The sequence below is a fragment of the Musca vetustissima genome, unplaced genomic scaffold (genome assembly GCF_032173495.1).
Source record: "Musca vetustissima isolate MV318-11 ecotype Yass unplaced genomic scaffold, APGP_CSIRO_Mvet_v1 utg571, whole genome shotgun sequence".
NCBI classification, from domain to species: Eukaryota; Metazoa; Arthropoda; class Insecta; order Diptera; family Muscidae; genus Musca; species Musca vetustissima.
This window is the reverse complement of record NW_026880836.1, coordinates 50,718-330,869: the sequence shown is the minus strand read 5'-3', so window position 1 is coordinate 330,869 and position 280,152 is coordinate 50,718. Positions and strand designations below refer to the sequence as shown.

At 33.6% G+C, this 280,152-nt stretch overlaps 4 protein-coding genes across 6 annotated transcripts; 1 reads left to right on the top strand and 3 right to left on the bottom strand.

Moving 5' to 3' along the window:
- Positions 1-4,660: 4,660 nt before the first annotated feature.
- Positions 4,661-14,992, top strand: LOC133326702 (2-acylglycerol O-acyltransferase 2-like). The gene is made up of 5 exons (XM_061535321.1): positions 4,661-4,811; positions 6,736-6,833; positions 7,405-7,536; positions 14,229-14,570; positions 14,635-14,992. Exons 1-5 carry the CDS (start codon positions 4,683-4,685, stop codon positions 14,990-14,992), a joined length of 1,059 nt encoding a protein of 352 aa, XP_061391305.1. The 5' UTR covers positions 4,661-4,682.
- A 25,039-nt stretch (positions 14,993-40,031) lies between these two features.
- LOC133326700 (protein GDAP2 homolog) lies at positions 40,032-203,035 on the bottom strand. 3 transcript variants are annotated; one of them, XM_061535317.1, is made up of 13 exons: positions 202,965-203,035; positions 110,497-110,560; positions 110,129-110,280; positions 109,777-109,919; positions 105,970-106,102; positions 105,792-105,901; positions 105,476-105,721; positions 90,939-91,066; positions 87,399-87,499; positions 43,609-43,762; positions 43,400-43,539; positions 40,348-40,402; positions 40,032-40,284 (listed from the first exon to the last, which is right to left on the bottom strand). In XM_061535317.1, exons 2-13 carry the CDS (start codon positions 110,551-110,553, stop codon positions 40,090-40,092), a joined length of 1,614 nt encoding a protein of 537 aa, XP_061391301.1. In that variant the 5' UTR covers positions 110,554-110,560; positions 202,965-203,035; the 3' UTR covers positions 40,032-40,089. The 3 variants fall into 3 exon arrangements, with proteins under 3 accessions (XP_061391301.1, XP_061391302.1, XP_061391303.1); XM_061535318.1 differs by lacking the exons at positions 105,476-105,721; positions 105,792-105,901; positions 105,970-106,102; ... (2 more) ...; positions 110,497-110,560; positions 202,965-203,035 and adding an exon at positions 91,288-91,337 and having other exon boundaries at positions 40,035-40,284; XM_061535319.1 differs by lacking the exons at positions 87,399-87,499; positions 90,939-91,066; positions 105,476-105,721; ... (4 more) ...; positions 110,497-110,560; positions 202,965-203,035 and adding an exon at positions 61,536-61,769 and having other exon boundaries at positions 40,035-40,284.
- Positions 203,036-237,131: 34,096 nt separating this feature from the next.
- On the bottom strand, positions 237,132-238,277 carry LOC133326701 (uncharacterized protein DDB_G0287625-like). The gene has a single exon (XM_061535320.1). The coding sequence runs from the start codon at positions 238,275-238,277 to the stop codon at positions 237,132-237,134; it is 1,146 nt and encodes a 381-aa protein (XP_061391304.1).
- Positions 238,278-238,283: 6 nt separating this feature from the next.
- Positions 238,284-240,092, bottom strand: LOC133326704 (terminal nucleotidyltransferase 5C). Its single transcript, XM_061535322.1, has one exon. The coding sequence runs from the start codon at positions 240,036-240,038 to the stop codon at positions 238,299-238,301; it is 1,740 nt and encodes a 579-aa protein (XP_061391306.1). The 5' UTR covers positions 240,039-240,092; the 3' UTR covers positions 238,284-238,298.
- Between the last annotated feature and the right edge of the window lie 40,060 nt (positions 240,093-280,152).

Genomic DNA, 280,152 nt, shown 5'->3' with positions numbered 1-280,152 from the left:
ACGTAAAAAATTTACAGTATGGGGGATTTTCAATCAAATAGCCGATTACGATTGCTTCTTACACAATCTGTTTAATGGACCTTGGGTGAGAATTTTAACATTAAACAATTGAAAAAGCGTTAAGTTCGGGCGGGCCGAACTTTGAATACCCTCTACCATAGATATACTGGCCTGTACTAGAAATGAAAATAAAGGGAACATACCAAAAAGTGACCTTTCTACAAACTGATTATGTAAACCATAATTTCAGGGTGTATACACATTGATACAGTGAAAATGTGCCTCGTCGAAATATTGGACCCCACGTTTTTTGGACCAAATCCATTTCAGAAAATTTTGATTTCATCCAAACTTTGCCTATATTATTATTTATTCCAAACTTTGTTCAAGTTCGAAGATGGGAAATATCGATCCACTCCTTCTGGTACATCCCACACAGGGGCTAGGCCTAGGCCCGTTCTATCCTCCGCAGGTGAAATGATTACAACAGAGTCTTAGAACCAAACCCAAAACGCAGAACAAATCAGATAACTATTTAATATAAAAAGGTGGTTATATGGGGACTACGCCAAGAAGGGTGCGAATATTAATAATTTTAGTAGGGAGATTTGTTACCATATGCGACTACAAAATACTACATTGCAGCGAATTCGGTTGAAAAATGGACCTATATTCATAATTTGGAGAGATTTGGTACCTGTGAAGAACTCAAAATACTAAATTACAGCCAATTCGGTGGAAAAATACGACCAAAACCCTCAAAATACTGAAAATTAGGAGGTACCGTTATATGGGGGTTACCAGAAAAAGTGGACCTATACTTATAATTTTTTGTGGAGACATTTAGTACCCAATAACAACCCAATGTAGCAAATTTGTTTTATAGAGACATTTAGAACCCAATAATTCGGCTGAAAAGCGCGCTCAAGAACCCCAAATACCGAAATTTGGCGGGTACCCTTATATGGGAGCTATGCCTAAACGTGGACCGATATACCCCATCTTCAAACTTGACCTGCCTCCAGACAATAGATAACCCTACGCAAAATTTCAGCACCCTATCTCAATTCCCTCAGAAGATAGCGTGATTACAACAGATGGACGGACAGACATGGCTAGATCGTCTTAGAATTTTACCCTGATCAAGAATATATATACTTTATAGGGTTCGAAATGAATATTTCGATAAGTTACAAACGGAATGACAAAATTAATATACCCTCCATACTATGGTGGAGTGTATAAAAATGTTCAATTACTTATCTTAAGAGTGGTTCTTCCCATCGGAAAATATTGCTGGAAGTAAACAATCGACTTCCAGTAGATCCAACAAAGAAAAAATTGTCTTTTAATAGATTGACATTCAGTTTCAATTTTAGCAACCCAATTGTAGCGATCTACTGTGTCGTATTTGTTTCATGTTTCTATTACAAAATTTCCATATTGAATATAAACAAACGCCTGAAGCCGGAAAATAAAATTTACAATACAAATTAGTTTAGAATTTGAACTGCATGGACGGACGTCGACGATGATAATGATAGCGACATGAGCATGAGTCAATGTTGAAAGTGAAAATATAATACACTAGTCGAGTATGGTGGGGTATTTCAAAATGTGTTGTTTTGTTCGTTACGCCTAGAACTTGTGAGATGATTACGCGCTTCAATTTCATGGAGAAACGTAGAAAAAAGTTCAAACAATCAATTTATAATAACAACAAACAACACAGCAGTGTAATTACATTGCCGGTTGTCGAAGTGTATTGATATACAGTTAGTATATATACTCTATGTACTTTTGTATGTAATATATGCAAATATTAGAGTGGTTCTGAAGCCGGTAAGGTTAAAAAATCGCAATAAATTACATATTGATCAAAAATAAAAAAAATAGTGTTGATTTTAAGTAATTTCTATCGAGTAGAATATTCAGAAGCTATAGAATTTAATTGCATGACGATAATCAGAAATTATATTTTTTATTATGTATCTACTTTATTTCCTTAATGCAGGAACAAGATCAGAAAAAGGAACTATAGGATCTAAAGAACTGTATCTTGTTCCTGTCATTCCCTTATCGGAATAATGAACTAGTACGTTTCGGAATTACCCAATTTTAACCAATTCCTACACATAAGTATAATACTTCAATAGCTCAATTCTACATTCCAACAGCAACCATTAATCCAAATTTTAGGTTTCCAGCTCTCTCCCTTCATCCAAATTCAAATTGTATCAAATCTAGTGCCGTTTAGTACTTTTCGTACACAAAAATACGAATATCCAAAGATTTCTCTATATCTCAATCCTCAACAGTAATCTTAATTCCAAAATTCAGGTTTTCAGCTCTATCCCTTCACCCAAAATCTAAATTGTATTCAATTTAGTACCATTTAATACTTTTCGTACCCATAAGTACGAATTTCCTAAACATCCACAATCATAATCTCCAACCGACATTTTAACTCCCAATTTCTAGACTCTAGCTCTATATGTACACATAAATGTAACTTGTACCAAATTTAGTACAATTTAGTACATTTCATACACATAAGTACGAATTTCTAAAACCATTTCCATACATCAAACCTGTATTACATATAAAATTTCGTTGTTTTTAACTGCTTTTTTTTTTCTTGGTGAGTAAAAAAATTGAGCGTAATTAATTGAGGCTATAATGATGTGTTCTAAGTTTCGTTAAAATCGCTTCAGATTTAGATATAGCTCCCATATATATTTTAGTCCGATTTTATGTAAATTTCTACATTTCTTTCGATTTGCACAAAATTTTGCACAGCTTACTGAATTCAGTCTGGAATGATGTGCGCTAAGTTTCCTGAAAATCGCCCGATTTATGGTAAATGGTGCAGATATCTTTCGATCTGCACGAAATTTGGAACAGCGTAATTATAGCTGCTAAGTTTCCTGAAAATCGGTTCAGATTTAGATATAGCTCCCATATATATTTTCGTCCGATTTAATAGAAATAGTGCACCAATGTCTCTATATACCTTTCGATTAGCCCGAAATTTAACACAGCATACTTAATTGAGTTTATAATTATGTGTGGTAAGTTCCGTGATAATCGGTTCAGATTTAGTTATAGCTCCCATATATTTTTTCGTCCGATTTAATGTAAATGGTACACCAAAGTCCCTATATATCTTTCAATTTGCCCGAAATTTTGCATAGCGTACCGTACAGGTACAGCTTTCATATATTTCAAACGGATGTCTGATTGAGATTATATTTTGAAGAGTGCTGCCTACCGAATGGCGTGTATCAAGTTTGTTCTAAATCGATATACACAAATTTGTCCCATTAGTACGCAAACGACTCCAAACTTGTCCAAATAAAATTAAATTTAGGATAGGTTCTAGAAAGGCATACAGATCACATATTCGAGTTCGTTCAATTTCATGACAATGTTCTTTGGAAAAGGCGACATCTGTTAGAAGACTATGTAGAATATACCCAAAGTGGTGAAGTGTATCATATAGTCGGCCCAGTCCGACTTTACTACTTTACTTACTTATTTATATATGCGTTCTATAAATAGGACCCTTTCCGAGGTACTTTATGTAGATGATAGACAATCTGACAGATCGCCATCTATATTTCAATCACAATACTAATTTTGTTCACTAGTATTAGTGGGATGCATAATACATTCTTTTGGGCGCCATTGTTAACATATTTTCATATACAAATTTTAGGAGCGAAACAATAAGTTTTCTATATTTTGTAAAATCAACACATTTGTTGAAGTTTTCAATCAATAAGGAATGGACCTTTAAAAAAATATATATTGGAAATGTTCACAACAAAATTATTTTTAAATACCACCCTAATATTCACCAAAAGATTATTTTATTTAATCAAACAAACGCCTTTGAAAACAAAATACATTAACAAAAAATGAGTTGTAAAATTAATAACATTGACTGTCTGGCGATTGCAGTTCAATTCCGAGAGAGAGAGAGAATTTGAAAAAAAATAAAATGTAAACACGATAAATTACGAAGTCATTATTCAGAATTTAGAATTTGTTTCATACTCTGATAACTGGACAATAAATACTGGCTAGTCGTTGGAACTTAGATAAGATTCGGATGCGAAATGAATCGCGTATGGCCGGCAAATGGGGTGTCTGACTAACGCTCACTGGCGTGAGTGTGAGATTCCACAGAATGAATATACGACATTTCATGTGTTTTTTTTCAGTTGAATTTAGAATTTTAACGAGAATAGACGGCATTGCTGGTTGAAAGCGAAACACACAAATAAATAAATTAATTCAAAAACAAACTACACATCCGTCCACCCCCTAGCCTTACATTTACCTTTGAGTGCAGTGGCATTTTGTGAACTGAAAACTAAAATAAACAAAACACAAAAATATACATATATAATTTTTATGGAATATTAAAAATAGATTTGTCTTTACAACAAACTATTTGTTTGAATTTGAAATAATATTTGAAAAACAAGAAATAAGACCTCAAAATGACCGTGCTGGAAGAAAAAATCAAGGAATCCAATAAAAAACTAAAGGAATTCTCCATGGAGTCGAAGGAGAAAATTAAGGAATTCTCCAAAGAGTCCAGGGAGAAAATTGAGAAAATGTCCAAAGAAGCAATAGATGAGCTACAAAAAGAATTTAAAGAAATATCTAGTCATATGAAAATTGAATGGGCTCCGGTCCATGTACCACCCAAACGTCGTATACAAACGTTGGCAGCGGCATTTTATGTTTATGTCTTCATGTTTTTGCCATTTATTTCACTGTTTTTAACTGCGTTTTTCTTGGTGAGTACAAAAAAATTGAAAACAAATATAGTTTTATTTTTTATTTTTTTAAATCTAGGCCTTATGGACTGTAGATAGAACAGACAAATCACCTTTAGATATTTCCAAAACTTAACATACATCAATATGGATTTAATTCAGTACGTTTTGCCAAATTTCGTGTCAATCGAAAAATTTAGAGGGGCTTTGGTGCATCATTTACATAAAATCGGACCATGATATATATGGGAGCTATATCGAAATCTGAACCGATTTTCATGAAACTTAGCATCATTTTAGACTCAATTAAGTGTGTTGTGCTAAATTTCGTGAAAATCGAAATATATATAGGGTCTTTGAGGCACCATTTACTAAAAAATCGGACGAAAATATATATGGGAGCTATATCTAAATCTGAACCGATTTTTACAAAATTTAACACTAATCATTCTACTCTTAGTTCAGTACGCTGTGCCAAATTTCGTTCAAATCGAATGATATAAAGGGACTTTGGTGCACCATTTACTTAAATCGGACGAAAATATATATGGGAGCTATATCTAAATCTGAGCCGATTTTCACCAAACTTAGCACACATCATTCTAGACTCAATTAAGTGCGTTGTGCCAAATTTCGTGCAAATCGAAAGATATATAGGGACTTTGGTGCACCATTTGCATTAAATCCGACGAAAATATCTGTGGGAGCTATATCTAAATCTGAACCGATTTTCACCAAACTTAGCACACATCATTCTAGACCCAATTAAGTGCGTTGTGCCAAATTTCGTGCAAATCGAAAGATATATAAGGACTTTGGTGCACCATTTACCTTAAATCGGACGAAAATTTATATGGGAGCTATATCTAAATGTGAGCCGATTTTCACCAAACTTAGCACACATCATTTTAGACCCAATTAAGTCCAAATTTCGGGGAGCTATATCTAAATCTGAACCGATTTTCACTATACTTAGCACACATCATTCTAGACCCAATTAAGTGCGTTGTGCCAAATTTCATGCAACCATTTGCATTAAATCCTACGAAAATATATATGGGAGCTATATCTAAATCTGAACCGATTTTCACCAAACTTAACACACATCATTCTAGACTCAATTTATTGCGTTTTGCCAAATTTCGTGCAAATCGAAAGTTATATAGGGGATTTGGTGCACCATTTGCATTAAATCCGACGGAAATATATATGGGAGCTATATCTAAATCTGAATCGATTTTCAGGAAATTTAATACACATGGTTCAAGACTTTATTCAGTACGCTATGCCAAATTTCGAAGGATATATAAGGACTTTGGTGCACAATTTAAATAAAATCGGATGAAAATATATATGAGAGCTATATCTAAATCTGAACCGATTATCACCAAATTTAGCACACATCATTCTAGATCCAATTAAGTGCGATGTGCCAAATTTCGTGCAAATCGAAGGATATATAACGACTTTTGTGCACAATTTAAATAAAATCGGACGAAAATATATATGGGAGCTATATCTAAATCTGAACCGATTTTCACGAATCTCAGCACACATCATTCTACACTTATTTCAGTACGCTTTGCCAAATTTCGCGCAAATCGAGAGATATAAAGGGACTTTGGTACACCATATACATAAAATCGGACGAAACTATATATGGGAGCTATATCTAAATCTGAACGGATTTTCCCCAATTTCAATAGGGTTTGTCCTTGGGCCAAACAAATGAGCTGTACCAAATGTCATCCAAATTGGATTATAAATGCGACCTGTACGTTTTTCCAATTTAACACTAACAGATGGACAGACGGACATGCATAAATCGACTCAGAAAGTGATTCTAGCACACATCATCTCGTTTCCTTTTGCATGTTACAAACATATGCACAAATACATAATATCATATCATATCATTGTTTTTTTTTCGTATTAATTGTTGCAGCTCTATTTGAATTATATTGGACGAGCTCTGCTGTTGATCTATTTGACATATATTTATTTTGATCACACAAAACGGGCATCGGCTCTGGATGGTAATGGGTGAGTATTTAATGATGTTTAATTCAAACTGGTATATCTACAATTTGGTTTAATAAAATATAAGCAAACAAAAATTAATTGTTAAATTTAAGAATGAAATATTCTAAATGGGTATTAAAAATTAATTTCCATCCGTAATTTAAAATTTAAAACATTCGATCACAATTAGGAAATATATAATTTTATTGGCATTTTTTCTTTTAATTTTTTTTATACTGAACAAGTTTCACTGCGGAATTTGCGTTAGTACTTTTGGTCTAACCGATGTTGACATTTGGCACTTTTGCGAGGTTCACTATTAAAAACCTTAAGGAACAAAGCTATTTATTGCTTTATTATTGAGAATATAAACATTTTAAAGTAGGTCGATGATAAAACCTATACAGTCGAAATCGAAGGATATATAACGACTTTTGTGCACAATTTAAATAAAATCGGGCGAAAATATATATGGGAGCTATATCTAAATCTGAACCGATTTTCACGAATCTCAGCACTGGTTTAAATGTTCTTTCTATTCGTACAACAATAACTAATTTTTAAATTTTTCTTATTTTTTTTTCCCCAACAGCTGGAAATTTTTGCGTAACAACTTTATGACCAATCACTTGCGTGACTATTTTCCCATTGAATTGATTAAAACCGCTGAATTGACACCGGATCGCAATTATTTGGTGGTCAGTTTTCCACATGGCATTATTGGGTAAGTTTTTCCAAGTGTGTTTTTTTTTCTTCTTATTTTTTGTGGAAATCTTGAAAGGAAACCTTGAATGTGTTGTATAGTTGTTGACTTACATAAAACCAGTTTATCGATATGAACAAAGTTTTGCAAATTGTTTGCGGCTGATTATTTTGATATCCAGATAAAAATGTTGCGTATTTTTAATGGCATAAAAAATTAACAAATGTTTTTGTTTTTCTAATATGTACGCAGATAAGTATTTGTTTCCATTTGCAAATTGCTCATTTATCGGGTTTATGGTTTATTTTTGCAAGTGACCGATAAATTTGACCGATAATATGATACAATTTTGAAAACATTTTTCATCTATAATTTTCTGGATTCAATTGGGGTCCTCTAACCGTTACAAATTTAAGTTTTGAACCTATCGTAACAAAAATTTGCATCTAATATATACCTATAACTTCTCAAGAATGTCTCATTAAAATTTCAAGTGAAAATCTCGACAATTCTTTAAGATATAGCCGATTTTTTGCATTAGCATCAAGTATATTACGAATGGCAAGCACTATAACACAAAAACTATTAATCCAAATCGGTTTCAAATTTTAACACGTTATTCTGTACATATAAATCTCATTAACCGATACCTTCGTAGGGTGTTAGAATTTGCGTCTATATGAAATACTATCATCTGCTCGGTACTTCGTTAGCGAATGTGGCAATTATTTAAAAACCAATACCGATCATAATTAAAATTATAGCACATTCTCTTATAGTACATATTTCCAAAAGTACCACCATATCAAAGTTGTACACACCAATTCGGACCACAACAGAAATCTAGCTCTATACTAAATTTCGTCTCATTTATTACCCTTTGTACTCTTGTAATACTTATTTTGAAAAAAAATGCAAAATTTCATATATAGGTTCACCCAAATCAATATAAATACCACATAGGAAACACAATCATAATTCCAAATCTCAGGATTCCAGCACTATCGATTCACTTAAATCCAAATTATATCAAATTTAGTACACATACGTATTTCCATTACTAGCTACATCATGCAATCCAATGAAAATCTTATTGCCGAATGTCAGAATTCCAGCTCTATCGGTTCACTCTAAATCCAAATTGCAACAAATTTAGTGTCATTTAGTAGGCATTTCCAAAACTTCTTACATACCCCAATCCAACACCCTTAAAGTGATCCTAACTTAAATTTTCAATGGTACCAATAACCTGTGAGCGGAGCAGTATAGTCGACGGGGCCGATCATATGATACCCCACACAACTTCCACGAAAATATAACATTCTGTGCTTCTATATTCTGAGCTTGGGCAATATTTCGCTATATTTGCACCCTTTTGACCGTCTAGAGGTCAACAAATATTACTAATATTCAGTACAGCTCTTCTAATTACTTGTACAGATTCCCTTCACCGTGGAATTTTTTGAGACGTTCAGCTTTCAATTGTGGCTATAGATCGACTTGAAAACACACAAAAAATTAAGTTTTCGGTCCACTTCATCCCAAAATTATTATCTGATTATAATCGAAAATTATAGGCGTTGTCCTTGACCATACCTGGATCCTCATGGAAAATTTCAAAGCGATCAGCGCTATATTTACACCGTCTAGTGTGGTAATGGGTTACTAAATAATATCTGAATACGTAATCACCTGTAAATATTTAAGTGCAACTCCCACATCCGAGTACATACGACAATATAATTGGTATCAATTTAAAGGTCAACCACTCCTCTTGGATATAATATCAACATCTCGGGTCTATATCATGCTGGAGTAAATGTATACGCCATAGAATCCAAATTTGTAATTTTTCACGCAAAAGTCAGGGTCCATTTGAGCCGCTAAATATTGGCCGATCTTTATCAAAACAGGTTTGCTTATTCTTTAGCCCGATCCCTTTCTCCATGTAAAATTTCGCGACGTTCGGGCCATAATGCGGCCTCTGGAGCGACCAGAAAAACGGATAAACATTAAGTATTTGGCCTATTTCATCCCCTAAATATTGCCCAGAACCCATCCTACATGCAAAATTTCGTGGATATTGGTCAATTATGTGGCCTGTAAAGTGTTTACAAATTCTAATGGACAGACGGACGGACACACATGTCTAGATCGACTCAGCTAGTCGAGATATCACGATCGGTATACTTAAAGGTGGGTCTAGGACCAATATTTCGCGGCGTTACAAACTTTTGGGGCTGCACAAAGTTATAATACCCTGACAACATAGTTGTGTAGGGTATAAAAATTCCAAAATTCAAATTGTACCAAATTTAGTATCCATAAGTATGCATTTTGAAAACTACATCCATACAACAATCCTACACTCCAACATTAAATATATTTCCAAATTTCAGCGTTCCAGCTATATCGGTTCACCTTAATCCACATTTTGTACACATTAATACTAATTTCCAAAACATTCTAATTTCAAATTTCAGGATTCCAAATTTGTACCATATTTAGTTCACATTAGTAGAAATTTCCAAAACTTCCTGAATAACTCAATTCTACCCTCCCAACAATGATCCGAACTCCAAATGTCAAGATTCCAGCACTAACGTTAATTAATCCAAATTTGGTACCATATCGTACACATTAGTACGAATTTCCAAAATTTCTTACATACACCAATTCTTCGTACCAACAATGATCGTAACTCCTAATTTCAGGATCCCAGCTCTACCTCTTCACACAAATCCAAATTTTACTAATTATAGTACTATTTAGTACTTTACGTACACATAAGTAAACAATTTCCAAAATCACGTACATGTCCCAATCCTATACTCCGACGGTAATGTTAATTTCAGTATTCCAGTTCCATTTGTACCTCGAAATTAAATTTGTATCAAATATAGTACCATGAGTACACGTTTTCAAAAAAATATGCTTATATCGACCGTACTTCTCGACCTTAATTCGCATTCCAAATTTAAAATTTTTGGCTTTATCCATTCACACGATTGTGTACCAAATTTAGTACTTTTTGGATACTTATAGTTCGAATGTCCAAAAACCCTTTGCTATATCTATTCTATTCATTTCGCAATTCTCCGATTTGCCAAATAGAAATTTTACTACATGTAGTACTTTTCGTACCGTTCTAGTTCGAATTTTCAAAAAAATCCAGCCCAACCAAGAGTGACCCAAATCCAAAATTACAAGATTTTAGTTTCAGCCGTTTCGTCCGGGCGTTGATGAATCGTTAAGTCAGTCAATCACTTTACCCTATTTACTAGCATAGATTTTGTGGACAGAGGGCACGTCTGTGAGCCTAAAGACTTAGAAATACTAAATTTGGCTAAAAAAACTTGAGAATATCAAATATGGAGTGAGACGTTTATATGATTTGGATTCCTATTGAAAAGATTTCTCACTCTTCAAACGGACCAAATTACAGTCCTTTCAGTTAGAAATCACAACTAAAACCTTCAAAATACCGAACATGAGTCGGAACTTTTATATGGAAGGCTATGCCGAATACATTTTTGCATAGATCTATGTTACCTTCCAAGATCTCAAAATTTTTTCTGCTTTTGACCCTCCCTGAAATCGGAATGCCCAATTGCAGCTGCATTGTTGGGGAAATTCGGTTAAAGCCTTCAAAATAACAAAAATCGTACGGTACCAATATTTCAATTCACTGTCTTAAATATTGTGGTCTATGTCGTGATTTGCACAGACTAAACTAATCGACATAGAATTTTATTCGGATCATTAATACATTTTGAGGGAGTCTCTGACAAATATTTCGAAGTGTTGCAAATATTTCGAAGTGTTGTCCACATGCTGGAGGGTAAACAATTAACATCGCGTTAACCGCTTAACCAAAAATGTGATCCGTTTCAAGATTTAAAGAATATATCTTTATGTTGCGCATATTGGTGGGAGAACTAGATTTAGATAGAAGTAGGATTTGGAAAAAAATAGGAGGACTGTTATATATATTTCCTGCGTTGTCTGTCTGATACTGGTCAGCGATTTTCGTCACCAGAAAATGCTGTCGATCGATTAAACCCTATGTTTTGGGTGTGTCTCAATCGGAAATTGACAATTTGTATAAAAATAATCATAAATCGCATTTTTTCGAACCGAAGTTTTTTAAGTCTATTGTGTACCCTCCGACTTTGATTTTATAGAGAGTATTTTTTCTCGTTTTTTATAGCTTCTACTGATTAGACACTTAATATAAAGCCATGTTAACTTTTCTCCTCTCACAATTTCTACATTGGTTATTTATTTTTACATTCAATGGCAAGCAGGTCAGGTTCAAAATTGTAATTAAAAATAAATGAACTTAACAATTTTACTATACTGACTTTTTTATTACTTAAGCTTTACTGTTTATGAATGCGTTATTGTTCTTTGTTGTTATTTTTAGTTTGAATTTTTACAATTTAGCTGGAAAAATATTATCATAGTTATGTATAGCAGATAGAAACCCTAGTTTAACAACTTGAATGTTATTACTTGTGGTGCAGTATTATAAAAAAAACACTCAACATTTTTTTTCTTTTTTTAAATTATTATAATAATCTTATCTAAGTTCTGAGCAATAAATACCAAAAATAAAATTCATTGACATTGCAATTTAATCAATCAACAAAAAAAAAAATTATCAAATGGAAAATCAAATCAGTCCCCCCATGGAGAACTATGATGACGATGGCTTCTTTATGTTTCTATTAGTTTCTATTTTGAAAAATAAGAAAATAAGCAAAAATGTGTACTTTAAAAAGAGGGAAGGTCTCCCAAGACTTGAACGACAAAATTAACAATTTTTTACATCCTCCACCATAATGTGAGATTCTTTTCTAATGACGCCGTTTTAACCATATATCGGTTGTAGCGACGGTATCCAAAAATCCCGGAAAATGTTTTACCATTCTTTAGGTTTCGATTGTAATTTTTCTTGGTTCAGACAACATCCTTATCATTGTATCCGTCAATAGACCCATCGGATTTATAACTTTAGAACGCTGTACTTTCTTGAGCCATGGGAACTCTGATTTGTAAAATTTCATAGAGTTTCTCAATTATCGCTTCAGATAGCTTCCCATTCCATAAGATCTGTGGGTTGGTAAAGAGAACTTCCGTATAATCCCTTCTACTATACACATATAGTCTGTCTTTTTAAATATCTATGGATATCAAAATATTTGAGCTACATCAATGATATTTTGCTCCTAGATTGCCAATATTACATAGGTCTTTGTCACTTTCCAAGAACTCGAAATGCGAATTTACAGTCCTTTTGGTTGGAAAATGCGTCTAAAACCTTATGGAGGTCACAAAATGGATCTATATAGTCAGTTTTCTGCAAATATGTTTTTCACCCTCCCAGAAATCGGAAGGTCCAAATGCAGCCGCATTGTTGGGAAAATTCGGTTAAAGCCTTCAAAATACCGAAAATCGGACGGTACCATTATATGGGGCTATATCAAAACCAATTCAAAACTCTGTCTTAAATAGTCCGGAAATCACAATAGATTCCACAGACGGATATGGCTAATCGACATAGAATTTTATTCTGATCAGGAATATATTTAATTGGGCCACCCCGCTTCATTGCCCTATTGACGGACAGTAATTTGGCAGTTTTGGAGGTAATTTACATTTAGCCGCTTTTTCCAAACCGAAAAGGCTGTAGTTTGGTATTTCGCCTTCTCGAAAGGGTGATATTGGACTTTGTTTCGACATACATCCCATAAAAAGTTACCACTACGTTTGAGGGACTTTGCTTTGACATAGCCCCCATATAAAGCTCCCACTCCATTTTATGCGTTTTAAGGGTCCTAGGTTTTTTTTCAATAAAAGTGTTTGTAATTTGGCGGTTAAATAATTTCTTTGAAAAAAAATTGTCAGTGTAGATTCATATTTTTACATAGCTTCCAGTAAGGGTCCTGGGTCAAGTCCTAACGGAAGTGGCTGAAATTTGTTCTTCCAGGTTCTCAAGGGTAAACAGCAAAAATTTGTCAATATAGGTCAATTTTTTTATAGTGTTCTCATATGGAGGTTCCGCTGCATTTTAGGTATTCTCATGGTCCTAGGCACATTTTCCAAACGAAGTGGCTGTTATTTGAAATTCCGGGTTCTTTAAGGCCTGAAACATAATTTTAGAGAAATTGCAATATGTTTTGACGAAGGCCCATATAAAGGTTCCACCACGTTGTATATATTTCGATGGTCCATATTTTGACATTACTCTCATTAAAAGGTCCTCGTTTCCAAACAAAAATGTTATAATTTAACTTTTCGGGATCTCGTGGATAAAAAGCCGATTTCGGGTTTGTATTCGCCGTTTCCAACTGAAGTGGGTGCAATTTGAAATTCTGAGTTCTTAGTGGGTAAAAAAAAACTTATTCCCAGCCAAATTTCAATATAGGCTCATGTTCGAATAAAGGTCCCACTATTTTCGATATGCTGAAAGTCTTACCCACATTTTCCTGTAATTTGGAATCGCTTTACACAAAGAAAAAAACTCATTCCGATATGCTGAAAGTCTTACCCACATTTTCCTGTAATTTGGAATTTCGCTTTACACAAAGAAAAAAACTCATTCCTGAAAATTCTCAATGTCCCCAAATAAATATACCGACGATTTTAGGCATTTTAAATGCGCACGACGTTTTTACTTGTTTTTTAATCTCCCCTTTATCTCCCTGCAGAACTGGTGTCACCAACAATATGGGCAACAACATTGGCAAATGGTTGAAATTATATCCTGGTATTCGGCCAAAAATTGCCACCTTGGATATACATTTCCGTATACCATTTATGCGTGAAGTGTTACGGCTTTGGGGTTTGGTATCGTGCTCGAAACAATCTCTGCTGTATTATCTCAACAAATCCAATGATCCCAAACATCCAGATAATCGTGATGGCTATACATCAAATGCTGTGGCCTTGTTGGTAGGTGGTGCTGAAGAGTCATTGGAGTCACATCCGGGACGTTATGTTTTGGTATTGAAAAATCGTAAAGGTTTTGTTAAAATTGCCATACGGTCGGGGTAAGTTGAAAAACAAAATAAATAATTTACAAATAACCTTATTAAAAATATGATTTTGTTGCAGAACTCCCATTGTACCCTCCTTCTCGTTTGGTGAGGTTGATATTTTCGATCAGGTCGCCAATCCTCCCGATTCTATGCTGCGGAAATTCCAATCATTTGTCAAACACTTGACTGGTGTGTCGCCACTAATTGTTTTGGGTCGCGGTCTCTTCCAGTATACATTTGGCCTCTTGCCCCATCGTCGTCATATTGTTCAAGTTGTGGGCGCACCCATTGTCGTCAAACAAATGGATGAACCCGATACACAGTACGTCAATGAGATTCATGAAAAAGTAATCGAAAGTTTGAATGAAATATTTGAAAAATACAAATATAAATACATTAAAGATGCCGAAAATACTAAACTAGTTATTAGATAAGTTTTGAAATCCTTTTTTCGCTTAATTTATTTATTTTGTTAATAATATTTAAGATTGTTTTGTTATTGTTGGAAGTTTAAAATTTTATTGTAAAGTTTAAGTGAAAAACTGTAAATAAAATTGTTGTATTTTTATAAAATGTTCCTAATATAACAATGGATTTTTTATAATATTTTTATACAATAAATATATATAATAATAGAGCATAAGGGTAATATACGTAAAGTTTAACAAGTGAAAAAGCGTTAAGTTCGGCCGGGCCGAACTTTGGATACCCTCCACCATAGTTATACTGACAGATACATGCAATGAAAATATAGGGAACATACCAAAAAGTTGGCATATACCGATAATTCTACAAACCGATTTATGTAAACCATTATGTACACCAAATACAAACTTCAGCAATTTTTAATGGAGATTTTTCTAAAATCTATATGATCAAAAATCTATAAGATCAAAAAATCTATAAGATCGAAAAGTGGAATTATACTGATAACGCATGGTGGAGTATAAAATCCTCAAACTACTGTAATTTAGATTACAAAGTTATATGAGGGTATGCATAAAAGGGGGACCAATCTTGACTACATAGTGTAGGAAATAGTGAATATTTGGGGATATCATTATATGAGGGCTATGTCAAATTAATGACCGATATATGCCAATTTTGAACCCAATATTTTAATTGTTTATATCAATGATTTCCTTCAGGAGGTATCTCTATATTGAGGAGATGCCTAAATGTCTGCCGTTATATTTCATTATTGCCATGTTTGAGATTTTTATCACAATATCTTTAGAAGGCGGAATGCTTACAACAGATGGCTAAAACGTCTTTGTAGGGTAAACATTGACTATTCCACGTAACGACTACCCAATCGTTACGACTACTAAATACCAAATTTCAGCGAATTCGGTTGAAAACGGGCTCAAGAACCTCAAAATACCGAAAATTGGGGGTTACCCTTGTATGGGAGCTATGCCTAATAATTTCGAAAATTGGGGGTACCCTAAAATATTGATAATTGGGGGGTACCCTTATATGGGGGCTACCCGAAAAATTGACCAAAATTTATAATTTTTAGTAGGAAGATTTGCTACCCAATAAGAACTCAAAGTACCGAATTTCAGCGAATTCGGTCGAAAAATGCGATCAAACCCCCCAAAATACCGCAAAATTGGTGGTTACCCTTGTATGGGAGCTATGCCTAAACGTGGACCGATAAAGCCCATCTTCAAACTTGACCTGCCTGCAGACAAATGACGTATCTATGCAACATTTTGGTGATCTATCTCAATTCGTTTAGACGCTAGAGTGATTACAACAGACAGACGGACAGACAGACAGACGGACATAGCTATATCGTCATAGAATTTTACGGTGATCAAGAATATATATACTTTATAGGGTCGGAAATGATTATTTCGATGAGTTACAAACGGAAAAACAAAATTAATATACCCTCCATACTATGGTGGAGGCTATAAAAAAATGCTGTTTAAATGGCTAAAAATGCTGTTATTTAGAAAAGAAAATCGACTTTCGACTAATCGATTTTTTTATTGAAAATATAATTTTAAAAGCCAAAGTTGACTTTTGATCTTTGAGGAAATCACAATGTCAACTTTCAAGATCAATTTTATTCTTAAATACTCGGTTTATAACACGTTCCAGAACTCTATTTTATCTGTTTATTGTTGTTTAGTCGGTAAAAGTCAAAAATCGATTTTGAACATATCTGACAAAATCGAAAGATCGAAAAGTAGAATTTTTAGTCCAAGGCAAAAATCTAAAAGTCGACTTTTGCGCTCTACTACGTTTCCCTAATCTACATATAGCCAATGCAGATCTATGTTGCTTGAGCTAGACTTTAGTGCCCGTACAGTAGGTGCCTATACATACCTAAGATTAATGGGTATTAGTCCGCTCTTAAAAATTTAATAACCTGGCACTACATAAATGATGAATGAGAATGCCTAACCAGAATAGGGGAAGACTACCAAAACTCGCCAGAAATCACAATAGTAACACCGGGTCGTAACTGACACCTTGTATTTTCTTTTGGTTCAGACCACCAACCCATAATCGTCTTCGTCAACAGATTAACTGATTTCATCCAAACGTTGCACATCGTAATATTTCTTCCAAACTTAAATCCTACCCTACAAAGCGCACATCGTAATATGGCTTTCAAACTTAAATCAAGTTCGAATATAGGATCTATCGGTTCACTCTTTCTACTAACTCCCACACAATGTAATAGTTGTGACGAAATGAGGTAAGTTTTTTTATGATAACGTTATCAGCGCCATACATTAATGGCCATATTTCAAATCAGACACAACCGTTTTTCGAGTCCAACTTTCGAAGCGTATATCTTGTGAACGGAAAATTGTATCTTCGCGAAGCTGGCATTTTACTATGACCATCAAATAATTTCTATAACAAAAATATTATCCAGGGAAATTAAGGAAAATTTCAATACTACTTTTCATATTCAACCAGTAAGGAAAGTAGAAAAGTCGGACTGGTCCGACTATATGATACCCTTCACCACTTTGGGTATATTGTACTCTATACCAAAATTCGTGCAAATCGAAAGATATATAGGGACTTTGGTACACAATTTATCTTAAATCGGACGAAGATATATATGGGAGCTATATCTAAATCTGGACCGATTTTCACGAAAATTTGCACACATCATTATAGACGCTATGCTAGTACGCTATGCCAAATTTCGTGCAAATCGAATGATATATATGGACTTTGGTACAAAATTTACCTTAAATCGGAAGAAGATATATATGGGAGATATATCTAAATCTGATTTTCACAAAACTTTGCACACATAATTCTAGACTTAATTCAGTACGATATGCCAAATTTCGTGCAAATCTAAAGATACGTAGGGCCTTTGATGCACCAATTGGCATAAATCGGAGGAAGATATATATGGGAGCTATATCTAAATCTGAACCGATTTTTTTGCACACATCATTATAGACTAAAATGAACCGATTCTCAGGAAACTTTGCACACATCATTCTAGACTTAATTCAGTACGCTATGCCAAATTTCGTGCAAATCGAAAGATATATAGGGACTTTGGTACACCATTTACCTTAAATGTCAATAGGGTTCGTCCTTGGACCAAAAAAATGAGCTGTACCAAATTTCATCCAATTCGGATCATAAATGCACCTGTACTTTGTTTACAATTTAACATGGACGGACGGACATGCATAAATCGACTCAGCAAGTGATTCTATGCATATTCTCAAAAGGAACCACGGTCTATCTCGATTATTTTTGCCTGTTACAAACATATGCACAAAGACATAATACCCTGTATCACAGTGTGGTCAAAGGTATAAAAATGTCACCATAAACTATATAATTTTATCTACCATATGGCACAAATTTTATTTAAATATCTACAGTGAGTGTAATAAGTATTTTGCCTCAATACAAATTTGACAAAATTCCAATATATACGTCTATTGCCAGCATACTAAAGTCATAAAATGAATTATGTGTGATGGAATATGTTTGTGGACATATCATTGCGAAAGACCTATTGGTCTCGAAGTTATCGGCCGAAATCTATAACAATCCAAAAATGTTTATCACAAAAAAGTATTTTGCTTTTTATAATTATTTTAGAAAAAAATGTTACATAGAACACGTTTGGTCTTTTTATAGTTACCATTGCGGGTAACGACATACTATAAGTGACTTGGCAACGATTCCAATAAACCACGGCATTTTTTCGCGAGTATTTTCTAACATTTACCTTCAATACGTTCTCCAGCAATATTTTATTTAATATTTTGTAATTTCTCGTCCTAATCTCAAAATCAGAGTATTAAATATAGTCTTCGCGGCTTCAAAACATCCCAAATATGTTAAGAATAATAAAAAGGAGGTTTTACAAAATATATCGCGAGGACAGGACCTTAAAAACTATTAAAACCAAGATCCGACAAACAAATTATTTAAAAAAATATCGCGAAACCCCATTTTTCTAACTTCGAAAAATTTATGGTTCATTATTACTGATCTAGGAACCAAAATATACGATGATAGTAGCAATAAGGAGGTCAGATTCAAAGATATGGACGGTTTTCTGGCAATAGAAATACATCATATTTCGAAAATAAATAGATCGACCCCTTTATTCCCTACTGCATTTTATTCGCAACTGATGGTGTTAATCGGAGATAAAATATAGAATGCGTATTCGCCACCAGCAACCACAGTTTTTCAAAAGACAATAGGATTTGACGAATAATGATGTTTTCTTCCAACTTCATGTATTGTTTTTTATTACTATTGTGTTAGAATTGTTCATATCTTTGAATCTGATCACCTTATTGGTATTTCCATTGCATATATTGGTTCCTAGATCAATATTAGTGGACCGTACAAATTTCGAAGTCAGAAAAATTGGGTTTCGCGAATTTTTTAAAATAATTTGTTTGTCAGATTTTGGTTTTAATAGTTTTTAAGGTTCTGTCCTCGAGTTATATTTTGCAAAACCTATTTTTTATTATTCTAAACATATTTGGGATGTTTTGAAGCCGCAATGATTATGTTTAATACTCTCATCTTAAGATTAGGACGAGAAAATACCAAATATTAAATGAAATACTGATGGAGAATGTATTGAATGTAAATGTGAGAAAATATCCACGAAAAAATGCCGTGATGTATTGGAATCGTCGACAAATCGCTTATAGTATCTGGTAAACGCAATTGTAACTATAAAAAGACCAAACGTGTTTTATGTGATATTTTTTTTCTAAAATTATTATAAAAAGCAAAGTACTTTTTTGTGATAAACATTTTTGGGTTGTTATAGATTTCGGCCGATATCTTCGAGACCAATAGGTCTTTCGCGATGATTCTTGCAGAAATACGATCTAAATATGTCCACAAACATATTCCATCACACATAATTCATTTTATGTCTTTAGTATGCTGCCTATAGACGTATATATTGGAATTTTGTCAAATTTGTATTGAGGCAAAATACTTATTACACTCACTGTATATTGGCCAAAAGTTACTTTTGAATCCGCAACGATATTTTAGTGAAAATATTATATTTTTTGCAACCATGTTCAAAAGCGTTTATCGGAGTTTCCATTGTAACCGAAAAGAAACCTAAAATCTATTTTATTTTACAAGAGAATATACGGTTATAAACTTTTATATGACACCACTTTCATGTTAATATGTGCCATACGAAAAATGTTATGGCGAAAAGAAATGAGGTATGTAATTTTTATAACCCTCTGCCGCCAGCGCCATCTATTGATGAACACGATTCAAACCAAGCACATCAGTTTTCGAGTCCACCCTTCGAAGCATATAACTCTTGAACAGATAATCGCATTTCAACAAAAATGGTGTCATATGAAAGAGAAAATAATCTACTTTACTATGGCCAACAAATTTTTAAAAAATAATATTATCGAGAGAAAGAAAAGGAAACTGTGGTGCCACATTTCATATTCAAAAATTAACATTATTGTTGTTTTACAAGAAAATATGAAATTATACCTTTCATATGACACCAATTTCATTTGAATAGCTGCAGTAGGTTAAAAGTTATCGGAAAAAACAATGGTGCAAAATTGATTTTTGGTTCTACCTATGCAATAGATGGCGCTGATGACAAGAGTTTGCCAGTGCTGCCAAATTTTATAGAATATCGAAGCACTTCAAATTCTTTAAAACTTTTGAATGCGAAATGATACAGAACTAATGCGTAGTCCTTAGGGCCACATGTAGTCCTTGGGCCCTGATTGCAGCAGTATACCTTTTTTTCTTGTGGAAATCGGTATTTCCGGAGATATGGGCCTCCAAAGTTCCGTTTGAACCCTTGTATTTTCTCATAAATTTTTAAAATTCACTAAGGCAATAGGTGTATCATTATAAAGCATTTGAAGTCCTGATTACAAAAATATAATATTCATATCAAATAAGTTCATACTTTCTGAGATATGGGTCTCCAAAATTCCGCGCGATTCTTCTGAAAAACAATATGTATATGTGTATTAAAAGCGGCTGGAACACAAGTTGCAAAAATGTAACTACGGTTACGCGAAAGAATCTCCCTTTAATTAGAATAGTGTTTGTGGGTAGCCGGACTTCGGCCGGGGTTTTAAGACTTTCTCCTATGGACAGATGGCAACACCGGCTACGCGACTGAATCTCCTTTTAATTAGAATAGTGTTTGTGGGTAGCCGGACTTCGGCCGGGGATTTGAGTCTTTCTCCAATGGACAGATGGCAATACCGGCTACGCGACAGAATCTCCTTATAATTAGAATAGTGTTGGCGGGTAGCCGGCCTTCGGCCGGGGATTTAAAACTTTCTCCTATGGACAAATGGCTACGCGATAGAATTATATCTCCGGAAATACCGATTTCCGCAAGAAAAAAGTATAATGCTGTAATCAGGGCCTCAATGACTACATGTGGTAAAAATTTCAAAACGTTCCGGATGGGGGCCCTAAACTAGACTTAAGCCCTAATTCGAATGGATATTAGCTCTGTCTGTTTACTCGATATTTGGTAACAATTGTTACCAAATGTTACTAAATGTTGTCTGTTTACCCAAAAATCCAGTAAAAGAGAGTCAAGTGAGTGAGCAAGTTTGACAGTTGAACAACAACAAACTTACTGGAGTTTACTGAAAATATGTATGCAGTAAGATTTTGCAAACTCAGCCATTTTTAACTTAGAACAAGCACTATCTTATAATATACAATACTGTTTGACAGAGTTGCCATGTTAACAAAAAATTACAGTTTTCTGGGATTCTTCATAACTTTTGAAGCCATAATGATACCGAGACAAATCAAAGGGATATTTTTAGCTCATAATAAAAGGCCCTTTGTAAAGGTACGTCACTAAAGAAAAAGAAATATATCCCCATAATTAGGGTAAAAATACCTACTTCTGGAAAAAATTTTTTCAGAAAAATCTGATCGTTTTTACTCAACTAGCGTTATTCCAAAAAATGTCGTACTTACCCTGCATTATCCTTCGTAGTATAAAAAATATTTTTTTATTTGAAATGTTTTTCTTTATTTTGTTTTCATATTTAACGCAAGCATTTTATGATTTGGGATTTTTTTATTTTCATTTCCAAAAAAAAAAATCTTTCCTTATATAGTGGATTTTCTTTTTGAAATTTGCGATTTCAACTTATATAATAGTTAATAACTTTTTTTCATTTTTAAATTTAATTTCTTGGTTTGTTTGTTTATGTACAAAAATGGAGCAACAATTATTATAATTTTCATTGAAAATTAAACTCTATTAATGTGGCTTTTATTGAAATATAGAATTCATTGTTTTTTTTTGTATTTCTCTTTTGGTTTTATAATTTCAACATTTTGGTATACAACAACAAAAATTAAATACAAATTAATTTTGCTACACTATATATAAATATACAGACTACAAAAAAATATTGTTTTCAAAATAATTATTTATTTTATTTCTGTTTGTTTGGTTGGTTAAATTTCATTTGAAATTTTACGGTGAGCTAATTTTGTTTGTCCAAAAATATGGTTTGTTCTCTTTTAGTTTTTATAATTTTTATCAAAGGACATTTTTTGGAAACAAAGGAATGATACAATTTTTAATAAATTGTAATATCATTTTCATATAAAAATGGAGTACCATCCTCTACTATTTTTGTTTCAAAAAAATACCCTCTGACTTCTATCAAAAATTTATTGATTTTGTATTAATTATTTTTTTCAGTTTTTTTATCTCAACTCATTTTGGTTAGCAAACTAAAATCTAATCATTTTTACAACAATTATTTGGTATGTCAGCATTTATATTTTTCTTTATTTCTATAAATGAGTAAAATACATCGATTGATTGTTGCAACCAAGAATTTGAAATTCTTGGCGTGAGGACCCTGTGATTCTAAGAAAAACTCGTCATTTTTTAATACTTTGTTTTTACTAAGTCTCAGGCATAATTAACATCATCATCATCATCATTGAGGATCTTTGTTTTACAAGGTTATACACATAGATGTGTGTTTATGTATAGAACTTACGTACAGGAATCATATTGTTGTTGTTGTGTTTTTTTGCTATTGAAATGAATCCCTGAGTGCTAAATGAATTAATACTTTTGTTTTGTTTTAAGGTATATTTTTTATGGCGAAATTATAAGAACCTAACAAAGAAACATTGTGCATGGTTTCATTCGGAATAGATAGACTTTTCTGTACAATAATTTCTTGTACATAATATAGGGTACAAGAAATTATATATATATTAAGTTTTTTTTTTCGTTTGTAACTTATCGAAATAATTATTTCCCATTTTTAAAATGCTTAAAATTCTAATACCATTTACACATGCCCGCCCGTCTGTATCTGCGTCTGTAATCTGTTGTAATCACCCTAGTATTTTTTCTGTGTTGCCAGTTTAGGGGATTTATCCCCAAATTGGAGATTTTTGTTTGGAAATGAGAATATTATTTTATCGTTAAATATATAAAAGACATACTTTAAACTTTTTACAATACGAGCTTTTTCAAAATTTATAAACAGCAAATATTCCGCAATTCAGTTGAAAATCCAAAAATCCATTTTCAAAATCGCAAAGAAAATGTCCTGGAGATATGGAGAAAATGTCGATTATGAAATGGATGAAGTTCTTGGAATATGATGTTTCAAGCAGTTTATTTTTTTCTTTTCGAAGAAGATGTATTTATCTCAGGGTGCTGTTGTATATTTTTGCAGGTTCTGGGACATTTGCCGTTTTGAGTAAGAAAAAACTGGCAACTGCAACTGAATTTTTTGGGTAGCCCCTATATAAAGTATCAGTTAGGTTGGGGATGTACGGTTGTTGTAACAACCGTCCACTCGGAAACTATGTCCATTGTGATCATCCTTTATGTATAGGTATACGTATAAAGAAAAGAAAAAAAGATAGTGGAAGAGTAGAGAGAAGAATAGTGAGAAAAAAAGGGGGGCGGAAGAGAGATTATTTTAGCCAAGTCAATTTTTTGACAAAGCCTAGAATTTGGTTAGGGTCTATTTTAGAGAAGAAGACTAGATTATCAATTTCATGACATTCAAACTGTTTATGTCTTCTGCTGATCAGCGATGGACATTTGCAGAGGATGTGCTCAATTGTTTCCAGTTCTTCTTCGTACTCACATAGACGACAGTAATCCTCTCCACTGGAGTCCCACTTAGAAGTTAAAGATCTAACTTTGCAGTGACCAGTAATAATCCCCACAACGATTTTGATATCCCTCTTGCTGTGATCCAGCAGCGAAGACGTTCTTTTGCGAGAGAATTCTGGCCAGATAGATTTAGAGATTCTGCAAGCAAGTTCCCTTAACCATCTGTTACCGACTACCTCGCAATGGAACGCACGGATTCTGCCAATGAAATAGCTGATGGGGGGTTTCACAGATCTCTCAATCAGAAGACTGGACGACTGTGACCCCCCTCGAGCAATCTCGTCGGCTATCTTATTCCCTTCAATATCGTTATGTCCTGGAACCCAGCATAGCCCAACTATTTGTCGTATATCATTCAGAGCGGTCTTACAATCATGAACTGCTTTCGAGTTTATAGTATGCGCCTTCACCGCTTTCAGGGCCGCCTGACTATCTACATAAATAGTCACCGGTCCCGTAATGTCGGCATTAAATGCTTTTACTATCTCGGCCGCTTTCGTAATTGCGAGAATCTCTGCTTGAAAAACGCTACAGTCATTGTTGAGTTTATATGAGTTCTGTATACCTAATTCCCTACAGTAGACGCCTGCACCAATGCCTTCCTCCATCTTGGACCAGCCTGTGAAGATTGACAGACCTGGCAGAGGTAGGGAGCCAATAGTCCAGGATTCCCTACTAGGAAATTCAACTTTGATGTCATTAAAGTATCAGTTTATATCCTATAAAGTATGGAATGATAAGACAATTTATCCATCATTCTATCTTCTGAGGATATCGATGTACAACATTTCGAAACAGCGCTCTTAATATGAGTCTACGTTTTGGGATTGGGAGATTTGAGGTAAAATCCCCCTTAAACATTGCTTAAATTTGTAGTTTGTGTAAATTATGGTTTACAATAATCGATTGGTAGAATTGTCGATATATGCCCACTTGTTGGTTGTTCCGTTTTTTTGTTTTGTTTCAAGTAACTTTCAGTTCATGCCCGGCCGAACTTAAGGCTTGTTTGACTTGTTTTTTAATTCAAACGCAAATGGAAATATTCTACGCCATGATAACCCAAAATATCAAATTACAGCCAATTCGGTTGGGGGATATACCAAAACGTAAACCGATATATCTCATTTACAATACCAAACGACGTAGGAGTAGTTGCTATATATGTGCAAAATTGCAAAACTCTATCCTAAGAGCCCATTGTGACAAATTATAGGTTTCGACTGAAAAATTCGTTTTCGAACTTTAAAATACCTTAATTGGGGTGGAGCTGCTGTGCTGTTAAGAGGGGCTGTCGGACGTAGTCTATAATGAAGTATTTATTCCCTGAGGTCGCGAAATGGCAAATTTCAGCCACTTCGATTGAAGAGAATACCTCCAGAATAGGTATTCTCTTGGCTTAATCGACAATGATTCAATTCTGATCAAGAATATATGCATCTACTTTATGGGTTCTCCGACGATCATTTCGGGGTGTTGTATGCGGAATGGCAAATTAAAAATACACTCCACTTTAAAGTGGAGGATATACATATAATTTTCCATTGTTTAGAGTAATTTTAAATCGGCCAACACTCAGATATAGATATGACATCAAATCAATTAGATTTGATTTCAGCTAAATAGTATTACAAAATTTGGTATATTTGTCATATCAGAATTACGTGTCATATTTGATTTTTATAACCTACAGGGTATTATAGCTTTGAGCAGCCCCAAGAGTTTGTAACGCCGCGAAATTTTGGTCCTAGACCCACTTTTAAGTATACCGATCGTTCATATAACATTAAAGACGATACAGGCCACAGTTATGGATCAATCTTCACGAAATTTTGCATGTGAATGGGTTCTGGCCAATGAAGACCACCATTTTAGTAAAGATCGGTTAATATTTAGTGAATGAAATGGACCAAATACTTAATTTGTGCGAACATAGCGAAATTTTACACGGAGAAGAGGATCGGGCCAAACATCGGCTAATATTAAGCGGTTCAAATAGACCCTGACTTTTGTGTGAACTTGACCTTTAAATTGATACTAATATATTGTCGCCTATAATTCTTGGCGTTGATCAGATAATAATTTTGGGATGAAGTGGACCGAAAACTTAATTTTTTGTGGTTTTTCTTCGATTAATAGGCCACAATTATAAGCCGAACATCACAGCACAACCCACGGTGAAGGGAATCAGGACAAGTAATTAGAAGGGCTGTATTGGATATTAGTTTTTGGATATTGGATATTAGTAATGGAATATATGTCAGTGGAAGAATGAGGACAAATATTTCGAAATATTGTCCAGGCTCGGAATAAACATCCGCAGCAAGTTAGAGTTCCGTGGTAGTTGTGTAGGGTTTCGTTTGGTCGGCCCCGTCCGAATATACTGCTCCGCACACCTTTCTTCCTTTCCATATATAATATTATACATTTTGGATGTATACCAACGGAAACATTTTAATCCATATTTAGTCATTTTCGGCCGAAGATTATAGTTGTTTCTATTTCCGAATGAATCCATTAACTCAATGTGTTTCAAAAACTTATTATTGAAAAAAAAAAAAAAAATAAATAAAAAAATTAAAGAAGTTAGTTTTAGCTCATTTGTTATTTTTTTTAAATGTGTATTATTAATGTGAGATTTATTTATTTTTGTAATAATTATGTCCAAACTGTATATTAATTTTTGTTATTAATTTCTATCAGGCTTAAGAGGGTGCATTTATAGCAGTCAATATTGGATTTTTTTTTAATTTAGGCATTTATTTTTCAATTATTATTATTATTAATTTTTAGCATTTTATTTTTGTAAAACTTGGTGCATTGCGTCTTTTATTGTGGGTGAGATTCAATATTTTTAATTTTTCGGTAACAAAATGGTGCAAGTTTTTGTTTGGATTTTTTAGAAGTTTTTAATCAGCTAAGAACACCAAAGGTAAACATTTAATAAGCAAAACCTTTAATAATGTTCACCGAACATTGTGAGTAAATGTAAATAAAATACGCCCTTCGAACATAAATTAAATATAGATGCGTATACGTATTATATTATTATATGTATTGTATACGCCACCTAGATTGCATTGAATTTTTTTTTCGAAATAAAGACATTGTAAACTCGCCACTCAGCCTCCATTATTGTCAGCGGATTACGCGAAACCCTCGGGCAAGTGTTTGTTAGTAATTTAAATCTTTGATAATGTAGAATTTAAACAGAATTTCGTACTTTTTTATTATTTTTATTCCCCAAACTTTAGAACTTTTTAGTGAGAAGAATGACGATGAGCATTGAATCGAAAGACGTTGAGGACTTGATAACATACGTCTGTTAAAGCTCATCGTTTCAGGCAATGTGAAATCCTTCACATTTTTTGGCAAAGGGTGCCAAAAACAACTTCATAATATTAAATCGTGAGAGTATGCTGGTATGCAGTTAAAATTTGTATAAGAGTACCTACTACTTGGAAGTATTTAGAGGATTTTAACCACTGTTTCCTAAAAAAAAATATTGACAGGTAAAAAGCTTATGGTTTGCGGATGTGTAAGGAATTATATAGAGGTATATGTTTTTTTTTATCGCAGAGTTGACCATCTTTGGCGAGGTACCAGAAGAGGTTTCCCTATCTTCAAATTTAAAGTAAGTTTAATAAAATATTACGATTTGCAAAGTTCGGATCAAATCAAACATATCTTGATATTGGATTAAGAAATAAAGTTCGTTTCCTCTACTATATACAAAGTTTCAAAATGTTGATCCTTTGTGGGTATATGTTTTTATCGAAGTGTTTCCCTATATATCCCATCTTCGGATTTAAAGTAAGTTTGGTAAAATATTACGATTTGCAATGTTCGGATCAAATCAAATTTTTCATTATCTTGATGTTGGATTAAGAAATAAAGTTCGTTTCACATAATATTTACAAAGTTTCAAAATGTTGACCCTTTGTGGGGGAAATACCAGAAGGAGTCGACTTATCGATGGAGATGATACTTATCGATCTCCCAACATGATATAGGTATGGTTCAAATAAAATTTGGGGGAAAAGAAATCCATTATGAAAATGTTGATAACATCGGAGAAATGATCGAAGTTGACCGGCATGTTAGCAGTCGTAACATCGTCCAAGAGCTAAAAATCGCCCATAAAACTGTTTTAAACCATTTACACAAATCTGGATTAAAAAAGAAGTTCGATGTTTGGGTGCCACACCATTTACCAGAATACGATAACCTTGTGCGAAAACGATAGTGGTTTAAGAGCGGTGAATCACCTCAAACGATGGCCAAACCAGGACTAACGGCCAAGAAGGTTTGGCATTTGCTGGGACTGGAAGGGGATTATTTATTATGAGTTGCTTTCAAATGGCCAAACGCTAAATTCTGATCTCTATTGTCAATAACTGGACCGTTTGAAGATAACAATTGACCAGAAACGACCAGAATTGGCCAACAGGATAGGTGTTGTGTTCCACCGGGATAACGCTAGGCCACCCACATCTACAGTGACTCGCCTGAAACTTCGAGAGCTTGTTTGGGATGTTTTAATGCATCCGCCCTACAGTCTTGCATTGCAAAATTTCTTTAATGATAAAAAAGTGGTATCTACGTAGGATTTGAAAATCGACTAGTAGAGTTTTTTTTCTTTTTTTTTTTGCAAAAAGAGAGCAGGACTTCTACGAGAGAGGCATTATGAAGTTACCTTTAAAATGGCAACAAATCATACAACAAAACGTTGCATATTTGGACATTACGAAGCATGTTAAATAAAGCTCATACCGCGTTTGAAGCGTCAGTCCAAGCAGATTTTTACCATGAACCCATACACGCCATGCGAGCGCTCTGAAATAGTTGAAATTTACATTCAACAGAAGAAGTCAATTGTGAAAACTCAACGTGCTTTTAAAACATTAAAAAATGTGAGAAGTGCGCCTTCTAAGAACACCATTAAGCGTTTATACGAAAAATGTTCGACTGGTAAGGCTCTTTCTAATCCGAAGAGGCCATATAAAAGTCGACCGAGGCGATCGGCCGAGAATATCGCTGCCGTGCGAGCCGGTGTTGAGAGGTCCCCATGAACATCCCAAAAACGCCGTTCTCAGCAGTTGGGCATGGCTAGGTCCACTTTACAACGGATTATTCGCATTTATTTGCATTTGTTCCCGTAAAAAAATCAATTGACGCAAAGAATGTTGCCTGTGAACAAGCCTCGTCGATTGGAATTGGCCCAAAGAGTCATCGAAATGGCCGAAGATGACGAGCAATTTTGGAACAAAACTTATCATGTCCGATGAAGCTCATTTCACATTGAATGGGACCGTAAATAAGCAAAGCCATTATCTCTCAAATGGCCGCAATTCAAAAATTGATGTAAACAAATCTACTTGGAACAAATTAAATGATTAACATTGCCAACCGCCAAATTTTTATTTTTTTCTTTGATTAAAAAAAAAACAGCCCACGATATATATATATATATATATATAAAAATGCCGTACGATTACGGATCCACCTCATGGGTAGAAACGTAATTACGTTTTTATTTGTTCTTTATTTTAGATTATCCGAAGGTCACCTCGCCTATTTTTTTTTTTGATAGATATGAATTTTTTAATGTCACAACTTTCAGAGGAACTACAAATCGGAATATCAAATTCTGTAGTTCCTGTGTAGATACTTTTATATACTAAAAACTCCATGAGCTCCGGTTCGTCTAAAAAGACTACCTATGCTTTAGTTTTTCAGTAATGTATGGCCTGCACAGGCTCCCTCAAGCTTCAGTATATCTATGAAGACTCACAGAGCCTTAGTTCGTCTATAAAATTTCCATGATTTTAAAACTGGCATATAGTCAGACCCCCACCGACTTTATTTAATCTATAACAATTGCTTACACTATAAAGAATCTCGCGTTTCAGCTCTGCTATCTTCTTAGCTCAGTTCTTCCATAAATAAACTCGCACCTTCACTTCGTCGTTAAAGACTCCATTTCTTGCAGTTCGTCTATAAGGACTGTGCTTTAGCTCATCAATAAAGTATAATCTATACGGACTCCCATACCCTACACAACTATGTTGTCAGGGTATTATAGCTTTGTGCAGACCCAAGAGTTTGTAACGACTAGCTGTGTCGATCTACACATGTGTGTCCGTCCGTCTGTCCATTATAATTTGTAAACACTATACAGGCCACAGTTGTGGACCAATCTTCACGAAATTTTGCATGTAGGATGGGTTCTGACCCCTATTGTTTTTGGAAAAGATCTGTAAATATTTAGGGGATGAAATGGACCAAATATAAAATTATGGTCCAAACATCTCGAATTTTTACATGGAGAAGGGGATTGGGCCAAAGAATAAGCATGCCTGTTTTGATAAAGATCGGTAAATATTTTGCGGGTCAAATGAACCCTGACTTTTGTGTGAAAAATTTCAAATATTATATGGCGTATATATTTATCCCCGAAATACATAGACCCGAGAAGCTGATAATATATCCAAGAGGAGTGTTTGACCTTTCAATTGATACCAATTATATTGTCGTATGTACTCGGATCTGGAAGTTACACATAAATATTTACAGGTACTTACATATTCATATATAATTTAGTAACCCATTACCACACTAGAGGGCGGAAATATATTTTAAAAATTTTCAAATATCGGTCAAGAGGGTGCAAATATCGCGAAATATTGCCCAAGCTCAGAATATAGAACTACAGAGAGTTATATTTTCGTGGAAGTTGTGTAGGGTATCATATGGTCGGCTCAGTCCGACTATACTGCTCCGCTCACTGGTTATAAATATGGATGATTTGCCATCAAATATGGCCCAAATTCAACTTCATCATCCAAATATGACCTCAAGATATTTAACCTACAAAAGTCGCTAACTCTGAACAAACAAATATTTAAACAGCTGTCAATTTAATATAAAAATATGTGATGGCTCAAGTAGAAAAATATTTAGGTCAAGTTCATTTGTTGAGAGACATTTTATTAAAGTATTGAATACATTTTTCAAATGAATGCCAACAAATTATTCGTTAATTAGAACTTGATAATGGTTCTAAAACAGTTCAGGATATATAGTAAGAGGTTAAAAATTGAAAAAGCTAGCTCGTAATCATTACAGGAATTATAATTAATTTCGAAAAATTATTTTTCCTGAAAACCATGGCACAATTAACACAACTGGGTTAATTACATTTTAATTCACCCTAACATTTACCTTTGGTGTTCCAAGCTCAATTTATTTCAAAATCATAATTATAGTTCGTATGTCAAAATAATACAAAATAAAATATTCCAAGTTCTTTGTTTTTACTTTTTTATTAATTAACCAATTTTGGTTTTTTGGATTTTTTTATTTAGATTCAATAACAAAATGTGGCATTAATTTAGAATATTTAGGCCTGTTAAACGAATTGATTTTTTTTTATTTTAAATAATAATTTTTAATTAGTAACAAGTTTTAGTTTTATGTCATAGCTTGATTTTCAGTATAAAGGAGTTATATTTTTTTTATATAATTAAAAATAATGATAGAATATATTTTTTGAAGAGAGCGAAAAAAATGTACAATTATAAATAAATAATTTTTTTTATGAATTATGGAGTTAATGTTTTTAGATTTGGATTTTGTTTTTGTTAAAAATTTAAAGGGAAATGCTTGTTTCGATTTTTTCATTTTATTTTATTTTATTTGTTTTTTTTTTTTTTTTAAATATTTTGAATTAAATAATTAGTAACAATTTGTGGATTTTCTTTTATAATTTAATTATAATTCTTCTCTTTTTTATTTACGTAATAACAACAATTTTTTATTTTTAGTTTTTCTTCTTTTTAAATTATCTTCTAATTTTTTAACGTTTACTAAATTAATTTTAAAAATATTGTTGTTGTTTTTTTCAATATAATTATTTTTCTTCTTACATTTTGGGGGGGATTTTTTTTTCTAAAATAAGGTCGTACTACAGTTTTTATATCAATGTAATTTAATTTGTTGTTGTTGTTTTTTCATAAGAATATACCTTTAAAAGAAAATAAAAAATACGATTTTTAATGAAAATAAAATATATATATATATATTAATGAACTGATGACCTATTAGCCTATTATCCAGACAAATTATCCTTGACTATTTTCAATGATGATTGTGAAAATTGATTTGGTATTTAAGACAGTCAACATTTTTATATCGAATATATTTTTATTTTTATATTGATTGATTGACCCTTATTTGGGGAAGGTACTAAAAGGATTTGACCGATATTCCCCATATTCGAACTTTAAATTCGGCTACTCCCTTCGAGAGTTGTTGTGCGCTCCAGCCAGCCAGATAGACGAACATTTTTTAATCGACTCCAAATTGTCTGATGTGGGATCTAAGACAAATATTTCGATGAGGCACATGTTTACTGCAGCAAAATGACTGAAGGTATAACAATTCATGCCGATGATGAAAAAATCACGAACCAGTAGTACATGAAAATATATTCTTTAAATAATAATCCTCTCTTCAAAAAACACCTTTAAAACCATTAAATGCAGTTATCCTGGTGTTTTTGTTAAATAAAAAATCAAACTTCGAATATTTTTTTTTTTTGTATTTTAACAATACACGAATAATAGAAAGTACCGTTAAATAGGGGCTATCCTAAAAAGTGGTCCAATATAGATAATTTTTGGCAGGAAGAAGTGTAACCCGATGAAAAAAGCATGTAAAAAATCCCTTAAATACTGAATATTAGGGGGGAACCGTTGTATGTATGCTATATATATGTATATATATGTTATTCCATAATGTGGACCGATATATCCCATCCTCTCTTAAAAAAACACCTTTAAAACTTTACTATAAAATGCAGTTATCCTGGTATTTTTGTTAAATTAAAAAAAATCAAACTTCGAATATATTTTTTTTTGTATTTTAACAATACACATACAAACTACAATATTTCGCCAATGCAATAGTAAAAGTTTCATTCAAATATATCCATTCATCGCCGAGTTATGGCCATTTGAAATTTACCATGTGTCAAAATATAGTTGCTATACGATTCTGTTTGCCTAGTACGGCAAATGGGAAAACTGAAGAAATTGCAATTCCACAAAAACCCGACAAAATCAGGATGTATTGGCATATTGTTTTCTGTAACGCCTAAAAGTATGCTCATAATTTCATAAATTAACATGGAATCGCAAAGCAAACCATCTGGCAACATATCATGCATTTTTCTGTTTTTGTGGAATTGCAATTTCTTCAGTTTTCCCATTTGAGGTAATAGGCAAACAGAATCGTGTAGCAGCTATATTTTGACACATGATCAATTTCAAATGACCATAACTCGGTGACGAATTGAGATATTTGAATGAAACTTTCTCTGTTGGATAGGGTCAGTGATGTAGTTTTAATACGTATAGATATATAACGAGAAAGAACTATGTTAAGTTGGCATTTTTTAATTTTTTACTAAAATAGCACGGTTTGATTTATTTTTATGAACCGATAGGGTGGAGATTTTTCAGGAATATTTATGCAAGTTTCAATAGGGCAAGTATTAATGTGTCGTACATTTTTAAAGAACATTTTTTTATTCACGTACCAATAGAGCGTGAAAGAATATGTTTTTGAGTACCGATAGTGGAACAAACTTTTAAAGAATAATATTTTTTCAAGTACTAATCGAATGGAGATTTTTAAAACTATTTTCTCAAATACCAAAAGAGTGGGTTTTACTCACATAATATTTTTTAAATACCATAGATAGTGGATTTTACCGTAATATAAAGCGTATATTTTCTAAATGCCTATTATGAGGCGTGGAGTTTTTAAATCATATTTTTTCAAGGCCTCAATGAGGCGTGTTTTTTTTAAATAATATTTGTTTAAGTGTGGATTTTTAAAGGCCTACAGGCAAAAGCGTGTCTGTTAGAAAGATACCCTCTGTCTATGGTTTGCGGATGCCAACAGAATTAAACATATTTTTATGAAAGATAAGTATCAGAAGAGTTTGACCCCATTTTAGGAATTAATGTAGGTTTAGAAAAATATTGTACCGATTAAATCTTGCAATGTAGGCCAAGATTTTGTTCTTTATATAAGTAAGTTGCAAGTATAACCATGTGCTATGTTTCGTTCAAATCGAATATTCAATTAGATTTTTAAGATAAATATTTTCAAAATTGTGACCCGGTATCAGGGGGTATCAAAAGCAATGGAACGGCGAGACCCATCATCATATCTGTTATTTGTTTGTCTTTAATATTATTATGTACAGGAATTTTAAATTTTCATAATTTTAGACCGTGATGATTCCGACTTGATGTCTGGTTGATAATGTATATACTCCTTCTAGAATTATCATGCTATGTATTGATTCAAAGCTGAATGAATCATATTCAACCCAGATGTCGCTCAAATGATAGTAGCAATGACTACATACATTTAATTAAGATTTTAAATTTATTGGATCAATGGATTTTCTTAAGTATCGTACCCTTACAGCCTGTTTTTGTAAAATTCCAAACGAACGAATTCGAGTGACTTACGACCAAACTCCTTGGTTTTGAAAAATAAGTCATTTATTTTTGTTTTGAATAAAGGTTTGGTCGTCACTCGAATGCAATTTTACAAAAACAGGCTGTTAATGTTTTAAGGAACTCACATGTACCCTATGTAAGTAATTTGAGAATTTTCTATACGAAAGCTCCTGATTTGTATATGACGATGTTGTTTGCTGCCTATGCTAACCACTCATAGTTCCGATTATTGTCCTTACTAACATATTGCAAATCTGCATATTTTATGGGATTTAAATATTGTCGGTCCGAAACCGTTTTGATGTGACCTTTACGAGTATATAAGATAAAAAAAAACCTATTGTTCTCTAGCCAAATTTTTACGCGTTCATCTGATATTTATACCCTACACTACTATGTTGCCAGGGTATTAAAGGGGTTGTAATGCCGCGAAATATTGGCCCTATAACCATCTTTTTCCAATTGTCATATCTCGACTAACTGAGTCGATATAGAAACACGACACAGTTATGGACTACTCGTCACGAAATTTGGCATGTTGGACGGGTTCTGGCCAAAAAAGACCTCTATTGTTTTTTGTAATTATTGGCTAATATTTAGTGGGTGAAATGGACCAAAAACGTAATTTTTGTCTGGAGGCGACAATTATTACTCCAACATCTCGAAATTTTACTCAGATAGAGGAGTAGAAGCATGACTGATTTTATGAAGATCGGTCAATGGGTCAAATGGACCTAGTCTTTTACGTGGATGAATTGGGCCAAAAACGTCTTTTTTCTAGACGCCACATTGTAAGCCGAACATCGAATCCATGGGGAAGACGATTTGACCAACTAATTCGAATTGTTGTCTTCATAATGAACGGTCATTATTTAACGGATCAATAAACCATAACAAGTTTGTGTAAAATAACAAAATTTGAATATTATGAAATAAATATTTACTCCGAGAAAAAATGATTCGTAAATTTTCCGCGGAGGAGTTGTTCGCCAACAATCTGCCAAGAGAGTGCAAATATCTGCCAAGAGCGTGCGGATATCGTGGATTTTGCTCATTTGCATATTTTTAATAATTAAGATATTGAAATTCTGATTGGACACAAATTTGTTTCAAACGATTTAGAATTAATTGAAGGTGTCATGTTTTTTTACTTTGCATATGCACGAGATATGCCAAAAAATATGAAAAATTTGAAAAGTGTTTTGCATATGTGAAATATGTCAAATTTTTGACATGCCCTATTATATCGAATAGTTGAGCCATGAAATGTATAAATACAAAATGTAAGTCCAATCGGATGAAACATACAAAATATGCAAAAATCCAAGGCCTAGTTATCAGTTAATTACATAGCTTTGTCATTTGTATGAATACGAGTTTTGTTAGCAATATAATGCAAGCAGCGCCATCTAGCTTCTAATTCACGAAACAAGATGCCACATTTTTTGTATCGTTTTTGTTTTTCATATAAAAAAATAAATTTTGTACATTTTTGGGTTTTTATTTGTTAATGGGTGTACGAATACGAATTTTGCATACTGTATTTTAGAAGAACAATAATTGCCGGTATATAAGCACTTTCGAATATTCATAAAAAAATCCGCCTTAAGATTACCATCTATTACATCCTTTTAGGAAGAAATTTAATTTTTTAAATGGATTCTATTAGAAAATGTATGGGTTTTCTTTTGACTCTTCTTTAGAAGCCCTTTAGCTATTCGATGTTAAGGACCTTCAGTTCTTCTGTAAAAGGATACAAAGTTATCTTTGTATGGGGACTATCCCAAATAGTGGAACAAAACGGAACAAACGTACTTAAAGTACCAATATTTTCCAATTTTATCATCAGCTTTCCATGCTAGTAGAAGTCAATTTTAATTTTTTTATTAAGTTTTTAATGCCATTTTCAATGACTATATTAATATAATCGACAAAATCTCTTAAGTTTATGAACGGTCGCAGACTGTTGCAAAAGTCTGAACAGAGAACATATCAAGGTGTATATCGATGCAATAACCTTTAAAATATCCAAATGACACTAGGTTCTGGAACTCAATTTTTTTTGGAAAAAAAACTTATTTATTTGTTTTAAATACGAAATTTGTTGATGATTATCTTAATATTATTAATTATTTTTAGCTTCATTATAATCACCAATTTCATCTATTTATTTGACAGTTATTTTATGTTAATATTTTTATACCCTACACACCTATGTTGTCAGGGTATTACAGCTTTGTGCAGCCCCAACAGTTTGTAACGCCGCGAAATATTGGTCCTAGACCCACCTTCAAGTATACCGATCGTCATATCTCCACTAGCTGAGTCGATCTAGGCATGTCTGTCCGTCCGTCTGTCCATTATAATTTGTAAACACGATAGGGACCGCAGTTATGGACCAATCTTCACGAAATTTTGCATGTAGGATGGGTTCTGGCCAATGATGACCCCTATTGTTTTTGGTAAAGATAGTTTAATATTTAGGGGATGAAATGGACCAAATACTTAATTTTTGTCCGTTTTTCTGGTTGCTCCAGAGGCCGCAATTATGGCCCGAACATTTCGCATAGAGAACAGGATCGGCCTTAAGAATAAGCATGCCTATTTTGAAAAAGATTGGTCAATGTTTAGGTGGTCAAATGGACCCCGACTTTTGTGTGAAAAATTACAAAATTTGTATTCTATGGCGTATATATTTGCCCCTGAAGAGGAGTGGTTGACCGTTAAAATTGATATCAATTATATGGTCTTATGTACCCAGATGTAGGATTTACACTTAAATATTTACAGGTGCTTACGTATATAGGTATTATTTTGTAACCCATTACCACACTAGAGGGTGAAAATATAGCGCTGATCGCTTTGAAAATGTCTACGAGGATCCAGGTATGGTCAAGGATAACGCAAGATACAAATTTTGGGATGAAGTGGACCGAAAACTTATTTTTTCGATTCGATATATACAATTATAAGCCGAATATCACAACACAACTCACGGCTAAAGGAATCTGAACGAGTAATTAGAAGGGCTGTACTGAATATTGGGAATATTCGGAAAATATGTCAGTGTAAGAAAAAAGTCGCATAGTGGTGGGAATGTATCTCTCGGGCTTTCCTTTTCATAGCAACTCCGATCATGTAGCTCATCTCGAAAGAGAAATTAATAAAAACATGTACATGAATGATCTTCGCCCTAAAAAGGCATAAAAACAAAACTCAGAAAAAAGTATTGTCGACCTCTAATCGGCCAAGAGGGTGCAAATATCACGAAATATTGCCCAGGCTCAGAATAAACATCGGCAGAATGTGCCGTGGTAGTTGTGTAGGGTATCGTATGGTCGTCCCCGTCCGACTTTACTGCTCCGCTCACTGGTTCAAATATAAATTATATTCAAAAAAATATGAAATTTTGACTTTGACTTCATGCCATTTGTAAGTCGTGACCCATAATAATATAAAATTTTACCGGCGTAAAACTCAAACTTTTTTCTCTCTATATGACATGGACTTTTTGCAAAAAAAAAAAAAAAAAAAAATGGGGTTCATGGCCCATAGTGCAAACTTCTTTACTATTACTATTTTATGTTTTTTCGCTGTATGTAATAACATTTCGCACATATCGTGGCTATCAAGATGGCAGAATTGAAAGTTACCGGGGGAATATTTAATATTTTTTTAGGGCCCAGATGGAATTCAGCTTACTATAATTTTTCTGGAAGTTGTGTCTCTTGGTCTCAGTTAAAAAAAATATATATATTTTAAATAAAAATATCAAACTTACGTAAAATAAATAAAAAACATAAATAAAACATCAACAAATGTTTGTATTTTTTGGTTTAGTTTGGTTTTTAATGTTGTTTTTGTTGTTGTTGTTTGGTTTCTTGTTTTTATTATTAAGGGCTACAACAATTTTTTGTTTTTAAATTTATTTGATGATTTTCATTTAATTTTTGCTTTTCGTTACATTATCATCAAAAAAAATTGTATTTGTTATTTTTATTATTATTAGTTTTCTTTTTTTATATATTTAATAACTAACGTTTTCTAAATTAAATATTAGCGTTGGTTTTGTATTTTTTGAAAATGTTTAATGGGGTTTTGTTTTCTTATAAGATTTTTGTTTTGTATGATTTATAACAATATATAATAATAATATAATAATAATGTGGAGTTTTCATTTGTATTTGTTTCTAAATGGTTTTTGTTGTTGTTTTTTTTGTTTTGTTTTTTATTTTTCATATAAAGGTACATCATTTTTAGTTCAACATTTGGTTTTGTTTTTAGTTTTGTTCAACTTTCTATTTTAGTTTTAGGGTTTTTTGTTGCTTTTTTTGCTATAACACGTCCGTCCCAAACTCTACTTTACAATATATATTTGTTTGGTATGTTTGTATGTGTATGTGTTTATGTAGATTTTTTTTGTTATTTATAGTTTGGATAATGCTAAAAAGTTTTATTTTTAGTTTAGTTAGTTGATGAGGAGGAGGAGGATTGTTGTCGGCATTATTTTGTTTTGTCTGCTTCCCTTTTGGTTTCCTTTGGCAGAAAAAAAGGAGCTTCCGCTACCAGCAACACTTCTTCTTTTTTTTGAATATTTGAAATGTGCTGGCCGTTCGGCTTTCTTTAGCTTTTTGAATATATAATTTCTTTCTTTTTGTATATATATATGTATGTAACTGCATGTAAGTATGTATGTGTGTGTATTGTATATAATATATGTTACTAGTGTTGTTATTATTATTGTTTTTATTGTTGTTGTTGTGTATAATAGGTAGGTATATCTTACTTCATTCTTCTTCTTCATCATCAGTATTACGATAATTTTTAGCATTAGTTTTAAGTTTTAGTAAGGTAGGGAGGGAGGGAGGTGTGGATGGAGCGGCGAATGGGGGTACTGTTGGCGGTTTATTTCAGTTTATTTTTTCTTCTTCTTCTTCATATTGCATAACACTTTCCATAGACAGAGACTGCTGTTGTTGTGGTTGATTTATTCTTCTTGTTCTTCTCCATAACTGACTGACATAATGATGATGTCTACACCAGTAGGGCGAAAGACAAGAGTTGTTCGGACGACTTTGTTGTGTTGGTGTGATGAGAGGTTTATTTTCTATTCAGCTTGGGCACAAGGACTTTCTTTCTTACTTTTTTTGTTCAAAAGGACCACAAGGTTGATGGAAAAAAGGCTTCTTTGTTGTTTTTTTGTTTTTCATATATACTTATTTTGTGGAAGGATTACTTGTTAAGATTTTGTTTTGTTGTTGTTGTGGGTTTTTTTTCGTTTGGGTTGCTATTATTTTTATACAGCCTCTGGTCTGATAATTGTAGTCTATGACGTGGTCGTTTGTGCTTGCGGTGTAAAATAGTGTATGCCATTTGTGGCCATATCGTATTCTGTAATATATGCGGGAATTTCTAATTGATCTTTAGTTATTGCGGAATACAGATGTTCAACGCCTGGCAAGGAGTGTACTTTGGCTTTAATGGCTGGTGCCATGAATGTTGTAAACCACCAGGTCATCATCTGCGGGTAGAAGAACAAGATTAGTCATTTTAAAATCTTGTGAAGGGTATTTTGTAAGCTTACCTTTGTCCAGAATGTTGGATGTACAATATAGAAGGCTTTCAGATTCTTTTTGTATCTGGAAAAAATATAACAAAATAAAAATAAAATTAATAAATCGAAGAATAAAATGCAACTGAAGAAGTTAATTCAGCAAACTTTTCTATGGAAAACCTTAAGTCAGCAAACTTGTTCATTGAAAAAGTCAATGCTGAGAATTTTTCTACGCAAAAAAATGAATGTCAGATACATTTTTTTCTAGAGAAATGGTTAATTCAAGTAAATTTTTGTTTAGAATATATTATACCAGCAAGATTTTTTAAGAAAAAAAATCAAAACAGACTCTTTATCTATAAAACAATTTATTCAGCCAACTTTTACTATAGACAAATCCAATTCAGCCAACCATTTCTACAGAAGACATGAACTCAGCTAGGGAAAAATTAATTCAGCCAACAATTTTTATACCCTACACAACTATGTTGTCGGGGTATTATAGCTTCGTGCAGCCCCAAAAGTTTGTAACGCCGCGAAATATTGGTCCTAGACCCACCTTTAAGTATACGGATCATCATATCTCGACTAGCTGAGTCGATCTAGACATGTGTGTCCGTCCGTCCGTCTGTCCATTATAATTTGTAAACACGATACAGGCCATAGTTATGGACTAATCTTCACGAAATTTTGCATGTAGGATGGGTTCTGGCCAATGAAGACCCCTATTGTTTTTGGGAAATATCGGTTAATAGTTAGGGGTCACTGGTCACTCCAGAGGTCGCAATTATGGCCCAAACACCGCGAATTTTTGCATGAAGAAGGGGATCGGGCCAAAGAATAAGTATGTCTGCTTTGATAAAGATCGGTCAATATTTAGCGGGTCAAATGGACCCTAACTTTTGTGTGAAAAATTACAAAATTTGTATTCTATAGCGTATATATTTATCACTGAAGGACATAGACCCCAGAAATTGATAGTATATCCTAGAAGAGTGGTTGACCTTTAAATTGATACCATTTATATTGTCGTAGGTACTCGGATACGGGAGTTACACTTAAATATTTACAGGTGCTTACGTATTCATATATTATTTAGTAACCTATTACCACACTGGAGGGCGGAATATAGCGCTGTTCGCTTTGAAATGTTCCATGAGGTTCTAGTTATGGTCCAGGACAACGCCGAAAATGTTAGGTGATGATCAGATAATAATTGTTCGGATGAAGTGGACCGAAAACTTATTTATTTGTACTTTTCGAGTCGAAAGCCGAACATCACAACACAACCCACGGTGAAGGGATATAGAACCACAGAAAGTTAGATTTTCATGGAAGTTGTGTAGGGTATCGTATGGTCGGCCCCGTCCGACTATACTGCTCCGTTTACTGGTTATTTATAAAATTACGTCTGCAGTTTTTATACTCTTCACCACACTGTGACACAGCGAAATAGACCCATGGTCCCTTTTGGAGAATGTGCATAGAATCACTTTCTAAGTCGATTTTTGCATGTCCGTCCGCCTGTCTGTCCATTGTAATTGTAAACAAAGTACAGGTCGCATTTATGATCCGAATTGGATGAAATTTTGCACAGCTCATTTATTAGGCCCTAGGACGAACCTTATTGAAATTAGGATAAATAGGTTCAGATTTAGATATAGCTCCCATATATATTTTCGTCCGATTTTTAGTAAATATTGCACCAAAGTGCCTATATATCTTCCGATTAGCACGAAATTTAGCATAGCTTACTAAATTAAGCCTAGAGTTATGTGTGTTAAGTTGCGTGAAAATCGGTTCAGATTTAGATATAGCTCTCATATATATTTTCGTCCGATTTTTACTAAATATTGCACCAAAGTCCCTATATATCATTCGATTTGCACGAAACTTGGCATGGCGTACTGTATTGAGTTTCGAATGACGTGTGTTAAGTTTCGTAACAATCGGTTCAGATTTGGATATAGCTCCCATACGTATTTTCGTCCGATTCAATGCAAATGGTGCACCAAAGTCCCTATATATGATTCGATTTGCACGAAATTTGTCATAGGGTACTGAATTGAGTGTAGAATGATGTGTGCTGAGTTTCGTAAAAATCGGTTCAGATTTAGATATAGCTCCCATATATAGTTTCGTCCGATTTAAGGTAAATTGTGCACCAAAGTCCCTATATATCTTTAGATTTGCACGAAATTTGGCATAGCGTACTGAATTGAGCCCAAAATAATGTGTGTTTAGTTTCGTGAAAATCGGTTCGGATTTAGATATAACTGGCATATATAGTTTTGTCCGATTTTATATAAATGATGCATTAAAGCCCCTCTATATCTTTAGATTTGCACGAAATTTGGAATAGCGTACTAAATTGAGTCTAGAATGATTTTCTAAGCTATGTAAAAATCGGTTCAGATTTAGATATATTTCTCATTATTATTTTTTCCATCGATTTTATGTAAAGTGTGCACTAAAGACCCAAAGTTTGTACGATTAACACACAATTTTTTTTGAAATCGATTCAAATTTAGATATAGCTCCCATTTGTATTTTCGTTGGATTTTAGGTAGATGTTGCACCGGTTGACACGAACCGTTTCAAGTTGAGACTAGAATGACGTTATAGATTTTTTAATTGGTGCAGATGTAGACACAGCTTCCATATATATTTCAAACGGGTATCTGATTGAGATTATTTTTATGTACATAAAATTGATTTACATAAATGAAAATAAATGAAATTAAATTTATCATATGTTCCAGAAGGTTCACATACTCAAGTTCGTTTAATTTCATGACAATGTTCTTTCGAAAAGGCGGAGTCTGTTAGTAGAATATATCCAAAGTGGTGAAGGGTATCATATAGTCGGCCCCGTCCAAACTTTACTCCAAAATACAACATTTTGCAGATTTCTATAGAAAGAATCATAACATGCTGTTTACTTTTTTCTTAGCAGTTCTTAATTTTTCTTATAGGAAAAAAAAATTCAAAATTCCTACAATTTTTTCCTTAAGAAAATTATTTTCCATATATTAATATTTAATACCCACATGTCGTGGAATTGGTTATTTCATATACTTACTTGTAAGGCAATACACTGTAGACATCACGCAACCAATGTAATGATGGATAATTATTTGTTGTGGTCAATGTGTGGAAGTAAGCGATGACATAGTCTCCTTTAACGATGGGATCCAAGAGTTTTATCAAATATAATAAGGCCTATTGAAAGGAATTTCAATACAAAATTAATAACACTGAAATAAAAAAATGTCCACTTGCCCTCCTTACCTTTTCCAAATCGATATTGTGTGCTGGGAACCATTTGCCACAAAACACTATCACTGGTCTGCCCAAACGATCAACACCGCTCTGATATAAACAACCAATGCCGGATACTTCGCTTAGATCTTCATTTTGAGCACGATGTAAGAGACGTTCATATCTAAAAGAAGGAGAAGATAAAGAAAAACAAATTAATAATTTGTTATACAAATATTTTAATGGAATATTTATAAATATATTAACACGATTTATAATACATTGCTATTAGAATAGAATTTTTAACATTTCACACATTACACCCTCAATAAAATTGAAATGAGAAATTCTTCGCAAACATGAAATTCAAAGAATCGATGTTGTTGTTTATGTGTACGGTTGTTAATTGAATGCAAACATAATTATTCATTGTTTTGTTTTATAAAAATGCTTTGCTGGAAAATTTATTTTATTGGGGGAATATAAATTTCAAAATTTTTGGAATATTTTAATGTGCAATGAAAAAAAGAGTTGTTTTGCAGGAAATTAAAAAATAAACACACCGTCGAATGTTATTAAGAAATTCTCTACATATAAGAAGTGCATGGATACTCGTAGATTGGCATATATCTATAGGTCATCCCTAAGGAATAAAAAATCATTTTTGTACATTTAATTAACTATACAAAAATGTATTTTGACCTTTCTGGGCTACCTATAAATATGCCTTGTGGACTATTCCTTTTCGTACAATGTTCAATTACACTAAATTTGTACTTTTTCGAGATAGACACATGGTTCCTTTTGAGAATATGCATAGAAACACTTTCTAAGTCGATTTATGCATGTTCGTCCGTCTGTTGGTGGTAAATTGTAAACGAAGTACAGCTCCCATTTATAATCCGAATTGAATGAAATTAGGCACAGCTCATTTATTTGTCCAAGGACGAACCCTATTGAAATTGGGAAAAATCGGTTCAGATTCAAATATAGCTCCCATATATGGTGCACCAAAGTCCGCTTTGCACGAAATTCGGCATAACGTACTGAATTAAGCCTAGAATGATATCAGCCAAATTTCGTGAAAATCGTTCCAGATTTAGATATAGCTCCCATATATAGTTTCGTCCGATTTTATATAAATGCTGCACCAAAGTCCCTATATATTTTTCGATTTGCACGAAATTTCGTATAACGTACTTAATTGAGAGTAGAGTGATGTCTGCCAAGTTTCGTGAAACTCGGTCCAGATTTAGATATAGCTCCCATATATAGTTTCGTCCGATTTTAAGTAAATGGTGCACCAAAGTCCCTATATATCTTTCGATTTGGACGAAATTTGCCATATCGTACTGAATTGAGCCTAGAGTGAAGTCTACCAAGTTTCATGAAAATCGATACAGGTTTAGATATAGCTCCCATATATAGTTTCGTACGATTTTATGTAAACGGTGCACCAAAGTCCCTATATATTTCGATTTGCACGAAATTTCGCATAACGTACTGAATTGAGCCTAGAGTGAAGTCTACCAAGTTTCATGAAAATCGATACAGGTTTAGATATAGCTCCCATATATAGTTTCGTCCGATTTTATGTAAACGGTGCACCAAAGTCCCTATATATCTTTCGATTTGCATGAAATTTGTCATAGCGTACTGAATTGAATCTGGAATGATGTGTGCTGAGTTTCGTGAAAATCGTGATCAGATCAATTCGATATCTGTTGATATTACGACAGAGGACAAGCAATATTTTGGGCAGAGTTTTAAAAATTGGGTATATAACCACGCGGTCTATTTTCTATATTTTAAAAATTTTCATCGTATTTCTCAATCAATAATTTAGGTTTCCGATCATAACTGTATTTTCCTACCTATGTTTCTGTAATTTGGTATATCGATTTCTTAGAGGATAAAAATATAATAAATAAATATTTTCAATATAGATACATGTTCAGACAAAGGTCCCCTATAAGGATTCCGATTGATTTTATTCGGACTTTTTATGTTTGGTAAAAGTTTTCCGATCGGACAATCCATTTACAAATGATCATCAATGGATTTGATCTAGGCTTGTTAAAAATATTACAATGTGTAAACTTTAGTCGAAATTAGAAAATTTCTTCAATTTATATGAGATTTAAATTTCTATGAGATTAAAAATTTTGTCTCTTAGACGGAGTGGCTCAATATTACCCATCTTCGAAGTTGATTTAAGTTTAGAAGAAATATTACGATGTGCAAATTTTGGATTAAATCGGTTACTCCCTTCGAGAGTTATCGTGCACACCATTCAGCCAGACAGATAGATAGGACATACGATTGTAAATCGAATAGCCTGAAACGGATTTGGTCCCAAGAAACATGAGGTCAAAAACCAACATTTCGATGAGGCACATTTTTTCCGTAGCAAAGTGTATATACCCTCATTCACCATAAGGCTAAGGATATAAAAAAATAATACGTGACAATTCGTGGTGCTGTAAAAGTCCTTAATGAGATCGTCACATGTGACGAATCATGGATATATGCGTATGATCCCAAAATCGATTGTGTGGGTTTTCGTAGGCGAGACAAATCCAAAGGAGGTACTTGTGGAAAAAGCATTTCGAATCAGATGATCGACTTATTTTTCGGTAAAACTGTGACGTGTGTTCCAAAGACATTTTCTTGTTTCTTCGGGAAAATTAGAAACACGAACAGGGGAAGTTGAATCATTGTGCACCGTATTAATGCAATATCGAATAGCGCTTTTTTGAGCGGTCAAAAATGTGGAATTGATGGGACATCTCCCGCACTAACCTATTTCGGAGATTTGAGAATCGATAAATTGAGTGTTCAATTTAAAGATTCCAACTTTTTTTATGATCTATTAAAAGTGGGAAAAATGTTACGATTCTTGAAAATTTCCTCCTCCCAGGTTACAATGTTCAAAACAAGTGTAAACTATTACGTATAATACAAACAGGCTCCAAATAAATTGCCGTCTACTAGTAATGCTGTCATCATATAATGCGACAAACGTAAATTCTGTAGATTAGAATAAATTATTAAAAAAAAAACAAACAACAACAATAATAATGCCATAAAACAATTGCAAATACGGAACATTTACATATTTAAGTAGTCGCTCGCCTGTAAAAACAGACATCAAGTCGAGCTACTCTATTATTGCTATTTGGATGGAATTCATATGTAAATATGTATGCATGTAAATAGAAAAATAAAAATTGCTGTATGGCGTTTATATTTACATATGAAATAAGCTATAGTATATTGATATGAGAACGTGTGGTTTTTTCCTATCAAACTGGATCAATTACATCCATGATAATCAATAACAAAACAATGTTCCCTTTTTGAGCTATGACCAAGCGGGCTTAGTCATGCATATTCAAGTGTGACAGTTGGAAAGTCAATTTTTTTGAAATAAATTATATATAAAAATATAAAACAAATATTTGAGATGATAAATGAATTTTGTAGTGGAACAGTATTTTTTTTTTGTTTTTTTAATTAATAAGTTTTTTTTTTGTGTGTAATATATGAATCGACTTTATGGTTTGGAGTGTAGTTTAATTTGTTAACATCATCAATGGATAAACAGAATTAATTATTCGGCTCACATTTATTCCAGTTTAATGTGGATATATTTGGATATTTATACTTTGCATTAATGAGATGTTGTTATCAAACATCAATTTAATTGAGATATAACTAGTTGTATCTGCTTAAAATGATATGCGTTTACTGAATAGTGAATTATGGGAATAAAACAGCAATACTTTTTTTATAGAATACTAATATTTGTTTTAATTTTGTGTATAAAGAATATGGGGAAGATTTGCTTTCTGCAGCTGATGTATAATCGGTCCACCATTTATTGACACTGTAAAGTTCTGTAATGGAATAAGTAGAAGGACTAAGTGAATTTAAATATTAAGGGGACCTCCCCCATTCTCGGGGTCAATTTTTTTGGTATAATTCGAATATACACTATAGAATGTTCCTACAAAATTTTAAGTGAAAATCTCAAGAACTTTTGAAGATATAGCCGATTTATTATGTCAGCATTTAAACGCGTTTTTCTCTATACATTTTTTTGCGAATGGCGGGCACGATAACTCAAAAACTAATAACCCAATCGATTCAAAATTGTAACACGTTTCTTTGTGAGTGTATCGTATGAACTAGGATAAAGCCAATCTGTGAAGATCTTCCTTATTTTTAAATTTGTTTTTTGGTAAAAAATCGGCGATTTTCCAAAGATTTTCCACAGCGAAGTCAATAATCCTAGTTCATACCAGAGCCAGACATGTACTCTTTCTAACACCGTTGGAATTTTCGGATTCCGATGTTCCAGTGAGGACTTATCATGCCCGCCATCAAAAATAAGGACTTTTCTTTAATTACAAAAAACAACAACAAAACAATAACAAAAATTTTTTGTAAATTATTTTTCTTCTCTTTTAAAACTTCAATTATATATGTGCAAAGTTACAAATCTTAACAAGCATTGATATACCAGCCCATTGAAAATCTTTAAAAATTAAAGTCGTGAGGAGGGGGGGGGGGGGTTCCCTTAATAGAAATACCAAAAAAGAGCAGTACCCCTAAAACACTTGAGTGCATTAGTGGAACAGTTATTTGGGATATATGTCCAATATGGAACAGAGATTATAGTTTTGAATAGAAGCTATTTCAATTTATTACTATTTTTGAAGTTTACACAAATTTTTCTCCCTGTGGCCTGTACTATACTCAGTACATTCATTAGGCTGGCGAAGTCAATGATGACCTACATCGGTCAACGTTGTGGTACCGGGTATTATGTTTTGGTACATATCGAGATACACACATGGAATCGAGATAGACACATGGTTTCTTCTTTATAAAAAGTACAGTTCGCATTTAGGATCCGAATCTGAGGAAATTTGGCACAGCTCATTTATTTGGCCCAAGGACGAACCCTATTGAAATTGGGAAAAATGATTTCAGATTATAAGGATACAAATTGAACGTTAGCAATACGTTTTTATTTGATACCTGAACTATAAATTTAAAAAAATTAATATGATGCCTCCGAGAATATTCTGAAAATATCTACCCTTAAACTGCACAACATAATTTTGAGTGAGGAAAATTCATTATGAGGATGAAAAACCTTGGCCGACAAATTTGCCATAGGTCATTACCACACTGTGGTACAGGGTATTATGTATTTGTGCCTATGTTTGTAACAGGCAAAAGGAAACGAGATAGACACATGGTTCCTTTTGAGAATATGCATAGAATCACTTTTTAAGTCGATGTATGCATGTCCATCCGTCCATCTGTCTGTCCACGTTAAATTGTAAACAAAGTACAGGTCATATTTATAATCCGAATTGGATGAAATTTGGCACAGGTCACTTATTCGGCCCAAGGACAAACCCTTTTGAAATTGGGAAAAATCGGTTTAGATATAGATAAGGTAAATGGTGCACCAAAGTACCTATATATTTGACATAGCGTACTGAATTGAGCCAAGAATAATGTGTGTAAAATTTCTTGAAAATCGGTTAAAATTTAGGTATAGCTCCCATATATAGATATAGCTCCCATTAACCGATTTAATGTAAATGTTTCACCAAAGTCCCTGTATATCCTTCGATTTGCACGAAATTTGGCATAGCGTTCTGAATTGAGTCTAGAATGGTGTGTATTAAATTTCGTGGAAATCGGTTCAGATTTAGATATAGCTGCCATATATATTTTCGTTCGATTTTAGATAAATAGTGTACCAAAGTCCCTTTATATACTTCGATTTGCATGGAATTTAGCATAGCGTATTGAATTGAGACTAAAATGGTGTGTATTCATTTTCGTGAAAATCGGTTCAGATTTAGATATAGCTGCCATATATATTTTCGTCCGATTTAAGGTAAATAGTGCACCAAAGTCCCTGTATATCCTTCGATTTGCACGAAATTTGGCATAGCGTACTGAATTTAGTGATGTGTGTTAAGTTTTGAGAAAATCGGTTCATATATATTTTCGTCCGCTTTTATGTAAATGGTACACCAAAGTCCCTATATATATTTCGATTTCCATATATATATTTCGAATGGTGTGTATTAAGTTTCGAAATTTGGCATATAAAATAATACGCGTTTAATGTAAATTGTGCACCAAAGAGTTGAGTTTAGAAAGATTTGTGCTAAATTTCATGAAACCCGTTAAGATTTAGATATACCTCCCACATAAATATTCGTCTGATTTTTTGTAAATTTTGCACTAAATAGCCAACCTTTATCCGATACAAATATTTTTGACCAAGTTCGACTTTACTACTTTCCTTAGTGGCTAATATTTTAACCAAGCAATTTAAGTATGGCCAGAAAACGTCCCCAGAAAAATTGTCGGTATATGTCCAGTTTTAGGTATAGACCTCTGAGGTCTGAGGAATTACACCCTGCTTTCATTATTTGTTTTATACAAGGTATATGCTTGTATCGAAGATTTTGACCATCTTTGAGGAGGTACCAGAAGTGATTGCCATATAGACGCAATCTAAGGATTTAATATATTGGATTAACAAATGTTCCAAATGTTGACACAGGTCTCTTTTTTGGATTCAGTATTACAATGTGCAAAGTTTAAATGAAATTGAATATTATTTGTAGGTGAATTTTTTACCCAATGAAAATCCAGAAAATACAATTACTTCCAATTTTATATGAGTAATATTGCCAAAGACGGAATATGCCTAAAATGAAAGGATTTCAAAAAATCCTAATCTGAGTATTGTCAACTATCTTGAAAAGGAGGAATATAGTTCATTTCCCTTTGTTTTATAATTTTATGGAATTTCCCGGTAATTATTAAAAATTGTATTTGTTACACAGTGTAATCAAAGCCTACCATCCATCTTCCCCAGCTTGTTTTCATTTTCTTTACAAATTATTATTATTTATATATTTTATTATTTTTATTTTTTTTTTTGAAAATAACTTTAGCACTTTTCAAGAAATTTAACACCTATTTACAAAACAACTATAAGAACAACAAAAACAAACACTATAATTGTGTTTATATAATTAACAATAACAAATATAAGCTACTGATTTTTACTGCATACAAAGTCAAACAAAAAAAATTTTATTAAAAAAAAAGTCAGACCAAAAAAGAAAAGCGAGCTGTTTCTTCGGCATAATGATGATAATGAATTGTCACAACAACAATAAACACCATGTTTATATCGAGCAAATATTTAAATAAATGACACGTATCTCCGAAAAAACAAAAACAGCAAAGATAAGCAGACTGCAGCATCTGCTGCAGAGATTGAATCAACAACAAAAAAGTTATGAATAAAACAAAAAATCTGAAGCCCTTCAACAGAACAAAAAAGTACAGCATCCTCAAAATATAACTTTGTACGGGAGATAAGACAACGTTGGAATATGTGAATGATTAGAGATGGTGATGATAAGAGGAATGATTATCTACATACGAGGGTATATTGAAATCGGTATGTGTATGTATGAGAGGCACGTGGATGGATCATGCTGCAGATGAATTATATCTGCAGTGTTTGCCCTTTATGATAAAACATCAGCAGTACGAACGAAAACGAAAATAAATGAGGCTATGAGTAACGTAAAGCATTTCCATTCAAGACCCATATTAGGTCCAAGGGATTCTAATTTTCTTTAAGATATTTTTAGAAAAAAACAACATCCATATCAATTTTCAAAATTTGTATCTCTAGGTAGTGTTGAACATGTGAGTATTTTATTTTCACATATAATTATTTTCAAGCGAACTTTGGATCCTCGAAAAATGTTCGCATCTAAGCTATCATATCTGAAAGATCTGTATATCAAACCTCACGCTCATAAAGCTATCATGAAATTTAAAATATAAAATTATATTAGCTTAAAAGATTTATTTTTTTAATTAGGTGTACTAAAACCTAAGTAGTTGTTGTTGTTGTTACAAAAGTACGTTTATAGTAAACATGGCTAAGAGATACTGGTACCAGTCGCATAACAATTGTTAACACCTACCACTGTTATTGCTGCTACTTTTGCCAACCTGTTCAAAATTGTAACAACGATTCATTCATCATCATCATCTCGCCATCAACGTCGTATTTCAATTTGTCATCATTACTTGGTTGCAGAAAAAAATAATGTGTTTTTTTTTCAATAATTATTGTTTTAAAAACCTGTTTGAGATTCATCATCGCCATCTAACGGTTCAACATTCAACTCACAATTCATGGCAAATAATAAATTGCCTGTGAAATTGTTTTGAATGAAAATCATTTTTTTCTTAATTTGCAAATTTTTCCACATTTTAATTGTAACGATTGAATCAGGTTTATATATGCAGTGGTCGGCAAATAGTGTCGTGTTGAAAGTGAGCTGAAATTAGGAAGCCAAAATAATATTGGACCTTAAAAATACTTTTTAAAAATCCACGCCTTGCTTTGGACCTTAAAAAATACTTTTTAAAAAATTCACGCCTTGCTTTGGACCTTAGAAAATTCTTTTTAAAAATCCACGCCTTGCTTTGGAGCTTAAAAAATACTTTTTAAAAATCCACGCCTTGCTTTGGAGCTTAAAAAATACTTTTTAAAAAATTCACGCCTTGCTTTGGACCTTAGAAAATTCTTTTTAAAAATCCACGCCTTGCTTTGGACCTTAAAAAATACTTTTTAAAAAATTCACGCCTTGCTTGGACCTTTAAAAATATCCAAAATAATATTCAAAATCCCAATAGTATACATTAAAACCAGTAAGGAAAGTAGTAAAGTCGGACTGGGCCGACTATATGATACCCTTCACCACTTTGGGTATATTTTACATATGTATCCTAACAGACGACGCGTTTTGTTATAAATCTATATCTGAACCAATTTCAGGGAATCTTGCCAGAGATTAATTTATATAATGGATGTGGATCTTTTCACGAAGCTTATCAACATCATTCTAGACTTAATTCAGTACCCTATACCAAAAATCGTGTAAATCGAAAGATATATAGGGTCTTTGGTGCACCAATTACCTTAAATCGGATGAAAATACATATGGGAGCTATATCTAAATCTGAACCGATTTTCACGAAACTGGGCAGACATCATTCTCGATTTTATTCATAACTCTGTGCCAAATTTTGTGCACATCAAAAGAATTCCAGGGAATTTAGTGGACTATTTACCTATAATCGGGCGAAGCTATATATGGGAGCTATATCTAAATCTGAACCGATTTTTCCCAATTTCAATAGGTTTCGTCCTTGGGCCAAACAAATGAGCTGTGCCAAATTTCATCCAATTCGGATCATAAATGAGACCTGTACTTTGTTTACAATTTAACACCAACAGACGGACGGACATGCATAAATCGACTTAGAAAGTGATTCTATGCATATTATCAAAAGGAAACATGGGTCTATCTCGATTATTTTTGCCTGTTACAAACATATGCACAAAGACATAATATCATGTACCACAGTGTTCGAATCAAGGATAATATATTCACATGAGGGATTTTTTATTTCTGTTTGCTAAAGCAAGTGTATTCTGCTCTTTATATGTGTATGTATGTAAATATTCAATACGATGAAAAAAGATAATTTCAAGGACATTATTAAGGCAAATGAAAAAAAAGAGCAAATTTCAATGTAATTTCAGTTTTCCCCAAGTGCTACTTTAAATCATCGCTTTCAAGGTATACCTTCGTTTGGGTGAATTAAATGTTTGCCGTTTAGTCTATTTTTAAGTGGAAGGACAATGACGTCATCGTGTCTAAGGGTAAAAATTGTAAACTATTCACCGTGACATGATTGCTGCTGGGCTGACTGGCTAATAGCTGGCGGTATTGGTTGGTATGACCTTCAGTCAGTTTTTTTTTAATCAGTAGTTACGTTTTACTACTTTTCGCCTTGCTTTCTTTTAAATCAAACTAAAAAAAAAACAGACCCTAACTAAGTGATGACGTTCAGAATAGTATCAACTTTTGCTTTTGTAATAGTTTTTCGTCAACGTTTTGTTGTTGTTGTTGTTGATTTGTATTTTTTTTTATTAATTAAATTTTACAGTGATATGTCACGAATCGACGGAAACTGTAATTTATTTCATGTGATAAGCAATTTAATGTCATCATCAGTAGTTACCCTGCAGCGGGCAGAATGAATAAAAGAAATATAAAGAAAAACGAATTAAGGAAAATCTTAATGTTTTCCCATTCCCTGGTGATTTTCTTTGTCCATTCATTTGATATATTTTAATATACAATTTTTCTTTTTTTTTATTATTGTCATGACCAAAGTCAATAGAAATTCTTTGAGTCATTTAAGGAGCTTCAACTAAAAAAAAATCCTCCCAAAGTTATCGTTGAGGTAATTTGTAAATTATATGAAAAATTAAATAAAAGATCTGCAATATAATGTAATTGTTTAAATGAAAGGGAAACAGAAAAAGGTTTTTATGTTGCCAATAAAGACTGTTATTCGTGTGTCTTCTTTGTTTGAATTATTGGATTAACTGTAACGTTTTTGTAATAAAAATCCAGTATTATTTTGTGTGTAATCACAATCCAGACATTCCCTCAACAATTTATTGGTAATGATTAAAATGTCATTAACTTCGTCACTCAGACATTTAAATAAATACAGATTAATTGACTGCTGCAGGCTGGCTGTCCGAATAATGAGGCTAATGAACTGGAGATGCCATTTATAAATACTAGACAAATTGCAGCAGTTAACCTATAAATGTTTCATTAAATATTGAAAATTTTGTTTGTTTTGAAATTATTGGCCATAATAATCACATCTTTGACGTCAAAAAAATCATCGATGGATATAAAATAAAATTGAAAGATGTTTCGCAATTCGCACTCCTATTAACATTGAAATAAAACAACTCGAGTTGGGTCGCTGCGGAACGTACTATCTGAAATGAACTATTCCGTAAAAGGAACGATCGGAACTAAGTCCGGTCCTTTCATTCGTTAAGTTCATTTTACTTCAATTGTTCTTTTTTGCTTTCGTTCACCTAGTTCTTCCGAAAATATATATGGAAGCTATATCCAAATATGAACCGATTTCACACAGGTTAGGTTATACTAATTTCAGTACGTTTTGTTCCTATCGGCCATATATTGGTTCCTTGGTGCGTCAATTACATAAAATCAATCTATAATATAAGGGAACTATATCTAAATCCCAACCGATTTTCACAAAACTTGACACACATTATTCTGTACTAAAATCAGTACGCTATGCTAAATTTCGTGCAAATCGAAAGATATATAGGGACTTTGGTGCACCATTTTCATGAAACCGGACGGAACTATTTATGGGAGCTATATCTAAATCTGAACCGATTTTCAGAAAACTTAACACACATCATTCTAGACCTTATTCATTACGATGTGCCAAATTTCGTGCAAATCGAAAGATATATGTGGCCTTGGTGCACTTTTTACATTAAATCGGTCGAAAATATATATGAGAGCTATATCTAAATCTGAAACGATTTTCACAAAAGATGGCAGACCTCTCTGTAGGCTCAATGCAGTACGCCATGCTAAATTTCTTGCAAATCGAAAGATACATAGGGACTTTTATGCACCATTTACATGAAATCGGACGAAACTATATATGGGAGCTATATCTAAATCTGGGCCGATTTTCTCGAAACTTGGCAGACATCACTCTAGGCCCAATATAGTACGTTATGCCGAATTCGGTGGAAATCGAATAGGGTCTTTGTCCGATCCGATTTTTCCCAATTTCAATAGGGTTCGTCCTTGGGTTAAAGAAATGAGCTGTGCCGAAGACCTTCAGCGAACGTAAGAGGTACCTTAATATGGGGGCTATGTCAAAATATTGTTTAATATTTAAAAAATTCTGCTAAGTCCTATTTTATCCTTCGAAATGTCAAAATCCCTTCATATAGTCATATCTCTAGGAAAATGAAGCTAGAGCCATGTACATATTTAAAGTTGGAGGAAAACGTTCCTCCTCAGTTGGACTAATTAAAAGCATAGATTAAATATATCCATCATAGATATTTTTTGGCTCCAAGAACCCGGAATGTCAAATTACAGGCCATTCTGCTACAGAAAATTAATGCCGATTAATTAATCGGGAAATTCCATTAGATGAAATTATGATAGATGGTCAAAAATAGAAGAATCGTGTATCAGCATTTTGAAAGTTAACCCTTTCAGTGTTTTTGTCGAATATATTCGATATTTAAAATTACTCTCTTTCTTTGCTATTTTTCGATTAACCTATGTACCATTACAATTGATGTTTGTGTTTTTGTTGAAAAACTGACAAAACTGTCAGAGGGTTAAAATAAAAATTGATTTTTTTTCTAAAATCTGTGCCTTTATATGATTTTAATTACCAAAATTTTAGATTTTTATTCCCATAAAATTTTTTTTTGACACTGAAAGGGTTAACGTGGGGAGGTAACCTTAAAAGGCGTGGCAATATATCCTATTTTCAAGACATTTGAAAATATTCGATTACAATTTCTCAAAATCCTTGCATTTTAGGTTTATGGAGTTTTTGGAAATATCTCTGAATGGGAGAAATCGGTATATATATAATATACAGTGGCACACACATGAAGGGTCATCAAAGACAAAATTATTCTACAATGAATTTTAACCCCCCTATAATAGTTTATAGGACTACCCGATAATTATGAAAAAAATAAATAAATTTTTTGATCCCTGTTAATGATCTACGTTCAATTGAGCTTAGCTTTGTAAATATTAATCCAGTCACCTCACATCATAAATACTTACAAATGCTAATCTTCAGGATATAATTTATTTACCTTTAATACATTTTTCCAAAATACTTCGAAAGATGTTACCCAGAAAAAAAATCCTGTATGTGGGCAAGACGTGTTTTAGCTAAAATACCTAAACGAAAATCAATAATAATTGAATTCTTTATGACCGCCACAAGAAGGAGGAGGAGGTGGAGCCACAGTAGAAGGAGACATTAATTTAATACAATTTTGCTATCATTCCAGTTGATGTGTGCTAAGGAATTTCATGCTCATACCCAAGGCACACATACATCCCTATATACACACAATCAATTGATTTATACCACCTTTGCCACCAATACACCTACACCACCACCCCCTCTTAATGTAGTTGAATGTTCACCTTTAGTGAATACAAAAAAGCGGAGGCGGAAATGGTGTCTTGGTGTCTATGTGCCATTCACAGCAGTCGGGCCCAGAGGGTGTTTTGAGAAAAAGAAATAAAAACTAGGAAAAACAACAAAAAACAATAATAAAACCACAACATGCCATGCTTCGGGTTATTACCGAGACTTGTGTCTCTATGAATTGTTTTGATGTTGTTGTTTTTGTTTTTTTAGTGTAAACACGAACCGAATTTTTTGAGTCTCTACATGATTTCGTTGATGACTCTGACTGACTATGAGTCAGGGGTAGTTTTACTATTACTATTCAAAACAAGTGCATAGAGAGTGGCAAAAAATGTTGAGGGGCAGTCAGCTGAAGTGAGACACGTAGGAGCAGGTTAATCATAACAATGTTGTCAATTTGGTGATTTTTTGTAAGTAGGGTTTAATTTTGAAATTGTTAATTTATTTATTTGGATTATTATTTTTTTTATTTATCTTTTTTTCTTTTCTCAGAGCAACATCTGCGCAATTTTTAATGGCTCTCGTGGTTTTTTTAAATATCTTAGTTCTATCCTCAAATTTTTGTGGAGATGCGTTATCAGAAGAATATTTGCGTTAAGCCTAGCTTAAGTCCGGTTACGGATGGTTTTGAAATTTATAACATAAGTAGTCCCAAGGGCCTTTCAGCAAAAATGGACTACTTCGATGAGGGTATTATGTCTTTGTGCATATGTTTGTAACAGGCAAAAATAATCGAGATGGTTCCTTTTGAGAATATGCATAGAATCACTTTCTGATATACATGTCCCTCCGTCCGTCTGTCCATGTTAAATTGTAAACAAAGTACAGGTTTCATTTATGATCCGAATTGGATGAAATTTGGCACAGCTCATTTGTTTGACCCAAGGTTCAGATTTAGATATAGCTTCCATATATATTTTCTCCGATTTAAGGTAAAGTCCCTATATATCATTCGATTTGCACGAAATTTGGCATAGAGTACTGAATTGCGTCTATAATGGAGTGTGCTAAGTTTCATAAAAATCGGTTCAGATTTAGATAAAGCTCCCATATATATTTTCCGATTTTAGGTAATTGGTGCACCAAAGTCCCTGGAAATCCTTTCATTTGCACGAATTTTGGCATATCGTACTGAATTAAGTCTAGATTTAGCTCCCATATAGATAGATTTAGATATAGCTCCCATATATATATATATATATATCCGATTATAAGTAATTGGTGCAAATCTCTGAAAATCATTCAATTTGCACGAAATTTGTCATAGCGTACTGAATTAAGTGTCTAGAATGACGTGTGTTAAGTTTCGTGATTTGTCCCATTTTATGTAATTGGTGCACCAAAGTCCCTATATATGTCTTTCGATTTGCACGAATTTTGGTATAGGGTACTGAATTAAGTCTAGAATGATGTTGCTAAGCTTCGTGAAAAGATCCATAGCTAGGCCAGTTGACACAACGTTTTGAAGTAATATAAATTAGTCTCTGGCATGTTTCCCTGAAATCGGTTCAGATATAGATATATAACAAACACGCGATGTCTGTTAGGATACATATGTAGAATATACCCAAATTGGTGAAGGGTATCATATAGTCGGCCCAGTCCGACTTTACTACTTTCCTTACTGGTTGTATTCGGTATTCAACCGCGTTAAGATGGAGGGATTCTTCGAACTATGTCCCGGGGTTTTTTTTACCCTCCACCTGAGTGATGAGTGAATATATATATATATGGTATAGATTCCTATAGTTCCCATACATAGACTGTTGCTAGAATAAAATATGCCTTGGTAAAAATGTTCATTATGAGTCTATATTTCGATATGGTTCCTATGTAGAGATACTGCATCATTTAAAGTCGCTTTTGAAGGTTATAGTCCATTTTTTTCCAACCAAAGTGGATGAAAGTTAGCATATCAGATTATCAGAGGGCAATATACCTTATCAGAGAAAATTTACAACACAGGTCCTCGCATAAATATTTGACAGTGAAATTTTTAAGATAGCTACCATGTTGATGATGCTGGAATTTATAAAAAATTAGTTCTAATATCATGTATGAATATCCAGTTGTTTAATATAATTTTCATCAACTGCTGTTGAAAATATCATAAGACATTAAAGTACACGCCCATTTTTTCGAAATGCCCATGAAATGTTTTCTGTTTTATTGAGGCGCCTTATAAATTAGAAATGTTCGTATCATGTTTATGATATTTACGTGATTTAGCAAAAAGCCGATTATTTTAGCGTATATTTTGTTTATCAAAATTTAAGATGCGGTAATAAAGTCATATCTTATGTTATAGTTGGTATTATGTTCATCATAAATACCATCTGCAGTGATCAGATTTTTTTTTGAGAATGGAAAATACAATAGGTGTTATAACAAAAGCGTGTGGGTAATAATGGGGAATAATAAACTGTATGTAGTCAATTTAGTGTTTCAAATGATAAGGAGGATTTTTGCGAAACTTTACATTATACAATGATGGCGCTGATCAAATTGAATCAATATAATTGTTGTTAGCTCTGAATGTAATCTGCAGATGTCTGATTAATTTCTGATTATTTTTTTTTAATAATTAGTACGTAGTAGTAGTAGGCGTGGTTAAACGAGCATCAAAGAATCAAGATGAAATCAATTGTTATCGACGAAAACATTCATTTCATTCGCCACTTTGGTTGTAAAAATCAGCTACGACCTTAAAAATATCTAAAAGACGGCGGGGTCATTATATGGAGGCTGCGAAACAGTTCGAAATAAATAATTCATTTAGTTCCATAGTTAATTTCTGTTCAATCATTCATCGGTACACGTCAGGAATTTCGATCTATGAACGGTAAAATTTAGATGTATAATTGTATCAAAGGAAACTAGGTGAACCACTAAAGCAAAAGGAACTAGATGAACAAAAGAACCGGATCAATTAACGATCTACTTATGGTGGAATTGTTCCTTGCTGGAACTAACCAGCTCTAGCCAAATTACAACCACTTAGGTTACAAAATATCCCTAGGATCCTCAAAATAATTAAAATATGGCCGGAACTTTATATAGACAATCATTTAACCCGCTTGCAATCCGATGTGTCAAACTACAACCACGTATTTGGTAATCTACAAAGAGGACTTAAAAATCACCTGGCTGGGGTTTTTCTGTTGTCAAATTAACATACAAAACGTGGCAGGGCCTTCAAATAGATGGGATTTTCAAAGGCTATTTCGTGGCATGATACAATTATGATGTCAACTATACCTGAAGGTAATTTTTTCGGGAAGATAATTATACCCTACACAACTATGTTGTCAGGGTATTATAGCTTTGTGCAGCCCAAAGAGTTTGTAACGCCGCGAAATATTGGTCCTAGACCCACCATTAAGTATACCGTTCGTCTTATCTCGACTAGCTGAGTCGATTTAGACATGTGTGTTCGTCCGTCAGGTTGTCCATTATAATTTGTAAACACGATACAGACCACAGTTATGGGCCAATCTTCACGATATTTTGCATGTAGCAAGAGTTTTGGCCAATGAAGACCCCTATTGTTTTTGGTAAAGATCGGTTAATATTTAGAGGATGATATGGACCAAATATTTAATTTTTGTCGGTTTTTCAGGTCGCTCTAGAGGCCGCAAATATGACCCGAACATCGCGAAATTTTACATGGAGAAGAGGATTGAGCCGGAGAATACGCATGCCTGCTTTGATAAAGATCGGTCATTATTTAGCGGGTCAAATGGACTCTGACTTTTGTGTGAAAAATGACAAAATTTGTATTCTATGGCGTATATATTTACTCGTGAAGTATATAGACCCGCGAAGTTGATAGTGTATTCAAGAGGAATGGTTGACCTTCAAAATGACTCCAATTACATTGTATGTATGTACGTACTCGGATGTGGGAGTTACACACAAAATTTACAGGTGCTTGTGTATTCAGATATTATTTAATAACCCATTACCTCATTAGAGGCCGGGAATATAGCGATGATCCCTTTACAATATTCCATGAAGTTCCAATTATGGTCAAAGATAACGCCTATAATTTTCGATGATGATCTGATTAAAATTTTGGGATGAAGTGGACCAAAAACTTAACTTTTTGTGTGTTTTATAGCGATAGCCCTCGATTTTCGGTATATTAAAGATATTGGAAAATGTTTCAACTGAACTGATAGTATTTTTTTTATCTATTGAAAACAATTCATATAATAAATAAAATTTTTAGTCGATTTTACATTAGTTGGTAAAAGTGGAAAATCGGTTTTGAACAGGTTTTGACAAAATCGAATAGTCGATTTTTTAGTGAAAGGCAACAATCTAAAAGTCGAATCTTTTTGGTCAGACGCAAAAATCGGAAGGTCTAAAAGCCGACTTTTGCGATCAGACTATGTATCCCTACACCTAGTTCGTTGATCGATCATAGGAAATGAAGTCTCCGTTTTAAATTCTTGACATACTGTTTATAAAAGCTTTATAAAAACGGTCCCAATCTCTGTTAGCATTGAAAACAAATTATTTATGAAAAAAACGCATCATTAGCCATACTTCTTTAGCTCTCTAGCTGCTTCCTTAAAAAGCAAAAGTAGTTCATACGGCACGAGTTATGTATTAATAAATGTAATTATGTGGCAACATATGTAAGTACATACTATATAATTTCAATGTAGGTATGTCGGTCGTTTGGTCGATTCATAAAAACACATATACATAATTTTAAATACGCACACACACACACTCACAACACTTCAAACACTGACCTTTCTTCTGGCGTCTCTATGGGCTCCTCGGGCATAATATCACCGCCTATCGTTGTTGGATCCTGTGAGGGTATTGTACCCAATTCTATCGATGTCATACCTTCAACCATTGTCATAATCTTCGGTTCACTTTTGTTGGGGGGTTCGGACAATTTTACCACCAGAGTGACGGTAATGATTACAGTTGTTGTTGTAGCCTTTGCGGTGGATTTAAAGGATATTAGCTATTTGTTGTTGTTGTTGTTACACTGTCGCTTTTCGTTTGTGCAAAGCAAAGGACTTTGTTGGGGGTTTTTGGAGGTTGTATAGCAAGTTGTGTGTGTATTAGGTGGTTGGATGGATGTGTGTGTGGAGGGTCTTGGTTTGGTGGGTCTGGGTCGGTGCTTTGTTTTTGCTGCAAGTTCCCGTATTGATTTTTTTCTAGGCTCCTTTGTTCGTTCAGGAGGATATGCTTAGATAAGTATTGATTTTAGCTTTTTTTATATCTTTTTCAAAATTAACTTGGCTGCCTTGGTTTCTAAGTACAACTTGTTTATTAAATTGTTATTAATTTATTTTGCACTTTTTTGTGTTTTATTTGATTTTCTTTCTTTTCAAATAATTACGTCAAAATGTGAACTATTTGTATAATATTATGTACATATATATGGATGTATATATATAAATATGTATAAGTAGTTTTATGGGGAGCCGTTTAATTTTGGTATCGCTTGGATTTCGAAATGGATATTCGCCGTTTGTGTTTTTTGGTTGCGGCGTCGTTCGTGCGATTTTTTGTTGCTCTTTTTTTATTTTTTGTTAAAAATTCAACTCAACTACACTTGTTTTTACAATCTTTAATTTTCAATTATTGATTTCAATCTGCGTATAGAGGAGGTATATACAAAATAATTTAGCGGCTTGTCGATTTATTACAAATTTTTGTATTTTATTCTATTTTTTCATTTGTTTTATTACAACCGCTGTTCTTCTCTCTCTCGTTTGTGTGGTATACGCGAACACACAAAAATTTTGTAATACTCTTTGTTTTCTTTTATTATTTTTTGTTTTATTTTTTTCAATTTGTTTTTGTTTTCTTTCTTTTATTCTTCTTGTTGCTCTGTTTTCTTATGAAATTCAATTTGGTAGCGGCGGTATTTCTTTCAAACTTTCTGTCGGTCGGTCGTCGAGTATCTTTTATTTTTTGGTTCAGAAAAAAGCAACCGTTGTCAGACGTAGCGTTTCATCAACTGAATCCAGAGTAGCATCTGTTCACTCTAAGAAACTTATGAAAATGCGTTGTTGTGTTTGGGTTTGTATTCGTTCGTTTAGCACTGGCTGGGCTGGACGGACAGTCCATCAGCGCGCACTCACTTCTGCTTGTGCTCGCTCTCCCAGTGGTCTTCATCATCTCATCAAAGATACTTTTTGTTGTGTGTTTGGGCGCCATGCTCAGTGAATCAAATAAATGTCGGGTATTACTCAGGGAGTATGCATAGAAGTGTTGCCATACGATTTGGGGAATGTATTTTACGACCAAAATAATTATGAATAATTGGAAAAAAGTCTAATATTTCGTGATAGTATTTTTTAAAGAACTATAAAAAAATCACACAATTTTCCAAATATTTTTGAAGATTTATTCTCTTTTACTCGAAATTTTTATATACAGTATGTCAACAATGAGTTTACACATGAATAATTATTAAAAATTTTCAACTGCAGAAGTTCCAACTCTAATTATATTACATATGATATTTATCATAATTGTATGCTGGCATTAATACAGTTGGAGTCGACCAAATTAAAATTTAGTACAAAAAAAAAAAAAAAACAGTACAAGAGTGCAGAGGAGTGGATACTTAGCTTTTATAGAAACTACGATGGACGGACAACAATATTTAGACATTAAAAAAAACATTTGTTATTTTATATTTTATAAGGATAATGATCCTCAGTATAATTCACATATAGCGCGGATGTGGCTTATTTAAAGGGTTGCCCATATTCGACGGACCAATGTTTTTTTTTTAATCAAAGAAAAAAATAAAAATTTGGCGGTTGGTAATGTTAATCATTTAATTTGTTCCAAGTAGATTTGTTTACATCATTTTTTTAATATGATATCTCTCAAATGGCCGCCTCTGGCGTTGATGACGTATTGTGCCCTTTTTGCTGCATTTTCCATAGTTTTTGTCAACATTTCGGCCGGAATAGCGGCTATTTCTTCACGAATGTTGTCCTTGAGCTCTTCTTCGGTCCTTGGCTTGTTAACGTAAACCTTTGACTTCAAATATCCCCACAAGAAGAAGTCAGGCGGCGTCAAATCGGGCGAACGCGGTGGCCAGTCCAAATCAACACTTTTCGACATCAAACGGCCCGGAAACAAATTCTTCAGAAAATCGATTGTTATGCGACTTGTGTGCGGTGGAGTGCCGTCTTGTTGAAACCAGTACTGCCTCATACGCTTTCGACGAATAATTGGCATCACAAAATTGGTCATCATGTCGCGATAACGCTCCTGATTGATGGTAACAGAATGGCCATTTTCATTTTGGAAGAAAAATGGCCCAATGACCGTTTTCGCACCAACGCCGCACCAAACTGTAACTTTTTCGTCATGAAGAGGCACTTCTTGAAGAGGCGCACTTCTCACATATTTTTATGTTTTAAAAGCACGTTGAGTTTTCACAATTGACTTCTTCTGTTGAATGTAAATTTCATGGTAAAAATCTGCTTGGACTGACGCTTCAAACGCGGTATGTCATTAAGCGATTTGACATCTCTGTCAAAAATTATGGCATTGCCAGATGGGTCCGTCGAATATGGGCAACCCGTATAACTTTGGCAAAGTTTTGGATACGACAGCCCAAAGTTCCGACATTAATCATACAGAAAATTTGTGGGTCTATTTTGAAAAGTATTTATGAAGAAAATCGAAAGTCGACCTCGAAAAGTCGACTTTGTGACTTTTTCAAAGATCAAGAGTAGATTTCGACTTATAGATTTTCAGTACAAAAAGTCGATTAGTCGAAAGTCGATTTACTTATACCTAATTGCAACTCCAGTCGTTGCTGAACGATATAGTTGAAAGGAAAAATTACGCCAAATTATCAATCGGGAATAGGTCCTCCACTTTATCTGGTTAATTTTTCATCCACTCGTACATGTTTCCTTTCGTTCTTTTTCAGTTGGACCCACTAGCTCATATAGTTACATTAGTTAGTTATTAGTTATTTTCAGAGAGATCCACATTAGACCCGAAAATTTTGAGCTTTAATTATAGCCTCAGCCTTATGGGAAATGAGAATACGGTGAAAATGTGCTTCATCGAAATATTGGTTTTAGACCCCATATTTTTTGGACCAAATCCGTTTTAGATAGTTTGGAGTCAATTTACAAATGTACATTGAGAGAAAGTAACCAATTTCATCCAAACTTTGTACATCTTAATACTTCTTCCAAACTTAGTTTAAGTTCGATGATGGGGAATATCGGTCCACCCCTTCTGGTACCTCCCCCACAAAATGGTCAAAGTTAATGTTATAATATCATGCCAATGCACTATCTTATTTGAATCAATCTTTGTACAACCTATTATCATTACTACCCCTAGATTAAGTAGGAAGATGGGCCGCATTGATCCACTCCTTCTGGTACTTCCCCCTCAAAGGGTTATTAATTTCTTCTGATAGGTGTTTGAATATATTGTTATTTTTTTAATTTTTAAGGAACATTTTAATTTTAATAAATCAAATCCCATTCTAATTACATTCTGGCTTCGCAGATTTTGGGTATTTTTTCAGAAAAAAACGATATAAAATATAATGGCATCACTGTCAGTGACTAAGTAACCAACTCATGTATAAGTAAATTCTCTCTTTCTCATTCATTGCTGTTACCATTTTTGTTGTTGCTGCTGCTAGTATTGTTGTCACCGCTAAATATTTAATGACTGTCAGACAGGCATATTAAACAGTACTAAGCGGTTGTTGTTATTGTCATAGCCGCATAACAGAGAGTACACAACAAACGCGGCTTGATTTCATTACAGAGTTTTATAGAAAGAGTGAGAGAGAGTTGGAGAGGGAAAGGTCATCACACATGACATATTTCGGCATTTCTATTGTTTTCTCTGAGTTTATCACACGCTCAGGGTGGGGCGAATTTCAACTCTTCTTCTGCTTTTCTCCGGTAGTAGTTTATTGAATTTGCATGTGGAGAGAGAGAGAGAACCGAGTGAGAGAGCGAATATGAATGATAACGTGAGTAATTCCATTAAGAAGATATCAGTGTTGGGCAAAATTAAATTGAGAGCAAGTGTGTGCGAGCGTAACTGAGAATTCACCATTAAAAACGACTGACGTAAAGAGAAAAAAAGAGAAAATGTGTTTACCATTCAGTTACGGTAGCGTATATGGGTAAGCATGCCTGGAAGATATTGAATTTGTGTATTCAAGATTTCCTTCTTCTTTCTTTATTAAATAAATACAACGCAGTTTTAAACTTCCTTTGTTCATGTTTAGGGAACATTTCATTGAATGGATATATGGGACATTCCATCTTAAAATTAAAGAAACTGAAAAATTATGGTCGCTATTATTATTATTAATAATTCATAAAATGCTGATCCACATGTTATATTATGGGAAATATGTGTTAAGTTAGACGACCGTATTGTCTGATCATGGCAACGGCTTTATTTTTTTCTCCTTCCCAGTGGTCTGATGATGTTCTTATACCTTTTTTAGTGACACCGATTAAGCGACATTTCGCTTATAATGATTATGGCGTATAGCGACCAATTTTCTCGGTCTATTGACCCTTCTTTTTAAACGATTTCAACGGCAGTTAAAAATCCAAAAAATATTTTCGAATCCCATATTTTATCCAAATTCTGCATAAAAAACTGAATGGCTGTAATCTGGCATTTCAGATTATCATATCAATGATATACCTGGGCCCCATATTTATCCATAATAATATTTTCTTATGGAATTCCTTACATACAAGTTATTTATAATAACAGTGTACTAGGATCATAGGTTGGGCGCCATATATAATGAATGGCTATAATTTGGTACTTCTGATTATCATATCGATGATATATTAGACTCCAGTTATTTTCATAATAATTTTTCTTTATGGAATTCTTTACATACAAATTATTAATAAAAATAAAAGCCGTTGCCATGATCAGACAATAAGGTCGTCTAACTTAACACATATTTCCCATAATATAACATGTGGATCAGCATTTTATGAATTTGTAGGTGGAGTTGTTGGAAAAAGTAGATCAATATGGGCTATTTATCAAACCGTTAATAGAGGACTGAATAGTATCCAAGGGTCCGATCCGACTTTAGTTAAAGTGTTTTTGACAGCTCCTACACAGAAAGCTGCCTTTGGTATTGACAGAAGAATTTTTTAACTGAAATGTTATTATAATCGGATGATTTTTAACCTGCAAAACTATTGTCTGGAAAATATAAACACTATATTTAAATATATGTATATGGAAATACCCATATATGATAACAACAATGCATACACTTTGATGCAGTGTTATACATTTTAATATATTTTTTTCAGATAAAAACAATAAGAGCACGACATCTCATTTTTCCAAATCATTTCATTTTACTCTAAACGCATTTTAACAAATTTAAATATTATTTTTCTCTTAATATTAAAAATAAAAAAACTGCATCTCTTATTCCAATTATATATCGTGATTCAATTTAATTTTATTTAATTTTTTGTTTGATATCCGCTAAAAATTTAAGGCCTCACATGAAAATGCGTCAATTCAATACAATACGTTTTCTTAATTTTGTTTACACAATGTTTTTCTCCTGATTTCTGTGGCATCAACACAAAAAGTGATTGGCCTGATTTTATTCCTCCTTCAGATGTAGTTGTTTCGCGAATGGATGTGGAGGACGGAAGGTGATTGATTTTGCTACTATGTCATTCAACCATTTGCCATTGGAAATGTATTTGTATTGAGATGACGCACCACCAATTTGATTTCAATGAATTAAGCATATGGTTGCAAAAAAAGTGGAAATTGCGTCTTGAAAACTGTAGCAATTGGTCTTTATAATTTTGTAAGGGAAATATAATATTTTCAAGTACAAGGAATTATAAAAACCTCTCTATTTAGCGTCCATAAAATTGTTATGTAGAGGTTAAGTCAAATCATGGATCGCATTGACATCCCCTTACGAGAAGTTGTGGTACTCATTGACCACCCCAAATTCTCTATTTTATCGAAAAAAATATTCTTTTAGATTCTGGAAGTAGTGGACCAATACATGATATATCAGGATATAAAGTAGGTTCGGTAACTGGGGAAATAGGATGTAAAATTTTTAGAAAAACTGCGTGGAGGAACCCGGAATTGGTTTTTAAGAAACATATACAAATTTTAAAATTTTTACCATTTATGGGCAGAGGAGTTATATTTTCTATCTTCGAAAGTGATTTATGCCTTAAAGAAAAATTACAATGTGCGAAGTTTTTATCAAATCGGTTACTCCTTTTGGGAGATATTTTGAGACCCAACCAGATGGACTTTCATAACTATACAAAAAATGTCCTGAAACGAATTTGGTACAAATATACTAGGGATCTTAAACTCGTAGTTCGATGAGGCATATGTTTGTCGGTATAAGTTGAGGGTATACCAATAAAAAATAATGTTAAAAACCAAATGAACGTCAGGGGCTAATTTTTGAAACAAATTTTATCCAAAGAAACATGGGGACCTATATTTCGATAAGGCACATTCTTGCACATTGCATGGCGCCCGATTTAGACCCTAATGCAATCAAATTGAAATGGAAGAGGGAAATTGCAAAGCAAAATATATTTATTTAATATGGCGCCTAACGTACAACACAGTAATACAATTGTGATTATTCTGAATAACATTTATGTAAAGAATTCCATAAAGAAAATATATATGGAGCCGATTTATATAATCGACTCTGAAAAGTTAAATTACAGCCGTTCATTAAATATGGCGGCCGATTAGCAACCAAATGAAATTATTATTCAAAGCAAAGTGGAAATTTTCAATGCATTGCGTTTATATAATATGGCGCCCAACGTGGGGTCACTGTAGATTACTCTGTATAACTCGTATGTAAGGAATTCCGTAAAAAAATATTATGAAAAAAAAACACTGGAGTCCAATATATCATCGATATGATAGCCAGAAGTTTCAAATTATGGTCATTCATTAAACATGGCGCCCGATTTGAATACCAAATGAAATTAAAATTCGGAGCCGATTTATATAATCGATTCTGAAAAGTAAAATTACAACCGTTCATTAAATATGGCGGCCGATTAGCAACCAAATGAAATTATTATTCGAAGCAAAGTGGAAATTTTCAATGCATTGCGTTTAAATAATATGGCGCCCAACGTGGGGTCACTGTATACATTATTCTCTCTGTATAACTCGTATGTAAGGAATTCCGTAAAAAAGCACTGGAGTCCAATATATCATCGATATGATAGCCGGAAGTGTCAAATTATGGTCATTCATAAAACATGGCGCCCGATTTAAATTCCAAATGAAATTAAAATTCGATTGGAAGTGGAAAATCTACATGAGAATTGCGTATATTTAATGTGGCACCCAATGAAGGGTCAGGATATCCGCTTTTATCGATAATCATAATCTGAAATATAAAATTACAACCATTCATTCAATTTGGCGCCCGATTTGGACTCCAAATGAAATTCAAATGGAAGTGGGAAACCTAAATGGTAGTGGCGTTTATTTAATATGGCGGCCAACGTAGGGCTATTATAAATATATTCTATTATTCTGAATAATTTGTATCTAAGCAATTCCGTAAAGAGAACATGATTGTGGAGAATTAAGGGTATATTAACGAAATGAAATTCATTAAATATGGCGCCCGATTTGGACCCCAAATGAAATAAAAATTCGAATGGAATTTGGCAATTTTAATGTAAATTATGTTTATAAAATATGGCGCCCAAAATAGGGTCACAGTATAACTTGTATGTAAGGAATTCCAAAAAGAGGACATAATTATGGAAAAATATGGGCTCCGGTCATGTCATCGATATCATAATACCAAATTACAGCCATTCATTAAATATGGCGCCCAATTTAGATTTCCTTGAAATTAAAATTCGAATGGAAGTGGACAACTTCAATGGAAATCGCATTTATTTCAAATGGCGCCCAATGTAGAGCCACATTATAATCTATTATTCTTAATAACTTGCATGTAAGGAATTCTTTAAAGAGAATATATTTATGGAAAAATATGGAACCCAGATATATCGAAGATATGATAATCTGAAATGGCAAATTACAAACATGGCGCCCAACGTAGGGTCACAGTATACTCTATTATTCTTAATATCTTGCATGTAAGGAATTCTTTAAAGAGAATATATTAATGGAAAAATATGGAACCCAGATATATCAAAGATATGATAATCTGAAATGCCAAATTACAAACATTTTGGTTTGTAATTTGGCATAAAGTTTCCTCAGAAGGAAACTGTTTACAATTGAAAAATGTAAAAGGTAAATTCTAAGCACCTTTTTTGAAAATGCGACAAAGATCTTCAGTACCAAGTACCTTTTCTCAGTTCCCTTCGCAAAATTAGTTAATTAATAAATTTGGTTCCATAGTTCATTTTAGTTCAATCTCTCAGTTAATTCGGCCAATAAATGGGACGAACTAGGTGAATGGTTGGAACTACAAAGTGGAATAAGGAACTACGTGGGCAAAAAGGAACGACTGAAGCCAAAGGGACTTGAGGAATTTAATAACCGAACCTACAACCGTTCGTTCCTTTTCCGGAATAGTTCCTTTGAACGAGTTCGTTTCGGAAAGATTAGACTCTAGTCTTTAAAAATCTCTTTTATTTACCTTTGATAACACAAAATGATTTTTAGCTTTAAAATACTTCAAATTGGTCGGGATCATTAAACAAGGGCTATGTCAACACATGGACTTACATTGGGAACACCAAATCACAAACAATGGCCTTTTTTGATTGGAAAATTAAGATTTTATATAAAAATATATTAAAAAATCTAGATAAGTTTCTCTCCAAACGTGATCAACCCAAAAACCCCATTAATTTAATTTAAAAAAAAAAACTAGGCAATCCAAAAAAATGTTTGCATTTCACGAAGTAATCAGAACCAAGGTTATTATGGAATTGTGTAAATTATCCCAAATTTATGACATATTCAGGTTAGGTGCATCATCATCGTGTTTGTTTAGATAACTCAACAAAATAACGTTTGTTTGTTGTTTTCTTTGTTGTAACAACAAATATATCCGGGCAGTATCTGAGATTTGTTTTTATTCCCTTAGTTGGTTGGGCACTGAAAGATAATAAATTACCATGGACCACAACTGTTTTCGAGATAAGCACGGTAGATAAAATAACCTGAATTTCCTGCAACAAAAAGAAGAATAACAAAACAAAACCTGACGAAATGTAATTTTTGAGACATAAGAGACAAAGACAGATCAAGGAAATGTCTATCATTTGCTAGAAGCCTCATGGCGAAACCAAGGAATATTATCTCCCACTCTATTGTTTCACATTTTTTTTTTGGAAATTGCACCCACACTACCTTGGTTCTTTCTTTCTTCCTTTCGAAATTCAATTTGTTTTGAAATTTATTTATTTTCGTGGGTCTGACAACGCCATCTCACAATACCAAACCATTTGTTTGTTTATTTTACTAAAATACCGCATTATTTATCTTGAAATACTCGAACGGTACTCAGAACGCCTCGCAATACCTGGGTTTTGACCCAGAGATACAATAGGTGGATAATGGCGTTTTTTCTTTTGTTTATATTTGGCCGACATTGAAATGAATTTGCGATGTTGTGGTGGAGGAGGCGGATGATGCTTCTTCTTCTCCTGGCTGCCGCCAATTATTTCCTGCCACGCTGTGTGAGTGAGTGATCGTTCCTCCAAAATATTTGCAGTTGCGATTTTTATATTTCAAAGGAAATTCTTGAAAATGATTTGCAGTCGTTAGCATCAATCGAAATGCCAAATGTTTCCTATGGAATGTGCCACACATACAATTGGTTTTGAAGTGAATTCTTAAGGGGGGATATTATTTATATTTTGGGGAAAGTAATAAAAAAATACTTATTTGGCATTTATAGAAAACGAATTGTTTTAAAAATATTTTGTTTCTTTTTCTAATTTGAAAAATTTTAAATAAAAGAGGACTAAAATTTTCGGGAAAGTTATGATTTTGTAGAAAATTTTGTGGATCATAATATTTTGTCTAGAAAAGCTTAAATATGCGACTGTTAACTAACAGATACTTAAAGTCTGGCTAAATCTTTATATAGAGGATAAGTCAAAACATGGACTTATATTGACATCCCTTGGCGAGACGTTGTGCGAATCATTGGCAACCTTAATGGTTACTTTAATTGGAAAATGAGGTAAGAACTTCTGAAATAAAACATGGGGCGGGTGAGTGTTACCGTGTTATATATGGGTCTATGTCATAACATGGTTCTGTAATGAAATATTTCTGATGCTAGGATCTTCGATGCACCTAAAATATAGCAGGCTGTTATATAGGGTCAATGTCTATGTCGGTTACCACCGTTAGCATTAATCAAAATGTCAAACGGTTCCTATGGAATGTAAATGACTGTTTTTATTATGGCGCCCAACGTAGGTCAGGTTTCCACCGTTAGCATTAATCAAAATGCCAAATGTTTCCTATGGAATGTAAGTGACTGTTTTAATTATGTCGCCCAACGTAGGTCACAGTATACACTATTATTCTAAAGAACTTGCATATAAACGATTCCATAATGGGAACATAATTATTTAAAAATACGGGGAACATGTATATCGATATCATAATCTGAAATACCAAATTACAGTCATTCATTGAATATGCCACCCGATTTGGACTTTAAATGAAATTAAAATTCGGATGGAAGTTGGAAATTTTCAATGTAAAAATCTTTTATTTAATATGGCGCCCAACGTATTGTCCATGAACACTATTATTATGAATAAAGAATTGCATAAGTAAAACATAATTATGGGCAAATATGGGGCCCAGGTATATCATCGATATGATAATCTAAAATGCCAAATTACAAAGATTTTGGTTGGGAGTGGGCCTCGAAAAATCCAAGAAAATCGAACATTTAGTTTCATATTTTTCTAAAAAAAATCGAATGGAGCGTAATATTTTATCTACAAAATTTTGTGAAAACGTAATTTTGTCTATAGAAAATCTAAAGGAATGTAATATTTTCGAAAGAAAATGGTGTGTAAAGTAATTTTTTTAAAAGAAAAAAATTGGTGGAACATAAGATTTTCTGGAAAAAGGTCTATTAGAAAATCTTGTGGGACATAATTATACCCTACACAACTATGTTGTCAGGGTATTATAGCTTTGTGCAGCCCCAAAAGTTTGTAACGACCCACCTTTAAGTATATCATATCTCGACTAGCTGAGTCGATCTAGACATGTGTGTCCGTCCGTCCGTCTGTCCATCATAATTTGTAAACACGATACAGGCCACAGTTATGGACCAATCTTTAAGAAATTTTGTATGTAGGATGGGTTCTGGCTAATGAAGACCCCTATTGTTTTTGGAAAAAATCGGTTAATATTTAGGGGATGAAATGGAAATTATTTTTGTCGGTTTTTCTGGTCGCTCCCGAGGCCGCAATTATGGCCAAGACTCCGCGAATTTTTGCATGGAGAAGGGGATCGGGCCAAAGAAAAGGCATGCCTGTTTTGATAAAAATTGGTCAATATTTAGCGGGTCAAATGGACCCAGACTTTTGTGTGGAAAATGACAAAATTTGTATTCTATGGCGTATATATTTACTCCTGACATAGACCCGAGAAGTTGATAGTATGTGGGAGTTACATTTAAATATTTACAGGTCCTTACGTATTCATATATTATTTAGTAACGCATTACCACACTAGAGGGCGGAAATATATTGCGGATCGCTTTGAAATGTTCCATGAGTATGCAGGTATGGTCATGGACAACGCCTATAATTTTCGGTAATGATCAGATAATAATATTAGGATGAAGTGACCCGGAAACTTAATCTTTTGTGTTTTTTTATGAGTCGATTTATCACACCCACTGTGAAGGGGATCTGGACAAGTAATTAGAAGAGCTGTATTGAATATTAGTAGTATTTGTAGACGTCCAAACGGTCAAGGGGGTACAAATATCGCAAAATATTGCCCAAGCTCAGGATATCGAACCATAGAAAATTAGATTTTCGTGGAAGTTGTGTAGGGTATCATATGGTCGGCCCCGTCCGATACTATACTGCTCCGCTCACTGGTTTTATATACCCTATACAACTATGTTATCAGGGTATTATTGCTTTGTGCAACCCCAAGAGTTTGTAACGCCGCGAAATATTGTTCCTAGATCCACCTTTAAGTATACCGATCGTCATATCTCGACTAGCTGAGTCGATCTAGACATGTGTGTCCGTCCGTCCGTCTGTCCATTATAATTTGTAAACACGATACAGGCCACAGTTATGGACCAATCTTCACGATCTTCAATGAAGACCCCTATTGTTTTTGGTAAAGATCGGTTAATATTTAGGGGATGAAATGGACCAAATACTTAATTTTTGTCGTTCTTTCTGGTCGCTCCAGAGGCCGCAATTATGGCCCAAACATCTTAAATTTTTACATGGAGAAGGGGATTGGGCAAAAGAATAAGCATGTCTGTTTTGATAAAGGTCGGTCAATATTTAGCGGGTCAAATGGACCCTGACTTTTGTGTGAAAAATTACAAAATTTGTATTATATAGCGTATATATTTACTCCTGAAGGACATAGAGCCGATAAGTTGATAATATATCCAAGAGGAGTGTTTGGCCTTTAAATTGATACCAATTATATTGTCTTATGTACTCGGATGTGGGAATTACACGTAAATATTTACAGGTGCTTACGTATTCAGATATTATTTAACAAACCATTACCACACTGGAGGGTGGAAATATAGCGCTGATCGCTTGGAATTTTTCCATGAGGATCCAGGTATGGTCAAGCACAACGCCTATAATTTTCGTTGATGATCCGATAATAATTTTTGGATGAAGTTGACAGAAAACTTATTTTTTTTTTTGAATTTTTTGAGTCGATTGTAATCCGAACTTCACCATACAACCCACAGTGAAGGGAATCTGGACAAGTAATTAGAAGGACTGTAATATTCGGAAAATATGTCAGTGTAAGGAAGAGGTGTTGTTGACCTCTAATCAGGCAAGATTATATATTGCCCAGGCTCGGAGTAAATATCCACAGAAAATTAGAATTCCGTTGTAGTTGTGTAGGGTATCGTATGGTCGGCCCCGTCCGACTATACTGCTCCGCTCACTGGTTCTATAGAAATATATTTTCTGGAAAAAAATCCTGTGGAACGATATTTTCTCTAGAATATTTTGTGGAACGTAATTTTTTCCATTGGAAATCTAATAGAACTTTATATTTTCAAAAAAAAATCTTTTTCCAAAGAAAAATTTGGTGGAACTTAAATTTTTTTGGAAAAGGCCTATAGAAAATCTTGTGGAACATTATAGAAAAATATTTTCTGGAAAAAAATCCCTGTGGAACGACATTTTCTCTAGAATATTTTGTGAACGTAATTTTTCCCATTGGAAATCTAATAGATCATAACATTTTCCAAAAATCTCGTGTAGACTGGAATATAAATTTTGTGGAACATAAAGAAATATTTTTGTATAGAAAACCTTGTGGAATGTAAATTTAAAGTTTTATTATCAGCAAAGAAAAAATTGATACATTTTTGCCTGGCTTTAATTTTGTTAATGATGCAAGATTTCCTGTCGATCTCATTTATTTCCCTCTGCTCCATTTGCGGATAATACTGATTCTGTCTCTAAAAATACTTTTATGGGATTTACCCGCATGGATTGTGGCGTAATTATATAACACAAAAACCCTTTTGTTTTATAAACAAAGGAAATGTATTTTTAAAATTAAATTAGGTTACAATAATTTATGACCATTTAAATTTTATGACAGGACTCTCTCAAGCAGAAGAAAGGTTCTCTGATTGCCTTAAAACACAGTTTTGCAATAAACAACAAACATATGTGCACACGTGTGCAAACTCTTATGTAAATAAGTATACAAATTCTTCCTTGACAGAATTCTGTAATATCAATGTAAATAACCATATTTGCTGGGTACATTTTTATAAAAATAAAAACCGAATAAGAGAACAGAAAAAACCAAACAAATAATATGCAAATTATAAACGACCGCACGAATAGTTAAACAAAACAAAAAAAGTCGACAATGGGCGTCGGATGAGCGTTTTGGGTTTGTTTTTATATTTTTGTTTGCGTATTTTTTTCTGAAATATTCGTTCAGGGCTTACACGCTCTAAATTGTTATGGCTATTTTAGGTCGAAGTCCGAAAAAAGCTATGAATTTCTCACACGGACACACACAGACACTCGGACTTGGTGGGAGCCCCCAAAGGCCATTCATAGCCAATTGATATGCAGCGGCTGGCATTGCGAATTTTATTTGTATTTTTGTTTTTTTTTTCTTTATTTTTTGCGAGATTTACGATTTGGTGAACTTTTTTTTATTATTAGTTTGTATTGTTTATTTGGTGTATATAGAAGAGAGCATGAAGGTGACAACAATACGTCATGCTGACATGACGTCTGCCATCTCTATAAAATTATTAGATATAAAGTGGCGTCATGTGTCGGGACAACCGCCGACTGTGAGTGCGAAATGTCAATCGGTTTATTATTAGTGCATATTCATAAATGAGAAAATGTGTGTGTGCGGCCAATAATGAGATATAGAGAGGGAGCACGGACATGAAATCAATACAAAGTTAAGAGAATTGGCGACAGTGGGGTGTGATAGATGATGGGTGGTGTGTCCCTCCTTTTTTTTTTGTTTTGCAAAATTTCGTAAAAATAATTACAAACAATGTTGTCAGCATTTGATTTCGTTAAGAAATTCAAAATTAAGTTATAGACGATTGTGTGTGACTCATCTTCCAAGTTTGTGACATTATTAGAAGACACCAGAATGAGGTCATGTGTGGCTAAGGATTTTGTTGACGAAAAAGGGGATAGATTTTTATCATGAAGGAAAATCGTATTAAGAAATTTAAGGCAAATATCTAAAAATATAGATAATAAAAATATAAATTATTATGGGAATATTATGTTCAACAAAATGTCGATGGAAAATATTATGTTCCACATGATTTTCTAAGGAAAAATATTATGTTCCACAAGATTTTCTATGGAAAATAATATGTTCCACAAGATTTTCTAAAGAAAATATTATGTTCCACAAAATTTTCTAAAGAAAATATTATGTTCCACAAGATTTTCCATAGAAAATATTATGTTCCACAAGATTTTCCATAGAAAATATTATGTTCCACAAGATTTTCTAGGGAAAATATTTTGTTCCACAAGATTTTCTATAGAAAATATTATGTTCCACAAGATTTCCTAAAGAAAATATTGTGTTCCACAAGATTTTCTATGGAAAATATTATGTTCCACATGGTTTTCTATAGAAAATATTATATTCCACAAGATTTTCAATAGAAAATATTATGTTCCACAAGATTTTCTAAAGAAAATATTATGTTCCACAAGATTTTCTAAAGAAAATATTATGTTCCACAAGATTTTCTAAGGAAAATATTATGTTCCACAAGATTTTCTATAGAAAATGTTATGTTCCACAAGATTTTCTATAGAAAATATTATGTTCCACAAGATTTTCTATAGAAAATATTATGTTCCACAAGATTTTCCATGGAAAATATTATGTTCCACAAGATTTTCCATGGAAAATATTATGTTCCACAAGATTTTCCATGGAAAATATTATGTTCTACCAGATTTTCTAAGAAAAGCTTTATGTTCCACACGATTTCCCATAGAAAATATTATGTTCCATAAGATTTTCTAAAGAAAATATTATGTTCCACAAGATTTTCTATCGAAAATATTACGTTCCACAAGATTTCCGAAAGAAAATATTATGCTCCACAAGATTTTCTATAGAAAATATTACGTTCCACAAAATTTTCTAACGAAAACATTATGTTCCAAAAGATTTTTTAAAGAAAGTATTATGTTCCACAAGATTTTCTAAAGAAAATATTATATTCCACAAGATTTTTTATAGAAAATATTATGTTCCACAAGATTTTGTATAGAACATATTATGTTCCACAAGTTTTTCTATAGAAAATATTATGTTCCACAAGATTTTCTATAGAAAATGTCATGTTCCACAAGATTTTCTATAGAAAATATTATGTTCCACACGATTTTCTTAAGAAAATATTATGTTCCACAAGATTTTCCATGGAAAATATTATGTTCCACAAGATTTTCTATCGAAAATATTATGTTCCACAAGGTTTTCTATAGAAAATATTATATTCCACGAGATTTTCAATAGAAAATATTATGTTCCATAAGATTTTCTAAAGAAAATATTATGTTCCACAAGATTTTCTAAGGAAAATATTATGTTCCACAAGATTTTCTACGGAAAATATTATGTTCCATAAGATTTTCTATAGAAAATATTATGTTCCACAAGATTTTCTATAGAAAATATTATGTTCCACAAGATTTTCTTAAGAAAATATTATGTTCCACAAGATTTTCCATGGAAAATATTATGTTCCACAAGATTTTCTATCGAAAATATTATGTTCCACAAGATTTTCTATAGAAAATATTATGTTCCATAAGATTTTCTATAGAAAATATTATGTTCCACAAGATTTTCTATAAAAAATATTATGTTCCTCAAGATTTTCTATAGAAAATATTATGATCCACAAGATTTTCTATAGAAAATATTATGTTCCACAAGATTTTCTAAAGAAAATATTATGTTCCACAAGATTTTCTATAGAAAATATTATGTTCCATAGGATTTTCTATAGAAAATATTATGTTCCACAAGATTTTCTATAGAAAATATTATGTTCCATAAGATTTTCTATAGAAAATATTATGTTCCACAAGATTTTCTATAAAAAATATTATGTTCCTCAAGATTTTCTATAGAAAATATTATCGATAACAAGATTTTCTGAATATAACATTATCGATAACAAGATTTTCTAAAGAAAATATTAAGTTCCACAAGATTTTCTATAGAAAATATTATGTTCCACAAGATTTTCTATAAAAAATATTATGTTCCACAAGATTTTCTAAAGAAAATATTACGTTTCATAAGATTTTCTAAAGGAAATATTATGTTCCACAAGATTTTCTAAAGGAAATATTATGTTCCACAAGATTTTCCATAAAAAATATTTTGTTCCACAAGATTTTCTAGGGAAAATATTATGTTCCACAAGATTTTCTAAAAAAAAATATTATGTTCCACAAGATTTTCTGTGGAAAATATTATGTCCTACAATATTTTCAATAGAAAATATTATGTTCCACAAGATTTTCTAGGGAAAATATTATGTTCCACAAGATTTTCTATGGAAAATATTATGTTCCACAAAGATTTTCTGTGGAAAATATTATGTTCTACAAGATTCCCGAAGGAAAATATTACGTAGCAGAAGATTGTCTATGGAAAATAATATGTTCCACAAGATTTTCTGTAGAAAATATTATGTTCCACAAGAATTTCTATAGAAAATATTATGTTCCACAAGATTTTCTAAAGAAACTATTTTGTTCCACAAGATTTTCTAAAGAAAATATTATGTTCCATAAAATTCCACAAGATTTTCTAGCAAAAATGTTGCGTTCCATAAGCTTTCCTTTAGGAACTAGTTCGTTCCACAAAGTATTTTATAAAAAAATATTATGTTCCATAATATATCCCTCAGCAAATATTATGTTCCACAAAATTTCATATAAAATTTACAATCTTCTTTCTAAAAAATACTTTTATAACATTGTATTCCGAATTATTCCCAAACGACATGTACAAAATGTGATTGATGCTGATATCATATCGCCAGTCAAACCCTAAAATGATAAGTAAAAAAAATATTATCCAAAATCTCATGAGTTATTGTAATTAGACTCATAAATTCCATTTTCCCAGCATAAGATTAAAAACAATAATAATAGCAACTACAACATCAATCTCTCAGCAATACCGCACACGACAGAATTCGTTTAAAAATCCCTCATGTGGAAAAAAATAGAATCGCTTGAAATATAATATTGTGTTTTTGTTGTTGTCGTATTTTTTTTTTTTTAATTTCTGTACGCTTTTAATAAAACAATTGAAACATTTTAACCGCACCAAACACGGCTCTCATCCCAAAACAATATGACTCGAATAATTTTGTTGGCGATGAATTATTTACTGTTGTTGTGTTGCTGTGCATGAAAAATGTTTAAAACCTGAACAGTTTTTTGTTTTGTTTTTAACATTTTCGACAATTGTCATTTTGAAGTGCAACGAACCGTAACTTCATACAGCAGCAGAAATATTCAGTGAATTCGATTATTATTTGTTAAAAAAAAATCAAAAATTCATCAAGCGATTTGATCTTTCCGGATTGGGATATTGAGGTGGATCATAAGAAATCTAGGGGAACTTAATATTTTCTATAGAGAAGCGTGTGAAGTATAATATTTTCCATAGAAAAATATCATATTTTCTCATTGAAGACATTGTTGAACCTGTTTTTTGTTTTTTTTTTTTTTTTTTTTTTTGAGAAAAAATTCGTGGTTTATAATATTTTTTATAAAGAAACATTTGTGGAACATAACATTTCCTAGAGAAATAAAATTTGGAAAATGTCATTTGCAACAGAAAATCTTGTGGAACATAATTATTCATAAAGGAATATTGTGGAACTTAATATTTCCTTAAAAAAGCCTTAATATCTTCTGAGGAAAATCCTGTGGAACTTAATATTTTGTAAAGGAAATCTTGTGGAACTTAATATTTGCCAATACAAAATCTTGTGGAACATAATATTTTCCAGTACACAATCTTTTGGAACATAATATTTTCTAAAGAAAGTCTTGTGGAACATAATATTTTCTAAAGAAAATCTTGTGGAACTTAATATTTTCCAATTCAAAATCTTATGGAACCTAATATTTTCTAAAGGAAATCTTGTGGAACTTAATATCTTCTTTGGAAAATCTTGTGGAACATAATATTTTCTATATAAAAAAATTTGAGGAACATAACATCTACAGAATTTTTTTAGCACTTAGTATTTTTTTAGAAAATCTTGTGGAATTTAATAAAATTTTCATACAAAATGTTGTGGAAGATAATATTTTCTATGTAAAATGTTGTGGAACTTAATATTTTGTAAATAAAATCTTGTGGAACCTATTTGTTCTATGGCAAATCTTGTGGAACGTAATGTTTTCAATATAAAATATTGTGGATCTTATTAGTTTCTTGTGGAAGTTAACATTTACTATAGAAAATCTTGTGGAACATATAATTTCCTTACAAAAACTTGTGGACCATAATTCTTCCTTAGGAAATCTTATAGAACTTAATATTTCCCAAAGTAAAATCTTGTGGAATTTAATATTTTTAAAAGTTGTGTGGAACATAACATTTTCTAAATATAGTCCGGTGGAACTTTATATCTTTCGCGGAAAATCTTGTGGAACTTAATATTTGCTAAAGAAAATCTTGTGGAACTTTATAGGAAAATCTTGTGTATCTCAAAATTTTCTAAAGAAAATCTTGTGGAACATAATATTTTGAATAGAAAGTCTAATGGAACATAATATATTCTATAAAAAATCCTGTGGAACTTTATATTTCCATAGGAAGCCTTGTGGATCGTAATATTTTCCAAAAAACTCGTGTAGAACAAAATATTTCTAAAGAAAATCTTGTGTAACCTAATATTTTCTATAGGAAAGCTGGTGTAACATAACATATTCTATAGAAAATCTTGTGGAACTTAATAGTTTCCATAGGAAATTTTGTGGATCGTAATATTTTCTATAGAAAATCTTGTGGAACTTAATATTTTCTATAGAAACACTTGTAGAACATAATATTTTCCTTAAAAAAACTTGTGGAATCTAATATTTTCTATAGGAAAACTGGCGGAACATAATAATAATATTTATAGGAATATTTCTCATAGGAAGCCTCGTTGATCGTAATATTTATAGAGAAAATACTGTGTGGAACAAATTTTCCTGTTGAAAATTTTGGGGAACCTGATTTTTCTATGGAAAATTTTGTGGAACATTCTATAAAAATCGTGCTGAACATAATATTTTAATTAAAAATTCTTGTTGAACCTAATATTTTCTATAGAAAAACTTGTGGAACGTATTATTTTCCATAGAAATTCTTGTGGAACTTAATGTCTTTTCTATAGAAAAACTTGTGGAATGTATTATTTTAAACAGAAATTCTTGTGGAATTTAATGTCTTCCGAAGAAAATCCTGTGGGAAAATAAAATTTTGGACAAAAAATCTTGTGAAACATAATATTGGATCTTAATGCTTTTTCTATAGAAAAATCTTTTTGGCACCCAAAATTTGCTATGGAAAATCATAGGAGTCCCACATTATTTGTGACTATGCAGCTGGAATGAATAACCGCGGTGTTCCCTAAATATTTATTTTATTTCTTTATATTTATAACTTCATCTGTTTTCTTTTCTCCCCCATGAGTAATACAATATATTTATCTATCTATCGATTATTCACCATTCGCATTTTGGTTTCACAATCCAGTCGCTGGTGTTTGCCATCGTCACAGAGATATTTTATTTTCTGACTGACTAAGAAATTGTGTTTGTGCATGCCCATGTCTATTTTTAGCTTTTAACTTCTAATTTCTTTCTATTTTTAGTTTATGTTCAAAGAGGGGGAGGAGAGGAGTGACGTGTTGGAGAAGGATAACACTCCATTACCTTGATAAATGGAAAGAAAAAAAAATTGTCTAATGGCCCTTAAGACGACAACAACGACAATGTATTTATTTCGATCCATTGAAAGGTTGAATAATACAAAAAATTTGTTTATTTGTAAATTTGATTGTTCGTTGCTGCCACACAGCACTTCATTGAGGTCATAACCTTATTATGACGAAAGCAATGCGAACATGAGTGGCATAATAGAGTGTCCTGCTGACGTCATTGTCAATGTTGAGGGGGTTGGGGAGGAAGATAGGTGGGAGAGGGAACCCTGAGGATATTTATTCATATACATATATTCGGTAAATGCAACATGAACTTTGGCCCATAGATTGTCGGCAAACATGCAAGAGCATGTATGCGGGTTATGTACGGAGGTCAACGATTGTTATGTTATGTGCGTAACACATTTTCTCCACATACGAACACAGTAGTTATTTCTCTCACATCCTTGTTGTAGATTTTATGATAGGAGATTGGTTTGTGTGTGTATGTGTGTTTTTTTTCAAAAGAGTCATGAAAGTGTTCTCTTTGTTCCGGAGCAGTAGTTGTAGTGATGCAAAATTTATTGCTGGTTTTTCAGTTTGAATCTCATTTCCGTTTCCGTTGATATAATTGTAACTTTGGCTATAAATTATTAGCGTGATAATACGATTTTAAATGTCAGAATTATTTAATCATTTTTTGTACGCAAATGTTAAGGTCATTTGATTTGAATAATATAAGGTTAATTTTATAAATATGTATTTGTAAATAATATTAAAAAAGCTTAATTTAGTGCAATGTATTTTTTTTAGTGAATAGTGTGGGACACTATATTTACTATAGTTAACTTTGTGGATCTTAATATTATTTAGAGAAAAAATTGTGGAGCTTAATATTTTCTATAGAAAACATTGCAGATCTTTATATTTTCTATAGAAAAGCCTGTGGATCTTAATATTGGCTATAGCAATTATTGGGGAATACGTAGATGATCTTGTGAAACATAATATTTTCTATTGAAAATCTTGTGGAACATAATATTTTCAATAGAAAATTTGTGGAACATAATATTTTCCGTAGACACGTTTGTGAACACAATATTTTCCAACGATAATCATTGGAACATAATATTGAAAAAAAAAACGTGAACAAATCTAAGATGTACTGTAATCGGAATGAAGTTCGAAAATTTTATCAACGAGCAAAGCGCCAATCCAAAGACGTTAGTGCGTTCGGTATCGAGAAAGAGCATTTTGCTTCAAAGCTTCATCTTCAAATTGTTGGCGGCGAAGGTACCACAGAACCGTATAGAGAAAATCTTGTGGAATTTAATATTTTCTAACGGAAATCATGTGGAACGTAATATTTTCTAAAGGAACTCTTGTGGAGCTTAATATCTTCTTTGGAAAATCTTGTGGAACATAATATTTTCTATATAAAACCTTGAGGAACATAACATCTATAGAATTTTTTTAGCACTTAATATTTTTCTTAGAAAATCTTGTGGAATTTAATAAAATTTTCATACAAAATGTTGTGGAAGATAATATTTCCTATATAAAATCTTGTGGAACCTATTTGTTCAATGGCAAATCTTCAACCGTATAGAGTACACACCTCTTAGCCAAAGTGTGCTCCTAATAGTAAACAATCGGCTAAAGAATACAAAATCGAACTGTTATGACCGGTGGTCAAATGCAGATTGGCAGTGTGCATCTCCTGGTTTTATGTATTTACGATAAATCCTGAAAAAACCCTTATAAAAGAACATAGTCACATTCCACCTACTCGTCGACTAAAAACATAATTCGACTGCCATATTCGCTCAAAGGCTTTAAAGCCATGTTCGGAATTCCTGTCACAAGATCAGCCGTAAAGATCGAAAAGGACCTCTCCATACCCAACGAGGATTCAAACAAGGATACAGCCTATTGTATGATTTATTCAATATCTCGCTGGAATGTTCGAAATATGAGAAAAATTTTCTGTGATAGAACAAAGGCACCTTCCATTGGGTAACATAGCCTAAATTATTGAATGTAGCGAAGACTGCAAGTGCTTACGCACACGCAACTGAACCGCATCCTCCAACAAGATGATTAAATAGTGATTTTCTGTACAAATTGTAACTTAGCCAAGAATGCGAGACCACACCTAGTCATGAAAACATCAATCCTATCAATTTGTTCCGTTTCAAAGATTAATCTATAAGAGTGAGATCTATAGGAACCATCCTCCAAACAAATAGGGCACAACTTCAAATAAGAGCATAGTATTTTCCTTTTCCAGTGCTATAATTTTTCCATCTGATGCTATACCATACCAGACTGCAAAAACGTAAGTCTGATCACCTGCCGATAGATCAAGAGCCGAATAACCTGAGAAAATCCACCATTTCTCATTCGCATACCCTACTGTATCCCAAAAAACAACTTGTATCCCTTTTAAGGATGTTCTCTAGGTGACGGATAAAATCGACTTCTACCCTCAACTATTTAAACCCAAACCTGTTCCAAACCTTTTTTCAGAACCGGTTGAAACTTCCAAAAATTGGAATAAAATACACCAGGCCTATCAAGAATGGCCACAGCACTATAATTCCCTACATTAAACATAAGACGCCATCTAGCGAAGTATAGCTAGGCCATCTCTTAACCTACAACAAAATGTCCTGACTGAAAAAACGTAAGTCTGATCACCTGCCGATAGATCAAGAGCCGAATAACCTGGGAAAATCCACCATTTCTCATTCTCATTCGCAGACCCTACTGTATCCCAAAAAACACCTGTAGTCCTTTTAAGGATGGCATATAGGCGACGGATTAAATCGACTTCTATCCTCAAATATTTAAATCGAAACCTGTTCCATACCTATTTTGAGATCCGGTTTAAACTTCCAAAAATTGGAATAAAATACGCCAAGCCCATCAAGAATGGCCACAGCACTATAATTGCCTACATTAAGCATAAGACGTCATCTAGCATCTTGAGGCCATCTCTTAATCTACAATATAAAACCAGTGAGCGGAGCAGTATAGTCGGACGGGGCCGACCATATGATACCCTACACAACTTCCACGAAAAACTAACTTTCTGAGCATGGAAAATATTTCGCTATATTTGCACCCTCTTGACCGACTAGAGGTCAACAAATATTACTAACATTCAGTAAAACCCTTCCAATTACTTGTCCAGATTCCCTTCACCATGGGTTGTGTTATGATGTTCGACTTTCAATTGTAGCCTATATATTGACTAGAGAAAACACAAAACATTATGTTTTCGGTCCTCCTTATCCCCATATTATTAGTTGATCATCACCGAAAATTATAGGCGTTATCCTTGACCATACCTGGATCCTCATGGAAAATTTCAAAGCGATCCGCGCTGTATTTCCGCCTCTAGTGTGGTAAAGCGTTACTAAATAACATGTGAGTACGTAAGCACCTGTAAATATTTAAATGTAACTCCCACATCCGAGTACATACGACAATATAATTGGTATCAATTTAAAGGCCAACCACTCCTCTTGAACATACTATCAACTTTTTGGGTCTAGGTCCTTCAGGGACAAATTTATACGCTATAGAATACAAATTTAGTCATTTTTCACACAAAAGTCAGGGTCCATTTGACCCGCTAAATATTAATCGATCTTTATCAAAACTGGCATGCTTATTCTTAGGCCCAATCCCCTTCTCCATGTAGAAATTCGCGGTGTTGAGGCCATAATTGCGGCCTCTAGAGCGACCAGAAAATCAGACAAAAATTTAGTTTTTGTTCCATTTCATACCCTAAATATTAACCGATCTTTACCAAAAACAATAGGGGTCTTCATTGGGCAGAACCCATCCTAAATGCAAAATTTCGTGAAGATTGGTCCATAACTGCGGCCTGTATCGTGTTTACAAATTATAATGGACAGACGGACGGTCTAGATCGACTTAGCTAGCCGAGATATAACGATCGGTATACTTAAAGGTGGGTCTAGGACCAATATTTCGCGACGTTACAAACTCTTGGGGCTGCAACATAGTTGTGTAGGGAATAATTAGCTCGTAGCTCAAATGGCATATAAAAGCGATCCTATTGAAGAGAAAGGTCACGCAGAAGGGATGGAAAGATCAAGAAAAAGATAATATCTCGAAACATGGTCTTTCAAATTGGAAAAACATATTTTCCCGATCGATTTAAGGAATGCACAACACGTGCAGTTCGGCCCCGTCAAATTTAACGATGTCTTTACTTATTTGATATTGAAGATCTAATATGGATGATTTTTCTATAGCCTTCTATTGATTGAAGACCTTTCAGAGGACTTCATAGATAGAGGACCCTGCAATAGACCTTAATCTACAGATAAAATAACTTCTTTAGATCTTCTGTAAAGTGACTACTCTTTATGGGTCTTTTGTAGAGATAATACCATTTTTAAGATTTCCTTTTTAATTAGAAGACCTCCAAAGCTATTCAAGAGTAATAATATATTTTATAAGACTTTGAATTTTAAAATTTTTTGAATTGTCTTGCGATTTCTGTATAATACTACTAAGTTATCACCATGTAACACATTTTTAATTTTTCTAAGAAAAAACAAAATATAATCCCATATTATGCATGTATGGAGTATATTACTTTCCACCAATTTGTTTTGCAGTGTGAAATGAATATGTCACCCACTAATTTGATATCCCTTATTAAAATTAAAAAAATATCTCTCAGGCATGAAGCAAGCTATGATTTCATTTAACAAAACATTTTCATCAGTGCACATCCAAATAAATGACGTCGTTGTGAAAATATAATATTTTTTGTATCTCAAATAATCTATTAAATTATTACACCTGTATGAAGGCGTGTTAAGACGCTTTGCAAATGCTTATTGCTTTAATAGTAACTGTTCGCACTTACCTTTCTTGATGTTCCAAGCCCTCAATGCCATCGGAAACCACACTTTCGTAGACGCCATTACGTGGTCGATCGCCCAACAAATGTTGGCGATCCAAATCGGCCTAAAAAAGAGAGAAATTAATAAAAATTTGTAATGTGAAAAATAGGAAATCAAGGAAGGTAATTTCTTATAAGTCGAAAATTTTATATTTCATCTCCTTTCCTATTTAATATTTCGAATTAATCAACAAAATTTCTTCAGATTGAGATTTCCTATTTAATATTCCGAATTAATCAACAAAATTTCTTGAGATTGGAAAGTATAAAATTATAAAAAAATATGTAAATCTATTAACTTTATTAATAAAAATTGCATGTATTAATAAATTTTTGTTATTAAAGAAAACATGTAAGATGTTGTTATTTAAAAAATCGCGTTAATCTTCAGGTTAAGTTAGCATTACTTATCAAAAAATGTAAAGCACAGCTGATTTATTTGAAAAACCAATGAGCAATAGCATACTTCGGTACTGTTATGAGTAGTAAAACTTTGCAAAGCTTTCTGTCATAGTAATGTAAGCTTTCGAAATAAGTATAACAGTGAAAAGCACATATTATTTGCGGATAAGTTTGTGTATAAAAGTTGTAGACTTATTTTTGGGGAGAGAAACAATTATCTATGACATTATATTTCGAACAAAATATAAATGGAGTCTATGGGACAGTGTAATCATACTACTGTGCTAGGTAACTATATAAAAATGACAAGTGATTATCAAAATATTTTTCGAGATATTCTGGAAGTCGATTTAGACATGCATGTTCGTCCCTCAGTCCCTTATAATGTGTAAATAAAATTATGGAACAATCGTGACGAATGTAAATGTTTAGGGGATCAGATGGACAAAAACTTGTTTCGTTTGTTTTTCTGGTCGCCCTAGAGACCACAATTATGACCCTTACTTCAAAATTTTACATGTGGAAGGAGATCTGATCATAGAATAAGCATGATCCATTTCATGATATTCGATCATTACTTAGCTTCTCAAATGGACTCAGACTTTTGTGTGGAAAAGGAAAAATTTGCATTCTATGCCCACACTAGACGGCGTAAAAGTCGCGCTGATTGCTATGCAATTTACATGGGGTCGCGGTTGTGGCCAAAGATGACCACAATCGTTTTCGGTAGTGAGCAGATGCTATTTCGGGGATGAAATGGACCGAAAACTTAACTTTTGTCTAGTTTTCTTGTCACTCTAGAGTCTACTTTCAAAAGCGGAGCATTACATATTTTATACGGTGAAACCAAGTACTTAGAATGGCTATTTTGATAATTAGCAGGAAATATTCAGCCGATCAAATGAACTAAGACTATTGTGTGTAAAATAACCGCGAAATATTGCCCATATCCCCAGAATATTAGAGTTTAGTGGTAGTTATGTAGGGTATCAAATTACCAACCCGGTTTGATTATACTTCTCTGCTAATTTGTACGCAATCTGCTTTAAATGTATACAATCCGATTAATGGAAGGCATTGTTGTAGTGTGTGTTTTTAGTTTACGAAAAAGTTCATTAACGACATTTATCGATACCTGTAAATAGTTGAAAGTGCTGCTCCGTGTTACGAGTCAGTAAAAACGCGAACAAAACTCCATTAATTGGCCTTCAAGTTACTTTTCCGTCGTTCGAATTTTTAGGCCTTGTCCCACCCTTATGACGGGGAATTAGAAGGACATTTTTAATATATAAAAACCAGTGGAGAAAGTAGTAAAGTCGGACTGGGCCGACTATATGATACCCTTCACCACTTTGGGTATATTCTACATATGTATCCTAACAGACGACACGTTTTTGTTATATATCTATATCTCAAGCGATTTCGGGGAAACTTGCCAGAGACTAATTTATATTACATCAGTACCTTGTGTCAATCGGCCTAGCTATGGATCTTTTCACGAAGCTTAGCAACAACATTTTAGACTTAATTCAGTACCCTATACCAAAATTCATGCAAATCGAAAGGGACTTTGGTGCACCAATTACCTAAAAACTATATATAGGAGCTACATCTAAATCGGAACCGATATTCACGAAACTTTGCACACATCATTCTAGACTTAAATTAGTATGCTGTGCCAATTTTCGTGCAAATCGAAAGATATATAGGGACTTTGGTACACAATTTACCTTAAATCGGACGAAGATATATATGGGAGCTATATCTAAATCTGAAACGATTTTCACGAAACTTGGAAGACATCATTCCATACCTTATTTATTACGCTGTGCCAAATTTCGTGCAAATCAAAAGATTTCCAGGGACTTTCGTGGACTATTTAATTAAAATCGGGCGAAGCTATAAATGGGAGCTATATCTAAATCTTAACCGATTTTCACAAAACTTTGCACACATCATTCTAGACCTTATTCAATACGCTGTGCCAAATTTCGTTCAAATCGAAAGATATATAGGGACTTTGGTGTACCATTTACCTTAAATCGGACGAAAATCGAAATCTGAACCGATTTTTCCTAATTTCAATAGGGTTCGTCCTTGGGCTAACAAATTATTTACAATTTAACACCAACAGACGGACAGACGGATGGACGGACATGCATAAATCGACTCAGAAAGTGATTCTATGCATATTCTCAAAAGTCTATCTCGATTATTTTTGCATGTTACAAAAATATGCAAAACGACATAATAACCTGTACCACAGTGTGGTGAAGGGTATAATTAGACGTTATACCAAACCTGGACGCAAGTTGAACGTTTTCTGTGCCAAGGGGTTTAAACCGAAAATTACGAAGGCGTTTCTATTTGAAAATTTGTAAATCTAATGTCAAGGGAATGAAAAAACTTAGATCAAGTCCGAAGTTGGGACCCATTGGTCCATCGCTTCTCGTCAATCCCACTCAAAGTGTCAAAAGTTGTATAACCAATAGCAAAGGAATGAAATTTGATCTAAACATTGAACGTCTTTATATTTTTACCAACCCTAGATCATGTCAGAAGATGTGAGTCGTCGGTATGCCACATCTGGCACCCGTCAGATAAAATTTCAACATTGTATGTGAAACCCATCGTAGGTGAACTATATGTTATTTCTCTCCATATATAATTTTTTTATTCTAAATTACAAGATAATTTTTGGCAGCTAATTGTGCCAAAAGCTGTTCTGATGCTTCAATATTGACCTATAATTGACACATTTATTTTAATAGTGATTTAAGTCCATATTTCTTATATTATATTCCTATTTAAAAATATGCCCTTAAACATGATAGAATATATAACGAAATATGTTTTGTAAACTTTACTTTACTAGTAGGACATGCTATGTATGTGATATGAACCTGAAATGGACTTAAACTACTCATTTTATCTATGCCCGCTGAAGGGTATACCAAGTTCGTGTAATCCTAACATAGTAAGTTTGACATTTTATTTATTTTAATCTAATGAAGCTATTACATCCATACATACAACAATAAATGTGTATTAGAATGTATTTATATGTTCACTACTATTATTTATAATTGTTTATATACATACCTGTATTTCTGCTTGCATACCACCACTGTACGAGTTCAGATGCAAACCATTAAAATCGGATAAACCGTATTCTAGATCCGAACCACCACCTTCGAAATCGTGTGGGCAATTATCCGAATCGTCGTCAGCTGTTTGGTTGGTCGTCGACGGCACGAAAAATAACGGTAGAGATGTAATAGGAGAGTGAAAAAAAACAAAACAAACAAAAAAAGAAAGAAAATTTTCGAACAGTTAGTAAACGTAGCGAACAGCTGAGAGTGTTATGCGGATGGAAAATTTTCCACTTTTTGGCAAAGTGTTTTTTTTTTATAAAAAAAATTATTAATAAAGAAGATATTTTGATATTTACAAGAAAATTGAAAGGAACTGTTAATCATTGTGGCGTAATTTTGTTAACGTTGCGAATTTGAACACTGAATGAATAAAAATTGGTGAATTTCTTTGTGTGTTGTGAAGCAGCAATTTTCACGTTGGGCGCCTCGATAGTTGATGTATACAAGTTTTCTTTTCTGTTTTTTTGGATGACGTCTTTTGTGATTTTTTTATCGTTTTTCTTGATTTTCTTCCTTGTCTCCTTATGTTAACAAGGGGATAATGTTGTTGTTATGTTATCTCCTTTTTTTAATTGGAGGATTTTCACTTTAAAGGCAAGTTTTTTTTTCTTTTGTATTTAAGCAAGCATTTAGTGTTGGAAGAAATTTTTATGAAACCACAAGTACAACAAAAGGAAAACAAAAAATCAGCAGCAATTTTTGGAAAATTAAAAAAAATGTCACTTCAATAGTTAACAACAACAACAATAACAGAAAAACCGAAACAAACGAAGAATGGCAGCAGGCCTCAAGGCGCGTCGGTGGTATCACTTTAGTCGATTACGATATGCGGTGCGGAGTATTGCGATGGCGGCAGAAACACTAAAATTTTTCACTTTGGCCCATTGAGAGAAAGAAATTTGAAGCAAAGCGCTGCTGCTGCTGCTGTTGTCGTCGTCCATGGAATTTCGAGCACACACAGACCAAAAGCAAAAACATACGTTTTGACTGACCGACGCTTGTCATCATCTTTACGATTGTTGGTTGGGTTCGTCGGAGCTGCTATTGTCTGCCGTCATCATCTTGACGTTTGCAGTTAACAACGACGAAGCTAACGTTATTATTTTTTTGGTTAGCTGCTTCAGCCTGCCTGGTTGCCGGTGATTTGTTTGCTTTTGGTGCCTTGCCTTGAAATGGATTGGAGACAATGGTGGCGGCGGCGGCGACAACGACTACCATCGACTATAACGACAATAGTCGTTGTCGTCGTGTGCCTGCCTCCCTCCTTCATCTGTGCGGAAAAGCCTGCCTGCCTGTCATGGGTTTTATTCTTGTTATTCTTTACTGTGGCATTTCATAAATTTGTATACAAATGTTTTTTATCTACGGCTCCTCTTAATTTCTACAACCATCAACATTCCATGGAATCTAGAGAGGGGGTGACTACTAACTTAGTAGTCATGATTATTAGTAGCGTAGGGCATATTAGGTTCATTGCAATGTTTGTCACAGCCACAAAACATGGTGGCTCAACCAGAACAAGTGTCTTCGACCACTGGACAAGGTGGACTGACAGTTGTTATCACCCCTTCAAAACCATATTTTTGCTTTGAATATGGTGGACACCCACCTTTGTCCTTGTCAGAGCGAAACTACCATATAGCAGCAACAACAACAACAAAAATCATTTCCAAGGTTAAAAGCATAACAAAAGAAATTATCATTAGTGGAAGTCGGTCGCTTGGTCGTTTAGTCGCCTTCCTTCTCCTCCAGCCATGCCATGTCAGTTGTATAGAAAACAAATAATTAAATATGCCGGTTATTTGTTTTTGTGTAGAAATTATTGTGGAAACCCTTTATCAAAGTCATTGTTGACATATAGTGGCAATGGAATGTGGAATAATGATCAAGGATATGCGCGTATGTATAACACAGTTGTTTTTTTTTTTTTTTATTAAAACAATACCATTTGTCAACATAATTACCAGGAAGTTTAACAAAATCAAGTGAAACACATCTCGCAGAAATGGGGAAAATGCTATTCGGGAGACCTATTAGGCACTTCTCAATAGAATATAGTCAGTAATTAGTTTGCCTTTCCGTTCGTAACATCTTGAAGACTCATAACACTGAAAATCAAAATATGGAACTAAGAAGTTTCTTCAGAGTGTAAATAACACATAAGCCCGGAATATATAAGAAGTAATATTAATGGAAGTGCCTTCTTTTGAAGGACGAAATTAACATCGGCTGATTGAAGGGGTTCGAATGGGGTACGAGGGGTTTACAATAGTATTCGAGGTAAAACATCAGCAGTATTCTCGGAGAATTAAAAAAAACAGTAATGAAAGAAGTAAAGTCGGACTGGGCCGACTATATGATACCCTTCACCACTTTGGGTATATTCTACATATGTATCCGACAAGACGTCGCCTTTTTGAAGGAATTTTAACATGAAATTGAACGAATTTATATATGTGATTTGTATGTCTTTCTAGAACCTATGCTAAATTTCATTTCATTTGGGCAATGTTAGTGTATTTTGCGCACAGCGGGACAGATTTGTGTAAATCGATTTAAAGCAAACTTGTCACACGCTATTCGGTATGCTGCATTGTTTATAATTTAATCTCAACCAGACACCTATTGATTACTTGGTGTACAATTAACATAAATAAGTCGAAATTATACATGGGAGCTACGATATATCGACACTTAGCACACATCATTCTAACCTTATTCAGTAGGCTATAACAAAATTCGTGCAAATCGAAAGGTATATAGGGATTTTGGTGCACTATTTACATAAAATCGGGAGAAACTAGCAATATCTAAATCTGAACCGATTTTCACGAAACTTAGCACACGTCATTCTAGACATAATTCAATACGATATGCCAACAGTCGTGCAAATCAAATGATTTTCAGGGACTTTGGTGCACCATTTACCTAAAATCGGGCGAAACTATATATGGGACCTATATCTAAATCTGAACCAATTTTCACGAAACTCAGCACACATCATTCTAGACATAATTCAGTAGGCTATACCAAATTTCGTGCAAATCGAATGATATTTAGGGACATTGGTACACCATTTACCTTAAATCGGACGAAATTATATATGGGAGATATATCTAAATCTGAACCGATTTCCACGAAACTTAGCACACGTCATTCTAGAGATAATTCAATACGCTATGACAAAATTCGTGCAAATCAAATGATTTTCAGGGTCTTTGGTGCACCATTTACCCAAAATCGGGCGAAAATATATATGGTAGCTTTATCTAAATCTGAACCGATTTCCACGAAACTTAGCACACGTCATTCTAGGCTATACCAAAATTCGTGCAAATCGAAAGATATATAGGGACTTTGGTACACCATTTACCTAAAATCCGGCGAAAATATATACGGGAGCTATATCTAAATCTGAACCGATTTTCACGAAACTTAGCACACGTCATTCTAGACTTAATTCAAAACGCTATGTCAAAATTTGTGCAAATCAAATGATTTTCAGGGACTTTGGTGCACCATTTACCTAAAATCCGGCGAAAATATATATGTGAGCTATATCTAAATCTGAACCGATTTTCACGAAATTTAGCACACGTCATCCTAGACATTATTCAGTAGGCTATACCAAATTCCGTGCAAATCGAATGATATTTAGGGACTTTGGTACACCATTTACCTTAAATCGGACGAAATTATATATGGGAGCTATATCTAAATCTGAACCGATTTTCTCCAATTTCAATAGGGTTCGTCCTTGGGCCAAATAAGTGAACTGTGCCAAATTTCATACAAATCGGATCATAAATGCGACCTGTACTTTGTTCACAAAAATACATGGACGGACATGCGTAAATCGACTCAGAAAGTGATTCTATGCATATTCTCAAAAGGAACCATGGGTCTATCTCGATTATTTTTGCCTGTTACAAACATATGCACAAAGACATAAAACCCTGTACGACAGTGTGGTGAAGGGTATAAAAATAAACAGAAAAGTTTATAAGGTAACAAGTGAAAAGGGCATAAAGTTTGGTCGTGTCGATAATCTCAGATAAAAATCCGCAGAAGTTAGAGTTCCGTGGTAGTTGTGTAGGGTATCGCACTGCTCCGCTCATTGGTTTTATTTGTGTCATAGAGCCAAAAAAACATTATATCTATAAAAATAAAGGAGTAAAGTGGTTGACTGACTTAACGATTCATCAACGCTCAGACGAAATTTGGGGTGAGAGTCACTCTTAGTGCAGATAATGCTAGATTTTCGTACTAAAACGGCACGAAAAGTACTAAATTTTGTACAATTTCGTAGGGTGTGAATTTTGGATTGCGAAGAATTTAGTAAATTTAGTACAATTTGGATTTAGTTGAAACGGTAGAGCTGGAACACTGAAATTTGAAAATAAGAATTGGGGTATGGATGTAGTTTTGGAACATTGTAGGATTCCTGTTTGTGTGTAGGATCTGGAAATTTGTACAAGGAACGGGTAGCGCATAACATCAAAAATGTTATAGAAAACCGTCATGAATATTATTAAAAAAATGTGGTGATGTATCAGGAGAGAAGCGGATTAGGATTCTATATTCAAGAATCGGAAACAAAATATCCAAATGAAAAGTGCTATTTCCTGTGAGGATTTTTTCCAGTAAAGCAAGGATTCGAAAATAGAACTACCGCCAGTTGGGTAGATAATCTCCATACTAAAAAAATGTTAAACATTTGTCCATTTTTAGGGCAGCCCCCATATAACAGTATCATGGGGATTATGGGCACATTCTTCAATCGAATTGGTCATCATTTGGTATTTATGGCTTTCATTGAGGTGCAAAACTTCGCCAAAAAATTATCACCATGGATCTCACTTTTAGCATCCCTATAGCATCCTTGCAAGTCGACCACAATTAAAAAAAATAAATATTTATAAAATCGCATTTATAGCATGTTATGACATAAAATAAATATATAAATGTTTAGACAACCGAGAGAGATGTGTGTGCCTGAAAACATTTTCGATGATAAGAACACACAAAAATCATTAAGAACGCAAAAACCCAAAACGTTGAACGAAGAAATATCAAGGGAGTTGATAACAAAAAAAATATAACTAGAATGGAAATCCTCAACTGACGCCCGTTATTGCAATAGCAGCTGTAAATTTTGATGCTGTGCTGGCTGTTTGCTGGCAGAGAGTTCTGGCAGTTTGTTTTCATTTTTTCGTTTTTTTTTCTTATCAAAGATAAGCTAGGCATTATCTTGTTGATGGATTTATCTTAAATGGCGTTGGCATTTTTCTGTTGTTTTCATTCAGAATACACGTAGAAATGCACATCGAAGCCAAAGGCCTGCCACTGCGATTAGGTGCAAATGTAGTAAAATATGAAAATTTGTTGCATATATTTCTAATATGAGATTAGATAATTTGTCGAAAACAATTACGCTGTAGTTATTTTTGAAATTAGAAGATTTATTTTTGATTTATAAAATGGTAATGCCATCGGTAAACATTTGATGGCAAAAAGAAAGTTATATACATACATCTTTTTATTTATAATGTGTATTTCATAAGACCAGTAAATACAATTTGAAATGATATAGGATCGTAAGTGTGCATGATATAATGCACTTTGGGACGTTAATCACAATCAGTAATTTCTATGAGTATGTACTTTGCCGCGATGTGTACCGTTATGTGAAGGCTGTCCTTTAAAATTGGCTAAATACCAAATTATAGCTTACCAAAAATACCGACATTTTGGGAGTACCTTTATATAGGGGCTACCCTAAAATGTAGACCTTCTTTGATAATTTTTGTTTTGGAAATTTAGTTCCCAATGATAATCCAAAATACCTAATAAAAACCAATTCGGTTAAAATCGTATCCAAAATATCCAGAGTATCCAAATTTCGGGGTAGCTTGAAATGGAGCCTATAATAAAAAGTACACGAATGTTGATCATTTTTGGTTAGGTGATTTTGTACCCAATAAAAATCTATAATAACAAATTACAGCCAATTTGGTTAAAAAACGCACCAAAACTCTACAATATACCGAAATGTTTGGGGTTTAGTTATACGAGGGCTGCCCTAAAAATTGGACCAATATTTGTCATTTTTTGTTAGGTACGAAGATTCGATTCAAAAAACGTTCCATATCTCCCAAATATATCAAAATTTCGGGTGTATCGGGGTACCTTGAAAATCAAGCAATGTTGATAATTTTTGGTGTGGAGATTTGTAACCTAATGAGAATTCCAATTATCAATTAACATCCAATTCAGTTGAAAAAAAAATTGCTTATAGTCACCAAAATACCGAAAATTGAGAGATACCGTTATATGCAATTTTCAGCATTAAAAATTAAAAATAAGTTACCAGGAACCTAAATATTAGCAATTTTCGGGGGAAAATGTTTACCTTCTAGGAATTTCAAAATGGTCATTGCTTTTAAGGGAACCCGTCCCATTCTAATTTTTCAAGATTTTCAATGGGCTGGTAAATCAATACCAATGCTTGTTAAGGTTTGTAACTTTTCACATATATAATTGAAGATTTAAAAGAGAAGAAAAATGGTTTTGTTGATGTTTTTTGTAATTAAAGAAAAGTCTTCATTTTTGATGGCGGGCATGATAACTCCTCACCGGAACATCGGAAACCGAAAATTCCAACGGTGTTAGAAAGAGTTCATGTCTGGCTCTCGTATGAACTAGGATTAACAAAATGGCGGGCCTTTGAAAAAAATATTTTTGAAAAATCGCCGATTTTTGACCAAAAACCAAGTTAAAAAATAAGGAAGATCTTCACCGATTGGCTTTATCCTAGTTCATACAATAGCTATACACTCACAGAGTTTGGAATCGATTGGGTTATTTGTTGTTGAGTTATCGTGCCCGCCATTCACAAATGAGAAAAACGCGTTTAAAGTTTGAGAAGCCTTTTAGCCATCACTTGATTCTGTCACAATAAATCGGCTATATCTTCAAGAGTTCTTGAGATTTTCACTTGAAATTTTGTAGGGACATTCATGAATTAGTGTGGATTCGAATTAAATCAAAACAATTTTTGACCCCGAGAATGGGGGTCACCTTAAGTGGACTTTTACAAATTTCATCATAATTTTATTCCTCCGGATGATAGAGAGTTTACACTCTGGCGGACGAACATGGCTAGATTGTCTTAAAATTTTAACTTATACTATTGTGAAATGAAATTATGTTTAGGCGGGTCGGAAAATGGTGTAGAGTACGAGTGACATACTTTTATTCGAGGAATAGCCATTGCATCTGCCAACTAAAACATGAACCCGATAATAAATTTTCTAACCTTTATTAAAGCTAGGGGAGAAGAACTATTAAACTATTGAAGAATCGGAAAGCAAAAATTTAGGTTTCCCGAACAGTAAAACAGTCTTTTGGTGAAATTTCCACTAATTTGAAGAGTGTCCAGTTAACAGAGACTTGAAAATTAAATTACCGTCAATTATATCTCTTACATCAACCACCACTATTTTTCCGGATTATGTCATCACGAAATGACCCACTGATTATTGAGCGATCACCGCACCAAACTGGCATTTATAATGGATTAGAACATCCAAAACAGTAAAATATAGACCCCGTTGTTGCATTAGGGCTATGTACGATTTTTCCATTCTTGTATATCTTCTGTGCTGGTTTATTTTATTCTCAGAAAATCGGAAATGCCAAATTGAAATTAGAAATCTCATTTAGAATCTATTAATACTCTAAAATGAAGTGTATTATAAAAAAACCCTCTCTAAATCGATGTGGAATTATTAATAGTAGAATATATAATACAAGGAAGCTTTATTTATATATTTTTGGTATAATTCTATTCGAACATCTTGATTTTTTCTCGTCTACAAGTGTTTGTATTATTTGTTGTTATTAAACATATGTATATTAGTTATTTTGTTTGCTGGGTTTATACAATTATCTACCACAATGATTTAACTCACCAACTAACCGAAAAGTGTTGCCTACTTTTAGGCACATGCCAATTATAGAGATGCCAAATGTTGGGAAAAGAAATTCTGAAGATATTTATTTACCAAATCACTTGTTGCTGTAGTCACACAAATTTAATCTTTATTGACTGTTTTGAGAATAGCAAATATGATAAGAACCAGATTTTTTATAGCAAAGACGCCTTTTATTGTCAAAGGTGTAAACAGTGGTTTGTATTGCCTCAAATATTTTGTGGCCCATTACTATTATTGTACCGATTAATTGGTATCATCAGAAACCCAATTTAAAAACAATTATTTCATGTGGAAATATTTCCGTAAATGCAAAAGAATGTAATCCGTCATTTAAAATTATGGAATAAAATGATCGATTTCGATTTTTTTTCAGGGATTTTCGGTTGAAATAGGAATCAATGCAATTTATAAATATTTTCGAGGGGGTGGGTTTATTATAAAATTATTTTTTTAATAACATGCAAACGGATCCAATATCAGGCGAATGGAATATGATATTTCAACCAAACCCTGTACAACTTATTATCTTTACCAACTAAATTCCGAAGTTGTGACCCAGTAGTCCACTCCTTCTGGTACCTCCCACCCAAATGGTCAATATTTTATAAAATGTTATCAACAAACCTCTTTGATAAAAACATCTATATATATAAACCAGTAAGGAAACATCTATATATATAAACCAGTATGATACCCTTCATCACTATGCGTATATTAAACAGGACTATTAACATGAAATTGGATGAAATAATATATGTGATATTTATCTAAATGTTAATCTACCTAGATCTATCCATAAAGTATGTAAATCGACTTCAAACGTTGGACTATGTCTGTACTTCTAGAAAACGCAACTATGTAATTCTATGCTCAATTTTGTACGTTGTGCAAAATTTGATGCCAATCTGACTAACAAGAGGAGTTTGATGCCCAATTTACTTGAAATCGGGCGAAAATATATATGGAAGCTCTATCCAAATATTAAGCGATTTCAACCAAACTTGTCACAGGTTAGGTTATACTAATTTCAGAACGTTTTGTTCCTATTGGTTCCTTGGTGCGTTAATTACTTAAAACCAATCTATAATAAAAGGGAGCTATATCTAAATCTGGACCGATTTTCTCGAAACAAGGCAGACATCACCCCCGTGCCGCCCCCCCTGCGTCCGTCCCTGATGGGAGCTATATCTAAATCTGAACCGATTTTTCCCAATTTCAATAGGGTTCGTCCTTGGGCCGAATAAGTGACCTATGCCAAATTTCATCCAATTCGGATCATAAATGCGACCTGTACTTTGTTTACAATTTAACATGGACAGACAGACAGACGGACGGACATGCATAAATCGACTTAGAAAGTGATTCTATGCAATTCTCAAAAGGAACCATGTGTCTATCTCGTTTCCTTTTGCCTGTTACAAACATATGCACAAAGACATAATACCCTGTACCACAGTGTGGTGAAGGGTGTAAAGAGTGTTAAGTGAGTGACTGACAGATCATCGCCCAGACGAAACGGCGTGTAGGCGTGAGATAAGGCTGGGTTTTTGGAAATTCGAACCAGAAGTGTACGAAAAGTATTAAAATGTACCAAATATGGTACCCTTTGTATTGGACGAACTGATGGAAAGTTAGAAAGATGTACAAAATTGTTTTTGAAAATTCGACCTATAAGTGTACTAAAAATACTAAACACTACTAAGTTTATTTCTAATTGTATAGATATTGAAAGTAGAATCTTGAAATTTTATATAGAATACAGGTTGGGAAGTAATGTTGATATATGGAAATGGTTTATGAAATTCGTACTTATGTGTATAAAAAGTACAAAATGGTACTAAATTTGGTACTATTTGCATTTAGTTGAGTGTATAGGGATGGAATGCTGAAAATAGGAATTGGGATTCCAATTGGAGTACATGATTGAGGTAGCATTTAAAAGTCGTACTTATGTGTACGAAAAGTACTAAATGGTACTAAATTTTGGGCAAGTTGGATTTAGGTGGACGAATAGAGCTGGAGTCTTCAAATTGAGAATTAAAATGAAATGAAATTTGGAATTAAGATTACTGTTGAAGATTGAGCTATAGACACACCTTTGGAAATTTGTATTTATGTGTACGAAAAGTACTAAACGGCACTAAATTTGGTACAATTTGGATTTTGGGTAAACATACAGATCTGAAAAGTTTAAATTTGGACTTACAATTACTATTTAAAAGCAGGTTTGGAATATGGGTACGAAAAGTACAGAATGATATCAAATCTGGTACAATTTAGTTTTTAATGAACATACAGAACTGCAATTTTTAAATTTGGGCTTACGATTACTATTTAAAATCAGGACTGAGTTACTTTGGAAATTTGTACTTATTAGTACAAAAAGTACTAAAGTTGGTACAATTTGAACTTTGGTGGAATAAGGATTATTGTTAGAGTGTAGGATTGATGTAGTTTTAGCAATTCTTATATATGAGTATAAAAATTACTAAATGGTGCTAAATTTGGATTTGGTAAATATATAATTGGAATTCTGATCTATTTTTAATAAGTGTAATGGAAATAAGAACGATATTTCGGAAAATAGTGTTTATGTGTATGAAGAGTACTAAATGATAATAAACATGATATTAGATGTAGGTATAGAAGTGGAATTCAAAACTATAGTACACTTGCATATGAAATATTTCTTTTTTTTGTATTCCCTTTCCGCATACGAAGTAGCGGGCATTTTGCTAGTTTCTTATATAAAGCTAATAATAAAATCTGTGTGTAATTCCTTAGACCTTCGCAAACCATAGGATAGGAGTCGTCGAAAATGTCTATAAAATCGGAGAAATGATCGAAGTTGACCGGCATGTTAGTAGTCGTAACATCGCCCAGGAGCTAAATGTCGACCATAAAACTATTTTAAACCATTTACACAAAGCTGGATTCAAAAAGAAGCTCGATATGTGGGTGCCACACCAATTAACCGGCCGGCCGACGAAAATATCAATAAAATCGGAGAAATAATCGAAGTTCTCCAAACAAGTATAACAAATTCGTTTCCAGTTCGCACGAATTTTGTCAGACATTTGTCTAGTTCAATTACCACTTGGCACTAAGTAGTCATTTATCCAATTTTGTTGTCAAATTGATTTCTTATCGTTGGCATTATCATCTCATAGTCTGTTTGTCTCCAAAAAAGAGCATTTACGTACTTTGGATTATTTTTTTTATCAAAAACATTTCTTATCACTAATCATAAAATCTATGATTCATAATCTGTTATTTCACATACATTTATTTTTGTTTACGTACATAATTCTGAACTTATAACACCTTTTACAGTTCTCTTCACGCTTTAATTTTTTTGCAGATAAATAAACACCGATATTCAAAAACGATAAATCGCCGATTAATTTATTTATATATTAAAAAAATAGAAATTCGTAAAACCCGCTAAAAAGACACGTTGCCGTAGAGAATATAAACAATGAACTAAATAAAAAAACTGTTTTACCAAACAAATTCTCGTATCGGCCGGGAATGATTGGTTGTAGATTTTTTTTGTTCAGTTGTAATCTTATCAAAAGCCAAATGACGACGACATATGGACAAAAGAGGTGATTGCGTTTTGGAGACATTGAAAATAGTGGTAGCGAATAACTGAGGTGTTGATTATTTCATTTCAATTGTAGATTTGTATTGTTATCGAAATGCAAGTAATTTATTGTGGTTTCAGAATTAAATTTCGGCGATAAGAAGAAAAAAAAAAAAAAAAAAAAAAAAAATGACGAAGGTAATGTGGAGAGGTCCTCTATTAAGAACAAATAATAATTTCACTTATGGACTGTCCTCTATTAAGAAAAAATTATAATTTCTCTTATGGACTGTGAACAAGATTTCCTAATTGCCGCGAGAATTTGTATGTGAATATTTTTGGAGCCTATCCAAGCAGAAACCGTGAATTTTTTATTGCATATTTATACCCTTCACCACACTGTGGTACAGGGTATTATGTCTTTGTGCATATGTTTGTAACAGGCAAAAGGAAACGAGATAGACACATGGTTCCTTTTGAGAATATACATAGAATCACTTTTTAAGTCGATTTATGCATGTCCGTCCGTCCGTCCGTCTGTCTGTCTGTGCATGTTAAATTGTAAACAAAGTACAGGTCGCATTTATGATCCGAATTGGATGAAATTTGGCACAGGTCACTTATTCGGCCCAAGGATGAACCCTATTGAAATTGGGAAAAATCGGTTCAGATTTAGATATAGCTCCCATATATATATTTAACCGATTTAATGTTTGGTACAGCGTAATCATTTAGGTCTATATATCTTTGCCATTTGCACGAAATTTGGTATAGCGTATATCATTTAGGTTTCAGTAATGGTGCATGTCGCTATATATCTTTCGATTTGCAAAATTTGGCATAACGTACTGAATTGAGCCTAAAAAGATGTCTGCCAAGTTTCGAGAAAATCGGTCCAGATTTCTATATAGCTCCCATATATAGTTTCGTCCGATTTCATGTAAATGATGCCCCGAAGTCCATATATATCTTTCGATTAGCACGAAATTTGGCACAACGTATTGAATTAAGCCTAGAGTGATGTCTGCCAAGTTTCGAGAAAATCGGTCCAGATTTAGATATAGCTCCCATATATAGTTTCGTCCGATTTCATGTAAATGATGCCCCGAAGTCCCTATATATCTTTCGATTAGCACGAAATTTGGCACAACGTATTGATAAGCCTAGAGTGATGTCCCAAGTATATAGATATAGCTCCCATATATAGTCCGATTTCATGTAAATGGTGCCCCAAAGACCCTATATATCTTTCGATTTGCCCGAAATTTGGCATAACGTACTAAATTGAGCCTAGAATGATGTCTGCCAAGTTTCGTGAAAATCGGTCCAGATTTAGATATAGCTCCCATATATAGTTTCGTCCGATTTCATGTAAATGGTGCACCAAAGTCCCTATATATATTTCCATTTGCACGAAATTTTGCATAACGTACTGAATTGAGCCTAGAATGATGTCTGCCAAGTTTCGTGAAAATTGGTCCAGATTTAGATATAGCTCCCATATATAGTTTCGTCCGATTTCATGTAAATGGTGCACCAAAGTCGTTATATATCTTTCGATTTGCACAAAATTTGGCACAGCGCACTGAATTATGTTTAGAATGATGTGTGCTAAGTTTCGAGGAAATCGGTTCAGATTTAGATATAGCTCCCGTAGATATTTTCCTCCGATTTAAGGTAATTGGTGCACCAAAGTCCCTATATATCTTTCGATTTGCACAAAATTTGGCACAGTGTACTGAATTAAGTCTAGAAAGATGTGTGTTAAATTTCGTACAAATCGGATCAGATTTAGATGTAGCTCTCATATACATATATTTTCGTCCGATTTTTTGTAAATGGTGCACCAAAGTCCTTATATATCCTTCTAGAAATATGTGTGTTAAAATTCGTGAAAATCGGTTCAGATATAGATAGAGCTCCCATATATATTTTTTCGTCCGATTTTATGAAAATGGTGTACCAATGTCCCTATATATCCTTCGATTTGCACGGAATTTGTCATAGCGCACTGAATTAAGTCTAGAACGATGTGTGTTAAATTTCGTGAAAAATCGGTTCAGATTTAGCTCCCATATATATTTTCGTCCGATTTTAAGTAAATGGTTCACTAAAGATCCATAGATTCCCCGATTGACACAACGTACTGAAGATAATATAAATTTATATATGTTAATTCCTTGAAATCGGTTCAGATATAGATATAACATAGCTTCCATATATAATTTGGACTTATTCATGTTAACTGTACACCCAAAAAATCAATGGGTGTCTGATTGAGATTTTTAAGTTGTTAATGTTCCTTCGAAAAGGCGACGTCTGTTAGGATACATATGTGAATATACTCAAATTGGTGAAGGGTATCATATAGTCGGCCCAGTCCGAGTTTACTACTTTCCATTCTGGTTAGAATTATATTCATGGGGTTTTGAATGAATATTTTTAGGGGCCTATCAGAATTATAAGCATGGATTTTTAAAAGATTTTTGAATTTTAAAATAATATTTTTTGAGCCTTTCCGATTTGAAAGCGTGAATTTTTTAAAGAATATTTTTGGGAGCCTTTTCAAACAAAAAGCGTGGATTTTTGTAAAGAATGTTTTGGAGGCATTCCAAACAGAAAACGTGGATTTTTGTAAAGAATGTTTTTGGGTTTCTTCCTTATCAGAAATCGTGATTTTTTCAACAATATTTTTGGGGTCCTTTTCAAACAGAAAGCGTGGCTTTTATAAATAATATTTTGGAGGCATATCCATTCTGAAAGGTTGACTTTTTAGACAATTTTTTTGTGGTGGGTTTTTTAAGAAATGTTTTTAGTTACAGTTTCTCCTTTCAATTTTCTTGTAATCTCAATTATCCACCTCTCACAATAATTTTTTTCCATTCTCTTTTCCTTACATACCATGATGACGCATTAGAACACTATGCTGTGGATTACGTATTATACGTATCTGACGATCCGGATGCTGTGGTTCACCATATTCACCGCCAATATCTTTCGGCAGTTGCCACAATGCGCTGCGCTCCTCCAGATTGTCACGAGGAAAATACAAAGGTGCCAGCACCTCATAGATACCCCGTTCATGGGGACTAACACAGAATATCACCACTTGTGTTGTAAATTTATCCAAAAAACGACGAATTGTTCCTGAAAGAGGAAAGCGGTTGAAATTAGTTTTCTATTCAGATAGAATGGAACTCAAGTGACAAATATATACTTAGAGCAATGTGAGCGGCTAAATCAGCTGGAAAAGATTTCTGATTGGTGCTAATATTGCAAACGGCAATTGTTCGTAAATTCAGTTCTTTGGCTTTACATAAAACATTTCTGTGGAGAAGAAGAGGAGAGCATTATAGTTAATAATTGGAAGAGAGGAGTATAGTGTTTGGACTCACCTATAACAACAATGTAAAGTATTTTCAGCAGCAGTTTTGAATTTCTCCTTAAATGACGGCCCCACTGTGTGTAGAATATATTTGGCGGGTAAATTGTAACCCTTTGTAACGCGTACTTCACCGGTACGGCATTCTGAAATAATATAAAAATTAAAATATTTAATATATAAATAAAATTATTTAAAAATATATAAATATAAAAAATATTTAAAAAAATTTTGAGTGATTATAAGAGAGTTTCTTATTTACTATTTTTGAGGGACTATTGCAGCAGAATTACAAGTTTGGGTTTTTAAATGAATATTTTTAGAGGCCTTATTAGAATTAAAAGCATGGATTTAGAAATGAATATTACAAGCGTGGGTTTTTAAATGAACATTTTTAGGGGCCTTCAGAATTACAGCCCAAGATGTTTTAAATGAATAATTTAGGGGCCTATCAAAATTACAAGCGTAGATTTTAAATAGATATTTTAGGGGTTTATAAGATTTACAAACGTGAATTTTTTAAATGAATAATTTTGGGGTCTATCAGAGCAATAAGTGTACATTTTTAAAGAATATTTTTGGAGGCCAATCACAGCAACACTCGTGAATTTTAAAAGAATATATTTGGGGACCTGTCTAAGCCACAAGCGAGTTTTTTGAAGAATATTTGTGGAGGCCCTGTCACGGCCTTTCATTTAAATAATATTTGTGGGGGTCCTATCAGAGGCCTTTCCGTACGGAAACCGTAGATTTAAAAAAAAAATATTATTGGGCCTTTCCGAACAGAGGCTTTCTAAACAGAAAGCGTGGATTTTTTGAAGTATATTTTTTGGGGCTTTTTTGAGACAAATCAGAAACTCAAACGACATTTATAAATAAAATTTTCTTCGAACCATAACCACGGATATTAAAATTAAAATTTGTGAGAAACTATCAGAGCCATAAGCTTTAGTAACTGTACATAGCAATTGAGGTCATACCCATCAGGATAAGAGGAAAGAGCAACAGCTCACCGGTCATATTCTTCACGTCTCCGGGCCTGATATATGACAAAATATTATTAAAAAATATTATTGGGCCTTTCCGAACAGAAGGTGTGAACATTTTAAAGAATATTTTTAGAGGCTTTCTAAACAGAAAGCGTGGATTTTTGGAAGTATATTTTTGGGGCTTTTTTGAGACAAATCAGAAACTCAAACGCACATTTATAAATAAAATTTTCTTCGAACCATAACCACGGATATTAAAATTAAAATTTGTGAGAGACTATCAGAGCCATAAGCTGTAGTAACTGTACATAGCAATTGAGGTCATACCCATCAGTATAAGAGGAAAGAGCAACAGCTCACCGGTCATATTCTTCATGTCTCCGGGCCTGACATATGACATAATTTTGTCACACATCATTCAATTAGGGTCATACCACCTTCCTATTATCATATCTATAAACAGGCCACTCGACATAGTAATCTCTGAGGGAATTATAATTCATAATAATTATAATTCAACATTAGTCGGTGAGCATGAGCGGTAAAAGGTCCTAGAACTTCTCTAGTGTTACAACATCAGTACCTGATCGGGTAAATTGTGTGCATCGGTTAAGTAGCCCACCTTTGGGCCTATCATCTCTTGTTCATTCTCAATAGGATGAAGAAAAGAGTATTGTGTAGTATGCGATCTCTTCAGGCTGCGGAGAAACCACCATAATTTAAGTTCTGATGTTTCGTCCAGACGAAATATCTATGATAATGTTGAAAAAACTGGATGAATCAGAAGAAAAAACAACTGACCTGAATGTGTCGTTAGCCGACCTAACAGTTCCCGATACCTCGAATATGGGCGGGATGTTCCCGTTACTGAGGTCAGGCGAAGATGCCAGCACTGTTAAATCAAACAAGTCGATTTCACTTTTGTCGACAGTAGACAAGACCCCTGAGGCTTTGCTTCTCCTAATGTTTGGAAAATATTACCCAGATGCTGATTATCAAAGTGAATTTCAGAAGTAGCATAGTCCGATAATAACCTTTTACGATATTTTCACGCATATTACGAAATGACTCAACCAGAAGTGGTCGGATCAAGCTTAGTTGGAAACATTGGCTCGTGAGCTATGCGCCAGTTGTCAGTAGAGTACAGGAAAAAGTCTAAAATCCGTAAATTGAAACAAGTAGTTCTTCAAGGTGAGTTGATATCTTCGGAACCGTTTTACCTTTCTAGTATTCTATGCCCAACTCATGGCAATGAGATTTTAACGTATAGAGTTTTCTATACGAAGCATATGAAAATATTCGGTCACACATCTTACCACATGTACAGCGGAAATGCGGTTACGTTTGAATGTGCAGGACGATGGGTTCATAATTACAACAACTAATTACCCCGATATTGTGGATTCTGTCACATTCGATTCGACTCTATAAGCCATCCACGGACATCACAGCTATATGCGATATGGTCAGGACCATAAAGAAGGTTATCACGACACTAGCCTGCAGAATTGCAGTTCTGATAAAGAAACCTTGTTGCAAATCTAGATTCGTCGGTCTGTGTTAATCTAAGCGACTCCAAGGATATCTCCTCGTGACTCAGTTAAAGATTTGGAATATCGAACCAGAATGCGTGAATTTTTAAATAAAATTTCTAGGGGTTTGTTGAACCAGAATGCGTGGTTTATTTAAAGAATATTTCTAGCGTTATGTCGAACCAGAATGCGTGGATTATTTAAAGAATATTTCTAGGGTTTTGTCGAACCAGAATGCGTGGATCATTTAAAGAATATTTCTAGGGTTCTGTCGAACCAGAATGCGTGGATTATTTAAAGAATATTTCTAGGGTTCTGTCGAACCAGAATGCGTGGATTATTTAAAGAATATTTCTAGGGTTCTGTCGAACCAGAATGCGTGGATTATTTAAAGAATATTTCTAGGGTTCTGTTGAACCAGAATGCGTGGATTATTTAAAGAATATTGCTAGGGATCTGTCAACCAGAATGCGAGGATCGTTTAAAGAATATTTCTAGGGTTCTGTCGAACCAGACTGCGTGAATTATTTAAAGAATATTTCTAGGGTTCTGTCGAACCAGAATGCGTGGATTATTTAAAGAATATTTCTAGGGTTGTGTCGAACCAGAATGCGTGGATTATTTAAAGAATAGTTCAAGGGTTCTGTCGAACCAGAATGCGTGGATTATTTAAAGAATATTTCTAGGGTTCTGTCGAACCAGAATGCGTGGATTATTTAAAGAATATTTCTAGGGTTCTGTCGAACCAGAATGCGTGGATTATTTAAAGAATATTTCTAAGGTTCTGTCGAATCAGAATACGTGGATTATTTAAAGAATATTTCTAGGGTTCTGTCAACCAGAATGTGTGGATTATTTAAAGAATAGTTCAAGGGTTCTGTCGAATCAGAATGTGTGGATCATTTAAAGAATATTTCTGGGATTCTGTCGAACCGGAATGCGTGGATTATTTAAAGAATATTTCTGGGGTTGTGTCGAACCAGAATGCGTGGATTATTTAAAGAATATTTCTAGGGTTCTGTCGAGTCCGAATGTAAGCATTTAAAACAAAATTTGAAGTCAATCCAAAATATTTTAAAGCATATCCTTGGTGTTCTTCCATGATTTCTTAAATAGTTTTTTTTGGGTATATCCAGGCAGGAATTGCAGAGCAATATTTTTGGTGGTCTACCCAGGATTTTTTAAAGGCTATTTTTAAATGGTCTATTCAGGAATATTTTTGGGTAGATTTTCCACAGAATATTTTTGGGGGCTCTGTCTCAGTTATAAGCATATATGTATATCCTCAAATATACTTACCTCTAACATTGTGAGCTAAATCTTCTTTCAATTGATTACCGGCTACACTTAGAATACGATCCGATACTATATTGCTTTCGGTTAAAGTCTCATCGGTTGTATTGGTTATGACGTCCACATCTAGAGAGGCGATATCACCGTCCCTGTAAACAAAAAATATGGAGATTCGAAATGAAAAAGTAAAACTACTTCAATCTAGTCGATTCAATGTCAATTTTAATTAAAACAAACTTTGTTACTTGTATTTTAGAGTCCTCCTCTATATTTGTGTGTGTGTTTGGATGTATCTATTTCCATTATTGGCTAACAAATTCAATTAATTAAAAATCGAAAAAAAGATCACAAAACTTACCAGAGGATAAAACGATTATTGACATCACGGGATATGGGAAAGGGACTGCAGTTGTGACGTGGGCCTCCTATTGTGGAATAATCAGTTATTGGCAGTCTTGTATCTGTTTTGGCTGAACCACCCCAGGTGGGTAAAGTTTCTGGTTTAATTAACTGCATAGATATCACGAAAAAAAGAATAACAAGAAAACAGAACATTCAATTAAAAAAAAAATACAAAAAAATAAAAAAACAATATCGAAACAATTTTTCCAAAGCCTCCGGTGATGGAGAGTCAATTTGGTAAATGTCCTTGCTTGGTTTGAGGCCAAAAGTGTTTTTGTTGTTGTTGTTGTCATTGGATGCTCGGTTTGGTTGGTTGACACTTACACAAAATGTTGAACCCAACGGCTTGAAATCTTCATTTGAATTTGTATCCAGTCGCATGGTGATGCTGCAAAAAAAAATTGGCAAAGGGAGAGAAAGAGAGAAAAAAATATGGTTGTCAGTGAAAAATTAATTGAAATTCAAATGTCAGTTTTCAAAAGTAAATGGTTTTCAGAGTGTGTTTGTGTGTGAACGTTGTCGGTGTTGTTGTTAAAATGTTTTGCAAGTTGTTGCTGGCTTTGAGTTATTTCCAAGAATTTTTGCACGCACGTAAATAACATTGCATCCTCGAATGAAATGCATTTCCCATTCCGTTTCACTGAACCGCACAAACCTCATCTCAATTTCGTTGGTTCGGTAACAGTTTCAGTTTTTTTGCGAGCTAAGTGGTATTTGTGGGTGTCACACTTTTTTTGAAAACTTTTACAAGTTATATTTCCATGAAATTTTGATATTTAATCATGGAAATAAATTTGACAAATATTTCAAATGAAGGAAAATTCAGAATTTAACCCGCTGAGGAGCAGGGGAGGAAACAAAATAAGAAGACATTCAAAGACAAAGTTTAGTTATCCTGAAATTAAAACGGGACCCTAAAACAGTAAATATGTCCATAAAGAAATCTAAACGAAATCCTTGTCTTTTTACCGCTATTACTGTTGTGTTATTTCATCCTTTCAATATGGTCTACGTGGGAGATATTTTGAACTATTTGGACTCCGTAAATTGAAGACCAATATGAGTTGAGACGGCTACACCATCGTGATATTGTGATCTAAAAAATATTTCTAGAGACCTGTCGAATCAGAATTCTTTGAATTTTTAAACAGTATTTCTAGGGGTCTGTCGAATTATAATTTGTGGATTTTTTAAATAACATTTCTAGGAGTACGACGATTCGGAATGTGTGGATTTGTATACCCTATTTTATCTTTATACAGCCCCAAGAGGGTGTAACGTAAATTGAAGCCCAATGTGAATTGAGACGGCTACACCATAGTGATCTTGTGATTAAAAAAATATTTCTAGAGGCCTGTCGAATCAGAATGCTTTGATTTTTTAACAGTATTTCTAGGGGTCTGTCGAATCATAATTTGTGGATTTTTAAATAATATTTCTATTAGTACGACAAATCGGAATGTGTGGATTTTTATACCCTATTTTAACTTTATACAGCCCCAAGAGGGTGTAACAGCCCCAAGAGGGTGTAGATCTGGATATGTGTGTCCGTCTGTCCATTATAATTTGTAAATACGATACAGGCCACAGATATAGGCCAATCTTCAGGAAGGGTCAATGAAGACCCCTATTGCTTTTGGAAAAGATCTGTTAATATTTAAGGGATGAAATGGACCAAAAACATAATTTTTGTCTGATTATCTGGTCGCTCCAGAGACCGCATTTATGGTCCAAACATCGCGAATTTTTACATGGAGAAGGGAATCTGGCAAAAGAATGAGCATACCTGTTTTGATAAAGATCGGTCAATATTTAGCAAGTGAAATGGCCCCTGACTTTTGTGTGAAAAATTACAAAATTTGTATTCTATAGCGAATATATTTACCCCTGAAGGACATAGACCCGAAAATTAATAGAATATTGGTTGATCTTTACATTGATACCAATACTCGGGTGTGGGAGTTACACTTAAATATTTACGGGTGCTTACGTATTCATATATTATTACCACACTAGAGGGCGAAAATATAGCGCTGATGACTTTGACATTCTCCATGAGAATCCAGGTATGGTCAAGGACAACATAACCAACGGTTAAGGGAACCTGCACAAGTAATTAGAAGGGCTGTACAGAATATTAGTAATATTTGTTGATCTCTAGACGGTCTAGAGGGTACAAATATCGCGAAATATTGTCCAAGCTCAGAATATAGAACCAAAAAATTACTATAATTTTTCTCGGTAGCAGCTGCTCTTCTGATGATATCGGTGACGGCAATTCTCCGAGCTGCATCAGTGTGAATACAATTCAAATTCTAAAGGTTTTCTTCTGTAAATTTTCTCTAGATTTTGGACTTCCCTCCTGACATGCCTAGACGAAGGATGCCAATACACCAGGTGTCGATTTGAAGAGCTTCTCCTGTAACACTCAATCAGATATTGCATGGACTACATTTTGTTTGTGTTGTGACGCACAGGAAGGATCTTTGTCTCAGAGTCATGAGACGACAGTTCCTGTTGCTGTTTCATTACGTAGCATTTACGTTGCCGGATCACACTGGACCGGCGTAGGTAGGTTTGTAACATAGTTTCTTTATCGACTTCCTAATTTTGCAGGCTAGTGACTTGAGGAACTACTTCTTGATCCTAACCATATCGCATAATTTACATAAAATCGGAAGAAAATATATATGGGAGCTATATCTAAATCTGGACCGATTTTCCGGAAACTAGACAAACATCAGTCTGGACCTAATTCATTACGCTATGCCAAATTTCGTGCAAATCGAATGATATATAGGGATTTTGGTACACCATTTACATTAAATCGGACGAAAATATATCTGGGAGCTATATCTAAATCTGGACGATTTTCAAGAAACTTACAACACATCAGTCTAGACCTAATTCATTACGCTATGCTAAATTTCGTGCAAATGGAGAGATATATAGGACCCTTGGTACACCACTTACATTAAATCGGACGAAAATATATATGGGAGCTATATCAACATCTGGACCGATTTTCTGGAAACTTGACACACATTAGTCTAGACCTAATTCATTACGCTTTACCAAATTTCGTGCAAATCGATAGATATATGGGGACTTTGGTACACCATTTATATTAAATCGGACGAAAATATATATGGGAGCTATATCGAAATCTGAACCGATTTTCTGGAAACTTGGCACACATCAGAGTAGATCTAAATCACTACGCTGTGCCAAATTTCGTGCGAATCGAAAGATATATATAGGGACTTTGGTACACCATTTTTATTAAATCGGACGAAAATATACATGGGAGCTATATCCAAATCTGAACTGATTTTTCTCAATTTCAATAGGCTTCGTCCTTGGGCCAAATAAGTGTTGCATTGGGAATGGTAAATTAAATATACCACCCACCTTATGCTGAAAGCTATTAAAAATATACATACCTTGTGGAGGATAAACTATGCACATATGTGTGTATATATGTACGTAGATAAACACGTTTTTTACTATAATTAAATTTCAGACAATTTTCCCATCAATTCTCATTTAAATGACATTTAAAAGCCATCATTGCGAAAACAGTCATATTTTCCAATTTGTTTGCATCCCAAAATCACTATAGCTTTATTGGTGGGTGTGATGATTATTGTCGCTATGTATGCATATGTGTGTCCACAAAAAACTGCCCCGAACATTCAGTCTTCATTGTAATTAAGAGAAATGCCATGAACTGCAGCTATTTAAAGCCTGGTTAACATACATGAAATGTTGCATTGCATTGTTGTTGGTGCTGTATGTGTGTGTTTTTGTTGGGTAACCATCCTCCCGGGTCCAATTATGTGTTGCTGTGGTGCTGATGCATCGAAGCACAAGCACATATATCAAGTGAATGAAATATGGGAAAACCAGCCAGTGTAAGAGCGTATAAAGAGCGAACATGGTTGCTGGATTATGTAATTTTTAAAGGGAAGTAACATGGTTTTGTTTTCGCAAATATTTTCTGGTAATTGTCATGAAGGTGAAAAACGCCTAAAAGCATGCAATAATATTTGAATGTTGAACATTTACAAATGTAATAGAACAATTGTAATTTGATCATTAACTTTGAATTGTAATTTGAGGTTCACCTTACAAATTGGGAACCAATTCCTGTTTTTAAGGAGGATTCGATGCAAACCTAGAAATAGAAACACCTCCAACCATCTTCAATGGTTCATGTATTCATAACGACGGACGGATATTAAAAAGTTCGTTTTACGGAGTAGTACTTAACTCAAAATATCCCTGTGGCCAAATGGAATAGGATTGGTCAATACTTACTTACTTAGCTGGCTTGTTACAGAACGGTTGTTCCATAAGCCGAGCTTAAAAAAGATTTCCAAGCGCGTCGGTCTTGTGCGCAAGTCCACCAATTTGGAAGACCACGTTCCAAGACGTTGTTTTCTACTTGGTCTTTTCATCTAATTTGTGGCCTTCCCCTTCTACGGGAACCATCAGTAGGCTCGTTTTTATATGCCTTTTGAGCTGGGTCAGTCTCATTCATCCGCATAACATGGCTTAGCCACCGTAGTCGCTGCAGCTCAATACGACTGATTATGTCGATGTCCGCGTATAAATTGTAAAGCTCGTGGTTCATTCGACGCCGATATTCACCGTCGACGCAGATCGGCCCGTAGATCTTTCGGAGAATTTTTCTCTCAAACACCCCAAGAGCTGCCTCATCTGCTTGCGCAAGTACCCATGCTTCTGATCCATATAATAGCACGGGTAGTATCAGCGTCTTGTAAAGTGTGAGTTTGGTCTGGCGGGACAATAGTAGCATCTGTTGGCCATCACAATCCGTCTCCGAATTTCAAAACTGATGTCATTCGTTTTATTTATGGCGGTGCCAAGGTATATAAAGTCTTTAACTACCTCGAAGCTGTAGTTCTCAAGTTCCACAGTTGGTCTGAGTCTACTGGACGTCTTGAGCGTTGATACCATCAGCTTGGTCTTCTCGCCCACTTTGACAGACTCCTTTTCAATTTTTTCAAAGGTGGCTGTTACCGATCGCAATGTTCGACCCATTATATCGATGCCATCGGCGTAGGCGAGTAACATGTGTTGTTTGGTGTACAGAGTGCCATTTCTGTTCACCTTTGCGTCTTGTATGACCTTTTCCAGTAGGATGTTAAAAAGATCACACGACAAATTGTCACCTTGTCTGAATCCTCGTTCGGTATTGAAGGGCTCCGATAGGTCCTTTCCTACTTTAACTGCTGACCTTGTGCCACTTAAAGTTATCCTGCATAACCGTATTAATTTTGCAGGAATGCCGAACGCAGACATGGCTTTAAACACCTCTAAACGGATAGGGCTGTCGAATGCGGCTTTATAGTCGACAAATAGGTGGTATGTGTCGATGTGTTTTTCGTGGGTCTTTTCCGTAGGGGATGATAGATACCAAGCAACGGCTCTGATTGGCTTTAACATGGCGAAGTCCAGGTTTATCTTGGTCCCTCTTTCATCTCAATTGTGGACACTGACCTGACCCCGCAGTGCCACCGGGGAGCTATTCTCATCACTCGATGAAATAGTGAGCTAATATGTGCCGCGAGTTCACCCATAAGAACTATAAAAAATGGGTTCAGGCGTCGGGTTAGTTGCCCGCACACTCTCGGAAAACCCAACCTACTATGAAAAAAGCTAAGGATTGGTCAATAGCCCTTTAAAAAACACTTGTCTAGAATTTGGTAATGGTTTGATTATATCTATTTTTTAAGTGAAGAGGGCATTTCCAGTGAGGGCACAAATCAATGCTATACAATAGTACCATACCAAGCTATAAAATAGTATATTCTTACATATATATTTTTCAGCACATCACAACTATGCGCATTTTAATACCAAACATAAACTACACTCTAATTAAACTCATCTAAAATCCATGAAAAGTTTTTGCACACTGAAACCATAACCCGGTTCGGAAATTTATTATGCACTCACACTACATAACTTTCTCTCTCTTTCTAAGTAAGCCACTTATAATTTAGTAGTTTTACAATATTCCAATTATATTAAGCCAAATTGTAGTTCAAACATGTTCATGTAAATTTAAATACTAATTGTCTCATGCTTCTACTTCTCCTCCTCCTCCAAAATGCACACACACATATATACGCACGTACATGTTTAAATAATATGCTAATAGAAATTAAATAGCACTTCATGTTACGCATTTTACCCAAAAATAGAGCGGATTATAAAAATTAGTTTGTGTTCGCTGCATGGCATGGTTGTAACAAGCAAAATGAATTATTACAGCATGGAAACGTCAAACATCGTTGTTATCATTGCCACTTGATGTTGTTGGTTGTTCCTGCCGATATTGTTATCGTTCGATGCCAATTTTAGTACTTTTTATTCATGATTTTCATTTTTAGGTATTCCCACTTGATTCTAATCAAAGTTTCCGTAACTGCAACAGCTCGTTAAGCCACAACTCGTTGATGTGCATTCGAAATGAAACAAAAAACTATGGTTGGTTATAAGGATGTTCGATGTGGAGGTGGAGGTTTGGTACAATATGTAACTAATGTGGAGGATATAATTTAATATGGGAATTAAATTTATGTAAAATTTATCGAAGATCCTTTTCTTATAGAAGAGCTGTAGGCATATGGCATGATCCATATTTATGGAAATCTTGAAATATAGAAGGTATTATTTCAAAAGAAGACTTATTAGTGGGTATATCCATGGTAAACCTACATAAGGTTTAATATCTATAGAAGCCATAAATGAATGCTTTTATTTAAAGGAGTCCTGACCTGTAGAAAAGTAGGCCTATAAAAGGTATTTTATTCACCGAAGGCCTATAGAAGGTTTTGTATCTATGAGAGAGCTATCTATAGCAGACCTATAGAAGGTCTTGTATGTATTCCCTCAAAAGGAATACAAAACCAGTAAGGAAAGTTCAAAAGTCGGACGGGGGCGACTATACCCTTCACCACTTTGTGTATATTCAACAGATGAATCCTAACAGACGTCGCATTTTTAAAGGACCAGCAAAATGAAATAGGATCTATAAACATGTCATTCTGCAACCGATACTAAATTTGTCATTTGGTCTGATATAGAAGCTATATCTAAATCTGAACCGATTTCAGGAAACTTAACACACATAATTCTAGACCTAATTCGTTACGCTGTGCCAAATTTCGTGGAAATCGAAAGATATTAAGGAACTTTGGTGCACCATTTACATTAAATCGGATGAAAATATATATGGGAGCTATATCTAAATCTGAATCGATTTTTCCCAATTTTTATAGGGTTCGTCCATGGGCCAAATAAGTGAACTGTGCCAAATTTCATCCAAATCGGATTATAAATGCGACCTGTACTTTGTTCACAAAAATACATGGACTGACGTACGGACATGCGTAAATCGACTTAGAAAGTGATTCTATGCATATTCTCTAAAGGAACCGTGTGTCTATCTCGTTTCCTTTTGCCTGTTACAAACATATGCACAAGGACATAATACCCTGTACCACAGTGTGCTGAAGGGTATAAAAATCCACGCTTTGTTGGTCGTTGAAAACATATTTTTAAAATGCCCACCCCTTTATGGTCTTTAAAAAATTTTTTTAAAACAATCCGCGCCTTACAAGTCTTTTAAAAATTATTTGGGTAATCGTAGAAAAATATTTAGTAAAAAAACTATTTAGTAAAAAATTCACGCCTTGTGGGTCTTTGAAAAAATTAAAAAAAAAATCCTAACTGGAATGGTAACAAATCCGCGACGTTTCGGTCTTTGAAAAAAATCCATGCCCTAGAATACATGAAAAACATATTTAAACCAGTGAGCGGAGCTGTATACACAACTACCGGAGCGGAGCTGTATACACAACTACCACGGAACTTTAACATTCTGCGGATGTATATTCCAAGCCTGGGCAATATTTCTTGACATCTACACCCTGTTGCCCGATTAGAGGTCAACAGCACCTCTTCCGTACACTGACATATTTTCTGTACTCTGTACAATCCTTCTTATTATTTATCCAGATTCCCTTCACCGTGGGTTGTGATGTTCGACTTATAAATGTGGCCTATAGATCGTCTTGAAAAGCCACAAAAAATTAAGTTCTTGGTCCACTTCATCCTAAAATTATTATCTGATCATCACCGAAAATTATAGGCGTTGTCCTTGACCACACCTGGATCCTCATGGAAACTTTCAAAGCGATCATCGCCATATTTCCGCCCTCTAGTGTGGTAATGGGTTACTAAATGATATATGATATATCTAGATCGACTCAGCTAGTCGAGATATGACGATCGGTATACTTAAAGGTGGGTCTAGGACCAATATTTTGCAAACTTTTGGGGCTGCACAAAGCTATAAAACCTTTACAACATAGTTGTGTAGGGTATAAAAATTTGGTAATGGGACAGTGTGGCGTATTATATATGTTTGACATAGTTAATGCGTATACGCTATATAGGACATTAACTATAGTCTACTGTTTAATATTGGCTATAAATTTAGTGTTCCCTGCACTTACAATAAATTTTGCTGCACAATTTATGCAACCATTTAAATTTTATTAAAAAAAAATTCTTTGAAAAAAATCTCCCCCTAAAACATAAATGCAATAAACCTAAATTCCGCTTATTGCCATTAATGTGTATTTCAATATAATGCCCCGAATACAACTTCTTCACATTTATATAACATTCATTGTAAGGGTTTTTTTTTTGATTTTTTTCTGCTCGGAATAAAGAATAAGAAGTCAACCAAATAACCATTTCAATTTTCATATTTGACGGCACAGCCCTGTGGCACAACCATTACACGATATCTATTGAATATTGTTAATATTCAATTCAATATTCTCTTCGCTATTTTCCCATTTATGGTTCGCTACAATACCACAAAAGTTTGCTTTAAGCCTTTTCTTTCGTTTGCATAGAAATAAATGTGCCATAGAAAATATTTCGTATAGCGAAAAAATGCCAAAGAAAGGGAACCATTATTTAAGGGAAAGGTTACTAAAAATAGATATGGGGGAAAATAACTTTTATGTTTCATTAAATCGAACAAGCAAGGACGTTATAAAAAAAACTGACTAAAACTCTTAAGCATTAAACGAAGTGTTTTTTTCTTTTTTTTTTTTGAAGAGTGCTCTAGGCTGACGCATTATCCACCAAAGCTACAAATTTGAAAAGAAAAAAACGAAAGGACGTAAGAAATGTAAGAATAATGTTGGGAATTCAACAGCACTATTGTATATACTTTACGCGCACACCTTACCTCATCGCAGTTCGCCATCATTTCCCCACCAAACCCGAAAGTGTTTCATAGTCTGTTACAGATAAACATGCATTAAGCGCACATTTCATTTACCCCAGGAGATGTTCGCTACAAAGTATTCCCCATTGTGTTGTTCAAAAGAAAGAACGGAAAAAACAACAACAACGACAACAAAGCAGAGAGGAAGGAGCCAAAGGGAATGAGAGCAGAAAGAAAAAACGCATAACAAAACCGGTTGATGTTTTATTACATTGTAAGTACCAGCCTTCGAACAACACACCTCATAGCCAAATGGAATAGCATAGGGACCCAGACATTCACACACACTAACACAGATACCGAGATCAGCACCAATGCCACCTTTCCACGAAGGATAAATGAATGAATTTCGACTATTTATGTTTCGGTGTGTGTGTGTGTGTGTGTGTGTGCGAGTGTGTACGTACATCTGTGAAAATGTGCAAATGAAATGCTATGGTTTTAAGCACCAAGATTCGCATACATATTTTAACACCTTCTGCTTAAGTTCGGGTTTTTCTGTTTAAGTGATATTTTAAAATAGAGTGTTGTGTTACGAAAGCGATAAGAAAGAAAAAATAAAAAAATTCGAAAAGAATTTTTAATTGTAGTTCGTTTAAAATGAAAATTAAAAGGAGGATATTCTTTAAATTCTTTTGTACGAAAATGTTCTTGCCATGATTTACAGAATTCGAATAATAGGAAATTGTTGGATCTCTGTTTTTATACCCTTCACCACACTGTGGTACAGGGTATTATGTCTTTGTGCATATGTTTGTAAAAAAGGACACGAGATAAACACATGGTTCCTTTTGAGAATATGCATAGAATCACTTTTTGAGTCGATTTATGCATGTACTTCGGTCCGTCCGTCCGTCCATGTATTTTTGTGAACAAAGCTCAGGTCGCATTTATGATCAGATTTGGATGAAATTTGGCACAGCTCATTTCTTTGGCCCTATTGAAATTGGGAAAAATCGGTTCAGATTTAGATATAGCTCCCATATATATTTGCGTCCGATTTCATCTAAATGGTGGACCAAAGTCCCTATATATACTTCGATTTGCACGAAATTTGGTATAACGTACTGAATTGAGCATACAGTGATGTCTGCCAAGTTTCATGGAAATCGGCCTAGATTTAGATATAGCTCCCATATATAGCTTCGTCCGATTTCATGTAATTGGTACACTAAAGTTCCTATATATACTTCGATTTGCACGAAATTTGGTACAACGTACTGAATTGAGCCTAGAGTGATGTCTGTCAAGTTTCGTGAAAATCGGTTCAGATTTAGTTACAGCTCCCATATATAGTTTCGTCCGATTTCATGTAAATGGTGCACCAAAGTCCCTATATATCTTTCGATTTTCACGAAATTTGGCATAACGTACTGAATTGAGCCTAGAGTGATGTCTGCCAAGTTTCGTGAAAATCGGTCCAGATTTTGATATAGCTCCCATATATAGTTTCGTCCGATTTCATGTAAATGGTGCACCAAAGTCCCTATATATCTTTTGATTTTCACGAAATTTGGCATAACGTACTGAATTGAGCCTAGAGTGATGTCTACCAAGTTTCCTGAAAATCGGTCCAGATTTTGATAAAGCTCCCATATATAGTTTCGTCCGATTTCATGTAAATGGTGCACCAAAGTCCCTATATATCTTTCGATCTGCACGAAATTTTACATAGCGTACTGAATTTAAGTCGGAGTGATGTGTGTCAAATTTCGTGAAAATCGGTTGAGATGTAGATATAGCTACCTTATATTATAGATTGATTTTAAGTAATTGACGCACCAAGGAACCATTATATGGCTGTAAGGAACCATAATTGAGCATAGAATTACATAGTTGCGTTTTCTAGAAGTACAGCCCAACGGATGCCCTAGTGATATTTGTTTGAAGTCGATTTACATACTTTTGTCCCATTGTAACAAACGAATGACAAGTTTATGGATAGATCTAGGTCGTTTCACATTTAGAAAAATATCTCATATTTCATACAATTTCATAATAATAGCCCTATTTAATATACCCATAGTCGTGAAGGGTATCATATAGTCGGCCCTGAATCCTGTCTGAATCCTCGTTCGTTATTGAAGTGCTCCGACAGATCCTTTCCGACTTTAACTGCTGACCTTGTGCCACTTATAGTTATCCCGGATATCTGTATTAATTTTGCAGGAATGTCGAATGCAGACATGGCTTTAAACACCTCTGAACGGATAGGACTGTCAAATGCGATTATATAGTCGACGAATAAGTGGAAAATGTCGGCGTTTTTCGTGGGTTTTTTTTTCCAGGATTTGGCAAGAGTGAAAATCTGATCAATGGTGGATTTGCCAGGTCTGAAGCCGCATTGGTGTGGTCCAATAATGTCATTGACCATTGGCTTCAGTCGTTCACTCAGCACATGGGATAGCACTTTATATGCGATGGAAAGAATAAAAATTCCTCTATAGTTGGCACATATCGCCTTGTCTCCTTTTTTGTGAACAGGACATAGGATGCTGAGGTTCCAAGCATTGGACATGCATCCCTCTAGCCAAATTGTACTAATCAGCTGGTACATGCTCCTGACCACCAGTCTTGAATAGTTCGGCTGGTAACCTGCTGCTTTAATTGTTCTTCAGCCGATTAATTGCTATTCTCACCTCATCTTGGTTAGGCGGTATACAGTATATTGCGTCATCTCTTATTGGTTCTGTGTTATCTTCTTCACCGCCACTATTTGATACCAGAAACTTTTCAAAATGCTCCTTCCAAATCCTCAACACGCCATCTGTATTTGTCACCAGGTTTCCTTCTTCATCTCTACAGGAAGATGTGCTGCACCAAAGCCAATCTCATTCCCTACATATTAACCGATCATTACCAAACAATAGGGTATTCTTCTTTGGCCAGAATCCGTGCTACATTTCGTGGCGATTGGTCCATAACTGTAGCTCGTATCGTGTATACAAATTATAAAGGACACATGTCTAGATCGGCTCAGCTAGTCAAGATATGATGATCGGTGTACTAAACATTGGGTCTAGGACCAATATTTCCCGTCGTTACTAACTATTGGGGCCACCCAAAGCTATATTACCCTGACAATATAGTTGTGAAGGGTATAAGAGTGGAGTCTCTTTCAAAATCAAAATAGGTCTTTCAAGTATGCCATCTGAGTCAAAGAGTCCAATTGCAGATCTTACACTTCAAATCAGTATCAAATTGGAAGATACTGGTCAAAGTCTACATATGCCTCGCCTTTCAAGGCGGAGTCTTAAAATTCCGTTAGTGTTTGATTGATCCTTTCATACTGATTTATAAAAAAGAAGGCGCGGGAATGTGAATAGTTTTATTCTAGTATTGAAAAGTGGTTTCTAAAATGGATGCGGTATTTGGGGAGAACTTTAATTTTGGTTTTCATTTTTTGTTTAGTTCGAATTAAAAACTATTATATAGTACCACTTAAAAGTTCCAAATATATGATTTATGAAATCTTCAAAAATATCTAAAAATCGAGTTGGATCGTTGTATAGGGCGTATGTCAGAATATAAACTTCTGCTGCGACAAGTTTTGTTACGCGGAGAATCATTTTTTACAAAATGCATTCTAGCAGAGTAAAAACACCGGGAGGTTAAAAATACTTAAAATGTATCAGAACTCATATGTAGCCATGTTAAAAAATGACCCTATTTGACCTATGACTTATGTTGCGAAGAATTTTGTTAACAAAAATCGGTGTCTATGCCAAGAAAAGTTATTACAACCATGATACCAGATTTATTATACCTTCCTGGCGGTTATACAAATTTTCTAAACCAAAATGCCTTTAAAAATTCCGCCTCTTGAAACATGTTCATTTGGCTGGCGTTTTGTTTCCGCGAGAATACAAGTAAACTGCTACATAATCATGTAAATGTGTTCAGACATTCATAAAGCAAGCACATGCATGCATACAGCTACCCTTGTATTTATGACTGGCATTATGTAAAATAACCTTGATGCTCATGAATGGCCAAAAGGGACAAAAAAAAAAAAAACGAGAAACAAAATGGAAAGCAACAGAAAGGATTTTTTAATTCAAACTCATTCACATTGGAAAACGGGAGCGGCGAAGGGTAAGCACAACGACAACAACAGGAACTAACAACGAGACATATTAAAAAAGAGCCTGCTTGCAACGAAAAAAAATTGTGGGTGTTGCAACTAACTGTTTTGATGATGAATGAAGAAAACACAAAGCAAAACAACAAAGGACAAAGTTGACATTAGCCTTTTGAAATGAACAATTTTTAAATTCCGTTTCTTTGTTCTTTTTTTGATGAATTTTTATGATATATATTTTTTGACGCCTAGATAAAGCTAGAATAATTTTTTCAGGGACTGGCCACATTGTGGATTTTTTTCGTGTCATGGAATTTTTGAAAGAATTTTTTTTCAGTGTCAAAATAAGGTCTGGATTTTTTAAGAAAAATATTTTTCAGTGTCTAAAGTGTGTATTTTGAATGAATTTTTTTTTGCATCTAACTGAGGCGTAGATTTTTTAAAGAATTTTTTCAGTGTCTAAATAAGGCGTGGATTCTTTAAAGAATTTTTTCAGTGTCTAAATAAGGCGTGGATTCTTTAAAGAATTTTTTCAGTGTCTAAAAAAGGCGTGGATTCTTTAAAGAAATTTTTTCAGTGTCTAAAAAAGGCGTGGATTCTTTAAAGAATTTTTTTCAGTGGCTCAAAAGGCGTGGATTCTTTAAAAAATTTTTTCAGTGTCTAAATAAGGCGTGGATTTTTTAAAGAAAATTTTTCAGTGTCTAAAAAGGCATGGATTTTTTAAAGATTTTTTTCAGTGTCTAAATAAGGCTTGGATCCTTTAAAGATTTTTTTTTTCAGTGTCTAAAAAAGGCGTGGATTCTTTAAAGAATTTTTTTCAGTGTCTAAAAAAGGCGTGGATTCTTTAAAGAATTTTTTTCAGTGTCTAAAAAAGGCGTGGATTCTTTAAAGAATTTTTTTCAGTGTCTAAAAAAGGCGTGGATTCTTTAAAGAATTTTTTTCAGTGTCTAAATAAGGCGTGGATTCTTTAAAGAAATTTTTTACAGTGTCTAAAAAAGCGTGGATTCTTTAAAGAATTTTTTCAGTGTCTAAATAAGGCGTGGATTCTTTAAAGATTTTTTTTCAGTGTCTAAAAAAGGCGTGGATTTTTTAAAGAATTTTTTCAGTGTCTGAAAAAGGCGTGGATTCTTAAAAGAAATTTTTTCAGGGTCTAAAAAAGGCGTGGATTCTTTAAAGAATTTTTTGCAGTGTCCAAAAAAGGCGTGGATTCTTTAAAGAATTTTTTTCAGTGTCTAAAAAGAGGCGTGGATTCCTTAAAGAAATTTTTTCAGTGTCTAAAAAGAGGCGTGGATTCTTTAAAGAAATTTTTTCAGTGTCTAAAAAGAGGCGTGGATTCTTTAAAGAAATTTTTTTCTTTAAAGAAATTTTTTCAGTGTCTAAAAAGAGGCGTGGATTCTTTAAAGAAATTTTTTCAGTGTCTAAAAAGAGGCGTGGATTCTTTAAAGAAATTTTTTCAGTGTCTAAAAAGAGGCGTGGATTCTTTAAAGAAATTTTTTCAGTGTCTAAAAAGAGGCGTGGATTCTTTAAAGAAATTTTATATATTGTGTTCTAAAAAGAGGCGTGGATTCTTTAAAGAAATTTTTTCAACCTAAAAAAAGGCGTGGATTCTTTAAAGAAATTTTTTCAGTGTGCTAACAAAGAGGCGTGGATTCCTCGTTTATTTTGCAAATGTTGTTGATGGCGAGAGCTCCACTGGGCCATGAATATGTGAGTAAAGAACGATGCAATGCAAAAAAAAAAAACAGATGAAGGCGTTGTAATATTAAAAAGTCTTTGTCATAGCTGAATCACTGCTTTGTTGTTGTCATATTTTATTTACATGGTGTAAATAATTAAATAATGCTTAAATCAAAAACAAAAAATATTGGACATGTTTTTGTTTTCACCTGCTGCTGACAAAGAAATGTCAAAGTATCAAGGGAATATACGTTCAAAAAATAATATGGTTACCTTTTAGAGAAGAGGTAGTCAGAGAGATTGAAGGTGTATTGGAGCGTTGGTGAATATTTTTTTTCAATAAATAATTAACTTATAGTCTAAGATATTTCCATGCCCTATTTCACCCAACTGTAATTTAAAGTGCTTTTGGTGCTCATGGGTCGTGGATCGAAGTCGTGTAGTCCAGATACTCCAGGGCGTAGAATCTTACCTGTATAATTTATTGGAGTGACATTTTAAGCAATCGTTCACACAGCCCCAAAATTATACTTCCTTTTATATAGTACATATTTGTCCATCAACTTACCTGCAAGAAAAAAGATTAAAAATTAATTTAGAAATTATGAAAATAGAAATGGAAAAATTATATTAAATATTTCTATTCAAAGGGTCATTGACTGAAACAAATTTGATCTGTATGATAGATTTAAACTTCAAATAATAAAAACATGTACTCCTTCTAGACAATACAAGACCCAAATTTTTTAATCCCCATTGATATTGACCCTAAAAATATTTTAAAAAAAGCCACGTTTGGTTAGACTCTAAAAAATATTTAAAAAAAATTTACGTCTTTGTTATTCCCAAAAAATTGTATATGAAAAATCCAATTCTTGTTAATAATCCACGACCCTAAAAAATAATTTCTCGAAAAAATATTTTTTTACAAAATTCATGCCTTAGACGGTCTCGAAAAAATATTTTTTTTTACAAAATCCAAAAATAAAAAAAACATGTTTTAAATAAAAAATCCACCCCATAGTTAGGCCCTAAAACATGTTTTAAAAAATCCACACCTTACTTAGACCATAAAAATATGTTTTGAAAAATCCACGTCTTACTTAGACTTAGGGCCTAATATATATTTATATATAAAAACGAGTGAGCGGAGCAGTATAGTCGGACGGAGCCGACCATACGATACCCTACACAACTACCACGGAACTCTAACCTGCTGGGGATGTGTATTCCATTTCATCCCATAATTATAATCTGATCATCACCGAAAGTTATCGGCGTTGTCTTTGACCATAACTGGAACCTCATGAAAAATTTCAATGCGATCAGCACTATATCCGCACTCCAGTGTGCTAATGGGTTACTAAATAATATATGAGTACGTAAGCACCTGTAAATATTTAACTGTAATTCCCACATCCGAGTACATACGACAATATAATAGGTATCAATTTAAAGGTCAACCAATTCTCTTGGATATACTATCAACTTCTCGGGCTTATGTCCTTCAGGAGTATATATATATATATAGGCCATAATATACAAATGTTGTAATTTTTCACACAAAAGTCGGGGCCCATCTGATCCACTAAAAATAGACCGATCTTTATGAAATCAGACATGCTTATTATTTAGCCCGATCCCGTTTTCCATGTAACATTTTGCGATGTTCGAGCCATAATTGCGGCCTCTAGAGCGACCAAAAAATCAGACAAAAATTAAGTTTTTGGTCCATTTCATTCCCTAATTATTGACCGATCTTTACCAAAAACAATAGGGGTCTTCATTGGGCTGAACCCATCCTACATGCAAAATTTCGTGAAGATTGGTCAATAACTGTGGCCTGTATCGTGTTTATAAATTATAATGGACCGATGTACAGACACACATGTCTAGATCTATTCAGCTAGTCGCGATATGACAATCGATATACTTAAAGGTTGGTCTAGGACCGTTACAAACTATTGGGACTGCACAAAGCTGTAATACTCCGACAACATTGTTGTGTAGGGTATACAAATCCAGACCTTAGATGGTCTCTAAAAATATATTTTTTAAAAAATCAACGCATTTTATTGTATCTAAAAATATACTTTTTTAAAAAATCCTCGCCTTAGATGGTCTGTAAATCCACGCATTAAATGGTCCAAAAATAAAAAAATCACGTCATTGATGTCTAGATCTATTCAGCTAGTCGCGATATGACAATCGATATACTTAAAGGTTGGTCTAGGACCGTTACAAACTATTGGGACTGCACAAAGCTGTAATACTCCGACAACATTGTTGTGTAGGGTATACAAATCCAGACCTTAGATGGTCTCTAAAAATATATTTTTTAAAAAATCAACGCATTTTATTGTATCTAAAAATATACTTTTTTAAAAAATCCTCGCCTTAGATGGTCTGTAAATCCACGCATTAAATGGTCCAAAAATAAAAAAATCACGTCATTGATGATTTCTAAAAACTATTTTTTAAAAAAGTCCAGGCATTAGATGGTCCGAAAATTATTTTTCACGCCTTAGATGATCTCTCTAAAATGGTCTCTAAATGTTAGAGACCAAATGTGTTTTTTTTAAACCAACGCCTTAGATGGTCTTTAAAAATATTTCTTTTAAAAAATCTACGCCTATGATGATCCGAAAAACACAGATAGTAGCCCCCCTTTCTCCTAACCTTCAAATAAGGAAGAAAAAAAAACAATTAAAAAAAAAAAAAAAAAAAAACAAGAAAACCAGTAAGGAAATTAGTAAAGTCGGACGGAGCCGACTATATGATATCTTTACCACTTTGGATATATTCAAGAGATGTATCCTAACCGACTTTGCATTTTTTGAATAACCATGAAATTGGACTAAATTAAATGTGCTTAGTTGTAGTAATCCTACGATCAAAAACCGAGTATATTTGCACCTTTTTATATCCTCCACCATGCATAGTATGGAGGGTACCTTAAGTTCGTGTTTCCTTTTATAACTCATCGAAATTATCATTTCCGACCCTTCTTCTTCTCGATCAGCGAACGAAAATATAAATGGGACATATATATTTTCGCAATTCACTAAAAATCGGACGAAAATGTATATGGGAGCTATATCTAAATCTGAACCGATTTTAATAAAATTTGGCACACCTTAGGCTATCCCAATTTCAGTCCGTTGTGCAAAATTTTGTGCCAATCGGCCTAAATTTGACTCTTTAGTGCACCATTTTCTAAAAATCGGACGAAATTATATATGGGAGCTATATCTAAATCTCAACCGATTTTAATAAAACTTGGCACAATTTAGACTGTACTAACTTCAGTACGTTTTGCAAAATTTCGTTTCATTCGGCCTTAATTTGACTCTTTGGTGCGCAATTCACTAAAAATCGGACGAATATATATATATATATATATATATATGGGAGCTATATGTAATTCTGAACCGATTTCAATAAAACTTGGCACACGATAGACTGTCCTAACTTCAATATGTTGTGCAAAATTTCGTGTCATTCGGCCTAAATTTGACACTTTGGATAAGTATCGGACGAAAATATATATAGGAGCTATATCTAAATCTGAACCGATTTCAATGAAACTAGGCACACCTTAGGCCATCCCAATTTTAGTCCGTTGTGCAAAATTTTGTGCCAATCGGCCTAAATTTGACTCTTTGGTGCACCATTTTCTAAAAATCGGACGAAATTATATGGGAGCTATATCTAAAACTCAACCGATTTCAATAAAACTTGGCACACGTTAGACTGTCCTAACATCAGTATGTTGTGCAAAATTTCGTGTCATTCGGCCTAAATTTGACTCTTTGGTGCATTACTGGCTAAGTATCGAACGAAAATATATATGGGAGCTATATCTAAATCTGAACCGATTTCAATAAAACTTGGCACACTTTAGACTGTCCTAATTTCAGTCCGTTGTGCAAAATGTTGTGCCATTCGGCCTAAATTTGACTCTTTGGTGCACCATTTTCTAAAAATCGGACGAAAGTATATATGGGAGCTATAGGGTTCGTCCTTGAGCCAAACAAATCAAAAGGAACCATAGGTCTATATCGTTTCCTTTTGCCTGTTACAAACATATGCACAAAGACATAATACCCTGCACCACTGTGTGATAGAGGGTATAAAAAAATAACTCCTTGTTGATTTTCCGGTGAATTATTTGTTTGAACTTTTTTGTCGCCTCAACGAGTCACGTCCACAACATGACAAGTGACACTGACATTTGTTTTCATTGTTTTACGAAAATATGTCAATGCAAATATTCTGATTTATCACTTTGTATACTGAAATTGTTGTTGTTGATGTTTTTGTGTGTGTGTGTGTGTAAATGTTATTGCTGTTGTTGTTGTCAAATTGCAGGAAGTGATAATATGTTGGTTAAATAGTGAAATATCACACAAAAAGTTCAGAGCCATATTTTTTTGTTAGCTTTGTTTCTCACGAAATTCAAACACGGTGACACATGATAATGAAAACTTCATCCACAGAAGTGAAAATATTTAATTTGTGATATCATCGGAGATAACGAGTTTGTTGTTAAAAAAGTAAATAAACAAAATACAATAGCTTCATAATAGGCGAATGAATGAAATGAATCTGTGGATGAATGAAAATAATTAATAAATTGTTGAAATGGAAAAATACGTCGCTCTAAATTGAATTGATATTTTTTCAAATCAATATATGAAACACCAGTAAGGAAAGTGGTAAAGTCGGACGGGGCCGACTATACCGTCCTTGGGCCAAATAAGTGACCTATGCCAAATTTCATCCAATTCGGATAATAAATGCGACCTGTACTTTGTTTACACTTTAACATGGATAGACAGACGGACGGACATGCATAAATCGACTTAAAAAGTGATTATATGCATATTCTCAAAAGGAACCAAGGGATATCTTGATTCCTTTTGCCTGTTACAAACATATGCACAAAGACATAATACCCTGTACCACAGTGTGGTGAAGGGTATAAAAAACAAAATTACAAAGAATTTGGTTGAAAAACGCGCTCAAGAACCCCAAAATACCGAAAATTGGGGGGTAGCCTTATATGGGGGTTAACCGAACAAATTGACCTATATTTATAATTTATAGTGGAGAGACTTGCTACCTAATAAGAACTCGACGTACTAAATTGCAGTAAATTCGGTCGAAAAATACGATCAGAACCCCCAAAATACCAAAAATTTGGGGGTACCGTTATATGGGGACTACCAGAAAAACTTGACTTATATTTATAATTTTTAGTGGAGTAATTTGGTACCCAATAAGAACCCAATGTACAAAATTTCAGAGAATTCAGTTATACTGCGAGCTTAAGAACCCCAAATTCCCGAAAATTGTGGGTACCCTTATATGGGGACTATCCGAAAAAATTGACCTATATTTATAATTTTTAGTAGGGAAATTTACTACCCAATAAGAACTCAAAGTACCAAATTTCAGCGAATTCAGTCCAAAAATGCGATCAAAACCCCCAAAATACCGAAAATTGGGCTACCCTTATATGGGGACTATCCGAAAAAATGGACCTATATTTATAATTTTTAGTAGGGAGATTTGCTACCCAATAAGAACTCAAAGTACCAAATTTCAGCGAATTCAGTTAAAAAACGTGCTAAATAACCTCAAAATACCGAAAATTGGGGGGTACCCTTATATGGGACCTATGCCTAAACGTGGACCGATTTTCTCCAATTTCAATAGGGTTCGTCCTTGGGTCAATTAAGTAACCTGTGCCAAATTTCATCCAAATCGGATCATAAATGCGACCTGTACTTTGTTAACAAAAATACATGGACGGACGGACAGACGGACGGATAGACGGACATGCATAAATTATACCCTTCACCATAGTGTGGTGAAGGGTATAATTAATTCAGACATTTGAACATAAGAAAAATAATTAACGAAAAAAATATAGAAATTCAGCTAAATATTATGGTTGCTAATAATGTTGATATTCTCTCATTTTAGACCTCTAAACCAACATGAATATCCCTTAAATTTCAATAACCCACAATTACTGTCTCATATATTTGTTAAAAGAAAAAAAATATTTTCAATAAATCGATTTTGCCCACATGTTGTCGACATATTATCCAGTTTTTTTTTTGGATACGATCCAAAATACAGCATTCAATTTAATTTCTACTCTAGCGATTCCATTTTGTCAAGGTGGTGTAGGAAGAAGAAGATAAAGATAACAACGACAATTGCCAATATTTATACCCACATTTACTTTCTGCGACACATTGACTTTGTACACCCACCCATCTGACCTGCACACACCTCCATCTCTTAAAAGATTTCCAAACAAATCGCAAAACATATTTGCCAAACAGGCATGTTTTCGAGATTCCTTTCTTATCTATGGATTTTGTTGTTGTTGGTGGTGTTGCAATTATAATGGAATTGCATATTGTTGTTGTATTTTTGTTGTTGTTGTTTAATTTTCATTAATTTTAATGGTTGAATGAATTGTCGACGACATATACAATTGAAAATTTGCAAATAAGGGCACAGAATAGATAAGCCGTTCATTCTATGCAGTCGGAATGTTAAGTAGTAATGCAGAATGAAAATTGGAAATAAATAAATAAACCAAATTTGGATTTCAATTCTCAAAAAAAAAAAAAAAAAAAAAAAATATTTATACCCCACACAACTATGTTGTCAGGGTATTATAGCTTTGTGCAGTTCCAAAAGTTTGTAACGCCGCGAAATATTGGTCCTAGACCCACCTTTAAGTATACCGATCGTCATATCTCGACTAGCTGAGTCGATCTAGACATGTGTGTTTGTAAACACGATACAGGGCACAGTTACCAATCTTCGCGAAATTTTGCATGTAGAATGGGTTCTGGCCAATGAAGACCCCTATTGTTTTTGGAAAAATCGGTTAATATTTAGGATATGAAATGGACTAAAATTTTTTGTTTTGTTTTTCTGGTCGCTCCTAAGGCCGCAATTATGACCCAAACACCGCGAATTTTTGCATTGAGAAGGGGATCGGGCCAAAGAATAAGCATGTCTGTTTTGATAAAGATCCCTCAATATTTAGCGGGTCAAATGAACGCTGCCTAAAAATAAAGTTGAAAAAATCTACGCTCTCTAAAAAATATTTTTTTAACAAATCCTCAATGTAGATGTTCACTAAAAAATATTTTTTAGCTATCCTCGATGTAGATGGTCTCGAAAAAATATTTTTCAACAACTCTCCGCCTTCGATGGCCTTTAAACATATATATATATATATATATATATATTAATCAAAGTCTTGGATGGCCTCTAAAAATATGTTTTAAAAATCCACGCCTTAGATGGTCTAAAAAAAATAAACTAAAAACTAAAAAATATTTTTTAGCACATCCTCGATGTAGATGGTCTCGAAAAAATATTTTTCAACAACTCCCCGCCTTCGATGGCCTTTAAACATATATATATATTTTAATCAAAGCCTTGGATGGCCTCTAAAAATATGTTTTAAAAATCCACGCCTTAGATGGTCTAACAAATGTTTTTTTTAATTCACGACTTAAATGGTATCCAATGGATATTTTTTTTAAATCTCTTTAATATGTGGGGATGGTCTCTAAATTTTTTTAAATCGATGCCTTGAATGCTCTCTAATCAAATTTGTTTCAAAAATCAATGACTTGAAGATCTCTAATATATTTTTATACCCTTCACCACACTGTGGTACAGGGTATTATGTCTTTGTGTATATGTTTGTAACAGGCAAAAGGAATCGAGATAGACCCATGTTTCCTTTTGAGAATATGCATAGAATCACTTTTTGAGTCGATTTACGCATGTCCGACCGTTCGTCAGTCCGTCTGTCCATCTATTTTTGTGAACAAAGTGCAGGTCGCATTTATGATCTGATTTGGATGAAATTTGGCACAGTTCACTTATTTGCCCCAAGGACGAACCCCATTGAAATTGGGAAAAATCGGTTCAGATATAGATATAGCTCCCATATATATTTCCGTCCGATTTTATGTAACTGGTGCACCAATGTCTAGGTCCAGCATGATGTGTGCTCGTTAAAATCGGTTCAGATTTAGATATAGCTCCCATATATAGTTTCGTCCGATTTTATGTAAATGTAGCACCATACTGCCAATATTGGTCCGATTAAGACAACATTTTGCATAGAGTACTGATTTAGGTCCAGATTGATGTGTGCGAAGTTGAAATCGGTTCAGATTTAGATATAGCTCCCATATAAAGTTTCGCCCGATTTTATGTAAATGGCGTATCAAACTCCCAATATTGGTTCGATTGGGACAAAATTTTGTACAGCGCACTGAATCAGGTCCATACTTATGTATGCGAAATTTTTTTGGAATCGGTTCAGATTTGGATATAGCTCCCATATATAGTTTCGTCCGATTTTATGTAAATGGAACACCATATTGCCAATATTGGTCCGATTGAGACAAAATTTTGCACAGAGTACTGAATTAGGTCCAGATCGATGTATGTCAGGTTTAGTGGAAATCGGTTCAGATTTAAATATAGCTCCAATATATAGTTTCGTCTGATTTTATGTAAATGGCGGCGTATCAAATTCCCAATATTTGTTCGATTGGGACAAAATTTTGTACAGCGCACAGAATAAGGTCCATATTTATGTTTGCGAAATTTTGTTGGAATCGGTTGAGATTTAGATATAACTCCCATATATAGTTTCGTCCGCTTTTATGTAAATGGTTATGTAATTGGTCCGATTTAGACAAAATTTTGCACAGAGTACTGAATTAGGTCCAGATCGATGTAAGCGAAGTTTGGTTGGAACACCATACTGCCAATATTGGTCCGATTGAGACAACATTTTACATAGAGTACTGAATTAGGTCCAGATTGATGTCAGCGAAGTTTTGTTGGAATCGGTTCTGATTTTGATATAGCTCCTATATATAGTTTCGTCCGATTTTTGGTGAATGATGCACCAAACTCCCAATATTTGTCCGATTGAGACCAAATTTTGCACAGAGTACTGAATTAGGTCCAGACTGATGTCTGCGAAGTTTTGTTAAAATCGGTTCAGATTTAGATATAACTCCCACATAAAGTTTCGCCCGATTTTATGAAAATGGAGCATCATACTACCAATATTGGTCCGATTGAGACAAACTTTTGCACAGACAAAATTCTGCACAGAGTACTGAATTCGGTCCACACTGATATCTGCCAAGTTTTGTTAAAATCGGTTCAGTTTTAGATATAGCTCCCATATATAGTTTCTTCCGATTGTTTGTGAATGATACACCAAACTCAAAATATTTGTCTGATTGAGCAAAATTTTGTATAGCGAATGCAATTGAGGAAAAAATGATGTGTGATAAGGCGTGTTGAATTCGGTTCAGATTTTGATATAAGTCTTATATATATTTTCGTTCGATTTTATATAAATGTTGAACCGAATGGCCAATGTTTGTTCAATTTACACGAAATTTGGCAGAGAATATTAAATTAAATTTCGAGTGATAACAGAAAACAAAAGGGGTATGCAACGGTTGCTCAATTAGGTCCATGTGTTTATATATAGCTCCCAAACATAATTTTACTCGATGTCATAGAAATGGTACACCAAAGAATCCAAGTCTGTCCGTTTGACATGAATTTTTTCATTGATTTGAGAATGGTATGTCTATGAAGTTTTTTTTTTAGATTGGTTCAAACATCTATCAAGATAGCACATTTAATTTCGTGAAGGGTATCATATAGTGGACCCGTCCGCCTTTTTAACATTCCTTACTGATTTTTAAATAATTTTTTTAATAGTAGGAGGATATATTTTACAAAAATATTCCTCATTCTATTTGACTGCAGATATGTCAACTCAATTATTATTACCTTTAGGCAATCGTCGTTTAATATTCCACTCACACACACACACATCCTTGTAATTGAATAATTAACGAAAATATTTAAATTTAGCTACTTCAGTTATGTATTTTTTCATTTTTTGGCAGACTTGTTGGACGAAATTAATTTAATTACTTTGCAAATGCATGGCCAAATGGCCGACTACAAGTGCGAAAATATTTATGGCCCAGTTAACTTTATGAATAGTAATTACCTTAAATTAGATTTTCAAAAAAGCGAAACAAATGAAAATGACATAGGATATAGACTAAGCGAGAGACAACAACAATATTTATGACAGTTACAAATCGTTGCACAAAATTGTCTAATGTCACGGCAATAAATTGAGTAAGACGGGAGGTACGGGAGCATAAATAAAACTGTCTCACTTTCAATGCGAAAATTCTTTAATAAATGATTGCAATCTAGAGATTTGAATTAAATTACATATTAAATTTTCAACAATATGTTTTTTGCATGACATTTCTGCTCAGAAAATGGAAATGGTGGATAGTAGTTTTTTTTGCAGACATGTGTTACTCAGTTTTGTTTGTGTCTTTATTTCTTTTATTTTTTTGGGTAATTACTCCATAAAAATTTCGTGACTTTCCAACTAAATGTGGTCTTTATTTTAGCTGTCTTATTATTACCCTTTGAATGACACATTTCCCTTTCGTGAAAAATCACATCAACATGCTGTCAAAAAAACTCACATAAATTTTCGTTGCATCTCTTCCTCTTCTGTAGACAGACTTAAAGTCAAACAGAAAAGTCAAAACTTTTGTGGTTGTCGGCCACGTAAATTAAGTCGTTTAATTATAATTTACCAAAATAACAAATAAAAAACGACAGACAATGGAACATGATTCACGTGAGTGTGTGTGAGTTTGCATTCGAGTTAGCCATTATAAGTGTAATTAGATTCAGCGATGTGTCATCACGAATTGTGTACCCTATAAGAGGTGTATACTTATATGATAAATATTTAATAAATAAAAGTAGAAAAAAAATAATAAAATTAAACAAGTGAAAAAGCGTTAAGTTCGGCCGGGCCGAACTTTGGATACCCTCCACCATAGAAATACTGAAATTTTTTGAAATGGAAATATAGGCAACATACATATAAATACAATTCTACCAATCGATTATTATAAACCAAATAGAAATTTCAGCAATTTCAATGTAAACCATAATACAAATTTCAGAAATTTTTAATGGATAATTATACCCTCTGCCTTGTGGCTAATAAGGTTGTATACAATTTAACATGTTGAAAATTTGCCTCGTCGAAATATTGGTTATACACCCCAAGTTTCTTTGGACCAAATCCGTTTCAGAAAATTTAGATTTCATCCAAATTTGCCCATCTTATTATTTCTTCCAAACTTAGTTCAAATTCAAAGATGAGGAATATCGGTCCACTCCTTCTGGAACCTCCACACAGGGGCTAGGTCTAAATGCGGCTATAGTTCATTATCGAACCTTATGTTATAATTTCGTATATCGCTGTCCACCGTAGAAGAAATGATTACAACATAGCCTAAGAAACAACTCAGATAACTATTTTAATATAAAAAAGGGGGTTATATGGAGACTACCCCAAAAAGAGGGCTAATATTAATAATTGTTGGTAGAGAGATTTGTTACCATATACGACTACAAAATACCAAATTGCAGCAAATTCGGTTGAAAAACGCGCTCAATATGGGGGCTATCCGAAAAAATGGACCTATATTCATAATTTTTTGTGGGGAGATTTGGTAGCTATTAGGGACTCAAAATACTAAATTACAGCCAATTCGGTGAAAAAATCCGGTCAAACACCCCAAAAACTGAAAATTGGGAGGTACCCTTATATGGGGGCTACCAGAAAAAGTGGACCTATATTTATAATTTTTAGTGGGGAAGTTTGGTACCCAATAAGAACCCCATGTACAAAATTTCAGCGAATTCGGTTGAAATCCGCCCTCAAGAACCCTAAAATACCGAATATTGGAGGGTACCGTTATATGGGGGGTACCAGAAAAAATTGACCTATATTTATAATTTTTAGTAGCGAGATTTGCTTCCCAATAAGAGCTCAAAGTACCAAATTTCAGCGAATTAGGTAGAAAAACACGCCCAGGAACCTCAAAATACCGAAAATGGGGGTACCCTTATATGGGAGCTATGCCTAAACGTGGACCGATATATCCCATCTTCGAAGTTGACATGCCTGCAGACAAAAGACTCTGTGCAAAATTTTGGCGATCTATCTCAATTCGTTTAGACGCTGGAGTGATTACAACAGACGGACATGCTTAGATCGTCATAGAATTTTACGCTGATCAAGAATATAAATAATTTATAGGGTCGGAAATGATTATTTCGATGGGTTACAAACGAAAAAACAAAACTAATATACCCTCCACCATAGTATGGAGGGTATATTAGTTTTGTTTTTCCACTATGTTTGAGCAATCCAAAGTTTTAACACCCTCCACCATGAGATGTGAATTGAAAATACTTAAAGTGGATCGGATTCTTTATGTTGGGGCATCTCCTATAATGAAACTATATAGAAATTGTACAGGGAAATAAAAAATCGTTGCCTTTTCGGTGGGCGAGTACTGAAAAATGTTGCGGGAACATTACATGGGGGAAATGTCGAAGCGTGTTCCGATATATTAAATTTTATTACCAAATATTCCACTAGCAATATCAATTTGTCCAGCTCTGTCGCGAATTAGACAGACCGAAGACGTACATGGCATATTCACACATAAATATTGTATTTCCGATGAATATTTCAAGGTGTTTCCAACGGACAGACATATTTAATATATATTCAATCCTATGGTAAAAAGTATAACTGTAGACGTATTGATCAAAATACCTATACCTAAACCGAAACCACAGACATTCAGATTGGACTTGTACATAAATTGAAACGCGGCATTTGAAAAATGGAATATGGGGGTTATACCAATACGAGCACCAATATTGATAACTTTTGTTTGAGATGATGCAGCCAATTCCAATGAAAATCGTACCTAACAATCCTAAGATACCGAATATTGGGGAGGTACCGTTATATGAGGGCTACCCTGAAACTTGGGCCAAAAGTAATAATTTAATCCAAAATACCAAATAACAAGCAATTGGGCTAAAAAAGTCCAAAAACCGCAAAATACTGAATATGGAGGGTACCGCTATATGGGGGATACTTCGAAACCTTAGTCAGTATAAATAAACTTTAGTAGGGAGAACACAAAGTACATTGAGAACACATAGCCAATTCGGTTGAAAATGAGCCGAACATTCCAAAACTACCGAATATTTGACGACATAGAATTTTATTCCGATCAATAGTATAATATATATATATATATATATATATATAATTTTTAATTTTTTTAATTTCCGAAAGAACATCGGAAATATTTTTCGAATTTCGATAATATTAGCCCGACATACTGGGGAAATTGTCCTGAGATGCAATGGAAAATTTCCCCAAATCATCAGGAAATTGTCCTCCGATACTGATACTCATCTTAGGTACAGGTAATGTGATTACTTCATATATTCGGATTGTGAGTAGTATATATACGAGGCCTTCCCCCCGGCTCGTCTATAAAGATTACATCTAGCACGTCCTTGGTGACTCCCCATTTCGTCTACGAAGACTCCCTGTAGCTTTATATAAAGACTCCCTTCTTCAAATCGTTTATGAACAACTCCCTTCAGCTCGTCTATGAAAGACTCCCTACTTCAGCTCGTCTATGAAATATTCCCTACATCATCTCGTCTATGAAAGACTCCCTATTTCAGCTCGTCTATGAAAGACTCCCTATTTCAGCTCGTCTATGAAAGACTCCCTACTTCAGCTCGTCTATGAAAGACTCCCTTCAGACTACCTACTTCAGCTCCCTACATCAGCCCGTCTATGAAAGACTCCATACTTCAGCTCGTCTATGAAAGACTCCCTACTTCAGCTCGTATATGAAAGACTCCCTTCAGCTCGTCTATTAATGACTCCCTCCAACTCTATATATCTATTAATGACTCCCTCCAACTCTATATATCTATTAATGACTCCCTTCAGCTCATATATTAAAGACTCCCTACTTACGCTCGTCTATGAAAGACTCCCTTCAGCTCGTTTATGAAAGACTCCCTTCAGCTCGTCTATGAAAGACTCCCTTCAGCTCGTCTATGAAAAACTCCCTTCAGCTCGTCTATGAAAGACTCCCTTCTGCTCGTCTATGAAAGACACCCTTCAGCTCGTCTATGAAAGACTCCCTTCAGCTCGTCTATGAATTACCACCTTCAGCTCGTCTATGAAAGACTTCCTTCAGCTCGTCTATGAAAGACTCCCTTCAGCTCGTCTATGAAAGACTCCCTTCAGCTCGTCTATGAAAGACTCCCTTCAGCTCGTCTATGAAAGACTCCCTTCAGCTCGTCTATGAATTACCACCTTCAGCTCGTCTATGAAAGACTTCCTTCAGCTCGTCTATGAAAGACTCCCTTCAGCTCGTCTATGAAAGACTCCCTTCAGCTCGTCTATGAAAGACTCCCTTCAGATCGTCTATGAAAGACTCCCTTTAGCTCGTCTATAAAGACTCCCTTTAGTTCGTCTATAAATACTCCCTTGTACTATTTAGTCGCCAACTCATCTTTAAATTCTATTTTCGATTGCATTGTAATTGTTAATAATTTTCCAATTTTCTTAATTACAGACCTCAAAAATAATTAATACAAAATATATGAATTATTAACTACACTTAATTTAATGAATGCATTGAACCTGCATTCATTATCTAGTGTGTTAATAATTCAACCTAAATGAACCTCACTTGGCGTTCGCTTAAAAATTAAATCAATCACAAAACTTCATTACTCATAAATCGTCATATTTTTTATTTTTGTTATTCGTTTTTTTTTTTTAATTCTAACATTCATATGCTTCTCTGCACATGGCTTGGCTTAAATCCAATTAATTTATTCATATTTGTTGGGTTGAGTGCTTGTGTGCCCCAGACTTCCATAACCGGTTGACTGGGTACAAAAGTGGTATTAAAAGTGGTATTAAAGCCGTTGTATGTCAGTGACTACTTTATCAACTTAATTAGTCTGCAAAGACCAACTAGTTAAAAAAAATAATAAAAAATGGCTGAGAATAAAATCATGTCATTTGCCAAGTTACTTAAAAAAATACCAACTAAAAATTATTTTTGCATGTAGATATTTGACCGGCTGACCAAAGGTTCAATTTTGAACAAAGAAAACCATTAAGTAATTAATCTTTATGATTTATATAAATATCATTCTTATTCAAGTGCCAATAGAACTGGTATTTTTTCAGGTGAATCACTTTTGAAAATAATGGTTCTTAATTCATCATTAGTATTAACAACTGTTAAGTATTCGTTATTATTTTTGGTAGTTTTTTTTTTTCAATTGCCTCAATTGGCGAATAATTCAGTGGCTGGTTGAAAAAAATCCCATTCATTCGGTACTTTTTTCACACTTTCAAGATGTTGAGAAAAGTGTTGGGAGGGTGGAGGAGATTATGGCGCAAAAAAACTCTGCTATTCATTAGCATCCAAATGCAATTATCTCAAGTTTAACATAGTTTTTGTTAGCTCTGTCATTATTTATAGATAAAACAGAGTGCCGTCGTTCATACAGCTGCCAGCAAAACATAAAAAATAATAAATAAATAAAAAAATAGAAATTGTAAAAAGTTTGGTTAGTTCGAACTTTTCATACCTTTCACTATAAGAACAACTGAAGTCATTGATAATTATTATGACATCGGAATATCGACATCAACGGTTTTTGTATAAAATAATTTACTTGTATCAAAAAAACGACCTGGATTCAGCTTGCCGATAAAATGCTTCCTTGCTTCAACACTTGTTTCAAATCCCCAACAGAAAATTTTCATCTCCAATTCCCGTCGCTTATCTGAATTTCCCTTAGGCTCGTCTACGAAAGACTCCCTTACTCTATTCTACGAAAGACATCATTCTATGGAAAACTGCCTTCGGAAAATACTTCCTCGGCTCGACTATGAAAAACTCCCTTCAGCTCAATTGTCAAGACTCCCTTCATAACCTTTATAAAAGACTCCCTTCAGCAGGAGTTTTCTAAAAGAGATTTCCTCAAGCTCATCTATGAAAGAAACTCTTTAACTCGCCTAAAAATTCCTCAGCTCTTCATCCCCTCCTTAAAAGACTATGAACGACTCTTTTCAGCTCGTCGTAAAGTCCTTCAATCGAGCAGGAGCTTCTAAAAGAGACTTCCTCCAGCTCATCTATAAAAGACCCTCTTTTGCTCGTCCAAAAATGCTTCAGTTCTTCATCCTCTCCTTGAAGGACTTATTTCAGCCCGTTTATAAGGACTCCTTTCTACTTGTCGTAATGTCCTCCTATCGATTAAGATTTTCACTCCCTTCAGCTCAATTGTCAAGACTCCCTTCATAACCTTTATAAAAGACTCCCTTCAGCAGGAGTTTTCTAAAAGAGATTTCCTCAAGCTCATCTATGAAAGAAACTCTTTAACTCGCCTAAAAATTCCTCAGCTCTTCATCCCCTCCTTAAAAGACTATGAACGACCCCTATCAGCTCGTCATAAAGTCCTTCTATCGAGCAGGAGCTTTCTAAAATATACTTCCTCCAGCTCATCTATAAAAGACCCTCTTTTGCTCGTCCAAAAATGCTTCAGCTCTTCATCCTCTCCTTGAAAGACTTATTTCAGCCCGTCTATAAGGACTCCTTTCTGCTCGTTGTAATGTCCCCCTATCGATTAAGATTTTCACTCCCTTCAGCTCAATTGTCAATACTCCCTTCATAACCTTTATAAAAGACTCCAGGAGACAGCAGGAGCAGGAGCTTTCTAAAAGAGACTTCCTCCAGCTTATCTATGAAAGAAACTCTTTAACTCACCCAAAAATTGTTCAGCTCTTCATCCCTTCCTTAAAAGACTATGAACGACTCCTTTCAGCTCGTCGTAAAGTCCTTCTATCGAGCAGGAGCTTTCTAAAAGAGACTTCATCCAGCTCATCTATAAAACACCCTCTTTAGCTTGCCTGTAAATGCTTCAGCTCTTCATCCTCTCCTTGAATGACTTATTTCAGCCCGTCTATAAGGACTCCTTTCTGGTCATCGTAATGTGCTCCTCTCAATTAAGATTTTCAACACCCCTGAAACCGTAGTTTCAGCTCGTCTATTCACTGAAATACTTCCTTATGTTCGTCTATGAAAGACTCCCTTAAACTCGACTATAAAGGACTGCCTTCAACTTCTCCATGAAAGGCTCCTCCCTGAAAGACTCTTCTTTTCAGATCGTCTACGAAAGAGTCCCTTTAGCTCCTCTATGGAAGACACTCTTTAACATGTTTATGAAGGTCTGCGTGGCTTCAGCATCCCTTCACCTAATCTATGAATGTCTCCATTCAGCATTCATTCAAAATACTCCTTTCAGCTATTCTATAAAAGACTGCCTTCAACTCCTCCATGAAAGACTCCTCCCTTCAGCTCGTCTATAAAAGATACCCTTTAGCTCGTCTCTGAAAGACTCCCTTCAGTCTCCCTTCAGCTCGTTTCTGAAAGAATTCCTTTAGCTCGTCTACAAAAACTCCTTTCAGCTCGTCTAGAAAAGACTGCTTCCAGCTGGTATATAAGGGAGTATGGTATATAAGGACTTAAGGGAGTCTTAAGCTTTTCTATAAAAGACTGCCCTCAACTTCTCCATGAAAGATTCCTTCCTTCAGCTGGTCTATAAAAGATACCCTTCAGCTCGTCTGCAAAGACTCCCTTCAGCTCGTTTATAAAGACTCCCTTCAGTCTCCCTTCAGCTCGTCTATAAAAGATACCCTTCAGCTCGTCTGTAAAAGATACCCTTCAGCTCGTTTACATAGACTCCCTTCAGCTCGTCTAGAAAAGACTGCTTCCAGCTGGTCTATAAAAGACTCCCTTAAGCTCTTCTATAAAAAAACTGCCTTCAAATCCTCCAAGAAAGTCTCCTCCCTTTAACTCCTCTCTGTAAGACCACCTTTAGCTCCTCTCTGAAAAACTCCCTTCAGCTCGTCTCTGAAAAACTCCCTCCAGCTAGTCCTATATAAATACCCTTTTCAGATAGTCTATAAAAACCTTTTCCCTCTAGCTTTTAATTCCCTGTTTATAAAAATTCTCTATTGACAAAAATGTAGGTCAGGGTAGGGTACACCATATATATTCCTCCAAAGACCTTGTTTTAGTTTTACTTCGTTACTTTTTTCGATTACTGCGAATTTCATTATGCAAAGCCTGAATGGAGTGGGCGTGTGTGCATTGTAGGGGGGCGGGAAACTGAAACTGATAATTGCAGGTGTTAATTTTCTCAAAAAAACAAAACATATGGGCCGGCGGCACACAGATGTATGAAAATTCATATTTATTTATTAATTGATTTGCAGCAGCAGCAGCAGCAAAAAAAGTAGATCGAATATGGTAAAAAAAGAAAGGGAAAGTGTTTAACAAGTATTGTGCTATAATTATAAAAATATAGGTTATGAACAACAACAGTTACAAATACAACAGAAAAATTAATTTAAATATTATTTTAAAGAATTTCAGTTCATAGTTTTTTGGGGAGACATTGTTAATCTCGACATATGTAAATCTCGACAATTTGAATACGGATTATTTACACGTGTAATGAATGTTTCATTGCATTTGGTCACACCTTTGATAGAAACAGCAACTAAATTACATTCGTTAATCAAACACCTTGAAGAATTAAGGCAAAAACAAAGAATTGAATAAAACAACAAACATTTTATGGCTAATTGCCATTTAGAGTTCAACAGAATTTGCATTTGACGTTTCAAATTATAGGTATCACTTCCGCTTACTTGCATTGCAAATAGGCGGTAATTGTGGGTTATAAGAAATCAAACTAGTCAGAGAGGAATGGGGGAATTTTAAGAGAATTTCGTGGAAGTAATAATCGATGAATTTACTGCAACAACAGAATAAATAATGTTTATATTATAATGCAATTATTCGCCAAAAACAATTAATGCGGGTCTAGAGCACGATAAAGAAATTATAAAAAATATTATTAATTTTGACAAAACATAGTGTAAAACCAGTAAGGAAAGTAGTAAAGTCGGGCGGGGCCGACTATATGATACCCTCCACCACTATGGGTATATTAAACAGGGATATTATCATGAAATTGTATGAGATAAAATACGTGATATTTATCTAAATGTGAAACGACTTAGATCTATCCATAAACATGTCATTCGTTTGCTACAATGGGACAAAAGTATGTAAATCGACTTCGGACAAATATCAATAGGTCATCCGTTGGGCTATGTCTGTACTTCTAGAAAACTACGTAATTCTATGCTCAATTTTGTATGTTGTGCAAAACTTGATGTCAATCTGACAAACATGAGGAGTTTGATGCAGAATTTACTTAAAATCGGATGAATATGTATATATATATAAATATATATGGAAGCTATATCCAAATATGAACCGATTTCAAGGAAACTAAATCTTGACCGATTTTCGCGAAACTTGACAGACATCACTCTAGGCTCAGTTCAGTACGTTATGCCAAATTTCGTGCAAATCGAAATATATAAAAGGACTTTGGTGCACCAATTACATGAAATTGGACGAAACTATATATGGGATCTATATCTAAATCTTGACCGATTCCCATGAAACGTGGCAGACATCACTCTAGGCTCAGTTCAGTACGTTATGCCAAATTTCGTGCAAATCGAGAGATATATATATTGACTTTGGTGCACCAATTACATGAAATCGGACGAAACTATATATGGGAGCTACATCTAAATCCTGACCGATTTCCATGAAACTTGGCAGGCTCAATTCAGTACGTTATACCAAATTTCGTGCAAATCGAAGTATATATAGGGACTTTGATGCAAATCTGAACCGATTTTTCACAATTTCAATAGGGTTCGTCCTTGGCCCAAACAAATGAGATGTGCCAAATTTCATCCAAATCAGATTATAAATGCGACCTGTACTTTGTTTACAATTTAACACCAACAGACGGACAGACGAACGGACGGACGAACATACATAAATCGACTCAGAAAGTGATTCTGTGCATATTCCCAAAAGGGTCTGTCTCGTTTCCTTTTGCCTGTAACAAACATATGCACAAAGACATAATACCCTGTACCACAGTGTGGTGAAGGGTATAAATACATTGGGGATTTATGGGGATTTGTTACGCAAATCCCCTTTATCAAAAGTGTAACATTTCATGATCGCTCTGAGGCCACAATTACGTTTAGGTCAAACAGAAAAACAATAAAAAAATTTTTTTTGGCCCATTTGCGGATCATTACAAAAAAAAGTACACCACACTGTGGTGCAGGGTATTATGTCTTTGTGTATATGTTCGTAACAGGCAAAAGGAAACGAGATAGACACATGGTTCCTCTTGAGAATATGCATATAATCACATTCTAAGCCGATTTATGCATGCCCGTCCGTCTGTTTATGTTAAATTGTAAACAAAGTATAGATCGCATTTATGATCCGAATTGGATTGAATTTAGCACACCTCAAATATTTCGCCCAAGGTCGAACCCTATTAAAATTGGGAAAAATCGGGTCAGATTTTGATATAGCTCCAATATACATTTTCGTCCGACTTAATGTAAAAGGTGCACCAAAGTCCCTATATATCATTCGATATGCACGAAATTTGGCATATCGTACTGAATTAAGTCTATAATAATGTGTGCTAAGTTTCCCAAAATTGATGACATCGATGAAAGGCAAATGTGTTGGTATGACCGAGGCACGTTTCAGAATTTTTAATACCCTCCACCAGATGTACAGATATGCACATTAAAATTACATATAATCGTTCAGGTTATGTCGAGGTAATTTTTGGTAGGAACATTTGACATACAGCGAAGCCTTGGCCAAACGGAATGAGATAGACCCATTTCTTAAACGTATGGTTACTGGAGATTAGAATTGCATAACATACGATAACCCTGTGTGAAAACGACCATGGTCAATGAGCGGCGAATCACTTCAAACGGTGTCTTAAACCAAGACTAACGGCCAGGAAGGTTCTGCTATGCATTTGGTGGGACTGGAAGAAGATTATCTATTATGAGTTGCTTCCATATGACCAAACGCTAAATTCTGATCTCTAATGTCAACAACTGGGCCGTTTGAAGATAGCAATTGACCAGAAACGGCTAGAATTGGCCAATAGGAGATGTGTCTTGTTCCACCAGAACGACGCTAGGCCACACACATATACAGTGACATGCCAGAAACTTCGGGAGCTTGGTTGGAAAGTTGTAATGTATCCGCAATACAGTCCGGACTTGACACCAAGTGATTATCATATTTTTCTTGCATTGCAAAATTTCTTTAATGATACAAAATTTGGTATCTAGGGAGGATTGTGAAAATCATCTACTACTAGACTACTAGTTTTTTGCAAATAAACTGAAGGACTTCTATGAGAGAGGCATTGTGAAGTTACCTTTATAATGGCAACAAATCATACTACAAAACGGTTCATATTTGGCCCAAAAATAATAGATTTATTGAGTTTTGTTTTTATGCCTTTTTATGGCGAAGGATCATTCATGTAAATGGTTTTTATTAATTTCTCTTTCGAGATGAGCTACATGATCGGAGTTGCAATGAAAGGGAAAGCCAGAGAGATACTACATTCCCACCACTATGCGACGTGTTTCGCCGTTGATTAAGCGACTCATCAGGCATATTGGACTATGTGGCTTACAAATGTCTTTACTTCATAAGTTGTATTTAGGTCGACTATTGTTGCGAAATTGCATCAACGAATTAAATTCAACCGTGTCAAGGTTCGGACATTTGGCATCACACCAGAACATTTACATAAAGGATCCTTCGCCCTAAAACGGCATAAAAACAAAACTCAAAATTTTCAGCTTGAGTCCGGCTGGGATTTGAACCCTAGTTCCCATGGCATCTGTTTATGTCCGGCGCCTTAGCGTTTAAAGCCACCTCCTTATTTTCCTAAGGTTGCACAATATGCAGTTTCATACCATTGAAGAAAAATATTGTAGTCTGTATGGAAAAAAAGTCCGTCACTACAAGAAAAATCTGCAATGTTCTGGTGTGATGCCAAATGTCCGAACCTTGACACGGTTGAATTTAATTCGTAGATGCAATTTCGCAGTAATAGTCGACATAAATACAACTTATCAAGTAAAGACATTTGTAAGCCACATTGCCCAATATGCCTGATGAGCTGCTTAACCAACGGCGAAACGCGTCGCATAGTGGTGGGAATGTAGTATCTCTCTGGCTTTCCTTTTCATTGCAACTCCGATCATGTAGCTCATCTCGAAAGAGAAATTAATAAAAAAATAATGGATTTATTTTTTCCCAACCTAATATATTTTTATGGGGTCTCCGGTCAATATTTCCAGATGTTGCAAATTATATAAAAAATTTAATATATACTTTACCATATAAGCTTATTTATTGATCAGAGCTGGTATGTTTCGTTCGATTTCATGGATATGTTACACCAAGGATTTCACGTGAATTCATTTTGCACGAAATTGTTCACAGGATATGATATAGTCGACCTTGTCCGATATTCGTCCATTTCTTACAGGTTTAATACAGGACCATCTAATACTGTTTTCCGTTGCATAAAAAATTAATAATCTTTAAAAGTTGTTGTTTTTGCCCTTATCCGTAGATCCATTGTCATTACGAAAAAGTTTAGGTACAACTTACACAATTGATAACTTTCGTCATTTACCCCCCCTCCCATCACATTACCTTAACGTGTTTCTATCTCTTATTTTACATTTAAGTTGTTAAATTATTTAAACCTTTGTTTATCCTTGTTTTTTTTCGGTTCTTGTCCTTTTCTAACGTCTTGTTGTAAATTGTGCAATTTTCCAGTCAATTTTTATGGTTGGCACACAACTTGGGGATGCAAAATGTAGAAAAACAAACCCGAGTCACGAAAAGCTTATCCACGATGGTCACATTCAGTGAACATCAATAGCAGCAACAACGCCTGCAAAACGATAACAAAAAGAGACATAACAACAACTCACACTAACAAATTCAACAATTTGTATCGAAAACGAACGAAGGAACGAAAAATGAAGAAGAAGAAGAACAACAAGAATATGGTTTAAGTGACCTCTAATCCAATGGCTTATCCTCCATTTGTAACTCCCCCTCTTTCCCCGTACAGGTTGTAAACCCTTTTTTGTGTGTTCTTCGTCATTTGTAGATACCACAGCAGAAAAAAAAGTTGTTGGGTTGTCAATATGTTGTCGTCGTCGTCGTCAATGTTGTTATTGTCGTTCGTGTTGTTGTTGCTCCTACTGCTACTCTTATTGTCCCTATATTGTAAGAGGCCAAAGTTCTATTCTATTAAAAATAAATTATTTACCGCTACAACAACCACCTTCTTCTATTCAATAACGAATAGAATGCAAGCGATGGACGAACGGACGGACGAACGACGTTATGGTTTGAAGTTCGTATGTGACCTGGAAATGAATTCATACGAATTATACGGCATACAATGATTATGACTGTGTATATGTGCACGGTTGTAGGTGTGTGTGTGAGTGGATATTTGTGTTTTGTTCTTTCAAAGAGCTTATACTAGCTGAGCCATCTACCAGAATATCAGGATTATATTATGTACATCGATTAGAACTAACTTATGGGGGATTTTATTGCCGGTTCTGCAGTTCTTTTTTGTTTTTTCTAAAAAAAAATTTGAATGGGAAAAAATGTTTTGTATTCATAAGCTCGAAACAAAATGATTTTTAATATAATTTGAAATTAATTGCATATGAAAGAAAAAAAAATTGTATTTATGCAAATCTCTTCTAATTAGAATAAAATATGTTAGCGCACCTTTACAAAATTGCTATTATGGTGGGATTTTTTTGTGAGGTTGCCTTTGGGCACCACCAAAAATTGCTTCATGTGGAAAATTATGAAATCTTGTCTACCAAAAAAATCCTATTGTTCTAAACAACATATAAATGAATAAAATTGAGATGGTTTTATAATTATAACATACACAACCATGTTGTAAGGGTAGTATAGCTTTGTTTTGCCCCAAGAAATTGTAACGCCAAGAATTATTGGTCCTAGAGCCACCTTTTAGTAGACCGATCTCGACTAGCTGTGTCGATCTAGATGTATGTGTCTCTCCATCCACCTGTCTCTAGATTAAAATTTGTAAATAAAGCTGAGGCCACTGCTATGGACAAATCGTCAAGGAATTTTGAATGTATGTAGGGTTCGGGCCACAGAGGACGCCTATTTTTTCTGGTAATAATCGGTTAATATTTCGGGAATGAAATAGTCCAAAACTTAATGTTTCCCTGTTTTTCTGTTCGCTCTAGAACATCATGAAATATTACACGGATAATCGGCCAATACTTAATGGACCCAGAATTTTTCTGTAAAAAATTGCAAAACATGATTCTATGACGTACATATTATGTTGGAGAAAAATAAACCCAGTATTTTTATATGAACTATAGGACTTTATTTAACATGCTTCGGAATGAATTTTACAGGTAACTTCATAATGCCTCTCTCATAGAAGTTCTGCTCTCTGTTTGCAACAAACTCTAATAGTCGATTTTCCCAATCCTCCCCATATACATTTTTTTATCATTAAGGAAATTTTGCAATACAAGAGAAATATGGTAATTGCTTAGTGCCAAGTCCGGACTGTATGCCGGATACATTAAAATTTACCAGCCAAGCTGCGGAAATTTCTGGCGAGTCACTGTAGATGTGTGTGGCCTAGCGTTGTCCTGGTGGAACACGACACCTCTCCTATTGGCCAATTCTGGTCGTTCTGGTCAATTGCTATCTTCAAACGGTCCAATTGTTGACAGTAGAGATCAGAATTTAGCATTTGGTCATATGGAAGCAACTCATAATAAATAATCCCCTTCCAGTCCCACCAAATGCATAGCAGAACCTTCCTGGCCGTTAGTCCTGGTTTGGCCACCGTTTGAGATGCTTCACCGCTCTTTGACCACGATCGTTTTCGCAAAGGAATATCGAATGTGATCCATTGCTTATCTCCAGTTTAAGAAATGGGTCTATATCATTCCGTTTGGCCACGGCTTCACAGATGGAAATTCGATCCATCCTATTTTTATACCCTCAGTCTTTATGCTAATGAGGTATATACATTTTGATACGGTGAAAATGTGCCTCATCGAAATATTGGTGTCTAACCATGTTTCTTTGGACCAAATTCGTTTGAGAAAATTTGCAGTCGATTTAGTTGTCTGTCTGGCTGACTGGTGCGCACGATAACTCTTGAAGGCAGCAACCAATTTCATTCAAACTTTGCACATCTTAATATGTCATCCAATCATAGTTTGAGGTCGAAGATGGGGAATATCGGTCCACTCCTTCTGGTACCTCCCACACAAATGGTCAAAATTTTCAATATTAGTAAATCAGTCGAATGGAATATCTGAATTGAACCAAACTTTGCACAGCATATTATCTTTACCAAGAATAGATCCAGTTTTAAGATGGGACCCATTGGTCCACTCCTTCTGGTACCTCGCCCACAAAGGGTTAAAATTGTCAATATTTGTAAATACAATATCAGGCGAATGGAATGTCCGATATTAACCAAACTTTGCCGAACTGATTATCTGTACGAAGTCTAGTTTAATTGCGAAGGTGGGACGCGTCTGTCCTTTCCTCTGGTACATCCTACACAAATAGTCAACATCCTCTGCAAACCATAGGTTGAGGGGTATATATCTGTCGGGGCAACACCGACTGACACTTTTTTACTTGTTTTCTTAAAACATCGAGCTTCTTTTTGAATCCAACTTTGTTTTTATGGTTTAAAGCAGTTTTATGGTCGATTTTAGCTCCTGCGCAATGTTACGACTTCTAAATGCTGGTCAACTATGATAATTTCTCCGATTTTATAGACATTTTATTTTTCCCCAACCTAATATTTAGGAAATAAAATGGTTAAAAACAGATCCAAATTATCTGTTTTTCTGACCGCTCTAGGGCCCACAATTATGACTCGTATATCACAAAATTTTACACGGAAAAGGGGTTATGAAAAAGGAACATGCATGGCTATTTTCATGATAATCGGTCATCGTTTAATGGACTCGCACTTTGTGTTTGAAAAGTTGCATATTTTGTATTCTATGTTATAATTATTTACCGCTGAAGGGCTTAGTTCTGAGAGGTCGACATACGTAAATATTTACAGGGATCTACATAGGTTGATATTGTTTAATGTTGTCATTAACACAATAAAGAACGTAAATTTTGCGTTGATCGGTTTGAAATCGGCAACGTCTATAGTTTTCGGTAGTGATCAAATCAGAGATGAAAATAACTCTTTTTCTAATAGCTCTAGGAGCCACAATTATATACCGAACATTATAAATATTACCCGGTGAAGAATATCTGGACAAATAATATGAATGACTGATCTGATAAGGTTAGGTCAATATATATCGGATGAAATGACCTAAGACCTTTTGTGTGTGTGTGAAATGTTCGCTGAGAATCACATCGAACCGTTCCGATTCGTAGTTGAACCATTTAGGAGTAGTGTGTTATTAAATATGGCCGTAAATTCGGATTAGGCCTTAATCGGGGGTCATTGACCCTTAATCCGGGGTCAATGACCATCAATCCGGATTAAGCCTTAATCCGGGGTCAATGGCCCTTAATCCGAATTAAACCTTAATTCGGGATAAATGACTCTTAATCCGGGATAATTGACTCTCAACCTGGGGTCAATGGCCATTAATCCATATTAAGCCTTAATCAGGGTTCAATGAACCTTAAGCCTTAATTCGGGGTCAGTTACCATTAATCCGGGGTCAATAACCATTAATGCGGATTAAGGCTTAATCCGGGGTCAATGAACCTTAATCCATATTAAGTCTTAATCAGGGTTCAATGACCATTAATCCGGATTAAGGCTTAATCCCGGGTCAATGACCCTTAATCCGGGGCCAATGAACCTTAATCCATATTAAGCCTTAATCAGGGTTCAATGACCATTAATCCGGATTAAGGCTTAATCCGGGGTCAATGACCCTCAATCCGGATTAAGCCTTAATCGGTGGTCAATGACTCTTAATCCGGGGTCAATGACCCTTAATCCGGATTAAGCCTTAACCAGGGGTCAATGACTCTTAATCCGGATTAAGCCTTAAGCAAGGTTCAAGGACCTTAATCCGGATTAAGCCTTAATCCGGGGTCAATGGCCCATAATCCGGATTAAACCTTAATCCGGGGTGAATGACTTTAATCCATATTAAGCCTTAATAAGGGTTTTATGACCCTTAATCAGGATTAAGCCTTAATCCGGGGTCAATGGCTCTTAATCCGGATTAAGCCTTAATCCGGGATAAATGACTCTTAATCCGAGATAAAAGACTCTAAATCCGGGGTCAATGAACTTAATCCATATTAAGCCTTAATCAGGGTTCAATGACCCTTAATCCGGATTAAACCTTAATCCGGGGTCAGTTACCCTTAATCCGGGGATAATAACCATTAATCCGGATTAAGGCTTAATCCGGGGTCAATGGCACTTAATCCGGATTAATCCTTATTCCGGGATAAATGACTCTTAATCCGTGATAAATGAAACCGGATTAAGCCTTAATCCGGGATCAATGAGTCTTAATCCTAGATAAATAAATGTCAATCCGGATTAAGCCTTAATCCGGGGTAAATGACCCTTAATGCATATTAAGCCTTAATCAGGGTTCAATGACCCTTAATCCGGGGACATTGACAATTAATCCGGATTAAGCCTTAATCTGGGGTCAATGACCCTTAATCCAGATTAAGCCTTAATCCGATGTCTATGACCCTTAATCCGGGGTCTATGACCTTTAATGCGGGGTCCTTAATGCGGGGTCCTTAATGCGGGGTCTATCCGTATCCGTAAAGGTCATGGACCCCGTATTAAGGCATTGACCTCGGATTAAGGCTTAATCCGGATTAAGGGCCATTGACCCCGGCTTAGTCCCTATATAAAACCAATGGGCTTAAATTTGGGTCTTTTGTGTGCTATTTACCTAAAATTGGATGACACTATACTTTTCGTACCCTTAAAGTTCATATTTCCAAATACCGCGCCTACACACCAACAACAACCTACACTCATATTTTCAGCCTTCTAGCTTCACTCACTTAACACTAAGCTCATTTATATATTAAGATTTTATACGGCATTCTCGATTTAATTTATTACAATGTGGGAAAAATGCATTTTACTCCAACAATGTTCGCTGAGAATCACATCGAACCGTTCCGATTCGCAGTTGAACCATTTAGGAGTAGTGTGTAATTAAATATGGCCGTAAATTCGGATTAGGCCTTAAGCAGGGATTACTGTCCCTTAATCCGGGGTCAATGACCCTTAATCCGTATTAATCCTTAATCCGGGATCAATGACTCTTAATCCGAGATACAGGAATCTTAATCCGGATTAAACCTTAATCCGGCGTCAATGACCTTTAATCCATATTAAGCAGTGACCCTTAATCCAGGGTCATAGACCCCGGATTAAGGCTTAATCCGGGGTCTATGACCCGGGGCACTTTTTTGGATAAAAAAGTATTGAAAAAGCCTTAATCCAGGGTAAATGACTCTTAATGCATATTAAGCCTTAATCAGGGTTCAATGACCCTTAATCCGGGGAAATTGACCATTAATCCGGATTAAGACTTAATTGGGGTCAATGACCCTTAATCCAGATTACGCCTTAATCCGATGTCTATGACCCTTAATCCGGGGTCAATGACACTTAATCCGGATTAATCCTTATTTCGGAATAAATGACTCTTAATCCGTGATAAATGAATCCGGATTAAGCCTTAATCCGGTATCAATGAGTCTTAATCCTAGATAAATAAATGTCAATCCGGATTAAGCCTTAATCCGGGGTAAATGACCCTTAATGCATATTAAGCCTTAATCAGGGTTCAATGACCCTTAATCCATGATGACCATTAATCCGGATTAAGGCTTAATCCGGGGTCTATGACCCGGGGCACTTTTTTTGGATAAAAAAGTACTGAAAAAAGTATTGTATTGAATAGTACTGAATTTTCCATCCCTGGTTTAGCCGCATTTTCCCCTTGCAGTGACTTAATTTGATATTCCGGAATATTTGAGGGTAAAACAAATTATTCCGAAAAATTTTCTTTTTTATATGGGCTCGCCACGTTTTCGTTATTATTAAGTCTTTAACCGACTTTTCTCATCAATACCTCTTCAATAAAAAAATTCTATCCAGACATTTTCTCTTTTGTTTTAAATTAGTCCCTATCTAAATGTCCCGTTTAATTTCCTACCCAAGACTTTCACCTGAGTGTCTGTAATTTGGAATATTTTTTTCAGAGCACAAATAAACTACAGGCACGCAATGCAAATATAATCCCCGTATAAAAGTCCCCATCAATTTATTTTTTTAAAACTTCCATTCATTGCTAACATATATTTCCACATCACATCTTGTTCTACTGTCGGTGTTTTTATAAATGGTTCGCATTCTGTCTTTCGCATCGGAAATTCGTTCGTTATTGCACAAATATTATTTTATTTACCGTTCACACGTCTCCAGAATTTTTACGTTGTTGACAGAACTTACCTAAAAAAGAGAAGAAAGTAAAAACAAATTAAATTAAAAAAAATATATTTAGTAAAACGAAAAAGATTTAATATTAACAAAATGTCTTTGAAAATCAACGCTTATAGTCCTGTTGATCCTTTGGAATATAGTCTTTGAAAAACAATACATAAAGTCTGCTGATCCTTTGAAAAAAATAGTCTTTGAAAAGTCAAACTTTTCATCCTTTTGTAAAAAAATCTTATAGTTCTGCTGATATTTTAAAAAATGGTCTTAGAAAATCCAGCAGATCTTTTGAAAAAATAATAGTCATTGATGGCCCATGCTTATAGTACTGCAGATCCTGAAAATCTACTCTAATAGTCCCGATGATCCGTTGAAAATCCTATAATCGTGGTCAACTGTTCCTTGGAAAAATAGTCCTTTGAAATCCACGCTTATGGCTCATCTGACCACTAAAAATATTCCTTGAAAATCCACGGGTGTAATCCTGCTGATCCTCTGAAAAAATCGTCTTTGAAAATCGACACTTATAATTCTGCAAATTTTTTTTCAAAAAATATTCTTTGAAAACCCACACTTATAGTTCTGCTGATCCTGATATTAAACTATTAAAATAATAGTCTTTGAAAATTCACGATTGTAGTCGTGCTGTTCCTTAGAAAAATATTTTTTGAAAATCCACGCTAATAGTTCTGTTGATCCCTTGAACAATATTCTTTGAAAATCCACGTTTATAGTCTTAGAATATTCACGCTAATATTCCGGCTGTTCCTTTCCTGATCCTTGAAAAATAGTCTTTGGAATCAAAGGTTAAAGACCTGCTGATCCTTTTGAAAATTGTCTTTGAAAATCTGCGCTTATAGTCCTATTTATTCTTTAAAAAATACTTCTTGAAAACTGATACTGATGCTTTTTTTTTTGAAAATCAAAGCTTATTGCCCCGCCGATTTTTTAAAACCCACGCGTATTGCCTTGATTTTCCTTGGAGATCCTTCCAAGAAGAGACAGTTTTCTGTTCTTGGAAGGTATGCATAAGGTAAAATTACCTCAGGTAATATATTCTACCTATTTGAATTTTTTTTCAGTTATGTTGTTATGTAAAAAAAACTTTTCCATGCTATTATGCAATATTATTTCATCCTTGTATTCGTAAGATAATGAAATCATAAGTCCAGAAGGCCAGTCTAATTGAATATTTCTTTGAATTGGATATTCTATTTTGTTTTATGTTTTTTTTTTGTTTGTTTAAAAGAAACCATAAAAGATTTTCGAAATAAATGGAAACAACAATTTTAAATAGAACAAATTTTCTGAGTCATTACGAATGTTACGACTTGGTGCGATGTGCTGTGGTTGTTGACCACAAATCGAAATTGGATCAATACAAATGTAGTTATATGACAGCAATTTGTGGTTGTGACTGTTGGGAAAATACCCCATTTAATAGAGGTCATATTCAATAGTTAATTATTTATTTAAATTCAATATAATTATTACAAAAATAGGTTAATATCTTCAAGGCACGAGCAAGAGAAGGAAAGGAGGACAGAGATTTCAGAATTAATTTTATGAAATATTCTTTGAATATTATAGATTCCGATTGGATAGAATATTTCCTTACCAAAAATTATCAATATTGGTAAATTTTTGAGGGTAGCCACCATATAAGGCTACATTCCATATTTCGGTATTTTGGGATCTTCAGCCAAATTGGCCGTAATTTTGAATTATAGATTCTTTTCAAGCACATTTTTTTAGAATTTAGTATTTTGGATTTTTCTTGGCCTCATATAAGGGTTCCGCCATTATTCGGTAATTTAACACATTTTTAAATTGCTATAATTTGATATGTTAGGTTTTCATTGGCTCTCAAATCTTTCTATAAAAAAAATTTCCTATTGTGTAACCCCTATATGGTCCAATTTAAGCATTTTTAATTGGCAACTCAAGGTGTAGGGTATAAAAGTTCAAAATTTTGCATATGCATTAATACAACTCCTATGATATTTGGTATTGAAAATGGGATATATCAGTCTACATTTTAGAGCCGAATTTTGAGGAAGCTGGGCAAGTTTTTCAACAGAATTTGTTTTAATTTAATATTAGGGATTCACATTGAACAGGAAATCTCACTACCAAAAATGATCAATGTTGGCCCATGTTCCAGTGTAGCCCCCATATAACGGTATCTTCTTTATATTCAGTATTTTGAAGCATTTGGGCATTTATATTCAGTATTTTGAAGCATTTGGGCACGTTGTTCAAACTAATGAGTCGTAATTTGGTATTAGAAAAGAATAAATATTGATCCACATTTTCTGATAGCCCCATATGACTTTACATCCTAAATTTCGGTATTTTGGGGAGCGTTTGTACCAAACTTGAATGGAAATTTTCCCTAGAACAGATTTTAAATATTGGCCCATGTTTTAGGAGGTTTAGGCCATGTTTTTCAACCGCATTGACTCTCATTGGATGTCAAATCTACCCACCCAAAAATTATAAATATCGGTTTACGTTTTTGTATAGCTCCCTATAACGGCAGAACTCAATTTTTGATATTTTGAAGGCTTTAGCCTCATTTCCCACCGATATGGCTGTAATTTGGTATAATGAAAATTATCAATATAGGTCCATATTTGGACCTATCCCCTATTTTATGTTAGGGCACAATTTTGAAGGATTTAGTCGTATTTTTCCATTCCGTAATATTGTAAGTTATAAATAGGGGAGAGGGGGGCACCTTTGAACGTGGGGCACCTTTGAACAGCGCTCATAAAATCTTGGTTTAATATTTTTCCGACCCGCAACCACATTTTTGTATATGACAATCTTGTTCTCTATATGCGTAAACCACTTTGGCTTGCTTTTTCAGTTGTCGAAAAATTGTTCATGGGTGACCATGTTTTCTCAGTGTCATTGTAAACTTTTATTCATTTGGTTGTAAGGGCGCAGGAAGAATTCTGTGATAGTTTTCTTTCGTCAAACAAATTTTTTGCATTCCAACAACCATTTCAAACATAACTAATGTAATTTCTTTCATATATATTTATTACAAAAAAAGTTATTTTAAATTTCCGTAAAATGCCATGGGTGGGGCACCTTTGAACATGTCCATTAAACTCGAGTAAAAAAATGAGTTTTTAACTTTTGGCTTCGATTTCTCAAAATTTCAAATGGGCTAATAAGATTACGAAATTAACTGTATTTTTCACCATATTAATTTGTATTTTTAAGTCATTTTATGTTTTAATAATTTTTGATCTAAATTTTTTAAATTTTGAACATTTTTTATATATTTTTTAATGAATTAATGCATTTCTGATTTGTATGAATAAAATACATACATATTTGAACATAAACACTGTAAAAAACCATGTCGTTCGAAAATGCCAACCCCTGTTCAAAGGTGCCCCCCTGGGGGGGCAGTTTTGAACACTTTGAGTTCGTCCATTAAAACAGTAATAAAATATATTTATCAAGCTTATAGTATGTCATATGTATATTCATTTTAAAGGTTACATATGTACCTATTAGTTAAAATTTATAAGAAACCAAAAATGATAAAATAAAAAAAATTATAAGGCTTGAAAGCAAAAAGTGTTCAAAGGTGCCCCCCTCTCCCCTACATTTTTGCGAAAATTTTTTTTATATAGGACTAAATTGTGATTAACCCCCATATAAAGAACCCACCCAGTATTTAATACATTTTTAACCGAATTTTCTCATTTGACATATTGGATTCCTGATGAATAGAAAACATTTTTCAGAAAAATTATTCAATATATGTCAATGTATAATTATACCCTACACAACTATGTTGTCAGGGTATTATAGCTTTGTGCAGCCCCAAGAGTTTGTAACGCCGCGAAATATTGGTCCTACAGCCACCTTTAAGTATACCAATCACATATCGACTAGCTGAATCGATCTAGACATGTGTGTCCGTCCGTCTGTCCATTATAATTTGTAAACACGATACAGGCCACAGTTGTGGACCAATCTTCACGAAATTTTGAATGAAGGATGGGTTCTGGCCAATGAAGACCCCTATTGTTTTGGAAAAGATCGGTTATTATTTAGGGGATGAAATGGACCAAAAACTTTATTTTTGTCGGTTTTTCTGGTCGCTCCAGAGGCCGGAATTATGGCCCGAACATCGTGAAATTTTACATGGAGTAGGGGATCGGGCCAAAGAATGAGCATGCCTGTTTTGATAAAGATCGGCCAATATTTAGCGGGTCAAATGACTTTTGTGTGAAAAATTACAAAATTTGTATTATATGGCGTATATATCAACTCCCGAAGGACATAGACCCGAGAAGTTGATAGTATATGCAAGAGGAGTGGTTGACCTTTAAATTGATACCAATTATATGGTCCTATGTACTTGGATTTAAGAGTTACACTTAACTATTTACAGATTCTTATGTATTCAGATATTATTTAGTAACCCATTGTCACACTAGAGGGCGGAAATATAGCTCTGATCGCTTTGAAATTTTTCATGAGGACCCATGTATGGTCAAGGACAACGCCTATAATTTTCGCTGATGATCAGATAATGATTTTGGGATGAAGTGGACCGAGAACTTAATTTTTTGTATTATTTCGAGTCGATCTATAGGCCACAATTGAAAGCCTAACATCGCAAGACAACCCACCGTGAAGGGAATATGGCCAAGAAATTAGAAAGGTTGTTCTGAATATTAGTAATATTGGTTGAGTGTGGAAATATATCGAAATATTCCCCATGCTCAGAATATAGAACCACAGAAAGTTAGATTTTCGTGGAAGTTGTGTAGGATATCATATGGTCGGCCCCGCTCCGCTCACTGGTTTTCGGTATGTTGAAGTCCATACCCCAGTTTTACAATCGGATTGTCTATAATTTGGAACATTACTTTAAAATCATCGAAAAACTTCCATCCAATTATACAATAACATTGTCCCCATGTAAAGGTCCCGATCGATTTCAGAGATTTTAAATGCACAACACGTGCTGGAGTGTATAAAAAGTGCCGCCTGGCCGATATTTTAACTTTTTTTATTCACTAATTAATTTTGTTTCAATAGTGGTAATTGCTTATAAAATATCTTATCTATCGATCATTTGTCATTCTAAAAATTTAACATTTGAACCGGTTCGTAATTAACTACTTCAAATAATTAAGTTAATACAAATTGTTAACATCAATATTGATGAGCGTTACGAGAATGTGGTTTGTTAAGAATGTGTATTGTACAATTGGAAGAAATATAGAAAAAAAGCGGCGCAATTTTATGAGGATTACAAATTGCTAAGGCAGTAGACCCACTGCAAAAACATTCTAAACATAATGAATAATAACAAGGAAATGCCCGAATAATAGAGCATGAGTTGCTTTAAAATTAAAGTAAAATTCCAAACACACACACACCATGATAGTGAATGACAATAATCCAACACCACCGCAAAAATATGCATTCCCATACAATTTTGTAATGAAACCGAAGAGAAGTTGGTAGAGGGGCGCAGAAACTTTGATTGAATGTCAGTCATTGACAGCGTAACGAAACCAAACATTCATTTGTTTTTAGTTTCTCTCTGACGTGCTTGTTGTTGTCACAAAAATTTTGAAATAAAAAAAATATAGTTGGAAAAAAATTACAATTTGTGTTGTTGTAATGGCATGCATGACTGCTAACGATCAATGCAGTTGTATCGTTAGTTTAGATATTGTTGCGTATTTTAAATTTAGTTTTTGTTTTACTATTTTTTTTTTTTTTTTTTGGAATAGAAAAAATGTCGTTTCTTTGGACAAAAAAATTCTATAAAATTAAAAAAAAAAACTGTCGACCACTTAATTTTGTTGTAACAATAGCTGTTGTCGTAAAGCGATTTATTTTATTGTAGGTGTCATGTATCGATGACAGCGTATTTTTTTTAATTTTTGTGAAATCTGAATACGTAAATATTGTGACGCAAACAAATTAAACGGATCTTTGCGCATGAATAAAAATTAGCGTTAATTCAAACGGAAAGTTGTGTTAGCAAATTCAATGATGTCAATGGTATTAGGGGCTATATAAAAAAAATATTTGTAATAAATCTTTGACATTTTCTTGTTGAATCCGTCGTAAAGCTCCACCGTTCGAAGTTTTTATTACAATTACCATGGGGGTGCATGGTGGTTATTGCATTATGTGGCTGTAGGTTGTTCATGCTTTAAAAAAATAATTTTCCAAATTACAGATAATCAGGTTGGAAAATTGGGATACGAATTTCAACATATCGAAAATTAAACGGGATATTGTTATGACAGCTTTTTGAAAATATTAACCCATATTGGATACTTTCTAGAAAGATTTTTATACACCACGAATCCGATATGCCAAATTATAGCCACTTCGATGAGAAAATTCAATTAAAAACGTAATAGTACGGAAAATGGGGTGGGACCTTTATGTGTGGGCTACATCAAAACTTTGACCTATGTCTACATATTTTCCAGTAAACATGTTTTACCTTCCATTATCTCGGTATGCCAAATTGCCGCCGCTACAATTGGAAAATGCGCTTAAACCATCGATATAATGACAATGAACTGCGGCCCTTATATGGGGCATATGTCAAAATATGGACATATATGTTTTGTATATCTCATGTATCTCCGCATTAAAAGACCAGTCGTACTAAATTACAAATTATATTACAATGCTTCCAAAGCTCTCAAAATACCGAATATTTTTCGAGGCCGGTATATGGAATCTGTACCAAAACATAAATCGATATTGGTAATTATACCCTACACAACTATGTTGTCACGGTATTATAGCTTTGTGCAGCCCCAAAAGTTGGTAACGCCGCGAAATATTGGTCCCAGACCCACCTTTAAGTATACCGATCGTCATATCTCGACTAGCTGAGTCGATCTAGACATGTGTGTCCGTCCGTCCGTCTGTCCATTATAATTTTGTAAACACGATGCAGGCCACAGTTATGGACCAATCTGTCCAATGAAGACCCCTATTGTTTTTGGAAAAAATCGATTAATATTTAGGGGATGAAATGGACCAAAAACTTTATTTTTGTCGGTTTTTCTGGTCGCTCCAGAGACCGCAATTATTGCCCAAACACCCCGAATTTTTTCATGGAGAAGGGGATCGGACCAATATTCGGACCCTGACTTTTGTGTGAAAAATTACAAAATCTTTACTCTGGGGCATATATACTTGCTCCTGAAGGACATAGTTGATAGTATATCCAAAAGGAGTTGTTGACCTGCAAATTAATACCAATTATATGGCTGTATGTACTCTGATGTGGGAGTTATCCGTAATTAGGTAAAGGTGACTATGTGCCTAGTATTACTATTACTCCATAAGGCGACGGAAATGTCGCGCTGATCGCTTTGAATTTTTACATGAAGTTTCGATTATGGTCAAGGACGACGCCTATAGTTTTCGGTGAAGTTGAGATGTCATTCAGGGGGTGCAATGAACAGAAAACTTTAATTTTTTCAGATTTTCTAGTTGTTCTAGAGGCAATTATTATAGCAGAACATCACATATTTTACAAGGTAAAGGGGTTCTGACCAAATACTTAGATCGGCTGTTTAGATGATGATCGGTCAATATTGCGAGGGTCAAATTAACAAAAACCTAAAGTGACCAAATATAAATAAGTGCAAATATCACGAAATATTGTCCAGGCTCAGAATATAGAACCGCGCAAAGTTAGCTTTTCGTGGTAGTTGTGTAGGGTATCATATGGTCGGCCCCGTCCCACTATACTGCTCCGCTCACTGTTTTTTAATAGGAATATTTGACATTGACAGAGTCTAAACAATTAAAAATACAGAATAATAGGAATTCCACTATCCACCCAGAAACATGGGTCAACAAGGATAACTGTTGGTAGGCACATTTTCTATTCAATGATAATCCCAAATATTACATTACAGGCACTTTCGTTAAAGCATGTGTCCAAACTCCCAAAAATACCGAAATTTAGGATGTAGCGTTATATGGGGGCTACCCCGAAATATGGACCCACATTGATAATTTTTTGTAAGGAGATTTGGTACCGAGTGAGAACCCAAAATACAAAATTACAGCTAATTAGGTAAACAAATGTGCCTACCGTTATATGGTGGCTACTTTGAAACATGGGAAATTCGACACAAATGGTTCCCTACACAGCCACCACGGACTTCTCACTTTCTGCTGATCTATATACCGAGCTTGGGCAAAATTTCGAGGTCATTTCAGATTCCATTCAACAACATATTTGGTATCAATTTCCTCCGGTCTAGGTCCCTCAGGAGTAAATATATATGCCATAGAATTAAAATTTTGTCCCTTTTTCACACAAAAGTCCGGGTACATTTGACGATTCTCAGACTGTTCCTTGACCATTTTTATACCCTTCACCACACTGTGGTACAGGGCATTATGTCTTTGTGCATATGTTTGTAACAGACAAAAGAAAACGAGATAGACACATGGTTCCTTTTGAGAATATGCATAGAATCACTTTCTGAGTCGATTTATGCATGTCCGTCTGTCTGTCTGTCCATGTTAAATTGTAAACAAAGTACATGTCGCATTTATGATCCGAATTGGCTGAAATTTGGCACAAGTCACTTATTTGGCCCAGGGACAAACCCTATTGAAATTGGGAAAAATCGGTTCAAATTTAGATATATTTATTAGATATATTTTCGTCCGATTTAATGTAAATGGTGTACCAAAGTCCCTATATATCTTTCGATTTGCACGAAATTTGGCACAGGATAATGAATTAGATCTAGAATGATGTGTGTTAAGTTTCCTGAAAATCGATTCAGATTTAGATATAGCTCCCATATGTAATATCGTCCCAACCTGCATCAATGTTATGGTAAATGGTGCACAAAAGTCCCTATAACTCTTTCGATTTGCACGAAATTTGGCACAGCGTAATGAATTAGGTCATGAATGATGTGTGTTAAGTTTCCTGAAAATCGGTTAAGATTTAGATATAGCTCCCATATATATTTTCGTCCGATTTTATGATAAATGGTGCACAAAAGTCCCAATATATCCTTCGATTTTCACTAAATTTGGCATGGTGTATTGAATTGGGTCTAGAATGATGTGTGCTAAGTTTCAGAAAAATCGGTTCAGATTTAGATATATCTTCCATATATATTTTTTGTCCCAACCTGCAGCGATTTTATGATAAATAGTGCACCAATGTCCCTATATATCTTTCGATTTGCACAATATTGGACATGGCGTGCTGAATTACGTCTAGAATGATGTTTTCTAAGTTGGAAATCGGTTCAGATTTTGATATAGCTCCTATATATTCTTTCTTCCGATTTTATGTAAATTGTGCACTAAAGACCCAAGCTTTGTCCGATTGTCACACAATTTTGTACAATGAACTTAGTTAATATAAATTAATCTCTGGCAAGTCTCGTTGAAATCGGTTCAGTTTTAGATATAGTAGCACCAAACTCCTCATTTTTATCGGATATTTATCCATATAATCAACGGGTGTCCGATTGCTTTAAATTAATTTACATAATTTTGTTCTATTGTAGGAGCAACTCTATATCTGACCAAATGAAAAATTTACTGGTCCTTCAATAATGCGACATCCGTTAGGATTCATCTGTTGAATATACCCAAAGTGGTGAAGGGTATCATATAGTCGGCCCCGTCCGACTTTACTACTTTCCTTACTGGTTTGTGTAAAATTTCGTGATGTTCGGGCCATAATTTTGACTTTTAGAGCTACCATAAAAACTGATCAAATTTTGTCCTATTTCACCCAAAAGTCTGGGTATATTTGACCCACAATAAATTACTTTTTTTTCTGTGTAGAATTTTACAATGATTTGGGTAATAATTGTGGCCTCAGAGCGATCTTAAAAAATAAAGGGTTTAGTCCATTTATGCCCTAAATATTATGTGATCGTCATGACGATTGGTCCATAACTGTGGCCTGTATCGTGTTTACAAATTATAATAGACATGTGGACGGACACACATGTCTTAATCGATTTAGCAGGTCGAGATTTGATGATCCGTATACTAAAAGTTGGGTATAGGACCAATATTTCTACAATAATTAATATAAAAAAATATATACGTGTTTGTTGTCACTTTTTTCCTACTATGTTAAATAAGCTAGGGAGTGGTCCTAATGGTTTTAATCACGACGTTGCCTCAGGCGTAGGTAGACAGACAATCATTTGGCTATGGATGCTGCCAAAAAACAAAAACTTGTTTATATTTTTTTCTACTTTGTTGGTGGATATTCAGTTTTTAATCTATCTATCATTTTGTTTTGTTTTATAACGACAATAAAGCACCTTTCTGTGTCATTAGATTCGGATGTAATTTAAGTGAAATTAATACTGTTGCGGTCGCAGTTTGCCGTTGATGAGCGCCTCAATGCCTGATGGCATCATTTTTGTTCTTTGTATGGCGAGATGAAAAAAAACGCTTACCGCAACTATCCGATGACGATGCGATCATCAGCATCATCACTAAATTTTATATGGCTATTAAACAAAAACGAAATGTGTTTACAAACGTTTTTCGTTTTTTTTTTGTTTTTGTTTCTAAATTTGTTTTAGTTTAATGACCGTTTATATACATATATTAGAAGCCTGTTTAAACTTTTTCTATAAGGCATTATTCGACGACTATTATAAAAAGCAAAGTAGGACAGAACGTCCATATATTTGTGTATATTACATTTTATGGTTTGGATGATGTTAGCCATCATCATATTTAGCCACACAGCCATTTTCATTAGTTTGAAAATGTAATTTATAATTTAACGACTTTTTAAATATTTTGATATAAAAAGGACTATGGAATCAAACATTTTTGATTACACACGAACTTCGATTTTAATTCCTTAACCAAATCCGACACAATTACAATCTAAAATGTCATATTAAAGCAAATTTGGTTGAAAAGCGTGCCCAGACTCCCCAAAGTAACCAATTATGGAGAATACCATTATTTAGGGCCTAACCTGAAACATTGGCCAACATAAATAAAAGCCTTCACAATATCGAAAATTGGTCGGTAACCATTTTATGGGAGCTATACCAAAACGTAAAAAGATATCGATAATTGTTTGTAGCTCTCATGCCGTTCATGAGAGCTTGCAATATCAAATTAGATTTATATCAAAACCATGATATGAAAGCTACCCGGAAGCATGGGACAATATTAATATTTTTTGGTATTATGAAAATCCATAATATAAAGTTACAGCCAACTTTGTTAAAACACGTACCAAAATACTGAAAATTGGGATGTAGCATTCTTGAAATGAAAATATAGGGAAGATACCAAAAAGTAAGCCATAATCACACCAACTACAAATTTCAGCAATTTTTAACCGACAGTTTTCCTAAAAACCCCAAAAAGTGGACCGATATTGACGACGCATGTTAGGGTAGGGCATCCACAAAATACTGCAATTTAGAGGGCTTTATTTTAGGGGTTGGGTGGAAGCTGCTGGTTCAATATGAAAATTGACATTGCAGTAAAAATTGTATGCGTTCGTCCCTGGAGGCTATACCAAAAGCGGGACCAATATTGATTACATTGTGTAGGAATTACCGAACATTTGTAGTTATCAATTTATGAGGTGTTATGCCTAATTGAGGACTGACATAGATCAATTTGGAAAATCACATTTTTGCATCATAATATACATTCCTTTTCGCTAAATATTAAAAATATCGAAAATCTGTAGGTATCATTATATGGGGACTAGGCTTTCATGGGCCGATATAGTTCATTCTCGAGGCTTACGTTAAAACAGTAAAGTCGGACGGGGCGGACTATATGATGCCTTTCACTACTTAGGGTATATTCTACATTTGTCTCCGAACTTGAATATATGATCTTTATGCCTTTCGCGCGTTCTTCAAAATTTAATTTCAATCAGACACACATACAATCGGACGAAATTATATATGGGAGCCAGGGACGTAGGCAGAGGGGCGGCCCGGCCCCCCCGAAATGAATTTTTTTCCCAGTAAATTTGTGTTTGCAACAGCGAATTTTTTCATTTTGTACTTAACTCAGAACGATATGACAACTTTCGTGCAAATCGAAAGATATGTAGGAAATGTTGTGCACCTTTTACATTATATCGAACGAAAATATATGTGGGAGCTACAACTAAATCTGAACCGATTTTCAAGAAACTTAACACACATCATTCTGGACTTAATTCGGTACGAAATACCAAATTTCGTGCAAATCGAAAGATATATAGGGGTTTTAGTGCACTATTTATACTAAATCGAACGAAAATATATTTGGGAGCTATATCTAAATGTGAACCGATAGTCAGGAAAATAAACACATAATTCTAGACTTAATACCAATCTAAAATATCGAAACATACATAGCGGCATTGGTGCACCATTTACATTACGAAATATATATAGTTGCTATATCTAAATCTGAACCGATTTTCAGGAAACTGAAAACACATAATTCAGTACGCTATACCAAATTTCGTGCAAATCGAAGGATATATAGGGACTTTGGGTCAACGTTTATAGTAAATCGGACGAAAATATATATGCAAGCTATATCTAAATCTGAACCGATTTTCACGAAACTCAGCCGACATTATTCTAGACATAATTCAAAATTCGTGTAAATCGATATATATATATATATATATATAGGGGCATTGGTGCACCATTTACATTAAATCGGACGAAAATATATATGGGGCCTATATCTAAATATAAACCGATTTTCAGGAAACTCAACACACATAATTCTGGACTAAATTCAGTACGCTGTGCCAAATTTCGTCCAAATCGACCGATTTTTCCGAATTTCAATAGGGTTCGTCCTTGGGCCAAATAAATAAGCTGTGCCAAATTTCATCCAATTCGTATCATAAATGAGACCTGTACCTTTGTTTACAATTTAAATTTAATGGACAGACAGACGGACGGACATGCATAAATCGACTTAGAAAGTGATTCTATGCATATTCTCAAATGTAACCAAGTGTCTATCTCGTTTCCTTTTGCCTATTACAAACATATGCACAAAGACATAATACCCTGTATGACTAATAATTATAATATATATAATAATTTTTGGGTGGAATATTTGTTACCATATGCGGCTAGAAAAACCGCATTACATCATCGGTTGAAAAAACGCGCTCAATATGCCTACACGTGGAGCGTGATATAGCTCATCCTCGAAATTGACCTGCCTGCAGACAAAGGACGACTGATTACAAAAGGCAGGCGGACATGCTTAAACTTGCATACAGTAGACCACGGATATAAGAACATCTTATATAAAAAAACACGGACATAAGAAAAGGTTACGCCCATATAAAAATACGGTTCATATAAGAAAAAACCGCTTATAAGAACAAATTTATCGATGTTTTTTGAATGCTCTTATATCCGTGGTCTACTGTACTTAAAGGGGTCAGAAATGATTATTTCGATGAGTTACAAACGGAAAACTAACCAAATATACCCTCCATGCTTAGGTGGAGGGTAAAATTCTATTCTATTGAAAATGTGCCCAAATGCTAAAAAATATGGAATATTGACAGGTACAGTTATACCGAGGATACCCTGTTGTGGTCCCCTATTGAAAGTTGGTTGATAGGTACATTCCCAGTAAATACCAAAAACATCAGATTAAAGCTAATTAGGTTAAAAAATGCGCTCAATAACATCAAAATACCGAATATATAGGGTGTACCATTTTATGGAGATACCCTAACAAATGGACGATTATGTTCCACAGTGGAGATACCCTAAGTACCAAAAACATAAAATTAAAGCTAATTTGGTTAAAAAAGGTTCTCAAAAACGTCAAAATACTGAATATATAGGGTGTACCCTTTTATGGAGATACCCTAACAAATGGACGATTATGTTCCACAGTGAAAATAATTTGAAGGTTTCCTCCTCGTTTATAGTGTATTTTCAAAATTTTCATGAGGGAAATTTAACCTATCCCCTGGACAGAGGTAATAAATAACATCACCTGATCCCTACACCCTACTTTTCTCAAAAAAAAATCTATATATATATACATATATATATATATATATATATATCTGAAAAACAATTATCTAAAATTATTTACGCCACATAATGCCTCTATTGCCGTGAATGACGTCAATAAGTCCGGCCACGAATGATTGGTGAGCGGGTGCCTTCAAAACGTTTACGATAAATTGACATTTAACAATAATTGTAAATGTTTATTTTCTCGCTTTCTTCTTTATTTCCAGGTAAATTATAAATAAATAACAGATTATTACTATATTTGTTGTTGTTGTTATTGCTGTTATTGATATTTACAATTAATCATAAATATGTGTGTGTGTGTGTGTCGAACGAAGTTCTGTGGAAATAAATGCATCCCATCCATATATTGCATTTCATTTAATTGCATCTATGTGGTGTTTTTTGTAGTTATTGTTATTGACATTTTTGTTGTAATTAACAATTAAATATTTAAAAGTGTTTGTCATTTTACATTTAATTGTTTTAACATGACGGCTGGGAATTTGAAAATATTTTGTTTTTTTTTCATTAAGTGATTGATTGCCTCTCCCATCGATGGGATTCAACATCCGGGATAAATAAATACGCAGTTGAATGCAATTTTTATATAATAAGTGTTGGTTATTCATTTTCAATATTTTATACATTCCAGAAATAAAGCTATAGGCAGAGAATGACGATAAACACCTTTTGTAGATAACGAATAGTGACTATTGCCGCCATGTTACTAATTGTGTCACTAAGAAGAGGTCATAGATTCTCATAATAGAGGTCATAGATTTTCATCAAAATCAGTGTGAAATTGAAGGAAAATACAAATGTAAAAGTGAATGCTTATATCTATATCGGCCCTAAAATAGAGCTAAGGGAGAAACCAATATTTGAATAACTTGAGTGTTATTTTTTCACCAGACAATAACGTCATAAACATTTTATTTATTCGCTGTAGTTCAAATGCATCTTTTCCCTACCCCGAATACATTTTGAAAATTTTGTCCTATAGTTTCTAACTAGTTCCACTTGCAGCAGGGCACTCTTTCATTAATGTCACTCGTGTGTATGTACATGAGCATGCTGTTAAGCTGGCATAATTTGCAATATCCGTTTAAACGTAAACTTCCCTTGCGTTTTTAATAGACATTTTTTTTTAAAAAAAAAGATGTTCACATGAAAGGGCGACCTGTATTGGAAACTAAAAATAAATTCGAAAAAGGAAATTACCAAGTTATTGATCTGAAACACGTGTCTATTTTTATTTTGACAATTTAATGCTACTGTGAATTGATTGATGGATGGTTGTTTCGTTGATAAGATAAGATATCAGAAAATATTACTGCAGATTTTTAGTGCTGAAGAAACACCGTGACCTAATTAGGAAAGGAAAATTTAGTTGATTAACATCAAAATTTTGAAATTAAAAAAAAAAAAAATACATTTTAAGAATTTTTTTTTTTTTTAAAGACATGTGGGCTAACAAGTCTGATTTTAATGGACAATCTAAACCATAATTGTGGACTTTAAAAGAATATTCTTTTGATGGCTTGGATTTTTAAAGAATATTTCATAAAGATAAATTTAGGCGAATAAACGCGGGTTCTAGAGAAATGCTTTTAAAGGTCTTATAGTGCAATTAGCGTACATTTTATACAAGAATTTCTTAAATAATCTAAAGACCCATAACATATTTTCAAAGAACTACCAGAATCATAAATTTAATTAATTAATCTATTAGACAGCTTACTATTTTTGAAAGACTATCGAAATGAATAGAATATTTTTAAGGATCTTGTATGCCAATAATCGTGGATTTTTAAAGAAATGTTATTGTTCTAAGCGTTCTTGGAAAATGCATCCTAATTTCTGTGGAGGTCCATCGAAATATATCTATCTATACTAATAAAAGAGTAAAGTGATTGACTGATTGACTGATTTAACGATTCATCAACGCCCAGACGAAACGGCTGAAGCTAGAATCTTGAAATTTTGGGTGAGGGTCACTCTTGGCCCAAATGTGACAGATAAGGCTGGGTTTTTGGAAATTCGTACTAGAAGGGTACGAAAAGTACTAAAAAGTACTAAATATGATATCATTTGTATTTGGCGAACCAGTAGAGCTAGAACTCTGAAATTTGGATTGAGGGTCACTGATGGAGTGTAGGATAGATGTACCAAAGGGTTTTTGGAAATTCGAACTACAACTATCCGAAATGTACGAAAATGTACTAAATTTGGTACAATTCTGTAGCATGAGAACGGATAGAGCTAAGAACTTGAAATTTGGAATGCGAATTAGGGTTGGGAAGTAGGGTCGATATAAGGAGAGGGTTTTGAAACCGTGTACTCGTGTGTACGAAAAGTACTATATGGTACTATATTTGGTACAAATTTGATTTGGAGGTACAAATGGAGCTAGAATCCTGAAAATTGAAAGTAACTTTACCGTCGGAGTATAGGATTGTGATATGTACGTAGTTTTGGAAATTTGTTACTTATGTGTACGAAAAGTACTTAATCGTACTATAATTGGTATAATTTGGATTTGGGTGAACCGATAGAGCTGAAACAATGAAATTTGGAGTTAGGATCATTTTAGGGGTGTAGGATTGGGGTCAGGACTCAGTTTAAGACATTATTACTTATGGGTACTAAATGGTACTAAATTTGGTGCAATTTGAATTTTAGGTGAACCAATTGAGCTAGAATCATAAAATTTGGAGTCAGGATCACTGTCGAGGTGTATGATTGAGATATGCAGGAAGTTTTAAAATTTTGTACTTATGTGTACTAAATTTGGTACAATTTGAATTGTGGCTGAACCGATACAGTTGGAATCCTGAAATTTAGATTTTGGAGCACTGTGGGGGTGTTGGTTTGGGTTCAGTTGGAAGTTTTTGAAATTCGTACTAAATGGTACTAAATTTGGTACAATTTGAATTGTGGGTGAACCGATAGAGTTGGAATCATGAAATTTAGATTTTGGAGCACTGTGGTGTTGGTTTGGGTTAAGTTGGAAGTTTTTGAAATTCGTACTAAATGGTACTAAATTTGGTACAATTTGAATTTTAGGTGAACCAATTGAGCTAGAATCATGAAATTTGGTGTCAGGTTCATTGTTGAGGTGTAAGATTGAGATATCTAGGGAGTTTTAAAAATTTGTACTAATGTGTACTAAATTTGGTACAATTTAAATTGTGGGTGAACCGATGGAATTGGAATCCTGAAACTTGGATTTAGGATCACTGTTGTTGGTTTGAGTTAAGTAGGAAGTTTTGGAAATTAGTACCACTGTGTACTAAATTTGGTACAATTTGAATTGTGGGTGAACCGATAGAGTTGGAATCATGAAATTTAGATTTTGGAGCACTGTGGGGGTGTTGGTTTGGGTTAAGTTGGAAGTTTTTGAAATTCGTACTAAATGGTACTAAATTTGGTACAATTTGAATTTTAGGTGAACCAATTGAGCTAGAATCATGAAATTTGGTGTCAGGTTCATTGTTGAGGTGTAAGATTGAGATATCTAGGGAGTTTTAAAAATTTGTACTAATGTGTACTAAATTTGGTACAATTTAAATTGTGGGTGAACCGATGGAATTGGAATCCTGAAACTTGGATTAAGGATCACTGTGGGGGTGTTGGTTTGAGTTAAGTAGGAAGTTTTGGAAATTAGTACCACTGTGTACTAAATTTGGTACAATTTGAATTGTGGGTGAACCGATAGAGTTGGAATCATGAAATTTAGATTTTGGAGCACTGTGGTGTTGGTTTGGGTTAAGTTGGAAGTTTTTGAATTTCGTACTAAATGGTACTAAATTTGGTACAATTTGAATTTTAGGTGAACCAATTGAGCTAGAATCATGAAATTTGGAGTCAGGATCATTGTTGAGGTGTAAGATTGAGATATGTAGGGAGTTTTAAAATTTTGTACTAATGTGTACTAAATTTGGTACAATTTAAATTGTGGGTTAACCGATAGAGTTGAAATCCTGAAACTTGGATTTAGAATCAGTGTGGGGGTAGGATTGGGGTATGCAAGAAGTTTGGGAATTAGTACTACTGTGTACTAAATTTGGTACAATTTGAATTGTGAGTGAACTGATAGAGTTTGAATCCTAAAACATGGATTTATCATCACTGTGGGGGTGTAGGATCGGCGTATGTAGGAAGTGTTGAAATTTTGTATTACTGTGTACTAAATTTTGTACAGTTTGAATTGTGGGCGAACCGATAGAATTGGTATCATGATACTTGGATTTAGGATCATTGTGGGGGTGTAGGATTGTGTACTAAATTTTGTACAATTTAATTTTTTGGTGAACCAATACAGCTGGAATCCTGAAATTTGGAGTTAGGGTTACAGTTTCAGAATAGTACCAATATAAGAGAACATTGGTACTAAACGGTTCTAAAAGTGTTAATATTGGTTGGTATTGGGTTTTAAATACTTCCCACATTCGCTGACGAAGTAGCGGGTATATGCTAGTCTATACTAATAAAAGAGTAAAGTGATTGACTGACTGATTTAACAATTCATCAACGCCCAGACGAAACGGCTGTAGCTAGAATCTTGAAATTTTGGGTGAGGGTCACCCTTGGTCCAAAGGTGACAGATAAGGCTGGGTTTTTGGAAATTCGTACTAGAACGGTACGAAAAGTACTAAATGTCATACCATTTGTATTTGGCGAACCGGTGGAGCTAGAACTCTGAAATGGTGGTCGTTGATGGAGTGTAACATAGATGTACCACAGGGTTTTTGGAAATTCGAACTATAACTATTCGAAAAGTACGAAAATGTACTAAATTTGGTACAATTCTGTAGCATGTGAACGGATAGTGTTAAAAACTTGAAATTTGGAGTGTTAATTAAGGTTGAGATGTAGGGTCTAAAAAGTACTAAATATGGTATCATTTGTATTTGGCGAACCAGTAGAGCTAGAAATCTGAAATTTGGATTGAGGGTCACTGATGGAGTGTAGATGTAGCAAAGGAAATTCGAACTATGGTACAATTTCGAACTATAAGTATCGGAAAAGTACAGAAATGTATGGATGGATTGAGCTAAAAACTTGAAATTTGGAATGAAAATTAAGGTTGAGAATTAGAGTTTGGAAAGCGTGTACTCATGTGTACGAAAAGTACTATATGGTACTATATTTGGTACAAATTTAATTTTGAGATACAAATCGAGCTGGAATCCTGGAATTTGAAATTGAAATTATCGTCGGAGTTTAAGATTGGGATATGAACGCAGTTTTGGAAATTTGTTACTTATGTGTACGAAAAGTACTACATCGTACTATAATCGGTACAGTTTGGATTTGGGCTATCCTATTGAGCGGAAACAATGAAATTTGGAGTCAGGATCACTGTAGGGGTATGGGATTGGGGTCAGAATTCAATTTAAGAAATTAATATTTATAGGTACTAAATGGTACCGAATTTGGTATAATTTGAATTTTAGGTGAACCATGAAATTTGGAGGTAGGATCACTGTTGAGTTGTAAGATTGAGATATGTAAAAGTTTTAGAAATGTGTACTAATGTGTATTAAATTTGGTACAATTTCAATTGTGAGTGAACCGATAGAGTTGGAATCCTATTGGGGTATGTAGGAAGTTTTGGAAATTGGTACTACTGGCTACTAAATTTGGTACAATTTGAATTGTGGTTGGACAAATTTGTGTTGGATTCCTTAAACTTGGATTTAGGATCACTGTGGGGGTGTAGGATTGGGGTAAGTAAGAAGTTTTGGAAATTGGTACAACTATGTACTAAATTTGGTACAATATGAATTGCGGGTGCACCAATAGAGGTGGTATACAGAAACGTGAATTTAGGATCACTGTGGAGGTGTAGAATTGGATTATGTAAGAAGTTTTGGAAGTAGGTACTACTGTGTACTAAATTTGGTACAATTTGAACTGTGATCACCCCCTCAGTTGGGGTGAAGTTTTAGGGTACGTAGGAAGTATTGTTGGATACTTGAGGTGGGTACTCTTGATAATGTATGCTAAATTTGGTACAATATGAATTTGGGTGAATCAAGAAATTTGGTACTAAATGTTACTCAATTTTAATTTATAGTCGATATTAATGTGTTTTAGTTTTTCTGACATATGCAGTTTTCTGTGAAAATAAAATAATATGTTAATACATGTTTAAATATATCCCACATTCGCTATCGAAATAGCGGGTATATGCTACTTCTATATAAATCCTTCAAAAAAGGATTTTTCTGGAAAAAACCATGCTTATTTCTTTGCATGACATTTAAAAAATATTCTTTAAAAATCCACGCCTATTAGCCTGTTGGTCCTTTATAAAATTGTTTGAAAATCCGCACCTATTGGCCCATTGGTCCCTTATAAAATTACTTAAAAATCCCCATCAGCCTGTTGGTCCCTTATAAAATTACTTAAAAATCCCCATCAGCCTGTTGGTCATTTAAAAAATAATCTTTAAAAATCCACGCCTATCAGCCTGTTGGTCATTTAAAAAATAATCTTTAAAAATCCACGCCTATCAGCCTGTTGGTCATTTAAAAAATAATCTTTAAAAATCTACGCCTGTTGGAATGGTGGTCCTTTAAAAATATTCTTTAAAAACTACGCCTGTTGGAATGGTGGTCCTTTAAAAAATAATCTTTAAAAATCTACGCCTGTTGGAATGGTGGTCCTTTAAAAAATATTCTTTAAAAACTACGCCTGTTGGAATGGTGGTCCTTTAAAAAATAATCTTTAAAAATCTACGCCTGTTGGAATGGTGATCCTTTAAAAAATATTCTTTAAAAACTACGGCTGTTGGAATGGTGGTCCTTTAAAAAATATTCTTTAAAAATCCACGCCTATCAGCCTGTTGGTCCTTTAAAAAATATTCTTTAAAAATCCACGCCTATCAGCCTGTTGGTCCTTTAAAAAATATTCTTAAAAAATCCACGCCTTTTGGGCTGATGGTCCTCTAAAAAATATTCTTAAAAAATCCACGCCTTTTGGACTGATGGTCCACTAGAAAATATTCTTTAAAAATACACGCTTATATTCTTGAAAAATCCCAACCTATTGCCTGACAAGTCGTCCACCTGTTCCTTTGTTATATTCCTTCTTAAGCTACTCGTTTCCGTTGTATTTTCCACTTTCTCCAATTTATTCTACTTCTAAATGTTACTTAATACTTATGCTTTCACTTTTCCTATCAAACTTAATAGATTATACTAGGATTTAATATCCAATCAGGCAACTAAATACACACCCATCTTTTTCCAACTACTCAGAGGAGAGCGAGAGTGTGTATTATGGATAGCCAAAGTTTCTGGAAGGCCAAACTACGACAGCTTTTACTAGCAACAACAACAACCACGACATTAGTATCATGTAAGAAAACAATGTAAATTGCTTGGAGCTATAGGGAAATTAAGCTACTAACCAAAACGAAAAAACCAGTGGAGAGAATAGAATCGAAAAAGCAAAAACAACAATAAAAACAATCTTTTGTAAAGTGTTACAAGGTTTCGCATGAAGTTGTTGTTCTAGCTCATTACAAAGCTATTTAACGCTATGGGAGATTATGAAGATATTCCACTTGTAATTGGATAATTGGTCATGATTAGAAAGATATATCGAAACACACACAAGCGTAACATATTCGGTAAATAATTGACTTGGTAAATATTTATTTATTCCATATATTATTGGATTAGTTAGATAATTTTCGGAGGTATTTGAATAGTTACTTAATTAACAAGTTCCGTGAGAGTTCAAGGTCATATTTTAATTTTCAAATTACTTTCCACTTGACATATTTTTTGGGGGTAAATATTTAATAATTAATTAAAAATTTCTTTGAAATGTCAAAGCCTTAGAAGAAAAGATTTCCTTGACGTCTTCGACTGTGGTTGCCTTTAATTAATTTCAATTCCATTTAGATTGCTCATAACTGCGAAACATTTTGTTGTCATTTATAATAAATTAAATATTAATAGACAAATGCTTATTGGATCAATACTAATGGCAATCAATTATATTTAAATTAAAAGAAATGTCAACTGCTTCGTTGTGGTTTAAATATACTTTCTTTATTGGTTCGGATTATTTAAATTTATGGAAGACGGGATAATAAATAATTTTAATGTCTATGAATCGGTATGCAAGAAAAACTCACTTAAATCTTGTGAAATTCCAAAATACACCGGGAAAATTTTTAGATGTTACTTGTATTTACCTTTTACACAATACCAAAATGTACGAGCTGTTCACAGGCTTACCTAAAAAGAAAAAAAATATTTATATATAAAAAATAATTAAAAAATATATTTTTAAAAATCCACGCCTTTAGAGCTGATCATCCTCTAGAAAAATTTCTTTAAAAATCCACGCCTTTTGGGCAGAAAAATTTCTTTAAAAATCCACGCCTTTTGGGCAGAAAAATTTCTTTAAAAATCCACGCCTTTTGGGCAGAAAAATTTCTTTAAAAATCCACGCCTTTTGGGCAGAAAAATTTCTTTAAAAATCCACGCCTTTTGGGCAGAAAATTTTCTTTAAAAATCCACGCCTTTTAGAAATTGTTCTTTAAAAATCCACGCTTTTAGGCTGATGGTCCTCTAGAAAATATTCTTTAAAAATCCACGCCTTTTGGGCTGACGGTACTCTAGAAAATAATCTTTAAAAATCCACGCCTTTTGGGCTGATGGTTCTCTAGAAAATATTACTTAAAAGTCCTTGTCTATTAAGTGATTGTCCACTAGAAAATATTCCTTAATACCCACACCTATTTTGCTGATGTTTCCCTGGAAAATATTTTTTTTTAAATCCACTAAAAAACCACTTTATTTCTCTCAGTACCTTCAATTAAAAATTTTGTATCTATATTTCAAAAGTAATGACGTCATTAAATCGAGGTAGAAGTTCATCCTGCCTCATCAATAACTATTTCCATTCGAATACTTAAAAAACCATGTGGCAATCAGTTTTTCTTGGTATTGGTGTTTATCATGTTTCAAACGATTCTACATCTTCACTTTATTCCTCCTATACAGCTACAATAACTGTGAACCATTGAAAATTTTGCTGACGATGAGCAAGATGACGACAATAAAAATCTGTCATTTGTCGTCATCTCCCAGAATAACATGGCAAAGAATGTTGCCAACATCGATGACTGCATTAACAATATTTTTGTTATCATTTTTTTTTTAATTTCCACCACTACAATTCCCGTTCCAATTCCGCTTTCCCACCCTCTCTTCGGTGAAATATCCATTTGAAGAGCTACTTAAGATCTCATCCTTATGACAGGTCATGTGAAAGAAGGATAGAGTAGCGGTTTTGGTTGATATGGCGTCAGTAACACTGACTTCGGAGGATTATTGGTATTGTTGTTGTTGCTGCTGCTGTTTCATCAGCTGTGATTTCGTTAAGCTTGTATATATGTGCTCTGTAGCAGACTGTTTGCCTGGCTGGATGGCTGACTGAGCCGAAGCAACGGAAACAGAACATTAATATTCATAAATGACATGTATTTAAGCGATGGCACAACAACTTGTCGTCATCGTTTATTTCGAAGTTGTTGTTGTTGCTGTTGTCTGTATAGATTGAATCTTAAATATTGAAATGTTATTAATGATTTCGTCTTTCGAGATTACTTTATTTGTGTGCAGGTATTTTGAATGTATCAGCTACTGAATTAAAATGAAAATAATCTTTAAAATCCACGCCTTTTGGACTGATGGTCCTCTAGTAAATATTCTTAACAAATCCAGGCCCTTTCGACTGATGACCCTCTAGAAAATATTCTTTAAAAATCCACGGCTTTTGGGCTGATGGTCCTCTAGAAAATATAAATATTATTAAAACCCCCACGCCTTTTGAGCTGTCGGTCCTCTAAAAATTATTCTTTAAAAATCCACAACTATTGGCCTGTTGGTTCTCTAAACAATATTCTTTGAAAATCCACATTTTTGGGTTGAGGGTCCTCTAGAAAATATTCTTTGAAAATCCACGTCTTTTAGGCTGAGGGTCCTCTAGAAAATATTCTTTAAAAATCCACGCCTTTTGGGCTGATGGTCCTCTAGAAAATATTTTTTAAAAATCCACGCCTTTTGGGCTGACGGTACTTCATCCATTTCAATCCACGTCTTTTGGCCTCGAAGTTGTTTAAAACATATCCTTTAAAAAATTACGCCTTTGGGGCTGATCGTCCTCTAGAAAATATTCTTTAAAAATCCACGCATTTTGGGCTGATAGTCCTCTAGAAAATATTTTTTTTAAAAATCCACGCCGTTTGGGCTGACGTTACTCTAGAAAATGTTCATCCATTTCAATCCACGCCTTTTGGCCTCGAAGTCCTTTAAAAAAAATTCTTAAAAAATCCACGCCTTTTGGCCTCGAAGTTCTTTAAAAAATATTCTTAAAAAAATCCACGCCTTTTGGCCTCGAAGTCTTTTAAAAAATATTCTTAAAAAATCCATGCCTTTTGGCCTAGAAGTCCCTTAAAAAATATTCTTAAAAAATCCACGACTTTTGGCCTCGAAGTCCTTTAAAAAATATTTTTAAAAAATCCACGCCTTTTGGCCTCGAAGTCCCTTAAAAAAATATTCTTAAAAAATCCACGACTTTTGGCCTCGAAGTCCCATAAAAAATATTCTTAAAACATCCACGCCTTTTGGCCTGTTGGTCCTTTAAAAAATATTCTTAAAAATCCACGCCTTTTGGCCTTGAAGTCCTTTAAAACATATCCTTAAAAAATCCAAGCAGTTTGGCCTCGAAGTCCTTTAAAACATAGCCTTAAAATTTGGATGCCTTTTGGTCTCGAAGTCCTTTAAAAAATATTATTTTAAAGGTCCATGCCTTTTGGCCTCGAAGTAATTTAAAAAATATTCTTAGAAAATCCAAGCCTTTTGGCTTCGGAGTCCTTTAAAAAATATTCTTAAAAAATCCACGCCTTTTGGCCTCTGAGTCCTTTAAAACATATCCTTAAAAAATCCACGCTTTTTGGCCTCGAAGTCTTTTAAAGCATATCCTTAAAAAACCCACGCTTTTAGGCCTCGAAGTCCTTTAAAAAATATTCTTAAAAAATCCACGATTTTTGGCCTTGAAGTCCCTTAAAAAAATATTCTTAAAAAATCCACGCCTTTTGGCATCTGAGTCCTTTAAAACATATCCTTAAAAATATATGTTACTTTTGAACCACTGTTCCGGCTTATTTCCAATGATGTTTAAAACAAATCACAAATGATTCAAATGACCCCATATCCCAACCCACTTGCTTTCTCCTCCTGAAATATATCGGGTTACTCATTTTCATTAGATATTCTCATGCACACACACACCCGAACACACCCCTCATCAAACTACCTCCCCACCCAATGCCGCTGTACCCCACACATAAGTGGAGATGAAACATATTATTTTTGTTGCTGCTTCTGTTGTTGTCGGATTTGTGTTGTGTTTTTGATTTGATTGCCATGGTAGGAGGGTGGGTGCAGGTTTGGCCAGAAAGGTTACTGGGGTGAAACAGGGGTGGGGGTTAACACGTTTTGTATGGTTCACAGAGCTCACAGGGAGAGAGAGAATCGTCAGGATTTATATCATCAGCATTTTAGAACATTTAATGATGATGATGATGTTGTTGTAGGTGCTGCTTCTGTTGTTGTTGTGATTTACAGTTATGTTTTTATGAAAGTATGACGTCAGCATAAACGCACACACACCCAGACAAGCAGACACAACAACGTCATTTAATGCAAACAATGAAAATCTGTACACATACTCACACACATATATACAAACATTCACACCTTTACATTGTCACAATCGCATATGCCATTCACTCTCTCACACACACGCACATATACACTATCACACAGATTTTATTGGCACATCTGTTTGTGAGTGATATTATTATTATTTAGGGCTAAGAGGTAAGTGCTTATGTGCGGGCAAGGATTGCTAACGATTTATAAGTGTGTGGATTTTGGTTTATGATACACATACACAAACAAACACTCACTCACAAATGGGGGGATACATAGCACAGCATTTCACAAAAGGATCGTATTTTGCTGTCTAAATAAATAAATCCAAAATGTTAACATCATTTAAGGTGTGTGTGAAGGAGAGTGTGAAGAGATGTTTTAGTAGTGGGGGGAAATGGACACACATGTTCCCATCAATTGTTCGAATTGTCATTGACAACTGTATTAAATGCAGAGAAATTTGTATGTATGAGTAGATAGAACATGGAACATGCTGTAGTATTGACGAATGTGTTTGTATGGTGTGTGTGTAGTGATAAACAGCTTAGTGTCTGAACATGGTTTTCGAATTAATTCCAAGTACAGCGTCAAATCTCTATTTTTCAAGGACATATTGTAGTGTTAGGGGGATTTAGCGACACGTATCAGAACAGAGAATATATATTTAACAACTTCTTGGATAATGTTTATTGACGGATTATAACACAGATGGGGATTTGAAGGTAAATTAAGTAAAGGAAAACAATTGCATTTCGAAATCTTTAAGACTTGGTCTTTTAGGCCAATAAGTGTGGATTTTTGAAGAATATTTTTGCAAGGACTTGTAAGACAAAAAGTGGGGATTTTTAAAGTATTTTTTGAAGGACTTGTAGACAGATAACCTCGAATTTTTCAAAGGAATATTTTCTAATAGAATACGTAGGATTAGAAGAATGAATTTTGAAGAATACGTTTTTTTAATTATATAATTATAGTATATAATATCATATCGCTTTTCTTTCTTTATTTCAGGGAGCCAATGCCACCCATTGGCGTATCTTCAAGTAACATGAGGATTCGACAACCAATATAAAATCTTAAAATACGATCATTATAAAATCCAGCGTTTAAGAACATATGAATTGCTCAATTGGAACCCACTTCATTTATGGAATACATGGAAAAACTTCTTTAAAAATCCGCGCATATTAGCCTATATGTCCACTTAAAATATTCCTCGAAAATCTACGTTTATGGTCCTTGAAGTCCCCCATGATTTTCGTTAAAAAATAACTTAACCCATACCAATCGTTGCCCATTCTCCTGATGGTTCTTTAAAATTTGTAACATAAAAATCCATGATCATGCCCTGTAAAAATGGTATTTAGAACTCCATGCACAATGTTCCGATGTTCGTTTCAAATACCACAATGTTTCATAAGAAAGATTAAATAATTCACCCTCAAGGTCCTTTAAAAATCCGTAATCTTTCAAAAACTAAAATTATACTTTAAACACTCAAGGTATTATCCTGATGGACCTCCATAAATATTTTTTTAATAATATTGTTTCGAAATCCACGTTCGTTATCCCGCGTTCTTAAAAAAATTCTTTTGAACCATATGAAAATTTTTTTTTAAAAATCCACGAATATTGGCCCAAATGTCGATTCAAATATATTTTTAAAAATATTACTTTTTGACAAATATTATTTAAAAATCCACGCCTCTTGCCGTGGAAGTCCTTCGAAAAATATTCTTAAAAAATTTACGTCTATTGCCTTGGAAGTCCATTAGAAATAATCTTGAAATATCCACGCCGAAGTCCCTTAAAAAATATTATTAAAAAATCCACGCCTTTTGGCCTCGTAGTCCCTTAAAACAAATTCTTAAAAAATCCACTCCTTTTGGCCTCGAATCCCTTAAAAATATTCTTAAAAAATCCACGCCTTTTGGTCTCGTAGTCCCTTAAACAATTATTCTTAAAAATCTACGCCTTTTGGCCTCGTAGTCCCTTAAAAAATATTCTTAAAAAGTCCACTCCTTTTGGCCTCGAAGTCCCTTAAAAAATATTCTTAAAAAATCCACGCCTTTTGGCCTAGTAGTCCCTTAAAAAAATATTCTTAAAAAATCCACGCCTTTTGGCCTCTGAGTCCTTTATAACATATTCTTAAAAATCCACGCTTTTTGGCCTCGAAGTCCTTTAAAACGTAACCTTAAAAAAATCACTCCGTTTGGTCTCGAATTCGTTTAAAAAATATTCCTATTTAAAAATCCACGCCTCTTGCCTTGGAAGTCCTTCGAAAAATATTCTTAAAAAACCACGTCTATTGCCTGGGGAGTTCTTTGAAAAATATTCTTAAAAAAATCCACGTCTATTGCCTGGGAAGTCCTTTGAAAAATGTTGTTAAAAATTGACGCGTACTGCCTTGGAAGCCCTTTAGAAAATATTCTTGAAATATCCACGCCTACCTCCTTGAAAATCTTTATTGACCCCTATTTCATTTGAAAAATATTCCTCAAATATCCTTTGAAAAATATTTTTAAAAATCTGGGCTTTTTGGCCTACAAGTCCTTTGAAAAAGATCCCTTAAAATCCTTTGAAAATTTTTCTTAAAAAATTTGCGCTTATTGGCCCACAAGTCCTTTGAAAACTATTCTTTAAAAATCCTTTGAAAATATTACTTACGCTTACTGACATACATGTCCTTTGAAAAAATAACCTTTAAAAAGGTACACTTATTGACCTACATGTCCTTTGAAAAATAATCTTTAAAAATCTACGCTTTTGACCACAATGTTCATTGAAAAATGTTTTTAAAAATCTGAACTTTTTGGCCTACAAGTCCTTTGAAAAAGATCCCTTAAAATCCTTTGAAAATTTTTCTTTAAAAACGACTACTGTTCTTGAAGTCCTTTGAAAAATATACTTTAAAATTCCATGCTTATGATCCCTGTAGTCCCTAACAAATATCCTTAAAACCTCAGGACTTTTGTTTAAGGGAACCCCACCATTCTCGATTTTTTATTTTTAAGATTTTAAATGAGCTGGTAAATGAATACCAATGCATGTGAAGGTTTGTAACTTTGCACATATATTTTTGAAGATTTAAAAAGGAAGAAAAATAATTTACAAAAAATGTTTGTTGTTGTTTTTTGTTATTGGGTTATTAGTGTTTGAGTTATCGTGCCCGCCATTCGCAAAAACGCTGTTTGGAGAAAAACGCTTTTAAAGTTTGGGAAGCCCCCTTGCTGTCACCTGATGGTAAGACAATAAATAAGCTATATTTTCACTTAAAAATTTACAGGGACATTCTTGTAGGTTCAAATTAAATCCAAATAAAAAATTTGAAATCGAGAATGGGTGGGGTCCCCTTAGGATATATATTTTCCACCATTAAAAATATTCTTAAAAAATCTAAGCCTTCTGATTTGAAAGTATTTTTAAAATTATTCTTTAAAAATTTCACGCTAATGGTCTTCGAAGTCCTTGTAAAAAGAAACATTATTTCAAAATTGTTATGGTCCTCATTACAAAATATTTTTTCTTTAACAAATTATCGTTAATAACCCTTGAAGTCCTTTGAAAAATATGCTTAAATTTTAAAACCCACGTTTATGGTTCCTGAAGTTATTTAATAACTTGTCTTTGAAGTCCTTTAAATATAAAAGTGGAGTTTAAAAACTCCATGATAATTGCCCTAGAAGTCCTTGTCAAAATTCAGTAAAAATTCACTCTGGTTGCTTTAGAAGTCCGTATTAAAAATTTCTGCTTGTTCTTTGGGAAAGACTTCGAAACCGCCTTTATTTTTTGAAAGTTCTCTAAGAACCAGTTTTTAAACCACTTTTTGCCTATTTTTAAAAATCCAATTTTGAAATTAGTTTGTGGCGTATAACAAATATAAATTATTTTTCGGATATTAAGTATACGACCCCTGGCACAGGTGTACTTTAATCCCATATAGATACGACAGTGATTACTTTGGAAGTCCTTAAGAACAATTTCAGCAAATATTCATGTTTATTATTTGTGAAGGATTTCCAAACTGCGTTTATTTTTTGAAAGTCCTCTAAAAATAATTTTTGTTTAAGCACATTTATTCCCCTAAGGGTATTTTAAAAATCCAATTTTGAAATTAGTTTGTGGCGTATGACAAATATAAATTATTTTTCGGATATTAAGTATACGACCCCTGGCACACGTGTACTTTAAAACCATATAAATATGACTGTTCAGCGCAATTTTTTTTTATTATTATTTTTCAACAATTTAGCAAACAATTTAGCAAATATAAACAAATTAGGAAAATATTGTTTGCAAGGCTTATTATGCAACTAAGCATTTTATTTTCCAAATTTTGTTGATTAAGACAATATTTCCTCTTTTTCTTCACATTTCAGGCAAAATTATTGTTGGTAATATAAGAAATAAAGGCACTTTATTTTATTTTGCCACAATTGAAGGAGAATCAGAAGATGAGTATGCCAATTAAGTAAATGTATGTAATGTTTCGTCATAACACATTTCGTACTTTTGTTTATTTACATTTGTGTGGCCTTCATTTATTTATTTTATTTGATGGAACTTTGACATATGATCCAGAGGAGTTGTTCCACCATGGGGAGTAATTTGTGTGTGTGTGTGTGTTGTTTGTTTATTATACTCCATTTGGTTCAGTTGTCAGCAGCCAGCCAGCCAGGCCATTATAGCCTGAGGACGAAAAACAAAAAAACATTTCTCGTAATAAAATTTATGGTTACTCCTCTTGTCCTGCCCCTCTCTTTGCTGAATGAAAGTGCAGATGAATGAAGTTCACACACACACACATACACTCTGTCTTTATATTTGCGTAAATCCTTTTATTTGTATCTCTACTTTTGTTTTGTTTGTCCCATTAAGGATGAGAAAGATAATCGTTGTGACCTCAACCCTCTGTCTCTCTCATCCGCGTATCCCTTCTCTCTGACAGTATAAAGTTTTATTTTTATTTTATTTTTGAACAAAACCAAAAAAAAAACTGACTGTTGGTATCAGGCTGTGCCGAGAGTGTCACAAGTTGGTGCCGGTAATAGTTGTCATTGTTGTTTACTGTGACGTTTAAAGGCCAGCAATGTATTGTTGTATAGTTTTGGTTTTTGTATTTGGGGGCTGGTGGAACTTTAACCGTTTGGGGGTAATAAAAAACTAAAACTTTTTATTGAATGTATTTTTTGGATATGACAAAAAAAAACGAAAAAAAAAACAAAGAAAAAAACTTTATCAATTTATGCATCATCAAGAAAAGAGAACATTTGTCAGCATTAATATTTTCCCCCTCCCGAAAAAAAATTGTGCGAAACATGTGGGCGGCAAAAATAGCAATTTGACCTACATTACAAGAAATCACAATAAATTATTTTGTATGTTTTATTTTTTTCTCTGCATATAATTTTAATATGAATAATTTATGGGATAAAATGCGATTTATGACATTTTTTTGCTAATATTAGTTATGTTCGGAATGACATCGGTGATATATTTTTGAGGATAAAAGGCGCCAGAATTCCCCATTCCAGGTTAAGTTATATAATAGTTTTTAAAGGAATCAGAAAGCATTTGATGTGGATTTTTTAAAGCATAGGATTAGGATTTGTAAGAATATTTTTCAAGGGACTTCCAATGAAATAGGCGCGGATTTTTTTCAGAATTCTTTTTCAAGGACTTCCAAAGCAATAGGCGTGGATTTTATTAAGAATGTTTTTCAAAAGACTTCGAAAAAAATATACGTGGATTTTTTTAAGAATATTTTTCAAAGATCTTCCAACGAAATAGGCGTGGATTTTTTTAAGAACATTTTTCAAAGGACTTCCAAAGCAATAGGCCTGGATTTTTTTAAGAATATTTTTCAAAGGACTTCCAAAGAAATAGGCGTAGATTGTTTATGGATATTTTGCAATGGACTTCCAAAGAAATAGGAGTGGATTATTTTAGGAATATTTTTTGTGAAGGACTATCAAAGCAATAGGCCTGGATTTTTTTCAGAATATTTTTCAAAGGACTTCCAAAGAAATAGGCGTAGATTTTTAATGGATATTTTTCAATAGACTTCCAAAGAAATAGGCGTAGATTTTTATGGATATTTTTCAAAGGAATTCCAAAGAAATAGGCGTAGATTTTTTTAAGAATATTTATCAAAGGTCTTCCAAAGCAATAGGCCTGGATTTTTTAAGAACATTTTTCAAAGGACTTCCAAAGCAATAGGCCTGGATTTTTTTAAGAATATTTTTCAAAGGACTTCCAAAGAAATAGGCGTAGATTTTTATGGATATTTTTTTAAGATTTTTAATGAAAAAAACCAATGACTACCAGCGCCATAGGCACATATTTTAAAGAATATTTTTTTCAAGGGTTGTCAGAGCCATCATCGACGAACCAGCATAAGCGTGGATTTTAAACAAAATTTTTTGAATGAATATCAGGCCTAAAGCGGCGATTTTTAAAGAATATTTTGTAAAAAACTATCAGAGCCATAGGCAAGGATTTATAAAGATTATTTTGTGAAGGACTATCAGAGCCATAGACCTGGATTTTTTAAAGATTATTTTCCGAAGGACTATCAGAGTCAGAAGCATGGATTTTTAAAGAATGTTTTCTGAAGGATTACCAGAACCATAAGCGCGGATTTTTAAGAATATTTTCTGAAAGACCATCTGAGTCAGAAGGATGGATTTTTAAAGAATACTTTCTTAAAGACTATCAAAGCCCTAGGCGTGGTTTTTTAAAGAATATTTTTTGTGAAGGACTATCAAAGCCCTAGGCGTGGATTTTTAAAGAATATTTTTTTGTGAAGGACTATCAAAGCCCTAGGCGTGGATTTTTAAAGAATATTTTTTGTGAAGGACTATCAAAGCCCTAGGCGTGGATTTTTAAAGAATATTTTTTGTGAAGGACTATCAAAGCCCTAGGCGTGGATTTTTAAAGAATATTTTTTGTGAAGGACTATCAAAGCCCTAGGCGTGGATTTTTAAAGAATATTTTTTTGTGAAGGACTATCAAAGCCCTAGGCGTGGATTTTTAAAGAATATTTTTTGTGAAGGACTATCAAAGCCCTAGGCGTGGATTTTTAAAAAAAAAAAATTCCCAAGGATTATCATAGTCCTAGGCGTGGATTTTTAAAGAATATTTTTTGTGAAGGACTATCAAAGCCCTAGGCGTGGATTTTTAAAGAATATTTTTTGTGAAGGACTATCAAAGCCCTAGGCGTGGATTTTTAAAGAATATTTTTTGTGAAGGACTATCAAAGCCCTAGGCGTGGATTTTTAAAGAATATTTTTTGTGGATTTTTAAATAATATTTTTTGTGAAGGACTATCAAAGCCCTAGGCGTGGATTTTTAAAGAATATTTTTTGTGAAGGACTACTAGAATTCTCTCCAGTTTCCTATGTAGTACAATTTATATTTTATATACGAAAAAAGAGAAAAAACTGAACCCTTACGGATAAAATTTAAATAAATAAAAAATACGAAAAATAAATAAAAAAAATTCCCTAGTCACGATTATCGATTTATAGACATTTTTTGTTAGCATGGGTGGGTAGACATTATGAGCAAACTATTAATTTATTACGCGAATGATAATCGTGACAAAGTACAACCTGTCACATGTCAAATATATAGAAATCTAATTAACTAGTTTGTTTGTAATAAAGAAAAAAAACAAATGTCGTGTTTTTTTGTTGATGGAGCATGAAAACTATAATGTAAGATGTGTATGTGTATAATAATAAAAATTAATTAGTAATTAATTTTGTGACTAAGTTCCAACATAAAATTATTGCCTAATTGTATGTGTACGTATGTGATAAAATAAATCTAGACTTTTCATGCCGATATTGCATTCTCGCCCATTAAACACATCACTCACCCATTCAGTAAAAATGAATAAATTCAACAAATTTCAGAAATATTTTCTATCTCTTTCTCCAAAGATAAGGCAATTAAGTTTTAAGTAGCCAATGTAATAATTTATTATTATGTAAACACAATGCCACAAATAACAACAACGGCCACGACGTAAACTGGCCCTAAAGAACCCCATTCAGTTTATATTTAAAAGTACCCTAGGGGTAAATATAATTATGAATTGCAACAACCATAATAGTAATTATTATTATTGTTGTTTTTTTCATTATTATTATAAATAATAATATTAACATTATGAAGCAGCGAAACATTTTCAGGCATAGTCAGCTAACTGGCGAAGCAACGACGCAGTTGGCGGTTAGCGAATTAACACACAGAGTATTGTCATTGTTCTTGAAATAGCAAAGCAAACAACAACAAAAAAGAAATATTCATGCAGCCGGTATTTACAAAACAGAAAAAAATACAAAAAAAATATACTGGTCATTGTTTTATAGAGAAACTCCACATGAACAATTTAACAAAACAAAAAAATCACAAACTAACGATGACTAAGTTAACAGGGCTGTGGCTTAGCAAAAAACAAAAAAAAACTGCTGAGTATTTGTCATGTTTATACAGAATTTATAAAAAAAATAAACAACACTACAATAAATAAAACAAAACTTCTACAATTTTTTCCATTGTTGTAACTCAAAACAAAAAAATCATTTAAAAATTTAAAGGTTATTGCAAGTCAGGTTAAACAAAGATTTTTTTGAATAAATATATGCAAATTAAAATGTTGTAATTGTTTTGTTGAAATATTCAGTTAAGTGTCTACTTGGATAATTGGATAGGGGAATATATAGGAAAATAAAATGATATAAAAAATCTGTAAAAAAACAAACCAATATTTTTTCTATAGAAAAAAAAATGCCCAGTTACAGCTGGGCACCAATGGCTCAGATAGTCCTTCACAAAATGTCATTTAAAAAATCCACGCCTATGGCTCAGATAGTCCTTCACAAAATGTCATTTAAAAATCCACGCCTATGGCTCAGATAGTCCTTCACAAAATGTCATTTAAAAATCCACGCCTATGGCTCTGATAGTCCTTCACAAAATGTCATTTAAAAATCCACGCCTATGGCTCTGATAGTCCTTCACAAAATTTCATTTAAAAATCCACGCCTATGGCTGTGATAGTCCTTCACAAAATGTCATTTAAAAATCCACGCCTATGGCTCTGATAGTCCTTCACAAAATTTCATTTAAAAATCCACGCCTATGGCTCTGATAGTCCTTCACAAAATTTCATTTAAAAATCCACGCCTATGGCTCAGATAGTCCTTCACAAAATGTCATTTAAAAATCCACGCCTATGGCTTAGATAGTCCTTCACAAAATGTCATTTAAAAATCCACGCCTATGGCTCAGATAGTCCTTCACAAAATGTCATTTAAAAATCCACGCCTATGGCTCAGATAGTCCTTCACAAAATGCCTATGGCTCAGATAGTACTTCACAAAATGTCATTTAAAAATCCACGCCTATGGCTCAGATAGTCCTTCACAAAATGTCATTTAAAAATCCACACCTATGGCTCAGATAGTCCTTCACAAAATGTCATTTAAAAATCCACGCCTATGGCTCTGATAGTCCTTCACAAAATTTCATTTAAAAATCCACGCCTATGGCTCAGATAGTCCTTCACAAAATTTCATTTAAAAATCCACGCCTATGGCCCTGATAGTGGTTGGAAAAATATTCTTTAAAAATCCACGCCTATGGCCCTGATAGTGGTTGGAAAAATATTCTTTAAAAATCCACGCCTATGGCCCTGATAGTGGTTGGAAAAATATTCTTTAAAAATCCACGCCTATGGCCCTGATAGTGGTTGGAAAAATATTCTTTAAAAATCCACGCCTATGGCCTGATAGTGGTTGGAAAAATATTCTTTAAAAATCCACGCCTATGGCTCAGATAGTCCTTCACAAAATTTCATTTAAAAATCCACGCCTATGGCCCTGATAGTGGTTGGAAAAATATTCTTTAAAAATCCACGCCTATGGCCCTGATAGTGGTTGGAAAAATATTATTTAAAAATCCACGCCTATGGCCTGATAGTGGTTGGAAAAATATTCTTTAAAAATCCACGCCTATGGCCCTGATAGTGGTTGGAAAAATATTCTTTAAAAATCCACGCCTATGGCCCTGATAGTGGTTGGAAAAATATTCTTTTAAAATCCACGCCTATGGCTCTGATAGTGGTTGGAAAAATATTCTTTAAAAATCCACGCCTATGGCGAAAAAAAAGCTATAAAATCCACGCCTATGCCTTCGATTATTTTTAAAAAATGTTCGTTACAAATCCACGCATATGGCTCTTTTAATGATTCGAATATATTCTTTAAAAATCAGCGCCTATGGTAGTCTCTGGTCCGGTCCACAAACAAATTTTATCTCTTTTTTTTATATATATGTTATTGTGGACAGGATGGGAAATTTTACTTCAAATGACTTCCTCCTTGATACCAAAAAAAAAAAAAATAGTTTTCACCCGAACATTCCCACATTTTAATTTGTTTGTATGCAGCCATAGTCTTCTGTACTACCCTTGCTTTAACATATGACCCATAAAACATAAAGAAGCCCTCAATGCATTGATAAAACGACCTCCATGGCGTTGGCTTTATTAGTTTGTTTTGATTCCGTCAATGTCACAACAACAACAACATCTCACAAATGGTCGGTAGAAAAAGAGCTGTGTAGCGCCCACTCTTTGAATGAAAGCGAAATGTTAAATGAAAAAAGCACACAAATAAATGAACAACAACATTACGAAAAGAAGAATGGAGAATGGGAAATTGAAAGAAGAAGAAGCGGCAGCGGCGGCACGATTTTGAAAAGGTTGTTTAAGTTTGTTCTTTGCTTTTTTCGCGTAAGTAGCTTTTCTGCCAAGCAAACAACAGCGGACAACAATAACAAAAACACGCTACTGTTTTCTGTACTTACATAAGTTTTTTTTTATTTTTTGTTTTATATGTAAGTAGACATGATTATGTCGATGGACATACAAACACACATACGCTCATATGTACACATCTGAGGTACATATATGTAAGCAAATGTATCATGTGTGCGCACATGGTCTTTATATAGTTTCATACACTCGCTTATATACATATATGTATGCATGTTTCCTCTTGTATGTATACCTTTTATATACTCCCCAACACACACATACACACTCTCTACATTTATATACTTATTAGTAGTCTTCGTATGATATGTATTATTTTGTCTTTTTTTGTGTGTGAAATGTTTGCTGTTGTTGTTCTATTTTGACATGCGGCATGTGCAAATGTTCGAATGTGTCGGTGTCATTGTCTCGCTGTGTGTATGTATTTTGGGTATGATTGTGTTTGTGTGTGTGTGTTTGCATTTCTCATGTAGTCAGTATGTCTGTTCGGTTTCCTCCACTGTCAATTTGTATTGAAGGATGTTGGAAGTAGGTATGTTTGTGTGTGTGAGCTAGTGAGTGTTTGTAATTTTGTGGAATTTTATTCTAAGGACTTTGTTGTTCTTGTTGTTATTATTGTTAGACGAATAAAATGTGCTACTTCTCGCCGTTTGCTGTCTCCTTTAGCCACTTGCCAAAAAATATTTTGTATACTCAAATAATAAAAATATAATGTGGTTCAGTGATGCCCTGCTGTGAGGGAATTATTTTTTATAAGTTGAAAAAAAATATTCAACAAATCCAAACATGTATGGTCCTTTACAAAAAATAGTCCTTAAAAATCACAAATGAATGGACCTTAAAAAATATTATTTTTCAACATCAGAGCGTTAGACGAAAATTGTCCTGATTATCCTTTCAAAATATCCTTTGAAATCTACGATTATCCTTTCAAAATATCCTTTAAAAATCCACGCTGTTCTTCGAAAAAATATCCTTTAAAAATCCATGCTTTATGGTCTCGTGGTTTTCGAAAAAATATCCTTTAAAAATCCATGCTTTATGGTCTCGTGGTTTACAAAAAAATATCCTTTAAAAATCTACGCTTATTGCGTCGATGATCTTCGAAAAAATATCCTTTAAAAAGCCCCGCTTTTTGCCTTGATGATCTTCGAAAAAATATCCTTTAAAAATCCACGCTTTATGGTCTGTTGGTCCTTGGAAAAAGAATATTTAAATATCCACGCTTATTACTTCGATGGCCTTCGAAAAAATATCCTTTAAAAATCCACGCTTTATGGTCTGTTGGTCCTTGGAAAAAGAATATTTAAATATCCACGCTTATTACTTCGATGGCCTTCGAAAAAATATCCTTTAAAAATCCACGCTTATTGCCTCGATGGTCTTCGAAAAAAAATCCTTTAAAATCCACGCTTTATGGTCTGATGGTCCTTGGAAAAATAATATTTAACAATCCACGCTTATTGCTTCGAAGGTCTTCGAAAAAATATCCTTTAAAAATCCACGCTTTATGGCCTGATGGTCCTTGGAAAAATAATATTTAAAAATCCACGCTTATTGCCTCGATGGTCTTCGAAAAAATATCCTTAAAAAATCCACGCTTATTGGTCTGGATGTCCTTGGAAAAATAAAATTTAAAAATCCACGCTTATTACCTCGATGGCTTTCGAAAAAATAACCTTTAAAAATCCACGCTTTATGGGATGATGGTCCTTGGAAGAATAATATGTAAAAATCCACGCTTATATGTCTGTATGTCCTTGGAAAAATATCCTTTAAATATCCCCGCTTATTGCATTGATGGTCTTCGAAAAAATATCCTTTAAAAATCCACGTTTATTGGTCTGGATGTCCGTGGAAAAATAATATTTAAAAATTCACGCTTATATGTCTGGATGTCCTTAAAAAATAATATTTAAAAAGCCACGCTTATTGCCTCGATGGTCTTCGAAAAAATATCCTTTAAAAATCCACCCTTTATGGTCTGATGGTCCTTGGAAAAATAATATTTAAAAAGCCACGCTTATTGCCTCGATGGTCTTCGAAAAAATATCCTTTAAAAATCCACCCTTTATGGTCTGATGGTCCTTGGAAAAATAATATTTAAAAATCCACGCTTTATGGTCTGATGGACCTGGGAAAAATAATATTTAAAACTCCACGCTTATTGCCCTGATGGTCCTTGGAAAAATAGTATTTAAAAATCCACGCTTATTGCCTCGATGATCTTCGAAAAAATATCCTTTAAAAATCAAAGCTTATTGCCTCGATGGTCTTCGAAAAAATATCCTTTAAAAATCCACGCTTATTGCCTCGATGGTCTTCGAAAAAATATCCCTTAAAAATCCACGCTTTATGGTCTGATGGTCCTTGGAAAAATAATAGTTAAAACTCCACGCTTATTACCCTGATGGTCTTTGGAAAAATAGTATTTAAAAATCCACGTTTATTGTCCTGATGGTCCTTGGAAAAAATATTATTTAAAAATCCACGCCTATTGCCCTGAGGTTCCTACAACAAATATTATTTAAAAATCCACGCTTATGGCCATGATGGCCCTTAGAAAAATTTTATTTAAAAATCCACGCTTATGGCCATGATGGCCCTTAGAAAAATTTTATTTAAAAATACACGCTTATGGCCATGATCGCCCTAAAAAAAATGTATTTAAAAATTCACGCTTATGGCCATGATGGCCTTAGAAAAAATTTATTTAAAAATCCACGCTTATTGCCATGATGGCCCTTAGAAAAATTTTATTTAAAAATCCACGCTTATGGCCCTGATGGATCTTGAAAAAATATTATTATAAAATCCACGATTATTACCCTTATGGTCCTTGGAAACAATTATTTAAAGATCCAGGCTTCTTACCCTTAGTCCTTGGACAAATATTGTTTAAAATCCACACTCATAGTCCTAATGGTCCTTGGGAAAATATTATTTAAAAATCCACGCTTACTACCCTGATGGTCCTTGGAAAATTATTAGTTACAATTCTACGCTTATTTTCCTGATGAACATCAAAAATATATTATTTAAAAATCTATTCTTAGTGCCCTGAAGGCCCTTGGAAAAATATTACTTAAAAACCCTTGCTTATTGCCTGATGGACCTTCGACAAATATGCTTTAATATGTTTTTTTTTTTAAATACACGAATCCTAAAATCAAGCTAATGGCAACTCTTTATCCAATTTTGTCCTGCACAGCCTCCAGTTACCGCAGCAAAAATACTTGAGTGTCTAGCACTTGGTGTTGAGGGTTGTCGACATTGTTGTTGGCGTTGTTGTAGTTTCGGTTGTTTACTTTCGTTTGTATATATATATTTGTATATACTTTAACGTTTATTTTTCTTTTGAAGGCTCCCACACAACAAATACAACTCCTATACAAACACAGTCACACATATACATACACACACACATAGCAATGGCTATGATTTTTAGATGCCATTGCCGAAAAGACGCGACACGACGCGTCAATAGTGCTTCACATTTCCGTTGATGTTCGACAGCAGCCAGCCATGCTTGGAGCAAGGATATGTTTGTATGAATGTATTGGTGTCCTTACCTTTTCATAAAATAGAGAGGCAGAGAGCGAAAAAACAGCCACATATACAAATACACAATCGAAGTATAGAAGAAAAACTAAATAACAACCAACTTGAATCTTAAAATGAAAATCACGTTTGAATTATTCCTTTCAACAACATCCTGCTTCCATGGATAATGTTTAATGATTATGGTTGTATACATGTACGTGTGTATGCGTGTATGTATGTGTTTGTAACTAATTGTGGACATTGAATGGTAGCCTGCAACCCAACGAAGAGATTTTGAAAGTCACAGAAAAGGTTTTATTTTGTCATTTTCTCTTTTTTCATTTAAAATCTCTTCCTGAACGCAGCGACTCTCTTAGGGGGCTTCTCAGATCCTTTGTTTTCATTTTTTAAGAAACAATTCTTTCCCTTTCAATGTTTGTTTTTGTTGCAAATTCGAAATTCTAGCTTTGCTTTATTCCCATGGATTTCTTTGTGGCTGTTCGCCAAAGGAAAGGAAGAAGACGATTGTAGGTGTCTCTTTTTTTGGTTCCTTCCTAACATCTCTTGTTATCTGTTCTTTAAGGATTTTTTCTCCTTTCATGGACATCATTGTTTTCTTTTTTGGTAACATTTGTTCTATTTTCGTTTTCATGATATTCTTTGTGCTGCTAGCTCTGAAGTGGCATTGTTCTGATTCTCTATAGCCAACCATCTGTCGGTTTGTCTGTCACTCAGTTATTGATTAGTTCTTGTACAAAGTTATTTAGGGAATTCAATTTGTTTTTGTTCTTAAAATGTTATCCTTTTGAATTTTAGCCTTTTGTCTTTTAAGTTCCATTGTGCTGGGAGATACAAAAGGATATTGGTGTGGTACCCCATTGAGAACTGAAAGCCATGAATTGAATTTTTAGCAAAATCGAAATATGGCTTTTTGAAGTGCTGCTGCTGACATCGATAGATAGAATAGTTTTTATACCCTTCACCACACTGTGGTACAGGGTATTATGTCTTTGTGCATATGTTTGTAACAGGCAAAAATAATCGAGATAGACCCATGGTTCCTTTTGAGAATATGCATAGAATCGCTTTCTGAGTCGATTTATGCATGTCCGTCCGTCCGTCCGTCTGTAGATGTTAAATTGTAAACAAAGTACAGGTAGCATTTATGATCCGAATTGGATGAAATTTGGCACAGCTCATTTGTTTGGCCCAAGGACGAACCCTATTGAAATTGGGAAAAATCGGTCCAGATTTAGATATAGCTCCCATATATATATTCGTCCGATTTAATGTAAACGGTCCCTATATATCTTTCGATTTGCACGAAAATTGGCACAGCGTAATGAATTAGGTCTAGAATGATATGTGTACAATTTCATAAAAATCGGTTCAGTTTTAGATATAGCTCCCATATATATCTTCGTCCGATTTAAGGTAAATTGTGTACCAAAGTCCCTATATATCTTTCGATTTGCACGAAATTTGGCACAGCGTAATGAATAAGGTCTAGAATGATGTATGCCAAGTTTCGTGAAAATCGGTTCAGATTTAGATATAGCTCCCATATGTATCTTTGGCCGATTTAAGGTAAATTGTGTACCAAAGTCCCTATATATCTTTCGATTCCCACGAAATTTGGCACAGCGTAATGAATAAGGTCTAGAATGAAGTATGCCAAGTTTCGTAAAAATCGGTTCAGATTTAGATATAGCTCCCATATATATCTTTGGCCGATTTAAGGTAAATTGTGTACCAAAGTCCCTATATATCTTTCGATTCGCACGAAATTTGGCACAGCGTAATGAATAAGGTCTAGAATGATGTATGCCAAGTTTCGTGAAAATCGGTTCAGATTTAGATATAGCTCCCATATATATCTTTGGCCGATTTAAGGTAAATTGTGTACCAAAGTCCCTATATATCTTTCGATTCGCACGAAATTTGGCACAGCGTAATGAATAAGGTCTAGAATGATGTATGCCAAGTTTCGTGAAAATCGGTTCAGATTTAGATATAGCTCCCATATATATCTTCGTCCGATTTAAGGTAAATTGTGTACAAAAGTCCCTATATAAATTTCGATTTGCACGAAATTTGGCACCGCGTAATGAATAAGGTCTAGAATGATGTATGCCAAGTTTCGTGAAAATCGGTTCAGATTTAGATATAGCTCCCATATATATCTTCGTCCGATTTAAGGTAAATTGTGTACAAAAGTCCCTATATATCTTTCGATTTGCACGAAATTTGGCATAGCGTACTGAATTAAGTTTAGAATGATGTGTGCAAAGTTTCGTGGCAATCGGTACAAATTTAGATTTAGCTCCCATATATAGCTTCGCCCGATTTTTGGTAAATAGTCCACTAAAGTCCCTGGAAATCTTTTGGTATAGCGTACTGAATTAAGTCTAGAATGATGTGTGCAAAGTTTCGTGACAATCGGTACAAATTTAGATTTAGCTCCCATATATATTTTCATCCGATTTAAGGTAATTGGTGTACCAAAGACCCTATATATCTTTCGATTTGCACGAAATTGGGCATAGCGTACTGGCATTTGGGTTTATAATAATTTGTGCTAAGTTTCATGAAAATCGGTTCAGATTTAAATATAGCTTCCATATATATTTTTGCCCGATTGTAAGTAATTGGTACACCAAAGTCCCTGGAAATATTTTCATTTGCACAAATTTTGGCATAGCGTACTGAATTAAGTCTAGAATGATGTGGCAAAGTTTCGTGATAATCGGTTTAGATTTAGATATAGCTCCCATATATATTTTCGTCCGATTTTATGTAATTGGTGCACCAAAGTCCCTATATATCTTTCGATTTGCACGAATTTTGGTATAGGGTACGTTGATCAGCTAAGTACTTAGCTTTGTTACAAGAGACATTTGGGTTTGAAAGGTTTTTTGTATAGAAGCCATAGCTTCTGGGGAGAATATCCCAACAAAAAACTAAGGGAACTTATGAGGATCAGTGGCGTGCTCCGAAACTACAGTCTTTCCTGCCTTACCCCTCGGCAATCAATGCCATACATTCCCCACTAATAGATAGTTGTTTTTTATAAAAATCCTGAAATCGGTTCAGATATAGATATATAACAAAAACGCGTCGTCTGTTGGGATACATATGTAGAATATACCCAAAGTGGTGAAGGGTATCATATAGTCGGCCCAGCCTGACTTTACTACTTTCCTTACTGGTTAAAGAATATGTTCTGAAGGACCATCGGCATAGGCATGAATTTTTAAAGAATGTGTTCTGAAGGACCACCGGAGTCATAGGCGTGGATTTTTAAAGAATAGGTTCTGAAGGACCATCGGAGTCATAGGCGTGGATTTTTAAAGAATATGTTCTGAAGGACCATCGGGGCCATAGGCGTGGATTTTTAAAGAATATGTTCTGAAGGACAATCGGAGTCATAGGCGTGGATTTTTAAAGAATATGTTCTGAAGGACCATCGGAGTCATAGGCGTGGATTTTTAAAGAATATGTTCTGAAGGACAATCAGAGCCATAGGCGTAGATTTTTAAAGAATATTTTTCGCACCACTATCAGAGCCATAGGCGTGGATTTTTAAAGAATATTTTTCCAACCACTATCAGAGCCATAGGCGTAGATTTTTAAAGAATATTTTTCGAACCACAAACAGAGCCTTAGGCGTGGATTTTTAAAGAGTATTTTTCGCACCACTATCAGAGCCATAGGCGTGAATTTTTAAAGAATATTTTTTGAACCACAAACAGAGCCTTAGGCGTGGATTTTTTAAGAATATTTTTCGAACCACAAACAGAGCCTTAGGCGTGGATTTTTAAAGAATATTTTTCGCACCACTATCAGAGCCATAGGCGTGAATTTTTAAAGAATATTTTTCGAAGCACAAACAGAGCCTTAGGCGTGGATTTTTAAAGAATATTTTTCGCACCACTATCAGAGCCTTAGGCTTGGATTTTTAAAAAATAAATAAAAAATATATTTTTCGAACCACAAACAGAGCCTTAGGCGTGGATTTTTAAAGAATATTTTTCCAACCACTATCAGAGCCATAGGCGTGGATTTTTAAAAAAATAAATAAAAAATATATTTTTCGAACCACAAACAGAGCCTTAGGCGTGGATTTTTAAAGAATATTTTTCCAACCACAAACAGAGCCTTAGGCGTGGATTAAAAAAAAAATAAAAAATATATTTTTTAATAAATCCATGCCTCCGATATTTTTTAAGACATAGTTTTAAATAAATCCACGCCTTGGATATTCTTTCAACATATTTTTAAATACATCGACGCCTTAGATATCATTTAAAAAATATTTTTAAATAAATCCACACATTTCAATGGCAGACAGGTAACCACTAGCTCTTCAAACTTTCACGGCTATTACTCAAAGTTGTCTAATATTTTGTTGTTCTCATTATGTTTTCCTACACTCATTTCTTCTTCTCCTGAATACATGTTTCCGTTACTAGTAAAACACGCAATCTAGGTTCAATGTAAGTGGGTGGGTCACCCTGGGTTGGGTTTTCGAACACCAAGAGGATGAGGAAGGGGTTCGGCTAAAGTTTGGATAAATATTAATTTGCCTTCATTGTTTTTACGTTGCTTTTAACATATTTTTTGCCTTGTCTTCGTTTTTTGTTTTCAATTCCTTTGTTTTCGTTCCTTGTGTGGGTGGATGTTTGTTTTGTTTTTCATTTTCTGTTGTCCATAAAGTGCATGTTTTGATGTGGCCTCTTTTATTTTCTGTTTTGTTCAATTCGACCAAGCTCATAGGGTCGTTGTCGTCGTGGTCGGTTGGCGTGTTCCACTGCATCGTTGAGGATGAACTATTTTTGTATTGTCTGTTGTCCAAGTGCCTGTCGTACAAAAAAAAAAAAAAGAAAAAACACACTGAAAAGGACAATAACGACGACAAGAGCAAAGTGTTGGCAAACACTGTCCTACACTGAGGGAGGTGGCCCAACACGGGCCCTACTTTCGTAGTATGCCACATTAAGTGCCTGCTCTGGGTGGCTTGAAGCGGGGCGGGCGTATACCACTTTGGCATTCTCATTTTGGGTAATCACTAATTACCATTAAATTGTAAAAATAAATGTTGCTTCCACTCAGCCTGCAGGTGGGGGTTTAGGGTGATGGCTACGTGGCTCATGTCATTTGTTACGCCAAAGTGGCTGACATTGACCAGAATATCACCATGCAGGAATGTGCGGATGTGGGTACACATTATTTCAGGTTGGGTGTAAATATTCTATATCCGCTTGTGTGCTGCGGTTTTTTGGGAGGTGGCGTCTACGTTCGACCAACCAACCCACCGACCGACCGTTCGTCCGTCCGACTATGTTGCTTGACCACTAACGGAAATATTGCGTTTTGTAATGGAATTTGAAATATTTTTATCAGTTGGAAACTGCATTCAAATAGCCAGACAACAACAATAACAGCGACGTGATATTATAGCTGGCATTTTAACGAAATGCCATCGCACAGAAACACACACACCCACATCTACACCCTTCAGGGAAGTTGTCCGCTAACTATTGTTTGTTATGGCTTCTGGCATTTTGTTTGTTTTGATTTTTTTTCTTTGCGTTTCGATTTGTAGGTGGTTTTTGTATGGTGTGATGTGCTTGCGTTCGGAATTATAGAAAGGATTTTAAATATTTATGCTGGTTTGGTATTTTTAGATAACGAGGTTTTTCTTTACCACAAAATGGCTATTTATAAGCGGAGCATTTATGATTTGTGGTGGTTTGAAAACGCAAATCGACAGAAAGTAGTTTGGGGAAGGTGTAACTCAAAGGCCGAGGCCAGTAATAGAAGTGATGAATGGCTAACTAGCAAACTGGAAGAAGGTGTTAAGAGTCAAGAGTCAAGGAAGGTGTTAAGAGTGTAACACATACCCCCAAAAGGAAGTAACTCTGACATATGTCCTTACATCTGCATGTCAATGTTCCCTCGAAGGAACATACGCATGTCTTTCTGCAACCTATGATAAATTTAATTTCATTCGAGTAGATTTTGAGACGTCTGCGTACCATGGGACAAATTTATGAAAAACGTTTTGTAGCAAAATTGATACACGCTATTCGGTACGCCGCACTGTTAAAAAATTACTTTCAATCAGACACCCGTTCGAAATACATATGGAAGCTATGGCTGCATTTGCACGAATTTCAACAAAACGCTATAACCAGATTCAAGTCTCGATTTGATACATTTTTCAAAATTTCGTGTTAATCGGACGAACATTTAGAGTTTGGAGCGCCATTTATGTAAAATCGGACGAATATATATTAATATATGAGAGCTATATAGAAATCTGAACCGATCCTAAATTATAAATACAATTTAGTACGCTATGACAAATTTCTTGCAATTCCAAGAATATGCAGGGACTTTGGTGTACCATTTACCATAAATCTGGCGAAAATATATATGGGAGCTATATCTAAATCTGTACCGATTTTCACGAAACTTAATACACACCATTCTAGACTCAATTCAGTATGTTTGGCATACCGTACTGAATTGAGTGCACTATTTACCTTAAATCGAGCAAAAATATATATGAGAGCTATATCTAAATCTGAACGGATTTTCACGAAATTTAACACACATCGTTTTAGACCTAATTCATTAGGCTACACCAAATTTCGTACAAATCGAAAGATATTTAGGGACTTTGGAGTACTATTTACCTAAAATCGGACGAAAATATATATGAGAGCTATATCTAAATCTGAACCGATTTTCACGAAATTTAACACACATCGTTCTAGACTTAATTCAGTACGCTATGCCAAATTTCATGAAAATCGAAGAATATATAGGGACTTTGGTGGAATATTTACCTCCAATCGGACGAAACTATATATCGGAGCTATATCGAAATCTGAACCGATTTTCACGAAACATAATACACATCGTTTTAGACCTAATTCATTAGGCTACACCAAATTTCGTGCAAATCGAAGGATATATAGGGACTTTGGTGCACTATTTACCTCAAATCGGACGAAACTATATATGGGAGCTATATCTAAATCTGAACCGATTTTCACGAAATTTAACACACATCGTTTTAGACCTAATTCATTAGGCTAAGGATATTTGGTGCACTATTTACCTAAAATCGGACGAAAATATATATGAGAGCTATATCTATATCTGAACCGATTTTCACGAAATTTAACACACATCGTTCTAGACTTAATACAGCACGCTATGCCAAATTTCGTGCAAATCGAAGAATATATAGGGACTTTGGTGGACTATTTACCTCAAATCGGACGAAACTATACATCGGAGCTATATCGAAATCTGAACCGATTTTCACGAAACGTAATACACACATCACTATTAAGTCTATAGTGATATGTACGCTATTTTGTGCAAATCAAAAGATATATAGGTACTTTGGTGCGCCATTTACCTTAAATCGGACGAAAATATATATGGGAGTTATAGCAAAATCTGAACCGATTTTTCCCAATTTCAATAGTGTTCGTTCTTGGGCCGAATAAGTGACCGGACATGCATAAATCAACTTAAAAAGTGATTCTATGCATATTCTCAAAAGGAAACATGTGTCTATCTCGTTTCCTTTTGTCTGTTACGAACATGTGCACGAAGACATAATACCCTGTACCACAGTGTGGTGAAGGGTATAAAAAACCAAACTACGTTCTGTCATAGTTGAATTTTTTCAACTTTGAAAATGGCGATTTGTTACTCCCTTTTCAATTTATGTTAAAAAAATTCGAATCGTCATCCCTACATACAAATTGTTTTATGTACCTAACATTAGCTCGTTATTTGTATATATGTATTTTTTTTCATTTCCCCTTAAATACCTTATCATATGCCTGCCTTCCCTTTTTTTTTTTTTTTTTGATTATTCATTACTTACCTTTTTATTGTTGTTGATGTTAATGTTGTTGTAGAAGTTGTAGTATTTGCTGATATTATTACTGCTACTGCTGATTTTGTTTTGTGTTTTTTATTATTACACGAAATGCTGATGATGAGTTGTCGTCAAAAATGTTGATTTGTATTTATTTTTTTTTTTATTTAGCAAAAAATATAACACCAAATGAAATGAAAAACAACAACAAACAAATCAAATGATTTGTATTTGCGGCACTCAGAAAAAAGGGATACTTTGCAATATTTGTATTTACAATTTATTTCTCTTGATTTGAGGTATTTTTTTCCACTTAATTATTAATTTTATTTGCTTTTAGCTGCCGCTGTTACAGATCTAAAAAAATAAAAGAAAAGAAATAAAAATTAAAAACAAATTATTAGGAATTTATTTTCTATTAATTTCATTTAATTTTGTTTATTTATTTATTTTTGTGAATTCCAGTTTGGAAATTCAACACAATTGCAATGCCATTCTTAGAATCATATTTCACAGCTGGTATTTTATATCAAACAGGTTTATTTGCTTATTATTTTTTACTTTTTGTAGAGTAAATATTATTATTATATAGTATGTTTATTTTATATATTATTGTTGTCGGGTTTCTTTTCTTTCTAAGCAGTTAATGCGTTAAAAAATCACACATCAAAAATCGCACATGTGTGTAGTTGATAACAGGCTAAGTATCGCGAGTGATTTCGGTTCGCAATTGTCAAGTGTAAAGCTAACATACTTAAATGGTACAGGGAGATCTAGTTATGGGTAAGGGTAAAAATATAAATCCACACCTCTGATAGTCCCTTAAAAATTTATTTAAAAATTTCCGCTTGTAATAGTCACTTAAACAATTCATTTAAAAATCCACATCTCAGGATTGCCTAAAAAGTTTATTTAAGGACAGCCCCCCATTCTCGATTTTAGTTTTTCAAAATTTTCAATGGGCTGGTAAATCAATACCAATGCTTGTTAAGGTTTGTAAGTTTGCTCAAATATATTTGAAGATTTAAAAGAGAAGAAAAGTAATTTACAAAAAAATGTGTAATTGTTTTGTTGTTGTTTTTTTTTGTAATTAAAGATAAGTCCTTATTTTTGATGGCGGCCATGATAACTCCTCGATGGAACATCGGAATCCGAAAATTTCAGCGGTGTTAGAAAGAGTACATGTCTGGCTCTCGTATGAACTAGGATTATTGACTTCACTCTAAAATTAACAAAATGGCGGACCTTTGAAAAAATATTTTTGGAAAATCGCCGATTTTTGACCAAAAACCAAGTTAAAAAATTAGGAAGATCTTCACCGATTGGCTTTATCCTAGTTCATACGATAGCTATACCCTCACAGAGAAACGTGTAAAAATTTGGAATCGATTGGGTTATTAGTTTTTGAGTTATCGTGCCCGCCATTCTCAAAAGAGAAAAACACGCTTAAAGTTTGAGAAGCCCTTCAGCCGTCACCTGATGCTGACACAATAAATCGGCTATATCTTCAAGAGTTCTTGAGATTTTCACTTGAAATTTTCTAGGGACATTCTTGAATTAGTGTAGATTCGAATTAAATCAAAAAATATTTTGACCCCGAGAATGGGGGGTCCCCTTAAAAATCCCTTCAAATTTTATTTAAAAAGCTAGTAAGGAAAGTAGGAAAGTGGAACGGGGCCGACTATATGATACCCTTCACCACTTTGAGTATATTCAAGAGATGAATCCTAACATACATCGCATTTTTGAAGGACCATTAATATGAAAATGGATCCAGGAACATGTTATTCTGCAACCTATACAAAATTTCTCATTTGGTCCGATATAGAGTTGCTTCTCACAATGGAACCAAATTATGTAAATCAATTTAAAGCAAATATCAATCCGGATGTCCGATTGAATAAACATGAGTAGTTTGGTGCAACATTTACTAAAAATCGGACGTAAATATATATAAAAGTTGTATCGAAATCTAAACCGATTTCATTGCAACTTGACACAGGTTAAGTTATACTAATTTCAGCATGTTTTGCGCATATCGGCCACATTTTGAGATCTTGGTGCACCATGTACATAAAATTGGGAGAAAATATATATAGGAGATCTATGCAAATCATAACCGATTTACGTTGTGCAAAATGTTGTGCCAATCGGACACACCTTGGTGAAACATTTATATTCAACTTCTAGGTTATACTAACTTCAGAACGTTGTGCAAAATTTGTGCCACTTTTGTACAAAATCGGACGAAAATATATATGTATCAAAATCTGTATATGTATCAATCTCTGCCTGAGATTAACATACATTAACAGCAATTTATTATTGTGTGACAATCGGACAAACTTTGAGTCTTTAGTGCACAATTTACATAAAATCGGAGGAAAAAATATATAGGAGCTATATCTAAATCTGAAGAGATTTTCACGAAACTTAGAACACGTCATTCTAGACCTAATTCAATACGCTGTGCCAAATTTCCTGCAAATCGAAAGATATTAAGGTACTTTGGTGCACCATTTACCTAAATCGGGCGAAACTATATATGGGAGCTATATCTAAATCTAATCCGATTTTCACGAAACATAGCAGACATCATTCTAGACTCAATTCAGTACGTTATGCCAAAATTCGTGCACATCGAAAGATTTGCAGGGACTTTGGTGCACCATTTACCTAAAATCGGGCGAAACTATATGTGGGAGTTATATCTAAATCTTAAGCGATTCCCACAAAACTTAGCAAACGTCTTTCTAGACTTAATTCAGTGAAATATGCCAAAATTCGCGCAAATCGATTGATTTTCAGGGACTTTGGTGGACCATTTAGCTAAAATCGGGCGAAACTATATATTGGAGCTATATCTAAATCTGATCCAATTTTCACGAAACTTAGCAGACATCATTCTAGACTCAATTCAGTACGTTATGCCAAAATTTCGTGTAAATCCAATGATATATAGGGACTTTGGTACACCATTTACCTTAAATCGGACGAAAATATATATGGGACCCAAATCTAGACCGATTTTCAGGAAACTTAACACACATCATTCTAGACCTAATTCATTACGCTGTGCACAAATTTCCTGCAAATCGAAATATATTGAGGAACTTTGGTGCACCATTTACGTTAAATCGGACGAAAATATATATGAGAGCTATATCTAAATCTTGACCGATTTACAGGAAACTTAACACTCATCATTCTAGACCTAATTCAATACGCTGTGCCAAATTTCGTGCTAAATCGAAAGATATATAGGGACTTTGGTAAACCATATACCTTAAATCGGACGAAAACGGACATGCATAAATCGACATAGAAACTGAATCTATGCATATTCTCAAAGGGACCATCTGTCCATCTCGTTATTCTTCTGGAAGGTACATTAGTACAACTCAACAAAATTATCGTTGTCATTTTTATGTCCGAACAGCACCCTGTCACAACATGATTAGGAACTTAGTCTCCCGTTTTGAGGAACATGGACGAGTGTTAGATCTCGACATAGTGTAAACGAAGATCCATCTGTCTCTACTCGTCGTCATTGTACTCGATTTTGAATCTCCAGAACATCCCTGCAACGAATTATGAACCGGGATCTTAAAGTGTTTCCATATAAAATTCAAATGGCACAACAACTGCTCCCCCAAGACTATCAGACATGCCTGCAATATGCTATTCGAATAATTTCCAAAAAATGTGATTTTGCTTGGCCCCCACGCCCACCAGATTTGACCGCTCCACTCTTTTTTGTGGTGCTATTTGAAGGGAGTTGTGTATATCAATAAACCAAAGAATTCAAAAGCTTAAGCACAACATTCAAGCAGAAATAAGCAACTTGAAACCAGAAACTCTACGGGCAGTAATGGAAAATGCGGTAAAAAGAGCCAATTTTTGTTTGCAAGAAAATAGACACCATTTGAGAGATTTTATATTTCAAACTTACATGTCAAAAATGTTCATGAATAAAATATTTAAAAACACAAAAGAAAAAATCAATAAAAAATAAAAACCAAAAAATTACAGTTATTTTCAATCCTTCAGTCCTTTTTGGGCCACCCTGTATTTAAAAAATCTACTGATAGGCATTAAAAAAATATATTTAAAAATCCACGAGTTTGACTCCTTAAGAAATGTATACTTCTGATAGTCCTGGAAAAAATATCATTTAAAACATCCACACCTCCATTAGTTCCTCAACAATTATTCTTTTAAAAATCCATACATCCGATTTATGTTAGTTTGACTGTCTAGGCTTTGATTAACAGTCGTTTTACATTTTTTTCGTTACACCCTATATTACAATATCACGTTGTGTTATTAGTAATATTTTTTTGTTTTTATCATTCATTAAGCCATTGTATATTATCAAGGTGTGACGTAGACGCTTCTCTGTTTGCATTTTGTTAGCTTATTAATTAACATGCTAATATTTTGTGTTGTGTTTTTGTTTCTTTTTGGTTTGTCATTTCTAAAAACCGAACTTTGCAATATTGGCGATCAACAATTTTTTTTTTGTTTTCGTATAACCAATACGAATACACCGGTAACGTTTTTATTTATTTGTTTTTTGCCATCTTTGGTTTTGATAATAATTTTTCGATTTGCATAGGGGCTTTGTTATACCGTTTCTGGTGTTTCCGCCAAATATGCCAGACAAAGAAAAAACAAATGTGAAAGATATTAATTATTTTTTTGTTTCTAGAATTCATTTATGATATTTTAATTTTTTTATTAAGCAAATTTGTTGTCGAGGTGTTATATTTTGGAAGGGGATTGTAAATTAATTTTTAGGTGGGTTAGGAATATTTCGAAGTGTTGTGTTTTGGAGTTCAAGGTAAGGTACATAAGAAATATGTTTTTCTCATTTGTAATAAATGAAACAAAGAATGTTTTTTTAAAAGTGTCATAATCGTAGGAAAATTTAAAAATTTCATATATAAAATACTCTGAATTTCTTTCTAATAAAATTTTAAAATATAATACAGGTTGCCTCCTCTGTTTGTAAATAAGGCTACAACCCAGTTTTTTTTCTTTCAATAAAAAAATAATATGTACTCATGGTTATTATTCTTAGAAATCGTAATTAAAAATATGATACCTATTTTTAATTTAAGCATAGATATTTTTATTTTTATTTTTGGTCCATTTTTCTCATATGTCTGCTTTTGGCCTCGAGTGTGTGATTTATAACACATAAAGAAAAAAATACAACTTTGTAATTTGAGTTGAGCTTTGTATTTGAGCCAAATATTGCGGCATAAAAGTCTTGCACACAAGGTGAGGAATAAACAGAAAAAAATTAAAAATTAAAAGAAAAAACTTGAATCAATGTCCACCATTTGTTTTATTCTTTTTGTATAAAAAAACAAATATGCTGGTAGACATTACAGTGGTGGTGAAAAATGAAGCATTGCAAACTTATAGGGAATTTTAAAATGGAATTTTTATGTGTATATGCCAGAAAGACTATGAATCCCAAGTAAAAACCAGGACATTTAAAATTATCTTATAATAATTCGAATTTTTATACCCCTCACCACACTGTGGTACAGGGTATTATATCTTTGTGTGTATGTTTGTAACTGGCAAAAGAAAACGAGATAGACACATGGTTCCTTTTGAGAATATGCATAGAATCACTTTCTGAGTCGATTTATGCTTGTCCGTCCGTCCGTCTGTCTGTGTGTCCATGTTAAATTGTAAACAAAGTACAGGTCGCATTTATGATTCGAATTGGATGAAATTTGGCACAGGCCACTTATTTGGCCCAAGGACGAACCCTATTGAAATTGGGAAAAATCGGTTCTGATTTAGATATAGCTCCGAATTAATGTAAACGGTCCCTATATATCTTTCGATTTGCACAAAATTTGGCACAGCGTACTTAATGAGGTCTAGAATGATGTGTGTTAAGTTTCCTGAAAATCGGTCAAGATTTAGATATAGCTCCCATATATATATATATATATATATATACATTCGTCCGATTTTATATAAATGGTGTACCAAAGTCCCTATATATCTTTCGATTTGCACGAAATTTGGCATAGTGTACTGAATTAGGTCAGTAATGATTTGTGTTGAGTTTCCTGAAAATCGGTTCAGATTTACATATAGCTCCCATATATATTTTCGTCCGATTTAAGGTAAATGATACACCAAAGTCGATATATATCTTTCGATTGCACGAAATTTGGCATAGTGTACTGAATTAGGTCAGTAATGATGTGTGTTAAGTTTCCTGAATATTGGTTCAGATTTAGATATAGCTCCCATATATAGTTTCGTCCGATTAAATGTAAACGGCCCCTATATATACTTCGATTTGTACGAAATTTGGCACAGCGAACTGAATAAAGTCTAGAATGATGTGTGCTAAATTTCGGTTGTTAAAATCGGCTGAGATTTAGATATAGCTCCCATATATATTTTCGTCCGATTTAAGGTAAATGGTATATCTTTCGATTTGCACGAAATTTGGCATAGCGTACTGAATAAAGTCTAGAATGATGTATGCTAAGTTTCTAGCTCCAATGTATATTTTCGACCGATCTAATGTAAATGGTACACCAAAGTCCACGTATAACTTTCGATTTACACGAAATTTGGCATAGTGTACTGAATTAGATCTTAAATGATGTGTGTTAAGTTTGCTGAAAATGGTCAAAATTTAGATATAGCTCTCATATTTATTTTCGTCCGATTTTACACAACATTGACACAAAATTTTGCACAACGTTTTGAAGTTAGTATAACCTAGAAATTAGATATAAATTCTGCACCGAATTCCACAGGTGGGTCCGATTGGCACAAAATTTATTTTCACAACGTACGAAAGATAATATAACATAAAGTGTGTCAAGTTTTGTTGAAATCGGTTCAGATTTAGATATAGCTCCTAGATATAGTTTCGTCCGATTTTAAGTAAAAGGTGCACAAAAGACCCAAAGTTAGTCCGTTTGCTACAAAATTTTGCACAACGTACTGACGTCAATATTACCTAACGTTTGCAAAGTTTTGTAGGAATCTGTTCCAATTTTGATATAGCTCCCATATATAGTTTCGTCCGAGTTTAGTTAGATGGTGCACCAAAGACCCAACATTGAGCCGATTGACACAAAATTTTGCACAACGTACTGAAGTTAATATAAACTAGCATGTGGAAGTTGTTGTTGAAATCAGTTCAAATTTGGATAGAGCTACCATTTATATTTTCTCCCGATTTAAGTAAATGATACATCAAGAACTCAAAACCTGTGACAAGTTTCGATGAAATCGGGAGATTTTCTTCCCAATGAGAGTCCTAAAAAGTGAATCAATATTGATCTCGATCGATCTGTGTGCAAAAACTAAAAATCAGTGACGAAAAAGGTTTGGGTTTTGCCCAGAAACATCAATTAGGCTTTTGGAAATTAAATATATGTTTAATTAATCTTTAGAGATTAAGCCCATTTTTGACTCAGTGAACTCAACTCAGTGAACTCAACGTTAAGTTATTCATAATGGAAATAACATTATGGAGCGGTTTGCATATAGGACGTTAATGTGTCCGTGGGTCTGCCAATGATAATTTTTGAACAAAGTACAGGTCTCAATCTTAATTCCGAGTTCAGCAATAATTTTTGGATATGATCCCTGAATATTTAAAGTTTTAATTGAACAAATTTCCCAGGGGATATTTTCCCAGAAAAAAAAATCAGTCAATATTTAGCAGATGAATACGATCGCCCGATTTCAAAAGTACATTTTGGTCGATATATCAGCCTTAACCTGACGAATGCTGATTTTTAAGTGCTCACGAGTTGATGGTTTATCTGCATAAACACGATGCTTCACATAGCCCCATAAATTTTCCACATATAAGGTTAGTGCGTATGAAATGTCGGATTATCTTTACATGCGGACGTTTGCCTCTCTGTGTTCGTTATACATTTGTCTTTGGCGTAATCTCATTCATAGGCGTATTGTCCATTGCCAGAGACTCATTTCAGAAAAATAGGTTTTCTCGAACATCTTCCCTTTCTTTTTAGTTTATCCCCGATATGAATTCTGCCGACATTCTCGTAGTTTATAGTTATATAAGCAACATAAACCAAGCGTTTATATTGCTTAAAAAATCAATTCAGGCTCAATTCAGTACGCTATGCCAAATTTCGTGCAAATCGAAAGATTAATAGGGACTTTGGTGCACCATTTACAAAAAAACGGACGAAACTATATATGGGAGCTATATCAAAATCTGGACTGGTTTTCACGAAACTTGGCAGGCGTCACTCTAGGCTCAATTTAGTACGCTATGCCAAATTTCGTGCAAATCGAAGAATATATAGTGACTTTGGTGCACAATTTACATAAAATCGGTCGAAACTATATATGGGAGCTATATCTAAATCTGGACCGATTTTCACGAAACATGTCAGACGTCACTCTAGGCTCAATTCAGTTCGTGATGCCAAATTTCGTGCAAATCGAAGGATATATAGGGACTTTGGTGCACAATTTACATAAAATCGGTCGAAACTATATATGGGAGCTATACCTAAATCTGGACCGATTTTCATGAAACTTGGCAGACGTCACTCTAGGCTCAATTCAGTTCGGCATGCCAAATTTCGTGCAAATCGAACGATTTATAGGGACTTTGGTGCACCATTTATATAAAATCGGACGAAACTGTATGTGGGAGCTATATCTAAATCTGAACCGATTTTTCCCAATTTCAATAGGGTTCGTCCTTGGGCCCAATAAATAGCTGTGCCAATCCAATTCGAATCAAAACTGCGACCTGTACTTTGTTTACAATTTAACATGGACAGACGGACATGCATAAATCGTTTCAGAAAGTGATTCTATGCATATTCTAAAAAGGAACTATGGGTCTATCTCGATTATTTTTGCCTGTTACAAACATATGCACAAAGACATAATACCCTGCACCACAGTGTGGTGAAGGGTATAAAAATCGTTGCCGGTGGAATTAAATTGGAGTTCGATACGATAATTTTCTCCAGCATTATGTGGTCTCATTTACACCGTACGTTCAATTTAAATTATCATTTCCGTCGTTGTTGCTATTTTTCTCAACATATTTGTATTTCGAATTGTGCATATTTATGTATTAAATATGAATGAAAAAACCCTACTGGCTATGTCTGGCTGGCTGGCTGGTTGAAAGGTAAGTTGGCTGGCGGATTGTGTGTCTGTTTGGTTAAGTGGATGGATGTATGGGCTGCTGCACTGACTTAACAACTATCAAAACTAGTACACACAACAAAAATGATTGCCGCAAGAGTTTAATCACACAACGGCAACAAAAACAACAGCGACAGCGACAACGACACTGCCAACACTACTCATTAATCATATAACGGTTATGTATTACAACAACTGAATTATTTAACCTTATCTCACTTGACCTCTCTCTAGCGCTGTTTGATTCTCTTTTTATTTTGTTGTTTGATTTGTTTTCTTCTTCTTCTTCTTCGACGAAAAATAGTAGAGCCGCCGACGACGATGGGGACAAAAACAACAACGACGATGACAAACAAATGTTACAAGAGCTTCAATGGCTTCTTTATATGCATGCGGTGTTGGGGAGGTGTGTACATACGTATTTATATAGATAGGTATGTTGTTAGGTATTTGTATTAGAAATGTGTGAAGAGAAGTGCAGTTGTTTTTTTTTTATTATTATTTGAGTTACAAACGAGAGAGACCTCAGCGACCACAGTCAACAACAACAACACAAAGATAAAGAATCAGCGACTTTTTATTATTATTTCTTGGTAAATAAATTCCGATATGGTAAAAAAATAAATAAAAATAACAAATCGGAGTGTGTGTCAGCATGTTGTGGCGTAGAGAGAATTCATCAACATTTATTTTTATTATTATTTTGCACTTTTAATTCTAGTTTTTATATTTTTTTACAACACTCAATGCAAGACAACAACTACAACACTTGACAAAGGCGTCAGACACTCTCGATAAATACAACAACAGCGGTTGTCGTCCGTCTCGCAAAAAAAGAAGACAATGCAGACACTGATTACCGACAACAACAATACATTTTTTTGCTTTTTTATTTGGAAACTGGATTTTAGTAAATAAAATATTATAATAAAAATTTATTCATTTTTTAAAAACTTTGTTTTTACTAATTTTTTAACTTTGTTTTTTACTATTTTTTTAATAATTTTTTTTTTTTTTGTTATTTTATTGTTTTTCTTCTTCTTTTTGATAGATACTAATTTTTTCCTCTCTATGTCTATATGTATTTCTTTATGTATATATTTATATGTATGTATTTAGAATCGCTATTTTACGTACACTTTTTGTATTTGTTATTGTTGCAATGAGGGGATTTTTTTATTAATTAACTCTCTTTCACAATTTGAATTATTTTCGTTATTCTTTTTTTTCGAAATTTTAACTCAACTCCTCTTCTTATATATTTTTTTAAAATTTTCTATTCCCTTATTTTTTTGGTTATTGGAGTTAAAATTGATTGGTTGTTTTTTATATATAATTTTTATCACTACTTCTTTTCCAATGCTTGCTTTTTATCACACACACACTCGGTTCGACTCCGCTATGCTCTACTCTCAATTTCAATTATGTATGTAATTTTTTTGTTTGTTTCTTGTTTACTGTTATGAACAAAATTCTCAATTTCATTGATGGCGATTTATCAATCTTTCAATCGTTCGTTCGTTCGTTTATCACGTTGACACAACACAACTTTATCATACGCGCGCTTCCAAACGACTGAGCTTCGAAAACACGGTCTTGCTGCTTGGCGGCTGGCTCTCGACCATAACTTGCTGGCTGAGACGCCAACGTCGCTGTTGGCTTGGCGTATATACCTATCCACAAAGATACCCACACACATACCTATATATAGTTAACGTGTTCTTTAATCACTTACCGTCTCCTCTTTTTGAGTTTTTTTTTATTTTTTCCTTCGTTCGTTTTTTTTTACAATTCATAGCCATGCATTTTTCCCCGTAGTCGACCTACCGACCGACCTATCTATTTTGCCTTTCCTTGTCTTCTTCTTCTTCATTTTTTGTTTCATTACATATTTACATACTATTTTCAAATGTAGTACTATTGTTATTATTGCTGTTGTTGTTGCTTCTGTTCTTTTTCTATTGTGGGTTGTAACTATTATTTGAACTCTGTATGTAGTGTTTTTGTTTTTACAACACATCGCCAAACTGCTCTCCCACTCTCTCATTAACAAAAGAGTAACCGTTGTGGGGGTTGTGTCTCTTTGTTTCAACAGCCCCACATTGAAAATACACGTTAATGTTGTATCTCTTTGTTTAGTTATCTCTTTTACGGTATAGTAAAGTCTCTTGTGCTCTGTGAATTGTAACGGAAACGTTGTTTTGAAAGAGTCATTCAAAAGTGCTATAACATTATTGCAGTGATTCGAAAATGTACTACTAGAATACAAAGTAGGAGCTTTTGTTTGAATGTTAAGGTTACTGGGTTAAATAAATTGTTTCACAAGTACTACACAAGATGGCATTGACTAACAAATAGACTCATTTATGTTCAGACGGAAAGTCTTAGGATGATATCTTGCTATTTTGTCTGCTGGTCACAGTTAGAGTAAAGAGCGAGATTTTTGGAAAGAAAACGTACCATAAGGCTAATTGGGGCCTTAGGGTACGTTTTCTTTTCTTAAAATCGCATTTTTTCTCTTAAAGTGGCCAACTCGCAAAATATCATCTTTAGACTTCGTATATTCCTCTCCGATTTCAGGAATTACTGCTGTATTAGATCTAAGATCATATATCTACGCTCCATAAAAGGTCAATGGTTGGCGACTGTCAATTCGAAGCGTTATGGTCTCTTGTTAAGTCTGCTTTTCCACAGGCAAATTTTTATTTGGCAAATACTGAGTTTGTAGGCGAGAGGAGTGCGAGGAAGAAAAACAAAAATTTGCCTGTTCAGAATTTGCTATACACGCAAATTCTGCTTTGCTCTGTTCGTTGAAAACTATTTTGTTGACATTGCCTTTTGAACCTATTCGCTTTACTGACACACAGCCGGCTTTTGTTTACAAACCTGTTGCTTTAATTTGTGCAAGTGAAATTTAATTTTTAATTTTTGCAATTTATATAATAAAATATATAAAAAATAAATAAAATATTAAAAAAATCTTTAAAATGCAAACACTTCTGACTTTTATTTTCTTTCTTTTGTATTCTAATTCGCAAATTTGGCAAAGAAAAATTTGCTAATGGAAAAGCAAGCGAAAATTTCAAAAGAGAAAACAAAAAATTTGCCAAATAAAAATCTGCCTGTGGAAAAGCAGACTAACCGATTTTTTTCTGCTATTGAAAAATACGATTTAGAGAATATGTGGTTCCAACAAGATGGTGTCATATGCTACACAACTCGAGCTAATATGGCATTTTTTGCTACAGACATTTCTTGTCTCGTCGTCATTTCAACTGACCACCAAGATCATGCGATTTGGCACCATAACACGTGTAATAGGACGTCTCGAAGGAGTGTCTTTATGCCTACGCCTGTAATTCACCAAAATAAGTATTTTTAAAGTAGTAAGAAAAATAGTATAGTCAGACTGGCCGACTATATGATACCCTTCACCACTTTGAGTATATTGTACATATATATCCTTACAATTGCATGTCAATGTTTCCTCGAATGAACATATGCATGCCTTAATACACCCTATTAGGTAAGTCGCACTGTTAAAAATTTAATCTCAGACACCCGCTCGAAATACATATGGAACTTATGTACATCTGCACCAATTTCATGCAAATCGGAGGATATATAGAAACTTTGGTGCACCATTTACATTAAATAATACGAAAAAATATATGGGAGCTATATCTAAATCTGAACCGATTTCCGGAAACTTATCACTCATCATTCTTGACTCAATTCAGTGCGCTATGCCAAATTTCGTGCAAATCGAAAGTTATGTAGGGAATTTGGTGCACCATTTACATAAAATCAGACGAATATATATATGGAATCTATATTTAAATCTGAACCGATTTCCACGAATCTTAGCACACATAATTCTAGACTTAATTAAGAACGCTTTGCCAAATTTCGTGCAAATCGAAAGATATTTAGGGTCTTTGGCGCACCATTTACCTTATCGGACGAGCACATATATGGGAGCTTCATATAAACCTGAACCGATTTTTACGAAACTTAACACACATTATTCCAGACTTAATTAAAAACGCTGTGAAAATTTCGTGCAAATCGAAAAATATTTAGGGACTTTGGTGCACCACTTACCTTAAGGGAACCCCCCCATTCTCCATTTTAATTTTTCAAGGTTTTGCAATGGGCTGGTACATCAATACCAATGATTGTTAAGGTTTGTAACTTTTCACATATATATTTGAAGATTTAAAAGAGAAGAAAAATAATTTACAAAAAAATTTTGTTGTTGTTTTTTTGTAATCAAAAAAGTCCTTATTTTTATGGCGGGCATGATAACACCTCACTGGAACATCGGAATCCGAAAATTCCAACGGCGTTAGAAAGAGTACATGTCTGGCTCTCGTATGAACTAGGATTATTGACTTCGCTCTAAAATTAACAAAATGGCGGACCTTTGAAAAAATATTTTTGGAAAATCGCCTATTTTTGACCAAAAACCAAGTTAAAAATAAGGAAGATCTTCACCGATTGGCTTTATCCTAGTTCATACGATAGCTATACACCCACAGAGAGACGTGTAAAAATTTGGAATCGATTGGATTATTAGTTTTTGAGTTATCGTGCCCGCCATTCGCAAAAGAGAAAAACGCGTTTCAAGTTTGAGAAGCCCTTCAGCCGTCACTTGATGTTGACACAATAAATCGGTTATATCTTCAAGAGTTCTGGAGAATTTCACCTAAAATTTTGTAGGAACATTCTTGAATTAGTGTAGATTTGAATTAAATCATGAAAATTTTTGACCCCGAGAATGGGGGGTCCCCTTAAATCGGAAGAAAATATATGTGAGAGCTATATCTAAAACTGGACCGATTTTCACGAAAATTGGCAGAAATCATTCTAGGCTCATTTAGTACGCTATTCCAAATTTCGTGCATATCGAAAGATATATAGGAACTTTGGTGCACCATTTACATAAAGTCGGACGAAACTGTATATGGGAGCTATATCTAATACTAGACCGATTTTCACGAAACTTGGCAGACACCACTTAAAGCTCAATTCAGCACGTCATGCCAAATTTCGTGCAAATAGAATGTTATATAGGGACTTTGGTGCACCATTTACCTTAAATCGGACGAAACTATATATGGGAGCTATATCTAAATGTGGACAGATTTTCACGACACTTGGCAGACATCATTCTAGGCTTAATTCAGTACGTTATGCCCAATTTCGTGCAAATCGACAGTTATTTAGGGACTTTGGTGCACCATTTACCTTAAATCGGACGAAAATATATATGGGAGCTATATCTAAATCTGAACCGATTTTTCCCAATTTCAATAGGGTTCGTCCTTGGGCCAATTAAGTGACCTGTGCCAAATTTCATCCAAATTGGATCATAAATGCGACATGTACATTGTTAACAAAAATACATGGACGGACGGACAGACGGACATGCATAAATCGACTCAGAAAGTGATTCTATGCATATTCTCAAAAGGAACCATGGGTCTATCTCGATTTTTTTGCCTGTTACAAACATATGCACAAAGAAATAATACCCAGTACCACAGTGTGATGAAGGGTATAAAAAGTACTAATAAATTAATGAAATCGGTCATATTTTGGTATGCGCCTAAAAATATGCAACATATTAGATTTGTATTTTACACTAATACATTATTTTAATCCAATCCAAATTTATTGTAATATATATGCTAAATTCATGCCATACTTACGCTTTTGTATAAATTTTAAGATATCCAATCCAATTTAAATCATAACTAATAAATGTACATTGCGCTTTGAAAATACAAATATTTGAAAAAAAAATATCTTACACGTTTCAGTTATAAATAACAACAATAAAGTTACGATTTTAATAAGAAATTAATTAACAATTCTATTCATTATATGACACAAATTACCCCTACAATCCGGCATGACATGACATGCACAATATAAACAACTTCATAAAAAACTTTAACAGGATTATTTGTTATATTTTTCCTCCCCCTTCCCACGAGAGAACTTTGTCAGGAACTATATTTCATTGTGTCATCATCATCATCATTCACTCAATCGTCATTCGACTCCAATTGGTTATGCATTTATCGAATAAAAGTCTCATCCCGCCGACTTTGTGTCATGCCAAGTGTCAATAACTTTGAATGGACGGACAAGCAGCACGACGACGACGACGACGACAAAAGTCATTGTGTCATTGTGATTTTCTTGTTTTGAATAATTGTTTTTGTGTGGTTTTATTTTATTTCGTTTTCAATTAAAATAAAAACATTAGTGGCAATAACAACAACAACAAACAAGATATATTCTGCCTTATCATTCATAATCTTTTTAAAAGTGACGGCGAAATATTTAAATGGAGATGAGCCAAAGAATCATCGATGGTATTCCCAATAAAAAATTATATTTTATAACAAATCAAACCAGTTTTTCCATTTGTTATTTATTAAAGTTATACTACATTGTATGACATTGCGAAGTTGTATAGTCAGTCACTTTTGTTCCATATCAGATGGCATACGAGAATCTGTAAAAAATGTATGTGTATTTGTAGTAATGTGTAAAAGTATTTTGTATTATATATGTACTTACTTAATACATTAATTTCAGGGAATCTGTAATTTATTACAACGCTCATCCAGAAAAAAATTAACAACAACAATAACTGCAAAAACAGTCGAAATCGTAATGGATGGGACTGCATAATAGTTGTTCGGTTAATTCAGAGGTGACCAAAACATATCCCAAACTTTGGTTTTTTTATACCCTACACAACTATGTTGTCAGGGTATTATAGCTTTGTTTAAATATTTATCAGGGGTTATTGAATAATTGTTATTAAGGATTTTATTTCGGGGACTTTCCAAATCACAATTTTTAAACAGAATATATTTTGAGGGTCTGACCAAGGCGTGGATTTTTAAAAAGTCTATCCAAAATTTTTAAATAATATTTATACTCTACACAACTATGTTGTCAGGGTATTAAAGCTTTGTGCAGCCCCATTTTAATTTGTAAACACGATACAGGCCACAGTTATTGACCAATCTTCACGAAATTTTGTAGGATGGGTTCTGGCCAATGAAGACCCCTATTGTTTTTGGTAAAGATCGGGTTATATTTAGGGGATGAAATGGACCATATACTTAATTTTTGGTCGCTCCAAAGGCCGCAAAGGGATCGGGCTAAAGCATAGGCATGACTGTTTTGATAATGATTGGTCAATATTTAACGGGTCAAATGGACCCTGACTTTTGTGTGAAAAATTACAAAATTTGTATTCTATGGCGTATATATTTGCCCCTGAAGGACATAGACCCGAGAAGTTGACATTATATCCAAGAGGAGTGGTTGACCTTTAAGGGAACCCCTCCCATTCTCGATTTTAATTTTTCAAGATTTTCAATGGGCTGGTAAATCAATATCAATGCTTATTAAGGTTTGTAACTTTGCACATATATATATTTGAAGATTTAAAAAGGAAGAAAAATAATTTACAAAAAATTTTTGTTGTTGTGTTGTTGCTGTTTTTTTGTAATTAAAAAAGTCCTTATTTTTGATGGCGGGCATGATAACTCCTCACTGGAACATCGAAATCCGAAAATTCCAACGGTGTCTGGCTCTCGTATGAACTAGGATTATTGAAATTGCTCTAAAATTAACAAAATTGCGCCGATTTTTTACCAAAAAACAATTTAGAAAATAAGGAAGATCTCCACCGATTGGTTTTATCCTAGTTCATATGATAGCTATATACTCACAGAGAAACGTGTAAAAATTTGGAATCGATTGGGTTATTAGGTTTTGAGTCATCGTGCCCGTCATTCGCAAAAGAGAAAAACGCGTTTAAAGTTTGAGAAGCCCTTTAGCCGTCACTTGAAATTTTGTAGGGACATTATTGAATTAGTGTAGATTCGAAATTAATCAAAAAAAAAAAAAAAAAAAATTTGACCCCGAGAATGTGGAACCCCCACATTAAATTGATACCAATTATATTGTAGTATGTACTCAGATGTGGGAGTTGCACTTAAATATTTTCAGGTGCTTACGTATTCAGATATCATTTAGTAACCTATTACCACACTAGAGGGCAGAAATATAGCGCTAATCGCTTTGAAATGTTCCATGAGGTTCCAGTTATGGTCAAGGCCAACGCCTATAATTTTCGGTGATGATAAGATAATAATTTTGTGATGAAGTGGACTTCGGTCCACTTATTTTGTTGTGTTTTCTATAGCCTACAATTATATACCGAACATCACAACACAACGCACGGTGAATGGAATATGGACAAGTAATTAGAAGGGCTGTACTGAATATTGGTAATATTCGGAAAATATATCACTGTTAGGTGGAGGCTCGGGTTCTGTGGTAGAGGTGTAGGGTATCATATGATCGGTCCCTTCCGACTATACTGCTTCGCTCACTGGTTTAAACAATATTTTTTCAATGTCTATACAAGGCGTGTATTTTATACCCTTCACCATACGTTGGTACAGGATATTATGTCTAACAGCAAACGGAAACGAGATAGACCCATATTTCCTTTTTTAGAATATCCATAGAATCACTTTCGGAGTCGATTTATGCATGTCCGTCGGTCCGTCTATCCGTCTGTTGGTGTAAAATTGTAAACAAAGTACAGGTCTTATTTATAATTCGAATTCGATGAAATTTGGCACAGCTCATTGCTTTGACCCAAGGACGAACCCTATTAAAATTGGGAAAAATCGGTTCAGATTTAGATATAGCTCCCATATATATTTTGGCGAATGGTGCACCAAAGTTCCTATATATCTTTCGATTTTCACGAAGTTCGGCATAACGTTCTGATTTGAGCCTAGAGTTATGTCTGCCAAGTTTCGTGAAAATCGGTTCAGATTTAGATATAGCTCCCATATATATTTTCGTCCGATTTAATGTAAATAGTGCACCAATGTACCTATATATCTTTCGATTTACACGAAATTTTGCACAGCGTACTGAATTAAGAGTAGAAAGATGTCTGCCAAATTTCGTGACAATCGGTTCAGATTTAGATATAGCTCCCATATATATTTTCGTCCGATTTAATGTAAATAGTGCACCAATGTCCCTATATATCTTACGATTTGCACGAAATTTGGCACCACGTACTGAATTGAGCCTAGAGTGATGTCTGCCAAATTTCGTGAAAATCGGTTCAGATTTAGATATGGCTCCCATACATAGTTTCGTCCGATTTTAGGTAAATGGTGCACCAAAGTCCCATATATCTTTAGATTTGCACGAAATTTGGTATAACGTACTAGATTGAGCCTAGATTTCGTGAAAATCGGTCCAGATTTAGTTATAGCTCCCATATATAGTTTCGTCCGATTTTATTTAAATGGTGTACCAAAGTCCCTATTTATCTTTCGATTTCCTCAAAATTTGGCACAACGTACTGAATTGAGCCTGGAGTGACGTCTGCCAAGTTTCGCGAAAATCGATCCAGATTTAGATATAGCTCCCATATATATTTTCGTCCGATTTAATGTAAATGGTGTACCAAAGCCCCATATATCTTTCGATTTGCACGAAATTTGGCATAACGTACTGAATTGAACCTGGAATGATGTCTGCCAAGTTACGTGAAAATCGGTTCAGATTTAGTTATAGCTGCCATGTATAATTTCGTCCGATTTAATGTAAATGGTGCACCAAAGTCCCATATATCTTTCGATTTGCACGAAATTTGGCATTACAGACTGAATTGAGCCTAGAATGATGCCTGCCTAGTTTCGTGAAAATCGACCCAGATTTAGATATAGCTCCCATATAAAAGGTTTCGTGAAAATCAGTTGGGATTTAGATATAGGTCCCTAATATGTTATCGGTTCATATTTGGATATAGCTTCCATATAATTTTTCGTCCGATTTTAAGTAAATGATGATTAAAACTCCTCATGTTTGTCAGATTGACATGAAATTTTGCACAACGTACAAAATTGAGCATATAATAACGTAGTTGGGTTTTCTAGAAGTACAGATATAGCCCAAGGGATGTCCTCTTGATATTTGTTTGAAATTCACGCCAATGAAAGTCCAGAAAAAAAATATTCTTTAAAAAATGCAAGCCTTTGGTAGTCCAGAAAAAATATTTTTAAAAAAATCAACGCCTCTGTTAGTCCAGAGAAAAATATTCTCTGAAAAATCCACGCAACTAACGTTGGTCACCCCAGTTTACTGTTTCGGGCACACACATTTTCCCAGCGACTGCATTAACAACGTTTTTTCCTTCTTGTTGTCAACTAGCAACAAAAACAAAAAATTTAAAATCGTCACTTACAACTTCGTAAGCTATAATTATAGATTGGGGAATATCATCTTCTTCATAACAACAATCTCGCCAACAACCCCAGCAACAACAATTACAAAAAAGTGTGTACACCACTTGGTAAGGAAAAGTGAATCGCCAACATCTTCTTTACACCAGCAGCAACAACAACAACACAAAGAAAACATGGAATCCAGACAATATTCATAAAAATCTGTAAGACACCAGACGGACAAGAAAGATAGATGGCTTGGACGAGTGGATGGATGGCTGGCTGAGTGGATGGCCGGCCAGTTTGAGATGAGCAACTTTTTGGTAACAGCGGCAATTTTCTTAACAAAAAAAACTGTGTCGTTGCTAATTTTTGTTTTTGCTATTTGGTGAAGGGGTTCAGTGCACTGCCTGGCTACAAGGAATGTAAGATGTGCAATGGTTGCAACATCTCAGCAGGAGTGCACTGTAACAGCAGCGAGAGTGACCAGAAAAAAAGAAGCGCCAGTTGTGTCATAATAAGTTGTTTGCTTATTAACAACGACAACACCATGCAACGACGACAACAACAACGACTACAACATTTCCACCATCACCAACTAAATTTTATATAAAAAGTTGTTTTATTTTTTTTTAAATTTAATTTTTCTTCTTCTTCTTTTTTTAGATTTTAATTTTGTTTTATTGACTTTACTGGCCAAGTTTATCTATAACTTCGTCAAAAAAAAAATGTTGGTTTCTGTTTTTAGAAAGGAGGAAGTAACCTGCTTACTTCATGGCGATGTTGGTGGTGGTGGCCAACCAACAAAGGCTTCTGGTCTAAAACCTAAACACTTCACCAACCAACAAAAAATAATAATATTCCTTTTGAAAATTTTTAATTTATTGCCATTCGGTATACCATCCATGCCACATTTTTTTCTCACCTAATTGGCTGATACAAATTACAAAACACTTGCAATTTTGTTTTCCCATTTTTTTTTGTTTGTTTGTTTTAATTTCTAACAAATCATAAATAAAGGGCCCAAATACAAACTTTGTGTTTTTCGGGGGAAAAACATTTTCAGCCATTTAATATAATTATGGCGGAAATGTTGTAAAATAAAACAATCATTGCTATTATTATTTTTTTTTTTTTCATTATTTTGAATTGAAGTTATGGTTGCTACCCAGTCTCAAAATCCATATTCAAGCAAGTGTTTTGGATTTATATATGCTGACCTTTTTTTTGTTGTTACTGTTCAAAAAAAATTACGACAAAACAAAAAATAACAAATCAAAATCTTGTTTTACTTTCAATTCCAACAAAATTGAATATTGTTTATATCGTCGTTGTTGCTGCTGCTGTTATTGTTGTAATTGCTGTTTTTGGGCCATAATCGAAAACATGCTTATAAAAAAGTCTGCTTTAACGACCCAATTCTTGAACGTTAATTACAACAGCTGATTGAGGTTAATTATTCAATGAATTAGCAAAACAAAATAAAAACCTGCAACACTGCAGTGATATCGGCTGTTCTGAAACAAATGTCAAAACAAAACCAGTAAGGAAAGTAGTAAAGTCGGACTGGGCCGACTATATGATACCCTTCACCACTTTGGGTATATTCTACACGTTCACATGAAATTGAACAAACTTAAATATGTGCTCTGTATCTATATTTAAACCGACTAACATCAAACCCTACACATGTCATTCTGCAACCTATGCTACATTTTGTAAATCGATTTAAGGGGATCCCATTCATTTTCGGTTTCAAAAAATTTAATTTTTATTTTGATTTAATTTGAACCTACACTATATATTTTCAAGTGAAAATCTCAACAATTTTCGAAGATATAGCCGATTTATTGTGTTCTCAAAACTTTAGGTGACAGCTTTTTCTCTAAACTACACTAATTCAAGAATGTCTGTAAAAAAATTCAAGTGAAAATCTCAAGAACTCTTGAAGATATAGCCGATTTATGGTGTTGGCATCAGGTGACAGCAAGAGGGCTTCTCAAACTTTAAACGCGTTTTTCTCCAAACAGCGTTTTTGCGAATGATACATGATAACTCAAAAACTTATAACCCAATTGATTTAAAATTTTGGGACGTTTCTCTGTGAGTGTTTAGCTATCGTATGAACTAGGATAAAGCCAATCGGTGAAGATCGCCCTTATTTTTTAATTTGGTTTGCGGTCAAAAATAGGCGATTTTCCAAAAAAAAAAATCTAAAGTTCCGCCATTTTCTTAATTGTTGTGCGAAGTCAAGAATCCTAGTTCATACGAGAGCCAGACATGTACTCTTTCTAACACTGTTACAATTTTCGGATTCCGATGTTCCAGTGAGGAGTTATCATGCCCGCCATCAAAAATAAGGACATTTCATTGATCACAAAAAAAAACATTTTTTGTAAATTATATTTCAAATATATATGTGCAAAGTTACAAACCTTAACATGCTTTGGTATTCATTTACCAGGTCATTTAGAATCTTAAAAATCAAAAAATATCTGCGCCGATTTCAAGGAAAATTGCCAGAGATTAATTTATATAATATTAACTCCAATACGTTGTGTCAATCGGCCTAGCTATGGATCTTTAGTGCACCATTTACTTAAAATCGGAAGAAAATATATATAGGAGCTATATCTAAATCTGTACCGATTTTCACGAAACATTGCACACGTCACTATAGATATAATTCAGTACGATATGCCAAAATTCGTGCAAATCAAACGATTAGTAGGGACTTTCATCCACTATTTGCCTAAAATCGGGCGAAACTATATATGGGAGCTATATCTAAATCTGAATTTTCACGAAACTTAACACACATTATTTTTGACTTAATTCAGTACGATATGCCAAATTCCGTGCAAATCCAAAGATATATAGGGACTTTGGTACACCATTTACCTTAAATCGGACGAAGATATATATGGGAGCTATATCTAAATCTGAACCGATTTTCACGAAACTTAACACACATCATTCTTGACTTAATTCAGTACGCTATGCCAAATTTCGTGCAAATCAAAAGATATATAGGGATTTTGGTCCACTATATACCTAAAATCGGGCGAAACTATATATGGGAGCTATATCTAAATCTGAACCGATTTTCACGAAATTTAACAAACATCATTCTAGACTAAATTCAGTACGCTATGCCAAATTTCGTGCAAATCGAAAGATATATAGGGACTTTGGTACGCCATTTACCTTACATCGGACGAAGATATATATGGCAGCTATATCTAAATCTGAACCGATTTTTCCCACTTTCAATAGGGTTCGTCCTTGGGCCAATTAAGTGACCTGTGCCAAATTTCATCCAAGTCGGATAATAAATGCGACCTGTACTTTGTTTACAATTTAACATGGACGGACGGACATGCATAAATCGACTTAGAAAGTGATTCTATGCTTATTCTCAAATGTCACCATGGGTCTATCTCGTTTATTTTAGCCTGTTACAAATATATGCACAAATACATAATACCCTGCACCACAGTGTGGTGAAGGGTAAAAAAAACTAGACAGAAAAGTTATAAAATTGAAACTTAAAAAAAACTAAAATAAAAATCCTATAGACTGGATTTTGAAAGAATATTTTTTAAGACCCATCCAGCTTTCATTTGTTAAGGACAATTTTTTCAAATACTATCCTAAGCGGGGATATTGTACAGTTTTTTTTTTTCAATGAATTAATATCCAAAGTGCGAACTTTTTAAATAATATTTTTCAAGGACAAACAGATAAATAAGGCGTGTTGTTTCAATTCTCAATTATAAAGATATTACCTTCAGCCCGTGCAGAAACATACTACATTCAGCCCGTCCAGAAATACACCCTTCAGCCCGTCTAGAAAGACACCATTCAGCCCGTCCAGGAAGACTCCCTTTAGCCCGTCCAGAAAGACTCCCTTCAGCCCGTCCAGGAAGACTCCCTTCAGCTCGTCCATTCATTGAGTCAAAAATTAACAAATCATGGTTTCAAAAGAGTTGGACTGGAATTCGACCTCTGTCAACATTAGTTGATAAGATACATGGGGTCTACAACCAATTTGTTGATTAGGTACATTTTTGTCGTAGCAAATTATTGTGTTCTCGTGTATACAAAATGTTCTAAACAGTACTAAATTTGGTACATTTTTAATATGTAGAAACGGATGGAGCTGGAATCCTGTAATTTCAAACTAACATAGGATTGAGATATGTAAGTAGTTTTTGTAACATGTACTTATGTGTACGAAAAGTTCTAAATGGTACTAAATTTGGTACAATTTGGATTTTGGGTTAACCGATAGAGCTGGAATACTGATATTTGGAGATATTTGGAAATTCGTAGTACGGGATTTGGGTGAACATGAATCCTACAATTTTGGAAACCTATTTTCTATTGAATTGCTGAGTTAGGTAGATATGGAAATATATATAAATGTGGAATAAATTTGGTAAAATTGGATGTATGAACTAGGTAGTCTTGTAAATTCGTACTTATGTGTACTTTACTTGGTATAATTTGAATTTTTGAATGAACCCATAAAGCTGGAATCCTGAAATTTAGAGTTAAAACCGCTTTTGGGGATGTAAGAAGTATTGAGAATTCGTATTAGTGTGTAATACATGGTACTAATTTTTTTACAATTCGAATTTGAGTGGGCCGGACTGGAATCATGAAATTGTTCTCTCGGTTGTATGTTAGGTAGGTAGTTTTGGAAATTAATACTGATGTGTACTACTAAATGGTACTAAATTTTGTATAATTTGCATATGGTTGAACCTGTAGAGCTCGAATCCTGAACATTGGAGCTAGGAGAACTGTCGGGGTGTAGGATTGGGGTATTTAGGATGATTTGGGTGAACATTTAGAGCTCGAATCATGAAATGTGGAATTAGTTTAGAAAATAAGTACTACAAGATTACAAAAGGTATTAAATGGTACCAAAGTATACAGCTTGATATAGCGATGATATATGGAGGTAGTTTTGAATGCTATAAGCGAACGCAAGTTCTAAAATGGTCGATATTGCTATGTAGGTTTATTAGCTCTTCTGAAATATCGCTCATTAGCTGCATGAGAAAAATAACTCCAAAAAAAAAGCAGAAAATGCGTTTTAAGATTTCAATTTACTCACACTTTATATGGGACAGAGGAACTTCTACAGCTTCTCAATTAGAATGTTTAAGAGATATTTATATGATTTTTTATATACAATATGAGGTGTGTTATAGCGAACAATCGTGCATCATTAACTCGAAAATCACGTTCTTTGAGTTATGTTCTGTGTGAAAAAAATTATATATTTCTTAACAGGTTTTAATAATTTCAACATAACGAAGTAGCGGACATTTGCTATTTATGGAATAAAACTAGAAAAATTCCCTTGAACCATTTGTGCAAAAATTATGAAAATCGTTTAAGTAGTCGCTGAGTTATTTGCATTTAAATTCTACGATGTTCTGAAATAAATAAAATGTATATCGCCTGAAAATGAAACCTGTTATTTTCTGTTAATGTACAAAGCCAAAAATATATTTGTGAATTCTTTCTGTATAAATATCAATTATTTTCTGTAAACTTGGCTGCTCTGACAGAGCCTTGTCGTCAGCGCCATCTATTGAATGGGTAGATGAAAAAAAAATCGATTATGCGTTTCTTTGTTTTTCTATAAATTTTGGCCTAGTGTAGATATTTAAACTTTGCTGGTAATAGTAAATTAGACTACTTACGCTTTTATATGACACCAGTTTGGAAAACTGATGTGCTTGATTTGAATCATGTTCATCAATAGATGGCGCTGATGATATACCTAATTTGTTTTAGTCATAACGATTTTCGTAGTACAAATAGTAAAATAAAATTGGAATCATATGAACGGTATATACGTAAATTTTCTTGTGAAATAAGTAAAATCTCAAAAATTGTTTGATTTGTATTTTAATTTTTACGACTTCAAACGTTATAAAGAATACCAGGAAATTGTAATTTTCTGTTTACGGAACTATTTTTGACCACAAACTAGTTCATACGATACCTATACACTCACAGAGAAACGTCCCAAAATTTGATATCGAGTGGGCTATTAGTTTTTGAGCTATCGTGCCCGCCATCCGCAAAAACGCTGTTTGTAGAAAAACACCTTTAAAGTTTGAGAAGCCCTCTTGCTTTCACTTGATGCTAACACAATATATCGGCTATATCTTCAAAAATTGTTGAGATTTTCACTTGAAAATTTATAGGGACATTCTTGAATTAGTGTTGGGTCAAATTAATTCAAAATACAAAATTAAATTTTTGAAACCGAGAATGGGGGGTCCCCTTAACATGGCAACTCCGTCACACAATCTTTGATACTGTCGGATAGTGTAAGTTCTGAACTATTAATATTCATTCGAATTATTTCTATATTATTACACATTCAAAAGTTATGAAGAACTGGTAAACACTTGACATCAGCGCCATCTAGTGAATGGGTAGATAGTCAAAAACCGATTATCCAAAATGTAAACTTCATTGGCTTTTCCTATTATTTTTTACCTACAATAGATATTAAAAAACAAATGGTGTCATATAAAAGGTTGCTGAATATGAAATGTAGTTTTTTTCTATAATTTTTATAATATCCCTTGATAATATTGTCGTCAGTGCCATCTATTTGTCATAATATCGATTATGCAAATTTTAGACCTCATTTGTTTTCCTACAACTTTTGGCCTACTGTAGATATTTTAATAAAATTGGTGTCATATGAAAGGTAAAAATTCTTACTTTCTTATCAAATAACAATAATTTAAAATTTTTATTTTTTTTTTTTTTAATAAGAAGTGTAGTATTAAAATTATCTATAACTTCCTCCGGAATATTTGTGTTATAAGATTTTGTTGCTGGTCATTTTAAAGGAGATTATATACTCATACATATGACACCATTTTTGTTGAAATGCAATTATTTTTTCAAATGTTATATGCCTAGTGGGTTGGACTTAAGAAATGATTTTCATAATTTGCATTTGTTCATCAATAGATGGCGCTGACAACGTTGTGTATAAAAATTGCATACCACACTTCTATTTGCTATAACTTTTTTCGTATTGTTGGTATTCAAATGAAGGTGGTGTCATATGAAATGTATAATCGTATATTTTCATGGGAAGTATATAAGACTTCAAAACTAGTAGAATATTTATATGAAATTTGAGCTTAAAGGTTAGGTTTATTAAATATGGAATATTTAATTGCGTGGGTGGTAGATTTAGGATTTAGTTTTTAAAGAATCAGACAAACACAGATAAACGGACGGACGTCTGTAAATCGTATCCAAAGTGTCCGAAACGCAAACGGATCCAAAGAAAGATATGATCTAAAATTAATATTTCGATGTGGTATATTTATACCCTACACAACTATGTTGTCAGGGTATTATAGCTTTGTGCAGCCCCAAAAGTTTGTAACACCGCGAAATATTAGTCCTAGACCCACCTTTATACCGATCGTCATATCTCGACTAGCTGAGTCGATCTAGACATGTGTGTCCGTCTGTCCATTATAATTTGTAAACACGATACAGGCCACAGTTATGGACCAATCTTCACGAAATTTTGCATGTAGGTTGGGTTCTGGCCAATGAAGACCCCTATTTTGGGAAAGATCGGTTAATATTTAGGGGATGAAATGTAACAAATACGAAATTTTTGTCGGCCTTTCTGGTCGCTCCAGGGGCCATTATTGCCCGAACATCGTGAAATTTTCCATGGAGAAGGGGATCGGGCCAAAGATGAAGCATGCCTGATTTCATAAAGATCGGTCAATATTTAGCGGTTCAAATGGACCCTGACTTTTGTGTGAAAAATGACAAAATTTGTATTCTATAGCGTATATATTTACCCCTGAAGGACATAGACCCGAGAAGTTTATATTATATCCAAGAGGAGTGGTTGACCTTTAAATTAATACCAATTATATTGTTGTATGTGCTCGGATGTGGGAGTTACACCTAAATATTTACAGGTATCTCCGTATTCGTATATTATTTAGTAACCCATTATTACTCTAGAGAGCGGAACTATAGCGTTGATCGCTTTGAAATGTTCCATGAGGTTCAAGTTATGGTCAAGGACAACGCCTATAGTATTCGGTGATGATCAGATAAAAATTTTTGGAAGGAAGTGGACCGAAAACTTAATTTTTTGTGCTATTTTCGAGTCGATCTATAGACCACAAATGATAGCCGAACATCACAACACAATCCACGGTGAAGGGAATATGGACAATAGCTGTACTGAATACTCGTAATATTGGGAATATATGTCAGTGTGAGGGAGAGGTGCTGTTTACCTCTAATCGGGCAAGAGGGTGCAAATATCACGAAATATTGCCCAGGCTCAGAATAAACATCCGCAGAATATTTGAGGTCCGTGGTAGTTGTGTAGGGTATCGTATGGTCGGCCCCGTCCGACAATACTGCTCCGCTCACTGGTTTTGTCGTAGCAAAGTGTATATACCCTTATTAGCCTAAGGCTAAGGGTATAAAAAAGGCAATATTCCGCCCGTTCCCTGAAAAATGTATTCTATTTTGTTTGCTTTAAAGTTTTTCTTATTTTTCACGAGAAAACTTTCTCATTTTCCTATGTTCAAAAGGAACATCTTTTCCCCAATTTCCCTTTTCATCCATTCGAATAAAAACACACTGGTGCCGATTTTTTTTTATTTTTTGTTTGTTTTAAAGTTTTTATTTGTATTTTTTATTTAAACATTTTAACATTTTTTTGGGGTACAATTTTTTAATAGTTTTTTTCTTTTGTTTTGTATTTTTGTAATTTAATATTGTTGTTGTTTGTTTTGTATTACACTTTAAACGGTAAACAAATAAAAATGTTGCTTTTTTACGTTTTTGTTTTGTTTTAAAACTTGAAATATTTATATATAATAATAATATGTATAGTTACACAATATTTATAATTAAAATTAAGGACTATTCAAAAGAAATGAATTAAAAATTATAATAATAATCATAATAAAAAAACGTAAATCATAATAATTAGAATAATATTTATATGGGTAACTCAATCATAAAACATTTGCTGCTGAGGCGGCTCGTGTTATTTATGAGCTTATATATGTATTTGGGGGAGGGGGGTTTTAACACAAAGAAAAAAAAAATTCAAATCTTAAAATTTAATAAAACAAAAAAATAATTATAATTATAATAATGAAAAAAATATTTATATCAAGTTTTCATTGTTGGGGGAGGGGGTTGGTTTGTAATTAATTAATTTAAAAATTTAATTTATTTTTTTAAGAATAAGAAACAAAAAAAGAGTTAACATATAAAATTATTGTAATAAAATGTAGTTTAAAAAAACAATTTACAAAGTTTGTTGGAGAGAGTGAGAAAGGAAAAAAAACAAAAAGTTGGTTTTATGTTTTTTTTTGGAAATGGGGAGAGGGTTATGGGTTTGCGTGTGTGTTTTGGGGCGGGTATTTCTTAGAGATTTGGGATTTTCGAAATTAGTTCTATATATATATATTGAATCTGTCTGGAAGTAAATGCAAGATTTTTTGTTTCTTGCCTCCGGATTTCTTCTTGTTTTTGTTTGTTTGTTTTTAAGTCACTTAACTACAAAAATATTTGCAGATTAGGCAAAAGAAATCAAAATTTATTTTTATTTTTTTTAAATTATGTATTGTGTTTGTGTGTGTGTATGGAAGGAACGCTTAAAATATTTTGGATTTAAATGGATTTTTCTTTCCAAAAAAATTAATTTTTCCAAAAAAGAAAAAAATGTAAGCCTTTCTTAAAGACTTTTTTTCTATTAGATTTCGTTTCACATTTTGGTTTTGAGTTAAACATTTTTTGTTTGTTTGATGATTCATATATATATGTAATAATAATTTAAATTAAAACTTAACAGCAAAAATTTAATTTAAAAAGAATTTTTTTTACAAGGTAAACCTTTTTCTCACGTCTACTTTCGCTACTTAGCCTGCTGGCCAGGGGAGGGTGGGGGACAACAAAAGAGGCCAAGAGACAAAATTGGACCCAAAGGAAAAAAATCAGGGGTGACACTAGGATAGGCAGGATGCTTTCTTCCCAATCAATGATTTTTTCCTTCTGGTATGGTGTGGCCCACCCTCTCCCGGAGAGCATCCAATTTTTCTAATCTACCACTCATTTCTTTTGGAGAATATTTATTTGATTATTTCTTTCTTTTTTGTCACATTTCGTTTGCTGTATTTTTCTTGGCTTATGATTATAACATTACAGGAATTATGTTTTAATATTTATGTTCATTATTTTATTTTAATGTATGTATAATATATATAATATGTATATGTATATTATAAAATATGGTATTTTGTTTTCTTCTTGTTGTTGTTGTTGATTTCTCTTCTAATTTCGTTTTTTTTTTTATTATTATTTTATTTATTTAATTTTTTTGTTGTGGCTTTTTATTTGTATTTTTTTTTTAAAAAATCATAATTTCTTTTGTTAAATATATTTTTTTATTTATTTTCTTTAATTACATTAATATAATTATAATATATAATAATTAGAATAATAAAAAAAAATTGTTTGCTTTATATTTATTATTATTATGTCTTTCATTTACTAATATATCAAGACTTTATTCTGGTATTTTTGTTACTTTAATTTTTTTCAGTTGTTGTTGTTTTTGTTTTTAATAAATACGTTTTTCTCCTCTTATCTCTATTTTTTTTATTTTAATATTTTTTTTTTGTATATAGGATAATTTTTTTGTTATATAATCCTGAATAATCATTCTTGTTGTTTCCCTTGGTTAGTTTTCACATTTATTTTTTAAGAGATTTTTTGAAAAAATTTTATATATATTTCTTTTAATTAAAAATTTTGGTGTTTCCTAAAATATATATCAGGGGGTGGGTCACGTTTTCTTTCGCCGCCTTATTTAAGGCCAACCGGAAAAAGCAACCTCCCCCCATTCACAATGATAAAAGGAAAAAAACGTTACTTAAGTTGTTTTGTTTTTGTTTTTTATAGTAAATCAGCTATAAATTCTACGAAAAAAAAAATTATAATGGAAAGAATTATTTTTTATGGTTGCAGTTTCTATTTTTCAGTTTTTTTTGCTTCAAAACACTACTTTTTTCACATGTCGAAAACAAAAAGCTCACGGTTACAAGTTTATTTCAAAAAAATGATTTTTGTTTTGTGTTTCAAAAAAAGTTAAGCAGTTTTTCTCCTTATTTTTCTTTTCTAAATTACTTTACATTATATTAATTAAAAAAATGTTACAATGAAAAAAAAAACGTATTAAAAATAATTATTGAATTAATAAAATAAAGGAAAAAATATTAAGTGGCAAAAATACAAGACTCAGTGCTACTTAAATTTACAAAAAAAATTAATAAAATGAAATTAAATAATTCACAATAACACCTCAACAGCAATCATCACAATTGAACAGCTCGTTGAATGAGGGGAGTGTTCTTTAAAGGGAGCCATAAGGAACCATTTAAATTTCTTCCCCGGAAAAAAGAGTTTGTTTTTGTAATAGTTGAGCCTGAAACCCCACAAGGCAAGATTTTTTTCAGAATGTGTTTTTCATAATGCCTAGAATTTTTTTTTCTAGGCAATGAATTCCTATAAAATAAAAAAAAACATCCATCCGTGTGCGATTTCAAACTATATGCCTCAATATCAAATAATTAATTCACCAAACAACCTATATATGTCTCCATAAGAGATATTATTTCTATAGAATATAAATTATTTTATGAAACTTTGAACAAAAAATAAATAAAAAAATGAAATATTTATCCAAATAAAAAATATATATTAGTTATAAATTGAAAATCGAAAATTATTATTCATTAATTTTTTTTTTAATTTTTAAACACAAAATGTAAAGGCGAAATAAATAAATTGAACCTAGAACACAATACTCCATAAATCGTATAAATGTTCTGTATATAATTCCCTTTTAATGTAATTTGCAACACAACGTTGGCGCCCAATGTGGGGTCAGAAGAATGTCGAACTTGTAAATAAAGCACAAGTTATACGTTCAGCTGATTTTTTCAATCAAAGCATTATTAAGAAGAACATTTCTTTAATTTACAAAAAAAAAAAAAACATTTTAATAAATTGAGAAGTATTCAAAAAATGGCGCCCAATATGAAACGTTAAAAAACTCAATATGTTAATGACTATATTTTTGAAGGTATTTGTTTCCTCAATATGTCTTTATTTATGTGAAAGTATTTTTTCTAGATGAAAGTATGTGAAAGTAACTTTTGAAATTAGATACAAATTATTTATTAAAAACGGAGAAACCCGACATTGGCGCCCAACGTGGAAAAATAGGCAATAATGTTTGTTGTATTCACTCCATTTATGTTGATGCACAATTTTGGTATCTTTTGAATCAAGGAGGGCATTATTTTGTTTTAATATATGGTTTCTATTTGTCATTCTTTTTTTTAACTGAGACAAAAGTGGCGACCAACAGGAAAATATAATTTTTTTTAAATTACGTTATTTTCCCCAGTTTTCTTACAAAGATTTAAGAATGAAAACGCATTTGGCGCCCAACACTTAGACTACTAAGCAGAAAAATAATAATTAGATTTTTAAAATTATTAATGGATATTTTTAATTTGGCGGCCATAGTAATAATTTGATTTTTAAAATTATTAATGGATATTTTTAATTTGGCACCCAAAGTGAGTATATATTTTGTATTTGGCGCCCAACGTGAGGATATTAGATTTGGTTCAATAATTCTTAAATACTTTGGCGCCCAACGTGAATGGTAATTATTTAGGTCACAAATAAACAAATCCATATTATGCTGAACTTGAAACATCATTCAATAGAGCCAATAAGTGATTTAGAAATACTACCAGAAAGATGGTATAAATGTGGCGCCCAACGTGTTTAGGAATTTGTTAAATAATTAATCGACTTTAGGGACATCATATTTTAAATAAAAATTGAGTCAAGTGGCGCCTTATGCGGGGTTATTTTTGGACTGACATCTAAATTTAAAACTTGAAATATTCATAGGTCCAATATTCATAGGGCGCCCAACGTGTTTAAAAATTTGTTAAATAATTAATCGACTTTAGGACTAAATTTAAGTTTTGCAATTTACTTTGAAGTTATTTTTATATTATTTAAAAATTAACAGAAATATGCATTTTTAATAATTGGCGCCCAACGGAAGGCTAAATCAAATCGAAAATGATGTTATTTTTTATTTTCACGTCATTACAAATTAAATAAATCATGTTAGAATTTAAATTGGCATAGGGCCAATCAGTAATGGCGCCCAACGTGTTTAGAATAAATGTTTTAATCGGTAATCTATGGAAATTTTTTCATTAATTGCGATAATTTAGTAATTGGCGCCCAACGTTAGACCAAATTTACGTTTTGCAATTTACTTTGAAGTCATTTTTATATTATTTTAATTATGTAATTTTAAAAGGCAATTTTATTTAAAAATTAACAGAAATATAAATTCTTAATAATTGGCGCCCAACGGAAGGCTAAATCAAATCGAAAATTATTTTTTTTTTTATTTTCACGGAAGAATAGCTTATTGTTTTAATTAATGAATTTATTTTGTTTGTGACCATTTCCAATTATTGGCGCCCAAAGGAAGTTGATATTAGTACTAAAGATTCAAAAACTAGTTTCTATCTCTTCTTATATGAAAATTTTAATTTTGATCGAGTGGCGCCCAACAGATGTCCAATATTTAATTATGATTTTTTTTACTGATTCACCTTAGAAAATTACAATTTATATTCGAATTCAATGCAATTTTATTTCCTTAAATTTATTTATTTTTTTGATTGGCGCCCAACATTTGGTAGCGATCAGTAGATGATCAATTTTTATTATTATTAACTAATTTTGATTTATATATTTTCTTTATGACATAATATTGGTGTTAACAAAATATGGATAAAAGATCATATGGCAATTTTTATTTAATTAAATTTAAAATGTATATCTTTTTTTGAATTGGCGCCCAACGTTTAAGAAGGATGTTAAATGACTATGGATAAAAGGCTATGCTTTTTTTAAATTGGCGACCAAAACATTTCCAAAATGAAATTAGTAATAAATAATAATTGAATTTAAAATGCAATTTTGGTTGAAATGCATATGAACACATGTATAAAGAATAAAATGGCGCCCAATGTGTGATTTACAATATTTATGGATTATTGTGTTAAAAGTTCGTGGAAACTAAAAAAAAAATATTTTTTTCTAATTACTAAACAATAAAAAAAACTTCCATGGGAATTTTTTTATATATTTAATAATTTTTTATAGTTTTTTGATTTTTTTTCTTCAAATCCACATAGAAAATTATGCGGATTAGGGTTTTTTGTCTAATGGAAATCTAAAAAAAAAAATACTGAGAAAAAAATTGAAATTAAAATCGCTAAGTAAGTAGTAATGAAGACTAGAAGCTAATAAATGAAAAGGAAAAAAATCGAATCGAAGGGAAAAAATTAACTTATTAAGTATATAATAATTATGTGAAATAAGAAGAAGAAGAAGAAGCTCATGAGCCTCTTTGTGAATATAAGGAATTTTGGAAAATGTTAAAAATGTTTTCAAAGAAGAAGAAGAAAACTGAACCTCTCTTAATGTGTTTGTAAATTTTCACAATTTAATAAACCTGATCTAATCATCTTTGTAGTAACAAAGTTTGAAACGGTTGTTGTTGTTGTTGTTGTTGCTGTATATCATGTGATTGTTGTTGTGGCTGCTGCTGCTGCTGTTGAGGTGTTACATTTATATAAAAATCTTTACCTATTAATAAAATCGAGGGCTCGGAACCATCATAGGGATAAAAGTAGGCAAATTCGCCAGTTAATTTGTTGTTACTGTTACTGTTGCTGTTGTTGTTGTTATTGTTGTTGATGCTGTTAGTTGCATGCAATATATCAGGAAGATCCTCAATGTCACCTTCTAAATGGAAATCATGTTGTTCATGGGTCAAAATTAAATCACCGGCCATGGAGAAGGGTAGTGATAATAAATTGTCCGATGGTGCTGCTTCTACTGCTAACGATTCTGCTGGGTGCTTCTGCTTCTGCTTCTTCTTCTTCTTCTTCGTTTGGTTATCATCATCTATGTTAGCTTCTTCTTCTTCTTGTTCATCAGCATATTGATTATGGTCATCATCATCTTTATTTTTGTTGTTTTTATTGTTATTATCGTCATAATTATCATCTTCATCATCATCATCAACATTGTCATTGGCATCATCTGAGGCGAGGAGGCCATTGTTGGCGATGGCGTCTTTGATATCATGCATGCCACAACAGCGCTCATTGTGGATGGTTGCAGATTTCTTTTTATTCTTCGTGTTGCTGTCGGTGTTGTTGTTGTTTTGACACTTTGCTGGATTGTTGTTGTTCTTGTTGTTGATGGTCGTTGCCAGGGACATTTGTAAAGCCATCGCCTTACAACATTCGGTGGGGGAAATTTGTGAGGGGGAGGAGGAGGAGCAGGAATTAATGTTGTTGGTGGAGCCACTATGGAGGCTGATGGAGTTTGGAGTTGATGCTGCTTCTGCTGCTGCTGCTTCTAGTGTTATGGAATTGTTAATAAACTTGGCCGGAGCTGTTTGTATTGTTGATGTTGTTGTGGTTGCAGCAATTGTTGCTGCCTTATCTGCTACTGCTGTTAAAATTCCATTTGGATTTTTAACTACTGCGGATTGTTGTTGCTGCTGCTGCTTCTGTTGTTGTTGTGTGTTATGTGTTGCTATTGCTGCTGCTGCTACTGCTGTTGTTGTTGTTGCTATTGTATTTGTCGTTTCGGACATCTGTGTTGATGGCACACTTAATCACGTGCTCAACCATGTCGAGTTGCAAGTGCAAATTGTAGCGGGAATCATGGGTGCATAATAGATGCCATTGGCATAGATGAGACTTGGCGGTCCCGCCGGTATTTGTATGGTTTGTGGCATCGCTGTGGCATTGGCTGCGGCGGCTGTGACCTGCTGCTGCTGCTGCGCCGCTTGTTGTGAGCTTGACACCTGTTGTGGCTGCTGCTGCTGTTGTTGTTGTTGCGTTGGATCAACGGGAGCGGCGGTTGACATGGCACAGCATAGAGTGGCTGTTGTGGCAACATTTTGTGGCGTCGTTTGTGGAACCTGTTGTACATAGATGGTGGTCGTTTGAGGCTGCACTAATGTTTGTTGCTGCTGCTGTGATGAGAGCTGTTGCTGATGGTGTGAATGTTGTTGCTGATGATGATGCTGCTGCTGCTGTTGTGGCGGCGTTGCAGCCACCAGTGTCAATGTATTTGCATGGGACTGTTGTGACTGATGCTGCTGTTGTTGCTGCTGCTGATGCTGCTCATTTATCGCCTGCTGCTGTTGCTGATACTGTTGCTGTTCATGGACTTGTTTCTGTTGCTCCTTGTACAACACCTGGGCCGCCAAACTCTGTATCAACATCAGCGTCTGCCGTCTCTCATGACCCATCAGGCACACCGTCGAATTCTCGACCACCTCACGTAAATGCATCAGGTACTGGTACTGCAAGGGCTCCTCGTCGACGCCCCAGAAATGATTGCGCAAATATGCCTCCAATTTCACCGTCTGCGTATTTATATCCGGAAAGTCAATGAAGAAACGCGAGCACATATAACGCTCCAGGGTCTTGATGCGCTGTGTATCAACCGGTGTGTAACTGCGCACCAGCAAATTGCAATACTTGAGCAAACCGCCGCCCCTTATCTCTTCGGGCTGCCGCGTTGAGATCAATTTCTTTTGCAAATGATACAAGGCCTCCTGGAAATCACCGTACACAGATTCACCCACCACGGTGGGATAGAAATTCTCCGATATGGGTAATGCGGCACAGTCGTAGAACAACAACAATGAGTCCAAAACAATTTGGAATGAATCTACGGAAAATTCAAATTGTCGCCGCATTGTGTCGACAAACTTCAGTTCAACATTTTTGTGACCGGGCGAATTGCCCAACGAGATGAGCGACCAACGATCGCCATCGTTGTTATTATTCACCTTGACCATTTTGCCGACATAGGCCTCTTTGAGGGCACAGGGCATAATGCGTCGCTTCGACACGCCCTCCGGCAAGAGATCGAGCAATGTGTTCAGTACCGCTGTCTTAACGCGATCGAAGTGACGTGGTGAGCTTAGCTCAATGGCATATATTAAATCCAGATCATTATATGGCTGATCCTCGGAAGCCAAGACATGACTAGCTGCTCCGCCATTTAAACGTATATCTTTGACTATCACACCGGCGCCGCCCGAAGCGACATCTGCCTCCAGTTTGCGCCTCACCAAATTCACCAAGTCTTTTAGCGTTACTTCCAGTGTGGGGAAATTACCCCGTCCATGTATGGCCACTTTTTCATCCATGACATGATGCAGCTTGCGCACCTGTTCAAACGACAGCACAGCCAGACGTTGTGTACCGCCCGTATCGACACTCTCTAGCGAGCCATGATCGGAGGTCGAGGCAATCGAGGAACCGGAACTGGGCGATGGTGGCGGGGTTTCGGTACCGCCATCCGAGTGGAAGCCATCGTCAATTTGATAAACGTCCATTCTGTCGGATCTCTGTTTGTGATATGACGAATCGGGTGCGTCTAGTTTCCCGCACTGGAATGGAAAAGAGAGAAGAAAAGTTAGGTTAATAAAAATTACGGGAATAAAGTGCTTAAGATTAATAAAAAAAAGGGACATTTTTGAAATAAAAAAATAAATTAATTAATATTGGCGCCCAACATGGGGCATTAGGTAGATTTTTTTCAAGGACGCATATAAGCGTGGATGTTTTAAAGAATATTTTTTCAGTCTATCCAAGGCTGGGCTATTTAAACAATACATATTTTTAGGGACTAATCAAGGCGTTGATTTTTGAGAGACTTAGCAAGGTGGATTTTTTTTATGAATATATTTTTCAGGGTATTATAGATGTGTTAGGTCCACACATCTAGGCCCACATAATACCCAGTATAATATTTGAAAATGTGACTTTTTTAAAGAATATTTTTTCAAGGTCTTAGCAAGGCGTTAATTTGTTGAAGAATCTGGGACTTATCAAGGCTTGGATTTTTTAAGAATATTTTATCAGCGACTAACCAAAGCGTGGATGTTTTGAAGAATATTTTTTCAGCCGTCGATGTTTTTCAGGATCAGCCAAGGCGTACTTTTTTAAAAGAATATTTTTTCAGGGTCCAGCCAAGCCGTGAATTTTTTAAAGAATATTGTTTCAGGTTCTTCGCAAGGCGTGGATTTTTTTCAAGAATATTTTTTCAGGGCCTTAGCAAGGCGTGGTTTTTTTAAAGAATATTTTTTCAGGGTCTTAGCAAGTCGTGGTTTTTTTAAAGAATATTTTTTCAGGGTCTTAGCAAGGCGTGGTTTTTTTAAAAGAATATTTTTTCAGGGTCTTAGGAAGGCGTGGTTTTTTTTAAAGAATATTTTTTCAGGGTCTTAGCAAGTCGTGGTTTTTTTTTAAAGAATATTTTTTCAGGGTCTTAGCAAGGCGTGGTTTTTTTTAAAGAATATTTTTTCAGGGTATTAGCAAGGCGTGTTTTTTTTAAAATAATATTTTTTCAGGGTCTTAGCAAGGCGTGGTTTTTTGAAGAATATTTTTTCAGGGTCTTAGCAAGGCGTGGTTTTTTTTAAGAATATTTTTTCAGGGTCTTTGCAAGGCGTGGTCTTTTTTTAAAGAATATTTTTTCAGGGTCTTAGCAAGGCGTGTTTTTTTTAAGAATTTTTTTTCAGGGTCTTTGCAAGGCGTGGTTTTTTTAAGAATATTTTTTCAGGGTCTTAGCAAGGCGTGGTTTTTTTTAAGAATATTTTTTCACGAAAAATATTTTCAAAAAAAAATTTACTCTGTGTCTTATTAAGGAGTGAAAATTTGATATAAAAAATGTTTAAAAAAAATGGGTTATATTGGGTTAATTGGATTGTGTATTATAAACTTATAAAAAAGTGGTCCCCATTATTACCAAAGATATCTGTGTATAAACATTTGTATGTTTGGTAGCTACAAAAATAATTATAGACAACAACAAAAATAACAAATCAAAATAACAAGTGAAAACATCAAAGACCGAAAAAATATATTTTTTTTTTGTTTCCTAGATATGTGTGTTATAAAATAGACGCCATTGCCACCAACAAAAAAAGGTATTACCAAAGCAAAGACCACAAAAAAAAACTTGATGATGAAATAATGGCAAATAGTTAACAATAGTTTTGTTGGCTTGGCTAAAACAAGGGGAAACAAAATGTTTTTTTTTTTCAAAAATTTAATTTATTTTCATTATTTTGTTTTTTTTGTCATTGTTGTGTAGCTGTCAAATTACAAACATAACAGTGTCATTTTATTTAATACATAATAGCATAATATGTTTTTTTTATTTTTAAACCAAAAAATTGTATGTAATTTGTATTTTTGGTAAAAAAATATTTTTTTCGCTTTGTCATCCTCCTAACCAACGACCTTGTCAAATAAATACGTACATAGTACATAAGGGTATATATATATACATATATATATTTTTTTTTTTTTTGAAAATTTATTTTACAATTGAATTCTATGGCCCTTAAGACCTTATTTAAGTAAATTTGAATTTTTTTGTAAACATTTTTTTTTTTGTTATTTGATAATCTGCCAGCCGGAGAGAGCAACATTGTATTTTTCCTTCTTTTCTGAAATATGAATACCCATTGCGCCAGTAAAAGAATTTATTGCAAACATATTTTGTTAAATACTCACATAAGCATACACACATCTACGACAATTTTATGCTACATCTAATACTTTTTTTTAAGTGATAAGCTAGAAATTCCTTTGGGTGTTTGCAAGAGAAATTGTGCGCAAAATATAATGGCGTTTTAGATTTGTTTGGGAATATTTTATTCTTGATTAAAGAAAAAAAACACCAAATATTCTAATGAATCAATATGTTGGGCGCCACAATTAAATAAATACTTTTAACAAAGTTTAAAAAAGGAATAAAAAACTATATAAATATTTTTGGAAACGAGTTCCAAAAAGAAATAAAAAATAAAAAAATTATGTTGGGCGCCATTATTTAAAAATCAAATAATAATTAAAACAAAAATTTTTAAATACAACATTATGTTGGGCGCAATTACTTTCCAAATATTTGTATACCCTTAACCATACTGTGGTACAGGGTATTATTTATTTGTGCATATGTTTGTAACAGGCAAAAGGAGAAGAGATAGACACATGGTTTCTTTTGAGAATATGCATAGAATCACTTTCTAAGTCGATTTATGAATGTCCGTCTGTCCGTATATCTGTCCATGTTAAATTGTAAAAAAGTACAGGTCGCATTTATGATCCGAATTGGATGAAACTTGGCATAGGTCAATTATTTGACCCAAGGACGAACCCTATTGAAATTGGGAAAAATCGGTTTAGATTTAGATATAGCGCCCATCAGGAACGTACGCAGGGGGGCGGCCCGGGACCCCCCTGAAATGAATTTTTTTCACAGTAAATTTTTGTTTGCCACAGCGAATTTTTTCATTTTGTACTAAGTCTAGAATGATAAGTGTAAAAATTCTTTAAAATCGGTTCAGATTTAGATATGGCTCCCATATATAGTTTCGTCCGATTTAAGGTAAATTGTACACCAAAGTCCCTATATATCATTCGATTTGCACGAAATTTGGCACAGTTTAATGATTTAGGTCTAGAATGATGTGTGTAAAGTTTAGTGAAAGTCGGTCCCGATTTAGATATAGCTCCCATATATATTTTCGACGATTTAATGTAAATGATGTACCAAAGTCCCTATATATCTTTCGATTTGCACGAAATTTGGCACAGCCTAATGATTTAGGTCTAGAATGATGTGTGTTAAGTTTCCTGAAAATCGGTCCAGATTTAGATATAGGTCCCATATATATTTTCGTCCGATTTAATGTAAATGATGTACCAAAGTCCCTATATATCTTCCGATTTGCACGAAATTTGGCATAGCGTACTGTATTGGGACTAGAGTGATGTGTGTAAATTTTCTTGAAAATCAATTCAGATTTAGATATAGCTCCCATTTATATTTTCGACCGATTTAATGTAAATGGTTCACCAAAGTCCCTATATATCTTTCAATTTCAACGAAATTTTGGCATAGCGTACTAAATTGAGACAAGAAAGATTTGTGTTAAGTTTCGTGAAAATCGGTTCAGATTTAGATATAGCTCCCACATAGATTTAGATATAGCTCCCATATGTTCGTCGAACGATTTAAGGTAAATGGTTCACCAAAGTCCCTATATATTTTTCGATTTGCACGAAATTTGGCATAGCGTACTGAGTGAAGTCTAGAATGACGTGTGTTAAGTTTCGTGAAAATCGGTTCAGATTTAGATATAGCTCCAAAAAATGTTTGCCCGATTTAATTTTTAATTTTGTAAGAAATTTGACAAAGCGTACTGAATTGAGTCTAGAATGGTGTGTGTAATGTTGCCTAAAAATTGTCCGTGTTAATTCAACGAGTGGCCGATTGATATGTGCTATAAATCGATTTACATAATTTTGTCCCATTGTAAGAAACGAATGACATATTTATGGATTGATCTAAGTCGGTTGACATTTAGATAAAGGTCACATATTTTAGTTCATCAAATTTCATGTTAATGGCCATTCTGTTAGGATGCATCTTTTTAATATACTCATAGTGGTGAAGTGTATCATTTAGTCGGCCCCGACCGACTTTACTAATTTCCATACTGGTTTAGTATAATTTTTTAAAGTATTTTTCAATTCGTTTTTACGGGGGCAATCACGCGAATATTTTTTTAGATTTTTTAAAATATTTTAACTGTTTAAAATATTTAAGAATATTTTCCTTAATATTTTTTTAAAAAATAGCAGTACAAGAATTTTCCACTTTGGTTAACCAATCCATATCCCTTTTTATAGTTTTGTATTAGGAGGGAATAAAACTCCTAACTAAAATATCCCATTTTTGCAAACTAAATTAATTCATGGTGCGTAGGTTTTTTATTCGCTGTTTTATTTGTTTTTATTTTTTCACTATTTTGTTTAATTTGTATTTTTAAATTTTTAATTTATGTATGGGGCGCATTTACATATATTTTTTTTTTGCCATTGTTTCAAGCTTGTTGTCGTTGTCGTTTTTTTTTTCGTTTCAATTTTATTTTTACGATTATTTCCCTTCTTCTATTTGTACCACCTAATGGTCGCCATTAAATGTCTGTCCACCCGTCATCATGGGAACATTGAAAAAAAGTCTTGAGTTGTTTTTTTTTTATTTTACTTTTGTTAGTGTGTTAATTATGCTACGAAAACAAAAACAAAACAAAAAAACATATTTTTAGATTGTTGTTTGTGGTAAGGTTTCCGCATAGTTATCTTTTGGCATTCTTTTTTTTACAAACTATTGTTGTTGTTTTTTGTTTGTTTTCATTCAAGTGGAAAGGAAAATAAATGCACGAAAAAAGAAATTAAAATATTTTTGTTTTTTTTGAATTTCTGTTAGACCAGAAGGGAAGTTTTGTTATTTAAAAATTCAAGCAAGTTTTGATAAGTGTGGGGTCATTGAGCTCGGTTGGTCGCATGGTTCTATAGAAAAAAAAAACAACTAGAAAATAATTGTAAATCAGTGATATATTTTTTTATGTGTTATTAATATTTTGTACGGCAAAAAGAGAGTAATAAAAATTAAAAACTCAAAACAGCTGATATGCCACCGGCCGTATTAACAAGATTTATTTATATATTGTTCATATGTATATAAAGAATGTTCTAAACACACACTCAGAGATATGTATGTACATATGCCAGTCATTTATGTACAATAAACATTTATTTGAAATTCCTCAGAATTGTAGAAGCGTTTCCTCCTCTCGGTTTCAATTACAACCAGTGCAAAAAAAAAATAAAATAAAAACATTGTCTAAAAATGCGTTCCACAGAATGTATAGAAAGGCGAGGAATGCCACGAGAGGGATAGATATACAAATGTTTAATTTTTTATTGAAAAAATATAAGCGAAAATATAATAGTGTATTAAAAAAATATATTTAATGTATCCAAGCCTAAATAGCCTATTAAAAATACTTTTAAAAAATCATCGACTAAATAGTCAGAAAAAAATATATATTTTTAAAAAAATCCACGCTTTGATCGTCCTTTCGAATAAATACGTTTAAAAAATTTAGTCATTTAAAACGCCTAATAGACTTCTCAAAAAAGTTTTTATTTTTTTTTAAATCTAGGCCTTGGTAGACTCTTCAAAATTATGTTTAAACCAGCGAGCGGAGCAGTATAGTCGGACGGGGCCGACCATACGATACCCTACACAACTATCGCGGAACTCTAATTTTCTGTGGATGTTTATTTCGAGACCATTGATATTGACCCTAAAAAATATTTTTAAAAAAGTCACGTTTGGTTAGACTCTAAAAAATATTTTTAAAAAAAATTCACGTCTTTGTTATCCCTAAAAGTGGTCTTTAAAAAATCCAATCCTTGTTAATAATCCACGATTTCGTTAGACCCTAAAAAATAATTTCTCGAAAAAATATTTTTTTTACAAAATTTATGAGGTATATTAAACAGCTGATGATATTTATCTAAATGTGAATCTACCTAGATCTATCCATAAACATATCATTCGTTTGTTACAATGGGACAAAAGTATGTAAATCGACTTCAAACATATATAAATAGGTCATCCGTTGGACTATACCTGTACTTGTAGGAAACGCAACAATTCTATGCTGAATTTTGTACGTTGTGCAAAATTTGATGTCAATCTGATTAACATGTCACAGGTTAGGCTATACTAATTTTAGTAAGTGTTGTTCCTACCAGCCCATTGGTTCCTTGGTGCACCAATTACTTAAAATCAATCTATAATAAAAGGGAGCTATATCTAAATCTCAACCGATTTTCACGAAACTTGGCACCCATCATTCTGGACTAAATTTACATTAAATCGGACGAAAATATATATGGAAGCTATATCTAAACCTTCACCGATTTTCACGAAACTTGACCGACATCACTCTAGGCTCGATTCAGTACGTTATGCTAAATTTCGTGCAAATCGAAGGATATATATGGACTTTGGTGCACCATTTACATGAAATCGGACGAAACTATATATGAGAGCTATATCTAAATCTGGACAGATTTTCACGAAACTTGGCAGACATCATTCTAGGCTCAATTCAGTACGTTATGCCAAATTTCGTGCAAATCGAAAAATATAAAAGGACTTTGGTCCACCATTTACATCAAATCGGACGAAACTATATATGGGAGCTACATATAAATCTGAACCGATTTTCAAGAAAGTTTACACCCATCGTTCTAGACTTGATTCAGTACGCTATGCCAAATTTCGTGCAGATCGGAAGATATTTAGGGACTTTGGCGCACCATTTACCTTAAATCGGACGAAAATATATATGGGAGCTATATCTAAATCTGGACAGATTTCCAGGAAACTTTGCACACACCATTCTAGATATAATTCATTACGCTATGCCAAATTTCGTGTAAATCGAACGATATATAGGGACATTGGTACACTATTTACCTTAAATCGGACGAAAATATATATGGGAGCTATATCTAAATCTGGACCGATTTTTTCCAATTTCAAAAGGGTTCGTCCTTGGGCCAAACAAATGAGCTGTGCCAAATTTCATCCAAATCGGATTATAAATGTGACCTGTACTTTGTTCACAAAAATACATGGACAGACGGACAGACAGACAGACAGACGGACAGACAGACGGACGGACATGCATAAATCGACTTAAAAAGTGATTCTATGCATATTCTAAAAAGGAACCATGTGTCTATCTCGTTTCCTTTTGCCTGTTACAAACATATGCACATAAGACATAATACCCTGTACCACAGTGTGGTGAAGGGTATACAAATATTAATATTTTTTCCACAAAAAACATATTTTATTTTCATTTATATTTTTTTTTTAAATTCTACACCATTCTCCGTACATGGCAACCGCAATTCATTCATAAAATTACAATGTATGAAGATCAAACATTGATCGTAGCATTTTTTCATAAATTGTTTATTTTTTTGTAGCTGTATTTGATATTAATAATTTATAGTTGTCGCCAATCGACTATGTCTCAAATTCACATTGACGGCGTTGGTGGCGATTATTAATCACCAAATTGTATATTGACTCATGGGCGTAGCATCAAAAAGGGGGAGGTAAACTAAAAACCCAACGTTTTCAATATTTTCGAAGATTTCCCAATCTGAAGCTGAACTATAAGAGGTATTCCTCCCACACGATGCCCAAAAACCAAAGGGGATTATTTTGTCTCCCTCCCATGGAATGACCAGCAATATCATCCTCTCTCTCTCTCTCTCTTCCTGTGTCACTTGTTTGCCACAAAATATTTAAATTACATTTTACAAACATTTTTTGCTTCATATTTCATAGATCTGTTCGTTTCGCTTCGCTTCGTTTGTTTATTTTTTTGTTTCACTTTTAGCATTTATTTTTATCGCATTTTTATTATTATTGTTTGTTTTGTTGTATTCAATAATCATTATTACACTTCAATTGTTATTTATTACATTTATTTTAATGTTTGGGTTTCTCTCTATGTGTCTCGTTCTGTCTCTGTAATTAACGTCAGATACGAATGGTATTTGATGGTGGCGGCGGTGTGTGGGTGTTAGGTGGGTGCTTTGGTTGGTTGGTTGGTGGATGGTGGTGCGACCGACGTTCTCTCCAAATTGTCATTACAATGCAATTTGGCACAATAACGCATTTTGTTTAAGCCTTGGTAAAGGTTGTTATTTTAAGTCAAGGATTTTTGTATCAGTGAATTTGTTTTACAATTTCATTTCAAGCTAAATAATCTATTTTCAAAGTGATTTGTATTTTTATTTAATGTAAACAATGGAGGTGATTTTGAAATTTAAGAGATATTTGAAGACGGCAAAAATTAAAAAATATATATATTTATGACAAAAGGGGGGCATAAGAATATTTTCTATTCAAATCTAATATTATAATAATTAAAGCAATAATTATATATTTATTTATAGCTTGAAAAAAGTGCACTCTGCAATAAATTATTCATACACCCAAAGATAGTCCGACATAACTACAACAACAAAATTGAATTTCAAAACAAAAAAAAATCATAACCAAAAAAAAAAAATGACTTGGCGGCGCATTCGTGTGTTAGTCATTTAATGCTGCTAATATGTTTGTATGCTCTGACGTGTGTGTTATTGCAAAATGTTTCTACATTCACACTTCACCTATCTACAGGTGGCTTGATAGGGAAATCTATAATTATAGCACATAAATATATTAAAATAATATATATATATATATGATGTACATACATACAATTATATGTATTTATTTGTAGCATGTGTACACATGTATTTCATTTGTGTATTCTATTCTAGTCGAAATTTGTTTTATCACCATACCATAAATGTTTGGTGGCCTGCATCGAGTATCGAATGAAATAGAGAAGATAATTTTTTTTCGAAAACGGAAGCTAAAGATCAAACACATGAACATAATGAAGGTTAGAGAGCGCTAATCAAGAGACAAAGAAAAGAACAAAAAAAAACAACAACTACAATAAATACAAAAATGCGATAATAGACTTTTTCTATTATCTGTTAATGAGGGAATTTAGAATAATAAAAACGGGAAACAATTTTGAAATGTAGAAAAAAAATTTAAATATATATTTTTAAGAATAAACTATCAAAGCGCACATTTTATTAAAAATATTTTTGTGTGGTGCATGAATTTTCGAGACGTAGATTTAAAAAAAAATTGGGTGGCCTTTCGGGGAGTGAGTTTTCTAACTTTTTATACCCTTCACCACACTGTGGTACAGGGTATTATGTCTTTGTGCATATTTTTGTAACAGGCAAATATATATATATATATTTACAAATGGTTCCTAAAACGTGATTTTTAAAATGTCTAGATTTTTTGAAAATAATTTCAGATGTAGATATAGCTCCCAATATTGTTTTAAGTCTATCAAGGTGTAAAAATATTAAATTATTTAAACTTTTGAAATTTGGCACAGCGTAATGAATTAAGTCTAGAATGATGTGTGCTAAGTTTCGTGAAGATCGGTTCAGATTTATATATAGCTCCTTATATAGTTTGCATAGATTTTCTGTAAATGGTGTTATATTGTAAACAAAGTACAGGTCGATTTATAATCCGAATTTTGGCATAATGTACTGAGTGAAGTCTAGAATGATGTGTGCTAAGTCTGGTGAAAATCGATTCAGCTTTAGATATATCTCCCATATATAGTTTCACCCGATTTTAGGTAAATGGTGCACAAAAGACCCTATATATCTTTCGATTTGCACGAAATTTGGCACAGCGTAATGAATTAGGTATAGAATGATGTGTGTTAAGTTTCCTGAAAATCGGTTCAGGTTTAGATATAGCTCCCATATATATTTTCGTCCGATTTAATGTAAATGGTGCACCAAAGTCCCTATATATCTTTCGATTTGCACGAATTATGGTATAGCCTACTGAATTAAGTCTAGAATGATGTGTGCTAAGTTTCGTAAAAATCGGTTAAGATTTAAATATAGCTTCCATATATAGTTTCGCCCGATTTTAAGTAAATGGTGCACCAATAAAAATCGACCGATTTGCACGAAATTTGGCACAGCGTAATGAATTAGGCCGAGAATTATGTGTGTTAAGCTTTCTGAAAATCGGTTCAGATTTAGATATAGCTCCAATATATAGTGTTTTGTGGTGCACTTCTATATATTTTTTGCACCGATTTTTCTGGGAATTAGGAACCAATTTTTATACCCGACACAACTATGTTATCAGGGTATTACAGCTTTGTGCAGCCCCAAGAGTTTGTAACGCCGCGAAATATTGGTCCTAGACCCACCTTTAAGTATACCGATCGTCATATCTCGACTAGCTGAGTCGATCTAGGCATGTGTGTCCGTCCGTCCGTCTGTCCATTATTATTTGTAAACACGATACAGGCCAAAGATCGGTTAATATTTGGGCGAAGAAATGGACCAAATACTTAGTTTTTGTCGGTTTTTTCTGTTCGCTCCAGAGGCCACAGTTATGGACCAATCTTCACGAAATTTTGCATGTGGGATGGGTTCGGTCCAATGAAGACCCCTATTGTTTTCTGTAAAGATCGGTTAATATTTAGGCGATGAAATGGACCAAATACTTAGTTTTTGTCGGTTTTTTCTGTTCGCTCCAGAGGCCGCAATTATGGCCCAAACATCTCAAATTTTACAGGGAGGAGGGGATTGGGCCAAAGAATAAGCATGCGTATTTTGACAAAGATCGGTCAATATTTAGCGAGTCAAATGGACTCTGACTTTTGTGTGAAAATGACAACATTTGTATTCTATAGCGTATATATTTACTCCTGAAGGACATAGAGCCGGGAAGTTGATAGTATATTCAAAAGGAGTTGTTGACCTTGTTGAGTTACACATAAATATTTACGGGTGCTTACATATTCAGATATTATTTAGTAACCCATTTCCACACTAGAGGGCGGAAATATAGCGCTGATCGCTTTGAAATGGTCCATGAGGTTCTAATTATGGTCAAGGACAATGCCTATAATTTTCGGTGATGATCAGACAATAATATTGGAATAAAGTGGACCGAAAACTTAATTTTTTGTGTGTGGTTTTTTTCAAGTCGATCTACAGGCCACAATTGAAACCTCAACATCACAACATAACCCATGGTAAAGAGGATATGGACAAGTACAGCCCTCGTCTACTGAATATTAGAAATATTTGTTGACATCTAGTCGGTGCAAATATCGCGAAATATTGCCCAAGCTCTGAATATAGAACCATAGAAAGTTATATTTTCGTCGAAGTTGTGTAGGGTTTCATATGGTCGGCCCCGTCCGACTATACTGCTCCGCTCACTGGTTTTAATTATATATTTGGTTGACTTTATGATAGTAAATTGAATTCTTAATTTTAATTCCACACCACCACTAAGAACAACAACTACTCCATGTTTTTACCCTTAGTGTGAAAGTCACATTTCAAATATTCTGCTGCAATATAAATTCTAAATCAATATTCATTGCAAGAAACGCACGTCAATAGATTGCAAATGTTAATTTTCGAATAGAAAAAAAAAATAATAATAAAACAGAAAAACGTATCGAAAAAGACAATTTGTTTTTGTTATCAGAGTTTGTCAAATGAATTTCACCATATTACGTTTCTACGTTAAATGGACTGGCTATGTTATAAGTGATTAGAGGGCAGGGTGGAAAACAGAAAAAAATACCATAACAAACACACAAAGCCACCATATAAAACATTTAGATGTAGATATAATATATATTATTGTTTATAATAACAAAATAATTGTTTTGAATAAAAAAACACAACACAAAACTATGACTAGAGAAATTAAAGTGAATTTAGAAATTATATAATACTTCCGTTTTTAACAACAACTTCCTCCCTCTTTTCATATTTCCATTTGAGTTATTTAATAGAAAAAAATAAGGGTCAGCATTTGTTTGCAAATTATCGTAGGCTGAACGCAATAAATTATTTAATTTAATTTTTTTCTTCTTTCTAATATTTTTTTTTATATAATTGTTGTTTATATTTTTCTAACTATTATTATTTAATTAATTTCTATTTAACATTTTTTTGTATTGTTAAATTTTTATTTTTGTTTGTTTATTTATTTTTTTTCATTCATTGTTTATTTGTATTACTACTGTATGCCAGATGATGATATTCGATTGACTGCAGGGGTTTTGAATTTTTGCTACCGCTGCTGCTGTTTGGGGGTTGGGATGAACGAATGGTCGGGTTGACATTGTTGATATGGATGAGGGGTTGTTGGCTTATTAGAATTTAAATTAATATTTTTCGCATACAAACATATATATTTTTATATATGTATGCCAAACAAATGAATATATAATTATTATACGTTACAAATATAATTTAAATGAGGATAATAGGGTGGGAGGAAATTAAAAATATATGCAATAAAAGGCATCAGTAATAACAATTATTTTAAGAATGTTTAGGAGCAAAGTTAATTTGGTCCTTCGACCAAAAAAAAAATAATAATTTCTTATTAAATATTTTTAAAAGCAATCATAAATAATTACGCTCGAAGGACCAAAAGTTTGGATTTAATTTCTAAGATTTTTTATTATAATATTATAATTTACGTAAATATTTGCAAAAAATTACATTTAATTAAAAAATATGAAGGTCGAAGGACCAAAAACAGAATATTGGTCCTTCGACCAAAAAATTATTGTTGACAAAGATCAAAGGTCCAAAAGCCTAACATTTTTTTTTAAATCCATTTCTCGAAAATAGTCCGAAAAAATATTATTTAAATAATCCACGTCTTGAAAGCGGCTCTAAGACCCCACAAAACATTATTCCAAAAATCTAAGCTCTGATAGTTCCAAAAAAAAGAAAATACACATTTAGAATGACCAATTCGGCTCGAAGGAACGTTTCTTCTAAATTTAATTAAAAAATATGAAGGTCGAAGGACCAAAAACAGAATATTGGTCCTTCGACCAAAAAAAAGTTATTCTACTAAGAATAACATCCATTAAAAATTATTGTTGACATAGATCAAAGGTCCAAAAGCCTAACAATTTTAAAATTTACTTTTTCCCCCTACCCACCCTTTTACACAATACATTTTTTTATTAGAAATTATAATGTGTGGAGAGGGGCAGAGAAATGGTAATAGAACTTGCTTTGACATTATTTAGTCAATGCTTATCAGCACTTGCCATATTGTTGTAGTTTTTTTTTTGGTTTTGGTAAAAAACAAACGATATCAACCGACAAAAGATAAAAAAACACAGACTGACGAACCGCACAACAATCAACCGCAAGGGGAGCATTTTTCTGCTCGGTATTGTTCCGGTAGATATAAAAAAAAAATAGCAAACAATTATAGAATAATTAATAAAAGAAGAATAAAAGGCTTGATAACATGTGCAACTATTTGAATAAATGTTAGAAAATAATTGTTTAAAAGTAAACAACAACAACAAAAATTAAGAAAAAACCCTGTGAGCGGAGCAGTATAGTCGGACGGGGCCGACCATACGATACCCTACAGAACTACCACGAACCCTAACCTTCTGCGGATGTGTATTCCACTTCATCCCATAACTATAATCTGATCATCACCGAAAGTTATAGGCGTTGTCTTTGACCATACCTGGAACCTCATGAAAAATTTCAATGGGATCAGCGCTATATCCGCACTCTAGTGTGCTAATGGCTTACTAAATAATATCTGAGTACGTATTTGAATAAATGTTAGAAAATAATTGTTTAAAAATAAACAACAACAAAAATTAAGAAAAAAAACCAGTGAGCGGAGTAGTATAGTCGGACGGGGCCGACCATACGATACCCTACACAACTACCACGGGACTCTACCCTTCTGGGGATGTGTATTCCACTTCATCCCATAATTATAATCTGATCATCACCGAAAGTTATAGGCGTTGTCTTTGACCATAACTGGAACCTCATGAAAATTTTTCAATGCGATCAGCGCTATATCCGCACTCTAGTGTGCTAATGGGTTACTAAATAATATCTGAGTATGTGAGCACCTGTAAATATTTAAGTGTAATTCCCACATCCGAGTACCTACGACAATATGATTGCTATCAATTTAAAGGTTAACCAATTCTCTTGGATATACTATCAACTTCTCGGGCCTATCTCCTTCAGGAGTAAATATATAGGCCATAATATACAACTTTTGTCATTTTTCACACAAAAGTCAGGGCCCATCTGACCCGCTAAATATTGACCGATCTTTATGAAATCAGGCATGCTTATTCTTTGGCCCGATCGTCTTCTCCATGTAAAATTTCGCAATGTTCGGACCATAATTGCGTCCTCTAGAGCGACCAGAAAACCCGACAAAAATTAAATAAATGCCCTAAATATTAACCGATCTTTACTAAAAACAATAGGGTCTTCATTGGCCAGAACCCATTCCACATGCAAAATTTCGTAAAGATTGGTCCATAACTGTGGCCTGTATCGTGTTTACAAATGTCTAGATCGACTCAGCTAGTCGAGATATGAATTAAAGGTGGGTATACTTAAAGGTGGGTCTAGGACCAATATTTCGCGGCGTTACAAACTTTTGGGGCTGCACAATGCTATAATACCCTGACAACATAGTTGTGTAGGGTATAATAACTACTTGTTACATTATAAGAAATTTCCACCCAGACTTTGTGACCTTAAATATATTTTTTTTTAAAAAAATCACGCCTTATTGGTGGCCTTAAAAATATCCTCGCCTTTTTGGTGACCTTAAACTTATTTTTTTAAAAAAATTCACGCCTTATTGGTGGCCTTAAAAATATCCTCGCCTTTTTGGTGACCTTAAACTTATTTTTTTAAAAAAAATGCACGCCTTATTGGTGGCCTTAAAAATATCCTCGCCTTTTTGGTGACCTTAAACATATTTTTTTAAAAAAATCCACGCCTTATTTTTTTTAATTTTTAGATCCACTTCTCGAAAATAGTCCGAAAAAATATTATTTAAATAATCTAAAGATTGAAAGCGGCTCTAAGATCTCCCATTACTTAAAAAATCTAAGCTCTGATAGTTAAAAAAAAATACACATTTAGAATGACCGATTCGCCTTGAAGGACCATTTCCTCTCAAATTCTTTTTCTTCAAATTTCAAAGTAATTACACATAAAATTTCCAAATATTTCCATTACTAAAAAAGGAAAAAAAAAATTTTCCAATTGACTTGAAAAATATTTTCATCAGCCCCCCATAAATCCCCCAATCTGCCAGCCGTTCCCATAGCCAGCCAACAAATCAGCTGGCTGGCTGACTGACTGGCTACTTGGCCCAAAACTCTTAATGTCACAATTATTTTAAATTTAAAACAAAAAAAAAAACAAAATTTAATTGCTATGGTCGTTGCCAGTGGCCTACTTGTCAGCGGCCATTTTTTTTTTTGTCGTGGTTGCTGCTGTTCGTTCATTCATTTCCAATGGCAACAAACAAAAATTTTTGGTTTTTTAAAAATAGATCGAAAATTCTATATTCGAAAGTCATCGAAGAAGAAAAAGTGAAATTTTTATTTTTGGGCGGATAATCTACTAAGTATTTGTTGTATTTGTTTTTATTTTATTTTTTCTAAAATAAAACAACAACAAAAAAAATTTGGGTTTTGTTGGTTAATGGGAAGGAGGGGACACGTGAAGTGGTACAATATTTGGGGACACCCAAAAATGTTGTTTGATTTTTTTTAATTGGAATTTTTTTCAAAGACACTCTCATCTATTTTGTGGAGCTTTGTCACAAGGTACAACAAAGGGGAAGATGAATCATGGGGCATAGAGTATTTTATGTAAAACCAAAAATTTTTATTTTTATATTCCTGTGTTGTCTCAAAAATTAGTTATGATTCGTCGTAGACAAAATGCAAATTATGTTACCGGCCGGGATATATTATGCCCGGCCTGTAATGTCTGTCTGCTCGTCTAGTTGTCTGTCTGAATTCCAAGAATTTCAATTGATTTTCTTAAATAAAAAATTCTTTTGTTTTGTTTTGTACTGATAGAGAATACTGAAGATTTTCTGCTCTGCGTAATATACGTGGAGAGTGTGGCTACTTTAGTTTTATCGTTGTGCGTAATAGGGTGATTTTTTCTTTTTGTAGTGAATTAATTAGATTAATAGAAGCAGCGGGCTTTGTTAACCTATTGACAATTTAGTTTATTATTGTGATAATGATATCCATTTACCAGTGAGCGGAGCAGTATAGTCGGACGGGGCCGACCATACGATACCCTACACAACTACCATGGAACTCTAACTTTCTTCGAATGTTTATTCCAAGCATGGGCAATATTTCGTGATATTTGCTCCCTCTAGCCCGTTTAGAGGTCAACATAACCTCCTCCTTACACTGACATATTTTCCGAATATTACTTATATACAGTACAGCCTTTCTAATTGATTGTCCAGATTCCCTTCCGCGTGGGTTGTGTTGTGATGTTCGGCCTATTATTGGCATCGACTCGAAAAAAAAACACAAAAAATTAAGTATTCGGTCCACTTCATCCCATACTTATAATCTGTTCATCACCGAAAGTTATAGGCGTTGTCCTTCATCATAACTGGATCCTCATGACAAGTTTCAAAGCGATATATTTCCGCACTCTAGATTGGTAATGGGTTACTAAAAAATATCTGAGTACATAAGCAACTGTAAATATTTAAGTGTAACTCCCACATCCGAGTACTTACGACCATTTAATTAGTATCAATTTAAAGGTCAAGCACTCCTCCTGGATATACTATCAACTTTGCGGATCTGTGTGTTTCAGGTGTAAATATATTCCCTATAGAATACAAATTGTTTTCATTTTTCACACAAAAGTCAGGGTCAATTTGACCCGCTAAATATTGAGCGATCTTTAGCAAAACAGGCATACTTATTCTTTGGCTCGATCCCCTTCTCCATGTAAAAAATTGCGATATTTGGCCTATAATTGCGGCCTCTGGAGCGACCAGAAAAACTGACAAAAATAAAGTTTTTTGTCCATATCATCCCCTAAATATTAACCGATCTTTTCCAAAAACAATAGGGGTCTTCATTGGCCAGAACCCATCCTACATATAAAAATTCGTGAAGATTGGTCCATAACTGAGGCCTGTATCGTGTTTACAAATTATAATGGACGGACGGACACACATGTCTAGATCGACTCAGCTAGTCGAGAAATGACGATCGGTATACTTAAAGGTGGGTCTAGTATCAATATTTCGCGGCGTTACAAAATGTTGGGGCTGCACAAAGCTATAATACCCTGACAACATAGTTGTGTAGGGTATAATTAGGGAGGGGATGAAAAAATAATCTTCTCATATTTCCACAAATTGTTTGTACCCGCTCAATATGAGATAGCCCCATTAAAATATTATTTCAACCAGTAAGGAAAGTAGAAAAGTCGGACTGGGCCGACTATATGATACCCTTCATCACATTGGGTATTTCCTACATATGTATCCTAACAGACGACGCGTTTTTATTATATATCTATATCTGTACCGATTTTAGGGAAACTTGCCAAAGACTAATTTATATTACTTCAGTAAGTTGTGTCAATCGGCCTACCTACGGATCTTTTCACGAAGCTTAGCAACATCATTCTAGACTTAATTCAGTACCCTATACCAAAATTCGTCCAAATCGAAAGATATATAAGCACTTTGGTGCACCAATTTCATAAAATCGGACGAAATTATATATGGGAGCTATATCTAAATCTGAACCGATTTTCACGAAACTTACCACACGTCATTCTAGCCTTAATTCAGTACTCTATGACAAATTTCGTGCAAATCGAATGATTTACAGAGACTTTGGTGCACCAATTACCTAAAATCGGGAGAAGCTATATATGGGAGCTATATCTAAATCTGAACCGATTTTCACGAAACTTACCACACATCATTCTAGACTTAATTGAGTACGCTGTGCCAAATTTCGTGCATATCGAAAGATATAGAGGGACTTTGGTACACAATTTACATTAAATCAGACGAAAATATATATATGGGAGCTATATCTAAATCTGAACCGATTTTCACAAAACTTAGCACACACCATTCTATATTTAAATTAATAGGCTATACTAAATTTCGTGCAAATCGAATAATATATAGGGACTTTGGTACACAATTTACCTTAAATCGGACGAAAATATATATGGGAGCTATATATAAATCTGAGCCGATTTTTTCCAATTTCAATAGGGTACGTCCTTGGGCCAAATAAACGAGCTATACCAAATTTCATCCAAATCGGATTATAAATGCGACCTGTACTTTGTTTACAATTTAACATCAACAGACGGACGGACGGACGGACATGCATAAATCGACTCAGAATGTGAGTCTATGCATATTCTCAAAAGGAACCATGGGTCTATCTCGATTCCTTTTGCCTGTTACAAACATATGCACAAAGACATAATACCCTGTACCACAGTGTGGTGAGGGGTATAAAAATATATCTTTAATAGGCAGGATACCTTCTGAAGCATTTTCTAAGATAATTTCTCATAGAGTTTTTTTTATTACACAAGAGTTTTTGAAGGTTTTTTGTGGACAGTAGGCTTTCATGAGACCTTATACTGGACTTTCGAATACTGAAGTGGTCCAGTGGTCTTCTATATACAGAATACCCGCTGCCAGAAATCCTCTAGGTACCGAATAACTGAAAACTTGTTTTAAAGTCGTCCATATTTCCTAAAAAGACGTAAGAAAAGTTTGGGGAAAATCCAAACCTATTAAAACCTCAATATAAAAACTAACCACAAAAATTATTTATGTAGAGTTTAAATTCCAAATTCTCAATTACAATAACCATAATTATTATATTAATTAATACAAAAAATCATTTACTCTTTTTTGCCAATTATTGAAATATTCAATTCCGTTTTGTGAGATTTTTTTCCGTTAAGTATTTAATTTCTTTTGTTAAACGATAAAAATTAAATTTTAATTTTACTCTCCTAACGTTAGACAATTATAATCATTAGGTGTTGTTTTTTTTTTCTACGTTCTTTAACTTGTTCCGCTTTGCAAAAAAATAATCAATATCAGCAATGAAGCAGACACACACACAAATAAGAAATAAATTGAAAAATAGCACAGAAACGAATGAAACGAAAAAACTAATCAAAGTCAATATAAACACGAAACAAATTTGTAAAATATTTCAATGTCAGACAAATCAAGTTGATCAATGATTCGAAGCAGCAGCAGCCACCATAGCATAGCAAAGATTAAAGTAAATCCGTTTAACATGTGGCACAAATCGTGATTAAATTGCTTTGAACAATTAAACATTCCATTTATTGTTAATTGTGAATATTTTTTTCAAAGAGATATTTTTTCAACTTTTAAAAAAATAATATTTTTTTGTTAATTTTTATACCTTTTTTTAAAGTTAAAAATTATTTTTCCCCCTCTAAAAGATGAAACCCATAATAATTTAATGCCAAAAATATATTCACCGCTCTAAAAAATTTTAAACAAGCGATTTATTTCGAACAATATTTAAAATACATTTTCGTTTGCTATTGCATATTCATTCGCACAAAATCCTTTGTTGTCGAGTGTAGGTGGATTTTTTTTCTTTCCAAAAAAAAAAAAAAAAAAATTAACAAATTAGAATAATAAACAAATCCATTAGTATTTCGAATGGATGGATTTTTTGCAAATATTTTTTTTTTGGTTTTTTGGTTTTTTGCTTTTCAATAAAGTGTTAATAACAAAATAATTTATTTGTTTTATTGTTCTATATAATAAAAGTGTTAAGCTCACTCATTAATTCATTTGCACACACACACACACAAAAAAAAAGTTCAATGGAAAATTGGACACGCAACAAATCACAGAGAGAAGGAGGAGGGGTAGTAGGTGAGAATGGGTAAAATCGTATTGCTCATCTGCCATTTGCTTGGTCGATTTTTTCGAATTATTCATAGACTCTTTTTTGTTATTTCACAAAAATTTACATTGTAAATTTCGAATGGTATTGAAATCAAATAAAAAAAAATATTTATGGTTGTATGGAAAAATACAGTGGACTCAAGGGCTGGACTTTTTCGATAGAAGGCTCTCAGAAAGTAAATGTGGCGTGTAAATGTTTTAAGAGTCCAGAGAATTAAATACCGCTGCTGATTGCTGCACCCTTTAAATAGTCTCCAACAAACTGCAATTAGAGTTGATTCAAGGTACCCCGACAAGCATAAGTTAGAGAAAATTTGTTTAAATAACAGATTTATATTGATTTCCAAATAAGTTTAGGATTCGATTCTGATTTTCTACAAAGGAAGTATATACAGTGGAAATCGTAATAATAATTCTATGGAGACTATATCAAAAGTCGTTAAAGACCGGTTGACTTTTATTTAAACACCATCGCTCATAGCATTCTCCCATTCTGGGAAAACTTGAAGAGAATTCAAGACGGCATTTTTTTAATTATATGTATTATTTTCTGTCTATACAACACTGAAGTAGGTTTCCCAAGAGACCTGGTAAAGATCTTCAATCCTATTTTTGTGGATATTCACAATCAACTCTCCCGGGCAGAGTAATTCTCACATTGTTCCCAGGTGCTTAGGTGATTGTCAGAAACAAAATGTCAACGAAATTACGAAAACTGTATCCGCTTCTAAAAATCGTCAGAAATCGATGTCTCTGAAAGTCGTCACAGGGCATCTTCAATCTGGAACAAGTGCAGAAGGCATGTGCACTAAGTCTTCTATCCAAAGTATACCTCAAAAAAGGAAAGGCTTACCTTCTAACGCATTTTTGCTTGTCCTCTAAATTTTGCCTTCGCAATTTATTGGAAAATCACTTGATCATACTACTTGATTTCCATGGTTTCAAAGGTATGGAACTGGAATTTGACAATTGTCAAACTATGTTTTTAAACAGAACAACCAAACTGGAAAATGACGATTTTGACCGATTACATTTATTCACGTTCATACCATGGATTATTAATTTTTGAGATGCTGACACAATAAATCGGCTATATCTTTGAGAAATTGTAGCTTCAAATTAAATATAAATAAAACCAGTGAGAGGAGCAGTATAGTCGGACGGGCCGACCATACGATACCCTACACAACTACCACGGAACTATATCTTTCTGTGGATGTTTATTCCAAGCCTGGGCAATATTTCGTGATATCTACACCCTACTGCCGATTAGAGGTCAACAGCACCTCTTCCTTACACTGACATATTTTCCCAGTATTACTAATATTGTGTACAGTCCTTCTCCAGTTCTCTTCACCGTGGGTTTTGTTGTGATGTTTGACTTTCAATTGACTCAAAAAAAAAAAAAAACACAACAAATTAAGTTTTCGGTCCAATTCATTATTTGATCATCGCCGAAAATTATAGGCGTTGTCATTGACCATAACTGAAATCTCATGGAAAATTTCAAAGCGATTAGAGCTATATTTCCGCCCTCTAGTGTGGTAATGGGTTACTAAATAATATATGAATACATTAGCACCTGTAAATATTTAAGTGTAACTCCCACATCTGAGTACATACGACCATATAATTGGAATCAATTTAAAGGTCGACCACACCTCTATCAACTCCTCGGGTCGGTGACAACATAGTTGTGTAGGGTATAACCAGTGAGCGGAGCAGTATAGTCGAACGGGCGACCACATGATACCCTATACAACTACCTCGAATCTGAATTTCTTCGGTTCTAAATATCGGTCTAGAGGGTGATATTTGCAACCGATTATATGTCAACAGTTCCACTTTCTAACCCGGGCATAGTTTCCAACTCTGGATTTCCCGGGGTGCATATTTAAGCCATAAAATAAAAATTCGGTCACTTAAGGTTTTGGTTTATTTGACCTTCGGAATATTGACCGTCATCGTCTAAACACCCGTTCTAAGTATTTGGTCAGATCCCCTTCAGCGTGTAAAATATATGATGTTCGGATATTTTCCAGTATTTACGTATAACTCCCACTCGGATGTGGAGACAAAAATATAATTTATATCAATTTTAAAGTCAACTACTCCTCTTGGATATACTATCAACTTTTCGGGTCTATATCCTTCAGGAGTAAATATATACGGCATAGAATGCAAATTTTGCACATTTTCACACAAAAGTCAGGGTGAATTTGACTCGCAATAATATATTGACCGATCTTTATGAAAACAGACATGCTTATTTTTTGGCCTGATCCCCTTCTAAATGTAAAAATTCTAATATTTCGGCCATATAGAGCGCGACCAGAAAATCAGACAAAAAATAAGGTTTTGGTCCATTTCATCCCCGATCTTTACCAAGAACAATAGGCGCCTTCATTGGTCAGTACCTATCCAATTTGGCACACATCAGTACTCCATGCCAAATTTCGGGCAAATCGAAAGATATATAGGTACTTTGGTACACCATTTACATTAAATCGGACGAAAATATATATGAGAGCTATATCTAAATCTGAACCGATTTTCTTGAATTTCAATAGGGTTCGTCCTTGGGCCAAATAAGTGACTTGTGCAAAATTTCATCCAAATCGGATCATAAATGCGACCTTTACTTTGTTCACAAAAATACATGGACGGACAGACGGACATCCATAAATCGACTCAGAAAGTGATTCAATGCATATTCTCAAAAGGAACCATGTGTCTATCTCGTTTCCTTTTGCCTGTTACAAACATATACACAAATACATAATACCCTGTATCACAGTGTGGTGAAGGGTATAAAAAGAAATAGAATAACTAGATCTTATATGTGTTTTATTGGAGTTTACTTCTGAAATCACGAAATATATATTATATATTTTTTTAAATATGTTTTTATTTTTTTTGATATAACACAATGGCTCCACTGTATGGTATGTTGCATTTATCCCCCGACAAGTATGCATCCGATAATAAATAATATATTTATGTTTATGAGCATAAATAAACCACTCTCACAACATCAAGTCCAATCTGTCTCTCACGTTCATACATAATGCCCCCCAGACACTCTCTCACACACTGAAAACAGTTATGCTCTCACCAAACTATACATGTTGTTGTTTTTATCGATAAGAGAAAAAAACAAGAAATAATTTTCACTTTTCTTCATTTCTTTTTTTTCAGTTTACACTTTGTTGTTTTTCTACTTCTTGCAGATATTTATTAGTTGTTGTTGTTGCAGAATGAAAAATGAAAGCGTTTGTTGGCTACTTTTTTTGAAGATATAACAACAGCAACAACAACTTGTTCATTAGAGATTTTGTGTTGTGTGGGACATTCAAACAACAGCAAACATGGTGTGTGAGTGAGCGTGTGTGACATAAACAGAGCAGAGAGCGAAGAAACAAGTACACACACTAATACTCTGCTCCCTAACATATGTTGGGGGACTAGTTGTTGTAGTAAAGATTCTCCTCCTCTTCATATTTTTTTGCACAACAAATGGAATTTTGATTATAAAATACCAGACACACACTCGCAGCACACACCAAAAAAAAAAAGCGTGACAAAAGTATTAACAAGTTTAAGAAGTATTTCGTTTTTTCTATCTTTTTTTATTTGCTGCAAAATAAAAATTAAATGCCATTAACATTTTTTTTTTCGCTCACAAGAATATTTCGCAAAAAAAATTAAATTCCACAATAAAATCAACAAATTACGTTTATTTGTATGTTTAGCTAAACTATGCTATTGTTATGCAAATTTATTTTTGGAAGAAATACCAAAAAATGTGGAAACGAATTAAATAAAAAATACAAAATTTATTTGTATTATGAAATTTTTTGTGTAGTTTATTTTCTTAGTTAGATAAAAAATTAACGATCAAAAACTGCATTAACGGAATAGTGATGAAATAATTATTTTAAAGATATACACTATAAATAGGTAAATTAGTAATTCTTGTGTGTCCGGTAATAAAATAAATGGCAAACATCGAAATAATTTAAACATAAAAAAGTGCATTGAAGATATCGACGCCTCCGAACCATAGTATTCTAAGTCTGAAAAGTGAGTTTTTCAGTAGAAGCTTTCAATGTATGGACGTTTCTTTAATAGTACGTGCCATGCTAAGTACATTTTTGCTTATAATTTTGGTTTGGATTGGCCGATGATTACCAAAATTTCAGTGAATTTAAATTAAGGACCGTAGTATCTAAAAACGTGAAGAACTTTAAAACATGCTAAGTCGACTTAGCATACTATGGTTCGGAGGCGTCGATATGTTAAAGGGCAGAGGACCTTCATATATAGCAGATAATCTAGAAGTTTTGAACAGAACCTGTACCCTCAAGATTGTATCAGACGAATATTTGCGTGCCGATTGGAAAGACTTTGGGTACTATTTACATGGAATCTGATGTAATTTATAGGGTTATACATTTCGTGGTTGCAAAGGTATGGGACTGGAATTCAACATCTGTCAAATTAATTTTTATACCCTTCACCACACTTTGGTTCAGGGTATTATGTCTTTGTGCATATGGCAAAAGGAAACGAGATAGACACATGGTTCCTTTTGAGAATATCCATAGAATCACTTTCTGAGTCGAATTATGCATGTCCGTCCATGTATTTTTGTGAGCAAAGTACAATTGGGAAAAATCGGATCAGATTTATATATAGCTCCCATATATAATTTCATCCGATTTAATGTAAATGGTACACCAAAGTTCCTAAATATCTTTCGATTTGCACGAAATTTGGCCTGGCGCATTGAATTAAGTCTACAATGATGTGCGTTAAGTTTCGAGAAAATCGGCTCGGATTTATATACAGATTCCATATATATTTTCGGCCGATTTCAGGTAAATGGTAAACCAAAGTCCCTATATATATCTTTCGATTTCCACAAAATTTGGCATAGTTTAGAATTGAGTTTAGAATGATGAGTGTTAAGTATCGGGAAAATCGTTTCAGATTTATATATAGCTCCCATATATAGTTTTGTCCAATTTAAGGTCCCTATATATCTTTCGATTTGCACGAAATTTGGCATAGCATACTGAATTAAGTCTAGACTGATGTGTGCTATGTTTCGTGAAAATCGGTTCACATTTAGATATAGCTCCCATATATATTTTCAGCCGATTTCAGGTTAATGGTATACAAAAGTCCCTATATATGTCTTTCGATTTGCACGAAATTTGACATGGAGTACTGAATTAAGTCAAGAGTCATGTGCGTTAAGTTTTCAGAAAATAGGTTCAGATTTAGATATAGCTCCCATATATATTTTTGTTCGATTTCAGGTAAATGCTGCACCAAAGTTCCTATTTGTCTTTACCCTTTGTGGCATAGCGCACTGAATTGAATTCAGAATGATGTGTAGTAAGTTTCGTGAAAATCGTCCGATATATGTAAAAAGTGTACCCCAAAGTGGTGACGGGAATTAGTCCGATTTTACTACATTCCTTACTGGTTTTCTATTTTTTTGCATCTGAAGCCACTGTTGATGCACCATGCATGTTTATTTGAATATAGTTTTGTTGTTGTTTGAAAAAAACATTTTCGTTGTCGCGGCCGAATGTAGAGGAGAAGAGTTGAGTTGTTTGCTCATTTTTTTTTATTTCTCTTTATCGTGACTCAGTGACAAGCAGCCGTGCTTGCTAACTGTTAATAGAAATTTAACAACAAATAATTATAGATTATACAAAAAAGATAAATTTCGAAATTAATTGAAGAGAGGCAGGTACAAACAACAATATGCACATTTAAAGTAAATTCAAAAAAATGAAATCTTTTAAAATAAAAAAATCTTAAAAAAAATATTTTAAAATAAAATAAAATATATAAATATACAAGCGGTATGAGATATAAAAAACATATATATTTTTATGGGACCACATAACAAATTAGAAAGAAAAAAATTTCGGCTGCGTCCAATTTTCTTTATTAAAAAAAAAACAAAAAGTATGAAAAAAGTTTCGCTCACATCGTAAATTCATTTAATTTCCGAAAATAAACCACCGACACCTTGTGCCGTTTCTTTCAGGTGTACATCAATTCGAAACTTTTAGGAAATCCTATTTCATTCGATATATATAATTAACATAAACACATTTCTTATCTCCGATTTTATTTCCGTTTTATCGAAAATGAAATAAAATCGAAAAAAAAATAAACCTGATATGTCGTGTTGGTATAAATAGATCATATCAGCCGTTGTGATACAATAACAACAACAGCAACAACAATTGTATGTTGGCAACAACAATTGATACTCATCAAATATATATATAAATATATATATAATCGATTGCATGCGACAGACAGACAGACGGACAGACCGACAAGTCATCAATCAGTTTTGTTGAATTTTCGCCAAGAAGGCGTAACTTTTCATTTGTTAGTGCAGATCAAATTAAAATGTGCACTTTTGTTGTTGTTGTTGCTTTATAAAATAGCTTAATGCTATGTGTTGCTTTTGTAAGACAGTATTTCTGATAAAAAAATAGCATAGAAACTGAATTTTATAGAGAGAAATGATGTGGAAATATTTAAAAGTTAATAGGAAAATTAATTTTCTAGTCTTAAAGAATTTTTTAACCTTAAATATTGGAACAGATTTTTTGAAAAAAAAATCAAACAAATTAAAAAATTTAATAAATTCAAAGTACTCAAAATTCTAAGGAAAAATTGAAGAAAATTTCTTATTAAATTTAGACTGGAAATTAGAGTGATCTGAACCCGGAGGTATTCGAAATGTTAAATCGAAAATTATTTGCACTGGAAAATATCTTCTTAAAAATAATAATTCTCCCAATAAAAATATTTTTTAGTTCTGATTATTCAGCTCATTGTTTTTGTACCCTTCACCACACTGTGGTACAGGGTATTATGTCTTTGTGCATATGTTTGTAACAAAATAGCAAAAATAATCGAGATAGACCCATGGTTCCTTTTGAGAATATGCATAGAATCAGTTTCTGAGTCGATTTACGCATGTCCGTCTGTCCGTCCATGTATTTTTGTGAACAAAGTACAGGTCGCATTTATGATTCGATTTGGATGAAATTTGGCACATATCACTTATTTGGTCCAAGGACAAACCCTATTGAAAGTGGAGAAAATCGGTTCAGATTTAGATATAGCTCCCATATATAGTTTCGCCCGATTTAAGGTAAATGGTGTATCAAAGTCCCTAAAAATCATTTGATTTGCACTAATTTACGACGTGTGCTAAATTTCGTGAAAATCGGTTCAGAATAAAAAATACTTATTTTAATATTATTTTTTTATTATTTATAAAAGGGATTATTGTGCGAGTTTTTGGAAATTATTTTTATTTAATTTTTTATATATATTTGGGTGAAGTCATTGGCAAAATGTCATATTTTGAAAAAAAAAATATATGGCAGGATGGATTCATGATTTGAAGACCTATAGATAATAAAAAAAGTGATTCCCTTTCGTATATGGGAATTCGAATTTTACACAAATGCATTTTTCAGTGTGAGGAAAACCAAATATCCCATACAAAAAATTCTCAATTTAAAATGAAAAAAATCATATGCGAATGATCAGCCTTTCCCGGGCCTATCGTTGAAAAAAATTAACTGATTATAGTCTATTTTCCGATAAATTCGAGAAGCTAAAATAGTGAGGAGTTTTTAGGAAAATCGAATATTTTTAAAATTTTGAAAAAATCATAAGTTTTTGATCAATAAAAAAATTTGAGACACAGTTTCTATACAATTCGATACTTAGGTAAATTAAAACTCAGTCGTTTTGGCTCGAATCTCATGATTTATAGAAAAGATTGTGTCAACTCTTCATAAATGTGAAAATAAAACCCTCTTTGTAAATTTAAAAATTATTTTTGTTCTGCCATATGGTGAACATTGAGCTAGGATAGGGCGCTACTTTTTTTCAATATTTAAGCTATTTTTATGGCATAAAGTTAAAGTTATCCTGACTCAAGGATGTACTTTTTTTAAACTAAAAAACTCAAGGATCTACTACTGCAAATTTAATTAAAATTTAGGTATAGGTACATAGACCACTTCCATTAATTTTATCTAATGAAATCTCCCAATTCCTAATGAATTAATTTTTAAATACGAATATAAAAAAGAAAGAGCTAAAATATTATTTAAAAATATATTCTTGGTTTTTATTCAATACATACTTCTATTGTTTTTTTTTTTTTCATTAGAAAATCAATTTCCTTTCAATTAAAAAAAATCTCCGAGAACTGAACAATTTGGCAATATATTTTTTGCAGAAAAAGAAAATTATGGAATCGATTTGTTGAGGTACCATATGTTTAAAGTTTGGTCTTGGTTTGAGGAGAATTTCAAATCTATAATTTAAAATAATTTTTATACGTTAAAATACAATATTTCTATTTAGTTGAAATTGTATGAAAAGTATATAATAATTATTTTTTTCAATATTTATTTGTTATTAGTGTTTATTTTATATTAATTTATTTTTTTATATAATTTTTTAATGTCTAATTTTTTGGTTCTCTCAATATATATATATATATATATATATATAAAATTTTTATATATTTTTTTTTTATAAATCAATTTTTTTAAATTTTTCATATTACTTTATAATTAAATTATTTAGTTTTCTTTGTTAATTTTTAATTGATTGAAAAGCATATTTATTTTATTTTTAATATTAAATGATTATTCATTTTTATTTTATATTAATTTCAAATATTTATATAATTTTTATTTATATAATTTTTTTTATTTCTCTCAATTTATTTTTTTTATTTCTTATTATTTTTTATATTTTTTTTAATTTTTATTGTTTGTTTCGCCCAATAAAATATTTTTTTATTATTTATTATTTTATATTAATTTATTTTTTTTATATAATTTTTTAATTTCTATTTTTTTGGTTTCTCAATATATATATATATATATATATATATATATATTTTTTATTTTTTTTTTTTTAGTTTTCTTTGTTCAATGAACTTTATAAATACATAATTTTTTAAAATTTTTCATATTTACTTAATAATTAAATTATTTAGTTTTCTTTGTTAGTTTTTAATTGCATATTTATTATTTATTTTATTTTTTAATATTAAATGATTATTCATTTTTATTTTATATTAATTTCAAATATTTATATAATTTTTTAATTTCTCTCAATTTATTTTTTTTCTTATTATTTTTTATAATTTTTTTTTTTAATAATTAATTTTTTAATTTATATTTTATTTTTTAATTTACATTTTTTGTTTCGCTCAATAAAATATGTTTTTATTACATATTTATTTTAAATATTTTCATATTATTTTATTCTATTTTTTGTTTTGTATTCATTTTATTTATTTTTTATTTTTTTATTATTTATTATTAGTTTTTATTTTATATTAATTTTAAATATTTCTATATAATTTTTTAATTTATAATTTATATTTCTCCCAATAAAATTTATTTTTTTTTATATATATTTTTTATTTAAATATTTCCATATGGTTTTATTCTTATATATTTTTTGTTTAAATTGTATATACATTTTTTTCTGTTTTTAATTGAATTATTTATGCATCATTTTATTAATAATTATTGTTATATTTATTGATAGTACGGTTTCCAATAAGAAAAAATATATTTTTCTTCGACATTATTATTATGTACATATAAATTATTTAAAATATTTGTTTCCTCTTCAACATTTAATGTGTTTGACTTAGTTTTTAATTATTTTAATAATTTATATTGTTAATTATTTATTGAAATATTTTCATGTAATTTTTTCATTAATAAATTATATTATTTTATTTAGAATTTTTATTAATCATTTTTATTGCTAATTACTTATTGAAATATGTCCATTTAATTTTCTCTTTAATCAATTATATTATTTTATTTATTAATAACATATTTCTTATTTGATAATTATTATTTATTTTTATAATTAGTATGCTCCTATATCTCTAATCTGATTCACTTTTTTTCCAATAAGAAAACATATTTTTTCCAGCCATATGGTTGCAATTTTCAACACACACACACATTTGCTTATACACACATTTCGAATTAGAGAAAAAATCAGTACGACAAAAAAATTGCAAATATTTTTTTGCATTCATTTCATTTTGTCATATTCCATCAAATAAATAAATAAAACCACAGCATTTTTTTTGTTTAAACAAAATTCCTTTTATCTAAACAAATAGGTGGTAGGTATGCGTTTCCGTTATAAATCATAATTAAGAGAGAAAAAAATAAAAATAAAAAAATGAAACAACAACAACGAAAAAACGTAAAAAAATCATTCATATATTAAAATTTTTTCGTCATCAACATCATCGTACAACACATACCGTTATTTTTGTTGTGGAATCCGTATTTTAAAACATTTGCTGCAACGTTGACGTTTGTTGGTGTTATTCTTTGTGGTTGTTGTTGTTATTCTTGTGCTGCACACTTACAGGTTGCTGTTGCAATCAGTTGTATTTTTTTTTTCTTGTCACCCTCTAATGATGATGGTGATGATGCCTAAGAGTTGTTAGCCCCCTTGTGTTTTGTTTGAATTTTTTGCAACTAAATAATATTGCACATACACACACACCGATACACTCGTCGACCACTGATACTCTCCTTACCCTCAAATGCTGCGATATCGAGATGGTTGGATGGATGGTTCGCAACAACAAGTAGGCGAAAATCGAAATAAATTTATTTATTTATTACGTTTTGTTGTTGTATTTCTATGCTGCTGCTGATGCCGTTTGACGGTGTTGTTTATGTTGTTGTTTTTATTGGGTGATGATGATCACCAATAAAGAAATGAAAAGAATTTCGCGAATGGCGAAAAAACTCTATCTCTTTTCATACACTAAAAAAACACGCACACACAGATACAGGCTGTATCGCACACACACTCGCACACAGAAGTACACACTCTCACAGTCAGTACACTTCCGAGCCCAAACACTGTGGCATAGAAATTTGAACAACAACGATGAAAAAATAAGAATTCAAATCGAGGGGGAGGCACTGGTGGAGAATTGTCGACGACAATGACGACGATATGGCAAAGGTGCTGCGGCTTGGTTTGGGTGGTATGTGATGGCAACAGGGGCGTAGTTAGTCAGACGAAAACAACTTGGATTTTTCACGTTAGGCTTAAGTTTTTTGCTTTGCTTTAGATTTGGTTCTTCTTCCTCTTCTGCAGAACCTGGCAATATGCTGCTGGGCGACAATTGCGATGACGTTGTCTATTAGAAATATAATTTCCTTTACTTTCCTTGCGTTTATTTGTTTTTTTTTTTAGTTTTCTAAATGCGTTTCTTCTACACACGGAGAAGGGGTGTTTGATTGGCTGTCTTTTCGAGAAAACTGTAAAAAAAGGGTTGACTTATTTTCTTACAGCTGTGCTTGTGCAAGGTCTTCCTCCTTTTTTTTCTTTGCTAGTGGTGCTCTTTATTTCATTAACACTTTGCTTTACGCCTTGCAAAAAGTTTTCTGATATTCAATAAATTTTCTTATGAGAATTTATTTTATTTTTAAAATTTCGTTTTCTAAAAAAATTGGTTTGAGATTTTTTTAACGATGCAATATGTGGAGATTTTATTTTTCTTCAAATTCTTAACACTTGTGTTTTCGTTGAATGGCAAATAATTTTCCTTTTTCGCTTTGCATTGGAATTTGAAAACGAAGGAATACTATTTTTTTCAAACAATTTATTTATTTTTTTAATATTTTTCCTTTTTTTATTTTGGAAATAATTATTTGTATTTTTTTCTATATAGATATAGAGGTATGTGACACAATACTTTTTAATTAATCACCTTCACTATTTTTATTTTCTTATAATTTGTTTATTTTTTATTATTTCTTCTTTTGGTATGTAAATTATTTTCTCAAAGACAATAATTAAATCTTTTAATTTTGTTATGATTTTAATACAAATTGTTGTATTTTGATTTCTTTCTATATAGCATATAATATATTTTGAGAAGTGACAATGATGTGAGTCGTTAGTAAATAGTAAACCGTCACGTTGTAAGTATTCAATCGTACTGAATTTCATTTGTTGAGCATTTTGACATTTGAGTATAAAAGGCAAGCAAGCAGCCAGCTAGCTACTCTGCTGCGACAGAGCACCCAGCAAGCAAGCACATACAGTAAAAGGCAAAACGAAACAAACAAAAAAAATGCTAAACTACAAAGAGGGGAGCACACATCAACCATATGGATAGATATGATGACGGCAATACCATATTGTACGGAGAGCACTCACATAAATTCACTCAACAACAAGAAAAAGCAACAGAGCCCCCTCAACACAAACAATACTCAAGAGAGACTCCACAACACCTACTAAGGTGGTTGAGAAACAAGAAATGAAAACGAAAGCTTTTATTCTTGATTCACACTCAAAGCAACAATTCCACATTAACCACTGAATAAACTCATATACTCATACACTGCTCTCTCTCTCTCACACACACTCATTCTCTTCATACAATCTCTTTTATAGCTGTTCAACTTTTATTGTATTCCACCATATGTGTGTTTTTGTGCATCCATCCCCAATATTGAATTTTGTTCATTTGTTTGTGTAATAAACAATTTAACTTAGTTGTGACGTCACACGCACACCACACACAGCTAGCAGTGTTGGTTGCATGCATTCTAATAACACAGAAACACTCGCACACACACATAATCAACACAATTGCCTGCCTAAGCCGCCCATACTCCACTATTCAAAATACACACAGCCAACAGTTCACTGAGTATGGCTTACTAATTCTCCCCACTACTAACTCTCTCTCTCTCTCGTAGATATTTCTCGTATTTACCAGTTATCTCCCCCCTTATGATAATGCAACAACTCAGTCCACTGTAACGGAGGCTGTATACATGTCTCTCTTACTTGCTGGCATCATGTAAAAAACCAATTACAATTTTGTAAACACAACAGAGCACTCATACGTTTGCTCTGTTGAGTGTGAGTAACGAAACAACAACGCCAGAGTAATCTCCCCCATTAGATTTGTTGTTGTTTTTTTCTTTATATTGTGAATGGTGTTCGTGTACGGTCGTTCGTTGGCAGACTAAATAAATGAAGAATGAATGGTGACCGGTCGGTTTGGTCGTTCGTTCAATCGTTTGCTTGCCAGCCAACCTAGGTCGTGTTAATAGAGTAGAATATTACAGAATTTTCGAGTAATGTATCGAAATGACAAACACAACAACAACCACTACGAAAAAAGGAAGCGTAACAGCAACAACAAGAACAATTGAAAGGAGTTTGAAAGTGAGAGATGTAACAATTTTGTGGTTGAAAATTGCAACAAGTGCGAAAGTAAAAAGGTATAGAATGTTTGCACATCAAGCCCAGTAAAATAGAAACACAGTGGCACTTTTGTTTAACGACAAATTATCTTATAAGAATTATTTTTCGTATAAAAAACAAATGAATGAATTAATGAATTCTCTTACCAAATTATAATCTAATAAGACTAAATTTACTCTGTAACGTAGCATATCATCGGAACTCAACTGTAACGTTTAGGAGAAGTTCGAATGCAATACTGTACTCAGGTTAGCCGATCAAATTTTTAGAAGCATAAAAAATAATTGAGAGTTGTAATGTGAAGAAGAAGGAAAGGCTTCAATTCCACCACCTGCTTTGTTGATCAGTTATAGAAGCGGTTTCACACTGATTAAGGAAATATAATACTGTGCAAAAGGATTTTGGTGATACGAAAAACCTTGACGAGCATTTAAAAAAATAACCCAGAAATACAAATTCGACATAGGATGAGATTAGCAATGTGGTTAGCCTTCAAATGGTATGCATATAGATTCATTCGGTTAATTAAGGTCGGTAAATAAATACGGTTTATTATCATAAAATCGGAATAAAAAATTGCGATACAGATATGTCTGTCGCAAATAAATTTTATAAAGATGCTTAGCATAATTCCGTATTTTTATATCATTTTTTTCAGACCATTCCGACATATATTATTGGGAAAGGACGATAAAAAAAGTACGAATGTCGATTTGTTGTCTTTGGGGACAATATCTAAAATCTTGTTATTGACATTTTTGTAGAATATTTGAGGACAAATCAAATCTCGTCTGGTGGTATTTAAATTACAGTTCAATAAAATAAGGACGAAAAAGACCTGAACATTTCGAAATTTTAAACGGGTAAGGAGGTCGGCTGGATGATGATCAACGAATGGGCCAAGACTTTTGTTTGAAAAATTATGATCATCTGGGCCTTTGAATACACAGTCCGACAAGATTGTGGAGGATAGAAAATTCCTATTGAGAATGAAAGACCTTGATGTATATATGAAATTCCTAGAAGTAAAAATTCGCCATAGGCCAAAGTTCGGAAATATGGCGTGATACAGTTTTTCCTGCCAAAATTTATTGAAACGAACTTATTATCGGCAAAAATGATTTCCATGTTAAATTGTAAACAAAGTACAGGTCGCATTTATTATCCGAATTGGATGAAATTTGGCATACGCCACTTATTTGGCCCAAGGAGGAACCCTATTGAAAATGGGAAAATCGGTTCAGATTTAGATATAGCTCCCATATATATTTTCGTCCGATTTAAGGTAAATGGTGCGCCAATGTCCCTAAATATCTTTCGATTTGCACGAAATTTGGCACAGCGTACTGAATTAAGCCTAGAATGATGTGTGCTAAGTTTCATGAAAATCGGTTCAGATTTATATATAGCTGCCATATATATTTTCGTCCGATTTAAGGTAAATAGTGCACCAATGTCCCTAAATATCTTTCGATTTGCACGAAATTTGGCACAGCGTACTGAATTAAGCCTAGAATGATGTGTGCTAAGTTTCATGAAAATCGGTTCAGATTTATATATAGCTCCCACATATAGTTTCGTCCGATTTAAGGTAAATAGTGCACCAAAGTCCCTAAATATCTTTCGACTTGCACGAAATTTGGCACAGCGTACTGAATTAAGCCTAGAATTATGTGTGCTAAGTTTCGTGAAAATCGGTTCAGATTTAGATATAGCTTCCATACATATTTTCGTCCGATTTAAGGTAAATGGTGCACCAAAGTCCTTAAATATCTTTCGATTTACACGAAATTTGGTATAGCGTACTGAATACAGTATAGAATGGTGTGTGTTAAGTTTCGTGAAAATCGGTTAAGATTTAGATATAGCTCCCATATATATGTTCGTCCGATTTTAGATAAATAGTGCATCAGAGTTCCTATATATCGTTCGATTTGCACGAAATTTGGCATATCGTAATGAATGAAGTATAGAATGATGTGTGCTAAGTTTCCGGAAGATCGCTCCAGATTTAGATATAGCTCCCATATACATTTTCGTCCACATATATCTTTCGTAATGAACTTAGTATAATCTATAAGTTAGATATAAATGCTGCACCGAATTCCCCAGGTGTGTCAGATTTTAAGCAAAATGTGCACCAAAGACGCAAAGTTAAATAGTTTATATAACCTAGCATGTGAAAAGTTTTATTTAATCGGTTCAAATTTGGATAGAGCTACCATACATATTGTCTCCCAATTCTTAACTAAATGATGCACTAAGAACTCAAAGTATGACCCATATTCTGTGACAAGTTTCAATGAAATCGGCTTAGATTTCGATATAGCTTTTATACATATTTTCGTCCGATTTGAAGTATATGGTGCACCAAACTACTCATGTTTATCAGATATGTATCCAAATAAAGAATATTTTTCTAGGGTCCATCAGGGCGTAGATTTTATAAAGAATAATTTTCTAGGGACTAAAAGGGCGTACTTTTTATAAAGGACATTTTATAAAGAACATTTTTGTAGGCTCCAATAGGGTGTAGATTTTATAAAAAAACATTTTTATAGGGTCTAACAGGGCGTACATTCTTTAAAAAATAATTTTCTATGGCGTAAGACCTTTAAAAATCCTATTAGAATCTCCACACTCTACAGAAGCTAAAGTCATTTTTCACATAAAATCTCTGATTCGCTACTTCAGGTTCTATTTTTAATTATTTTTTAAATGACAGTAACATTATTTTTTGTTTATTGCCTCGCTCTGCATTTCTTTTTTTTGCAATAATTGTGGCTTTTTTATGGTCTTCATTTTTTTCGATTTTTGCTGGTTTGTTGCTTTGCAGAAATCAATTAAACAACAAAAAAATAAATAAATACTGTTAACACCAGCAAGAAAAGATAACACACAATGCGCAATCACCTACTGACTAGCTAACTGAAAGCAGCAATCATCAACAAAAAAAATAATAAAAAATAAAAATTAAAAACAACAACAAACAAAACCCCCATATATGCCAGTCCACAGCACCACCAACAAGCCAGCGCAAACCCAGCAATTGCACAAATATGGTTGTTTTTGTTGTGTGTATTCCATTGTGTCTATTTTTTGTTTCTACTTTTCACATTTTATTTCGCTTTCAATTGGAAATATCGACGACAAACAAAACGACAGCAACAACACAAAAACTCTCCCCTCAATAGGCCACTGCAAAGTCTCCACTTTGCTATAGCTAATAATCGATTTTTGTTGTTGTCATGATTATTTAAGAACAATAACAACAACAAATGAAAGATCTGATGCCCGCTTCAAGACGATGGCAACAACAACAACACGTGTGATAAGTAATGTTGAAGCTCTTTCGCCGGTCCATACTTTGTGAACGTTATAAAAAAAGCAACAAGAAAAAAAGTGAGAATTGTTATCAAAAATTGTTTTGCACACACACCGAACAACACTCAGGCGGCATATGTAGAGGGTGCAATGCAAAAAAAAAACAACAACAGCAATAAAAAAAATAATATCAACAACCGTATTTATTGTCAACAATAATTAAACGAATCCAGATGTTGTAGACAACACCCTCGGTCTATGTGTGCCGTGTGTATGTACGAGTGTGTGTGTGTGGGTAAGACTCCCTGTGACAGTTGGAAATTGACTGACTGACTGTGAGTGTTTGTGTTAATTGAATGATCTTAAAAAAAAGAAACATCAACAAAGCGATCAACAAATGACTTAACAAGTCACTCATCCATACAACCCTCCCCCCCCAACCACTCCTTGCCAAAATGTTACTCAAACAATAGATGTTGTTTTTGTTGTTGCAATTCCAGACTTTGTTGTCAACTTGAACGTGAAAATAATTGTTCTTCAAGAAATTAGCTTTCAATTTCATTGATTTTTTATTTTTGTTTGACAATTTTGCAAATAATTTGAAATTCTGAAGGTATATTGGAAATTATTTCAAATTCAATTGAACATGCAATAATTAAAACCAGTAAGGAAAGCAGTAAAGTCGGACTGGGCCGACTGTATGATACCCTTCACCACTTTGGGTATATTGTACATCTTACAATATCGAAATCTGAATCGATTTTCCCAAAACTTACCACACATCATTCTGGACTCAATTCAGTACGCTATGCCAAATTACGTGCAAATCGGGCGAAAATATATATGGGAGCTATATCTAAATCTAAACCGATTTTTAGGAAACTTGACACACATCAGAGTAGACCTAATTCATTATGCTATGCCAAATTTCGTGCAAATCGAATAATATATAGGGACTTTGATACACCATTTACATTAAATCGGACGAAAATATATATGGTAGCTATATTTAAATCTGAACCGATTTTCAAGAAAAATTACACACATCATTTTAGTCTTAGTTCAGTATGCTATGCCGAATTTTGTGCAAATGGAAAGATATATGGGGACTTTGGTACACCATTTACATTAAATCGGGCGAAAATATATATGGGAGCTAACTCTAAATCAGAATCGATTTTGACGAAACATAACTCACATCATTCTAGACTCAATTCAGTACGGTATGCCAAATTTTGTGCAAAGCGGAAGGCTTTGGTACACCATTTACCTAAAATCGCACGAAACTATATATGGGAGCTATATCTAAATCTGAACCGATATGATCCAATTTCAATAGGGTTCGTCCTTGGGCCGAATAAGTGGCATGTGCCAAATTTCATCCAAATCGGATCATAAAAATGCATGGACGGACATGCATGAATCGGTTCAGATAGTGATTCTATGCATATTCTAAAAAGGAACCATGGGTCTACCTCGATTCCTTTTGCCTGTTACAAACATTAAAGAATATTTTTTCAGGGCGTGAATTTTTTAAAGAATATTTTTTCAGGGCGTGGATTTTTTAAAAAATATTTTTTCAGGGCTCATCACAAGGCGTGGATTTTTTAAAGAATATTTTTTTCAGGGCGTGGATTTTTTAAAGAATATTTTTTCAGGGCCTAATACAAGGCGTGGATTTTTTGAAGAATATTTTTTTTCAAGGCGTGGATTTTTTGGAGAATATTTTTCAGGGCCTAATACAAGGCGTGGATTTTTTAAAGAATTTTTTTTTGAGGGCCTAACAAGGCGTGGATTTTTTAAAGAATATTTTTTCAAGCACCCAACAAGGCGTGGATTTTTTAAATAATATTTTTTTAGGGCCTAATACAAGGCGTGGATTTTTCTGAAGAATATTATTTTAGGGCCTAATACAAGGCGTGGATTTTTCTGAAGAATATTTTTTTCAAGGCGTGGATTTTTTGGAGAATATTTTTTCTGGGCCTAATACAAGGGGTGGATTTTTTGGAGAATATTTTTTCAGGGCCTAATAAAAGGGGTGGATTTTTTAAAGAATATTTTTTCAGGGCCTAATACAAGGCGTGGATTTTTTGAAGAATATTTTTTTCAAGGCTTGGATTTTTTGGAGAATATTTTTTCAGGGCCTAAGACAAGGCGTGGATTTTTCAAAGAATATTTTTTATGGCCTAATACAAGGCGTGGATTTTTTAAAGAATATTTTCTCAACAAGGCGTGGATTTTTCAAAGAATATTTTTTATGGCCTAATACAAGGCGTGGATTTTTTAAAGAATATTTTCTCAACAAGGCGTGGATTTTATAAGAATATTTTTTCAACAAGGCGTGGATTTTTTAAGAATATTTTTTCAACAAGGCGTGGATTTTTTAAAGAATATTTTTTCAAACAACCTTTGTTTAAAGAATATTTTTCAAACAACCATTTGTTAAAGAATATTTGTTCAAACAACCATTTTTTAAAGAATATATTTTCGATCACCCAATCACAAGATCACAAGGCCTGGATTTTTTAAAGAATATATTTTCGATAAAGGCATAAGTTTTTGTAAAAAAAATTGTAGGGTCCAACAAAAAATTTGTAAACTACAAGGGGTAGATTTTATAAAAAAAATATCTTTCTAGACTACTATTTTAATATTTTCTAACAAATATTTGTTTTAGTTTTATGTCTTAAAAATGTTATACAGCCTTTAAATAGTTTTACAAAAAAACTAACAACAAAATCACATCAAGAACAACAAGCCAACGATCACATTGGCCCCAACAACAGCAATAACAAAAAAAACGTAAATAGTTTGCCTTTCCCTTTTTAAATTGCTGCCACAGCAACAGCAAATACTGGCTCAGTGGCTGCTCACAGTAACAACAACAAAAACAAAGTGACTGCAAAAAAACAACAACACTTGTTGCCGTTGTCTTAAGAAATAAAAAGTAAAAACTTGTAATACCCCAAATGAGCAGCAGCAAAAACGAAAAAAAAAACAAAAACGAGAAAAAAAAACTTTGCAACCAGTTATTTTACCACAAGTTGTTGCACTTTTGCTTGCAACCAAACACTGCTATGGAGCAACAAAGTCATCTGGAGCGCGGCCACAGCGGAGTGAAATATTGGCGATTTGTTGTTGCTGCTGTTGTGGTTTGCTTAGATGTGGTTTTGCATGATGGGTGAGGTGGTGGTAGTGGTAGTGGTGGAATTTTGATGGTATACAGAGAGTGTTTCAATGGGTACACACATACGTAAGTGTGTTAGTTTAAATTTTAAAATTAAAACTTTAATACAATTCTAAGAATTCCAAATGGAATTTGTAGTTTTCAAGTATTTTGAAAAATTTATAAAAACGCATTTTTTCAAACACTTACATTAAAATTTTGAGTGGATATCAAAAATGTTCACATACCTGCAAAAAAATTAGAAACAAAA

Bases quoted from the DNA above. Each gene is read 5' to 3' on its own strand.
- LOC133326702 (XM_061535321.1), top strand. From the start codon at position 4,683: ATGAAAATTGAATGGGCTCCGGTCCATGTACCACCCAAACGTCGTATA. The intron at 7,537-14,228 runs GTAAGTTTTTCC...ATCTCCCTGCAG, and splicing joins TTTCCACATGGCATTATTGG to AACTGGTGTCACCAACAATA. The intron at 14,571-14,634 runs GTAAGTTGAAAA...ATTTTGTTGCAG, and splicing joins AAAATTGCCATACGGTCGGG to AACTCCCATTGTACCCTCCT.
- LOC133326700 (XM_061535317.1), bottom strand. From the start codon at position 110,553: ATGCGACTGGATACAAATTCAAATGAAGATTTCAAGCCGTTGGGTTCA. The intron at 91,067-105,475 runs GTATGTAAGGAA...CCAACCAAACAG, and splicing joins TGTTCTAATGCGTCATCATG to CTGACGACGATTCGGATAAT. The intron at 43,763-87,398 runs GTAAGTGCGAAC...TCCTTCTTTTAG, and splicing joins GGCTTGGAACATCAAGAAAG to ATATGAACGTCTCTTACATC.
- LOC133326701 (XM_061535320.1), bottom strand. From the start codon at position 238,277: ATGTCCGAAACGACAAATACAATAGCAACAACAACAACAGCAGTAGCA.
- LOC133326704 (XM_061535322.1), bottom strand. From the start codon at position 240,038: ATGGACGTTTATCAAATTGACGATGGCTTCCACTCGGATGGCGGTACC.